The sequence below is a fragment of the Hippoglossus hippoglossus genome, chromosome 9 (genome assembly GCF_009819705.1).
Source record: "Hippoglossus hippoglossus isolate fHipHip1 chromosome 9, fHipHip1.pri, whole genome shotgun sequence".
Classification (NCBI taxonomy): Eukaryota; Metazoa; Chordata; class Actinopteri; order Pleuronectiformes; family Pleuronectidae; genus Hippoglossus; species Hippoglossus hippoglossus.
Genome location: NC_047159.1, coordinates 26,945,328 through 27,233,685, shown reverse-complemented (window position 1 = coordinate 27,233,685; position 288,358 = coordinate 26,945,328). Strand labels below are relative to the sequence as shown.

At 41.0% G+C, this 288,358-nt stretch overlaps 8 protein-coding genes and 1 long non-coding RNA gene across 39 annotated transcripts; 6 read left to right on the top strand and 3 right to left on the bottom strand.

Moving 5' to 3' along the window:
• Window positions 1–10,465: 10,465 nt before the first annotated feature.
• fkbp15b (FKBP prolyl isomerase 15b) lies at window positions 10,466–31,903 on the bottom strand. 2 transcript variants are annotated; one of them, XM_034595731.1, is made up of 30 exons: window positions 31,695–31,865; window positions 28,356–28,459; window positions 28,194–28,272; window positions 27,942–28,011; window positions 27,775–27,849; window positions 25,703–25,801; window positions 25,358–25,507; window positions 25,178–25,246; window positions 24,731–24,874; window positions 24,437–24,579; window positions 24,291–24,339; window positions 24,066–24,182; window positions 22,644–22,725; window positions 22,432–22,523; window positions 22,249–22,333; window positions 21,809–21,918; window positions 21,616–21,714; window positions 21,365–21,459; window positions 20,514–20,616; window positions 18,938–18,970; window positions 18,132–18,303; window positions 17,198–17,334; window positions 15,975–16,130; window positions 15,279–15,431; window positions 14,872–14,964; window positions 14,564–14,677; window positions 13,467–13,574; window positions 12,483–13,180; window positions 11,153–11,261; window positions 10,466–10,944 (listed from the first exon to the last, which is right to left on the bottom strand). In XM_034595731.1, exons 1-30 carry the CDS (start codon window positions 31,742–31,744, stop codon window positions 10,864–10,866), a joined length of 3,669 nt encoding a protein of 1,222 aa, XP_034451622.1. In that variant the 5' UTR covers window positions 31,745–31,865; the 3' UTR covers window positions 10,466–10,863. The 2 variants fall into 2 exon arrangements, with proteins under 2 accessions (XP_034451622.1, XP_034451623.1); XM_034595732.1 differs by lacking the exon at window positions 18,938–18,970 and having other exon boundaries at window positions 31,695–31,903.
• Window positions 31,904–34,030: 2,127 nt separating this feature from the next.
• fgf17 (fibroblast growth factor 17) lies at window positions 34,031–38,877 on the bottom strand. Of its 2 annotated transcripts, none has more exons than XM_034595872.1 (5): window positions 38,414–38,877; window positions 38,282–38,318; window positions 37,834–38,011; window positions 35,972–36,078; window positions 34,031–34,432 (listed from the first exon to the last, which is right to left on the bottom strand). In XM_034595872.1, the coding sequence occupies exons 1-5, from the start codon at window positions 38,443–38,445 to the stop codon at window positions 34,142–34,144; spliced, it is 645 nt and encodes a 214-aa protein (XP_034451763.1). In that variant the 5' UTR covers window positions 38,446–38,877; the 3' UTR covers window positions 34,031–34,141. The 2 variants fall into 2 exon arrangements, with proteins under 2 accessions (XP_034451763.1, XP_034451764.1); XM_034595873.1 differs by having other exon boundaries at window positions 37,834–37,981.
• A 28,811-nt stretch (window positions 38,878–67,688) lies between these two features.
• On the top strand, window positions 67,689–75,420 carry LOC117767847 (ectonucleoside triphosphate diphosphohydrolase 2-like). The gene is made up of 9 exons (XM_034595792.1): window positions 67,689–67,968; window positions 69,130–69,247; window positions 70,474–70,624; window positions 70,748–70,907; window positions 72,059–72,283; window positions 72,924–73,190; window positions 74,505–74,624; window positions 74,747–74,881; window positions 75,027–75,420. The coding sequence occupies exons 1-9, from the start codon at window positions 67,852–67,854 to the stop codon at window positions 75,231–75,233; spliced, it is 1,500 nt and encodes a 499-aa protein (XP_034451683.1). The 5' UTR covers window positions 67,689–67,851; the 3' UTR covers window positions 75,234–75,420.
• Window positions 75,421–81,655: 6,235 nt separating this feature from the next.
• Window positions 81,656–90,916, top strand: nelfb (negative elongation factor complex member B). Its single transcript, XM_034595774.1, has 13 exons — window positions 81,656–81,889; window positions 82,998–83,158; window positions 83,251–83,350; window positions 83,974–84,204; window positions 84,300–84,485; window positions 84,607–84,719; window positions 85,149–85,251; window positions 85,633–85,728; window positions 85,927–86,069; window positions 87,609–87,715; window positions 88,631–88,772; window positions 89,540–89,648; window positions 90,389–90,916. Exons 1-13 carry the CDS (start codon window positions 81,773–81,775, stop codon window positions 90,545–90,547), a joined length of 1,767 nt encoding a protein of 588 aa, XP_034451665.1. The 5' UTR covers window positions 81,656–81,772; the 3' UTR covers window positions 90,548–90,916.
• Window positions 90,917–93,387: 2,471 nt separating this feature from the next.
• LOC117767869 (P2Y purinoceptor 2) lies at window positions 93,388–97,227 on the top strand. The gene is made up of 3 exons (XM_034595835.1): window positions 93,388–93,408; window positions 95,573–96,597; window positions 97,108–97,227. The coding sequence occupies exon 2, from the start codon at window positions 95,579–95,581 to the stop codon at window positions 96,584–96,586; it is 1,008 nt and encodes a 335-aa protein (XP_034451726.1). The 5' UTR covers window positions 93,388–93,408; window positions 95,573–95,578; the 3' UTR covers window positions 96,587–96,597; window positions 97,108–97,227.
• A 3,266-nt stretch (window positions 97,228–100,493) lies between these two features.
• On the top strand, window positions 100,494–114,031 carry arrdc1a (arrestin domain containing 1a). Of its 2 annotated transcripts, XM_034595802.1 has the most exons (9): window positions 100,514–100,700; window positions 104,034–104,144; window positions 104,533–104,583; window positions 107,569–107,723; window positions 108,664–108,846; window positions 109,782–109,958; window positions 111,474–111,999; window positions 112,173–112,295; window positions 113,161–114,031. In XM_034595802.1, the coding sequence occupies exons 1-8, from the start codon at window positions 100,583–100,585 to the stop codon at window positions 112,265–112,267; spliced, it is 1,416 nt and encodes a 471-aa protein (XP_034451693.1). In that variant the 5' UTR covers window positions 100,514–100,582; the 3' UTR covers window positions 112,268–112,295; window positions 113,161–114,031. The 2 variants fall into 2 exon arrangements, with proteins under 2 accessions (XP_034451694.1, XP_034451693.1); XM_034595803.1 differs by lacking the exon at window positions 112,173–112,295 and having other exon boundaries at window positions 100,494–100,700.
• A 4,500-nt stretch (window positions 114,032–118,531) lies between these two features.
• ehmt1a (euchromatic histone-lysine N-methyltransferase 1a) lies at window positions 118,532–145,287 on the top strand. Of its 3 annotated transcripts, none has more exons than XM_034595737.1 (23): window positions 118,532–118,689; window positions 118,951–119,374; window positions 121,706–121,811; window positions 122,947–123,029; window positions 123,361–123,583; window positions 123,745–123,890; window positions 124,302–124,445; window positions 125,433–125,740; window positions 125,832–125,912; window positions 126,024–126,112; window positions 127,817–127,923; window positions 128,627–128,749; window positions 130,533–130,634; window positions 130,751–130,855; window positions 132,289–132,443; window positions 133,567–133,734; window positions 135,985–136,129; window positions 137,676–137,753; window positions 138,172–138,287; window positions 141,532–141,618; window positions 141,719–141,797; window positions 144,535–144,710; window positions 144,825–145,287. In XM_034595737.1, exons 2-23 carry the CDS (start codon window positions 119,009–119,011, stop codon window positions 144,928–144,930), a joined length of 3,093 nt encoding a protein of 1,030 aa, XP_034451628.1. In that variant the 5' UTR covers window positions 118,532–118,689; window positions 118,951–119,008; the 3' UTR covers window positions 144,931–145,287. The 3 variants fall into 3 exon arrangements, with proteins under 3 accessions (XP_034451628.1, XP_034451630.1, XP_034451629.1); XM_034595739.1 differs by having other exon boundaries at window positions 118,544–118,686; window positions 118,962–119,374; XM_034595738.1 differs by having other exon boundaries at window positions 118,552–118,682; window positions 118,941–119,374.
• Window positions 145,288–148,588: 3,301 nt separating this feature from the next.
• On the top strand, window positions 148,589–276,684 carry cacna1ba (calcium channel, voltage-dependent, N type, alpha 1B subunit, a). 26 transcript variants are annotated; one of them, XM_034595701.1, is made up of 52 exons: window positions 148,589–148,980; window positions 151,714–151,819; window positions 154,393–154,532; window positions 189,343–189,434; window positions 189,963–190,115; window positions 192,494–192,681; window positions 201,789–201,892; window positions 210,028–210,143; window positions 210,287–210,373; window positions 214,982–215,065; window positions 216,478–216,684; window positions 217,360–217,472; window positions 217,660–217,772; window positions 217,867–217,998; window positions 219,659–219,731; window positions 219,821–219,938; window positions 220,057–220,124; window positions 221,247–221,353; window positions 223,534–223,599; window positions 225,257–225,292; window positions 226,260–227,033; window positions 228,917–229,104; window positions 229,347–229,467; window positions 230,375–230,504; window positions 231,093–231,152; window positions 231,736–231,842; window positions 232,191–232,202; window positions 235,308–235,328; window positions 242,723–242,819; window positions 244,704–244,864; window positions 245,012–245,149; window positions 246,163–246,364; window positions 247,776–247,940; window positions 248,509–248,619; window positions 248,695–248,778; window positions 249,329–249,334; window positions 249,983–250,099; window positions 250,289–250,354; window positions 250,486–250,577; window positions 251,516–251,666; window positions 252,794–252,921; window positions 254,175–254,271; window positions 256,719–256,824; window positions 257,125–257,232; window positions 259,995–260,113; window positions 260,701–260,882; window positions 263,696–263,831; window positions 264,317–264,436; window positions 268,477–268,515; window positions 269,715–269,946; window positions 272,512–272,723; window positions 274,353–276,684. In XM_034595701.1, exons 1-52 carry the CDS (start codon window positions 148,721–148,723, stop codon window positions 274,905–274,907), a joined length of 7,200 nt encoding a protein of 2,399 aa, XP_034451592.1. In that variant the 5' UTR covers window positions 148,589–148,720; the 3' UTR covers window positions 274,908–276,684. The 26 variants fall into 26 exon arrangements, with proteins under 26 accessions (XP_034451592.1, XP_034451586.1, XP_034451596.1 ...); XM_034595695.1 differs by having other exon boundaries at window positions 216,469–216,684; XM_034595705.1 differs by having other exon boundaries at window positions 214,982–215,107; window positions 260,815–260,882.
• Window positions 163,666–185,657, bottom strand: LOC117767921. Its single transcript, XR_004614957.1, has 4 exons — window positions 185,647–185,657; window positions 180,926–180,932; window positions 176,188–176,192; window positions 163,666–163,874 (listed from the first exon to the last, which is right to left on the bottom strand). It is a non-coding gene; the product is annotated as an uncharacterized LOC117767921 (long non-coding RNA).
• Window positions 276,685–288,358: the final 11,674 nt, after the last annotated feature.

Here is a 288,358-nt window from a genome sequence, read left to right as displayed (position 1 = left end):
AGTTCAGATCGACTGTCCAGCGTCCAGGGGAAAGAAGTCTTATTCGTCAGCTCAGGGAGGAGAAGGTATCCACAGTCCAGATTCTGTACACTGAGAGCTACACCAGTGTGCTCTTGTTTGGTCTTCTGCAGTATTTTGGTGTCAGCACAGCTCAGCTCTGCTTCACAGAGAGGTCTCCCTGTGCGGGGCCTGTACTTATAGACACACAAGCCTCCCTCCGCCCCTTCTGTGATATCACCGACTCTCCTCTCCAGATGACTGGAGAGTCTCCAGAGGGAGGAGGTGGCAGGTATACTGGTGTCAAGCACTGACACACAAACACTGACACACAAACACTGACACATCACTGTTATTGTGGACATGTGACTTCAAGGAGAAATGTCATGGTGTCAAAATATATGCAAGAGACAAATCTTGAACAAGTAATATGGAAAAAGTGTATGACAAGAAAAAAGAAAGCAATGGTAGGTCAGGTGTAATGGAAAACCTGAGCAGGGAATCCCACTCCATATTGGCTGAGTTTTTAACAGGGGAAGTGGTGATGTGGAGAAAATCCCTGTGAACAACTCTTCCAGCAGCGAGGGCCAAGCAGCTGGCTCTGTCCTCTCCACTGCAGTGTTCTGTGGGACGCTGTGCTCAGGACATCCTGTGTTCCCTCCATCACTTTCCTAATGGGCTGCATTCCAGGAAATACAGACCTATCTTCAGGTTCCCATGATTGGTAGGAAAAACTCTGCATTCCCATTGTCATCCCAGGGGCACGTAAAAAGTGTTTTGTTGGAGAGCAGGAAAGTCCTCACATTAAGCGCTGGCTCGCACTGTTATGAAACATGGGAAATGTACTTTGACGCATTTGATAGGGCTGCTGAAGGTCTCCCCTCTGTATCTGTAAAAACACAGTGTGCACACATTCTGCTGATAATTAAACCACTGATAATGGGAAAACCATTACATTTACATTAGATTAATATGTATATGTATACCAAAGTAAGACTAAAGAATCTTGTAATGAAAATAATAAGGGTATAATAATAATAAGAGAGAGAGAGAGAGAGAGAGAGAGAGAGCGAGAGAGAGAGAGAGAGAGAGAGAGAGAGAGAGAGAGCATCAGCCATCAAAGCACATTAACATTGAGGCCTAATGAATGGGTTGAAACCCTTTTCATTAATTTCTTTTATCAGAGACCTATGTTGTTCACATTACCTTCCTCTCTGTCTTTCTTGCTGGATTGCCACGTGTCTCTGCACTTCACCGCCACCAACTGTTGATCAGTGGATTAACACGTATGGTCTGTATGTGTCCATACCAACAAAAGGGAGAGAAACTTTTAAAAACATTGCTCCGCAGCACTGCTAGTGGTCAGAACACCCATAGGGTGACCTCAGTTCCCCACAGCCCACCCTGAAAACTTGAATATGTCGCTTGAAGCCAAACAGGTGAAAGTTGCTGCCACCACACACAGCTCCCTTGCTGAGAGGCGGTGCTGTTTGCTCCAGACTGAAGCGGTGATGAGCAGAGAGAGGACAACATCAAACCACACACCGTGCACGTAGTTACGCAAGCAGCCACCCAGACACCCAGCCGACGGAGCTGTAAAACCACTGGGAAGCTGGGGTGGGGGGTCACTGGGGTGAGATGAGGCATGAGGGGAGATGGGGTGAGAGCACCTTGTTGGGCAGCAGTGGGGAGGAGGGCAAGAGTCTGGATTCTTAGCATTCCTGGCCCACAAAGGCAGGATGTGTGTACTGGCCACGCTGCGTCACTGATGGAGGAGTGGGGTTTTAGTGGAGGGGGGGCTGCCAGTTTTTGCAGCCTCCTGTCTGGCCAGGTTCCAGCCATTGTTTGTCAGCCAGGCAAACATTTCCAAATACATGGAGGTCATGAGTCGTCGGTGATTCATCACACTGATGTTACCTATGTTTATTGTCTCATGTGGATTTTTGACACCAACCACCAGTATGATGAGTCCTTCCTTTTAAGTGTTTACTAAAAGTCGTTTTTGTACAACCTAACCTGTCGCCTCCAAATCCAAAGGAGCTTGTATCAAGGCAGCACAGAGGTTCCTCAGTAACACAGTGTGAGCTTTCATTGTCATGTGGTGTCAAAGAGCCTAATTCTGCTGAACAGCTCAGAATCACACTCATGGCAGTAATAAAAGGGATAAACAGGAAGTGTGTGCAGCATGCGGGAAGAGGTGCTGTAACGCCTGAGTCAACCGCAGACAGCTCAGAAGACACAACAGGAAGTCAGACGGAAGGTCTTCTCATTCTGCCAACATATTGTGAATGCAGCATTAGCCTGCACAGGTGTTGTGCACATGGAAAACAATGTTTGTTAAGGGCCACTAAAGAATAAATAGCAATATTAGATGAGAATGGCACTCAGTAGAGTGATGCATTCGTCAAGGCCCAACAGTCCCATTAAATTCAATCAAGCCAAACCAAATAACAGACACTCAGTGATATGAATCCCTTAATTATGAATTAATTTGTTTAACTTTCTGAGAAATATATGAGACTGTTGAATAAAGCCTTATCTTGCAATGTTGAAGAAATAAATTTATAAAAAATACCCATACCACATCCTTTGGTTAGGGTTAGGGTAAGGGTCTAGGGAATGTGTTATGTCTATGAGTGTCCTCACTTAGATAGAAGTACAAACTGTGTGTGTGTGTGTGTGTGTGTGTGTGCGTGCGTGCGTGCGTGCGTGCGTGCGTGCGTGCGTGCGTGCGTGCGTGCGTGTGTGTGTTTGTGTGTTTGTGAGTCATGACACCGTCTCCACAGGTTCTGTCTCTGCTGCATTCCTCAAGCCAGTGTCCTTAAAAAGCTCATGGTGCACTGCAGCCATCACTCATCCCATTGTTTCCCGGGGGGGGCTCCCATTTTTCATATAGTGTACACACATGCTGAGCAGTCAGGTGAGTATTACATTTCATAGATGAGTGTGAGCAGATTATGTCATGAGCTGTGCTGCAATTTGAAGCACGTGACTGGCAGCAGAAAGAGAGTTTCTTCTTCCAAAGGTTTAACATTGCATTTAAAAAACAAAATTTGCTGATTTCAACTCAGTGTACAACAACAGTCTACATGATTAATACATGGTATTGAGGGTGTTTGTATAGCCCATATTCACAAATCACAATTTGTCTCATAGGGCTAGGAAAAACTACAAAAAAACCCTTTTAACAGGGTAAAAAGAACATAGAAACCTCAGAGAGAGCCACATGTGAGGATCCCTCTCCCAGGACGGACATAGGTGCAATAGATGCCACGTGTAGCTGAGCACATCAAGGAAATTACAGTATTTACAACATTGATTAGAAGAGAAACAGTTTTTAAAACAATGGAGAAGTGTGTCATTGTTTAAAGTATTTATATATAAGAAAAAGTTTTAACATGTTCAAAAACATGCTTGAAGAAATACATGGATGTGACATCATAAATTCCATTTTTGGCAAAGAGATGACTGGCCTAGTAGAGCTGCAATGTGGGAGTGGCCTCCGGTACTATATGTATATTCCCCTGTATTTCCATAAAAATGTTTTCTTTAAATATCTTCAGGATTACTTAACACAGAAACGCCATCCTCAGGTGTCGGCGGTACAAATCAGTACTGTAGGCATTCAAAGTTTTCTTGTGTGTGTAGGCTGTGTAAGTGTTGGCCTGCTGTCAGGGGCTCATGGGACTACTGTAGGTTTCTGGTCAAAATGCCCTGCTGTCGTGCAGCATTCGCACTGATAAAGATCTTGACTAAATTGACTACTACTAACTAAAGTGTGGATGCTCTCAGCATACACACTAATGAAAACGTGGGCTCACCCTGCATGGGGTGGCTGCAGGTGTGGTTGCACACAAAAGGGAGTCATGACTTGAGCTGGCAGCTGCCCAGCACAGAGGGAAGCTGTGGCCTGCACATTCCTCCACAGCATCTAATAGGAGTGATGACAGCAGGGAGCCCAGAGCCGCAATAACTGGCCACAGTGCTACCAATACTGGCAATAACCTGGCCATTGTGTGTCTGGCATGAGCAGGTGTGCAGCAGGTGTTGACCGACAGAGGGAGGGTGAGGTAACAAGTGGACTCAACTCATAACTTTGACTGCGGTGGCTCTGACTGAACAGCCTCTCATCTGCTGAGCTGGTCATTTCAATTAAGCACTTTGTAGGTCATTAACTTTGCCTTTATTTTAAGCTACATTATAGAAGCAAAAGGGAATATTTTGTATAATACAAATTGACCTTATGATGCAAAGGTTGTCCCTAATAATAACAATCACACCAATCATTTTCAGTAACTCTGTATTTCTCAATTCAGCTTACTAGCCTCTTTATGCTTATTATTTTAGTCTTTTTGGGGCAGAAGAGTCTATCGAAATTTACATTTTCAAAATGTTGTCAAACACACAGAGCTAGAGAGCAGCTGGTGGAGCATGTAGTGGCAAAATTAGAAGGAGAGGGAGGACAAGACTTGGATTTAGGTTCACACTGACAGACAGACAGACCTTTGTGGAATTAGTGGGTCGATCTTAAAACGAATGAAAACACAAAGTGTCCCTGTGCTCAGCTCAATTTCTGTGGCTCCTTATTAATAAATCGTGCTGCGTCTGCATCAGTGGCAGGTGTCCTGAGGCCCAGCACACTGCTACATTTAAGAGGAGTGATAAGATTCCGGGTCAATTCACCTGGCTCTGCTCTCCTGAGCCACCTGCACACCTCTGTCCTGCAGCTGGATGCCACCCCACATCCACCCCACCCCCACCCCCACCCCCACACTGCGGTCTTAAGATACAGTGGTATAAAGACAGAGAGGGTGAGGGTCTGTCATGAGTGCAGGGAGAATGTTGTAGTTATAGAGTGAAGCTAACAACAACTAGGGGCAGCAAAAACATCTGGTTCTTTAGCAGCCTATACCAGCTTGTCTGTAGCCAAAGTCAAACAAATGTTTCAATTGTGGAAAAAAGCAGATTATTCACAGTCATAACATTTGCACAGTGATTAATGTCACCCATTTGCACAGTAGATGTCAGTGTTTCATCTCTGTATTGTGTATATAGATGTGGACCACAAGTGGAAAGTTCACTTGGACTCTGACAGCAGGGCAGAAATGGGAATTGTATGAAATGGAAATGTATTTTGTGAATAAAAAGGTGGGAGGTCAGCAACATCTCAAACAACAAACGAGCAGAGAAAGTAAAGCACAGAGTCAGGAGATACTGTACTATCAATTTGATTTACATTAAATTGAGTACAATGAGCAGGATTTAGCTGCGAGTGACAGAGGCCAGAGGCATCAACACAGATGCTGCTTCTCCCTCTGGTGAATCTGAGGTGTCCTAAACTGCACACGGCACATTTCATACACTAGAATAAACAAACTGGTATTTCAAAGGGCCTTTAGTGTGGGAGTTGGCGGCGTAGCCAGCTGACAGAGTGTGTCCTGTTCGTGGGCAGGGGAAGGTGGCACCACTACACAGAGCTGCCTGTGATTCAGAGGGGAAAATGTTATCACAGTAAAGCCGTAAACAGAAAACGTTCCAGGGCTCCCCTGCGAGAACTGGGACACAAGCACATAAAGCTCACTGTGTCTGACTGGAAAACCAATATACAGTAAATGGAAATGAAGTCACTTTTGATCAAGAAATGACAGCACAGAAGGTATTGTATCTGTAAGGAACAGGCCTGGCAACACTCAGCCTTTTTCCTTCGTTCGCCGTTTCCTTCGGCAAACGAGGGAGATCATTTGTTTGCTCAGCAGCGAGCAGCATGCACCAATACCCGATGACAAACATTCAGTGTTATTGGCATCTAAAATTAGGCAGCAGTGTTTGTGCTGATATTGAGGTCATTTATTCAAAGGGCTCTTTGAAACCTCTTCAAGGTTTGGGGTGTGTACATTCTGGCTGTTAACTCGAGCTGCCAGGCAGAAGGCAGGCTAGCAAGACTTCCCTCGCAGGAAGGGATTTGTCCGAGGCATTGCTGTCCTTGACCCCGGACCTGGCACTGACTTGTATATTGAGATCTAACTGCTTTTGAACACCTGAGGATCACCTGTTATTATCTACACAATGTGTCAGAGGTGGAATTGGGGTCTTCGGGTCCCAAAGGTAATTGTAGTTTCTGCTTTTGTCTTAAAGGTCTTGGATTCACCAAGCGTCATCACTTCTTCAGAGTAGTGCAAAGTCCCAAAACCTCTACATCTTCACACATGAGTCATCGAAGTCTTATGACTAAACAATGGATATTCACCAAATATGATGGGAATGTCACTTGGGAGGGTATCTGCAGATGATTTACTTTCAGAGCTGATAAATCAAACATCAAAAGATGCAAAAAGTTTAACAAAAATATGGTTAAAGAAAAAACCCTTTTCCCAAGACATCTCTGCACATAATAGAAACAATCTAAAGTTTATATTGCTCAGGAAATTACACCCCATCATATGACATCGTATGACGTCGTAAGGAAGTCACAAAGAAGTCAGAAAGGAGGCAGAAAATGAAGAGTTCATGCATGGTTGTATAGATCAAAAATTATTTATGATCATATTGTAGAAATTATGTTATCATGACATCACTATGAAATCATATGGTGTAGTACCGCATTACTTTTGCAAACAGAGACATGATCTACAGCTTCTATAGATCAACAAATCATTCCTCATTATTTGGTATAAATGACTGGACGACATCATTGTGGAATGCCAGTAAAACAAGTCAACGACCAGTTGAACCTGGAGGGCACATCACACACAGTAATGACATCATCATCTTGCAGAGGTCTGAAGAGCCAAGCAAAGCTGAGGCAACCAGGGAGGACTGTGACCCGGCTGTGACATCATGCTGCTGACCCCAGCAACAGACACATCAACAACAACACACACACCTCTTCATTATGCTGACAGGCAGCCAGAGTCGACATGAAAACCTTCTGCTTCCAGTCAGCACATGAGAGCAGCATGAACCTGACCTGAGCAGCACAACTCAACATACGGAATAATGTCCTCATCACTTCCTCGGTCTCTATACTTTTCTACTGAGGGGCACTTTTAATCTTAAATAAACCTCACTGTAATAATGAGCATGCTGATTAATACAGAGGGACTACTTCACTATTCATCCTTATCAGTCCAAACTCTAGCATGTGCTCCTCACTGTTTTATTCCTAAAGATGTTGCCCATTTGATCTTTTCCCACTAAGATCACTCACCTAGTATCATGTATCTCATCCTAACACAAATAACTGTATATCCTGTTAATTGTCTTCTCAAAACAATATTAATGACACAGCCTACAGAGAACAAAGGGGATAATTATGAAATCAACAAATAGGAAATTATACAAATCTATATTCGTATTCATAAATGAGACAATCTATTAAAAGAGTTTGAATCTCAGCTCATTGTCTCTGAATGTTATTTTATCTCATTGACAGATTTTATTTATTGTATTTCTGAATCCATTAAGATCATTTTGCATCAGGAATGTTCTGTTTTCTAACATTCTATTTCAAGAAATAAATTACAAATCTTTAGGAATGAAATGAATAAAGCCACATTAAAAGAACCAGAGCAATGACTTGAGTCTTTACATGTATTTAGGGATGTTTTCAAATTGAATGTTTTCTCCATATATTTGATCTGTATTTATTGGGTTGAGCACGTAACAGATATTTCTCTCTTGTGCAGTTTACCTGCTGTCAACAGCGTTCACATGAGCCTCAGTGACTCAACAGTGACACCTACTGTCAACAATACAACAAAAACCAACCAGGAACCAGACGCTCGTTCATCAGACACCACTCACACTCACACACTCACACGCTCACACACTCTGAAACGTGTGCTCAAATATAGATCAAATTGACCATTTGTTGGTGAGTGTTAACATTCTTAGATAAATGCTGGGTTCTTGAAATATCATGTCCAATAACTACAAAATAAAGAAGATCAGAGAAATAAGAATTATATAATAATAAGATAGTGAATCAATTGAACGTAACTTTGGCAAATGACAATTGTTTTATTTGAAAACTTATGTAAGGAACCTAGACAAATTACACCTTGTGGGTGAGACACAACAGATCCATTTGACCAGCTGGATTGTTTTCTATGTTTTAGCCCTCTGTACTGCACACAGGATAACTATCAGTTGTGCCTCTGGTTTTGTGTTCCTAAAATGAAGGAACAGAAATCAGTTTTCCTAAAGATGACTTCAAACTAATCTCTAGGGACAGACAGGCTTGGGGCCAATTTCAAAATAAATTGTTTAGTACGGATGCAAGGACTTCAAAGCTTAAGGAAGAACTGATGTGAAGCATGAAACAAGGTTTTATCACCCTGATGCCTACATCTGATAAAGATAAGACATTTGAGAAAATTCACATTGCTGAACTGGTTATAATGTACTCTCACTGATGAGGATACAGAAATGTATTTGAACCTTTAATAATGAGACTCAAGCAGAATTACTGGAAGGAAGGTCAATTCACAATAACAAAACATTTTTACTTGATTATATGATAAAAGCATGCAGTTACTTTATTTGTAAAAAAGATTTAAACCAGTGGGAACCATGCATTGCTTTGGATTTATAGGTTTTTCTAAATGTGATTGTAATGCTCTGTAATTGAATCAATAGTTATAGCTGTAACGAGTGGCACTTTAAGAGGGGGATTAAGAGAGGAGCACATAGCGGATGTGGTGGCTCGCAATTATTGTTCATAATGGGGACAGACAGATACTGTTTGTCATCAAAACAACCATCCTAAGGGGTTAAACCTGAAAAGTCATTTTGCAGATGATAGCTTAATTTTTAAAAGTGTCTTTTATGACGGTTTCTACATTGTTTCTAAGAATCTTGAGATTGAGATTTAACGTTGATTTGAATTTGTTTTGTAGAAGAGGGTTTGAAAGTTTGGAACATTTATTTATCCGCTGTGAATCCGTCTTTCTGGAGTGATATGCAGAGCAGGTGATTGAGCTGTCACACTCGACAGTTCATTTGGTGCTTCTGTCATCAACAGAAAGTAAGAGTTGGTTTTCAATACCTTTGGTATCAGGGAAGTTTTATTATAAATGCATAGACAAAACCCAATTTGATCTATCAGAGGAATGAGATAAAATTCTGTAATAAATCACTTTAACTTGACTAGAAAGCATTTTCTAGTGTTTTTCATTGATAAATATAAGTAAATTATTTGAGATTAATTTTCTTAGATTTATTTCTCTCTTTATGTATTTGGTTTTAATGCTGAACTTGAGGCAGAAGATGTTTGATTAAAAAAATATTTTGTCTTTTCAATAAAAGAATTTGTGATGCAATCCACTAAAAAGAACACAAACGGACACAGCTGGTCTTCAACGGCCAGAACGAGATGCAAGCAAACCAGCAGCTAGAGAGCGTCAGGTCCTGTTACTGGAAAGAGATGATCCTGTCCCAGACTCGTGGCAGCAACATTTAACACACTGGCACAGAGTTAACATAGAAACAACAGAGCACCCATTTTATTCTTGTGACACACTTATCCTCACATGGTTGGCTGCAAATCCATAAACACAGAACATGTCACATCTTCTTTTCCACCTCGTCAGAAGTCATGTTGAAGAACAGGCATATTGAATTTCCAGTTGTAAATATCATCTTCACAAAGTACTGCATTAGTCAGGTCACTAAATTTTCTTGACTGAACAAATGTATCAAAATGTTCAAAACCACCAAGCAGGAAACACTATATACATATGATTGAACATATTCCAGCTCTTAGTTTAATATTTACATTTAATTATTACTTTAATGGCTACATCTAAATTCTTTTTATTACATATGTCAACGTTACAATCCTGTAGGTTTGGTTTTTATTTTCAACACTGTCTACTTAGTTGTGACTTCTTGAGTAGCTGATGGTTAAATCACTTCTTTACCTGATCTCTACACTTTGTTGTGTTGAACAGATTTAGCACTTAGTTCTTCCTTCCCGCTCTGGGCTGAGGCTTCAGTCCATAGACTGTAAACACAGTCAGCGGTGACTTTGAATTAATGATTGAATGGAATTTACATGCTGGATAAAGTGAAAACCTGTGGATCTAAAACAGAACAGAAAAATATGTTTGTGCTGTGTAAGTGTCAGTGTTCTAATACTTGGAGCTCACCTTTGTCTCGACTGAATCAAACATTTTCTTTCAGGCTCTCACCTCTAAGCAGTGTGGTACTGTTCATGGTTGGTGCTACTGTTGCTCAGCAACAGAGTAACTTTTCCTAGGGTCTCGAGCACCCCCTGCTGGTCTTTGGCAGAAATCCCAAACACAAAAAAGTACACCATATTGTATAAACTGTTGAATTAGTTGACCAATGAACGGCACTTTGTTTCACTGACATCGTACTCCATGTTCAGTATTTAAGGCTGAACACTAAACACAAATGATTAATTATCACAGAGAGAACTGATAGAACACGCACAACAAAACAGAAGAAGAAAAGATAAATGCTATTTATTTCCTGGAATCAATTTCAGGTCAGCAAAACCGTGTAAAAGTTCTACTCTTAAAGCAGCAAGCTAATGATTAAAAACCATGGTACAGTCTGATAAGAGGATTACTGCTGATTCAACAAACTCATTTGCTACATTGCCATGTAAAGGTTCGGTATTAAATTGCATCACTAACAGATGTGACATTATTAATCATGTTTTACAGACTTCTTATTCCAACCATAACTGCAGCGTCAGATCGTGGTTGTGTTCGCCAGGACTCAGACGTGCAGACGTTCACCCTCACTACTCCACCAGGCACAACCAGCAGGTCAAACACCCTGCGTCTGGTTTGGAGAGTCACAAATTAAGATGCAAAATTAAATTATTCTGGTTCCATCTCAGTTCAGCCAGTCCAGATCATCGTCGTCATCCTCCTCTTCACCAAACAGAGGGGCGGGTGGTGGACGGCCCTTCAAACTCTGGACACAAGCGAGATAAATGAAAAATTGAATGCCGTCCAAAATGTTGTTGATAGATGTTTACGTTTTTTTGAGGCGATAAAAAAAATTCCCTGATTGAGTTCACATGGAGACAAAAGACAAGGGGGGAGCTGGGGGGTAGGGGGGGTGAGGCAGCTGCAGAATCAAATCTGAGAGCTTTGATTGAACTCTACAGATCCTCCCTTACCATCTCATCCTCCTCTTCCTCCTCGCTGGCTGCTGCGGGGGGTTTGGCAGGAGCCGTGATCTGGAAAAATGGCGCCGTTCCATTTTCCTCACTAATTCCCTCAGTCAGGCTGAGAGAATAGCAGAGAAAGAGCCGAGGACGAGGGGTACAAATACACGGTGAAGCGGAGTTGAGAGACAGACCGTTAGTTTAAAGGAATACACATGTACATGAGAACAGATGGGGGGGGGGGGCACACATAGGTTACAATTGTAATCTAGATACTAAAAGTAAAGTTATGGCCCTCAAGATGAAATCTGACAGTGGGCAAACAGCATACATGTTATTTACTGGCTTCCTAATCACAGTCAACGTTTTCAGATTCATTAGCTGCTGCTGGTTTCTGGTTTCTGCTCATCTCAGCTCATCTCAGCTCAGCTTGGAGATTTATAAACTTTTAGATCTGGCAGCAGCTGTTTGGTTCTGCAGTGGGAAGAAAACCAGTTCCAAACTTCGTGGTGCTTTCAATAATGCTGTGATAAACAAGAAATCTCGTGCAGAGTGTTGTAAGGTGTATCAACTAAGTTTTCTAAGTGTTCTCGGCTTGAAAGTGCTGCACAGTAACACAACTTTGTAAATATTAATAATAAAAATGTTTCTTACTCCACTGCGCATATAAACATGTTGGGATAAAAGGCCTTTTCTGGAAAATCTGCTGAGAAACTTAATGGATGAGAACAAATATATTTAAAAGAAACAACGTTGGCATTTGTTTTGGGCCAGTTGTTTTCTATTGAATCAAACATGTGGTTTGGAGTCAGTGTGTTGATTTACTCTTTGAATCGGAGCTGATCTCCAAGAGCCTCATCTGCATATGATGAGTATTCCAACTCTGCTCCTTCTCACCCCTGTACAGAAGATTCAGCTTATTTAAAATCGGACTAATCAGGACAATAATAATCTGGAGACTCATATTGATATAACATGAAACTGGAAGAGGAGAAAATGTTCCTGCTGTGTTCAAAAAGTTCAGTCGGAAAACTTTAAAAAGGTAATGGACCATACCCCTTGGTGTTGTATGTTAACGATAATGACAGATACTGAAACGATCATTCAGAAGAATTTGGAAATGATGGCTCTGTGGACTCCTGGGCCACACCAATGTCCTCCTGGAATTGTTTGTGTGTTAGTGTTGCTATTGTTGTGTTATCATAAATTATATATAGTCATATCCCAGTTATTCTCCTGGAACCACTGGAGACCAGACTTTGCTCTGAGTGAATATTCATCTGATTCTACTGACAGCTAAGATCAATCTGCAGTAATAGTAATTGTTCATGTTCCAACTCACCATGAGCTGTTCTGAAGTGTGTCTGGTGGTGGAGGTGGGTTGGCTGGGGGTCCAAAGGATTCCTCAGGCGCAGCATTCTTTTCTTCTACATCCTCTCTATTGTTCTCTATGTTCTCCTTGTCCACCTCACTGCTCTCTGCAGCACTTTCCTGTCCATCATCAGGAGCTGAACTCTGATCAGATCCATCATCTGGATGTGCAGACTTGTTGGAGTCTCTGGACTCTGTTGGGCTTTCAGGAACAGGGGGTTCTCCCTGCTCCTGCTGTCCTTCACTCTCTGCTGCTGCTGCTGCTGCTGCTGTTTCTGCTGCTGCTTCTTCTGCTGCTGGCTCCTGAAGTGACCCTTCACTGATTGAAACTGGATGGAGATCAGTGGCCTGTAATGTCTCAGATTGGCTTTGTGTCTTTGACTCAGTTGATGTCTCTGTCTCCTCTTGCCCTATGTCCTGATTCATTTGAGTCTCACTGACATGGTGAGAATCCAACTCAGCCTCATGTTCTTCTTCCTTTTCTTCCTCTTCTTCCTCTTTGACTTGTCTCTCTCCATTCACATGCACATTCTGACGAGGTTTCTCCTCTCTTTGTTTCACATCATCACTTGCTTCTTCCTCCTGTTCCTCTGCATCCTCTTCATCCTCTTCCTTCTTAGGAAGGACGGAAGATCCTTGTGTGCCACTGAGCAGCTGTAGAGTTACATTCTAAGGAGAAGACATGTCCACATGATTGAAGATTGAATCAAAAGATGCTTAGCACATATTCTGATGTACAAAGTCAAACAGTGAGTGTCAACCAACTCCATTACAACCAATAGAATCAAGTTTCACTTGGTTTAAGAAGCTGAAAGTAGCTGGGACACATTGAATTGGAAAGAGACACTAATTTCCATCCATAGATTGTCCATTTAGTAAATGTACTTACTCAACTTTCCAGACTGCCACATACAGACTGCTTAGGTATTGTAATTGTTTAAAAGACTTAACCTACCTTGATGGTGCTGACAATCACCCCGAGCACAGCCTGGCCTGAGTAAGATTCACTGAGGTCAAACTCCGCTCGCAGAGAATGAAACACTCCGTTCATCACACGCTTCACCTGCAGGTACACACAGATGGCCTTACTATTATTGCTCAGAAATAATAAGTCAAGGCACATTAACAGCACTAAAATTATATAGAATATCAAACTTCAGTACAGTTGCACCTCAGCTCTGAGCTGCAGTAGGCAGAACTGGTAGTGCAAAACACTGGCACACTGAGTTAAACTGAAAAGTTCCTGCAATGCACTGTGGATATTTCCTCTACTGTGCTGGTTTGGTATCTTGGTGACTCACCATGCACTGTGTTCACCAGAAGGGCACTTTGCAGTCTGCGTACCAAGAATTAGGTCACTTTATTTGGTGAAACCTCTGTTATATCACATATCCCCCTTCATGTTTTCCTCATATCTTCACTTTTAAACATTTTTCAAACACAATTTCAAACATGCTGCACGACATGTGATCATGTGTAGAAAGAGGTTGTGTTGTGATCATGGCGTTAATGCAAGACAAACAGAATAAAGATGAATGAGCTCTGTAATCTATGACAATTAATAGGCAGTCTGTACTGAGAAACACAATAATAAAAGACTGTTATCTTAAAAATTCTAATGTATTTGTGGATCACTCTGGATTGTCAGGTATCATTCAAACATACAAATCTAGACTAAAACCACATCAGAACTAAAGATAATCAAACATAAAAAACTAAATAGTAGTTATATGTCTATATTCAGGGATCATTGTATCAACCCTACCATCTGTCCTATTACATATGAAAAACATGTTGATTGTAAATTCATCAACAAGAGAATTCAAATTATAGCCATAACGTTATAATCAGTAATGTTAATGTGGTGTACATATGTTAAAGGGGTTGAGAGACGAGAATGTGATTGGCCATGTTTCTCACCACCTCTACCATAGCTGCCTATAACGGATATTATATTTCCAAGTGTGCTGTAGGTAGCCTTGGTAAGGATGACCACAAAAATATCAGTGACCAACACATCAACTGTGATCTGTGCCACGCAGGACTCCTCACCTCTGTTGCAGTGTCTCCCGAATTCTCCTGCTCTGCCAGTTTCTTCTCCAGTTCAGCCATTTTATTTTCAAGCTTCTCCCTTACAGCTCCTGCTTGCTGCTCCAAGGCTGTGTACTTAAAGACAATAACATACAGTGATTGTTTTTGTGTGTGTGAATGTGTGTCTCTAGAGGGGCTGATAGGGATGTTTTCCTACAGAATGAATAACAACTCTGTATGAAAATACAATGTCTTGCAAAAGTCCAGTGACATCCCTGACATCATTTAACGTATCAAGAGGGATCAGCTGACGAGTCATCCATTCTTACTTTTTCCTGAAGGGCCTGCAGCTCCTCAGTCTGCCCGTTGTGCTGGAGCAAAATCTGCTCTTCCGAATCCCTTGACTGCTTCAGATGAGTAAACTATTGAGAGCAAAAAGGTCCAAAAGCAAGGTAATAAAACATCATGTATTCACATTGATCACACTATATAACCAACTTCAACTCGACTAAATTAAAAAAAGACACTATAAGCTGCAAAAACCTGAATATTTTTGAGTGAAAACATCTCATCAAAAATCTCCATTAAAGGACAATTTAGTAAAAACCTGGAACCCATCCCAGTTGACATTGGGCAAGAGGTGAGGTAGAACTGAACAATGCCAGTAATGGTTTCATATTGTAAATGTATACAATGGTTATGACCAAACAGGTTGCATCAAGACAGGCTTGCGTACCTTTTCCTGTAGCTGGGTTAACTTGTCCTGCAGAGCATCTCTCTGCTCTGTAAGTTCAGCCAGATCTCTCCTGTGCTGCTCTTTAACAGACGCCAACATGTGCTCATACTTCCCCTTCCAGTCCTCCTCAAGCTCTGCCTGCAGCTGAGACAACTGCAAAACATACAGTGTTCCATTAGTGGTCTGATGTAGGGGTGGGAATCCCAGGGTAACTCAGGATACGATACTCGATACACAGCCAACGATAACGATAATATCACGGCCTAGCTATTCTGTGATAATTGATATATTGGAAGACAATCATGTAATGATACATCATGTCTAACTAAAAAAAATTGATAATGCCCTAAAGAGGATAAAGAGCAGGCTTTGTGTATTCATTCATTGGGATTTGGTGCCAGTTTGCCAGTGTAAGACAGCCATAAAGTGGCAAAAGTCCAAGCTAAACTAAATATCTATATTTGATGCCAGCATATGGATAATCATATCTAATTAATTAGGACGAAGATATATTGCCAAATAGATATTTGTAATGCAATGTTAACAATGTGGCCCCTTGAGATTAACACTTAAGAGTCTTTTATCTTTTAATTCAGAAGATTAAAGATAGGGAGTTCAGCAAGAAGACAAAGTGCAAGTTATTCAACCATAACATCATCATTCATGTTCCTACAGTATCCTATCATTGAAAGTTACCTGCTCAGATGCAGCGTTGTCAGTGCTGGTCCTGGCCTTGCGAAGTTGAGCTCGGAGGTTGTCCAGCTCCTGCTGGCTGCTCTTGCGGAGCTCCTCCACCTCCTCGTCCCGACGCTGACGCTCGGCCTGCCACTTCTTCTTCCTTTCCAAAAGTGTCTTAAAAAGGACAGAAACAGACAGTCAGATTATATATGACAACAAAAAATGAAGGGAACACCCGTATAAAACCAAGTCAGATAAACTTCAGTGATATCAATCTGAATGATGTGAATCAATTTCACCTGCTTTTGTGCAAATTAAAGTGACAACAGGTGCAATGGAGAAGATAAAGCTCCTCCAGGAGGACACATCCATACGGTCGCAAGAAGGTTTGCTGTGTCTCCCAGCACAATCTCAAGAGCATGGAGGAGACACCAGGAGATTGTTATGATCTATTACTTGCAAAAATGTATCATTCTCGTTCTTGGTTCATGCACTTAAAAAGGTCCAGTGTGTAAGATTTAGGTGAAAAGGATCTATTGACAGAAGTTTTATATAAAATAATCCTAGTGATGTTTTCACGATGTTTTCTTTACCCTAGAATGGGCCCTTTATATTGAAATACTTAATATTTACATCGGGGGGGGGGGGGGGTCCTTTCTATGGAGGCTGCCAGGTTTCTTGTAGTAGCCCAGACTGGACAAACTAAACACCCTTTGAGTTTTAATGAAAACTGAAGGTTACCACAGGTTCTCTTTCATGTTTGGAAGGGGAGGATGAGGTGAGGGGTATTCAGCTGCAACATGACACTTCACCACTTTATGTCACTAAATTCTACACACTGCAACTTTAATGGTATCCTGAAATACAGGCAGAACTGTGAGAACTGATATCTTTGCTAAACTATGTGCAATTAATTCGGTTTGCCACACGCAGACTCCAGTCAAATGCTAAACACGGCTCAGGAACATATATAACAGATGACCAGAGTTTAGAGCTACAGAGCAAAGGGTCTTAAAAAAATGTTGATCTCACTTTCTTATAGATATTTCTATAAGGATGTTTCCACTTTGTATTGAGTTTAATGGCAATTTTTATCCATTTACAGTTAAATGTACCACAATAAGGAGTGCAAAACGTGAAGGGGTGTGAAGGGGTAGATGACTTGCTGTAATATAAAAGGACATAACCTCAGTATAGGGTCCTTTGAATGAAAGAGGGACATGAACAAGAAGTAAACTTACTCGTTCTAGACCTTCTTTATCAGTTCTTAGGTCCTGCAGCTCCTCCTCCGTGTTGTTGACCCTCAGCTCTGTCTCTTTGCGTCTTTGCCTCTCTGAGCGGTACTGGGCCTGTGTCCTCTCTGCTGTCTCCTTCAGCTCTGAATCACATAAACATAGCTTTGTTGCATCATTCTTTTTTCACAAAGTCCTTAGCCTTTTATGCTCCGGGATACTGTGTGCTATTAAAGCAAAGTGTTCTTATGCTTGTTAAAACGGGTATCAATCATAATCTGTTACTAAGATCATGACCAAGAAATCTCACAATAAGCCACATACCTGAACTAATTTTCCTTCAAGGTATCAACAGAAAAAGGCTGATATGATCAAACAGAGCAGTGAGTGTGAATCATGGTTTTGATCCCAATCAATCCCGCAAAAACAATCTTGCCACAAATAAAGCACAAAATGTGGATTAATCTGCTGCTGAAAATAGTCCCAACAAATTGTTCCACACCTCCTCCTCGTGTGTGAGTAACGTTTGCCAAAAACTAAAGTGACCAATCGCTTTAGGAAACTACTGAGCCTTTTAAAAAATGAACTGGGTTGTTTTAGTTTGCTAAGACATTGTATATCAGGATTTGTTAAACACATATGGAGAACTGGGCAAATGGTAAGCTATAAATAAGTGTAACCACATACAGTCCTGTTGCCACTGTAGTATGTCAGTTTGATGAAGTCTTTTTTGGTGTTGAATTCCTCTCGAAAACCGTTCATATGCTAAACTCTTCATAAAAGGACTGTTGCATTAGTTTTAGTTAGATGTAACTAATAACCTGGGAAATTAGTGCAGAGACTGAAAGAAGTGGAGCTGTGGCAAAATACTGTTTGAAATTTTCTATTTAATCATCATTTTTTATCATAATAATAATAATAATAATAATAATAATAGACAAACCTTCCAGTTGTGTTTCCAGGGAAGTGATGTGCTTGCCCTGGCTCTCAGTGTCCAGCAGCACTGAGCTCAGTTTACTCTGCAGCTCCACAGCCTTCTGCTGATGGGATGAAGCTTCCAGCTGCAGCTCAGACAGCCGGGCTGTGGACGAAGCCAGATCCTCCGTCAGACGAACCTGATGGGGACACAGGAGGACAGCGGGGGTGAGAGGCTATAGTAAATCCCAGAGCACAAACAGACAGTGTAGCTAAACATTGAGAGCCTGGATGAGTGGCTACTGGTGATAGTGGTGTGATCAGCATGAACCTGTGGAAGAAAAACTGAGTAATGACTAATGGAAAAGGGGACGGACAGGAAAAAGAAAATAGGAAATTTTGTTAAAATGCAAATGAATGGTGAACACATTATTCCAGTGAAAGCAGTTAGACCTGGGTCAAATAGTAGTTGCACATAATTCTTGGTATTTCGAGCAGCATGTTTGGATCTGGGCGGTAATCGGGGAAGACAAGATTATTAGATCAGTGGTTTGGTCCCAGAATGGCAAAGTGAATGGGAAATGATTGCAAAGAATTATAAACTTTCTGGCAGTGAGAGGAGGTGACTTGTGACTTGTGGACTGACCATTACTCAAGGACTTGTGTGTTTTTGCTCCATGTAAATAAATCATTTCAACTATTTTTGTCACAAAGAGCATGTTTTTCTTCCTGAGTAAACCTTTGGAGAAGTTACACCATTCCAATTTGTCTCTTACTTTGCAAATACTGTTTGACCCTGGTCTGGTAGCAGTACACAGAGGGAAACAGGCTCACCTGGCCAGAGCCCAGGTCCTGAGGCAGTGCAGGCTGAGAAGAGAGAGTAGTAAATGCTAGATTTTCCTTAGCAGTACAAATAACCAGGCAGAGAGCAATTGGCAAAGATTAGAGTCCTTAGTATTAGTATCAGATTGTTATTGGAAACAGACATCATATACTTGAGAAAATACCAAACCTTATCTTTTTATCATAATCCCCAAATACGATAATTCGTGTCAGTCTCAAAATGTGAATAAAAGAGGTTAAAACCTGTTAAAAAAAAGCTTAGTTTGACTTCGCTTTGTTTCGCTTGTTCTCGTCCCCTCATCTCTAACCACTACCCATCAAGCCCAGTGTATATGGATTAGTAGCCTGCATTGCCCTAGTCAACCTTTTAAGACCCCAGGCAGAGGGTGGGTGCTAAACTACATCCCATACACACACACAGGCAATGATTAGGCCCTACACTGAGGGTCTGGGAGATATTTAAAGGAGGACTTGGTGCAGCCTCCACCACAGGCCAGGATTATACCTTTTACTCATTAAATACCCCTCCCACCAAACTACAACTTATAGCCCCTACACTCACCTTACCATCGGTTTCTTTGCTTTCAGCTCAGAACTTCATGAGGAATACCTACCTGCTTAGTGTTAAACATTCTGCAGATACAGGTCAGGAGCTTCAGTTCATGTACACATCAAACATCAGAATGATGACAACCTGTGAACTCAGTGACTAAATGTGACATGATTGTTGGTTTGAGTGTTGGTTGTGAGAGACTGTTGTGTGTTTTTCACTCAGAATGGAACCAATAACAAACCATCCAGTGAACAGCAGTTCAGTGTTGATGAGCAAGGTCAGAGGAGAATGGTCAGACTGGTTGGAGTTAACAGAAAGGCTACAGTAACACAGGCAATCACTCTTTACAACTGTGGTGAGCAGAAAACATCTAGGAATGAATGTGTCGAACCTCGAGGTGGATGATCTACAACAGCAGAGACCACGTCAGGTCCCTCTCCTGTCAGCCAAGAATAGAAATGTGAGGCTGCAGTGACACAGACTCACCAACACTGGACAGTTGAAGACTGATGAATCTAAATTTCTGCTTAGGCAGCAGATGGTAGAGTCACAATCTGGATGCAAAAACATGAATCCATGGAGCTAAGCTGCCTGTGTCAACAGTCCAGACTACTGCTGGTGGTGGTGTGATGATGTGGGGAATGTTTTCTTGACACACTTTTTTTTGGTCTTAATCCCTTACCAATCAAACATGGCTTGTTAGTGACCTTGTCCATCCCTTCATGGACACAGTGTACCATCTTCTAATGGCTACTTCCAGCAGGACAATGTTCCATGTGACTGTTTCTAAACTACCTCAAACATACAGCATCTGAAACTCAGGGATGAATCTTCCTCTGTGATATGGGGAAAATGTTTACATTCTGAAGGCACAAGCACAACACTATATAAAGTATGTGATGATATGTGTGCATCACACACTATTATCCTCTGACAAACAATGCACCGAAAGAGAGTATTATCCATCTGATGGATTAGTTATTCCCCTTTTCAGCACTAGAGCCAGACACTCACCTTGTCTTGCTCAGCCTGTAGAATTCTGGCCTGGTTGTGTTCACTGGACGACTTAAGGGAGTCGTTTCTCTGTTCCAGCTGCAGGTTACTCTGCTCCATGTACCTGGACAAGCACAGCAATTCCACATTACATTGACCTCACACTTTTTTAATACAAGATCAGATATTGGCCAGCAGAAAAAGTACATTAAGTACACAAAGATAAAATCGGTGTTGTTACCTCCGCCAAGCAAGCTATGTTTTGAGCTTAGTATATTTGTTTGTAAGTTAGCAGGATTACGCAAAAACCCCTGGAAGTGGTAGCATGTAACTTTTCATTTTCATTTTGGTGTGGCTCCAGATCAGGGGGTGGATCGAGGATTTGTATTCACTTTGTTGAGAGATAGGGCGCTCTTCAACACTTTTGTTGGTTTACCAGAGAATATTTCAAAGATCTTGATGAAAAAAAATCCAGTATGTTTAGGGTACTGATATTTATTTATTTATTTATATTTATATATATATATATATATTTTTTTTAATATATTTATGAGTGCACAATTTGGTGCAGATCCAAATAAATGGTACTAGTGAATTTAAATGTGGCTTCATAAGGGGACTGTTGAGTGCCCTTCTAGTTTTATCAGTTAGGGGTTTTAATCCACTGATTTTAAGTACACTATCCAGCAAGATTTTTTTCCATGGAAATTGTATGAGAAAATGTGTGTTTAAAAGAAAAAAGGCACTTTGGAGTTTGATCATTATTTTATCTAAACATGAGAGAAAGATCATTTATATTTCTGTTCATGATGATGTGAAACAATGATGTTCTGGTCAACAATAAATGTGACCATTTGTCATTTCTGACTCACCTCTGGTTCTGGTTAATGAGCTCCCCAATCTTTCGATTTTGCTCTTCAATGCGAGAGCTTTTGTCAAAGACTTCCTTTTTTAAACATTCATTTTCCTAGAGACAAAATAAGAGTTTTCAGATTGATTTGCATAAAACGTCCCAGCACACTGAAAGATGAAACAATCAATGTTAGTGTAACAAAAGAGCTGATGAAAAAACGCAAGTAGCAAAGTCTCAGCAACACATGATGCAGTATTTTCAGGTGTGTACCTGCACAATTCTTTGGATGTTGTGTACGATCATGGAGGTTTCCATCGACATACTAGAAACACCCATTGGAACACTTCCCTGCCTTTGAAGGTCATCTATCTGTTGAAGTTAAATGAGACAAGAACCATGTGTATGTGCTTTCTGTTAAAAGTACATCTTCAACTTATTCTTGCACATGTGCTTTTTTTTTTACCTTTGAGGCCAGTTGATCTACTTTATCTGCCACTTTTCCAACAGACAACCGGATTTCTGTGTTGTGCTGGCGTGCTTCAGTCATCAAGAAGGAAGTCACATCACTGGAGCCTGGAGTAAACAACATAATCCTGAGTGTAATGTGGCTGAAACAATAGACTGTCTATGAAGATGAAAGATATGACAGCTCCCCAAAGGTGAAGTCAAATCATCTTGATCGCCCTCTGGTGGCTGCCTGCAGTATAGATCATAAAGCTTTGCTCTTCCATGTATATCTGCGATATTTTTGCTTTATTTTTATGCTACGGGTGGAAGTGGAGATGATTATCAATCTTTATTAATTAAATATTTTATTTGCTCAATACAAATATTTGTGTCAAAGACCCAACACTCTTGGTTTGATCATAATGGCTGCCTTGTGATTGAAATGAATGCTCTTACCTGTATATGGGACACTCTGTGCAGGGTAGACCTGACCAAAAGGCTGCAGCTGAGACGGAGCCATAGAGGTCGGATTGTAGTAAGGCTACGAAACAACAGGGTGCACTGATATTACCAGGTTTGATTTCATTGTGTCATGTCCATACTGTTGATATGTTGGTAAGAAATGTGGTGAAAACTCACCTGAAAGGCATGGCTGCTGCCAGGATGCGGGGCAACAGTGGTCATAACAGGAAGTAAGGTAGAAGGTGGAGCAGTGTGAGGATGAGGATGTACTGGGGGGGGGGGGGAGAATTTAGGTCACGTACCAAGAAACATGCTGTACACCATCATAAGAAATTCTTTCCTTTGTAATCCAGGATGAATGCATATATGAGGAATTAGAAGAAGCTAACCATGTGCTGAATCTGGAGCAGTGGAGATCTGCACTGGAGATGAAGCTAAAGGCCGATCCTTCACTCTGCTGCCACTGGTGTCCTGGAGATCAACGCAGAGTGGCACAAACTTAGTAACACACCAGATGTGAGAGATTTTTTTAACATTTTATTGGCTTTCCTGTCTGATAAATAACAAAATGTGTGAACTGGGTTTTTAATCTGGAAAACATTTTTTTTAAATCAGGAGAAACAATTTCATACTTTAAAATATATAGTTCATTTTTTCTGATGCTGCTGAGAAAAGATCTAAGAGCCATGGTATTCTACTTGCTGGCTCACTGTTGAAGCTTACCAATGCTTGGAGAGATAGCATATGTTTTTCCAAGTCAGAATATCTGCTGGGAAAAAGATTATTGCTGGTTGTACTGAAACCGTTTGTCCACTAATAGATTACCACAAATATCAATACCAACTATGATAATCAATTCATAATAACCAAGGAAAATATCATAAAATCTGGAGTTGACCATTCAGCAACATATGAATTTACTGCATGTCTCTATTATATCATTTTAATTTGAATACCTTTACGTTTTAGGTATACTTGTAGAATTTAATATTTTATCATATTTTTTATGTTTAATATATAACTGAACTGAAACTGAACAATAACTAACAGATCCATCAACCATTCAACAGTTTCTTAGTAAAGGGAGTAAAGTAAATACCTTTATGTACCACAATCCTTTTTGTAGCTTTTCATTTCAGCACATTCAAAATTTAAACTAATTTAAATTTGAAAGTGACCCTTTTATGTACAGTTCATGTGGCAGTATTCACACACTCCAGATTCTTGGTTACGATTCTTTTTATTTTGTGAGCAATTCTTCACATGATGCAGCTGATGGGCTCAGCTGACTTTTGCTATGATGAAGGATTATTCCTTTTACACCTTGAGCTTTTCTGTAAATGGGAGCTGGTGGTTTCTATGATGTCTCCAAGGCTTCCAGCTATATTTTTCTTTGTGTCAACAATTAATAAGACCGATGAAAAGACCCAAACCAGCAGTAATCTCAACACTTTCTGTGGCTATCAGCCCAAAAGCTATTGGTTACTAATGGAGAAATAGATCAAGTGGCTCACAAATGAGTGGTTTGTTTTGAAAGGATAGATAATTCCATAAAGCCCAAAAACTATTTTGACATTAAAATAATAAAAACATTTGCAGCACTGTGGCTCACTGACGTGTTTTTAACAGTTTTTGAAAAACAATTGAGTTCTATGGCTAAGATGAATAAGATATACTGTATCAGGCTTTAAATACAAACAGAAATTAGATTATCTCATGTTTTTTTTTTTATCAATAAGAAAAACCACACAGTATCACCTTTTTTCCCTTTTAAGCTCTTCAGATAAAAAACACATTATAAACATTCCCACCTCAAGCTCTGAGTCACTGGATTCAGGCTGGCTGGCCACTCCTGTCAGAAAGGGCAACATGGGCTGACCCATCTTTGCCATGCGAGAAATCAGCTTGGCTTTAGAAGCATCTGGATTCTGAAGTTGAAAAAGAAAATGACACAACACAGCTGTGAAATAACTGCATACAATTATTTTTTTTAAATGCTTCATTGAGAGGGAAAGAAAAGCAGTGATGTTGCTTACTGCCAGCTGTTCACTGAGAGAGTTTGACTTTGCACGAAGTTGTGGCTCCCTGGAAAAAAGTAATGAATAAAACAGGAAAGGTCAGAGACAAACCAGGCTATGTGTTAAAAGTTAAGGAAAATGCTGTTAGCTATTGCCTAACTCACCCTGGTCTGCCTGGGCCTGAGACAGTCATCTGTACTGCAGACTCTGGGGTCAGATTCTCCACACTGGGAGCTGGGGAAGGAGCAGCAGAGTCTCTGGAGCTGGCACTGGCCCGATCAGAGCCACTGTCCTTGGAAAACTTCACCTAAAGCACAAAACAAGAAGAATATATTTCACTTTACCGATGTAGAGTAGACATGATTAATGTGACATCAGACTCATCTGGGACGTTGGAGAAGGTTAACAACTAGAGCAGACGAGGGAAGGAAGTACAAAGATTGCTCAGTGGATGTTACCCGCCGAAGTTCTGCTTCAAAAATAAGAGTGCTGTTAGCCGGGACACAGTTGGGGACTCCTTTGGATCCGTAAGCAAGGTTCGGTGGGATGACAGTGAGGCGGCGGCCTGCCTTCTTCATCCCCAGCATCCCTTCCTCCCAGCCCTGCTCACACAGAGGAGGAGAGGCAGAGCGATAAGGAGGAAAGAACATTATAATATAATATGATGAACATGATGCTGCTCATTTGAGGCTAGGATAGTTTATTTAAAAACCCTGTGTTGAACAATTATTAAAAAGGTTAATAAATAAACATAATAGATTGAAATGAAATGTAATAATATGCAGCAGAAGAAAATAAATCATTAGGAATATTTTCAAGAATTATAGAGATCATTTTAAAAATGTTTTTTCTTGAGGAATGAACTGAAGCTGCTTTTCTTATTCAGTGCTTGTATTCTGACTCACTTTGATCACTTTTCCAGCTCCAATTTTCAGTCGGAGCAGCTTGTCTTTGTTCTGGTTGGTGTCAAACATCTAAAATTATATTTGAAAAACGTGTAAGTTGAGCTTCACGTGTCAAGAAAATTCACAAGAACTGGAGACAAAATAATTGCAAATGAATCTACAATGGTGGAGCTGTGTGACCTGTCCGATGGTATGGTTCTGCAGGAGCCAGCCTGTGTACACCACCTCCAGGGAGTCTCCATTCTCCACCCCCTGGCCCTCCCCAAGACTCAGATCCTGAACCACCACAGCATCTAAAGAGGCTGCACTGTTCACTTTTGCTAAGCAGACCTAGTGCACAAAAAAGAAAGTAAGTTCATCATAATTGGTGAGACCTTGAATCCTGAGTATGTTGGACTGATAAAGGGCCTTTAAGGATCAATCCAGAAACTTGTGGACCTTGTTCCATCAACAAATACTCGCTCTGTTAGTCAAATAAAAGCTGTATTTGACTAACAGCTGTAGCTCTGCTCCTGTGTCACTCACCTCCTTGCAGAAGTCTGATGAAGCTTTCTCTGATTCAAACATCAGGGACCAGTTCTGCCTCTGGTCATCATAAAAAGTGCAATAATGGTTTGGTTGTACCTGCAGGAGCAAAAGAACGTGTGGTCATGAACACAGAAAAGACATGACGACGGAAACTTGAGTTCACAGTGTATCAGTTTTCCACAATGATCAGCTAATTTACAAAGCAACTTGCTTTCTCTGGAGGAGAAATCTATTGTGTCATGACCTTTCAGTTTTGGTTTCTGCTGCTGTGTTTACCACCAAATAAAACACAGGAACACAAGGACAGCCTAATATTGAGGCTACAGTGTGACATAGACTTTGTTCATGCTTAATTGTAATTATTTTAACAAGTTTATAAGTTTGACCAAAAAAATCTTCACATTTAAAGAATTTTATTTCTCCCTTTATCTTTAAAATATACAGTTTTTACACTAAACAACTAAAGTGCTGAAAACTTCACAGTATGAACACAACTGATCTCAGTGGATCCCTCTGTGTACAATGACAGCAGCGACTTGTATTAACAGTGGAAAAGTGTGTTCAACTCTATGGAAGGAGCTGGTTATCTAAGTTAATTGTTCATACAATGTGACCTGAGCTTCACCTAAGTCACAAATGCAGACAAACACAACATGCTTAACAATAATTATCTTTGTGTCTTTGTTGAACACACTCATTAGACATTTACAGTGATGGTGAAAAAGATAAGTAAACCACTGGATTTGATAACTGGTTAAACAGCTGTGGATTCAGGAGGGAAACTACACCACTGTTCCCCCAGAGCTGCTATATGTTCTCAGGATGTCTGGTGTGAACGGATGGGTTGAGCTCTGGACTCCAACAGGTGGATTGTCTATGATCTTTGTTTAAAGTCATTCTGTTTAGATCTACTTTTATAGTCAGGGTCATTGTCCTGCTTCATCATCAGTTTCAGCTGGTGAAAAGACACCATGACACTATCCTGTCACATACACTGATTAACTTGGGAATTCATTTTCTCCTCGATGATGCACATTAATGAAGATAATTAAAAAGGTTTAACTTACTTTTTGCTCTCTGTAACTTCCATTTTTGCAGTTATACAGCAAGAAAAATTGCTAAGTTCTGATGATGTGTTTTTATTAGGGCAGTCGCCTACAGAATAAACCCTGGACTTGTGTAGATGTAAGCTGCTGCACAAACCTCTTTTCTTCATTTAATGGAGTCATGAAATCAAAAGACTCAAATTAATTTACGGACCACTTAATAGATTTTTACCAAAAGTTGCCCAGTTGTCACAGAGACAGCTCAGTTGTCATTATCTGATTAAAGTATTGAGTTTTAGCTGCATGGTCTCCTGCTGATGAAGACCCAATTGTTCCTGTATAACCCAGTGAGCGTTATATTATATCCCGCTCATTTGTCTCTTGCTTTTTTAGAATTTCATTTTAATTGTGTAACTGTTGCTCCTCTCGCTGCAGGAGCAAGAGCTCCTTTAAGACTCCACCGACTGATGCAACCTTTACAACGTAATGAGACTAAATAAAATAAAATAAACTTATTCAAAAATAGATTTATAAAAATAATTTATTTATAAAATAAAAACTGTACTTCTCATTGTGAATACTTCACATTGACCAACACTGACTTCAATTAACTCAGACTTGACCTTTAATAAATATTCAAGCACAGAGGTGTTGGAGTCATCCCACTAATTTATTTGTTGTTTTGTTAAAAATATAATAAATATCGAAAATATAAAATAAAATATTTGTACTTTTTTGTTCAATAGTGGTTCTCGCAGTGTACTGTATGAAAGTGTACTACAATAAAACAATCGGTCAGTGCAACATTACAAAGGTGATTTATACCTATTTAAAAACATGTTAACAAACTTAGGCCTTTGCTCAGTGTTGATGCATTTTCACACCTACAAATAATCCAAATGTACTTCGATACTTTGTTAACCTTCCCAACTTTATGAAAGACTAATCGGCAAAGCATATTACTTTGATGCATCACATTATCGGTTTGTCTGCATGTACTCAATTTTGTGTGTGTTCACTCACCGTGAAAACAAAGCCCATGTGAATCTTGGCAGTGGTCACTTGTTTCTGTTGGCTCAAGTACAGAAGCAGTTTGTACTGTAGAAAAGAAAAGATGAGGAGTATTATTCACAAAACTCCAAAGTCAAACCAGTAATCTCAAACAAGTGACCAGCTAGCAAAGCTCCAACCTCTTTTGTTGTGTGGTTGCCCAGTGCGGCTGCTCCCAGCTTGCCCTGCTTCACATACTGTCCGTTAATACTGTGCAAGACAAAAATGGTAGAAAAGCTTTTGACTTGACAATAAGATGATTTGTTGACTTGACCATAAGATGATTTGGCAGATTGATTTCTAGAAATTACCATCATGTTACAAATTACATCATCAAGTACTTCGATCAATATCAGGAAAGACGTTCAAATAATAAAAAACAGGGTGCTCACTATCTGAAGGCTTGGACAGCAGTGGCGAATAACACTGCTGGGGCTCCAGATGGTGAAGCTTGTTTCTGGGAGGCTGGCACTATGAACAGACAGAAATATTCACTTTACATCCTCATCCTTGTAAAAAATGTATTCACTTTTGTCTATTTGTGATGATCCTACCTGGAGTGGAGCTCTTCCTGGGCTGTTTGGGAGCTGTATATTGAAATGACTCGTTCCCCTGACTGGCCTCCTGATCTAGACCAAACAGGGAGGCCAACTTAGCCCTGCAAAGAGAAGAAGCGACAGTAAAGATCATCTATGTTTATATGTGCAATTAGACTTATGATCTAGTGTATGATCTGCCAAAGTATGTTGAACTGAATCTTTTGGGGGATTTCAGCAGTTACAGTATCTGCCTGCCACAAAAACTGCAGAACTTCCATCTAGCAATTGTTTTCATTATTCATTAACTGGTCAGTTTTTTTATTTTGATAAATGATGAATCATTTAGTCTATAAAGATGTCGAAATGTCATTTTTGAAAAATGGCCATTGCAATTTTCCAGAGACAAAGAAGATGTGTTCAAATTGTGGAGCCTGCCCAGCAGGATGCAGCTACGTGACATGCTCCGTCACAACTGAGATAACTCCATATACCGAAAACAATCAGTGTGAGATGCTCCGATAAACTGGTTCATAGACCATGCAATAAGATTTTTTTTTTGTCAAACTACAGTTTTCAAAGACAAAAGTGAGCTTGCATACTTATTATTTATGTCTTACACTGATCCACAAAACTAAAGAAGGAGAAAATCTGTACACTTGAGGAACAATGTTTTTGCTTGAAAAATATATCAACAGCGAATCAAATAAATATCTACATGTTGAGCTCCAACAAGACCATAGCATGCTGTAACATTGTCGCAACATTCAAGATGAGACCAATATTTCAGAGTTTTCCTGGTTTCCAAACAAGACGGTTTAAAAACTGCCCAGCTGCCTCGTACTGACCCCTGAAACTCCTTCCACTTGTAATCACTGGCATCTCCAAGGAATGACATGTTGAAAGCCTTGAGGCCCTCATCTCCAATGGTAAGGAGCTGGGATGAGGTGGAGCTATCTGTTGGCATGTGCTAGTCAAAATCCTTCTGATAATCGCTCCACGCTTCTGACCTGGGCCACCCCTGATCTCTCGTCCCCTCAGTGCAGTCACACCAACATGGTAGATTCAACAGCATAGCAGAAGAAACCGAGGAGCTCCGACTTAGTGTTGGGTCTGCTGAGCAGAGAGGGGCTGTGGCGGAGGCCTCCACCTTCCTCGTCTAACAAGCAGCATGTGAGAGGAATTAGCCGCCAGACCACTCCTCCCTCTTGGCCAGGCCCTACACTGGTTGTTTAGTCCCCCAGCTCACACACACGCAGTGGCAAAAAGTACAACTCAGTGTTCAGCCTGAGAATGTGGCAGAGCTGCAACTGAATAGCTCTAACTGAATGGCAGATAACGGTGAGGTGAGGTTTATAATAAGTATGAGAGTCTGTATCGTGACAAATAGATCACAGTTTGAAAAGAGGTGTAACTGAGATGGAAACTCTGATACAAACGTCCACAATCACGATACAGGACGACAGACTCATGATAACACAACTGCAACCTGCTGCAGCCTGTTGAGCTCACATTAATGTAACAAAACTCATTTTACACTTCAGAATTAACACTATAACACATGTAAATGTGCATTCATGTGGGGTCGGAAAAATCACATGAGTTCCAGACTGGGCAAATCCATTTGAACGCCATCTCAAGTCAGAATATCAACTCAGAGAGATGAAAAATGTTGGTGCACGAGTTCCAGAGCTGCTGACATCTTCACTTATAATCTAATTTTACAATCAGCTCTAAATAATATCTTTTAATGCGACTTGTAAATGTAAAATGTAGTTTTTTTTAACATCCATCTCTCACAAGCACCATCAATACAGACCCTTTTATTATAAATGTGCATACATTTGAAATCATCTGTACGCCTGTCACACCTTTTTCATTGCTCTTTATGATTGTGCATATATTGGAAAGAGGTGTGTGTGTGGTGTAAATAAAATAAATAAATAAACAACACATTTTGTTTACAGCATCTGGGTTTTTTTTTTCCACATTCTGATTTCAAAGCACATGAACACACCAAAGTTGGAATAATGACTTCACATCACAGGGAAATGGGGCTTTCTGAGGAGGAAGTGAATGCACAATTAATAACAATAGTATTACTCTATTTAAAGTTAGGGCAAGATGTGGATTGACACAGTACACCTATTTTACTGTCATGTATCTTGGTCCCATCAAGTGATCACAGCTGCAATAGACGTCAGGCTAGTTTAATTAGACCAAGGTGGAGAATAACCCTGAGACATTCAAGTCAGCACTGTGGGAAACCCCCCCCCTTCCCCCAAACAAACTGAACTTGACTGTGGATTTGGGGCAACACGCAACACATTATTCAACGACATCAAAGGAAACTGCATTTTAAGTCCATAACAAAATGCACATAAACCTTCACATGTAAGAAAGAAAATCACTTCAACTTAAAGAAGGGTTTTTTTCTTTCTGACCAGCTTTGAGCAGGTTGAGTCAGCTCTGTATTCTCATAAGAGAGGCTTGAGAAGAGGTTTAAGGATAACGTGTCAGTGTCTGTATGACATGAAGCTGTTAGTTAACTGGCTCAAATATGGGAATATGAAATCAAACGTGAACATGTCAGACAGTCTAAGAAGCCTCATTCATACAAACTACTGCGCACACTACAGGGTGAGTGGCAGCCTGTGATCAGGGGACCAGAGATGTGGTGGATATGAGTTCAGTGTTTAAGTTTTATATCTGACATAATCAGCCGCTGTTTGGTTTTTCACAGACCTAATCCTCTTAATACACATTTCTCCCCGCAGCCATTTTGACATGACACAGTAAACACAGTTGTTTCTAATGACATAAATGAGGCTTCTGTTCAGGTGCAGAGGCTGAATGAATGAGATTAAAAACACACGTGTTCAATACTGTTTCTGTCAAGTTGGCTGCTGTTAAAAACACTGACTTTGACATCACATCAGTCCTGGAATTAGAAATGAGCTTTCAACTATATTCCTATCTCCTGCAGGTTAGTGAGGGGGAGCTTCTCACCAAGCAGAATGGATGTCAGGGGTCTAATTACACACAGACTTAGTCTTTATAATGCGTCATCTGTCTGAAGTGATTCAACAGAATTACAGACACAACAAAGGCACGTCAAAAACATCTACTGAATCAATTCATGCCGAAAGTGTAAGCTGGATTAAATGGCCTCGGCTTTAACTAGTCCTCTGAAACAGCACTACTTACCGAGGGAGTCGCAATCAGCTTTACATTTCGATTTAAAGTGAAATGTGGCCCATCAACGAGCAAAGCTAACCCTAGCTAAATGATGCAAGCTAGTTAGCCCATATGCTAAGAGAATTCGCATGGTGGGTTAAAACACACAAACAAACGCACCCTCCTGACGGAGACAAGAAGTCTCCCTCTTCATCGTCCCCGACGAACATCCTCTCTCACGTCCAGCGCCTTCTCTTCTTCAATAAAACAATAGCACAAGTGAATTAGCTGTTTTCCTATGAGCAGACTGTTGAACTGTCACTTCCTGTTTGTGGTGGGATCAGCTGACTTTCCACCTGATCCGGGTGTAATCACCCATGACTGCCGCTGGGGGGCGCCAACCACTATCACAGGACATGAACCACACAGGACAGAGTTTAATCCTGAGGCAGCACAGGTCATCAAAAGTGCTGCGGTCATCAAGTGACTGTCCTTCTGCCAACCCTGACCTCTGACCTCACACAAGAGCTTAGAGGAGGAGGAGGAGGGAATGTATTTGTGTGGGATGAAGAGTGAGTGGCATAAGCAAATCTACTACGACTAAAATCTGAAGTAAATTCTAATGGAAGTCACACTCGGGAAGAAATCAGAAGAAGATAATGGAATGAAGTAAGTTTGGTTTTCACAATAAGTCCTAGGAAGCTCAATTCACAGTTCTACAAACTATGGTTATTTCACCCACTCATTCACTACCTCACTGTTTTGGGACATCTATGTAGAAGACTATCAGACATTTTGGACACAGCCTTTATGTGGCTGTAAATGATTCAACATGACCACATTAAACATCTCTTCATTTAGGCTATTTTGTCAGTGTAAAGATCATTATCACGTTTAGTTTACGTTTTCCATGTCTACTTTTTGATTTGTTATTTTACTCTTCTATGTCTGTCTTATAATGCTGGACATGTCACAGGCACTCTTGTTGATTTGTTTTCACCACTATTTCAGATTGTATCCATTTGTGGTGTGTATACTCACACACAGCAACTTACACAGAAATAATAGAAGAGAATAGAGGGAATGATAATAACAACAGAGGTTCCCTGGATACACAATAAATAATTAAAGATAGATCCTCAGTGGGACGGTGAGTCAGATTCATCTCAATTTTAGTTCCAGTCTGATGAAATTGCTTACTAATGGGACCCATTAAATCTAATAATCAAAGATAAATTAGACATAAGGTAAAGATATTTATACTTTGTGCGCGATTTGAAACAGTATCAGTTGATGTGCTCCCACCAACCTGCTATCAAATATTTTCCTGTCATTGTGGTAAAAATAGATCTCATTACATTCACAGCCATGTTTCCTGCAGTCAGTGGTAAGTCGGTCTAAGGCTCATGTCCTCTGTCTTTGCCAAGTTTATTAAAAGAGCAATATTAGTTGGCTGAACTCCAAATAGCATTTTGATCTGTCATAACATTGTGTCGGTCCTGACAACACATCTAATACAGATCTAATACAGTCTAATCTGACATGTGACACAAGCATCGGCGTTTGAATGAGCTCCACAACTGTTGCATGGGTTGTTGATGTGTGACCCAGACTCATCCCACCCTGCCCTCATCCTTTTTCCATCAACCACTCTGATGCCCACCCACCCACCCACCAAGATGGTCCTGAGCAAAACAACTTAATCTATCTCATTCCAATGTTTTCTCCCCCCCGACTCTTGCGTTGGCGTGCAGCAGATCCAGCATCATTACCGCTGTTGGTCCAGGCCAACGGTGCCATCACCGCTGCCCTCACTGTAATGTGTTGTAATTTCATTGTGAGCTCATTCTTTTCTGAATGACTAATAGTTTATATGTACCACTCATTAATTTTAGTCCACCACTTTGCTCCAGACTGAAATATCTCATCAAGTATTAACTTTCCATGAGCTATATTTGATGCCCGGAGTATAAATCCTCATAGTCTGTTGCTCTAGCACCACCATGGGGTTCCCCCTAGCTCTTGCACATAGATGATAATTTGAAGCTGCTATTTCTAACGTTGATTATTATAATCACTCCATGTGACTGTGTAGTTTTCTTTCTCTGATGCACCTGCAGTATCGGCTCGGAAGATTTTTACATATTTCATGTCCTTTTTTCATCATTCCATGTCACATGAGATTTTCATTTTATTTTGTTCACCCCCTGCATTGAACAGTGTGGACTGTCTTGTACAGCATCAGACAAAGATACATTTCCATTGTAATGTAGTTCACTGATCATGCAGAATGTTAAACCCTTGGGTCATTGTTTTCATCTGAACAATATATTTACCCCTTAATGCATTAGGGGAAAATAATGTCTCTGTCATGCTCCACTTTGTCATTAAACACCCTTCGTCCTAAACAGTTCCCCCCCCCAGACAACACATACACACAGGACAATTAAATATAATCCATCTGCTTTACTCTCTTTCAGTATTTACACGTGACCATTTTACAGCAATATTACTCTAGATTTATGGCATTTTCACCATTGCTTACCTATCAAAAATATACAAAAATAAAATTGCATCTGTTTCTTCCTATTTCACAGCTGGTATCAGTCCATGTCTTTTGCTGCGTGTTAGGAAGAGGTATGTGATTTCCTGTTCCGCTTCGCTCGACGTGTGGACGGAAATCGGATGAACTCAAAGTGTTTGCTTTGGTCCGTGTTGGGGAAGGGAGGCGGGCCCGTGTGTAGCCTCTTGATGAAATGGACCTCTCTCTGGTTCTGCCTCGTCCTGGAGGCTTTAATGGGCCTCCCTTTCCTGGTGAAGGCCACATACCAGCCCTCATACTTGGCATTCTGGAACGCCGTGTAATTGTTCTCCAGCACTATCTCCGTGAAGATACAATCCCTGCTCCGGCCATTGGGCTGCATGAGGAGAGAGAATGGTTCCTTATGTTAAACTTGGACAGACTCGCAAAGCATGAAACACATATCTTTTGTTTGTTCATATACACATCAAACAAAAGGATCACTGACTATAAATAACTATATTACCAAAGTCATATGATCTATAATAAGCCAATGGTCAATTCAGACAGTTTTCCTTCATATTAAAGCCTTGTCACAATCTGTGTAATGTTTGAGAGAGTATATATCGTATTCTTCCTTCGTCCTTTTTTGACTAATATCTACCAATAAATATGAACCTATAACAAGCAGTCAGTTTGTGTAGTACACTGGCTCAGAGCAAAGGTATAAAGCTCACAAATTCAAACATTATATATATTACTTCTTTCAACAATTTGGTTCATAATTCTGGTGCAAAATCACAACATTAGCTGCTTTTACATATTGAACAACAAGGTCGGTGTGTCAGGCTAGTGTTTTCTTTATGCTAAGCTAAGCTAACAGGCTGCTGTACCTCATATCTAATATACAGACCTGAGAGTGGTATCGATCTCCTCGTTTAACTTGTAATTTCAGTTAACTTCTGTTAAGTAATAAAATATGAATCCAAAGATAACTAACTTTATGTGCTGCAGTTGTTTTATGAAATGTCGATAACACGCAACCTTTGTGAAAAGGTACGGTTGCAGAAAAAGTGTGACGGCCACATGTCAGTGGTTTGTTGTCGTGAACACTCATCTTAGCCAATCAAAGAAAACAGTAATTTCCTCTTGACTTGTGTTCTGTGTCGTGTTTGCACTTTCTAACAGACATTCGAGCAGCCGCGCCTTCAACACCCCTCAACCAAGAGGAGAAATAGGTTTGTAAGTTTTCGTGTCAGCCAGATATGTGGACCCATCTTTTCCATTTCCATGAAGGAAATGGAGAGTTGACTTATGACCAAACACACAGGCAGTGCATGATGGGCTTGTACTTTCCCCTCAATGCTGTCAGCTGTGGCTCTAAGATGGAGCGACTATCCCTCACTTCTCCGAGGATTCCTATTTTCCCATCACATCATGTCCTGGGGTGACTGACATGTTATGACACTACACTGACAATGGACTGAGGCTTTCATATCGGAGCTGCAGTGTGTATTTTAGTGGATGTGAGATCTGATAAACTGACGCCGAGCACAGATTATATGTCTTCTAAAGAGGAACTAGCTCTTGAATGGATTAAGACAAGTGAGTCATGTCTGTGTTCTTTGGCTGGAATTGTAAGAAACACTGATCATACTGTGTTTACATCCTCTGTCTACATTGTATCTGCTTGGCAAAGTGTGAAACTTTTACAATAAATGCCACAAGTGTTTTCAAAGATGGTTCAGATTATTTGATACAATTCTTGCTTGCAACAATAGAATTTGGCCATTTAATATTATCATACTATAACATTGTAATTACTTTATTTTAACTTTATTTTATCACAGCAATGATTCCAGACTGATCCATGCTAACTAACATCAAAGTTAACTTTGTCTGTCAAGTAAAAAAGATAACGGAATATATATTGTACCTTTCCAACAAGTTTACCCTTCCGGTTCATGCAGAGGTAGCGCCCACTTTCTGCTCCTCTTATCCTCACGCGACTGCCAAACGTGTCCGTCTCAACAAACAGGCGAGCTGCCAGAAAAAGAATAGAAAGTCAAGTTACACCAGAATCCATGACATCATTTTCTTTTAATTATCAGTTTGTCATTTCAAGAGTTCCATGTATTATCCAAAACCCAAAATACACAGTGATACATGCAGTTCCACTGATGAATAAACAGAATTCTGACAGTAGGCTCGAATCTTTTTTTGTGGACACTAATGCTCCAATGTGAAGATCCACAATTTGATACTTTAGTGCAACGTGTCAGACATAAACCATGTTTCAGGTCTGTTGTTTGTTCATTTAAGCTTATTTGAGCATTTGAGGGTCTGTAAAGCTGTTACTGGTTGTGTTACCTGTTAGTAGATGACATTTACTTGTTATGCTTGTTATCACCTTGTATATTAAATTGTTATCACTAGACAATAGCTCTGCTGGGCTGAAACCAACAGTATCGCCCTGCTTTGGGAATGCAGGTAACCCTCCTCAATTTAACTCTATGCTGAAAGACTAAACAAATCATCAGTGAGCGAATGACTGAACATTAAAGAGTTGTATTGGCAGCAGAATATACATTCTCAACTGAATCTGTCCTGCAGTTAATTACAGTCATTGGGCATTACAACAGCCTTGTGTATTGGGGCTATGGAGACAAAGGACTTGCCCTAATCAGCCGCTAATTCGCCAGACGATGGATTCATGGATACAGCAGGGAGGCTGAATTAACATATAGGCCTGAAAACACCTCACAGAGGGACACGCAGGTAGGAGGTGAAACTGCTGGTTGTGCCTGAGGACATCAGTCCCCAGCAGAGGCTTTGTGCCCAGTGTCAGGGACCGAAACATGACATTTGATCCTTTCTCTAAAGAAACTTTAAACATTTCTATGTTTGTCTTTTATCGCATGACCCATTTTTGTGTACCAAATGTGTTTCAAAAATCACAATCTTTGAAAAGCCTAGACTCTAAACATGCAACAGGTTTCACTGCAGATTTGAAGTTGCCAATATGCAGTTTATAAAAGATAAATACCAGTCCAGACTAGCCTCATTTGTGCCTCTCAGTCACAGAGCTAAGCATCTGACTCTCTGAAAAATAATTAAATTCTTTTAAATTCTCTGAAGGCCGACACATGACGAACACAAATCCCCAGCGGACTCATCTAACACTAGATGAAAAAAGATTCAGTTTGTTGCATGATAAAAAAAGATTTGCATGGTGTGACCACATTTCCAACCCCAGACAAAGATGGTGGCTGCAATGACAAAGCATATTGTGGTACAACATGAATCAAAGTGTAAAAATCTACTAGAAATATATGTTGATGTTACCTACCAATAGAATTTCACTAAAAATGAAGTACAAAGAATGATTAATTCCCATCTGATTTCAACGAGAAAAAAGAGGTTACAAATATATTTCGGCTATGTACTAATTTTCCATGCAGAAGTTCTTGAGGATTTGTGGAAATTTCCTCAGATTAATTGCCTTTAAACGTCATCTGTGTTTTTCAGAGACCAGTGGTACATTTTCTTATTATTCAGAAAATTGGATGCTTAGCTCAATGCCATGGTGGAGGATGGGAATTGTCCAAACCTGCTTTAGCTACCATTAAAAGACAGTCTAATTGTGTTCTCCACCGTGCAGACCTCCAGTGGCGAATGCCTCTAATGAAAATATTGCTGAAGGATCATCTCTGTTAATAAGTACAGCTCCGTGGCAAAAGCCACAACCACAGCCACATGTGTTGCAGGGCCAGCAGCGGGCCTCGGGTCAGCTCTTACCGTACATGTTTCCATCCTCAGCGGTAGCGGTGACCCGTTTGCCCTGAATCTGGACGTGCTTCCCGCTGGTGCGGCTGTAGAGCTGGTACACCCTGATCTGTCTGCGGCTCAGCTGGTCCGTCACTGCGCCCTGCGTCCTCACATACTGCTTAAAATTAGGAGACGGGTGATTCTCCCCCTTTTCATGTACAGGGAAAAATAAAATATATAATTTTTTTTTCTGTCTAATCTGAGATAAATGAGTATATAGCCAATTTTACAAGACAGGGTGTACGAAGGGGAATCTCCCCATCAGACACATAACGTTAACAATATCTGCTACACAATGAGGTATTCACAAGTAAGTTATCACAACTTAAAACAAACTTTCTTTTCCATTCCAATTATTTTTTTTAATCTTACTTTAGAAGATAACTTTTAATAGTGTCATTCAGAATTTAGTTCTTACCTGAGCTTGGCACCACAGCACGAAAAAATGAAATGATCTGCAGGGGCAAGAGAACATGGAGAGTTGTTATTATATTTGAGTAAATAAAAAAAATCACAGTATTTCATTCTACAGCTTTATCCGACGACTTACATGTAAATACAGCGCTGGTTTATTCCATACATCCTCCTTCTTATTTCACCCGACAAGAGAGGAGGCAGATAGTCCAAGTTGGATGCGGTGCGTAAATCCAGCGGTGCTGCCACACTGTTGCGTATGCACTTGTGACCTGTCCATCCACACCAACAGAGCCTCTGGTAGAACCACCGCGGAGTTATGTCCCTTCACATGCAGGCCATCAAACCCCCTGGTCCAGCTGACTGGGTGGCGAAGAGCTCCTCAACAGATCCGCGCTGCGCATCACACCCGGGTACATCCATTATAAAACAGAAAGCCTGCGCATCACTGGGGGGTTCAAACGTGAGCGCTTCCCGGCTCTGTGCAGCTCTGCTCCGGTTAATTCCAGGTTTTGAAAAGCCCTCTGCCTCTCCGGGATCAGGCTGCTCACTGGTTAAATGTTGAGAGGCAAAGTCCCTCCCTGAAATCTTCCTTCGGTGGGTGGGCACAGCACCAAGACCCCTAACGATGATTTAATAGCCCAGGGAAACGCAGATGTGCAGTACAAGAGAAATTATTCACATTCATGTTTTGCTACAAAGAGACTTATCTCCACTCTCATCTTCTTCAGCTCAACTGCAAAAGAAAACGAAACGGTTGTGGAAGTTTTGGTTCAATATTTCATTCAGTCTGCTTTTAAGGTAGCCTTGATCATTACTGTAGCATTGTATTTAAAAGTGAGAGGCCTAATCGCACCTTATGGGTGTGGCAATTAGGTGTTAAAGAGGGCACAGCCCCCCACTCCCACCACAAATTCCCTTTTATCTCTGTGTTGACTGGTCACACTTCAAGCTCATGTAAATGAGCCAAAACAAACCATTTAGACAAAAAGTTTCATGTCTAGATAATAAGCAATCCACATCGCGAGATACTGAAGGATTCTGTCTTTTCCTCTTCCCCTGAAAGCAATGAAGTTAACGATAAGAGAAGAGAAGACAAGTCCTGCTCTGACTCCAGAACTGCAGGATCCAGATCTGACAACACTCTATTATTATTATTATTATTATTATTATTATTGTTATTATTATTGTTAATATTATTATTACCGGTGCTGCAATCATTGATAACATAATTATATCTATAAATATCACTCTAATCATTATTGTTACTATAACAACCAGTCTGACAGATCTTAAATATGACGGTGACACAACTATTCCTGGTCTCTCTCTTCTCTCCCCTCTTTTCCACCCACCTTCTCCTCTCTTCCCCATTTTCCTCTGCTCACCCCAACCGGTCGAGGCAGATGGCCGCCCACACTGCCGCCAAGTCTGGTTCTGCTCGAGGTTTCTTCTTGCTAATTAGGGAGTTTATTCTCTCCACAGTCGCTAAAGTGCTGGTTCATTGTGGGAACTGTTGGGTTTCTCTAAAATTGTAAGGTCTCGGCCTTCTATGTAAAGTGCCTTGAGATAATGTTTGTTAAAATTACGAATTGAATATAATGTATTAGTATCTGAGTCCAGATGAAACATTCCTTGTGTCCATGGACAACAGTGTAACATGAAGCTTCAAGTGCCTTCACTTGTTGCCCTTCTCACGTTCTCTTGACCCCTCATCACCCCAGTCTGGGGCACTAAAGTGATAAAATGCAGCAGTCATCTCTGACACACAGATTTTTCAGACTTAAGCTGACAGCAGTGACTGGTTTCTCTTGGTGATCTCACTTCTTACTGTATAAGACACAGTTAACATCAGCTCGTCTCCTCTGGTAATACAACATTCAATATTAATATTGCCAGGAACCTAAACAGACATGTGAGTAATGAGTGCTGAGAGAAGCTTTTAATGATGCAGTGGTATGATCCATGTTCCAGTAAGTGTGTGGCAGCTTGATCGAAAAATCATCAGCCTCATGATGTCATATTCCCTGTCATCTGGAAAACATGCAATCAAATACAAAAACAAAAATCATCAGAAATTAATCGTTAAAGCAGAGAACAGAAATGTAAGTAAAATAGTATATGTCAATGGATGGTGACCCTCAGGCCCACAAGCCAATGTATAAAGACAAGACAGCAACTTAGTAATAGAAACATATAATCATGACATCGGTTATTTTTTTTGTGCAATAACAAAAATAACAATCCCTTTGGACTGGATCAGGTCAGGTCACAGTCAGGGTGAAGGAAGAACACGGAGCTGTTACAGGTCATCACTGATGACAGCTGATCACATCATGATAATTGTCATTAAAAGAAAAGTAGATTTGGAGTGTTGCTCTTTTCAAGAAAAAATTGAATAAATCAATGTTTCTAGTTTGCGGCAACTTGCTCTCTCTATGATCAAAAACAAACAAAGGTGAGGATTTCTTGCAAGTTGTTTTGGCGACAACCAGTTGTGATTTACATCATCATCATCATCACTATCATCTGACATCAGCTGCCTCATCAAAGAGAAGCAGTTCCAGCAATTGCATAAGAGAGGTTAGTGCTATATATGTGCTGAATAATTTAGTATGTCCCTTCAAAGGCTGGGATAAAAGGTGAAATGGAACTTGATAGCATGAAGGTTCCTCACCCGAGACCTGCATTCACTGTTGCTTTGTTGTGAGTTTCATTCCCACATTGTGCTACAGCCAATACATGTTGAAAAGCTATAAAGCTGTCTACTCTCCTCCTGGACACAATGTATTTCAAATTTATTCTGGTATAAAGTTGATATGTAGTATAAACTCTTGTTAAATTCTGACATCTAATAGATACTGTAGACTTGATGTCTTGATAGCATGGTGACAACATTGTTACCTTTATCTTCTTACATTAGCTGATTGGTCTTCTCCCTCCTAACTAATCCACATACATCTAACTGATCCTCATATAGTTTATATAGTGATAAGCTGTGACTCAATGGTAAGAGGTCAAATTCTTCTAAATGTCAAAAGCTGGCTGTGTAGGATTACCTCTTCAGCATGTGGTGACGGCCGCTAACAAGGATACCATTTTATTTGACAGTAGGGTTGCAGAATACTTTTGCAGTAGCTGCTGTCATCACTGCGGAGTTCACAGATCTCTGGCTACGCTCTGTTGTCAGCAAGATGTTTAGGCAATGGGATGTAGAAGGAAGAAAAAAGGGAGATAGGGCCTCACGAAATGCCACTCGTCAAACTTTCCTACTGCCAACTTAAAAGCACATAAACACACCGTCAGAACCTATGATATGTTAATAAGTCGGAGTAGAAGAGGAAGACACAATCATCATTTATTCTTTTGCGTGTGAATATTTTACTATAGCCCTTTGGTGACTGTCAGACAACTACATGACAGTTCAGACTAAATTACATGAAAGACCCAAAATAAAAAAAGACACATCTGAAGCAGCTTTCAGACATGCACTGAACTCCGGATATATCGTCTGACATTATCTAGAGGGGCTGTATGTGAGAACACAAATGTCAGTTGCTACAGACATTCTCCGAAACCTTTCCTGCAAGCCCCTTGGTAAAAATTCTGGAAAATCTCCAAATGAGCCGATGTGAGAATACAGCAGGAGATTATCCTGGGGATTCACTTTGAGTGATTGGGTGTGTTGATTTCAGACACGCAATGGATGCAAACAAAAGAATACAAATATTTCAGAATGTAAAAGAGATGTGATACATGTAGTCAACACCAAAGCAGACGACAACTTGGAAAGACAATGCCATTCAAGGGCTTTTGGTGATACAGGCCAACGCCGGTGTTGATGTGCTGTAAACTAAAACATGTGATCTCTGCAGCAGTCCTGCCTCCTGCATGCGCTACTCAGGCGCCACTCCTCATCTGAATGTTCCGGAGATCTTTCTGTTGATAGGTTAACGCGTCCAATCTCCTTCTCTCAACCTCCTGCTGCGTTCTTCATTTATGAAAGACAAACTCCGGACAAAGTCCCGACCCCATTGTACAGACATTCTCTGGGCTTCATGTCTGAAAACAACGTGATACAACGCTTTTCTCTCTGGGTTCCTGCTTTCTTCCATAGTCCGATCGGGTCAATTGGAGACTGGAACCACTCATTGTTTTACATCCATTCCTTCAAATTTGAATATGCCACTCAATACATTGAGAGGAATCCTGATCAGTTCCTTCCGTAATGCCATATTTGAGAAACCCATGATAGCCACTCATTTCCATCATTGTGATGTCCCTACTCAGACATCATGAACATAGATCCAGTGGCTTCAAATTTGCTGTGGATATTCATGATCCACAGAGGACAAATCCCAACACTTTCATATATGCATGATTTTTGTTTATGTACCCACAGCGTATAGGGATATAGAAATGGGATATGGCTAAAGGGAAATGTCTCCTCAGACAGCTTGAGCAGAACAGAGAATCAGTCTAACACTCTTCAATTTGAAAAGTGACGCAGAGATCTGAGGACACGTAACCTGATCTTATTTATACGTGTCTCTGTGGCGGGCTGGGCAGGCACTCAGGCTGAAATGAGAAGACCTAGATGATGACAGAAATGCAGGCAAAACAGGTGAAGATTGTATCCATGCTAGCAACAATGGCTTGAGTCGGTCTCTCTGTGGTCTCTCCATTCACTATATCCATGAAGAATTCTATTAACTGACATTACATCTACTGTCACCAGTAAATTTGTGGGTTTTAAATGTCTAGACAATTATTGTATGGATTGCCATTAAATTTGGTTAAGACATTTGTGTTCTCCTGAGGATGAATCTTTAAAACTTTGGTGATTCTCTGACTTTTCACTGTTAATATGGCCAATACCTTAGTTATTGGTTAAATACATAAAAGATAACAAATACCATAAAAAATGTCTTCAGCTACACTCTGTCTTTAGTGCTGATGAGAAATTCTAGCATGCTATCATGCTAGAACACAATGGATATGACAGTAAGCATTGTGAGCATTCAACCTGCAAACGTTAGCATGATAGCATTGTCATTGTGAGCATGTCAGCATGTTGATGTTAAAATTACGCTCAAAGCATTATTGTCATTAAGAGCAGCCTTACAAGGCTGTGTATCAATTTTGGATGACAAAAAGGAAACGTGTTCTAAACAAATTAATTTGATTATTTATTATTTCATTTATTTTGAACTATTCATAATATTTGGAAAAAGGCCTTGCTGGAATGCTGGTTTACCAGGCTCCTTATTGTCCTAGTTGTAGGTTAATCCACATCCATACATATCTAAGACAACATTAAATTCACAAGTTTTGAAAATCCACTCCCTCCGTTTTTTTAAATAATTACTTTTAATACGTCGATTTTTGTGAACATTCATTTACCAAATGAATGTGGGACAATCATGTCTAACATTGCTTCAACTGCCCCTCTAAGAGGGACACATCACTGTATTAGGTCATTTCTTCAGAGTTGACATTAATTCTAAGTAGACATTTTATGTAAAGATGAGAAAATCACTGTTCTATATACTGGTATATGTTTTTTAATATTTAAAGTTATGATGGTAACAAGTTAAACACTGTGTGGGCAATAGTTCCACATAATCTTTAAAAAAATGACCCTGATAAATATGACAAACAGGTAAATCATGTAGTCGTCTTAATACTGGGAGGATAAACTGCTTTACAGACTTTTGAGCAGTTGCCAAAATGTCCAAGTCTTCAGAACAGTGAAACTCATGCACAGCTCGGGCCTTCCTTGGGGCTACTGTAGCTCCAGTGACAAGTGAAAGGAGAACTGGTGGTCTCCAAACAGCTCTGACCACATCGTAAAAATCTCCGCCATAAAGAGCAACTGGCCACTCTTTCTGACCCTGCAAAAATAGAGGCAAGGGTTCAGAAAGTGGGTGGTCCCCTTTATGAACGATCAAAAGGGGAGAAATGTAAAAAAGAATGAAAAAAATACTGTAGGATTGATTTGGACGAGCAGGCTGCTCCTCGTCGAAAGCTGCAACAGTAGCAGCGGGGCTCTGATTGTCTCTCACATCCACAATCACGTCTGCCCTCACTTGACTGATTCAGCAGCCTGCTAATGTAAAAGTAACCTGTGGATGTTCTTTGGGAACCTTTAAAGTTAAACACTGAGAGGTGAATATGTACAACTTATTACAAAGGCTGTTGACCCTAAGGTATTGCCCTGCCATTTGCAAGCTGGCCATTTGAGCTTGCCAAATTTGACACAGCTGACGCAGGCAATAAATTTGAACTAGTTTCCCCACCCCCTTTATCCATAATGAGTGCTGCCCCACAAAGCCTTTGAACACAAACACACTCATGCACACACACTAGCAATTCAAGCAGCATGGGATCACGTGGGATAAAGTTGTTTACGTGATGGAAGGCATAAGCACTCTGCAAAATTGTGACCCTACAGTGTGAAAATGTCCAGTGATGAGTTAAAATGTAACATAGATAGGTCAGCCTGATGTGTGTGAATAACCAATGACATTAAGAGCTTATAGCATGTGATGTAAGAGGTAATAAGTGACAGACAACATTGTCAGGGTGACCAGACTGTGCAAATCCCCCTGAGTCCCTGAGCGCTGGGATGTCCAACAGGTGAAACCCAAGTTGCTGATCCATGATTAACGCTTGCCAGTTGCAGACAGGCTCTGACTGCTTCATCCACATGCCAAGAAGCTGGGAACATGTCAGACTTCAAAACTTATAAAGTGACTCACTCAACTGGCCTTCTCTGAACCACAGACACCAAGAGAGAGGGAGGTTCGAGTGTGTGTGTGGTGTGTGTGTGTGTGTGTGTGTGTGTGTGTGGGGGGGGGGGGTTACAAGAGATGGTAGTAATGAAAATAGCCGGACGCTGTCCAGCTACAGTGGGTCTGTCAGACAGGGCCCAGCATCTGTGTTATTTTTAAGGAGCAAAATGTCACTGAGCAATGAACATGCTCAAGGCGCATATCTAACAGGGTTAGATGCAAGGTCATGCCTGAGGACAGACACTGTTGTAAATGGTAGTGACACAAATGCTTGCACTTTGAAGTGGTAAATGAAGCTCCTGAGAAGAAAGACATTGTTAGCTCTCAACTGATCGTACTGCAATGTGCTCATGTGCACGCTCTCAGCTGTTTGCAGAAAGCCAAAGACGTTTCTATCTCTGATTTCTGGATAGTCAACAGACATTTAAAGGCATTTTACTTTTTCTCTGTCTGTTAGCTTTCAAAGTCATGAATTAAAGATGATTTCAGGTATTTGTCTATTTTACTGCTGTTGATGTTACTCACCTGCCGTGTTGTGGGGTTTGAAAAGTCAACCCCATGTCATTCAACATATCGGTAAAATTCAACACATTTGTTTTCCAATTTATCAAATAAGGCAGTGAAACATTCACTTCTAGTGACTCCAGCACTATTTCAACAACACAATGCAAAAATTGCTCTCGGGTACATTCAGGGTCTCCCTATAGGTTGGAGGTGTAATTAACGTTTTCAGAACTGTCTTTTAAACAACACTTAGTTTCAGTCTCCCCATGGACAGACACACACACATGCTTTTGTTGCCAAGCTGACATAAAACGAACAGACAAACTCGGAAGCCAAAGAACAACATCGACTGACAGGAATTTACACAAACATGACTGAATAGTTCAATTTGTTGGGACATTGGAGATTCAAAATGACATTCATTTAGCTGAAATTCTGCTTGCATTCTCAGCTCATATACAGTTTTTTACAAAGTGTCTGAATTTGTATAATGATATTAAATATTGTAGGCGTAATGATATAGGCACATATTGTACATGATACACTTCAGTTTCTTTGCTGGCTCTGCCATACTGAGGATACCAAGCTTACTTTTTCTTATAGCTAGCTGCCGTCTCCGGCTCTGGTTGTTGGAATGTGACGAATGCCGAAAGTATGTCACAGTTGTTTCTGCAGTACACCAGAGTTACACAGTGCAATACCAGCTATTCCGGGAGTGCTGTGGCAATGAAATTCTCCCAATTTCAAGTTTGTTTATCATCAAAATGATTATAAAGCCATATTTAAAGTAAAAAATGACATTGTGTTTTAAGTACGTCATCCAATCAGGAGAGGAATATCAGTGTCTGCGTCATTGTTTTCAGAAGTGTCTGTTTCTGCATGTCCAGACCTCAGAATTTTCAGTTCTTCCCGGACCCACACAGCATCCTCCCACAGAGGTTTGTGGAAATCTGTGTTGTTTTTGTATAAGCTTGCTTGCAAACAAACCTACAAAGAAAACAAACAAGGGAGGAACATTACCTGCTTGGCAGAGATAACAAACCTGTGTGTGATCATGAATAAGGCAGATAGGTTGAAGGAACTGCTTTTGTGCAAAGCAGTTTACTACAGCTGCTTTAAGACATGTACTGAACTCTGTAGATCCTCCGGCCTTTTTTTCCACAGGGGCTGTATGTGTGAACGCAAATGACCGAGTGAGAGCTGCTGAGCCTTCTGAAGATTTTCTCTATCTGGCTCCCTAGTATGAAGTCCGCAAAAAGTGTGGAGGAGCCGATGTGAGACCGCAGCAGGATTCACGAGGATTTCTAACGCGTAACAGATGCAACAATGACAAAAAATAAAATAATAATAATAATATTTCTCTTGATACACACATAGAATATACAAACTTTGATAAGAGCCGACACCGTTGTACATGTGCTGTAAACCACAACACGAGATCTGCACAGCAGAATGTATACGTTATGTCCTGCCTCTGCATGCTGCACCACCCGTCACCTGAACGCTACAGAGATTTGATTTGTTGTGAACGTGTCTAAGTGGAAAATCTGCCGTTGCATTGTGCATGTATGATAGTCAACCTCTGCAGAGAGTCTGGACCCAACTCTCCGTTCTTCCTCTGGAGTTCATGTCTGAAAACTGCTCACATAACCTTCAAAGGGTCACATCTTTATGAGACATATGTGACTTTTGATCATAGGCACTATTAAGACCCTTAAAATTGTCATATAAGGTTGCCTGTGTCTCATTCACAAAATGATTCACCAAAGAGTAAAAAATGAACTTCACCGTTCAGGGTTGCAAGTCCTGCTGCTGTAAATGCATTAGGAGGCCTGAAAAAAAAAATTGTATTACAGCTGCCAATGACTCGAATATAAGAGGCTGTCAGGGAGATGAAACAATCATATATATATTTCGGTTTCGTATTTGACCTCAGACCTGATTCTATAAATATGATTTCAGGTCTTTCAGGTCAATTGACAATTTGTTTGCTTTATGTACAGCTGCACATGACTCACAGCTCTGGATCTGTGTTCATTTTAAAAACCAGAAACTTGGTAGCTGCAACATATTCTCCTGAACAAGTCATTAATTTTGGTAAAACAGTTTTCCTTCAATGATAATCAAGGTTTTTAAAGACTCGGGTAGCCTTTGATGCCTTCCAGTGTCATTAAATTGATGAATAAAACATTAATTATAACAATGATTACTGCATATTTTTATTTATTTTTAAGTTTTGTATTGTGTTGACTCTAAATTTCTAGCTGCAGCCTACAACATCCTCACAAAAGCCAACACTTACTTTTGAGAATCTGTGGCCAGAGAAAAAAGCATGCAAACAATTTGACCTCTGAAAAACTTGCATTGGGAAACTGGCCATTTATTAGAAATTAGTTATGGATGGAAAAACATGTGACCTCCTGCTCCCAGAGGACACATCAGGCCATTATATTTGACTGGTTTGGGATTTCAAGGACTCATTGATAGCCATTTTCAAGATTTATTCTGTCATTAGTTGACAGCAGGACTATAGACATATATCACCGATGTCACTGGGCTGTGGGTCAAAACCCCCAAGGAATTCCTCAGAGGATTCCTTTCAAAATAAGAAAAAAATGTATGTTTCCAGCTACAGCCAGGCGGAAAGTTTTCTTTACTGCATAGAAGTAGGCAACAGTATAAATAAAGTGTATGAATGAGACACAACAGGTAACCAAACGTACACTGTAAAATCTATGAAAGACTACCAATGTGCAACGAACAAAACGAACTAAGAAAATGCAGCACTATCCGACCCTACATTCGATTTCCAACATGCTGGCCTCCACCAATCTGCATGCCGAAGTGTCCTTGTCCTCTTGTGTGTGAGATTGGTGTGTGATAGAAAAAGCGCAGCATATAGAAACACTGTATGAATGTGTGTGTGTGACTTGTAGTGTAAAGAGCTTTGAGTGGTCGATAAAATTGGTGAAACAATTTATAAATCCAATAATAATAATATTAATAATAATAAGTCCATTTCAATATAAAGAGGCAACAACATGAACCCAACGATTAAATGGTAAAAGATCTGATCGAAAAAAGAAAATATTTTCCTCATGGTTTATTTTGTTTTATGTGCAATGGGCAAAGATACAGCATCTGCAGAAAGTTTAACAATTAATTATAAACCAGGGCTATGTGTTTTTGGTTACACTTGTAATTTTCACATATTTAAAGATGAATAGTTGGTTGATTAGTACAGGGACATATTGCAGTGACCATGGAGGTTCTCAGTCCTTACCACAGGATTATGGAAAAGGGGATAGTGGCATGCCACCTGGAGCTCAATTTATAAGAGCACCAGTTGGCACTAGGGCACTGTCATTTACAAGCCATAAACTAGATTGTTTATTACTGATGCCATAGAGCCATATCTTTTCACATCAGGGACGGCCAAGCTCTGGGCATGTTTCCTCCGTGCAAACATCTCATTTGTAAATATAATTTGTATGTTAGGATGTCTCCTTTACAATATGAACTGAGGGATTCATTTATGTCAGCGTTTCCAGCACTTGAGTAGAGATGTTACAGATTTTATTGAACTGTTTATCAACTTCATTCTAGGTTGAATTTTTTAATCATTACAATTCTGAGTAATAGGAAAATTAAAAGGCAGCACCATCTACAAGAATATTCACTCACATGACTTTGACAATGACACGATTGAGTGTTCAGTCAGAATAGAAATCAAAATTAAAAACATTCAGTGAGTAGAAGTTCAGTGTTGATGAGAGAGACCAGAGAAGAATGATCAGACAGGTCAGAACTGATGGAAAGGTTACAGTCACTCAGATAATCCCTGACCATGACGACAAGACCTGTTTTTAGAGCAAACGGACGAACTACCAAGACAATGAAACGAAGTTCAAAGCACAGACTAGTACAATCAGTAAAGTCAACATGAAACCATGGAATCATTTCAGTGATTTCAATAAGGTTTTGGAAAGCAGGGCCTTTAACGTAGCTTTATAAATAAGTAAGAATGCTGCAGGGCACTCACTGATAGAGCAGTAGCAATGGTGTGTCCCATAATGATCTCAAGTGATGTATCTTAAAGCAGAGTGATATACTGCATGCAGAGGTTTGTGGGTTGAACTGGTCAGTAATATGGGAGTAAGTCAATATTAGTATTTAGGAAGATTCGTGATTTAACAGCATATAATACCTATGTGCATACAAGTTTACACTGTAAAGAAAGGTATATATATATTGTACTTAAAACCATCTGGATCACCGTACATGCAATATTTATGAAATATATGTGTACAAGTAGAGCTATAGTTCCCGTAAACATCCTTCTGTCCACCACAGAGTCCTTGGTAGTGAGCGCTGGGCCCCAGTCGCAGTGAGCTTGCTGTTAGTGGAGCTGCAGCAGCTGTCTGCTCCCTCCTCCCCTTACTGCTGTGATCTCTGCTCCACAGTTCACACCTGATCAACAACGACTGCACTTCACACAGGAATTTTCCATTTTCTATTTTCTGTCACCCCCCACAGCCCAGCCCCACCACCCAATGGGCCCCAGACCGATGGCAAGACAAGTGGTGCCCTACAACTGCAGCATGCCTGGTATGTCAGGCCTGCTCCCATGACTCAAGCTGTGGAGAGAATGGAGACATACTGGTTCTCCATTGTTAACAAAGCCACCCATGTTACATCTGGTGAGAGCCAGTGGAAATTCCAGCAACCACATCAGAGTCAGGAGACCGGGAGCTGAAGAATACCATTAAAGGGTCTATGATTAGACTTTTGGCATCACTACATTAGGTCTATTTTATTGAAATATTTGAACTCAGTATCAATAGCAATCTCTGTCCCTGCTTACACACCTGAAAAATCACATGACCCATTCAGATCTAGTTCAGACCGGGTATTTACATCTATCCTGAGTGATCCAATCACAAGAGGTCAGCTGTAACTGTGCGAACGCAGTGCAAATGACTCTGAACACCACCCCAACACACTGACAATCTGTCACATGGAAGTTTTTACTTAATTATAATAATCATTTTGTGATTTTTACTAAAAAGCTAAAAGAACATGTAATAAAATACATTGTTTACAACATGTATCTCACAAGGATATACAGTTGTTTCTCAGCCATTAGGTCAAGTGTTGTGGATGTGCCTTTGTCCCCAGCAGCAGAGTTAGCAGAGCTGCTGAGCCGGGGCCTTCACTGGCTGTGAATGAGCCTGAGAGGAACAATGGGCCGGTGGAGGCGAGATGAGAGTAGAGATTGACAATTGACAGGGGTCAATGGTAGCCCTTGTGGAGGTCACAGGCAGGTAAGAGGGCAGCGCTGTGTTCAGAGCCACTCAGAAAGCCATCAGTCACATGTTCCACAGACATAATGACATAAACAAACAATGCCTGGTGTTACTTCAACGAAGAGGAGGGAAAACTGCCATCACTCGTTGTTGTTGGTGGTGAAGATGTGGGGATCAAGACAGGCTATCTGTCTGTTATTATTCGGCTCTCTGTCTCTACCTGTTCAGCATAAAACCAGAATTCAGAGCAACAAATGAGTAGAAAACTTAGGTTAAAATCATTTTTATGAAGTAAAACCAGCAAAAAAACTTCTCTATTAGATTGTGTTGTCAAAATGCTGCAAAGCCAACCAGACAGTTCTGACCAGACTAAAGGAAATTAATGTCTTGTCCTCCTGTGCAGGAGGAGTCAGGTGGCTATGGAAGGAGCAGCGTAACAGGACACTTTCAAAGACAGCACTTAAACACTTAAGAAACCCACAAGTGCGTCTCTCGTTTCTGCTCACCTGTGAAGCCCCAGCATCAAGCCCCGAGCAAGTCTCTACAAGTCCCACTACCGTGGCAGCGAGAGAAGAAGTGGCTCCATTAGGTTGGATTTGTTAAGGGCTGCATCATAGTCTACATGTGCAAACTCAGAGGCTACAGTGTCAATGGAGGTACTCTGTAGGGATTGCAACTTGTGTGTTCCCCTCCATCTATTTCTGTTGGTGGTGGAGTTTGTTTAGCGGGAATACAACATGAAGAAAGACAGTGGTCTTCACTAAAGCTGCTTTCAGACATGCACTGAGCTCCGGATAATCTCCTGACACCCATGTCCCAGTGAGAGGCTCCTGAATTTCTCCAGAGATTCTCCTGCTTGCCCCCTAGTAAGAGATTTGGATAACGTGCAAATGAGCTGATGTGACAACACATCATGGGAATCCTACGCAGGATTCACTGTGAGTGAGTGGGCGAATTTTGTACTAGCTTCCTGCCTCTGCCTGTTGCACCACCCCTCATTGAATGCTCCAGAGATTTCTGTGTTGTTCCAGAGAAATCTGAGTGGAGAACCTCCGGCTGCATTGTTCATGTGAGACAGGAAAACTCTGGAGAAAGTCTGGACCCCATTGTACGGACATTCTCCGGAGTTCATGTCTAAAAAAGGCCAAACCAACAAGGCAAGCACACTAACGACCTCCTGCTAGTTGAGTGGTGACAGTCACATTTTGCGTTACCTGGACAAAAGTCCCGTTCTGTACATGTGTGTAACATGTGTATTTATCATCGTGGAGGTGAAATGCAACCCTTTACCACTAATTAAAACCTGCACTGTAGGCACTGATGGTTTCAGCCCCTAACAGGCAGCAGTGCTGTCAGAGGGCTGCCTCTCACTTCTTGAGTAGCCAGTGGTCAAGTGGCCTCTATCTGAGGGGGCTCTGATAACAGTGTTTGATCTTGTTTGTTTGAGTGGAAAGCAAACACTGGTGGGGGGTCAAAGACATTTACAGTAATGCCATTAGCCCACTCAGTTAGGTCACAAGTGCATGAACTAATGGGGTGATGGAAATGGAGCTTCAAAAGGCGTTAGCACACTATTATGCAGCCCATAATTGCTTTTTAATTAATTGAGTGAAGCTGTTTTTCATGGTAAACATGTCAATCGTAGGGGGGTCGGAGGAGGGGGGTTATGTCAAGGACCATATATCGGGAAGTGGAAATGGGGTAGTTTAAATGCTGCTTAATGGTCTGTCAGAACTAACTTGTAAGACAAGCTGTACAACCTGATCAAACAGTTGCACTCGAAGATTGATAAGTAATTCATCTGAGAGAGGAGGGAGAAAGGTGATTATTTAAATACAGGTATAAGTACGTAGAATTCAGACTGTCCAGGAAGATGCACTCTGTCAAAATAGTTGTGGAATGAACGAAGAGGTTCAGTCCTTAGCTCTTTTCTCCCCTCTGCACAGCTGACCACCTACAGCGTGGGTGTGAAGGTCGGCGTGTCGGTTTTGGATCGTTACAATAATGATGGGTGGACGCAGAAAAAGAAAAGAACACGATGTGTGAATGAATTCATCTTTTGGACAATCAGCATTCTCAGTCAGAGACTGTAACTCTGCTACAGATAGGCCTGGAGTCCACACTACTCCAAAGTTTTAGAGCAGCTAAGAGTTTGGAAACGCTACTGGCCTTGTTATAATTTGAAAACTAGCACTGTTTGGAACAAACTGAGGTGTTTGGAAACAATGCACAACCGCTGGCTGATTGGGTCTTTTCAGTCACAACGTAACCTTCGCTGATTTGTCAGGCTCCTATCACATAACCCCCTTCTGGAAGAAAACAACCGCCATTAGCCTCGGTTACCAGAGAAGAACGCAACATGGATAATCAATTACAGGCTTTGCTGACCCTGTTGTCTTTGCTAACAGATGTTTTGCAGTTAAATTCTGCATTTAACAATTATGCAAACTTGTAGGATACAAGCTATTATCATTATATTTTTGTAGCCTAGCTCTTTTTGCAACATAAAAAACAAATGCCTGTGTAGTAGGTGAGTGGTCACATGATATGCGTTATCATGCATGTTATTGTGGACAAATTATTAAAACATATGCAGAGCCAAAACACTTGTGTGGACAGATATGGTTGTATTTCAGTAATTTTGGTGTTGCCAAAAGGGCCAATCATCTTTTGGGCATGTCATTTATATTTTTTTGCATTTCTGGTATATTTAAGACAATATCTTATTCAAGGGCTCAGTGTACCCCTGAATATAACCAGAAACTTAACTGCTGGTGCAGGAAAATTACAACAAAACCACAGGGGTTCTCCCAAATGTTTATTCACCCAAATGCCCTGATATAAATGTTCCTGCAGGAGGATCAGCTCCCAGCAAGGCTCTCAGGTTCAGACAGGAGGCATCAGCAGACTGAAGGAACAGTCAACAGCAGAGCAGAGATAAAGCGTGAGATCTGACAGCGGATACGGTTACATGTCACTTCTGATAGCTCCCAGCATTCCTGAGAAAATGTCTGCCTATACCTCACTTCAGCACTCCAGCCCCCTCTCCCTCCTTCCCGCTCTGTTTGACAGGCTAAGCAGCAGACACAGAGGTCCACAGCAGGGTGTGTGTGTGTGTGTGTGTGTGTGTGTGTGTGTGTGTGTGTGTGTGTGCACAGTGGGCAGTGATAGACAAGCATTACCCTGCTCCCCATAGCTCCCAGTATAGCTCCAGTCACACTCCAATTAAAACAGAAGCAGCTCCGTGCTCACCGGGCTGGCTGGGTGCAGACAGCAGGTCAGTCACAGATAGAAAGACTCAGACAACCACTCCTGACAGTGTCTCTTACACCAGAGAAGAAGAAGAAGAAGAAGCAGAAGAAGCAGAAGAAGAAGAAGAAGCAGAAGAAGAAGAAGAAGAAGAAGAAGAAGAAGAAGAAGAAGAAGAAGAAGAAGAAGAAGAAGAAGAAGAAGAAGAAGAAGAAGTCCCCACAATGTGACTGTGTGAACAGATTTAGGTCACCACAACATGAGCAATACATGGACACACACAAAAAGTGTGTAATGTGATCGTACGACAACAATCATTCCTCTCACTTCACTGAAGAAGTGTGTTACCTCCGTACTCCTCAACAAGTGAGACTACACCACTTGTGCTACGTTTACCTTTGACGTGCACGCATCAAGATTTTTTCCGATCCCTAAAACAGAGACTTTGGAAATGCTGCTGGCCCCAATTTAGGTTGAAAAATCATTGGCCACATGTGGTCATGTGATATCTGTTTTAACTGTATTAGAATTGATAGATCATGGACAGAGAAACATTGTTATTGCAGAGTGGAGGAGCAAGAAAGACAAAGTACATCACTGCTAATGCTGCACCAGCCAATGAAATAATCACATTCCAAGTAGAACACCTAATATCAGGTATTGTAGAAAAGAGGATGAAGCATTGTGAAGCTTTGAACCTTGTAGCAACTGTCCCAGATCATCACCTCTTGAGATTTCACTTGTATCACTGTTCTCATGCAAAAAATATGTGAAGTTAGGAAGAAATGTATATTAAAGTAAACTAATCCCAGACTAATTTAAAGTTGCAAACTAGTTGTGTAAGTTACTCTTTCCTTATAAACAACTGATCAAATGATTATGTCTAAAGGAGTCACTTGTATTGATGAACCCACAGTGAATTATCACCAATTCTCTCAGTTCTCTGCAACATTTTAGTATATTCTGGTGAATTTAATAGTTTTTTTTAGCACACAGTGTTTTACGTTTGGATTCAGTCTCTCATCATAAAGGTTCTATGTAAGTTTTCTCAGCCACCGAATGCATTAGAACTAAACAAATAGATTTTGAAACTAAACAACAGTTAACATTGGTGTTGCTTTGCAGTGTTGGAGACAGATCTTGGTGAGTGAGGAATATTGTTTGTGAATTGCCATTTGAAGCCTCCAGTTTGGCGTTTTAGCCATGGCACCATCTTGGTGCAGCGACGAACAAGCCTGACTGAGAGCCAGAGGACACTGCACACCCACCGACACATGTGACCTGTACCAATTGGATGGTACTAGCTGTTAATCACACAGTATCCATGCCCAATGCATACTGTGACGAAGACTTCAATCCAGATATTGAAAACATAAACTCCTTTGGCCGGCTGTGGCCTTGTAGGTAGAGCAGGTCATTCACTGGTTGGTGAATTGGGTTGGCGGTTCATTCCCAGTCTCCACGAGTCAAAATGTCCTTGGGCAAGATACTGAACCCAAAATTGCCCCTAACGGCTGTGCCAGCAATGTGTGAGGGATGTGTGATAGAGAAAGTGCTGCACATAGATGCACTGTTTGCATGTGTGTGTGAATGACCAAACTGTACAGGGAAGTACTTTGATTGGTCATCAAGACTTGAAAAACACTTACTAATAGAATTTGTGCGGCTCTAAACTAATAGAAGAGAATTAACTTCTTCTTGCAACCTCTGGAGTCGCCCTCTGCTGGTAATTGAAGTGAATACAGGTTTAAGGCACTTCAGAATTGGCTCCATTTTCTGGACGCAGAGTCTCCAACCATTTTTATATATAGCCTATGGTGGCAATAGCAAAAGTTACAAATAGTTCCTCTAAGGCAGTCTAACAGTGCTTGAATACAACAGTTATACAACTGGTCATTTTTTCTCCCTGTCCTCACTCCCACATTTCCCTCAGTTAAAACAAACCAGTTGAGTTAGACCCCCCCCCCCCCCCACCACACACCCTACCTTTCGACAAACTGGTTCTGTTGGTGGTTTCTTTCAGATGAAAGGGATATTTTTTTCTCTCTCCACTGTTGGTGGTTGTGATTTGTTGCTATACAATTAATACTAAAACGATTATTTATTATAAGGAGGAATCTCCATATAACATTTGATAACCAAAAAAGGGCAAAAAAATGCAGTGGACAGCACACTCCTGCCGACACACCATTTGTTGCACATTCCGGAAGCCGCCGATGAATGACATCCTGTGAGGTACTACCCGTCAGGCCAACCCACCCACTGCAAATTCTGACTGCCTCAATACAGTGCACCTGAACCGTGAAAGGAAGGTGAAAATTAAGTCTACTTTGGGGCATTAAAAAAAAGCCTGTGGCTTATCTCCCGGCTGGAATGATGCCCTCCCCTATCCGACACACAAGGAGGCAGGGAAGCTGCCTTGAATGGGGAACAACATGGCCCTTTACAAAGACCTGCTATAAACAATTCGTCCTGAGTGCCAGGGTTTTGATTTGACCATCTAATTGCCGGTTCAGGATTGAGAGAGTGCGTGAGGTGGCTGTGAGGGCCGGGGAGCTGTGAGGGCCCTCAGGGAAAGCCGCTGTCACACAATAGCAGCCTTTATTTCACATTCAGCTTCGACAAAGTGGGTGTGCTCAAAAGATTTAATCCCACATTCAGACCTTACAAGAAAAGTCATTCATATTGAAAAGGTGGGTATAACACTGTTTCAGGTGCCTCCTGTCTACCTCCTAAATAAGAAAGAAGAAAAACTATTATAGTTTTTTCTTCTAGAGTTGAACAAGGTAGAGAGGGAACCTGATCCTTATCGGGAGCGCCTCTGAATCCTTCACTGGCGCTCCTCTAAATGGGCTTGCTTTTTCACAGGGGCCTAATCGAGCAGGATACCATTCCTCACTGTGTGAGTGATGAGTGGCTGACACAAATAACAGTAGGCCATGCATGTAAAAGGGTGGCACAGTGGTACAGGATTACAGGAGCCTCATCTGCAGCGGCCTGAGCCTCATACCTTCACCTCCTAAAACAAATGGGATTTCCAACCCCCCACCCCTTAACCCCCACCCCCTTTTGCTTCAAGAAGCAAGAAGTCCATTCTCACAAACTTTGCCCCCCACCCCCTGCTTTTAAAGGTCACCCACTTTTTGCTCCTTGAATTGCCAAATGCCTTCATACAGTTTACAGTGCTCTGTGGTGCAAAAATACTTTTCAAAGAAGGGTGAAGCCATCTATGTTAGCACCAACTGTACCTGTGTCCTAGGAACACAAGTGTAGATCTGTTCACATTGAAAACATGCATGACATTGTATTTGGAGACTCAAGTCATAAACCATGGAAACCTAACAGACTCACAGATCTGTAGGTTTGACCTAAAACACCTTTATATCCAACACCCACTCTTTTTAAAGCATTTTTCATACATCCAGATAGTTCATTTTCTTGTAGTTTTGTCAAATAATCATAACATTGTACTCATTAGTTATTCACCAAGATCTGGGCAAGCAGCAACTTTGGTCAGCTGTAAAAAGAAACATGACTCAGGCAGGCTCTTAACTAATCTCTTAATTACACAAAGGCTAAAAGGGATCAGTTCTACCAGCACATAAAGCAGTGATAAACGGTGGTTTGATTGCTGAATGTGTGTACCTGGTGCAGTCCCACAGGCCCAAGAGACCAGGAGAGTGAGCAAGTGCTAACGTCTTTTGCTTGAAAGTCATAGAGCTCAGTGAAAAACACAAAATGGCTACAAAGAGATGCAGGACAACCCAAAATGTTTGTACACTGTGACGATTGATTTCACTCTCATGGTGTGATGGAGTCTCTGTGTTGTTTTTTCTGTTTTATTTTGTTTCATTTTAAAATGTACATCTTTACATCCAGGGTTACTAGGTAGCAAGCCGACAGAGCGTGAGGTCCCTGAGGGTCGCAAAGGGGCAGACGTACACACCTCCCAGATCTCAGCGACACGGACCTACACGTCATGCGGGTGGAGGGGTTGATTCCACCTCTGTTAGGTAGTCGGTTCAAAAACAGGGAAGAGAAAATCATCCATCATTGTCCGAGCTTTGAAACACGTGAAAAACCAGATCAGGATATCAGATAATAAGGTCAAATCCTCAGAACATACTGTCTTCGATCTCATCCGTCAGAGAGTTCACAGAGTCAACTTTCTTTGCCCCTAAAAACTAAGTTGATTTGATTTTTTTAAGTAAATGAGATAAATTAATTCAATCATACTTTCTTATATTCCCTCATTGAATGTCAAGTTTAACATATTTTAAATTTAAGAGTATATATATACTGTATGTATTAATATTGAACTGCAAATATGTGGAGCATGAAAAGGCGAATCAAAAACAAAAAATCCTGGCATGAAAAAAATATCCTTTGGTCCCTGTGAATTTGTGTGGTGGATCCACTGGTGTAGGTACAGTAGTCACTGTTGTCAGTTGTCACCATATTCCCAGACATTGGGAATTACTGGGGTGAGTAAAACATTATTATTACTGGAATAAATGATGGCTTAAATTTCAAAACAATTTTTTTTTACCCAGGTTGTACTAAAATGGAGCCCTTTAATTTGCAGCCCCAGGACAAACTCCTTATTAATTACTGGCCCTGTTAGTTGCCTATAATTACATTAATGTCACATTGACCCTTAACTGTCTCTTAAGATAATCTCAGGTTTACACTCAGGCCATATGCACCCCAGTATGTGCTGCATTCACATTCATCAGAGAAAACCCTAAATTTCTCTATCACCTCAGTCAACGGAGATGGTCACTTCAAAGCAGGGACCGAGTCACAGGGGCAATAGAAGCCTGGGACCGACAAATGCACAAGTTGTAAAACTTAACAAGGTGTGAATGCCCTCTGTGTGCCCTGGCTCTCCAGTATGCAGGGGCAGTCTGTGGAAGTTCTTAGGGCCTGTGGTACACTGCAAAAAACGTTGATTCTGACAAGATGTTAACTGGTCCTTTCAGTCTGAATATACTACCTCTGACAACACAGTAAATGACGCAGAGGGGATGTGTCCGCCCAGCTGAGACAAAGAAGAGAGAGACAGTCTAATTCACATTTGGATATACAAAATTTACATCCATGAAGCCAAGTGTTTGATCTACCTGATGGGTGCTCTGATGAAGGTCTGATGAAGGTCTGGTTTACAAATGGATGTTAAGTGATGGAATGCTAAATGTAACAACTTAATTAAAAGGGACATGAATTCCATTGTTATCCTGACAGAGATGATTAAATGGGGACATACTCATCCTTTAGCGAAAGCAGCATTATCACAGTCATCGACTGTAAAGAATCACATTTCTGTGTGATTCAGCCTCACTTCAGTTTTCGGTGAATGAGAATTTGATTGCAGAAGTTATTAAAAAAAAGATATATTTTGCCGAACACTACAGATGCTATCACAGTTAGATAATATCAACAATAATATCAATATAAAGAAATATCAAATAATTACAAATCATAAAAAAAGCTTATGGATAGTCATAGTCAGAAACCATAGTTTTCAAAAACAAACCTTGAATATTAAATATCCTAGTGATGTTTTTTCACTGGTGTGTTTCATCTAAATTGTACAAATTGTTGTTTTCTTTACCCTTGAATGGGCCATTTATTTTAATAATTTATATTTACATCAGGAGCGGGTCCTCTCTGAAGCCGCCATGTTTTTTACAGTCGTCCAAAATGGACAAACTAAACAGCTTTTGAGTTTTTATAACAAGTGAAGGCTGCCACGGGTTCTCTGGGTTCGGTCTTGTCTTGAAAAGAGCATCACATGAAACAAGTGGCATTTTTTTTCCTGCAATATATTTAAAATTGCTCCCTGATGTTTTAAAGACGGAGCAGGATAGTAGCCGCTGAGGCTTTAAATAAAAACAGACAAAGCAGATTTATATTTAATGATAAAGCATAATGTAAGTTGTCTGATAAGACAATTGACTCATTTTCAGTAGTAGAGAGATATGAATCAATAGTTTGCTAAAATTACTATTGGTCATACCTAAACTAAGGACGTAGCAGCAAAAACCAGTGACTCACAGCAACAATTGTTTTATTGTTTATGATTTCAAGATTTGTAAAAGAATGAATGTGTTATTTTCAATTACAAATTTTGCATGCAGTAGTCTGCCTTTAACAAAGTAGCTCAACGTGAACATGTTGAGGTGGACTTTTTTTTTTTACAGTGTAGCAGCTCTTGGGGGTAGGAGGGAGTGTTTAGAGAGGAAACATCAGGTGGCTGGTTGGACCAGTGGGCATGGACACTTCTGATTTATCTGTGCATTTCAGAATTATGTTGCCGACCTCTTCACCCCACGACCATTTGTGTCACCCCCAAGGTTCTGTTCAGGCAATCACCCCCACCCCCCAATCCCTACCAACCGCAGAGAATACCCCCCACTTCAAGCTGCAGTGTCATCTGCAGTTCAGTACATACACATACACACTTGGTTCAAAAATAAATACAGCTCACAGACAGTCAAGCTTTGATTCAGCTCTATTTAGATCCGAGCCTGCTGAGGAAAGGCTCAACCAGGCACATTTTTTTATTGTATCCTTGAGTGTCGTATTATCTATTGAAACTGAATGGAGGTCAGGATTTATAATATTATTTATATTATACATCTACACATTTATCAAGTGAGTGATGCTAAAATCATACAGTGTATAAAATAATATTGACATTGCATAAAGAATATAGGGGGGAAAGTTTGCCTCAGCAGAAAGGTCATAAGGTCATAAAACAACTTCCAGCATATTTGTTATAAAATTGTGACAGTTATCTCTAAATTACAGTTTCAGTTTTTTTTCTTGATGTGTTTCCAGTTTGTGTTCAGTAAAACAACAGACTTGACATTCTGTAGAATATAGTCAAGGACAATATGCTTGTCAGTGAAATCATTCTTAAATCTGTCGAGTGACCTAGAAACAGTCAATTCTGTGTCCTATGGAAAGTGCCATTCAGAATTTAGAGTATACTACCCTCTAGTGGATATAAAGAGTTAAGGCCACATAGTCTTGGAAATCAGATTCTTTAGTTCAGGGTCACGGGGAGCTGGAGACAATCCCACACATGCACATTGGTGGTAATAAATCAATCAATAAATCAATCACTCAAATTAGATTTTTTATAGCCCATATCCACAAATCACAATTGGTCTCATAGGGCTTAACAAGGTGCAACATCCTCTGTCCTTTTTTATTTTTTATTTAATTTAATTTTTATTTGTAAAAGGCAATATAACATATTATATACAAATCTTACCATTTTCTGTTTTTCCACATACATGTATGTAAGCATATGCACCGTGAAGTAGTTATAACTCAGTCATCAGAAATTGTTTCAGTCCACAATCTTCAATCCTCACTTAATGGAGTACATGTTAATTCGTTACTTATAGGTTTGATATTTTCACCCATCTACCCCATAGAAACGTATGTATCATATTAATTACTTGTATGTATCGCTACTTCAATCAGTACACAGCTTTTACATTTCACTTTATTACTTATGCCCGTCACACCCATTCTTCAAAACTCAATTATAAACAAATGAACCATGGGAGCCTCCATTTCTACTATTCGCTTCAGGAAGGGAAAAGAAATATGAAAACATTTATCCCAAATTTGGTAAAATGTGTGTTTTTGGACCCTCAAAGAGCAGGTTAGTTTTTCCATTTTAAATATCTCCAAAATTATGCCGTACCATTCTTCCAATGTAGGTGGTCCTGGATTAAGCCAGTTTCTTGTGATTGTTTTTTTACTTGCTGCCAAACGACCTGCAGCAGCTTTATGCCCCTCCTCTGTTTCAAAAACAAAAATGTGTCCCAAATAAAGAGTCTCAAAGTTAAGGGTTATTTGAGTCTTGAATAACCTGCTTAATGTTTTGTGAATGCCAAACCAGTATGACTTCAATTTGGGATAGTCCCAGAATATCTGGAAATGATTTGCCTTCAATGAGCCACATTTTCTGCAACATGCCAAATTCGTATTTTTGTATTTTTCCTCGCCGGGGGTCTTAAAATATCGTATAATATTTTTCCAGCAGTGTTCTCTCCAACCCATGGAATAAGTGGAGGACCACTGAAAACTGCATATTCCCCCCCCCAAGCCTTTTCCGAAATGCCCCTTCTAGCTTCTTTTCCCCACTTTTCTTTGACGTACAGGGTGTTTTCACTCTTAGCATTAAGGAAAGCATTGTACAATCTGGACTTATTTGGTATTGAACTAAAGGCGGATTTTAGGATTTTATAAAACTCAGATTCTGCCGTTGATAAGTCTGTAGGTACTCACTTCTGATTGAAATAATGTCGTACTTGGAGGTATCTATATAAAATCAGTCTGCTGTAGGCCATGTTCATCTCGCAGTGATTGAAAGCTTTGCAGCGCCCCCTTGTGTGTAAATAAGAGATAGGTTGTTAGCCCCTTTCCTATCCAGGATTCAAATCTTGACCTCCTCTGTCCTTAACCCTAAACAAGAGTAAGGACAAACTACCAGAAAAAAAACCATTAACAGGGAAAAGATGTAGAAACCTCAGAGAGAGCACCTGAGGGAAATTACACTGCTGAGAAAAAGACAGTGTCTCACATAAATGATGTGGTGATCAATGTTTAAAGTATTTATACAAAATAAAATGACAGAGATAACACTTTAGATCACAGGCCACAGCGCACAATATGGAGTTATGGTGTAATCCTTTGTACAAATACTGTACCAGTACATGATGTATACCAACACTTACATGTTGTTACTGGAGAACAGGAAGAAGGTTTATATTTTTGAAGTAGTAGTAAGGACAGCATTACTACTACTATTAACTGGTGCTTCCTCTTGTCATTTCATTATAACAAGTCTGATAGAGTTTAAATAAGACAGTTACACAACTGTCCCTGGTCTCTCTCTTATCTCCTGTGATGGAAATTCATCTTGAGATTTGAAATAATGAAATTCTCAGACTGGAGTTGCCTTTGAGTCTTTATAATAGTAAGCTCTGCAGAGGTTACACAACAAGCACGGGTGCTCAAAATGGAACTGCCCCAAAGTTCACAAAAGCCAGAACTTATACAAAGAGGCGTTTCATAAAACATAATTTGAAAAAAAGACATGAAATCATCATCTGTGTCTATCTGCTGTGTCCGTCCGCTGTAGCAGTTGGAAGAAAACATCACCAAATAAGCACCCTGTTTATCAAGGTCATAGCAGTGAGACATCGCCAAATAAGGGATCCATCCTGTCAGGTAGACAGTATCACAGCAGTGAGACACCTGGTCAGGGGATTTCCAATACCTTAGACACTGGTCAGTTGAATTTTCCACTACACTCCCCTCTTTTCCTCCCCTGTCCCCTCAACAGGTCCAGGCAGATGTCAGCCCACACTGACTCTGGTTGTGTTGAAGATTTCATCCTGTGAAACAGATGTTTTTTTCTCTCCACAGACGCCGAAGTGTTTGCTCATTGTGGGAACGGTTGAATTTCTCAATAATTTTGTAATGTCTCAGCCCAGTGCCTTGAGGTAATGTAAGTTTTGATTTGATGCAATACAAATACAATTGAATTGAATTGAATTATCTACAGGTCACCTATAATATTATTACTGGGTATGTAAATAATCTGGACATTTGGGGAGAACGAAGAGAATTGGATCCTCTAATTATTAATTAAAAATTGGGTACCAATTTGTTTTTATAGGGTAATGTTCATGTAGCTCTGTGATGTTGTGCTATGTTGTGATCATTTCATATTTTAGAAGAACTGTATCCAGATTGAACGGGCTTGAACCATAGAATCTTTACCAACGTTATTCAACTTCAATTCCGTTTGGGCCAAATAGGAGAATCACTGAATATTTGTCAAGTAATGGATATAGATATCTCTGTATCTATAGATAATACTACATAGAATAAACTAGTGACATGAATCCCTCTTATTTCACTTTATTCTGTTATCATTTTAATTATTTGCAGCAGGAGCTAGTCCATACGAAAAGTATAGGAAGGTACGACTACAAGGCTTAATAAAGATGTTACACTCCACCCCAAAAACAACACCAGGTGTTTTTCTGACATGTCCATAGAAAACTAAATGATGAATAAAGTAAAACTGTATCAGAGCATTGAGCTGTTGAGACTCAGACTGGGCTTTCCACTAGGATACGGAGTCACGAGCAATTGAGAAAAACTAACCAGATAGGGGTTGTCCTATCTTATCCAGAAATAGAATTTGATAAATTTCAAAAGATGTTTTCCCTCTCCTGATGAATGTTGCCCTGCTCATGGGGCAGGCCTCCTGGATATTCAGCCACCAGCTCATTTGACAAGAAGTATAATTTGTTCCGTATGTCTGCACACGTGCTTGTATGCGACTGTGGAACAGCTCTCTGCTTTTGTTGGTGAATGCAGGTTAGTTCTGACAGGATTTAAAGATGGAAACCCCTAGTTAATTCTTTCGGCATTTGTGGATTAATTCAAATGGATTCTTCCAGCGGGCTCCATCAGGGCCTTGACATCATCAGTATCAATAGGTCTGATGGCAGCTGCTGCACCATCATTTGAAGAAATGGAGGCTGCAGCTTCATCAGTTGGTGTGTGGGCTTAACCTCTGTCATCACCAGGTTCAGGGAAGGTGAGAGCACCTCCTGACTCTTCTTTAGAAGTAACGGCCATGTGAGTTGCTGCTAAAGGACCAGGTGAAATGTCGTGTCTGGGTATGTCAGTGTATGAGTGCTTATCTCTGAACCTCTGGTGGAGTGAATCATCTTCACTGAAACAGGAAATGTCCTACTGGCCTCACTAAGCCAGTAGGAACTGAATCTTCATCAGAAATTTAACACAGCTTTCATTGGCTTGGAACTTTTTTAGAGTCTGAATGTACAACTTTTTGCATCTTCAGCACAGGAACAATTTAGGTCTCCACCATAAGCATGAATCTATATCTATACCAATGAAACCTTTCTGACGTTAGATGGGGTTTTCTGCAGATTAGCTGTGAGAGCACTGTTTGAATAATCCCAGTGTCAGTGTGGGAATTGTTTGGATAAGACATGGGAGCAACATTCATGAACTACTCTACACAGGAGTTTGTTTCTATTCCATCCACCAGGTGAGGCAGTGATGTAAAGCTGTGTTTTAGGGCTCAAACTGATTTTCTGATCAGCAGACAGATGCATGTATTTCATCATCCTGCTGCCATCTCCTCGCTGCATCCTCCAAATTCCTGGCCAAGTGAAAAAAGAATCCTCCTGGAATCCATTAGACTGACCTCTACTCATCTGGGGTGCTTATTCTCCACTCCGCATCCTGATCCAAGATAAAATACACCCAGCTGCATTTCCCAGCAATTATCTTGTCATAATTTGGCTGCCCTCGCAAGTGCACCAGAGCTTTAATCCAACGATATGAGCAGTTGCCAGGGAAAAGACCCAAGCCAAAGTACATAAATGCCACGACACAGCTTACTTCCCATATGTCAGCAACTTCTGACAAGGGGAGACCTAACATTACCTCTGGAGCCCAGTACGCACGAGTCTGCATCATCATTCCAACCTCCAGGTATAACAGCTTGATTTTGAATTGATCATTCTTGTGATGGACAAGCATCATGTTGTCAGGTTCAAGTCTGCATGAACAATGCCAATATTCTTCAGGGATTCGAATGCCACCAATACCTGTTGGGTCACTGGGCAAATTTCACTGAGAGTCTGTGGCTTGAACTTGTCAGGTCATCAGGTCCCAAAGGTTCCTGTCCAACATTTCAAAGGATTAGCATGAGAGGCGACGAAACATGTATAAATTCTTTGTGGGGATCCTGTGCTTTTGTTTATAGCACATCAACACCGGTGTCAGCCCTTATCACCACAAGCTCTCTTGACATGTTTTTTGGGGTCCTCTGCATGTATGGCACCTCTCTTTCATCCTTAGATAAATGTATTTTTTTTTTGTTTGTTTTTTAACTATTTAACTATTAAAAATTGTCCTTAATATGCCCATTCGCTGGCCGTGAACCCTGTGGAGCCGACATGTCCAACTCAAGGCCCGCGGGCTACTTCCTGCCCGTGGTACAATTATATCCAGCCCACGATAAAATATCATATGTCTATCTTAACTGGCCCGCATCGTGAACTATGAACTGAACGAATCAGCTTTCACATGATGAACGTGAAGGTTCATGTTAATTCTTTAAATCATCCTCATATCAGGCCATCATGTGAAATACCGGGAGTGAGACAAAATGTGTGTGTGCTCTTAGACAGCACACATTTTTTTTAAAAATTTTAAAAAATGAACTATGAACTAGTTCATTTTAAGTGTGAACTGGCACAACACCCAAAACCCCACACAGGAGTCGTCTCACTGATGCACGCCGTAACTCCATCTTGACGGTTTCCACAGCACAGAACCTAACCCCAAACATTAATGAACTGGCAGCTAAGAAAACATGCCAAACATCTGGCTCTGGTACATGCACATAAAAGAATGCAAATATGTTTTCTTTTTGCACTTTATCCAATATCCTGTCTATCCTGCTTAATAAATGTCGACCCTGTTTGGCCCTCAACGTAGTCCCAGTTTTTAATTTTGGCCCTCTCTGTGATTGAGTTTGACACCACTGGCGGATCTCCTGCTCTATAAGCTCATTCAGACATTCTCCAGAGATTTTACTAGGAGGCTGGCAGACGTCTGCCGCTCTCACTTGGACATTTTACATCCGCCCCCTCAGAGAATGTCAGATAATTGGCAGTTCAGTGCCTGTCTGAATGCATCTTTAGTATAACCTACATTTCCAAGAGTTCCCAAGATGGTTTGGCTGCACTGTAAATGGTCTTAATGCCCAGTTAACCAAGTGCCACCGTGCCAGCACACTGTCCATTTCAGATATGAGTCGTGAGATTGGACCATCGATCCCTTTGTTGTTTAGTTGCCTGTACACGTGCTTCGATGAAAAACTTCCCGTAATTGTAAATTGTTTTGTCCACTGAATACTAATCTAGGCTATACTGTAAAGTTTCTGATATGGATTTGTTCATTCACCTCATGTTTCCATCAGTACAAATAAAGGCCAACATGGGCTGTTACTGTGCTTTTTCTGTCCTCTCCAACACACTCTGTGTGGTGAAGTGTCAAGACATAGAGTTAACAGAAATGATTTCACCTTCTCTAAAAGACAAATGCTCCATCTCAACAAAACAAGAATTTTGCAAATATGTGCAGTGCTTCACTCAATTATACAGGTATATGTCAAACTCCCCAAATTCAGTGTAAAGGCTGTTCATAAATATAAAAAATAAAAGCTGCAGATGTGTTAATGCTGACTAATACTGCCTCTTTTCATTTGTAACAACCAGTTCAGTGTGTGTGGGTGTGTGCGTGCGTGCGTGTGTGTGTTTGTGTGCGTGTGGATTAGCTCCAAACATAATGAAAGCAATGGAAAATAATGTAGTTGAAGTGACGTACAGATGCGCTGTCAAACTCCTGATTCTTCCTGTTTCAGACGAAACTTCATTCTATGACTCTACTTGTGGCAGCGTGCGTGGGTGCGTGAGGTGAGAGGAAGTGTAAACCTACCATGAAGACACGTCAAAAGCTGAGACCAAACCCACAGCCGTCTGCTACTTAACGCGCGCCCTTTATTCCTGTGGATGCGCACCGCGAATTGATTTACCCAGAGCTTCCAGAGACGTTCCGAGCGCGCAGAGCCAGAATCCAGCATGACCCTGCGGTACTCCCGAGTCATCCCAGCGGCTGGGCTGCTCATCCTGGCTGTGGTCGGGATCCTGCTGCTGGAGCTCCCGGTCAGAGAGGTGGAGACCCCCCCTGAACACATGGTAATTAAGAACAAAGATCCAAGAGTCGACGCACATAAAAAGTATTTTATTATTATTATTATTATTATTATTATTATTATTATTATTATTATTAGTAGTAGTAGTAGTAGTAGAAGTATTGTTATTATTAGTATAATTGTGGTTGTACAATAAGTATATTTACACCTGTTGTCTCCTAAACAAAATCGTTAATTTAAAATACAATAATTCAATGTTACAACTATGTATTATTATTCAAATTATTGTTATTATTTGTAATTATTGTTATTAAACACCCCTTCATGGGTTCTTAGCTGATTGGCTTTGCCTTTAAGTTTGTCCTACTGTATTTAATACTGTAATACAGTAGGTTGGGGGCCAGGGGCCAAAACAATTAAGATGCTGTTGCACATTTTGCTGAAGGACAGTCTCACTTTGATGAGAGAGCAGCAAAAGCTCTGTACTTTAAATGGATTCAGTACGCTTTAGTAGCTCAGTCATAAACCTGGGCTGGGTGTCAGCTAGGTGCTCCACATGAAACACACTGCTCTGACGGGGTTCGTGTGTTTTATTCATTTTATTCATCATCCCTTTTGTTCTTCAACTCACACACACTTTCTAAAGAGGCACACAAATACATCTTATTCTTCAGCATACTGACTTTTCCCTTTACATACAGAATAATGCTTGAAGTTGTAGATGCAAAAGAACACAAAGGGAAAGTGAATCGACATTGCACGGACATTACTAACCCCAACCTTTTTAAATCAGAGAGTCTCATGATGGAAAATTTGTTTGCTATAAAAGAGCATCTGTTCAAAGGAAACTGTTAATGTGTATACACTGCAGAAACTGTGCTAGGTCATGATGAATATCAGGGGCTTCTATAAACCGCATGCTGCAGCCACTTCCTGTCAATGCATGTGAAGAGCAAACTAAACTGCTTGAACGTACAGGAGAAACACTACACTGAAAATAACACTTAGATACAAAGGTAAACTGTGTATTCAGAAAGCAGCCAATAAATATATTCCATTTTATTATCTTTCTGAATGACACATCAGCTAAACAGTACACTGGGGTATACAGGTGGTGTTCTGATCAGCATTATTAATAGCTACAATGAGTTTCTAGAGGCATGTCTCGTGTTCGGTTTGTAACGTGTGATGCTGTGTTTTTTAGTACGGAATCGTTCTGGATGCAGGCTCATCCCACACCTCCATGTTCATCTACAAATGGCCAGCTGGCAAGGAGAATGGCACCGGAATTGTTACCGAGCACAGCCAGTGTAATGCAGAAGGTGAGCACCTCACTCTGGGCAGTAAACCTTTATTACAAGTTTCAAACATACGTTTACCAAATGTTAGTCAGTTGATGGACAGTGTCAAAAAAAGTGTGTGACCTTTTTGCAATGACCTGGTTTATCTAAATCTGCATATCCACACAGCTAGTTCAAACAGAGTTCAAACAGCCCACAGGACTAAATCAGATTTAATAACATACCAACATGCCTGAAAACGCATATCACATGACCACTCACGTACACTGGGCATGCACATGTCAATGTGAAAACAGGAAGACATATGCGTCCCGCTGGACACAGGAACTGTGACAGATTGCCCGAATAGTAGCTGGTCTCCTACGAATGTAATCATGTTTTATCATTGTAAAATGAAGAATTTAACTTCGCAACAGCTGTTAGCAAAGACAACCGGATCAGCAACGCTTGTTGTTGATTATACAGGTTGCAGGGCCAGCAGCATTTTCCCGAAATTCTCTCTAAGAGCTCTAAAACTCCAAAGTAGTCTGGAAGCCAGACATATCATTAGCAGAGTTGATGCGTTTTCACATAAAAATCCAGTAATGTGGATGCAGCCTAAGGCACAAATACAGACATACACAATGTGTTGTGTCATTATTGAACAAACCAAATTGTGGAAAAGGTGAATTATTAAAAAAACTGGCTAAACCTTCCTAGGCCGCAACATCCTCAAACAATTGGAAAACTGCACCTCTGTTCCTCCAGAGCTGCTTCAGCTCAGACATGTTCTCAGGATCTCTGCTGTGAACGGGTCATTCCACAGCTTCTCTGATGGGTTGAGCTGGTTGGATGAAGATCTGACCAAAGTTCAGGTCATTCTGAAAGGATCACTTCCTTTTCTTGCATCTGTGTTTTAGAACCACTCGAGCTTGTTTCTGCCTGAACTAAACCCTCTAACTATAGACTGGCAGGGTGAAAAGGGCACTCTTTCTTTCACTTCCATGATGTTTTCCTGTCAAATTGTATCCAGTAACTTTATCAGAATGTTCCGTGCCATGTCTTGTGCAAAAGCCTTGTTCCTAAATGGTCCACTTCCTCACCAGACCCTTTTTTGGTATCTAAGTGTCAGTTCCTCTTCTTGCTTCAGTTTAGTTCAAGAATTTCCTTTGAAACATCATCCATGGCCTTTGGGTCTTTCATCCTTTAGGAAAAGGAAGTCTAGCTTGAGTTCTTTGTAAGCAGAACTACTTTCTCTGTCTGTCAAGGGGGAGGGATATCCAGCTATGCAGGTGTCCGTGGTGGTGCAGCAAAAAGTTTGAAGTTTTGTCTGGATAAAGCTGTGAAGAATATCCCCAAATCCAGACACAACCAAACGCCACTGTATCTGGGAGCTACTGCAGGCATGAGGCTCTTGAAGTCAGTACACTTTCCCATTAACACAGGATATTACAATCACACACCTCAATAATTATGCATTAAGTGATTGAAATCGACTCAATATTGTTTCATTACCCCATTTACTCGCACTGTCTTGAACAGAATAAACAATGCCACAGAGACAGAGCGGATTCTGAAGGAAGTGGAAAACCACCTGCGGTCTTACCCCTTCAACTTCACAGAGGCAACCATCCTGAGCGGAAAGCGCGAGGGGGCATATGGCTGGATCACAGTCAATTACTTACAAGAAAACTTTGCAAAGGTGAGCTTTTCTGAAATGTCACCGTCTCCCCTGTTCAACACAGGAAGTCACAGAAATGGCAACTTGAAGTTTAGTCTACAACCTCATTACTACGTTTTCGTTTGAAAATGCAGCAACCCGCTAAAAGGTAGTTTTCAAACAAAACATTTTATATATATATATATATAAAAGAGTTAAAAAAATATAGATAAATAGATAGATAAAGCCTACAATAAACATTATGTGGTAGGGCTCATAGTACTCTATTACACTTAGTGGTACAGTAGTATCAAAACTGAAAGATGCTTTAGTTACGTAAAAAGACTAAAATGAAACCCAGGCATCATAATGACAAAATTATTAAAGGTACAATAGCCAGGGTGTTCAACGTGTGAGTGATTAGAAAAGAGCAGATGAGCAGAGTCTCTTGTTGACTGGTGCTGTGTAATGTGCCTGGATGCAAGGCTATAATAAGAGTTTTTCCCGACACAAGCCTAGTAGTAAAAAGTAATTATATTTACATCACTAATGATTTTATTATTTATTAATTCATTAATTATTATTGGTATTATTATTATTATTTTAATTTGTATTATTATTAATAAATTATTTATATATTTTCTCTGCCAAAACAATGATGACTAAAATGAATGATTTGTGTTTTGTATAATCCTATCTGAAGGCATATAGCTGCTCCTACTTCCATCATAGGGTCACTATGATAGGGTCACTTTCAGTTTTTCAAACACATGCCATGTGTATCATTTAACCTCAATTGAACCATAACCAGGTGCTGAGTGTTTAAACAAAAAAGCTTAATAATACCAGAGTCACTAAGTGGATATTTTACTGCAAGATCTGATATTGTGGCTGGAAACAGAAATGTTGTCTTTGAACATTTTCAGAACAAATCCTTTTGTGACAAAATGTATTTGCTGTAGTCTAAAGTATCTGTATGTGTTCACTCTGAAACTAAGGGATGGACCAACTGACAGCAACTGACACTGCCTTAGAGCAACATTGGTTGTATGTCAATTAACAGTCCTCAGTTAAGGACTTTTTAAAAAGTGTTGTGTGTTGTGTGTTGGATGTTTTCCTCTTGTCACAGATATTTCTCTTGCCCTGCATGATTTGAATTGTCATTTCTTGACATGTTCTCTCTTGCCACCCAGTATGGTTTTGCCGGGCGTTGGCTGAATCCCGGCAGAGAGACAACAGGAGCTTTAGATTTAGGCGGAGCCTCTACTCAGATTACCTTTGCGACGTCGGAAAAGGTGGAGGGTGATAATATGATGGACCTGAAGCTTTACGGACAAAGCTACAAACTCTACACCCAGAGCTTCCTGTGCTATGGCCAAGACCAGTTCATGAGAAAACTGTTGGCCTATCTTATCAAGGTATTGTTAATATATATTTATTTACACTAAAAAATACATTTTATAATTGATCTGTAATTTATATATGCTGTGAGTTCAGTTAAGACATTCAGTTGAAGTCTACATTGAAACTGATTTAGGAACAGATATCTTTAGGATGAACAGGAGGAATGATTAGAAAATACTGTCACTGTCCTCCATGTCTTCAGAGGACATTACACTGACTGACATTGATTTGCTGGAGACTGAGATTTGTTTAGTGATCATGAGAGTGGTATCAATCTTCTGGCCTAACTCTCAAAAAAAGTGTTACACCCAAAATACAAATAAAACACAAATTGTATTTCATTATTTGTAGCTGAACAGCTGCCAGTCCAAAAGGTAACCCTGTTTTTAGTAACTCAAATAGTTGATGACGAAGCTAGCAGCAAATAATCTGTATTTCAATCTGAACATATAAAGTGTATGGTTGCAGACAGTGAGTACATGCTGGTAAATAGTTAATGTTTCAGATGGTCATCATAAACCACCAAAGGTCGTGGTAGGAAAAGCATGAGAGTTTTGAAAAATATATATGGCTCTGTTCTGTTGTCTGAAATTCAGCCATAATTGAATTCATCAATGTCTAAGAGATGTTATGTAATCTTTCTGCCTCTTTCAGACTCAAGGTGTGAAGCCCCAAGTAGTCCACCCGTGCTATCCACCGCAGTTCAAAATGTCTATCAAGCTGGGGATGGATGTCTTTGATTCTCCGTGCACAAAGAGCTACAAACCTGACAAGTTTGACCCTCAGATGTCTGTAACAGTAGTGGGCACAGGAGATTACCAGAAATGCCAAGCCACTGTGACGAAGATGTTCTCTTTTGACAACTGCTCCAAGTGCTCATTTGATGGAATCTTCCAGCCGAGCTTGAGAGGAAACTTCATGGTAGGGGAGAGCCTTTCAAACACACACACACACACACACACACACACACACACACGCACACACACACACACACACGCACACACACACACACACACACACACACACACACACACACACACACACACACACACACACACACACACACACACACACACACACACACACACGTTTGCTCATTCTTCACATAACAATGTATATCCATTTCCATCTCTCTCTCTCTCTCTCTCTCTCTCTCTCTCTCTCTCTCTCTCTCTCTCTCTCTCTCTCTCTCTCTCGGTATAGAAGGTATAGAAATGCAGAAGGTAAACCTCTTAACCTCTTAACATTTACTTGGAGCACATTATTGTTATGATTATTACTGATAAATATGTATATGTATGTGATGCTTCATAAACAAAGATCCATGGATAAACATGGATAAAAAGGACTAAAATAACTGCATACATGAAATCTGTATGAAGTAAATAAATAGTATCATTAGATACTAAGTAACTGCTCCATGCATTAATTGTTAATTAACCCTAACCCATGCAACCCTAACCCCCCTTAGTAAATCATTGCCAGGAAATACCTCAACCAATGAATTACAATCATGTCTCTGACTTGTTAAGCCAGATTGTTGAGTCAGAAGTGGAGGAGAGAAGACAGGGAGGAACATGTTTATACATGCTTATATACTCGGATGTTATTAAACTACTGCAGTGCTTGTTCTACACATTCTACACAAGACAGACAGACAGATTCACAGACAGACAGAGATATCTGGAGTCAATAGACAGATGAAATACTCTGAGCAATCCCCTTTTTTACCTACCCTTTCCATATTGTGAATAATACATGTGTATTAGAATTTTAAGATTTATGAAGCTCTCTAATTCAGTTCGATATAAAGCATTGCTGCAAGAGGACAACAGTTGTGTTTTCACTTTGTGAAGATGAGGTGAGTCTGTGAATGTTTTTGCTATCATGGAGATCAGCACCCGTCAGTCCTTCTGTCTGTGTTCTTCCAATACGGTAACATAAAACCAGTCTAATTATTAAAGTTGTCTGCCGGTGATTTTGACCCTGGTTTTGACCAAGTTACCAACCGATGCTGTAGTTTATCCAACATGTTCAAATTGGGCCGCAGACTGAAGGAACACTGTGACTCCCCCACTGACTGCTGTTTATTCCAAGTGAATTCAAATTGCAACTTCTCGCGTGTCAACATATTTTTTTGCTACACTTAAAGACTTTGCTGCCACATCTCGCTCTCATTCCTTTGGAGTTAAGTGTGTGAGTCTGGATTAACTCAGTGTCCCCTCATCTCCACAGGCCTTTTCTGCCTTCTACCTCACTGTCAGAGACCTCATCAGCCTCACCAACATCACCATCACGTCTCCCAGGAAAATGGAGGCAGCTGTCCAATATGTCTGCAACATGACCATCTCTGAGGTACTCTCGAGCACACTGCCATTTAATATGAGCAGAAATTCTATAGTGATTGTAAACAAGACCACAAGGCTATAGGTGTGCAAAACAAAGAAACATTCAACCTGCTGTATTTCCTCTAACAGATAACTGAGAAGACAAAGCAGCCGGAGAAATACAAGAAGAATATGTGCGTCATCTCCGTTTTCATCAAGGTCCTCTTAACGCAGGGCTACAGATTTGATGACCTCTCCCTTCCGTCCATCTCTTTTCAGGAGAAGGTGAGGAGTGGAGGAAAAACCTCGACATTTCTGTTCATCATTTCTGTCTGTGTTCAAATTACTGGACCACACAACAGTGTCTGCTGCATTGAGAGCAGGTTGGTGGTACTGTGGTGTCAATGAGCCTCCTCTTGTGCTTTTTCAGGTTGAAGGAGCCTCTGTAGGCTGGTCTCTGGGATGCATGCTGAGTCTGAGCAACATGGTACAAGCAGAGAGCCTCAGCCTGATGAAGGCTCTGCCCCCAGGGCCCTGGGCTGGCATCCTCTTCCTCTTCATCGCCCTCCTCCTCTTTGCATTGGGATACCTAGTTATTAGCTTCTTTAATACAAGAAATAAAGACGGCCCAGTGTAGGAACAAGGGAGATACACCTCTCAGTCCAAGTTTTCTCTTCATGCACATGTCCACCCAAAGAGTGTGGTCTCATTTATAAGACAAATGGTTGAAACGTTTTATATTTTTATATTAGAATTTATTGTGTGTGTGCATGTTGGTGAAACTAACATCGTAAAGTGGTAATAAATATTTCCTTCATAAACTTGCTTGTGTGTGTGGTGTGTGTCCGTATGTGTGTGAAACAAAAGAAATGTTTTGGTTATTATGTACTACTAGCCTACACCCACATACAAAGACCCCATTTCTCTTTTGGTCTCAGACAACATGTGCTTCAGAAGATATTCAAGACAACATTAAGAGACACATTTTTCTACATCTTATGAAACTAATCGCAAAATGAAGATTTATGTTCCAACCAGTCCTCAGCTGTTGTAAGTGTATCTCTGGAGGTGTTTTCTCCTGCTAACTGGGCTAGATCAGTAAAGGTTTCTGGATTTTCACTTTTTGATATCTCACCTGTTTTCACTGGGGCTGTCAAGGACAATCGTTTCTAGAGATTTCTGTGTCCAAAATCACTCACTGATCACTATATAGTCCACCATATAGTGAATTGCTGTCCTAAGTGGACTCAGTGTATCCCACAGTGCATCATAAAACATAGAGTACAACCGATGGTCACAAACCGAGCAATATATACCGCCATGCATTGCAGTTGCGGTGTTGACTGGAGGAAAAATTCTACTTTCTAAAGTAGAAATCACATACATACAAGTGTATTTGTGAAGGCAAAGGTCCCAGTGAGAGCCTCCTGAGACATGCTGACTTTCTCCTCCTGGCCCTCTCATATAAAGTCTGCAGACAGTCCAGGGGAGTCGACCTGAGTGCACAGCTGGAGATCCTCCGCAGGATTGATTTTGTTTCTAACAAGTGACAAATGCTAAAAAGGAAAAAAACTGAGGAAAACAAATATCCCATAATGAAAAATCTGAGCCATACACAGAGGACATTGATGTCAAGAGAGTTTGTGTTGATAAGAACAGATGCTGGATGTTGATGTGCTGTAAACACAAACACTCGATCTGTGCAGAAATAATAGATTACATCCTGTCTGTGCCTGCTGCACCTCACCTGAATCCTGTGGAGAATTTGTTAAGCGTCTGCGCAGAAAACCTCCCACTGCGTTGTGCATGTGTGAAAGTCAAAGTGCAGAGAAAGACCAGACCCAATCCTCCAGAGATTCTCCACAGGCCATGTCTGAAAACGGCGTAAAATAGGTAAGCTTTGTTATTGGAGAACAAGACACTGTGTAACATTTCAAACAGGAGTTACAACTGATAGGACACAAAGAGTAACGGATAGATAAGGACAGAACAATACGATCGATCATTACTGAAGTAACAATATAAGAAATCACAAGTTACTTCATTGCTTTCTCGTCAAACAAACACAGCCCAGTTTGTTACTATTACAGGTTGGAAAAGGTATAGTTTTCTTTGTCACGTCCACACTGTTAAACTCAAAACCTTCACAGGCCTGTGTCATTTAAAAAAGGTAATGCTACTATAAGTATGTTTTTACTTATCAGATTGGTTCATTCAGTTCAGTTCAGTCCAAGGGGAAATTGCTTGCAGCAGAGCACAGATAAAACGATGACAATATGCACATAAATCACAACAATAAAATATAACATAACAATAGAGACATCCCATTATATCTTCATATTTGATGACTTGATTCATATTTTCAATGTCCTGTCCAACCAGTGTACGCAGCATTGGCTTCTTTAGGGTCAATTTGAGCAGTTTTAGTAAAAACGGGAGCATTCAGAGGCAACACAGGATATTCATGCATTTCTCTTTCTAGCTCCGATACAGACAGATGTAGCGTGAGTGCATGCCAGTCTTGTAAGGCACAACACTGATGCAGTACATGTGGCCAGTGTCTCTGTGGAGTTTGCATGTTGTCCATTTGTACTTTTGACTGTTGGTGCGGTTATTTGTCTTTAGCCATGGTGTACCCCACCTGCAGTCCCCCATGACCATCGAAAGGGATGGATGGATGGATGGATGGATGAATGGTTTGTCATTCTTCAGGTAGAGAGTTGAGATCTTACAAACCATGCCCCATTTAAACCACGCCCATTATCCTTTGCAGTAGTCCTTTGTTAGCACCAATACTTGAAATTAAAAGAACAGGTAGTGAAATATACTTGATACTCGAAATTTGACAATATATTTTGAAATATAGTTGATTTTTTAAATTTGACGTTCACTCTAGGAAGAACTCACTGGTCAAAAGTCAAAGGTCACTGTGACTTCACAAAATATCTTTAGCTGTAACAAAAAAATTGCAAATGGTATTTGTAACACAATTCAGCACTCATGTCTAATAGGATAAAATTATGCCATTTAACATCCGAAAGGTCAAAGGTCAACTTAACAGCGATATCAGTCTATCGATCAATCTAATTTTATTTGTACAGCCCATATTCCCAAATCACAATTTCAGAACATCATAATGTTAGTATAACACCCTTATCTGGCCATTGTTCAAAACCATTACTGAGGAACAGAGATTGTGAGCATATGTCCTGTAACTTGGAATTCCCCTTGAGGGTTTAAAGTTCGTAACTCTATAAGTCTACAGTGACAGCTGGTTGCAACATGTTATCATGTTTCTTATATAAAAAAGAGGATTTCAGGTAAATAAAACAATATATTTACAACAGGTTTGGTTTTGACTCTAGTATACATGTAAATGTCAATTGGTCTGTATTTATTTAGCACTTTTCTACTCTTGATGACCACTCAAAGTCCTTTACAGTACATTTTTGCCATCCACCCATTCACAGACATTCATACAGTGCATATGTGCAGCACTGTCTCTATCATACATCACTCACAGACTGATGTAACAGCTGTTTGGGGCAGTTTGGAGTTCAGTATCTTGCCCAAGGACACTACAGCACAGGGAATGGTGGAAACTGGGGTCAAAGTGCTGCTTAATGGACGGCCCGCTCTACCCCCTGAGCCACTACCGCCCCTGCCTACAAGTCTGGGCTGTTCAGAAAAATAAACTTTAGACAATGTTATTGTCACCCATCTACAGTTTCTGTGTATATCACTTTTTTTTTCTTTGAGGAAAGCTGTAACTTCTTTAGTCATTCTATGATGATTGATTAATAATTATTCTTAAATATTCAATATTTCTACCTTTTATTTCTTAATTTCATCATGTTTTGAAGCAGTTGACCATGTATCACACATTTAAGGCAAATTAGTGCCCCTTTTCTATAATTGACACCTAATCCAGCAATTGCAAATCAGACACAGACACTCACACATGGGCACTGTGGCAATTTATAAAATTCCTGTATAGTACTGTTGTATAGTACCTTGCAGATTGATTGATTTATTTGCAGAGTTATTTATCCGCTTTTCACCATCTCAGACTTAGCCAACTTATTGTGTAACCATATAATGCAGTTTCAGAGATGGCCAAGCCTTATTTTTTGGAGTTCCCATAGAACTCCAGCACTGTGCGTCGTCTGTCCTCAGTCCAGTATAGGATCCTCTGGTGGTCGGCCTGGTCCTGGATCAGTATGTTCCGCTGTTTGCTCAGCTCTGCAGAGCTCAGCTCCTTCTTCTCGCTCTCATCCACTTAACGTCCACTGTGAACTCCCTGTTCTAGACACAAAAGCACAGTGCTCATCTTTTCAACATGTACTGTGTCCCCTGTTACCGTGATTCATTACAATTCTCATTTGACACATATGAAACAAAAACTAACATTCAACTTTGACTTGAGCAGAAAGAATATGACACAGAGATTAAATCATGACCCTTCAGTTTCTTGTTAACTTTGTTATGCAGGAACAGAAGTTTCCTCTGATGCTACACTTTCAGTCCTACTTTCTAAACCTGTCAACATCTCAAAAATATATAAACTAGAAATCCCACACTGTGGCTGTAAGCCTCCGCCAATCATTGCAGTTTCTGTCTACATAATTTTTCTTCTTAGATTCATATAAGCCCACGGTGACGTAGACCTTTGACTGCCCAAACCTAATTGAACATGTGTCAAATTTGAAAGAATTCCTGAGATATTACATTCCCAAGGCAAAATAATTGTTTTGAGAGGTCACAGTGACATTTGACATTTAACCACTAAATTCTAATCAGGTCTTCCATGAGTGAAGTGAAATGTGAGACATGAATTATGAATGATAAAATATTTCACTTACAGTTCCACTTTTGACAGGATTGTTTTCCGACAGAGAAAATCTCAAAGAAACTCTCACCAACTGCATAGAGCCTCTGGAAGCCATTGACAAGTTTCAGGCAATGTTCTGTTTGGTACGTACCGTAGTTATCTTTCTGTCTCTGCTGATGTTAGCTCACGTCAGCACTGCTGCAATGAAAGACAAATTAAAAATGTGGATGTTGCCCCAATATGTATCTTTTACATGATGATTGTATCCACTGTGTGGTGTTTGGGTCTATGGGACCCGTTTTTAATGTTTGCTAAAAGAAATAGTATGTGATTAATTATTTTTTCAACCTCAGACTCATAGGCCTTGGCTCATTTTCTGTGAAGAAAAGAAAAAAAGATAATATTTTCAATGACTGTGCACCCCCTACACACTCCACTGGACCCAAGGTCAGTAAAAGTGTTGAAATTGTAGGTGTGATGTACCTTCACTCTGTCCTCCTCCTACCTGGACCTGCTGTTTGTGTGTGAGTGTGTGTGTGTGTGTGTGTGTGTGTGTGTGTGTGTGTGTGTGTGTGTGTGTGTGTGTGTGTGTGTGTGTGTGTGTGTGTGTGTCATAATGACCATGATTATTTTTGATTTCAACTAATGTCAACCTGCTTGGTGGACACAAACAGTGCAGTATAAGCTATTTGTTATTGTTTTTAGGGAGCAAAGTTCCCCAATACAGTGGGAATTTTAGCTGACTGGTTCCACATTAACTAGTTATAACAGGCATATACTGTGCTAAAATGTGTGTCTGTTTATGTATGTCCAATAAAAGTGCACCAGGCAGAAAGGGGAGAAATATGACTATAGACTATGGTGGCATCCGATCGTGATAGTGGATCCTGATCGTGGACTATGAATACGGCTTGATATACAATATGTCTACTCAAATACTTTCTACCCCTTATTTACAATAACTCCTCAATTCATTGACCTTCCATTATGCTACTAACTGTTTATTCTAACCAATGCTGTAAATATTCTTATTTTTCTGATGTTCTCCATTAGATGTGGCATCTATTGCAATTCTCTCCGTCCTGGGAGAGGGATCCCTCACATGTGGCTCTCTCTGAAGTTTCTACGTTCTTTTTAGCCTGTTAAAAAAAATTTAAAATTTATTTTCCTAACTCTTGTTGAGGGTTAAGGGCAGAGGATGTCACATCTTGTTAAAGCCCTCTGAGACGAATATTGGCTATACAAATAAAATGTGATTGATTGATTGAAATATGGATTCCAAAAATGGTGGGAGAGAAGAAACGCTACAATGTGTGTGGACCCAAAATGGACAGAAGGACAATGTATACTTGCATCAAATGCAAGAAATACATATGCAACACACACAGAGTAGAACCCTGTCCTTCATGTGTTGTATAGGCTGGCATGAATAGGTTATGTGTTCAGTGGGGCTGATGTGTTGTGCAAACTCACAAACAGTATAACTATATCTGTCCATTGGGGGTTGTGTTGTGTAGACTCTGTGTTAAGAAATGAACATCAATAGTGATGAAAAACCTTGATTGTAATTGATTTTTGTTAATTTCATTTTATCACAAAAACCGAATAGCACTTACATTCAGAAATGTGATCTAACAAGGGTACATGTTGTGTAATGCTTGTACCTGGGATAAAGTAAACATCTTTTAAGTACTTTTATAGTACTTTCAAAGCAAAGAATGCTTAGGTCCACTAGACCAACAAAAACATGAACACTGCCCAAGGTTACAGGACTTTCTCTACTTGTGTTTGTTTGTTACTTCCAGTGAGTGAATGGTAGTTTGATGTAGCACAGTGGTAACCTGGATGTGGTCCACTGAAAACACATGTCAGCATTGAGTTTGTCTCGGTACTATCCCCTGTTATAAATAAAGGTGTGTATTTTCAGTCTGGTGTGAGTGCAGTTGGGATTTCTTGGCAACGGATTTTCCTTCATGGAAAACGTCATGAGACCAAGGAAGGATCCTTGGTCTCATGACGTTTTATTGAGAACGGATCCTCGGTCTCGTTTTCCATCGGCGCCAATGAATCGTGGTAACAAAAAGAGATTGATTTATTTATTTGTTTATTTATTTATTTAGAGTTTTCGACCGCAGCCTGTCTGACTCGGACTCGAAACGCGATTGGGACTCGGAACCTTTTTCCGGGCTGTTATTTGTGACGGAGCGTTTACGAGGCTGCAGCACAGGAAGTGTGCCTTGACAGAGCGAGCAGCCTGATGTGTTGCGGTGTTCAGAGGCGACCGGCTGTGTTCACGTCCCACATCCACGCACCAGAGCTCCGTTCATACCCAAGCGCGAACAGCCATGATCAAACCGACGATGTTCTCGGGGCTGCCTGAGCTCGGGATCTCTAACGGAGAAGATCTCAAAGAAACTCTCACCAACTGCACCGAGCCCCTGAAAGCCATTGACCAGTTCCAGGTAACGCTCAGTTGGTTCGCACATCAGCCCGAGCTGCTGATAACAAAGCCATGTTTCCTAAAGCGTGTTGTTTTAAACAGTTAGTAAAGACCTGTAGGTGTACTGCGGAGTTTTAGTTAGCTGCGCTTCCCTGCTAACGTTAGCTCATGTCATCACTGCTGCAATGGAAGACATACTGAGGATGTGGATGTTGCTTCAACGTGCAACAAGTTAACCACAGCATGTGAGGAATATGAAGTCACTGTGAGTGAGGATGGAAATCCAGGTCTAACGAGTCAGTATTGATCGCAGCAGGGATGTAGTGTCATCTCATAAAGATAATAATACACTTTGTTTATGTAGCACCTTTCAAAACACAGTTACAAGATGCATTACAAGTTCAAAAGGACAAATTCAAGGCGAACAATTGAAAGCAATTTGAAGATCGTTCAACATTACAGTGTAAATTAAACAAAGAAATGTTGCAAATGAGGAAAGAGTAAAACCAGGTACAACCAAACACTGTAAAATGATTAAAATAGACGATATGATCAGAACTAGGAGAAAGTACACCTACACAATTGTGTCTATAATGGAGGTTTAATAGAGGAAAAGTAGTTTGCTCAACTCCTCAGGGAAGTTTGTTCTAATTATGTGTATTGAATAGTGCTTTAAACCGTTATTCTTCACAAGGGGCACATTTATTTTTGTTTGTATTGACTTTCAAATTAAAGTGTTAATATTAATTTGAATAAATACCTATTTTGTCATAAAAACAATATTTTCAACCTGTTTGAGGTTGACATATGATTTATGATATAACAGTTCAGCTGCTGACAGGCTCCATTCTTTCTGCTATGGCGGGGTTGATGGAACAATGACATTTTTTGTGTTTATTAAGAGATTCATCTCTGCTCTTATTTGATTCTTCAATGTTATGTTTTAAAATAGGTTAACTTGTTTCTAAAAATGTGTTCAGTCAGATGAGCCAAAGAAGCACTTCTTAAATAAAGTGCTTGTTGACTATTTATCCATCCAATGTGCTTGAAGATTTCACTGGTGTGTTAAATGTTGAAACTGCAGCTGGAGCTAAAGACTAATGAGTATCTGATGAATTACCTGTCTGTAGATGGAAAATGGCATCCTGCTGCCAACTCTCCAGTCTGCTCTTCCCTTCCTTGACCTCCATGGAACGCCTCGGCTGGAGTTCCACCAGTCGGTCTTTGATGAGCTCCGTGACAAGCTGATGGAGCGAGTCGCCACCATTGCAGAGGGCAAGGACGAGGACAGGTGTGTCATCGCTTGTTTTTGACTGTGTATAATATTCTCTGAAGGAACCAGCTCAGGTGCGATTGTGCTTTTATTTTTTTAACTACTTACAGATACGGGAAGCTTGAAGAGCTGCTGGAGAAGAGCTTTCCACTCGTCAAAATGCCGTCCATTCAGCCAGTGGTAATGCAGGTGCTGAAGCATCTACCCAAGGCAAGTGTTCTTTCTTACCTGTTGAAGACTAACATTTATTCAGTATTCACAGTGTCTGTGTCAACATATATTCAGTCACAGAAAGTTGTATTAGAAGCAACACCACATTCAGACTGACACGGGATAAAGTTTGACCTGCATCACTGCAAATGTTTTTAGTTGTGGTTCAGATTAACTGAAAGAAAAAAAAAAAATCATCAATTTTGAATGATGGGTCTTAAAGCATCTTGAGTCAAAGCTATGAAGTGATCCACAGTTTCTCAGACTGACTGTGTGAAGTGTTTTGTGAAGGTGAACGATTGACAAACTGGAATGGCACTCAGTCGATCTCAGTCTCTGCCAAGGCCCAACAGTCATTGATATGAGAACATGTACTGACACAGACTCAAGTGGTTGTTCTGCTTGACTTTCTAAAAAAAAAAAGCAATATATAACCATGGTTTACTAAAAAAAAGAATCCCCCCGGCACCGACACAGCCCTAATCCCAACCACGTTATGAATTTTGGGGCAATTCAAGTTGCAGATGGTTGAGAGCAAGTCAAGAGCATATTGTTCAATCAAACTAAAGGTAATAGATGTTGGAGAACTGAACTTCATCTTGACCACATGCTCCATCATGCAGGTGCCAGAGAAGAAGCTGAAGATGGTCATGGCTGACAAGGAGCTGTACAAGGTGTGTGCTGTGGAGGTGAAAAGGCAGATCTGGCAGGACAACCAGGCTCTGTTTGGAGATGAGGTCTCACCCCTCCTAAAGCAGTACATCGTGGAAAAGGAAGCCGCTCTGTTCAGCAGCGACCTCTCCATTCTGCATAACTTCTTCAGCCCCTCTCCCAAAGCACGACGCCAAGGCGAGGTAAGTGGCACTCTTCAGGTTTCTCACACAGACCAACCGAAGTGAAAGTTTCCCGGTGTGCTGCTGTTAACTGCTCAGTGTTCTGTGCACTGAAGGTGGTCCTGAAGCTGACTCAGATGATAGGAAAGAACGTGAAGTTGTACGACATGGTGCTGCAGTTTTTACGAACACTCTTCCTGCGAACGAGAAACGTCCACTACTGCACACTGAGAGCAGAGTTGCTCATGTCTCTTCACGACCTGGACATCAGCGAGATCTGTTCTGTCGACCCCTGCCATAAGGTAAGGACACAGTGATAGTGCATCAGTTAACATTGTGCTACTGAACATCCCCAAACCCTGGATTTCCAATGTGTTCGCTTTGTGTTACATGTGTATCTCTTTTGTGTTTCTGTTGTGACAGTTCACTTGGTGTTTAGACGCCTGCATCCGTGAAAAGTTTGTGGATGGCAAACGAGCCAGAGAGCTGCAAGGTTTCCTGGATGGAGTGAAGAAGGGGCAAGAGCAAGTTCTCGGGTAACACCATGGGATGGCTTAAAGGGATAGTTCACAATAATTCACTCGTTATCTACTCACCACTATGCGATGGAGGGGTGGGTGAAGTGTTTGAGTCCACTAAACACTGTTGGAGTCTCAGGGGTAAACAGAGTTGCAGCCAAATTCAATACAATTGAAATAAATGCAGACTCCTTCTTCAGACGTAATAAAACAATAGAAAAAACCACAAGATGCCTCCATACTGCTTGTGTGGTGTCATCAAGTGTACGTGAGCCCCGACATTCAAATTCGACCCGAAAAAGCATAATTTACACCATGTTTTTAGCATAAAAGTCCACTGATATCCTCGTCTGATCCGCGTTCACGTTTTTTTTTTTTTTTTTTTTTTTACTTATCAGCTGTTCATCTCTGTTGAGTGGATGAATATAACATCTTTGTGTGTTCCAGGGACCTGTCCATGATCCTGTGTGACCCGTTTGCCTGTAACACCCTGGTCCTGAGTATCATGAGGAACCTGCAAGAGCTGCTAAGTCAGGAAGCTCTACCCAGGGTGAGGGGACACAAATGACATGATACACAAACATGCCTGTGGTGTCTTGATATTCTGCTGATTGACAGCTGGGGGGCACTATTGTAGTGATAAACCTAGTGAGCGGTGCAGAAGGCAAAGAAGAGGAAAAAGACCAGTAGCAAGACAGCTTTGATGTAAACAATGCAGTTTTTAAAACACTGAAATTATTTGTCTTTGCTAAGAAGGAAATGCATTCATCATGTTTGTTTGACCTCAGAAACACATACAGCGTGTTTTGCTAGTAACACCTAATGCAAACATTGTGTTACTGGTTTATCTCTTTGTCAAATCACAACACATTATCAACGTTATCAATGTATCAGCAGACACTTAGGCCAATGTATGTATGTCTCTGAGCAGGACAGTTCAGACATGATGCTGCTGCTGAGGATGCTGTCGCTGGGTCAAGGAGCGTGGGACATGATTGACAGCCAGGTGTTTAAAGAGCCCCGTCTGGTACGTACAGCGTCACCTGGATGCGTCTGTGCATCAATTCATAAAGTCTCATTAAGTTCTATTTTCACTGCTAAATAGATCTGTATGTAAATGGTTCAAAAGTGAGTCAGTTGTGTCTAGAAGCCAGATGAAGATCATTGTGTTAAACCCTGCTTTAGTTGTTGGTGTTCATTTGCCTTCCTGTGCACCCACCCTCAGGATTTGGAGGTGGTGACCCGCTTCCTGCCTGCCATGATGTCAGTAGTTGTTGACGATCACACCTTCATTGTAGAACAGAAGCTTCCCAGTGAGGAGAAGAGCTCACTGCCGTACCCCACCGCCCTGCCGGACGCCTTCAACAGGTAAAACACTGCAGGGGGAAGTATGTCATGTGAATAGTGGGTGGGCCCGTTAACCACAGTTGTACTTTACGTCAACAACACTCTCAACAGGACACAACCTTTACTGGGTTCAATGGATACATACACAATAATGTCAAATACCAATAAGGTGACTTTATGTATTGTGTTTTTGGTCTGTCTGCAAAGAAACCAAAAAATAATTTTACAGTATATATTCATAAAGATAGTCAGAACACCATCCAAAAACCTCTCATGCTCACTTTTAAAGTCTAAGCTGTTTAATAAGTTAAAAGTATGGATTAAAGTCTAGATATTTATAGTTCTATTATTGTATTAGTTCTCTATTATTTCTGATGCATCTTTTTGATAGTAATAAGAACTACTGATAGTAGTAGAACCCTTTTGGTAATAGAAACATATTTAAGTAATTCTCTTCTACCAGCTTCAGAAATTATCATCTTGTTTTCTCTATATCTTCTACCTATACATAAACCCTGATTGAGCTTCGGGCTGTTGGTTTGTCATGACATGTAATTTATGTTACAGTGGGATGTGGGAAAATGTGATGACATTTTTTTTTACTTTTCCAGTTTTAGATAAAACAATTAATTGACTAATCCAAAAAACTAGAAGAAAAATTAACCTTTTCAGCACCAGTTTGTCTGTTTTATTTGTCTAAAATACATATTTGGATTTCACATTTCCTCTCCAATAACCAGAACCTTTCGATGACAAAGAAACATAATATATGAATGTTGCGTTAAAAGTTTATGATGGATTAAGTTGATGAGAATTAAGGTTTGCCTGGATAATCCAGCTGGGAAAAAAAAAAAAATATATATATATATAAAGTATGCATATATATATATATATATATATATATATATATATATATATATATATATATATATGCATACTTTAAATATTTGTGTGAATATCAGCGAAACCTGAAAGCTTTTATGTGCAACTGGTAGCAACTACTGTCCACAGCATCACAACTGTTAACATTAATAAGCTTTTACTCTCAAGTCAAACCATGTCTCTAGTTTTTCTGATGTTACTGTGGTCAATTTATTTATAAAAGCGTCATGAACATTAAACAAAGTAAAAAACAGACTTATATGCTCCTCCTCATATAAGGAAAGAGGAATACAACCAAACATGATGTTTAGATCAACAGAGCAACATGTAAAGAGGGGTTATAACCAAGAGTCAGGCTGTTTGCTGATGAATGCTGATATGAAATCTTTTATTTTACAGAATAAACAATGCAGAAAAGATGTACATTTGTGTTTACATTTTACATAAAATAATTTTTAGTTTTTATTTCTCGTTATTTATAATAAGTTTATGGTTAAACTGTAAAGTATACTGCAAAAAAGCTGCAAATACATTTCTTTGTCATGTGGATTTGATAATAACTTTTTTAAATGTATATACTGTCCAAATTGTTTACTCTCTAATCTCATTTTCCTGTTGACCGATTCCTGAGCTAAGTGCTCCTGTGATTTGAACTCCTGTTGTCTCTGTTCTCCTCAGGTACCTGCAGGAGAACAGGGTGGCCTGTGAAATGGGTCTCTACTATGTGCTCCACATTGCCAAACTGAGGAACAAGAACGCCTTACAGAGGTTACTGCCTGCTCTGGGTCAGTGTCACTCTCCCTCTGAGACTTTTGAGTTCACGACCCTGCCCCGTTTAGTCTTTTACAAAATGTTGTTTGACATGTTATTTTATTGACCAAACTATTCTGATGTGGCAGTTTCAGTTTTTTTAATCGTCATGTTTAAAATGAATTAGAAAGAAATGTTAACATTAAATCCACATTAGCAGCAAGTCGTAATTTTAGATTATTAAATTAAAGCCATCTTTGTATACACATCAGTGTGCTGCCCTGCATGCAGCTGATACAACTTATGAGCAAGAAATATTTTGGGTGGCAGAGGAAATTGTAAAGCTGCTTTCAGACATGCACTGAACTCTGTAGACTCTCCAGACATTATCTGGATTGGCTGTATGTGAGATGGTAAACATCCAAATGAGAACCTCCGGACTTTCTCTGGATATTCTCCGGCCAGGCGTCTGTAAAAACTCCAGAGAATGTCTGAATAAGCCGATGTGAGAACACAGCAGGAGATCCGCCGCAGGATTCACCTCGAGCGGGTTGACGTGCTGTGTTGTTCATGCATGGAATGGAAACTCTGGAGAAAGTCCGGACCCAATCGTGCCAAAATCCTCTGGAGGTCATATCTGAAAACGGCTTATAACTGATCAGAAGCTACACGTGACAGTGTGTGATTCTTGTGTGCAGGCTACGGAATTTGAATCATGCATCAGTTCATTTGTTGATTTGTCTTTATCACATTATCATTTAGTTTTTATTCGCATATTTCCTTTTATCAAAGGTAAAATAGAGATCTCTTTCTGCTGAGACTTCCTTTGCTAAAAGAACAGCAAGTTCACTCATTTAATAATGAATCCAGAAAAGGACATACAATACATTTGGAGAGCGATGTACAAGCAGTGTTGAAATAAGAGCTGGATCTCTGCTGTTCATCCACAGTGGAGACTTACAATGACATGGCCTTCGGGGACATCTTCCTGCACCTGCTGACCGGACACCTCACCCTGCTCTCTGACGAGTTTGGAACAGAAGAGTTCTGTTCAGTTGTGTTTGATGGCTTCCTCCTCACTTCTTTCTCCAGGTGGGTCGAGCTTTGATTCTGAGATATAATTGCCTGGACATAGACGCCGTTGTGATTTGGTATTAACATCTGTCCTGAATGTGTCTGATCACTCAAGCCCCAGGTGGACGCATGTGCCCACATTCTTTTCACTTTGTGAATGCAAATGCATCCTGGGCCACTTGCGAAAGACCACCTACTCAGCTGACGTCTTGCTGTCCTGCTACAGTTTCACAATGAACTGAATATTTTTTATATTCTCAGTGCCAAAACGTTGATTTGTTTGTGGCCACTGCCACCATATCAACGCTGACCACCGATGATTAAATAATGACTGATACTTTTCTTAAATTGGTAAAAATCGTTCTTCTTAGCACAACTGCAAGAGATTCATTGAGTCCCTCGTGACTCCTCTCTCTCTTAACTGTTTTCACTCACTTGTGTTGACACACAGGGACATCAGATACATCTGTAAACACAATTTGTCTTAATGACCACAAATAAATGACAGTTGTGATTATTTGCATATAAAGCTGGGACGTGAGATCTGATCACAAGTTGTCACAGGACACACACATACTAAACACTGTCCACTTGTGGTCTGATCTCTCAGGACGGATGTTTATGCCAAGTCTTAACAGGGCCAGTGCAGTCTACTTTATGAAGGTCAATGCAAACTGGATAACTGACCCAGAGAGGATTAAACAGACTGGAACTGAATAGCCTCACCACTCCCAGGTACCTCTCATCATGACTCCTCTTTGTTTTTTTCCCGGAATATTTTGCAGTAAAGAGAACGTCCACAGACACACCCTTCGAATGTTGCTGCACCTACAGCAGAAGATGCTGCCGTCTTACATGGAAACCTTGATGAAAACTCTTGAACCTCCGAAACAGGTGAGCTTTGTTTCTACTTTCAGCTTGTGCTTTGAAAAGGACGGGAGCTGTAGTGATACAGAATGGAAATGGCACTCCCCCCAGCTGCCTTGTTAATTATATATAATATATTAAATGTGTATATAATATAAAGGATCCCTATCAAAATTCTTTGTGCATGTTATGTGTTTTAATAATCATGTTAAATATTTCGTTGTCCATTTAATTTGCATCAGTGTTAAACATCCTGTTTCAGTCAGGCTGTGTGTAAAACTGTATATTTATCTATCAAATTACAAAATTCTGACAGGAAATGGTGGATGAGTTCAACCGGTTTCAGGCATCAGCTCACAAACAGTGTCAGGAGCTGTAACTGTAAACTCCAGAAATTATCTTTTGAGTCTTGACTTTCTCCGGAGAAATTCTCAGGCGAGTTGCGTTCACAACAGGAAAGTCTCAGAAGCATTCAGGCACAGGGTGACACTCAGACATTATCCAAAGTACTTACTAGGGCACTGGCAGAAGAAACGCTAGATAATGTTTGCAGGAACTGACTCGGACATTTGCGTTCTCACATACAGCCCCTCCAGATAATTTCAGGAGATTATCAGGAGTTCAGTGCATGTCTGAAAGCAGTTCTACTGACACAGGCTCATTTTATTCCGGTCACATTTCCAATTTTTTAACAGAGCAGATGTTCACATGAGATGAAGCATTGCATATGTACTGATACCATGTGTTGCTGTGCCTGGTAACTGCAGTGCAGCGAGCCAGTGAAGGAGCTGTACACCCAGCTGATGGAGAAGTTGGAGGCCCAGAAGAAGAGCCCTCCACCACCAGACGAAGCCCCATCCCTGGATCTAGGGCTGCACCCGGTGACTGTCCCCACCACGGCCTCCACACCGACCGCGCCTCTCTGAGACGCAGCAGAAATGGGAAGGAAAAACAGAATAGTTCACCCGTGACTGACTGTTCAACACCGAGGGCTGGAGTAGGAGTCTCCTAAAAGACTGGACATTTTACATTATTGTCTGTTGTACAATTTTTTTTTTTTCATGGAGGTGTAGTTTCTTTAGATGTTTGTCTCAGAGAGGGTCTTTCAGACAGTGTTGTCCTCTATTTTTCATTGGTGGGGGGTGGGGGGGGTCTTACTTCTCTAAACTTTGTGCTCTTGCATTGTTGTCCAAATACACTGTATTTTCATATGTAACTGTCCTATCAGTATGTTACCTTTGAATTGCGTCAGTAGTGCAAGAATTGTGTAAATAAATGATTCTTAGTAACACACAGTGGCGTTATTGTGTTTCAGCCAAACTGACAATGCAATGCCACTTTAATGCAACACCTCTGCCCACACTCAGACTCTTTAGAAGCAAGTGGATGAGGAAGTGTGTAAAGACCGCAGTAAGTGACATCCCTGACAGACACAGATGCCGCTGATAGTAAGAAGCTAGGCTTGCTCAACACTGATCTCATCTCCTTTAAGTTTTTTTCATCAACAACATTATAACATGATAAAGAAGGGACAGTGCAGTATTGGCTGTAGTATTTGACAGGCTCTAAATGATTGTGTATAATTGAATTACAGGAAACCTAAGTTGGGGTTTGCACGTTTACCTTAAGTCAGATCGCTACTATGTCTCTTATAGGTTAATTTTTCAGATCCTCAACAATATTATGAGCAGGAAGTGATTTTCATGCAAAGAGGAACAAGAAAACATGATCACAATCAGTGTAAAAAGGTGCTGTTTAAGTGACAGCCATGTGCTATAACACAATCTAAGCTACACAAAGTAAAGGCTTAAATGGGTGATTAAATGTGTCAAACTAACTCAGCATCAAATGTTTATTTCCTGGGACTGAATCATATTTCCACTGCCTCTTTTCAATCCACGTCCTGTGATGTGATCCATGGTCCTGAATCATCCTACTCTGTTCTTTTATATTTTAAATACCTTAGATTCCATTAGATTTCACCATCTTTTTTTACACTTTTTACTTAACATAATGATAATTTGCCTCCATAAAGATTCATAGGCTGATTCCACTTCAGAGGTTTTTCTTTTTCTCCAAAGTCAACACATATTTTAAAGGGGACATAGCATGCAAATTCCACTTTGTTAGTGCTTCTACAGGTTAATGTGGGTATCTGGCATGTCTACCAACCCAAAACCTCTGGGAAAAAAACACTCGCGCGTTTTCTTATGGTTCCTCTAAGTCAGAAACGTCATGCTTGAGTGACTCGATTGAGCTTCCAGTGTATTGTGTCATCACAATACACTGGAAGTCTCCCTACATGGCCTTGGCCCACCCCCCACCTCATCCCCCCGCCCCCCCACACTCGTTACACCGGGTTTACACCGGACGCGGAAGCGCCGCGCCGCACAGCGCCGCGCCGTTCTCAAGCACGCAGCCGCCTGGTTGTTCACACAGGACGCGCATTTCTCCGCGCTGGTCAGTCCGCGATTCTGCTTTCTCCGCTTGTTGTACCCGTTGAATGTCGGGGTTCGGGGGTAAATGATGGTCTTCATAGCCCCCCCCCCCCACCCCTCTCTTTCTCTCTCTGTCTGTCTGCTTGTGTGCTTGTAGTGGATGGACAGAGGGGGACATTTAATTATGTGATTGGGAAAATTAAAACTCCAGGACAACAGAAGGGGAATACAAAGTATGGGATGCATATTTGATAATTTATATCATATAAAATATGTAATTTATATCGTTTAAAATCATGGGGGGGGAGGGGGGAGCTGGCTCATTAGCATTTAAAGGAACAGGCACTCAAAACAGGTCACTCTGTGGAGGGCTGTTTTATACAGGGTAAAAAGGGTGCTGTTTTAAATGATCCTTGTGGTATTTTGACCAAAGTATGTTACAGACATTTCATTAAGACCCCAAGGAACCATATCAACTTGTGGTAAAATGGGCATGCTATGTCCCCTTTAAAATGAATAAATCTTAGAACTAGAATGGCACTTAAGAGAATGCAAACCTCCACCAAAGCCCAACAGTCCCCTTATGAATCCACATTTAAATTCACTAGATGTGGTATGGGGGAAAATGTTGAAAAAATTGCAACTAACAGCAACTGTCTGACTGACTTTGTGATACTTCAAATTATTGTATTATACTTTAGTAGTATCTTTCCACTCTTGCTGGATAGTTTAGGTCCTTAACTTGTTAGTGAAGGGGAACTCCCATCAATTTTACACATTTAGGAGCTCGAGAGGATTAATAACCTACCCTAATTACCCTTTAATCCGATTGATTCCACAAAATATTGGAAATGTTTTTCTGCTCACCCCAGTTGTAGAGAGTGATTATGTGAGTGACTAACCTTTCTGTTAACTCCAACCAGTCTGACCATTCTCGCTCATCAACACTCAACTGCTGTTCACTGGATGTTTTTCTGTTATTGGCTCCATTTTGGGTAAAAAGTCTGAAGAGTGTTGGGTGTGACAATCTCAGCAAGTCAACATTTTCAGAAACACTCAAACCAACAATAATGTCACAGTCACTGAGTTCATTTGTTTTCATCATCCTGATGTTGGCTGTCAATATTAACTGTGGTTCCTGATCTGTATCTGCAGGATATTGGATGGAAATTCACCCAAATGACTCGGCTTTAGCTCAAACGATTTCTGTCTTATTCTTCAGAAGGAACACTGACGTCTGTTGCCCTGATTGGGCAACTCCACCCCTGGCAGCTCCGCCAAGGCAGTTTCAGAAGAGAAGCAGTTAGTGTGTTACTAGACTCAAAGGACTGAAGACAACTTCAACTCTGGTAAGTTTGTTTTAACTTCCTTACTGTCCATTAGCAGCTGCCGACGGTATTGTAAAGTGATATTTAACCTGTTGTGATAATTACTAGGTAAAAACTTTTTACACAGTTCTAAAAGATGAAACACAAATAAAAGTTGAACCTGAATAAGTGAAATGTGAACAGGACAAATATTTCCATACACATCAGGAGGGCTCACTGAGGTTTGATGGCATGCAGCAAATTCTATGGTCACATCTAAACCCAACTGAACTTCTATGAGCTTGAAGCTTGTAGCTTAAAGGGACATTTCACCCAAAAAGGAAAATTCACTCATTATCTACACACCACTGTGCCGATGGAGGGGTGGGTGAAGTGTTTAAGTCCACAAAACTCCTTTGGCGTCTCAGGGGTAAACAGTGTTGCAGCCAAATCCAAAACAATTGAAGTCAATGGTGTCTCCTTCTTCAAACGTTAAAAAAAACACAAAAGTGGTCAGAGCTACATTTGATTTAATGAAGTGAAGTATTGTGTTGCCAAACCTCACTTTGGGGAAGCACTGCAACTAAAAATGCATATGCATATGCATTTAAAGACATATTAAACACATGCTGCCTGTAAAAGGAGTATACGTCTCAGTTCCTTATCAAGAGCAGGAAATGTTTTTTTCTGCATGAGAAGACAACCCGATCCACTCTATTTTTATGATAGTCTAATATGTCTAACTAACACATATACTATGCACTTCTATACTACATCTCCTGCACTTTGTCGAGCTGATTTAACACTTAGTTCTTACTTCAACCTCTGCTGCTGCACTGGAAACCCGCGTGTCGTCTCCTAAGTGTAAACGGGTAAATGTAAATTATCGTAGTGTGTGTGTGTTTTACTCATCCACCAGGTGGACGTACAGGAACACTGGACAATATATTCCATCCATCCATTATCTATTGCTTTTCCTTTGAGGGTCACAGGGAGAGCTGGAGCAAACCCCAGCTGTCATTTGGTGAGAGGTGGCGTACATCCTGGACAGGCCACCAGTTTATCACAGGGCCAATCTGCATGTTTTTGGATTGTGGGTGGAACCCACACAGACACAGGGAGATCATGCAAACTCCAAACATCTGCTTTAACATTAAGGTGTATGTGATGTACATACTCAGTATTATTATTCTATTTCCTTTTTATATTTCTTTATTCTCTTGTCTACAACTGAATTTCCCTGGTGTGTGGATCAATAACGTTTTATCTTATCTTAAAATAATGAATTAGTTAATTGGTTCTTCCCTGGCTCATACCCCATCCTTCCACAAAGTTTTAAGAAAATCCGTTCAGCAGTTTTTGCATAATCCTGCTGAGACAGACAAACATATTAATACTGAAATATTACTATATTATAAAGTCATAACTTTGAAAGACATTCTCAGAGATATTATAAAGGACAAAACAACTAGTTTGTTCTGAGGGGGTCAATAGGGAAAGCTTGTGGGCTCATTAAAATCAAAAGGCGTACCTCCCTCAGAGTACAGTGTGTGCTCAGCAAGATTCATGGAAATCTGAATTGTATGTTGGACTTATATGTAAATCTGAAATTTGATGTTGGTACCAGAAAAGGTTCGACCATCTGTCTTGATTGCCACCTGGTGGTTGGCTGCAATGTAGGTCATGAATCTTTATTGCCCCTGATTTAAAACCAATCCTAGATCCACCACTGGGGCAAATTGAAGAGAACGGAAACATGAGATAAATCCATGAGGGTGAACAAAGGAACTGACAGAGGAGAGTGGGGAGCACAGAGACTGTGTAAATAAAAGGGGTCAATGAGTGTTAAACTCATATGTGACATATTAGCGTAGGTGCAGGCAATCACAGGAGCAGGAAAAGTACACAAAGACGTGAGAGACACAAAAGTAGTTTAAAAATAAATCAAATACAAATACAAAAATCCAAACATACAAAACAGGGTCCAAACACAATGAAATTCTGAGTCTGTAATTCATAACTCCAAAACCCCAGAAAGTCCCTCAAAAGTTCAACATAGGACAGAATCATGACAGTATTATTATTATTTGTGGTCCAACTCAAGCATATGTTGCATTGTTACTGTTTTTGATCTAGTAAGAAAAAAAATGCTTGTGTAGTAAATAATACGGAGGTGCACTGTTCTGTTCTCCTCCCACAGAAACAGAAGAAGATGCTGCCTCAGGTGGTTTCCTCACAGCTCGGAAACAGCAGTAATATTTCTGGACCTTGTCATGAGGAGAACCAGCACATGTCCCTCATCGTCCTCCTGTGCCTTGTCTTCTTCTTGGGCTTCCTCCTCAACGCATTTAGCCTCTGGGTCTTCTGGTGCCGGATGCCCCGCTGGACCTCTGGAACCATACTGCAGTTCCACTTGGCTCTCAGCGACGCCATCGCGACCCCAGTCACTCCAATGATGGCGGTATACTTCATCATGGACAACAAATGGCCCTTTGGTTGGTTCATGTGCCAGGTCAACATCGCTCTGCTCAGTTCACATTTCTACGGCAGCACCATATTCCTCACTCTCATCAGTATCCATCGGTACACAACTGTTGTGCAATTCAACAAAAGCTCACATATGAAACAAAAGCCGTTTGTCAAGAAGCTATGTGCAGGAGTTTGGTTTCTGATGCTGATCCAGGCTCTGGTCTATGCTTCTTTGTTTCCACCCTTCTTTGTTTCCACCCCCAAAGGAAACATTCAGTGTCTCTCCATCCATCAGGGGAACCTGACCAACAGCTACTTTGTCATTAACTTTGTCCTGTTCATCTGTGGGTTCTTACTCCCTTTCGTTGTGTCTGTTGTGTGCTACACCCGTCTGGCAGGCTCCTTAACTCGCCTCAACATCAGCACAGCTCAAAGTCTGAAGGTCAAGGTGAAATCTCAGAGGATGATAGGCATGTGTCTGGTGATATTCGGGCTGTGTTTCCTGCCTCTGAACGTGATGCGAACTGTGGGAGTGGTACTTAAGAAATACTACCCGCACAAATGCCACATTCTCCTGCAGATTGAGAAGGCGTATTATGCCTGCTGGATCCTAGCAGGAGTGAACAGCTGCCTGGATCCACTGTTGTACTGTTTTGGTTCTCAAAACTTTCGAGACGCATTCAAGTCTCTCAGAATTGTGCAGGGAGATGCTCCAAACAGGAGTGATTCAGAAACGTCTGCGAATCAGTAGCATGGAGTCATGCATTATTGGATACCACCAATAGTAGTGGGCCAGGATTTAGTGTTGGTGGAAAGAACAGGTCCAGATCAAGTGAGGGTGAACCATCTACCTTCTAATTTCACAAATGTCTGTCTGTATGTCTGTCTGTCTCTCTGTCTGTCTGTCTGTCTGTCTGTCTGTCTGTCTGTCTGTCTGTCTGTCTGTCTGTCTCTCTGTCTGTCTGTCTGTCTGTCTGTCTGTCTGTCTGTCTCTCTGTCTGTATGAGGAACGCACATCTCGTGAATCATTCATCCAATAGACTTCTCACATGGCATGTGTATTGTAAATTGCCGGAGAAAGTGAAGTGCTGTTTTTGGTTTGATTTGGACACGTGATACATTCAATAATAATACTATTTGAATAAACGGGTGACTAGCACTCAGTGGGGGGCGGGGCAATCAAGTGGCAACCTACCATGACGTCACCCACTGGTTTTTTAACTGCCATTTTGAAACCGAGAGTTTCGAATTTGATCAGTGCCATATTGCCAGTTTGTATTTTGTCTGTTGTTTTTCAGTTTCACATAGCATGGGTTTTTCACTGCTGAGGTGAGCACTGTACTGTCATAGACTTTACATTTTTCTCAATGAGCCCTTTTCTATTGCTTAAGGTTATAGATGTTGACATATTGACATATTGGATGAGCTGCTTCACTGAAAGATCCTAAATCTTTTTTTTACAGAATAGATACAAAACTCCTATGATGCATAATTTGCAACACAGAGCTCATACATAGTCTAAACACTCATACTGATACAGTAGCTCCAGGGGTGTAGTAGTGCCAGGGGTGTGTTGACACCTGTTAGGGGTCAAATATGCAAAGGAGAGGGTTGTGTGGCGGCTTTGGATCAGGAGGTAGACTCAGCGTCCACTAACCAGAATGGTGTTTTGGTTTATCATTAAACTTTTTTTATTGTGTTGGCATACTGTGATATTCTGTACTATCTCAGGTTCAAACTGCACTGTCTTTTCATTAAATAAATTTGAGAAGTTGAAAATTGTCCTCGATTTGGGTCGCGTCTTGTCATTAAGGGGTGATGGTGGGTCCCGAAGCCAGACCAGTTGAGAACCACTGACATAAAGGACAAAAGTTCTGGCACATACCGTTTCCAAACAGCAGGTGTCGCACCTACCCAAATGAAATGTGTTGCCAGTGGGCGTGGCTATAGTTCTACGATCAATACTGCTGTATAGACATATTTTTCTGTCTACATTGATAACGTGGACATGAATGTTTCTCTTATGGATGTTTCTCCTTGGATTTGTGTGATGTTTTTGGAATCATAGTAAAGTGAATTCATACATTCTCCCCAACATCCAAAACTAATATAATAATCATTAGCTAACAGAGCTATTGTTAGCATAGCCATTGTAGCCAGTCTGAATAATCCAAAACACAAATTTAGAGCTCATAACAAAACAATACATGTATTGTTTTTGGTGAATGTATTAGTAGAACACAATCACACATTAGCTCATCTAAAACACGTTGCTAAACACTGACCGTAGTATGGCATCTTATTTATCAATCACTAAAATACTTTGAATGAGGCATGAAATGTTTTCCACCTGATGATGTAGTCAATCTGGTGTCAACATCATCTTCAGACAATGTGTGTCTGTATCGATTACTGTATTACTGATATTTACAGCACGTCATATATCTGCCAGAAGGGGGCACTATATATACATTTTATAACTTGTTCTCATTCAGACCATTTAACAGACACGAAACCCTGAGCTCACACTCTGAATTATTTTCTCAGGAAACATTTGGTTTTGTTACTGAATTAAATTCTCTACCATTAAAAGAGCACTGGCATTTAAGAAGGCTTGGTCCTCTCCTGCACCAGGGAAGACTAAAGTGGTGAGTTTATAATAAGGAAAACTGTCACAGTGAAAACAGCTGAGATAAAATCTTTTTAGTTTTCCATAATGATGTAACATTTGCTTGTTATGTTATGTTGATATTCTTACAGTTGTGTAAGAATGTGAGCATGTGAGACGTGCTGAGCTCACATCACTGTCACGACAAACAGTCACTTTCAGCAGCATCAACATCTTTACACTGTTTCTAAGGTTTGTATTTAATGAGTGTTACTCTTGGAAATAAACCATCAGTAGCATCATAAGATATTGTCCTACTTTATTTCAGTGTTTTGACAATACGACTGGTCAATCTAAGAATGACGACATGGTTTTTCCCTGTGTTCTCAGTTTTAATACTTTAATAATAGGCCTACCTGTTTTCTGATTGTGCCTTTATCTTCAGTTTTACATCAGTGCTGCTGCAGACTGAGCTGGTCAGGAGTTCTTTTATTTTGAAATTCAGTGATACAATAAGGGCCAGAGTAAGGTGTCTTTCCATCAAAACTGCTAACCTTGAGGACATCAGTTGAGTAGGAGGTTCTTCAATGTGGCCCAGGATGCATTTGCTTTCACGCTGATGAAATGAATTTTGATTGATTGCAGAGTTGTTCACTTGTGATCAGATCACCCGAGACAGATGTTCATACGATGTCTGAACAGGGCCTCAGTGTTTTGGGACCTACACAAGCCAATATTGAGGATCACAGGGGGGTGGTTTCAAGCAAACTGAGCTGACATTGAGTAAGAGGCGGGGTACATCCTGGCCAGGTAGGTTAATGTCATTGTTTTGCAAATCACAAGTAAGTCAAGTCCTAGATTTAGCATTTTGGAAACAAGCTATTCTTAACAAGGGTGTTGTAGTGAGAACAGTAAAACAAAGTTATTGTGGCCTTAAGATGATGGGGTTTAAAACACATTTTCCAAAGGACAAGTTTTGGAAGAGGTAATGGACGTCATCAAGGGTTAACCAAAATGTCAGCCCTCCTTGTCCACTGAGAGTTGCATGCTAGTTCAAATCATACATACATGCCTACAGTTCAGTTCATACTAAAATGTGGGTCCGTGTCAGTCTGCTGATCCCACATTCCATTCCAGTAGGTGTATACATTGTAGTCATATTATTAACATCGGCATAGATGTCTGTGTGTACCCTAGAAGACATGGATGGATGATGACATCTATGTCTCGAGGACCATAGTGGACCCCCCCAGCAGATTGGTGGATGCAGAAACTATAAATTTGCCTCAAGGGGTAAGGGGGCCCCCTGAGACTATGTATGGCCCAGGGCCCAGATTCTTGTGCTGTGCCCCTGCTCATTATGGTGGATTGTGGATCGTGATCATTGTGGCAGCTGATCGTGGATCGTGATGTTGGATCATGACTGTGATGGTGGATGATGGATTGTGTGGCAGCCGATTATGGATTATGATTACAACTAGATTGCTTAGATAAACAATATGCCTACTCATATATACTATTATTGGCAATACCTTTATCAGTACAACTGCCATGACTGTTTCCTGCATCTCTGTCTGACTTTTTCATTTGTATGAATACTTTAAACATACATGATACACCTCTCCAATTATGTTAGACACTGTCTATTCTCATGAATGTTGTAAATACTGTTATTTTGATCATGTGCTCTGTTACATGTGACATCTCTCACATGTCTGTCCGTGCGGGAGAGGGATCCCTCACCTGTGGCTCTCTCTGAGGTTTCTACGTGTTTTCTTATTTAACTCTTGTTGATGGCTAAGTGCAGAGAGAGTCACAACTTGTTTAGCCCTATTAGGCAAATTGTGATTTGTGAATATGGGCTATGCAAATCTAATTTGATTGATTGACTGATTGATAAACGTTGGTCAAAATAACTACTATATTTAGTAACTAAATGTGAGTAAACATTAGTCATATTCAATTGAATGAACCCATTTAAATATTTTTACAGTGACAGGTACACCTGGGGATTTTTTTGTCATGTCGTGAGAAGACAGTGACGTCAGACGAAGGGGCGGGGACGCAGAGTGGAAAATGTGCGTGTGTAGTGTCTGTGCGCACAGGTGATCTTCAGTCCCGCTGTGGATCCGGGGAATCATGGGGAAGCTCCAGCAGTTCGAGATCACCTTCGACAATAGCAAAGTGATGTACAGTCCGGGAGAGTCCATCACCGGGACCGTGAGCGTCAAAGTGGGCCAGTCGCTGCCCTGCAAAGGTACGAGTCCGCCAATTCAGCCTTTAATCCGCACTTCTGCGCACCAGGTGACAAAACGTCGCCGTCGCCAAACAAGGAAGTGATGGATTGAGTGAGGGATTCGTGGGGAGCCGTTTATAATGTGCTTGAAATGAGTCAAACAATCTATTGTTAGTTATCTGTCACAGCACTGTTTCATTAGGATGTCGCTATAATAGTCTGAACTCTGGGTACAGTGAGGTGTAAGTGCTAAGTGCTGCACAACAAGTAAACAAGTGGTTAAAGTACAGAAGGCAGTACATAAATAATGTAAAAATGATAATAAGGGAACTAAAGGACCGTTTCTAGCCTGGCCCTCCGAGTACATTCAGGGATATGCCTTTCAAAAATACGGTATTAGCTGAGACTTAAAAGAAGACAGCCTCATTTCCTCAGGCAATTCGTCCCAGAGCCTTGGGCCCCTGATGGCAAACGCCCTGTCGCCCCTTCAGTTTTCAGCCTGAGGAAGTGACAACATGCACTCGCCTGAACATTCCAAGCAGCGCAGGGGAAAATAGGGAATTCAGAGATCAGTGATATGTAGGGCCAGGTCTTGAAGAGCCTATTGGTTCATTTCGTCTGTAGTCCCAGTCACAGGGACGTAACCAGGACCGTTGGAGCCCAAGTCCCCCTGGGCCCCAGAAATATTTTATCACTCACCCCAGATGACTGAAAGTTTAAATATAAACAACAATCTGTATTTAAGCTAAATATTCTGTCAATTTAAACTTGAACATGAAGGTCTGTGCTGTCCCGAAGTGGCCCTGCTCAGACCTATTATCAACGTCCGTCCTGCGTGATCCAATCACAAGTGGACAGCCCGAACTTAAACACATTGATAGTGGACACATCTTTACAGTTGTTTTCAGCTTTGTGACATCTCACTGGTGTTTATCAGATCCCAATAGTAAATGTAGCATAAATGTCACCATACCACGGATATAAATATGCTTTACAGGTCTTTAACATGTTACAGTGCATCTTCTGGAGCCTCATTGGTATCAAAGCCTTTTTTCGCCTCAGTTATGAAGTAACACCTTCTCCTTGAGATTGATTTCTCTCTCTCTCTCTCTCTCTCTCTCTCTCTCTCTCTCTCTCTCTCTCTCTCTCCCTCTCCCTCTGAATGTGTGAGTTTCTGTTTGAATGCTTGCGGGGCCTCCAGTCTGTTTACATTCCTCTTCAGGTAGAGCTGGTCAGACTGTCAGCTTCACGGTGCGCCGCCCAGGAAACAAAGTCTCTCTGCACGCAACACTTTGAATCACTGATAGATTATGAAGTGGGTTAGGCCTCGAGATAACAGACATAATATCTGGGCAAATATTGACATTGCATTAAAAATCAAGTAGGTTTTAAGTCACTGCAGTTGACTTCGGACACAATGCATTTGCTAAGGTTACTTTAGGAATGTTGCAAAGTGGAATAGACTGTTCTGAGAAGTCTTTTGTTTTTATAGACTGAATCTAATTCTGTTTGATTAAAAATATACTGTAAGGCAAATTATACTGATATGTTGAGAATCATTCAGCTACTGTTTGTGTCATTGTTTTGACACTGTGCCCTGTTGGTCTTATGTGCTGCCAAGCTTTTACTGACGTTTTTTTGACCTCATTTACTTCTGCACCAAAAATGCATTGAGGACAGATTGTGGGTCAACCATCCAAATACAGTTGTGTTGTTCATTCACATACAACAACAATGTGAACGGAAATATGATACAGGAATAGTACTCACAGAGCACATAATAATAATAATAATAATAATAATAATAATAATAATAATAATAATAATAGCTTGAATTTATATAGTGTCTTTCAAGAGACCCAAGGGCACTTTATATGTATCAGTGGGGACAAAAAGAGAACAGAAAAGAAAGTAAAGCCCAACAGTCCCCCTGAAATTCAATCAAGCTTCACCAAAATTCACACACTCATATTTATCAGTCCCCTTAATATGTCTGGTTATTTTCATCAAGACCCATGAATTATTCCCTGAGAAATCAAAGAATACATTTCCTGGATCCGCCCCCTAATCCAGATCCACAACAGAATTGAATTTGTTCTCCCCAGACCCATCCTTCCACCAGGTTTCGGGGTAATCCGGCCAGACGTTTTTTCCGCTATCCTGCTAACTAACAAACAGAGAAACAGATGAAAACATAGCTGTTCCAAACCAGTGAGGCAGCCGCAGCTAGCAGCCACTATCCAGTAAACACAGGAAATGTCCTCCTCAGTCCTCACGTTACTCAAGACACCTGTGGATGGAGAGAAGATGAGACCAATCGAAAAGCAAGAAAAACCCAATAACACAGCTTCACTGATGGCTGCCATCGTCTACATTTGTTCTATCTTGTTGCCGTGGATGTGACCCTGAAGACTCTTGCCAACTGTAAATCAGGTTGAAATCACGTCAGGTGTAAAGGCTGTCTTTATTTACAGAGTGAAATTACCAAGGATACAAACAGTAACTATCCAATGCTCCTGCTTAGTCCCAGACACTTCTCCGATTTTCTGTCTTTAAACACCCAACAATCGTAGTTTATAGTTGATCTCTATTGTTGTTCGTTTGATCATAACCATTGAACCTCATTGAACATTATGTGAAATTCACAGCCCAGAAATCAGGGGACATGGTGTTGATGTTAACAACTGGATCATCAAGATTAATAGATCAACATTTTCTAATCCTCTCACCTCTATGGCAGAAACGTATAAAGAGATGTAGAAAACACAAAAGTACCTGCTCACACATCTTTTATTGAAAAAGCTGCTGAGTCATGGTCGCAGTGTTTGGTTCCTTCTTCTGTCAGACCTGCTTTCGAAGAGCTTCTTCACTCTAAAGCTCAGTGATGATTTGAAGCGTCCTACTTTAATAAGTGTTTCCACTGATGGTGATTCACCCTCGACAGCTGGAAATATTCCAGCAGCTGTTATCTGATATGTCCTGGAAGTCATAGAGCTCTTACACAAGAGTTGTTATATTCTATCAATATAACTTCACAATCTGGTCTGCTGGGTTAGATTCTGGCTGTAGTGTGGTTTTGAATGGGCAATGTGGATATAGAGGGTTTGTTGAAAGCTCACCTAACCAATGTTCAGTACTTTCTTCAGCATTACTGTAAGAGTGTGCGGTTTCATATAGTCTTGCTTCTCAGCTTCTGTGGGCTTCAGTGTAACTCACTTGTGCTTTTGTTACTTCCTCATAGAGAAGAAATGTCATAATACCTGTCTCATAACATCATGTGATAATGAGAAATATCTCATTCTGCAGTAACAACTGTGGCTAAAAACTGCACTGCCTTTGTCTTCTTACCTGCAGCCATCAAAGTGAACTGCAACGGTTTCTGTGGCATCACCACCAAAGTGAACGACACGGCGTGGACGTTGGAGGAGCAGTACTTCAACAGCACCGTCTCCGTCTCAGACAAAGGTGAGCGGCTGAGCCTCTGAGCAGAAAGCGGATCCGAGCAGTTGGATGTGTCCTGCAGCTTGTATCGTACAGTTGACTCCATCAGCCCAGTCCAGTCTCGGATTAGAGACCTTCCCTGGCTTTGAATAGTTATGTGTTAGTCAGCCACAGGAAATACACAAATCAGGAACACAAGCCACACCCGGGAAAATGTAGACAGATTTTGCAACAAATATACATTTTTCATCTGTGCATCATGGGATAAAAATAGTGTAGTAAAAGAAATTGAACTGAAAGAGTGTGGATAGGCGATGCAGCCCTGAAGCATATCTGCCTGCTGAGTAACAGCAGAGCGATTGTTAGCGTTTACACTGATGAATGTTATCTGTTCTTTCTCTCCCCCACACAGGAACACTGAAACAGGGAGAACACACTTTTCCCTTCAAGTTTCTCATACCAGGTAGGATGTTGGAAATGATGAACACTTGTCATCACAAATTCTTTCCTGTGTTGGAGTGTCTGTGTTTGTGTGTGTGTTTGTGTGTGTGTTTGTGTGTGTGTGTGTGTGTTGCGCTCGCATTTCACTGCCTGACAGACATGCCCTGGCATGACGATGTTTACCCTAATTCTGTTGTGGTTCAGCAGCACTGATGATGATGGGACTTCTATCCCATCATTCACTTTGGCTTATGAGTTTTGTGTGAAACATTGGACTGATTCGCTTCGTTTGTAGGAACCAGTTATTTTACCGAGGTGAATTATCATTTAAATTGTCACAGTTAAAAGCTGCTATATTGGAAACGTGTGTAAAAATGAAAACCCATGACTTTGTGTGAAGTGAAAGAGGGTCGGTCAGAGAATGATGACCCACCCGTCAGTTCCTCTCAGGTGATTTATCAGGTGTAAAGCAGGACCCTGGATGAGTCCAGTCTGTTGACTCCGAGTGTCTGACACTCAGAAGGACTTCACACTAGGTATGTGTATCCTTAGTGGTCATGGCAAGTGCAATGCAGAGCTTGGTGTGATTTGGACATGCAATTCATTGTGTTCAATATTAACGTGTGTGTGTGTGTGTGTGTGTGTGTGTGTGTGTGTGTGTGTGTGTGCGTGTGTGTGCGTGTGCGTGTGCGCGCACACACGGTTTATTGCGAATCCTTTTTTTCCCCACCACATTGGACTGACACAGACACAGTTGCAGCGTGTGCACAGAATCACTTCCTCCTCTGCAGTTTGTCTTCAAAGTGAATGCACAACGTTCGTTTTGTTGCCGCAATGCTCTATGTCGAGCTGGATTACAGTGAACTTGGATCAGAAGATTGTGTGGCCTGCTTAACAGACTTATAAAGGAGTCGACATGTTATGGTTGAAAAAACAACAGTTCAAACCGTAAACACTGCTGAGACACTGGACACCTGTCTGCCAGATGATCTCACAGGTTGTAAACAAACTTCCGCTATCTGAATGAGTGAAAACAAAGCCTTTGTTTGGGTCATAAATCCATCACCATTACCAGACTCACTTCCTGCTTCATTTCTGCCCTACCATGATAATGTGTGTACCATTCTTCATTACATCACAGTGAGGGTTATTACCCACATGTCAGGTGCAGCCATTTTTTGTTTCGCCGCCATTTTAGTGGTTTAGATGATCTGGATAAACAGTTTGTTTGTTTACAACCTGTCTGATCTTCTCATAGCTTTTGTTTTTTAACTCTTCCTTGTAGCAGTGATTCCAGCATGATCCCAGACCTCAGCAGTTTATTATCATAACTAAAAGAAATTGGGTAAAACTATGCACATAAGACCCAACTTGTTTCAAATTTGGGAAAAAAGCTGAAAATTAGTCTACTATTGAAGTTCATTGTAACTAGACGGGCGCTCTGAGAGCACACACCTCTACCAAGGCTAATGCTCTATCTCGCCATGTCAGATTAATTATCTAAACTGTGGCAGACTGCTATGTTGTCCTGCAACAATTTCAAAATGAGCTTACATTTTTTTTTTTTACGATTCTCATAATTACGTATGAGACTTTTAGGTTGGTGTTTTGCTTAATTGCTTTATTTTATAGCTGTGTGCAGAATAATTTGCAGCACTATTTGCCGTGTGCTCACTTGCACTGTCATAGCTTCACCTAGTTCTCTCTCTCACTCGAGAACTTCTGTTTCACTCTTTAGTCTGTTTACCAGTGAATCTGAATCTGTTCTGTGGGAAAAGTTGTAAAGAAACTAAAAAACACATTCGTGGATCATCACATTTATTCAGATCTGCTCCAAAATTGAATGGGTTCTTCTCTGACCCATACCGCATCCTTCCACCAAGTCCAGTAGTTTTTCCTGCTAATAACAAACATGAAAACATAACTTCCTTGGCAGAAGTAAAATCTGACATGGTGTCACACTCTTGAACTTGAATGAAAGAATCTCCTCAAAAAACACATGTTCAGTTTGAGTAAAAGCTGTTGTCAGCATGTGTGCATCTTTGTTAGTCTAGAGATATGAACATTTTCTGATGGAAAGCCTCTGAAAGAAAGAGAAAATGATGGGTGCCACCACTGCTACTTATGACATGATGTCCACAGAATGATGTCAGCAGCTGTCAGTTTGTTCCACTTACACAAAGCACTGTCAGAGTATCACCAGGTGACATCAGCAACTTTTCCGATAGACTCTTAGGCAACAATAAGCGAGTATTGATTGTGGCCAACACCCGAGTTAATTATTCGAAGATAATGACATATGTGATTTTGAGATATTTTAGTCTTCATTTTGAATGCGTTGTTTAAAAAGAATCCTCTCAGAACTAAAATGTATTATCACAGGGTAAAGAGGCAGTTAATTCAGAATAAGTCTTATTTTATTAGATGATGTCGTATATAACGGGTGAATAACTTGGGCACAGTTGCCCCTCCTGTCTACACGTTGTCATCATGGTTTATTCTGACGAGCTCACAGCAACTTGTGCTCAGCCTTTGTTCGATGGTTTAACCTGCTTTAATTTATTCTTCCAGGCAAAGCGTTCTCCATAATGAGAGGAGGAACTTCATAGAAACTCAAAACCAGCCCAACCGGTCTTTTTTACTGTTGTCATTCTAAATCTGTCATTTGAACCGTGTGTGTGCTTTCACCACTGGAGAGCATGCAGGCGTCTCAAGACACTCTGGAGTGTTGTTTTCATGTTTACATTAAAGATCGGGAGAAAAGCCAGTTTTGAAAGTCTATTTTTCTGACTGTTGAGCAATGCCATCTTGCCCTCCTGTGTGCAGTAAATCATTGATGTAACATGGTGAAAATATCTGCCACATTTCTGTTGCACAATTACCAAACCTCTTAGTAAGCTGTGGCCCAAAGTGCTGTCACCCTGTTCTGAAAACTGAAGTCTATTAGTCTGTATTTACTGTTACTCTAGGTGATCAATCTAATACTGATGTGTCTTCTTTCCCTCAGCCACTGCTCCAACATCCTTTGAAGGCAACTATGGCAAAATCATTTACAGAGTGAGGGCTTTTATTGAAACACCACGTTTTGCCAAGGACTACAACATTGAGAAGGCTTTCTACCTGCTCAGCCTCCTGAACCTGAATGAAGTGCCAGACATATGGGTGAGACATGATTGTGTGTGTGTGTGTGTGTGTGTGTGTGTGTGTGTGTGTGTGTGTGTGTGTGTGTGTGTGTGTGTGTGTGTGTGTGTGTGTGTGTGTGTGTGTGTGTGTGTGTGTGTGTGTGTGTGTGTGTGTGTGTGTGTGTGTGTGTGTGTGTGTGTGTGTGTGAAGTCGATCCTTAGATGATGGTCATTTTGGTCTTCAAGGTTCAAATCACATCTACAAATGTTGTTTCTGGTTAATTTAACCATTTTTAGATGTTAGTTTGTGTTGGAAGTGATTCTTGATAAACAGTTAATCTGTCTCCAGTGTGTATTGTCTGGTACATTTGGTTTCATCTCTCTGCAAAGACTTTATGGTACAAAACCTTGCAAGTAATTGTAGTGCAAATCACAAGTCGAAACAAGATCCTCCTGTCCTAAGTCAAATCCACTTCTTACCAATTTGGGAAGGTTTTCTTTGCATCCCCCTCGAGACAAAATGCTACTGTAAACAAGGGTCGTGTAGTGAGGGGAACAGTGAAACAAAGGCTCTGTTCAGACCTGGTATTGTCATCTGTCCTAAGCTATCTGATCGCATGTGGACAGGTCTTAGTCGACTGTTCACACCTGACATTACAATGCGTCCTGAATGTGTCTCCTGTGACTGTGATGGGATCTCACTTCACCGCTCTACATGCAAATAGACACGGATGTAATTTCTGTTCCCAAAGACCAAATCATTTTTTAAATATTGTTTTTACACGTTGTGATGACGCGAGCAAGAGGGAGAGAAAGAGTGGAGTCATGATGGGCTGAGTGAATCAATGTGCAACTTGACTTTGGAATAAGATTTCACCGATAAGGAAATATAGAAAAAATCATTATGTGGTGGTCAGTGTTGACATTTAGGTGGTGGCCATTAATAAATCAATGTGTGAGCACTGCCCCTCTCCACACAGGGAACCTGCTTATCTGAAGTGACACAGCAGTTCACCTACATGCTGGTGAAAACGGGCACAGTCGTCCTGAAGGCCCAGACTGACATGAAGGGTTACACACCAGGCCAGATCATCCAGGTGACAGCCAAAATCCACAACCAGTCTGGGAAGAATACAGGCAACATGGCGGCCAGCCTGGTGCAGGTAAATCACTGTTCTGGCCAAACCTGTGAGGTGCAGGTTAGGTTCAGGCTCACAGACCAAAGTCCACTGTATTCAATATCTTCCTCCAAATCTTAGTCATCTGCTAAATATCCCATTATAGGCTCTTTAAAGCTAAATGGTCTGTATCTATATATCACTTTTCTAGTCTTGATGACCATACAAAGTGTTTTACAGTACATGTTTATCCATAGGAGATTCAGTGTTCTCAGATATTATTCTATAAATGTCAACATACTGTATCTCATGACAATACCAAATTCAACAATGCGTTGATCTGTTGCCTGGAGATTTTTCAAATATTGTAAAATATCTGATATTAACACCATTGCTGGTGTTAATAACACCATTAACCACCATTAACACCATTGCTGGTGTTAATATCACATTTATTACCACATTTGTTTAAAAAACAAAAATCTACATTAATGATTTGATTGGCTCACAATGCCCCCTGGTGTTTCAAACTGTCTTGGACCTTTCATGGCCAATGCTTATGTAGAATCAACCGTTTGGGAAGTCTGCACGTCATGACTGAGTTGTGCTGAATACTAAACCAATAAACCACCAACCATTGGGGGTCTGGGGGGTAGACAGGCGTGTCTCAGCGCCGCCTCCCAGCACTGCATTCTAAAGGCATTTTTTAGATTTCCAGAGGGAGACACTTAAGCCATAACTTGAGGGGAAGTTACACTTTGATTACCGCCACGACCACGACTTCCAATAAATGCTGTCCCTTTGTGTCTGCTGCATGTGCAACTGTTTACCAATAAAGTTCAATTTCAAGAGATCTTTATTGTCGCTGTACAGGTTCAATCAAATGTTGCCAATAGATACCTAATTGGGAAACTTACACAAATTGAGACTATAAGGTACAGGATAAAGTGTGAAATCCAAACTATACTTTTTTTTTTCAGAGAGTGACGTATGAGACGAAGAGGCCCACCCATGATCTGAGAAACATAGCGGATGTGGAGGGAGGCGCCGTGAAGGCCGGCAAGGAGGTGGAGTGGAAGGAGCAGATCATCATTCCTCCTCTCCCACAGTCCTCGCTGGCAGGCTGTGATCTGATAAAGATTGAATATTACGTTAAAGTAAGATATGTTCTTATACCCTATTAGAAATAATTTTTGTTAAGGAGTTTGTCTAGCTTTTGATTACCAACCTGTCATTGGCCTCGATCATTCTATTTCAGTCATGTACATGTGATGGAAAGTTTAGATTCTGACCAAATCCTTTTTCTGAAGAAGTCACAATAGCAATTAATTTAATGTGATCACATAATGTGAAGGCTCCAGTAGCATGGCATAAATATACAGCGTGGGTGCACTTCTGAAGAGGCGGGATTTCTCACAAGCGAGAATCCATTTCCAAGTTCCAGACCAAATTATTTGTTTGTGCTCGAACCAATAGAACCAATCGGTGTCCTGCCAGAGAGGAACTGGGAGCCACATGCATATCAGGTGTGACGTAAGCAGGACGCAACTGTTAGTTTACAACAAAGAGGCTTCTTTAAAAGGTTAGCGATGTTGCTGCTGTAGCATCAGTCACAAATCAAAGAGCATTTCTTCATAGATGGGAGACAAGGAGCGAGCGACACTGGAGGTCTGGAAAAGATGATTTGATTTCCCTCGTCTTCTGACGGACTTCAGCAAACGTGATAGACTGTGATTGACAGATGGTTCATGCAATCACCTGCCAATTATTTTTTTAAGTGCCAGTATCCAACGAAGCCTTCCCAATGGCTTCCGTGGAACAAACCATTTGGTGCACCGGGTTAATCCTACAGGAAGGAATTAAAATCACTTTAATAAATCAAAATGTTTTACACTCTGAAGTGGCCAATTTAAAGTAGTTGAGATGCTTTTCATGACAAATGTCTGATTAGTCTGCAATATTATTATTATTATTATTATTATTATTAATAATAATAATGATGATGGTGGGGTTAGGGTTATTTTCTCCCCCTCATATCAATAAAGCAAAAAGGTTTAGAGAACCCCACCATTAATCAGACCATGGTGAATGGATATCCAGGAAAACCCTCCATATAAACCAATGAAATGAGTCTGGACTTAACATATTGTCATTCAGAAGTAGTTGGACTTGCACCAGAATTTTTTAATACATGAGAAAAGGCCTTTGATGATTGACTGAGAAGAAAGGGTCAGTTATTGTTTGACTTCAATTGAAAAGTATGAAACTCTATCCACAATGGATGCAGCCTGTCAGAAAAGAGGGAACATTCTGCTTCCATCATGTTTACGGCCTTTTCACTCAACACGGTTTCCAGCAGTGCCACCCAGGCACCAGCTGCAAAATATCCCCAGGGAAGGCTCTCTGCTATTTAACAGATCGATGAAGTTACAGTGCCCATGCCTGAAAAGGGCTTAGATTTAACATTCTGTAGGTTATAGTCAAATCAATGCGCAGCGGGAATTTATTGTTTTAGTGGAGCACTGTCCATGTTGGCTGCACTAAATGATACCATGTGTAGAATTTTAGATTCTGAAGATAGAATCTACGAGAAAGCCATTCAAAGTGTGGTACAAAGTCTGTATTACTTCAGGAAATGTAACAAACATTCTCTTTTGCTCTACTTTTAACAGGTCAGTCTAAAATCTCCAGACGTCATGCTGACACTACCCATCCACATCGGGAACGTCTCACTGGACAAAAAACTGCACCCTTCCAAAAAAGCAGCACATTCTTCCTCTGATGCAGCTGAGGTTACACCCGGGGGGGCCAACTCTGACAGCTCCACCTCTGCCACCACTCTCACACTGCCCCCTCGTCCTGCCCCAAAACCTGCTCCCCGTCCCACCCCTCGCCCCAGGGTGTCTTCCCATAATTCCCCCAGTGCTCCTCCAGCTGACTACCGCCTTGGAGCAGAGGGTGGGGCTCCAGTGAACGATGGCTTCCCCAACAAGCGCCAGTCTCAGCTGGTGTCACCCAATGCTTTCAGCTATGCCCCCGGGCTGTTTTTCCCCCAGAACCAGCCACCCAGTGGGCCTGGCACTGCAGCCAGTGGCTCCACAGGGGCCACAGCACCTTACCCAACTGAGCACGCTGCTAGCTCAGCACCAACAGCACTCATCTTGCCTCCAGAGTATGACACCTCAGCTTATCCTCAAGGTAAGTTAGCAAATTTTTTTTTACTGTCAAGGCCGTGCTAACAATGCTCGGTGGGGTTTGACTCCATATAGCAAGACCATTAACTGTGTCATCTCCTACTCTACCCTGTGTTTCCTGTATCTCTCTATTGTCATTATCTAAAGCTGCTTTCAGACATCTACTGAACTCCGCAGATCATCTGGAGAAACTCGGAGGTGTATGTGTGAACGCAAATGTCCAAGTCAGAGCCTCCAGAGTTTCTGAGGACGTTCTCCAACTGGCCCCCTAAAGTCTGCAGAATGTCCGGAGCAGTTGATGTGAGAACACAGCATTAGATTCTATGCAGGATTCACCGCGAGCGAGTGGGGGCGTTAATGACACTTGTAACTTGCTACAGACTTAAAAATGAAACAAATAAAAGGAAAACGAATATCTGTGGATGAAAAAGAGCTGTACGTCACACGCGGAGAAGACACCGACAAAGATGTCAAGAGAGCTAATGGTGATAAGAGCTGACGTCGGTGTCTATGTGATGTAATAAGGCCTCTGCTCACCTGAATCCTGCGGAGAATTTGTTGCTGTTGTGCTTAAATAAAGGCATCTCACTCACATACTGACAGGATGATCAACCTGTGGATGAGGTTCAGCAAATGAATGTGATCAGGCTGCACAGCAGCTAGCTGTATTGCTTGTTGAAACATGAAGGGAGGGTTATGTGAGTTGTGGCTGTTAAAGCATTTGTTTTGGTTTGTAAAGCTGATGCTAGTGCGACATCTAGTGGCACTGAATATTGTATATATAACCTTTCGATGTTTGATCCACGAATATTTCTGTCAACGTGCTGAAAGGTCCTTGTGCAAGACTTCACGCCACCACCTACACCTGCAGTTTTAACCATTGAATCCGACAGCGTACGTCCCTGTGCGCGGTCGCTAACTGGCAGAATTTATAGTCACAGGAAGGGAATTCATTATGATTGGACGCAGAATGAGTGAAGGCACCTCAACACAGACGCAGGATTAAAATGGGAATGTGTTTTTCATGTCATGGCGCCTTTAAAGTTGTTACTAATCAGGCTCCCCTGGCTGTGGTTGTCCAGTGGCTTCCTGACGATGGAAAGTGTGATATATAAGTGAGGTCTTTTGTGCTGACCAGCTGGTTTCATGTGTCTGTCTGTTACAGAGGCTCCACCATCTTATGATGAGAGCTGCAACACATGAAGTGGATGAAGACCGAAGACGCTCCAACCAGGAGGATCATTAATTCACTATAATTCACTACAATATCAAACAAAATGTCCAACTGAAACTGCAGTTCCTCTGGTTTTGGAAATCATGGCATCATCATGCAGAGTCCAGTCATGGTAAAACGTTAGAACTCACTTGGACCAAATAATTACCAGACACAGAGCGAACATATTGTAACCTGGTGTGATTACTTTTACAACTATTTAACCCCCAGATTTTGTGTAAGTTTCAAATGTTTCTAAATGTACAAGAATCAGCATTTTGAATTGAAGTGAATGGACCTCAGGCCCTGCTGCCCAGTGAACAAGTAGCTTAATATAACCTAATGGGGGTTGTCCTCTCCACAGCCAATCAACACTGTCTTTTTTTTTTTTTTTAATCTATGTTTTACTTTTGTTTGTTTTAAGCACTTTGAATGAGAGGAAAGAGAAGAGGAATCTGCAGAATTATATTTTCTGTTCTTTTTACTGAAACCGGAGTCGAGCTTTTAATTGTGGGTCCCTTAGCAGTAGATGACGTCTGTGATGTCGGGTTTGAAAGTTTCATGTCGGAACATTGGTACAAAACAATTCATCTAGTATTTAGATTCTTTTATACTCTTCAAAGGCTAACAGGTGAAATCATCTCCATTTGTTGAATATTTAAGTCTAGATGAAAGATGTAATTTGCCAAGATCCTTTTTTATTTGCTTTTAATCAGGAGTTTTCAAATTTATGACACACAATTCAGATGTTGTTGTTGCAAGTTGTCTATACTTAGATTTCTAAGGATATAGCGTAGGATCCAACTCAACCTCTACAGATATCTGACATTTTTGATCATTTGTTACTTTCATGTCCTTGAACTATGTTATAATGACGTTGTATATTTTTCTCCTGCTGAATGTGTGTTGGCTCTATTCATGCAAGACATCCCTTGTGTGTCAGATTTTTTTTTATATTTGAATGATAATGCAGGATTACTGTGATTGGAGGTTTTACTTAGCTAATCTTGATGAAGTTCACAGCGACTATTTCAATCAAAGTTTTGTGAAGTACGTTTTTGTAAGAATGTTTCAAGTTAAACCCTTTGGACATGCAGGAAAAACAACATTTATTTATTGCTCTCTGAATTCCAATAAATCTGTTAATACGAGTAGTGTCAAGCCGTTTCTTATTTCTCACTCTTGTAGTGTTTCTATTCTTATATCTGTATTAGTACCTCTACCAATGATTTTTTTTGTTTATTTCATTGCCATTTGTCTCTCTGTCAGCAGGATTACACAAAAACAACTGAATGGATTTCTTGAAGCTTTGTTTAGGGAAAGTGAACGGGAAGCAGTATGTGCAATTTAGTGCAGCTTGATTGAATTTAAGGGGACTGTTGGGGAGGAATGCACTCTGAGTACCATTTTAGTTCTAGTTGAAAGGCCCAACAGTTGCCTTATGAAACTTCATTTGAATTTACTAGATCCAGATTTTTATTTGGATGCGCACCAAATTGTGCACACTAATAAACATATCAGTCCCCTAAACATGTCTGTTTGTTTCCATCAAGATCCATGAATTATTCTCCAAGAAATCCATGAAAATGTTGAAAAAACGCAATGGTAAACTTAGTGAAGAAAAAATCCCTGATCTGCCCCTTGATCCAGAACCAACAGCAAACGCGATCGTCTTTGGTTCATGCTCCACCCCTCCACACAATTATATGCAAATCTACTACACAATTTCCAATCACAACATGGTCAGTCATGTATAAAGAGGACTTGTAGGTGTTAACAGAACAGAGAACAAAGGATTTAATTCTTTCAGGGTCTTATTGAAAAACAACCTGTGTTATCATCAGAGGGATTCATACAAATAATGTCACCAGAATCAACTTTATTGACACATACAGTGCCTCCGGAAAGTATTCACAGCGCTTCACTTTTTCCACATTTTATGTTACAGCCTTATTCCAAAATGGATTACATTTTTTTTTTCCTCAAAATTCTACATACAATAACCCATAATGATAATGTGAAAAAAGGTTTTGGGAAATTTTTGCAAATTTATTAGAAATAAAAAATGAAAAAAACACATGTACATAAGTATTCACAGCCTTTGCCATGACACTCAAAATTGAGCTCAGGTGCATCCTGTATCCACTGATCATCCTTGAGATGTTTCTACAACTTGATTGGACTCCACCTGTGGTCAATTCAGTGGATCGGACAGGATTTGGAAAGTCACACACCGTCTATATAAGGTCCCACAGTTCACAGTGCATGTCAGAGCACAAACCAAGCCATGAAGTCCAAGGAACAGTCTGTAGACCTCCGAGACAGGATCGTATCGAGGCACAGATCTGGGGAAGGGTACAGAAAAATGTCTGCAGCATTGAAGGTCCCAAAGAGCACAGTGGCCTCCATCATCCGTAAATGGAAGAAGTTTGGAACCACCAGGACTCTTCTTAGAGCTGGCCGCCCGGCCAAACTGAGCAATCAGGGGAGAAAGGCCTTAGTCAGGGAGGTGACCAAGAACCCGATGGTCACTCTGACAGAGCTCCAGCGTTGCACTGTGAAGAGAGGAGAACCTTCCAGAAGGACAACCATCTCTGCAGCACTCCACCAATCAGGCCTGTATGGTAGAGTGGCCAGACGGAAGCCACTCCTCAGTAAAAGGCCCATGACAGCCCGCCTGGAGTTTGCCAAAAGGCACCTGAAGGACTCTCAGACCATGAGAAACAAAATTCTCTGGTCTGATGAAACAAAGATCGAACTCTTTGGCCTGAATGCCAAGCGTCATGTCTGGAGGAAACCAGGCACCACTCATCACCTGGCCAATACCATCCCTACAGTGAAGCGAATGGTGGTGGCAGCATCATGCTGTGGGGATGTTTTTCAGCGGCAGGAACTGGGAAACTAGTCAGGATCGAGGGAAAGATGAATGCAGCAATGTACAGAGACATCCTTGATGAAAACCTGCTCCAGAGCGCCCTGGACCTCAGACCTTTGTTTAAAATTTTAAACAAACTTTTTTCACTTTGTCATTATGCGGTATTGTATGTAGAATTTTGAGGAAAAAAATGAATAAGGCTGTAACATAACAAAATGTGGAGAAAGTGAAGCGCTGTGAATACTTTCTGGATGCACTGTACTGAGGTCCTTAACAGATCAATAAATATATTAGTACAAATAGGTAACAAAGATAATACATAGTTTTACAAGTTTGACAGCTTCTGTGCTTTATTATTGGTGCAGTGATACATACACATAAGTACTGTACTCAAGTATATGTTTGAGGTACATGAGTATGTTTTATTTTCTTTTACTTCAAAGTCCTTCTACTCTAAACTTCATTTCAGATGGAAATATTCAATAACTGTAAAAGCATTCAAACCCTGATTATGTCAAAAGCCTTTCTGGAGTTTGATGTTGTCCCATGTTTCTCTGTGGGAACTTCTCCTCACTGTCCAAAGACATGCAGCTTAACTGGCAACTTAACTCTTAACAGCTCTGTGATGTCAATCTTATTTATATAGCACATTTAAAACAACTTGGTTGACCAAAGTGCTTAACAGGTGTAATGGTACAACAAAAGGACAGTAAAAATGTAATACATCATAGTGCAAGTAATACAAATAAAATACAATTATTAATGTAAAATATATAAGATAAATAAAATCAGCTGCGATGAAACGTACTCGAGGAGAACGCCTGGGAGAACAGGTGTGTTTTTAGTAATGATTTAAAGTGCGTTAAAGACGGGGCAGATCTAATGTGAAGTGGAAGGTTGTTCCACAGGTTTGGGGCGGCTACTGCGAAGGCGCGATCACCTCTGGTTACTAGCCTTGTCTGAGGTTTGTCAAGGAGCAGATGAGTGGCTGATCTCAGTTCCCTAACTGGAGTGTGCATAAAGAGAAGTTGGTGATAAACTGGCCACTCTGTTCCTACTACTTACAAATATCAGCTGGGATTTTATCTAGGCCCCTGGTGAGCCTGGATGGAAGGAAGTATTTAAGATGTATGTATAGAAATGTAATGGATAAAGCCTGAGAAACCTTTAAGGCTTGTGACCCCTTGCAAAAAAAATACTTGGTTCAGATGAGGTGTTAGCAGCTCCACCAAGAAGAAAAGACAAATGGTCAAAGTGGCTGATGATCCAATGTTTCAAAGAACAATAAACACTAAAATGAGAGGAGCAAAGAATGCAAAAGATTTTCCATTTTTTTCATGTCCTGCCTCTGGCTGCTGCAAAATCCCTCACCTGAATCCTGCAGAGGATTTGTTGCTGTTGTGAATGCGTCTGTGCAGAGAACCTCCTTCTGAGTCGTGTATGTGTAAAAGGCAAACTGCGCAAAAAGTCTGGACCCAAGCCATGTCTGAAAATGGCTTTAGATATTGTGTGACCGGCCCCTAGTGTGGGAACCGCAGAACTAAACTGAACATATTGTATTTAACAGCTCCACCTTGACCAGCTACAAGACATACATGCAGTATACACATTGATGTCATATATCATAACAGATCAGTGGAAGAGGCTAATTTAGAGCAGCACCAGTACTTTAGTCACAATTAAAGGTTGCTAGTTAGAAATCAATAAAAAGGGACTTTGTCTTTTATGTATTTTAGTTTATTCTCTTCCGTGCAATTGCCAGTAGTTTGTCTTTTTGTCGACCTGGTCTCTGCTATAAATCTGTTATCTTCAGTGTACAGGAAATAACTTTTATTAAAGATTTGAAAAATGGTCCATTCTTATATTAGAAAAATATATATTATCTTTCTGAAAATGTTTAGAAAAATATGCTGATTTAGATAAATCAAACTTGAAAAACTTGCTTGCTTTGTTTTCTCTATTATGTGTGATCACTTCTCCTGAGAGTGGAGCGTTACATTAAGACCTTTAAAATAGTTTTTAATATAATTTAATTTAAGAGAGATACAAAAACTACTAGTCCTCGCATTTCGATAATTTACTTTTAGTTTGTTTTTTAATAAAGAAATATCTTTGATCCAAAGCATCAGATGACGAAAAGAGGATTCCTTGTTACTTACTTCCGTTTTCGTTCTAATGCCATTACTCAACTCCAATCTATTGTTATGTATTACCAGTTATCGCGCTTCAAATTGCTTTAAAATTAATTTAAATTAAAACTTTGTGATTACCGTTGTTTTTAGCCAGTAGCTAGAGCTAACTTACTCATAAAGGACGATGTAGTTATTGTTTTGTCTCTTTCAAAGGTTCTTCGTCTTTCCTACCATTAACCAATCACCGATGTGATATCTAAACCTAAACCAATCAGAGGCAGGGTGGGGGCGGGTCTTCTTCCTCCTGGGTGCTGTGGTGGAGGGAGGCGGAAATGGAAACCCTGCTCTTCCTGTCTGTTCCTCCCCATCCTCCCCGGGTCCGTGGCTTCAGCTTCACCGACTGACTGACGCTGGTTGGAGGAAACTCATCCGCCTCAACTTCTCTCCACGGTCCCGGTTCACCTTGTCGGTAATGTCTGCCGGTCTGTGTCTCACACGAGTCTCACTGCCGCTCCGCCAGGCGGAGCTCTGCCCTCCTGCAAACTTCACTGAGAGCTGAGGATGTAACTTTAGTTTGGGTGCACGGCTCATTGTCTTGCCTGCAGATGCACGTACTGTAAATGCTGCTCAGTAATGACACAGGTCTTCATATGTTCATTTACTTCACCGTAGAGTGTCTGTGTGGCTTGACCTGAAGTTTTAAATGTTGGAGCAGAACTTCTCTCCGGTCCTCAGGTGCTGCTGAGCCTCCCACACTGTGACCAGCCTCCACCATCAGCCCCTCGGGACGGCGATGGATCGCGGCGGAGCCAGTGAGGGGCCTGGGCCGGGCAGAAGACCCCCCGCTCCCTCTGCCGGAACACCCATGGGTGCCAAGGGCCAAGCAGCACAAAGTGGTCAAAGATCCAAAATTAAGATAACACCCTTCCACAGCTCGCCCATAGTCAGCAGCGATGGCGCACTCAGCGGCAAACGAGCAGGAGCAGCTTCTGGGAAACTGATGGCGTCTCCTGGTGGCCTGATCCCGGATACACCTGGGCGTCAGAGTGGCCCGGCTGCCAGGGAGAGACCTGCTGCTGCTGCTGCTGCTGCTGGGAGCTCAGTCTCTGCAAAGACCAAGACAGAGGAAAAAGCACATGCAAGTCCTCTTGTTGTCAAGGTAAACACACCAAATGAACCAGACCATTTGTAAAACCTCAGCCACAAGGTGAATTCTCTGTGAGGATATCTGTCGGCCACTGTCAGTTTGTGTGCATGGAGTAATAATCTGTTATATAACACGAGGAAGAGTTTTTGTAAGTAAGGAATTCTGACATGGACCTTTTTAAAAGTATTTATTCAATCTGTTTATCTTAAAATGACGGCACAGATTAATCAATTATGTCAGGAAAATGAGAACACCACCTATCATGTGTCCAGTGTGTTGCACATATACAGTCAGGCACAAAGTCTTTGTTTCAAAATGGGAAGAATAGAGAAGAACAGAGACATACAGATAATGGCTCACATGATGTAATGAAACATGTATTAGTCTGTGCATGCATTAAGCTTGTCTGACTATTACAGCATCATATAATTTCTGTGCTTTTATTTAGAAGGATGCACATTCCAGGATATACAACATAAACCTTTTGCCTAAACCATGCTCATAGTTTCAATAATCCAAGTGCATGTATTGCTTATATTAAATAACAACTTGTGTTTGTGTGGCACTTTTCTAAACAAGCATTTTAAAAATCAGCAAATACTTTAAAATGTAAAATCATAAAAGTGATGTTGTTTAGAAGTCAGTTAAGCGTCCCTTGGCTGATGTTTAAAAGAGAAGAGAAACCAGTTTTGCCACGACAGCGAAATGCGTCGTCAACCTCAGTAGCACATCTAGACTGAGAAGCTGTGAGTGTAGCTTTTTCTGCTGATCTCAGTGTGTGTGCTTGGACATTTGGACTGAGCTGGTCAGAGATATAACATGGAACTAATCCATTTTGTTCTTTTGAAGGGATTTGGAACTGTGTTCAATGAAAGGGTGCTGAATTTGGAATTGTGCATGTGTTCTCGTACTTCTAGATAAAAGGCAAGCAGTTGCAATTGTAGATGATGTAGTGATTTTTTACTCAGTGCAGAATATTTGCAGTTCCAGTTATCTTCCAGACAGGTTGAAACAAAGGCATAAATAACTTTCTCCAGGTCAGTGGCAGACATAAATGGTTTAATTTGAGAGATATCACTCAATGGATAAAAACAGGAGAGAACAGCCTGCAGTACTATTCAAAGGGAAAATCCTGGACCCAAATAATTCCCAGCATGGTAGTGCCCAGCATGACGTCAAGTTTATATATGACAAATTATGCTTTCAATTACTTTCTGTCATATATATATATGACAAAGTCGTATGTATATATATATATGAATATATGTTTTATATATATTATGTTACCATGTTAGATTTTCATATTAAATGTGGCCAAAGTTTTTAATGATGAGGTAAACGTAAGTGAAAATAATCCCTGTGACACAAAAGCTCAGAAAAAAGCTTGTGTTAGACTCTTTTCTACTTCTGTGACGTCATATTTCTTTATAATCCACGCGCAGATCATTCCCTCAACAGTTTACCCAAGTAGATTGATCTAATCCAGCATACAAATAAGTGATGGTGCCGGTTTACTATACAGTCTTCTGGCCACTGCAGAATATCAATTTAATCACAACTTTAAAACAATATGTTGGTTCCACCAATTATATGAACAAGAGGAATCATGCACTGTAGATTTAAAAAGGACAGGTGACTCATTTATAAACCAGCGCGCAGAATTCATACTAAAAGTGAATGTGCGCACAAAAGCCGGAAATGGCGTACGCAAAAAAAAATCTGATTTATAAAACCGTGCGCACGCACACCTGAAAGCAATGTTCACTTTATAAATCACAGTCCACCAGGAAACGTTCGTATGTGGATCTGCCTTATATTTCGCCCTCTACACGCCCACTTTCAACCATAAATGGTCAATGCAAAGCACCTCATGAATATTAAATGATCCTGCTGACCAATTGTTTCCATGGCGAGTCATGACAGAGTCACGGCATCAAGCGATGAGAAGAGGAAGTGAAACTTTCTGACACTGCCATCGAGGTGTTTGTTAGTGAGGTTATAAATGAGACCCCTGGGCCTTGAAATGACTCTTGAGCTACACAGGAAGAACATTTTTTGGACAAAGAAATGAAGCTGCCCAGTTGATCAGAAAATTGTCAGAGTGAAAAGACTGCTGTATAAAGAGAGCATCATAAGGAAGGGCTTCAATTTGAGAAAAGTGCGAAGTCATACTTCTCACTAAAGGCAGAGTCAGCTTAAGGTTGCATTGTATTGGACTGATGGACAGTGGACTGTTTGTATTTGAATAATAATGTGATTTATATATTATTGTGCATACAGGATACCACATATATGTATGAAGTTAAATTTAACTGCTTTGTTTTTGCATTTTTCTCTTCAAAGCCTGCGAGCAGGAAGGCACCACCTCTCCACACAGAGCTTAGTCGCGGCCACAAAGGCAAAAGCAAAGAGAGGAGAGCTGCCTCCACCTCTGCCAAACGTCCACCAGGTTAGCGCATTCTTTATTTACAAACTTTATTATTTCGATTCCATATACAAAGCAGGAAGCAGAAGCAGCTGCTACAGCATCACCAACATTGCTTTGGATTGTATGATTGAAGTATAGTTGTAACCATGGATAGAGGGATATTATGTGTGTGTATATAGCAAAGAGCTAAAAACATGCTCATCCATGCAGCGTCTTCACAGAATGTCTCCAAAAGTTGCATTTGAAGTGATTCATATTAATTTATAGTAATCTGATTACTTATTTCAATCAGATCGAATGGCAATAAACTGTGTTTACATTAGATTTCTTAAAAGTTGAGATTCATTTTCCTTTTAGCTGCTGAAGTCTCCTTATTTGAAGCTGCAGTGATATAGATGTTCTACTGATGAGATGAGACGGCTTTATTGAACCCACACTGGGAAATGTCACCTTTTTAGAGCAGAATATATCATTGATGTTTAGTGTTTGAGTGCATCATCATTTTTTTAATATAAGAAAGTATTTTTTTTACATTGACAGTTAGTTTATTCAATAAAATCAAATGAGGCTTTTAATACCCTGTTAAATAATCTTGTTACAATAAAAAGACTGCCCAGCATACCTTTGGAAGAAAGCGAAGAAAGTGGAAAAAAATACTTTTGGTTAATTGTGAAACTGTAGTGGGTCAGAGGACGTCATCTGAGTAGGTGGTCCTACCCGGGAGTCCCACCCCACCTCTGAATGTGGTCTGAGTGATCTGATCTCAAATATGTGGTCAATGTGTCTTGATGCCCTTCTGTACTTTGAGCTGTCTGCTTGTGATGGGATCACTCAGGCCGAATATTATTTCCTGATTTATGATTGGATAAAGGATTTTTCTTCTGATTCCCTTTATACTATGGACCAATACATGAACTTTCTTCACAAAGTAGTGTACAGTCTCTTTTTGTTTTTACTACTTGCCCTGTCCTTGTAGTTAGTAGTTTTGTCAAATAATATTGTGTGTAATCAGTTTTTCTCATGTGCTAATAATAAGTTTCAGTACAGTGGAGCCTTGATGTAACATGTATCTTTGGGTGACAGGATTTTAAGATGTGAGTATTTACTGACAAGGGATTGTGGCCTCTGTCTGACCTTGCTCTGTGTGCTGTTCTAGCTGTGAAGAGGAAGAAGAGGAAGATGGGAATGTACAACTTGGTCCCCAAAAAGAAAGCCAAGCCCATTAAACAGCAGGAGAAGGCAGGTCCATTTAATTATTTATTCATTCCTGTATGTCAAACAGGATGCCATGCCCTTGATGCCATGTTCAGAAATTGAAAAGTAATGTGACCAAATAGGAAAAGTTATTAACAGTAAGACTATGTAAAATGTGCACTGTATTCAAATACCTGCCCATCCTGGGAACCAGTTTCTTGTTTTACACTCTCTAACATTCTTGTTGTAGAAGCTATAACAGTACATGGTTTAAAAAACCTTTTAATCTAAAAGTCTTGATAAGTTTAGAAGGTGACCCAGTTTGTTTGGGGGTGGAATCCTAATTTATACAGATGTCACGCCTCTGTTTATGCAGAAAGAGGAGCCAGGAGCTAGTGTGGAGAAGAGCCGAGCTGCAGCAGATGAAAAAGCAATGACTGCCACAGAGGTCCTTACAGTCGCAGAACAAACGGTTGTCAAAATTGAGTCTCTGCACGAAGCAGAACCAGGAGAAGGCAGCCATGTCGAGTACACAGAGCTGGCTCTGGACTGTCTAGACCTGAAAGCGCAGGAAGAGCTTCTCTCTCCTCCCCAGTCAGGTGATTATAGCATCTCCGTCTGCAATTTATCTATGATCACCTCAGTTCACAAGGTCCCCTTTCACTTCATACAGGTCACTTTCTGGTTGTTTTGTGTAGTAAAATATTGATGTGTGTGTGTGTGTGTGTGTGTGTGTGTGTGTGTGTGTGTGTGCGTGTGCGTGTAGCAGCAGATTCTGAGGTGGCAGAAACCGAACTGGCTGAGGAGTTACCTCTGTGCTGCTGTCGTATGGAGACTCCTTACTGTGGAGGCGGCCTGGCCACATTTGATCAGAACTGCATGGCCATGGAGAGCATGGATGGAATGGTAATAATCATCTGAATTAACAAAAATACTACAGTGTATCACTTTGCAGTCAGATGTGCAGGCAGACAGACAGACAGTAACTGGAAGGACTGGTGGAGGGGGTGAGATGGGTCCTCTTTGATCAGGGTGGCTTTCCTGATCACTCACCAGGTGTACAGTTGAGATTGAGGTTAAGTGTGTGTGTATGATCTAAAGCTGCATCTAATGTTGGAATCAAGGAAATGCTCTATAAGTAGGACAATAGAAATATTTGTAGGATCTAAGTGATCAATATTAAATCTGGTGCTGGTTTATTTGGTATTAATCTGTATTTCATGTTATTAGTCCAAATGCACCAATGATGTTGTAACCCTCTTGGTCACACACCTTTTGTTATTTTTTGTGAACATCTACTTGTTTGTTTCTCCACAGCTGAGTCGGTGTCCGAGGCGAGTGATGAAGCAGGAAATGATGCGGCCGTCCAACACAGTCCATCTACTGGTTCTGTGTGAGGACCACAGGGCTGGCATGGTTAAACACCAGTGCTGCCCCGGCTGTGGACTCTTCTGCAGAGCGGTGAGTGGAAACAAAACACATCAAGCTGACATTACTACAAAATACTGAAGGAGACATCACAGTGGACCGATCCAAGGAATTCGGTAGTGTGGAGATATTTGGGCTATTTAAAGTAGCGTGCACTGCAAATTGTGTCGAAAGCATGTTCCCAGAAAGACGGGTAATACTACTAATCTTATATCAATATCGACTGATCTGAAAAAAATTACTGTGATGAGATTCCATATTTTCCATATCGCCCAACCCTATTACTAAGTAACATCTTGGTCAGATTTGATCTTGGTCAGGGGACTGGTCAAAGGCTGGGTTTTCAGACATGGAGAGAACTCATACACAAGTTACAAAGAACTAAGACATGATGGGGCCAGTAGGGAGAGGAGGGAGATGAGTGTCCCTTTGTAGCTCGATCTCAGCCATGTTGGGTCCTTTTATCTGAAGCAGCAGGCCAATCAGCTGCAAGATCGGCCGTAGTCCTCCTATCGCCCTGTCCACGTCAGTGGATGTGTCCACATTAATAGGGTTTGGTTTTAAAACTGCTAAATCATCTACTAAAATCATCTCTGCCCAGATAAGCATTTTTTTCTCTGTTTAAGAAAGTGTTACATACAAGGTTTAAACTCCTGTCTCTTTAAGTGGTGGTTGAGGGAATCCAACCTTACGAAATAATGATGATTCAACTGAAAACATATTTCAACAAGAACAATTCTCAGTAGAGTGCTGTCTCCTCTAAGACTCTACAGTGCTCTCATGAAAGCACATTTCAATTCACTAGATCGAGATGTTTGTTTGGATCTGCACCCAATTGCACACGTCAAAAAATATCAGTCGCCTAAAGATGTCCGATTTTTTTTAAATAAAGATCCGTGAATTATTTTTTGAAAAGAAAATGTCATGTTTGTTTTTACCATGTTAAGAAAATTAAACAATGAAAATTTGAATGCCTGGAATATTTAGAGATTGAATTTCTCCTCCTGGTCTGTCCCTCAGGGCACCTTCATGGAGTGCAGGCCATATGGCAGCATCTCACACCGCTTTCACCGCGACTGTGCCTCCATCTTGAAGGACTGCAGGTTTTGTCCCCACTGTGGAGAGGATGCCACTGGTGCAAAGGAGGTCACGGTGCCAAACGCTGATCAGTCGCCCTCTGTACCCAGATCCAACCCCAGGTTGTCACTACCAGCTGTGCCCACTGTTGCCAACCTGCCCTCGGTTCCAACCACACCTGCTGTTCCACAGATACTCAGAGCTAAGAAGACCAGCGAACCTCAGAGGAGCAGAAATGAGAGCCCGAGCAGGTAAGTCACTTAACTATTAAGTATATATAGATCACTCTAGTTTATTACAACTGGGGTCAAATGAAGCGTATTGTTTGCTGTCTCTCTCCAGGTTAAAGGGCGAGACTGTCTGTGCTGCAGAGAGACCTAAAGAGTCCCTAGAGAGCATCCTCATTGCACTGGATGATGAGAAGTAAGGTCAACCATGAAATATTTTGATATCAGTTTGCAAAGAAAGTGCAGCACGGCACCACAGTGTGCACTTAAATGTAAATAATTAATAGAGACCTTTTATTGTTTTTAGCCTGAAACCAAAGAAAGTGAAGTACCCCACCAGACAGCTGTACATCTCTGCAAAACAAGGAGAGCTCCAGAAGGTCATCCATCTCTTAGGTAACTCAAATATCACAGAAAGTGGCTTCACTTAAAGAACATGTACACACAGAGCACTTTATTAGGAGCACCATTCTAAGTAATACAGGGAAGTTCCTCCCTCAGTTTTGCTGCACATTCATTCCAATCTCCTGTTCAACCACATCACAAAGCTTGTACTGGATTCACATCTGGTGAGTGGGAAGGTCTCTGAAGTTCACTTTCATGTTTATGAAACCAGTTTGACACCTTGACTCTGTGACATGGAGCATTAGCCTGCTGGAAGTAGCCATTCGAAGATGGTGAACTGTTGCCATAAAGGGATGAACATGGTCATGGAACATGTTCAGACCTGGTATTAACATCCTTCTTGAGAGATCTGATCACAAGTTCTTCTGTTCACACCTGCCATTCAAATGTGTCCTAAATGTGTCTCCTGTGACCACTTGTGATGTGATCTCACTTCCTGTTTGTGAAGACCAAAATACATTTTGACCAAGTCTACCCAGAGTATACAGTTGTGTCCATTGTCACTGTTTGGGTCAGTGTAGCTTTGTCTCAATTCAGGGGCCGCATCCTTCCCTGGGACCTGGTCTACAAAGTCAACGTTGGCTTGGCTGCATCCTTTGTCGGCTGCATAGACTGTCCAAAACAAAATAAAACAGTGCAGTCCTTGTTCCGGCCACAGACGAGAACGTTCTTTGGTTGATTTAAAAACTGGCGTTTTCGCCTCGCTTGCTGCCGCCATAACCTCTTTTGAAAAACAGTTAGTCATTGAAACGCAGTGTATCATGAGACAGGTTGGGCCGAGAAGGATCCACTTGGTCAAGCCTCCGTTGCTCGGGGGTGGAAGGACTTAAATGTCGGCCGCATTCAGAGAAGCCTTGGAATAGGGACAGTCCAGTCGGGCTGCTGTGACTCTATTGTTCTTCAAATGCAGCCTCCAAAGGATGCGGCCTTCGAATTAAACACAGCTTGTTTGTCTGTGTGTCAGCTCAAGTGAGGGATCAAAAAGAGAGAGAACAGCCAGGTGGTGCTGAGTGAATCAACAAGTTGAAGATCTACTATGAAGAAAGATAATCATCCTAATCATTATGTGGTGATGGCCACAAATCAATCAATGTATGAGAACTGAGAAAAGTAAAAATACTTTGGATTCCCTGTGAAACTGTAGGATGTCCACAGAGTAGGCACATTCTTCCTTCAAATGCGCTCAGCATGCATTTGAAGGAAGAATGTGGCGACATGTGTCCAGACCACCGGCGAATGTGGTCTGGGTCATTGGATCTCTCTCACTTTTGAGGACACATTGTGGTGCATTCAGACCTGTACTCAGTGCTGACCACATGTGATCACATCACTCAGGACAGATGCTAATACCAGGTGTGAATGGGGTCTCAGATAGACTGTGATATTGTGTCAAAGAAACATCCCCCACATCATCACACCACCAGCAGACTAGACTAGACACAAGGCATGTTGGGTTCATCATGGATTAATGCTGTTGACCCCAGATTGTGACTCTACCATCTGCAGCCTCAGCAGAAATGGCAAGTCATCCGACCAGTCAAAGTCACTGACTTCACATGTTTTCATCTTTCTACTGTTTGAACATCAAGTGAATCTGTACCTGTATCTGCAGGATGTTATACATCCTGAAGGATGAGTGCATACATTTTATCATCTGTATTATTGCACTGTTTCACTAACCTTTGTATATTACAGTTGCTGGAAAGGACCCCAACTTTTTGATGGAGGGCCAAAGCAAACGGACTCCACTTCATGCAGCAGCTGCCGAGGGTCACCAGGAGATCTGCCACATGCTGGTTCAGGTGAGAAGACTTGTGGCTGCACCACAGTAGATACAGCAGTATTTCTTAGTGGAAAATCAGTTCTCACTGGCCATCAACTCCCAGATGGATGTATCTTTGCTTCTCTACCTTAAGGCCTTGGGTTAAAAGCATTTAATCTTTGCAACCTCTATTGTTTAGCTAACACCCATGTTTATATTTAGAGTTCCAGGCAAGTCATCAGGATGACATGAATACACATTCAGAGAGTTATTTATAAATGTCAGTGAGGTTATTAAAAGATTACATTTTGGTAAAAATAAAATGATGACAAGTTGTGAGGCGGATGTAAAAGAGAGCATATCCTGTTTGCATAATCCAAGGTTACAGCAACAGGTGACTGTAGGTTTGAAACTGTGTTGATTTGTGTCTGTAACAACTAGTTTCAGCAGGAATGAAACAAGCTACATTCATTCCAATAGTGGTTTCATTGTTGTATCCATTCAGTTATTTATCAGTTTGAAAGCACAGATGGGAGGGTGATATTTGAGAGAGATGTTCATGTTGTGGTCCAGTCCCTAACCCAGTTTGCATTATTACTGCTACCTGTGTTGTATTACACAATACATGAAAGGTGCAGAGCTCTTATTGGCAATTAAAAAAAGTTTTTGTGTGTGTGCGTGTGTGTGTGTGTGTGTGTGTGCGTGTGTGCGTGTGCGTGTGTGTGTGTGTGTCAAACACAAAGGCTGGGGCCAACCTGGACATGTTTGATGAGGAGCAGAGAACACCACTGATGGTGGCCTGTGAAAGCAACCATCTGGACACAGTGAAGTATCTGCTCAGAGCTGGAGCCGCCATCAGCCACAAGGTGGGTGGGCACACTCTGTCAGTTGGAACATCTCTCCTATCAGCAGGATGTGAGCTCATGTCTGACTCTGCTTCTTCATCCATCACTCTGTCCAATCTCACTCAATCAACTGCTGCAAATCACCTAATTATTATTGTTTTTTCCCACCAGAAATTTTTTTTTTCTAGTTTGCTTGTTGAGTTTGACTCATGACATGTACTGAAACCAAACCATTTTAGATTGACAGAGTTTTGCTTGAGATTATTTGGATGATCAAAGAAGACAAAAGAACATTATTAGGATTACAGTTGAACTGGTTCAAGGACAACACAACATCAGACAAAGTGACAATGTAGAGAAATTGGAAAGAAAGAAGGCAGTGTTACTGACCGCTTAAGTCACAGACAGCATGCCTGTCAGATATTTAGATTTGCAATAGAATCAGATGAAATAATCACAGACACGTCAACAAATGTGTAAAATGTACCAGAATTGATATCGTAAAATGCTTTTAACTAAATGAAATGAACCAGAACAAAGAGAAACAAAATGTCTTAAAATGTTGTTCAGTGCAACTTTTCTTTTTGTTCAACATTTTCTGTGATAAGAACTTCCCACAAATGGTGGTAACAGGTGTCCATATATGTCAGTTTTCAGAGCTTTGTTAGGCTTATGACCAAATATCACATGGCTTTCTTTGGCCCTATTCAGATCCAGTATCAAGTAGTTCATCAGTTCACACACATGTGGAAGAACCTGAGGGACCAGTTGTAATCAGATCACCTGAGACGGATGTTAGCAGTTCTGAACAGGGCCTCAGCTGAACGATTGTCCAGTTAAAAGAATTTGATGGGATCTTGTTCAATAACAAAGAAGGACAGAATGTTTTTGCATGAGGCCCAGCTAGCCTTAGCTGAAAGAGGCTAAAATGTACATTTTTCTCTGCGGGCTTGTCACCAACAGAGACACCGTTAACATTTATTTGATCCGTTGTTACTGTAACAAAATTGATTAGTGTAGCCTGTAAATATGATTTTTGTAAGTGCAATACATGATAGAGACATGGTAGAGTATAAGTATATAGAGTCCTTATATACATTAGATCATTAAAGCCATTTTCAGACATGACCTCTGGAGAATGTTGAGAATGTGTGAGAGGTTGCCTTTCACACACGAACATCTCAGCAGTACATTCCTTAGTAAGATGCGTTCACAACAACATAGAAATCTCCAAAGCGTTCAGGGGAGGGTTGGCACAGCACATTGACACAGGCATCAGCCCTTATCTCCAGAAGCTCTCTTGGAATCTTAGTCGGTGTATGGCTCCAATTTCTTTATGAGATATTTGTATTTGTTTAGTTTTTTGAATTTGTTGCGTGTTAGAAACGTCATCAACACACATACTCGCTCGCAGTGAATCCTGCTGGGTTCTCACCTCGGCTCATTCAGACATTCTGCTGAGTTTTTACTAGGGGCTGGCTGGAGAAACTAGGCACATACAGCTCCTCAGGAGAATGTCAGGAGAGTATTCGGAGTTCAGTGCATGTCTGAAAGTTCTTTAAGGGATCATTTTGTTAAATATACAACATTTTGTGACCATGTCACCTCTAGGCCTTAACCAAGCTCGAGAGAGAATTTGATTTACAACATTTCTGAAATGTTAGACGCATCTTTCTCGTCCTCATATCCTGTTTTACCAACATGTCCCATGCAGTCCAAACCAATCAAATGTCATTTCTTGTGAACTCTAACAGTGGCTGCTGCAGTGCAGTGTTGTTCAATGTGCATCATGTTGTCATCCCAGGATATCATGGGTTTCACCTGTCTGCATCTGGCAGCTAAACTGGGACATTATGACATAGTCAATCATCTACTCTCCAAGGCATCCAAATACATCAACTGTCAGGTAAAACATACATCAGTGCATCCACTAACTGCTGTAAAAAGATAATGCTGGGCAAGTGAGGCAGTCATGTGTTGGTGTCACTGTTTGCGTGAGTTTTGCGGTTCGCGTCTGTGCAGGATGACGGGGGATGGACTCCCATCACCTGGGCCATCGAGTACAAGCACAAGGAGTTGGTCCACCTGCTGTTGGACAGAGGGGCCGATGTTAACATGAGAGACAAGGTCAGTTCACCAGACACAAAGTTTCACAACTCTACCACACACACACACACACACACACACACAGACACAGACACACACACACACGCTCGCTTGCTCTCTGACACGTTTAATCTCATGGGGTGCATTATATTCTTTTTTTTACCACTGAACAGTAAAATTTAAATAAAGTACACTGGAGAGCCAGAAGGGCAGCGGGTGCTGTGTCACCTTGATAAAGAATAAGAAGTAGACCTGACTTATTTTATGTGATAATTAAAAGTTTAGTTTTATCCAACAGGAAGGTTTCATATCTGTATCAATGTGCTGTTTAGATAAAGTGGCAACAAGAAGTAAGTGAAGCCTTTGGAATTGTCTGCGTGTTTGTCTAGATTGGTCTTTTAAGATCTATTTTTACTTGTCAAATCATTGTGTTGTTGCTGTCTGTATTGAATAAGTCATTCAAACTTTCACAGTGTTGGTTTGATCAAACATATGAACAAAATCTAATTGAGTCAGGGTTCAGTAAACCTGCAGACTGTTTGGAGATGTATGTTAGAGAGTTTGTTATGAGCAGGACACATTGGCTGATGTTAAGAAGACCTAAAATCAAGACTTTTGCATGAATCTGGAAAGGTTAACAAAGAGTTAAGTTCATTCGTCCCTCCACAGTCAACGTTGAATCAAGGGAAACTGGTCTTCGTTGTAGGTACTTGATATTTAACCATATTTTACCTCTAATCCAAGGGGTTTCTTTAGTAAGAAGAGAAGTTACAGGTTTTTAAAAAGATTATTTAAAAATTAAGTTTCAGCTCATTTGGATTTTATGAGTTTGACATAAACTGCTAGAAATCATCTCTTCCTTGTCAATACAGATTTTTTCTTTCACCTATCACTTGAACTTGCTGGGAACCAGTTAGCCATGTTACACACCATATTCAGTAAAACTGAGTACACCACGTGCAACATCACTCAAGTGATAACTGGTCTAACATTGTACCATCTTACAATATTTGTGTTGTTTTAAGTGTATTTTAAAACACTGCCCTACATTGTTTATGTTTAGTTACAAACAAACGGGTTAGACAGACTATATTGAAACTACAAATCCAACAATGAAACTTAAATGTAACAAATGTGAAATCATCTCAAGAATCTTGGCAGGAGAAGAACAAAAACCAAGTTTTGAAAGGAGTAAAAACTATGACAGGGCCTAGCACGTCCCCTGACCTGATCCAACAGAACACCTCTCCAGGTGAAGGTACAGCAACAAACACTTTCCAGCAAAGGGTAACTGAAAATGATCCTATGTGAAGAACAGTAGAACACAGCCTTTGAGCCAAAAACAAATAAACGTTTGTTTGAAATAGACTTGTAGTTTATATGCATTTCAGTGAAACCCCTGCTTCTGTCAGGACACCATGTCTGTGCTGACCTGTGATGTTCTCTTGCTTCAGGAGGAGAACGTCTGCCTACACTGGGCAGCTCTGTCAGGCTGTGATGACGTCGCCCAGGCTCTGCTGGAGGCTCAGTGTGACCTCAACGCCATCAACATTCATGGTGATGCTCCACTTCACGTCGCCGCCAGAGAAGACCGCCTGGAGTGTGTGATGTGAGTGTTTGGTCCGGAAACAAGTTTCACTCTGGTTACACATACGTTTTTGACAGAGACGTCAAGTTAGGTTGACGCACCCAGCACAGAGTGTTGGAGCAGCAGCAGCACAATACGATTTTTTCCATTTAGCCCAGCCCAAGTTAAAATGATTGTTTCTACCCTATGTGTTAAGAAAAACTGGCTTTTAAAGCAGGGGAGAAACAGCTGTTTATGGCACACAGCCCAGATCCCCCTCTCCTAGTAGGCAATTGAATTAAAGTTCTGTAATTCTGCTCGTCATACTTCAACAATTTGCTGAAGAGGAAAGTATTCTATGAAAGATGTTGTCATGACGGGATATCAGCACCCGTGAATGTCTGTGTTAGTCCAAAATGTCCCTAACCCAAAATGAACTGGCGGTCAGTCCTATCTTTACTTCATCTGAGGGCGTAGAAGAAGACATGACCAACTTGGTCTACAGAATAAAAGCACACTGCTGACTGCCACAGAGCGCTGGTTCCCTGTTTACTTGATTCGTATAAATATTGAATGTATCACATGTCCAAATCGCACCAAACTCGGCACTAAACTCCCCTGGGCCATATTCAATACACATGCCAACCGTGAAGCCGATAAGTTGGATGGTTCACGAGATATGTGTTCTAAAGACAGGCAGACGTTTGTGGAATTAGTAGGTCGATGTGTTTAACATGAGTGACTGCTGCTGAAATGAGAAAGTACCCTCTGTGTGAACACAGGGAGCTTTCTACAGCTGCCAGTGAAGCTGTTGTATGCTCTATTTAATATTTTAATACAGTCGAATACAGAGATTGAAAGGATCCTTTAAAGTCATGGTTGTAAAGTCAAGTCTTGTTTAGGTCACATTTGATTTAGATCAAGACATAATAAATATGCATAACCCCTTCAATGGCTGTCATGTCCACATACTTTTGGCTACTTGGATACATTGACTATTGAGATATCAGCAGGATATTGGCTTTAGCTTCAAAGCTCCCATATTGATCTACGCTTTGATACAACAGTTGATTGTGTTTTTAAACTTTCTGTATTTTCTTTGTTTGTTGTCAGACTTCCTTTGACCCAGTCCTCAGATTTGTAGTTTACACTTCTCCATGTGCAGGTTGTTTCTGTCTCGTGGAGCCGACGTCAGTCTGAGGAATAAGGAGGGACAGACTGCTCTGGATTGCAGCGTCTATGGCTCCAACATGTGGACAGCCCTCAACACCAACAAGAAGCTCACAGAGGCCCGCAGAGGCAGGGACTGTCGAGGAGAGAGGGTGCTCAGCAGGTAGACTGCACTACTATCGTGTGTTGTTGTTGTTGGCTTGTGTGTAACATGTATGTATTTGCATGTTATTGTGAACACATTGGTGCCATCTGCTCTCGTCTTTGTTTGGGTGATTTGTGTTTGCACTGTTACTTTGTGGGCTGAGGCATCTTTACACTTTATTCTTATGAAACACTTTGAAAACACTTCTGACAAACAACATAATGATGACCAATGTAGGGTTGTATGATGTTATAGGACATCATATTAGAGTGGGATTATATATTATATTATTATATAGATGTATTATTAAGTTTGTTCTAAAAACAGAGTATCAGAGTCAGGGAATCGAGGAAAATTGTTACCTTTATATAAACAGAAGCAAAGTTATTTCTTATTTCCATTTATCTTGACAGGTTTTATTGTATGAGATGTTTTTTAGTTTTTTTTAATAGTTAGTTCAACAGCTAATTCTACAAACTGTGTCCAAAGTAGAGCTGCTCTGGATACACATAGTCTCACAAAGATGTTCCATCAAAGAGGCTTCTTCAGTTCTCTGCTGATTCTGCTGAGTCATCCTTACTAAACTACGACGACTGAAGAACCAATCTACCTCTGCACCTGACACTGACTGAATGTGACCAAACTGAGCAATTTAATTGTTAAGTGAAAGGTCAGTGGGCAGAGCCACAGACCAAAATAGATTCTGAAAGGTCAACTGAGCTTTAACAAAAACCCAGAACAGTTTAAAACCCTCTTTTCATAGTCATATTTAATATTAACCATCTCTTCTTTGAGCTCTTTACTTGAGAATGCACACGCTAGGAGAGAATATTAGGGAGAAGAATATTTGGGGAACTTGCTGATAAAGATGTTTCTCTGTGGGCAGCCTCTCTGCTTGGGTCCATTTAAAGTAATACTACTCACTTAAATGTGTTTTATGAGCGCTCAATCTTAATTGTAAGCAATACTTTTTCTATATCAATCTTTCTGTGTAAATGTTGTCAATAGAGTGTGTATTGTAGATGTAAATGTGTATGTATAGGGGTGTTTGGGGGTTTCTACAGGGGCTGTGTGTGTGTTTATAGTTGGCCAGTGTTTGCTGGGCAGCGTGCTAAACAGCAAGATAGATGTTGTTAAACCTCCAAGGAAGCTCGGCACCAGGCTTCACATGTTCAGTGGCGGAGTGCAGCCCGGCCGTGGGGCAGGTGGTCGGTCACAGCAGCATTAAGTCTGCATTAACAATGCTGTGGTCATCTTCGTAGACAGGGCTGAAAAGGCCAACGCGCTGGTGGAGAACGGGATCGTAGTGAACGATACGTTTATTTCTGTTCTGCTTCTTGCCACACAGCCATGAAGTGTACAGATTGAGAAAAATTGTCTCAAAAATCCAACAAGATTGCATGTTTTAAGCCCCATAGAAAGTAAAGTTGGTCTTGGGGATTTTTAATATTAAATAGGAGATTTTAATTGTACTGAAAATGGTTTTATAGACAGGAATCACTTGGAGCCTCACAGTGCATCACAGAGTGCACTGAAGCAGCTACTGTAACCACCTCTAAAGAAAATGACTGGAGATTTACAGTGGAGGATTCTACATGGTGCCATTGCAGTGAATGTTGTTATCTCTGTGATCAATCCCACAGTTTCAAGTGACTGTCCATTGTGGCAGAGACTGTTTTTCACTGCTTTTATGAATGCAAAAGACTCCAACCATTCTTTTTAAACGGTTTGGTGAGACATTGCCTTTATTCTGGGAGTCGGCTATAAAAAACTGACGCCCCTGTATAAGTGGCAGCTCCTAAATCTGATAGTAGGAGAGGCCAACCTGTCCACTTACAGCAGGAAGAACAGAGTGGAGGGCAGGAAGGGGCAGGAGGCACTTCCTGTTCATCTCAGGACAGTCTGGATTGATTTTAGATTCTTTAAAGGAATGAGTTACTTAGAGGTTTTTTATCAAAAAGTGGTGCTATAATGATTCAGTATGTTCTGTGTCAGGTAAAGACTTAATAATTAATACTGTTTTTAAGTAGGTGTTAAAATGCTCTGTACAGGATTTTTGTGTTACAGTAGGTTTTTTATAGATCAAAAAACTCTCTCTCTCTCTCTCTCTCTCTCTCTCTCTCTCTCTCTCTCTCTCTCATATAAGATTCCACATTATGTTCACATACGGTATACAGATACCGTATATTCTGTATATCTGCAGTGTATCATATGTTTTTGTTATTATACATATTTGAATCATACTAAGTCCTTTTTTTCTTCTCATAGGGACATTTCTCGGGGGTATGAAGCAGTTCCTATCGCCTGTGTTAATGGTGTCGACAGTGAGCCCTGTCCTGAAAACTTTAAATACATACCCGACAACTGTGTCACCTCCCCACTGAACATAGACAAGGACATCACTCACTTACAGGTGAGACTTCAGCTCTCTGTTTAGTGTTTGTTACACTGTTCCAGAGAAGACAAAAATACATTTTTGATGTCTTTTTGTGTGTTTAAAGAATAGGGCTAGTTATAACTTATATTCTTCTTATTGTCAACAATTCCCACACCAACAATGAAGTGCACCCACAAAGAAGTATTGTGTGTGTATCTAAAGCCTGATATATTTTGTTCCTTTTTGTCACAGAGCCCCATTGTTGTCCAACAACTATTACAAAATGTTCCTGTGATGGGCAGTGATAGGGGTCCAAGCTAATTTTGGAAAGTAGGACTTTCCTACTAGGGAATTCAATTGGGGACCTTTGCACAATCACACACCATTGTGTTGGCTTCCTCCGTGTTGTGAAATCATTTGGCAGAATAGGAAATGCTGATAAACACACTGTCACAGACTCAGCTGGCGTCCTTGCGCTTCTCAGTGTCCATACTCGATTTATAACAATGATTGCAAAATTCTAAATACTTTTTCTCAGACTGGGTAAAAACAACATCATTTGGTCTTCACCAACAGTCTTGATTATTTGTAAATAAAGCAGGGGAATGTGTGGTGTTAGATTCTTTTGCTTCCCTTCTCTTTGCCCACCTGCTCCGCTGTTGGAAGCAGCTAGGAAGGCATGTCCTTCCCTCATCTTTGCCAGCTGCTCATTTCTGGTGTGTGCTCTCTGATTGGTTGGCCCAGTCCCCGCTCCACCTATCCCTGAGATGCCAGCAAGCTGAAGAGTATTTAAACCCAGACCACCTGCCAGTCATGGCAGCTGTACTCAGACATGCCTCTTGCGTCCCGCTGCTAAACCTTGGTAGCTAGTTTTGTGATAGTTGTATATGAGGTATTCGTTAGATTTATCACTACTGTGCACTGTTTGAGACTGGGCCAGGATATTAGATTCTGGTTTCCATTTCTGCTCACTATTTCTTGTTGACTAGTTAACTCTAGGTTTAGAATCCTCTTTTTGTTATATTTATCTCTTTGATTTGGGCAGCATCCTCCTATATAGGTTTTATATTCCCCTTCCCCACATGAGCTTAGGGTTGTAACATACTGATTTGCACACTCACTTGTGTTGCTGCACACACATACACACAGTCTGCGATGTTGGTATGACAGTGTAAGTTCACACACACACACACATCGTGTCTCCATGACACTCCATGTTTGCATTAAGAAAATATATAATGTCACTAGCCTTATTGTCCCACTGCTGCCGCAACCTTACTAACATAACGCAACGTTACTTCATATTTGTGCAGTATGGTAAAGTGTCACCTACTAAGACTGCCACTTGGACTTTGGAGTAAATGAGTAGGGGAATTTAATCGTATCTGAGGAGGAAGAACTGGAATTTTACTAAATATCCAATGTCAACTTTTAATTTTTCTTACTTGTTCAAAGAGCAGGTTCTCTCTTCCTGTTTTCTTGTCGTTTATTGAAATTACATTTAATATGATACAGTGATTTAAGGTGTAAGCTACAAAATATAACACCTGAATTCTTATAACTCATTATTTGTGTCATTCAGCACTGCAGCTGTACAGACAACTGCTCATCCAGTACCTGCATGTGTGGTCAGCTCAGTCTGCGATGTTGGTATGACAGCGTAAGTTCACACACACACACACACACACACACACACACACACACACACACACACACACACACACACACACACACACACACACACACACACACACACACACACACACACACACACACACACACACACACACACACACACACACACACACACACACACACACACACACGCATCATTTATATAACAAGATTACAATTGGGGCTGCTTGTAACTGTCAATATTTTTTATCATATCATGTTTTTTATCCTGAGCCTTGTTTGTATAGACAAAATAAAGATGACTAGATGGACTAAAAAATATGACTTGAATCTGAAAATTGTATATTGCCATAATTTCCTTTAGCTTTGTTCAGAAACAGAGGGTTAAAGGTTCAAACATGTAATATTGATGTCTGATGACATGCTTGATGGTGTGTGTGCAGGAGGGTCGACTGCCTCTGGACTTCTCTCAGCGGGAGCCCCCAGTGCTGTTTGAGTGTAACCATGCCTGCTCATGCTGGAGGACCTGCAGGAACCGAGTGGTCCAGAATGGACTGAGGTAATGTTCCACTGTTTGAGATGTTGATTTTCAAATAAAACCCACTGAGCGTTTTATTTCCCTAAACAAAAAAGTCCCTTTGAAATCCTGGGCATTATATGCAGAGCATCGGCAGTAGTTTTCAGTGAAAATTCACTCATTATCTACTCACCACTATGTCAAAGATGTGTTTGAGTCCACAAAACATTTAGGAGTTTCAGGGGTAAACATTGTTGCAGCCAAATCCAATACAATTTAAGTAAATGGTTTCAGAATTTTTGAAAAGTAAAAACAACAGAATAATAACCCAGGAAAACCCTCCATACTGCTCCTGTGTTGACATCCAAGTGTCCGGAAGCCCCGACATTCCAATTCGACTTGAAACAGCGTCATTTACTCCATGTTTTGAGCCTAACGGTCCTCTGATATCCTCCTCGGAGCCGCGTTCACATTCGCATGCACACACTGCACACAAGCTCTCGCCCAAGGGGTACGCGTTAGCATCGCTACTTCCCGTAGTGGACTTTTAGGCTACAAACAAGTTTGAAACATACGTTTGAAGAAGGAGTCTCCAGTTACTTCAATTGTATTGGATTTGGCTGAAACACTGTTTAACCCTGAGACTCCAAAAGTGTTTTGTGGACTCAAACACTTCACCCAGCCCTCCATCGGCATAGTGGTGAGTAGATGATGAGTGAATACATTTTTTTTGGTGAACTATGCCTTTAAGTTGTGTGATCCACTCCAGGAACTTTCCCACAGAACCTTTGTAGGAACTCTCTGCGCTTCCACCACAGGGACCAGTGTCTTAATTGCGTTCTGGGGAAATCATCCCTTCAGAGTCCCTGCTTGGGTGGAGCTGGCAGCACTGAACATGCCTGATTCGTTGAGTGTTTCATTTCAGCTGGTCAATCTCTGCAGTAGTTCATCAAATTTAATTTCAGCTATATGAGTATACTTTGTTAGTAATCTCTTTTCTAGTGTTGAGTCAGTAAAATCCCATTTTCAAAAATGATCTCATGATCAATAGCAGCACGATTTAAATCTCTTCCATGTTTACTGTTGTTGTGTTGCTAGATTTATATAATGTCTTTGTCGAACCTTTTAGTTCCTGGAAGAATGTTCCTGGGACTAAAGGTCGAGGCACTTTTGGAAGAAATATGGCTCTAGATGACCAGAAGTTTAACAGACCCCGTTTCATATTTCAGATTTTCTCAGATAAGGATAAAATCAAGTTTCCTTTTAATCATATACACTTTCATTAATGTTGAGCCACATACTGTATGTGTTCCTATTAAGCACATCACAAATTGTGTTGCATTTATTTAGTTTTATAGTATGAGATGTAAGTGATAGTCCTGAGGGTGTTGTTTACACAAGGCTGTGTAGTAACTGCATAAAACACAACAACACAATGAGACACTGGGGGCTGTGTATTTGCAGATACGACAGAGCTCTCTGCACAGTGTCCAGCTCTCTTAACACATCCGAGATTTAAAGTTTAATATCTAACAACAAAACAATACACAAGGGACAAGGATACGTCCACTAACTGCAGACTGAAGTAGGCCCCATTTACTCTTTTACTTACTCTTATTTACTTTTATTCCAATGATATCAAATGTGGTTTAATAAACTCTTATTCCCACATATTCATCTCCATTGAACTGATCAGGGATTGGAAAACCACAGTTCAGTTCAGTCTATCATTACACCTTGTATGAGAGGCCTTTTCAACACATACACACAAACAGCGTTTTTGTATCTGTTGAAACTGCTGATGTCTCCTTGTGTTGCTTCTTTAATGAGACAGACAGAACAGTGGCTAATAGCAGTGTAACTCCAACCCTGCCCTGAACTCCAGATAATCTGCAGACATATACTCTGGAGGGCTGTTTGATGCAAATGTCCGAGTTTCTCCAGCCAGTCCCCTAGGAAAAACTTCAGAGAATGTCTGAATGAGTTGATGTGAGAACACAGCAGGAGATCCTTCAGAGTATTCACCGCAACCGAGGGCGTGTTAATGTAGACACAAAACTGAAAAAAAACAATGGGAAAACAATTTTCTCAGGATGCAAAAGTGGTGCCATACACAAAGATGTCAAGACAGCTTTTGCTGATAAGGGCCAGTGTCCTAATGAGGCCAGAGATGATGCCGGGGGCAATATGCTGTAAACAAAAACACGTGATCTCAGCAGCCGATTTTATACGTTACTTCCTTCCTCTGCCTGCTGCACGATCCCTCACCTGAATGCTCCTGAGATCTCTTCGTTGTCCGAGTGGAGAATCTCCTGCTGCAATGTTCATGTGTAAAGGGAAAAGAGAAGAAGAGTTTGTGTGAAAGGCAAACTCTAGAGAAAGTCCAGACTCTATTCTTCGGAGTTCAGATCAGAAAACGGCTTCAGTGTTATTTTTTATCTTGACCTAATTAGAGGAGCCTAACTTAAACCACAGGGGAGATCGCTCACTTGTGATTTGACTAGAAAAGTCACGTGACACATGTTATGGTGTTAATATAAAGAGGAAAACTGACGCCACAGTAAGAGGACAGACGCACAGACGGACTCTGACATCCACACTCATATGTTTTACTTTTTAAACATCACTGTTGCTGTGTTGACGCATGGTGTCCACACTACTCCAGTCTTCCCCACTTTGAACATAGACTTTTGGAAGCACTGCTGGTCTTGTTTTAGTTTGAAACTGAGGTTTCCCATGTTTGCTAAAATGCAAAACATTGATCCAACTCAGTGTCAGTAACAGTTCCACCTCTTTGTTGGTCGATGATAAGAAATCCCTGCTCATACCTTTCACCATTGCTCCTCATTTGTAGTATTTTCTGTAACTAAGCAACCAACTGCAGAGGAGACAGTCTGCTTCCTGTTTACAGCAGCACACACGTCACTGTAATGGTGACCACTGTATGTAAATGGCCTAATAATATACTTTTTCAGGTGTGTTTTATGGATGGAGATTATTTCTGATACTGACTTAAAATGCTTGTCTGGATGTAGGTTCTGTTTTGAAATGAAAACTCAGTTGGAACGGGTGTCACAGTCTATGCAGACAGGGTTTTTGGTTCAGGCCAGTGGAGAAGAGAATCAATGCTCTCTTCCAGGAAAAGGATTGCCTCAAGTTGTTGTCTTGTGAAACTGTGTTTTCCTGAATAAAATCAATGCTATCTTTTCTCTTAATGTTGCTCAGAAGCGTGCTACCACTTTGTCAGCTGCTGGATTAAATAACCGCCTTTTGTTGTTGGTTTCAGAGCCCGGCTGCAGCTCTTCAGGACACAGAAGATGGGCTGGGGAGTGAGGGCCATGCAGGATATCCCTCAAGGAACATTCATTTGCGAGTGAGGACCGGTTCTCATGAGAGAAAGGGCTGCACTCAGTGTTTTACAGCATGAAATATTCAGCAGAAGCTGTGCACTGAGCTCTTTGATTCTTCCACAGATACGTCGGAGAGATCATCACTGACGCAGAGGCTGACAAAAGGGAGAACGATTCTTTCCTCTTCACCCTCGACAATAAGGTGATTGAATAAATTGACTCGGATATTTAAAGCTGCACTAGGCTACCGTGCACGTTAGCACGCACGCACGCACACACACACACACACACACACACACACACACACACACACACACACACACACACACACACACACACACACACACACACACACACACACAGAGTCATGTCTCCATGACGTCAGAGGATATTACATTGACTTCTTTCCCTCTAACCTTTAACCATAGTTACTACTTGCCTTACCTTAACCTATGAATGGATATGAATGGCAAAACTGAACTGTTTAGTGCTTTAGGTGGTCATCAAGACTGGAAAAGCTCTATATGAATACAGACCATTTTTAAAAAAAAAACACACACAGTATCAGTCTTCAGTCCAGTTTCCTGCAGACAACATTATTGTCATTATTGTTTCTTTTTGGTTTTGCTTTGTCTCAAGTTATAAATTCTTAATTAAGTGTAACCCCTTGAGATGTACCATCTCGTTTTTGAGGGGATACTTATAATATAAAAACAAGTAGACAGGAAAATTACCAAAAATAATAAGACTATTAAATGTAACAAACAAATAATGAATATCTAATGATAAGAGATACAGCATCAGGAAATCGTATCCCAAGCACAGCAGTAAAATAGAGCCTTTATTTAAGGTTTATAGAAATGTATAAATGTCAATGATGGTATTAGCTAATACTGTTTATAAAATATAGTTATGGAGATGTTAGTATGAACATGTGCAACCAATCCTATTAGAAGAAGCCTGGAGATTTTTGAACAAGTGGAAAGAATATATGGATCAAACATTTAAAGGTAGATTATTTCAATCAGGGAGATTTATACATAAAGACTGTCTAATCTTTCGCTGTTGACTTAGAGACTGTAGTGACAGAAAAAGAGCTTTATAGAGTCTCAATTGAGAATTATAGGTGAAAGGTGCCATAAAGTAATTTAAGTAGTCAGAACAATTGAAACTAATCCATTTGAAAATAAACTGAAGCCAATGTCACTGTGTTCTTGTAATGGGAGCGGGAAAATAGAGTTTGTACAATGATGAGTTATGAAAGGAACAATTCTGTATATTCTGATCTAAACCATACTGAGGGGGAATATTAGTCTTTTATGCAGCGTGGTATACAACATTAGCATATTCTAATATTAATAAAGAGTGTTCACTTCTAGTACAATAAATTGTGTTGCAGATTGAACTATAAATACAAAAAAGTGCCACTTTCATCCACCATTCTACACTTAGTATCCCATAATGACAATAATGACATTTATTAAAAATTGCAAACTGAAATCTCTTGTTTAAGTATTCAGACCCTTTTCTGTGGCTCCGAACTGAAGGTGAGTCCTCTTTAACTCAAATCTACCTTGAGATCTCGCTGAACTTGACCTGAGTTGGCAAATTGAACTGATAAGAAATAGTTCACAATAGAAATAGAAAGATGTTGGAAAGAACGTCCATAACCACAAGGTCGTGCAGCTAAACGGGTGAAGGAGGAAAGATGGGCCTCGGTCCGGGAGGTGACCTAGAACCCTTTAAGGTCCTTTAAGAAAACCTGCTCCAGACCGAGGAGAAGGTTCACCATTTAGTACGACAATGACTTGACAAACAGTGCAGTGTCTTCAGGACAAGTCTCTGACTGTCCATGAGTGTCCAACCACATAGAACATCTGTGCCGAGACCTGAAGATGCAGCTCACAGACTATTTTCATCCAGTCTGACTGAGTGAGAGAGAATCTGTCAGGAAGACTGAAATAAACTGCTCAAAACCAGATGTGTAAAGAAGACTGGAAGCTTCCACAAAATAATAGAAAAAGGAGCTTCTGTTAAGTACTGAAATGATACTCTGAATACTTTTCTAAGAGATTTTAGTTTTTACATTTTAATTGATTTCCTAAAGCATGTCTCACTTAGTCATTAGGAGTTATAGAGTGTATATTGAAGAGGGAAAATGGAATTTTTTTCCATCTAGAATTAAATCTACGACACATTTTACTATTAAAGTGCTGACGTGGTCTGAATATTAACTGAAACTACTGTAGATGGTAGACATTTCACGAAAACGGCAAACACCTGGAGTGTGTGTGCTCTTGTGTTTGGTCAAGAGGTGGCGCTGCAGAGCTGCTCATCAACACACTGATCAGTGTTGTCATCATGGTTTTCCAGACTGTGGTTGTTTTGATGATGGTTGGACTAGTCGCTGACGTAATTACTGAGGTTTGAGTTCTCGGTAGCCATTTGTTCTCCTGAAGTATCTTTAACAAACATGTGAAACTTCAGCCTGCGTATTTGTCCATTTTGCCTCGTTATTCCCACTCGATGAAGAATGAGGATGTGACTGTCATCATCTACAATCATTGGGACAGTTGGGATAAAAGGAGACCAAAGAAATTGTATTAAAATAGAAACATAACATAATCATTCCATATTGTTCCCATTGTGTCCCACTGAGGACCCCTTCTGTCGGTACAAATTAAAAAAATCAGGCCAGGTTAGATCTAGAGTTTGGGAGATTTGTTCATCTTTTCCATGAGTAATTCTAATGTACTCACTCAATTAACTGTGGAGCCTCACAAGAAGAAACACGAGCAGTCAGACAAACAGGTTGGAAACAAACGACAGAGCAGTCAAACTTCTGTTTAGGTAGACAATAATAAAGGACCCAGCTGTTTTCAGACCCACTTCCTGCTTCAGCTTGAAGTCTGACTCTTTGTGCTTCTCCTCGTGTGCAGGTGGGAGATGTACACTGTATCGATTCAAGACTTTTTGGCAACATCGGCCGCTTCATCAACCATCTGTGTGAGCCCAACCTGCTGGCTGTGAGGGTGTTCACCATGCACCAGGATCTACGCTTTCCCAGGATAGCCTTCTTCTCGAGTAGGCCCATCAAAGCTGGAGACCAGATTGGGTGAGTGACGCCCAGCTCTCTCTTCTGTCTTCCTCTTCCTGTTCAGGCAAGAACTTTGAAGTAAAAATGTCAAAATGAAGATAATCTGATTGACTGGTGTCTCCTTCTCACCAGGTTTGACTATGGTGATCACTACTGGAGGGTAAAGAGCAAGTACTTCAGCTGTCAGTGTGGTTCTGTCAAGTGTCACTACAGACACGCACTCACTGAAGATCACTGATCTCTCTTTCTGCCTGAACACATTCTGCCACTGGGCCCTGTCTAATGTCAGAAACAATGCCCTCTGAGCCAGATACAACACAAGAGTGACACTTGGGTGAGAACCAGGATGCAACTTATTTCTATGAAGACTGCTGCCTGCCACCAGCCAGAAATACTGTATATGAGAGAAGGTCCAGCTAGTTTTAAAGAGCCAATGATCAGGTTAAAGATTGTAACAGTCACTGACTTTTTCTTTAATACTGTTACAAGTTGTATTTGAGAATTACTGCAGTGAGATAATGTTTTTGGTAGTTTGATCCTTCCTATGAACCTTTTACTACTTGTCTACTTAGTAATTAAAAACCTTTTAAAACCATATTTTGTCATGCTTCTTTTTTTTTTATGGAGTCGCTCAGACACATCTTTCCTTCTTGCTCTCACTGAGACACTAAAGCATCAGGGAGGACCAACCCCAATGTGAGCCACTTCATCTCAGTGTTGTTTAATGGGGTCGAGTTTGTGCACAAGGGTATTGTCACATTGAGTAAATAGACAAACACAAAGTTTGAAGAACACTGTTGTGTTAAGTATTAATGTTAATCTTTATTAGAGCACATGGCCACAAATCAGGAGAAACGGAGCCGGACCAAAAGTACAACAAATACGAAGACAGGGATGGTTCAGTATCTAAAAATTGCACAAACGACACTGAAACAACCTTAAAAATGTAAATAATTTTTTTGGGAAATCACAGACTCGGTACAAAACAGGTGAGTTGTCTTCACTGGAGCTGCTGAGATAGAAGAGATGAACAGACAAATGTGCCATTGCAGTCTTTGTTCCTCTTGTCAAACAAACTAAAGTGAACCTCATTTTACTGAGAACTGCTGGAGTCTGTGGCCCTGAGCTCGGCCTGGACCTCGTGAGGACAGCAGAGTACTGAGACAGGTTCCTGCCAAGATGTTGGCCTGGAGAATGCTCACCTCTGCATGTCAGCACTGATCCTTTGAACATTGTAGAGATTGCACACGGTCACAGACATGTTGTCACACACATGGATTCACCGTCCATTCATGAAACACAGTAAATAGAAAAGCAATTAATCATTTGTTTATTCACTGTTACTACATGATCTTTTTTCATGAAGACCCTTGCAGGTTCAGTGAGGTGTTACTGCAGAAAACCCAGCTCCTTACATTTCATAATATGAATGGTTTCTTCCAAATACATCTTTTCAGACACAAGACACAGATCAGGGAGGTGATTTTGTCCTATTTTCAGATCATCTAATTTTCATCTTCTCAAACAATACTGAGGACCGAATGTAAGCAGCTGTAATTTAAACCTGTTTTCATGTGGTTAAAAATAAAACAATTCTCAGTTTTATAAATGTTTCCTGTTGTGGCTCAGGAGGTAGAGCGGGTCATCCACTTACCAGAGGTTTGGCAGTATGATTCCAGTCTCCTGGATTCTGTGTGCAGAAGTGTACTTGGCCAAGACACTGAACCCTGAAAAGCAATATTTAAATACAGATCATTTACCATTTTAATATCAACAGCAAAGATATACACCAATCAGCCACAAAAGTAAGTTCTGCTACATGTTTTAATGTGGCTGATAATGGTAATAAAGGCTTATTAAAGGTTTGTGGTCTTAAGTTAACAAACTTATTATCAACTAAATAATTTGACACGAGATGGGATTAATCCACCAGTTTAAAACAGGTGAGGTTTTTCATGTTGTGACTGATTAGTGTTGGTTTCTTAGTCGAGCTTTGAAGCAATGGAAATGAATGACAACCACAAAATATGTTTTCAACCACATACTGAAATCACATGTCTGGTGTATCTGCAGAATTGTGCATGTAGAGATTCTATTGGGTGTGGGACCACGTCAAGCAATCAACCAGACATCATTTATATAGCACTGTTCATACAAACACATTTCAAATTAATTCCGTTTTAATGGTATAGTAACATACATTACCTCAAGGCACTTAACATGTTAAGGTAAATACCTTAATAATATAAAGAAACCAACAGTTCCCACCATGAGCAAACACTTTGTGACTGTGGGACAAAGAGAGGTGAGTGGAAAAGAGGGGACAGAAGAGAGAGAGAGACCAGGAATACTTGGGCCCCCCTTTTTCTACCATCTTGCTTTTAATTAAATGTATCTATTTTATTTAGACTTTGAGTTGCATTTTATGTATCAAAGGTGATTTATAAATATTATTTAAAAAAAACAAAATTATTATTATTATTATTATTATTACTTGTGGCCGGGGCGGCTGTGGCTCAGGGGTAACAGCGGTCATCCTCTAACCAGCAGGTCGGTGGTTCGGTTCGTCCAGATACTGAACCCCAATTGGCCCCTTCTCATAGAAAAGTGCTGCACATAGATGCACTGTATGAATGTGAGTGTGAATGGGTGAATGTAAAACTGTATTGTAAAGCACTTTAAGTGGTCATCAAGATTAGAAAGGTGCTTTATAAATACAGACCATTTACTATTGGTGTAACTGTCATATTAAGCTCTGGTAGATTGGTTACTATAATGAATATAATAAGAATAACCGATGCCATATATATGGCATTCAATTATTAATTTAATAATAGCTATAATAACAACAATAAAATCTAACACAAAGTGCTTCACATAAATACAATGCCCCCCCCCTCCCCAGCACACACACAAACACACACACACACACACACAAACAAGTCAAGGGCTTAATAGAGCACAGAGAAATAAAAAGAACAACACTCAGTAAAAACAGGAAGTGGTGATACTCATACTTCACCTCCATAGATATTTCAAGTCAGATGTAGAAGTGATGACATATAGAAACTTCGTGATGCTGAGGAGCAACTCTCCTCCATCCTCCCTGTTGCTATGGAGACAGGGCCGGGCCAGGTGGAGCCACTGGCTGGCGTCTTCGCGGTCACGTGGAGGGGGGGGGGGGCTGTGCATGATGAAAGTGGCGTCTTCTCCTCACGCACGTCAGCGGAGAGTTCACGGAAGCTCAGCGCTCGGCTCAGATTTCTCCTCGGTTCTCGGCTGGAGAGGAACCGGCGGCGGCGGAGGGTTGACTCGGTCTCACCTGTAAACACGCGGCGGGTCGAGGAGGGAGACTTCAGCGCTGAGCCCGCGACGGAGACGAGTCTTCACCGGGGACAGGGACAGGGACGATGTCGCCCGCGGATGTTTTCTGGAGGAACATCTCGGTTAACTCCTCTCTGTGACGGTTCGCAGTCATTTTCTGTGGCGCGTTAAAGTGTCAGTTTCTGACTCGGGGTTTGGTGGAAGGCGCATCCTGTGGCATGGACTTGTAGAGCTGACGCCTGTGTGAGTGTGTGTGAGTGTGTGTGAGTGAGTGTGTGTGTGTGAGGGCAGTCAGCCGAGGAAGGAACACCCATGACCGGGGATGCATGGTGGAAGCTGGTCATGTAAAGTTTGATGAGAGGGGCAGTGAGAGCACGGGAGGCAGCGGGGTGGAGGAGAGAACAGCCGGACACTGAGGACACACAGCCCCCCTCTGCTGCGGTGCGTGTGGATGTATGACTCTTGTGCTCTGCCACGACCCACAGCACCTAAAGGACCCACAGCACCTAAAGGACCCACAGCACCTAAATAACCAACAGCACCTAAAGGACCCACAGCACCTAAAGGACCCACAGCACCTAAAGGACCCACAGCACCTAAAGGACCCTGAGCGAAAGGACGACCGTGTGTGCTGTGATGCTTCTTATCCATTTCTTTTCTGCTGTCAGTTTTGGTTTCTCCAGCAACACCCGCGCTATCCCACAATGGCTCGCTTCGAAGACGTACTGTCCAGCCGCTATGGAGGCAGCTGTCCCGCGGGCCCGGCCAGAGGGGCCAGCCGGCCGCCAGGGCCTCCGGGGGGCCCGAGGGTGTACAAGCAGACGATGGCCCAGAGAGCCAGGACAATGGCCATTTACAACCCCATCCCAGTCAAACAGAACTGCCTCACTGTCAACCGCCCCCTGTTCATCTTCAGCGAGGACAACATCATACGGAAATATGCCAAAAAGATCACAGAATGGCCATATCCTTCCAGTCTGAGGTTCCGTGCTCACCGGCACGAGATACAATATGATACACTACCTAAACCTTTCTGAGAGGATGCAGCCTCTCATTATGCGTGTATACTACTTGTATACCAAAAGCAAAGAGTTGTTTATATTACTACATGTTCAAACTCCCACAGTTGGTTCTTTACTGTTTTACTCTGCAGCTTTCAGCAGAGGGAAGGGCTGCAGTGTGAGCCAGGACCTGGTGCTACACACTGGGTCATCCCATCAGATGTTAGTTCAGAGAGAGATCCCACGCCCTTTACTTTATGTTTAAGGAACCTTACAGAGCCAAACTTTAACAGAACAGTAACTACCAAAAAGCAGAACAGCATAACATGTTGCTAGTATTTTGACTCATGTTTCGCTAAAGTTATTAAGTTACTTTTATGCCAAGTATCCTATTAGATGAGTTTTATATGCTCTTGATTTATATGATATATATATCCTCTTGACTCACTTGATAAGGAATTTGACTCGGAGACAGAGAAGCTTTCTGTTGTTTGTCCCTATGTGCTGAGGGAACCTGGTCAGATCATGCCCACTGCTGTATTCATGAATTCAGTAGAGCTCTATAGAGTTGATGTATAGATTTGGGAACACCCCTATGGAGGTTTACTTGGACGGCCGTTGTCTCGCTGACATTTCCCTGTGGAGCTGGTGTAAGTGTGCAGATGGTGCTGTCCAGAGTGCCGAACTTCCTGCGAGCCGCAGCCTGGCCTCAGCATGGAGCTGGTGGCAGTCTGTATGGGTGTGACGAACAAACAAACAAGCCAGAGCAATACAATGCAGCAGGATGCATTTGGAATTGGCTGCAGGTGCATTTTTATTGATTCATTCTGCAGTGAATGCTTGTTTGAGCGCGGACGCCACCTGTTGAGTTCTGTGCATTGACTCAGCAACAGAGTAACTTCTCACTGGTGTGGATTTTGATAAGGTTTTTAAAGAAAAGTCAATGGTAAATACCTCGTATGGTAATGAGTGTTATAGGTGTTGCAATTATTTCACATTATGTTGTGTGATAGCCTCCATTGCTGAAGTCTCTGGGTGATTACCCTTGGTGCTGAGCAAACATCTATCATGCTTTGATGTCACGCTGCATTTCTGAGCCCTGTGTCCTAAAGCAGAGCAATCATGGCAGCGCTGCCGGATGATCTATTGTGGCCCCCAGCAGCTGGAGTCCATTGGCTGGCCCTCCTCCTGGCCGAGCTGGGGCGGTCCAGAGGGGATGTTGGAGTGGTGGTGCTAATGACCCAGCAGCAGTGCACTGCAGGGAAGAGAGATGCCCAATAAGCTGTACAAATCTCTGTATAATTTCCCGATGTAACTTGAAACTCTCCCCCCAGCCTACTCAGTGCTGCAAAGATGTTGCGTATTGACGAGGATCCCAACAGGTTTTTGACTGTGGCAGAAGGGTGATTGTCGTAGTTCAACAGGGAAAAGGACCATGTTGGAACTTGTCTGCATGAATAATGAAAAGCCTGCATACAAAATATACAGTAAACACATCTAGTTTGTGGACACGGGGGTTAAAGGGGCACATTGAGCTCTGTTCTGTGTCATGAGAACTACTACTGAGAATGAAAGCAGCTTTGTGATGTCATCTGTGGCTTTGGAGGAAACCTCAAACTGACTTCTATGTAACAATCTTAATGTCGTACTGTTTGAGCAGTTAGCGTTACAAGACATCAGCATATTTTATTGTTATATAACCAGTGTTGGGTGTGTTCTTTCCAATACTTAAAAAAGGGCTGCCCACACTGTCGGCTGATGTTCTTGACATGGGGTCGCACAACCAGTCGAACACAACCAGTGAGACGCGGAGCATCCCGCTACTTTCGAATGTATCCCGTACATCGCCAGGTGCTTCAGCAAGTTAGTCGTGTTCCTCCCTTTACACGGAATTGTTTTCGAACATTTGCTGCACATAGCGGTGTCCGAGTCCTTTCTTGTGAAATACAGCCAAACTTTCAACCGTTTAGCTTTGGACATTTTGTTGGCGTTTCAACTCGTGCCTGAGGTAGCTGACTGTAGGCAGGTCATGTGCTGTCAGAGCCATGTAGAGCGTGTGGCCATCAGAGTTCAATGTTATGTTAATGAGACCTATGCTGTGAGGTTTGTGTTGCCTGTAAGCAGAGCAACTATTTCAGTACATAGCTCGTACACTGAAATCTGCATTGTAATTCGGACGGGTAGTGAGTGGCCATGTTGGAATCAATGCCTGATTGGATTTCAGTTCTCAACCCCTATATATAACTGGCCATGAGTCAAGCTTTGGTTTGCTACAGCCACATTACAACCCGAGAACCCGCTCTACCCCCTGAGCCACAGCTGCAAGTACTCTCTACTGTCTGTTGAGTCTGTTGACTCTTTTTGTATGAATTTCTTCTGGCATGACAGAAAGAAGCCATTTTCTTTTGATTATAATAAGCTGACATTTACCATTGATGCATGAGCAAGGCAAAAAAGAGTGACTGCTGTAAAATGTCAGGACGACCCCTGTTAGGTCTTTTGTAAGAAAGATACACAAACAAGCACCACGCCACAGATCAGGTGCAGAAGAAAGTTCTAACAATTTTTTTGTTTGGGTTTTCGTTGCTTTTTATTGTGTTGTGTATTTTATGTAATTAATTCAATGTTGTGTTTTTGTGTTTGCCTGTGTGGCAACCTGTGAATGTGAATCCTCTAAAGTTCCTTAACCCTCTTACTCCATTTGAGTACATGATCCTGGCCACCATCATAGCAAACTGCATTGTGCTGGCTTTGGAGCAACACCTACCGGCCTCAGACAAAACACCGATGTCAGAGCGCTTGGTAAGTAGCCACATGACCACTTCTTATCTCCTGCTGTACAGCTCCTCATGTCTCATACAGTGGAAAAGATAGAAACACGCAGTCACAGTGATGCTTTGCTCTGTTATTTTTGCTTTGTAAAGTGAATGTCTTTGGTGCCTCTTTGTAAGTGAATTCATCTTCGAACTGGCAGCTCAAAGAGATGTGGTGGTCTGGTTGTTTTCAGCTGCAGCGAAGTCACAGACTTCTGCTCTGCTTAATCCAGTCTCTCCTCCGTTTCCAGTCCACTTGTTACTGGATTTGAACATTTTCACCTCCAAAGAAAATACTAAATGTTTCTATGGAAGTCGGGCGACAGTATTTTCATGAATACCTCAACAAATGTTTTGAATGTAATGCAGGGGACAGAGTCCTTTGTCAGCGCTGTAGGTTAAGCAGAACCCTCTAGAGCTTCCGTTGATCCCAACTGTGTATCGTTACGTCCGGCTACCCCCGCCGTGCCCTTCCCCCGCACCGGCTCTCTCGTTAAGTCTTCCCATTAAAGAAGGGAGTGCAGTTAGTCTTCCTGTACAAACAAAGATCTGGCAGAGGCAGGGGCAGGGCTCTTTCAAGAGTCAGATGTCACTCCTGAGCCCCCTCCCCAGCTGCCAGTTTTCATTGATCCATTCTGTGATCTGCCCACACTCTGTCTCACAGATACAGTGTAGAGTTCATGAAGACATGAAGTGATCAGATTTGTTATCAATGACACAGTCCTCTCTCTTATACAGTTTTACAGTCTCACCCAGCTATTTCCCCGCCCCAGTAAACATTTGAGACAATTTATTAGGTCTTAAATCTTGTCAGGGGGCTGGGGTTCTAACAGTTATTCTCATTATTGATTTCTCAGCTATTTATTTTCTCTATAAATCAATTTGACAATTAAAAAAGCTCAATGTTTCTGAGACAGTTGTCACATTTAAGCAGGAATCCAAACATTTGAACAGCTGGAACCATTGAATGCTTGTCCTTTGAGCTTCTAGAATGACTAAGGTGATTTATTGATCACCAAAATACTAGCTAGTTCATTTACTATCAACTGAATCAACAGGAAATGGATTATTTGTTTCAGATCTGTTGTGTTTACTAGTATGTTTACTCCTTACACGCTAAAAACATTGTTTAAAGCCAAAACCAAACTAAATCAAAACACAGTGGCTGGTGTAACACTGGAAACATTTCAAATGTCCATATGCAGCAGAGTGATACTGATATGATTGATGTGAACGCCTCTAAAAGAACTGAAAAGAGAACTGCGTTAGCAATTGCAAGGGGCTAGGTTGTGTAGTCGCTGGTATTCAGCAGGTTATTTGAGTGCAAGGGCAGGGGTTTGATGAAAAGTAATACACAATCTGAACATGAATTCAACAAGTCATGGGCTCAAACTGAAAGACCACGCTCTTCAATAACGATAGGAAAAAGCTCCATAGACGTCTGCAACGTTGTTGTTGTGTGTCGCTGTGCGAGTGACTCAGACGACACTAGAGATCCAATTTGAGCATCTGGACATGTGTTGAGATCTGATTGGAAACGAGTTTCAGCCTCCAAGTCCACCTCCAAATGTGGTTTGGATCCAATTTGTGAAAGAATTGGGTATGCCTTTCTTTTCTGCCCAGACTCTCTGAAATAAACTAAATTGGTATAATCAGCCACAACATTAAAACAGGAAACTGGCTTTCATGTTGTGTCCCATCAGTGTGTGTTTGAATTGACTAATTTCTTAACAAAAAAAGCATCTTGATTACTACTGAGCAGTTACAGGGCAGGGCCGTAGCCAGGACATTAGAAGTACATACAAGATCCCCCAATGGACCCCCTCAGAAAATTCTAACCATACACCAAACACAATGTGTCAAAACGTATTTAATGATTTGAGTTTTAAATATTTTACAAATTGAACTAATCAATTAAAGTAAAATGTAATGAGCTCAGCAGGAAATCCTCCTCAGGATCACCACAAGTGAGTGGGCTGTTGATGACATTTCTAACACGTGACAGTGTAACAAAGAATTTAAAGAATACAAATATGTCTGGATGAAAAACAGGTGTCATACATGTGAAAGAAATATATACAGATGTGAATAGAGCTTTTGGGGAAAGGGCTGACGCCGGTGTTGATGTGCTATAAAGAAGAACATGTGATCTCCTCCCCTCACCTGAACGCTCCTGTGACCATGTCTGAGCGCAGAATCTCCTGCTGTGTTGTTCGTGCGTGAAAGGCAAACTGTGGAGAAAGTGTGGAGTTCATGTCAAAAAAACGCCTGAAGAGACAAATTTAAAATTTGACATCAAATAATATTGGAATCGCCCAATTGAAAATAGACACATTGAAGTCCAATGGAGTGAGTGAAACGCTCCCAAAATGCACAGGAAAAAAAAAAATCGGAGCCATCACATCTTCAGAGTTACAGCGTGATACACTGAAACAATTGAGGAAATAATATTGTATTAGAGGTGGATGACATTGATGGGCCAACATTTGATTTTATTGACACAGCCAGATGGAATTGTGTGGTTTAATGAATCCTTCTCACGGTGTTCTTCTCTTCTCACAGGACGACACTGAGCCCTACTTTATTGGAATATTTTGTTTTGAGGCTGGTATCAAGATCATCGCCCTGGGCTTTGCCTTTCACAAAGGCTCCTACCTACGTAATGGCTGGAATGTAATGGACTTTGTGGTGGTCCTAACAGGGTGAGTAGCACTGGCCTAATGGCTTATACAGCTCCTAAGTGACAGAGCTGATGGGCAGCAACGATTAATGACGAGTGAGGGGGGGGGGGCTGGGCTCTGCTCTGCTCGCTCACTCTCTCTCTCTCTCTCTCTCTCTCTCTCTCTCTCTCTCTCTCTCTCTCTCTCTCTCTGTTACATTTCTAATGATCAGTAGAGCCAAGCTGTTCCAGATGGCAGGGTGTTTTCTGTTTTCTTCTCCTCTGAATTAATTGAGTCTTAAGGTGGTAATGTCAACAGATGATGTGCAGAAGAACAAAGGGAAGTCACTGTACACACACAATTTCAGATAAATATTTTTTTTTCTGGTGCTCCATTACCAAATTTACACATCAATAACACATTTAACATTTAATTTACAGTTATTCAGAATTTTCAGTAGGCGGAGGCACAAAGAGCTGCTTTCTTAACGTCTAAGAAACTGACCCACTGTGTCTGAGGGTATTTTAAACAATGTGATTAACGACTGATGCTTCTATCACTTCATTATTTAGTGTTAATATGTTTCAGCAAAACTGTAGAACAACTGATACATGCTGTGACTTAGGAGTGATAAAGGACAGGAGAACAACTCTGCCTCCTACATCACATGTACTCTAGCACAAATGTGGACCATGAAGCAAAAACACTGGAGCTCTGCACAGGGGGTTGCCAGCCTTTTGTTATCAGATATAGCTCTAAAATGCTGCCACATGACCTTCAAGCACAGCAAAGAAAAAAGTTCAGTTTTTCTTACAGTTGAACTGTGTATGTTGAGATTGGTTTGGTGGAGTTTGCATTTGTACTTCTATGACTTTGATTGGCAGGAGGAGGGATTTCCATCCATTTGTGATTTTCATAGGCCTATTCATGTATCCTTGTGTGTGTTGTGATCTGAGTTTCTTTCTTCTTTGTTTTTGGTTTGGGATCGTGTGCATGTAAGAGCATGTAGCACCCTTCCTGTGAAACCTCTGCTCGATCCTACACTAAGGTGGTCAATTTTCAATTTTCACCCATTTCCCAGCAGTGATGTCTCTCAGAGGCTCAGACACTGTAACACACCAGGTGCCTGTACTATGAAGCAGGATCTGTGGTAATTGGGGTAACTTCAGGTTTAAGTCTGGGTTTTAAGGTTCAGGTCACTGGTGCACCTCTTCGTAAATCACCTTGGATCAATAGCTACTGACCAATCAGATCACTGGAGACATCATTCTACAGAATCCTGACAGGGACAAAAAGTGTAATGTAAAATGAGAAATATAAAGAGGAGAAGATATTTTTAATGGTTTTACTGTTCCTGACTTGTCATGGGTCCATTCAGGTTTTAAAACACAGCTTCAGACAAAGAGAGGGATAGTTAATCAAAGTAACGTTAAACATAGGCTAATATATATTGTCATTTTATTTGAATTCAACATATTTTTAGATTCCCGACAGAATTACTGAATTACAATATCTGTTCAACAGTGGAACTGGAACTGAACTCATAGTAATTCTTATTTACATTTGACTTTGTAAAATGTCACTTTTGGATGTCACTATGTCTGAATTAACATGCAGGTATCAGTATTTGTTTTCATAATGTAGTTGTAAACGACTCCGCCTCTCTCACATGTACAAGCCCGTAGCTAAATATGAAAACCCGTGGTGAGCCAGCTGATAACCAGCTGCAGTACAGGTTATAGACGGTCAATGTAGGTTGATGAAATTAAATTCTGGGTATGTTGAGCTTGCTTTGTAGAACAGGCCCCTCATCACCGCAGTGCTGCTACACCTTATTTGTTATAGTCAATGGGATACACTTTATATACTTTGTATATCATGAATTTAAAAGTAGAAAAGAACGGGGACTGCCTGTGTATTGCAGGGGTTATATTTATTTTCTTCCAAAATCACCAAAAAAAGGAATTGCAATACATAATCTGTATAGCCTTCTTAATTTTGTATTGTGCATTCATGGGATTGAAACTAGAGTATGAAATCAGCAAAGAGTGGTTCCCACACTTTGGCTCCAGTCTTGAAAGACACCAGTCATTTAATTGTCCTGAAGCTTTAGAGTTCTTATTGTTGGGGGATGCTGCTATGCATCACTGTTGCCCAGGTAGATGGGAATGCAATTGCTGCTATTATTATTATTTTTTTTTCCTGGATTAATCAATGAATGGTTTTATTTTTTAAATGGTAAACTGTGACAAGTTACAAGAGCCCAAACTACGATACTTTCTAACCAACTGGAACCAGCAAAGGCTCAGTATTTCTTATGAGTACGGTCAAAATTGTTGTTGATAAATATTTAACCAATTGAGTGGATCATTATTTCTGCACTATGTCAAACTGACATGGCTCTAAAATGTTCACAGAGGATCATTGTGGGCTTATCGAACCGGTGTAATGTTCACTTTGATCCTGTCAGCACATGATTGTACTGCTCACATCATCCATGTCCTGTATGTTAATGGTTGATGCTTTAGAAATGGTCCATGAGCTCAAATAATGCTGCTGGACCAGTTTCATTCTGTCATCACTGATTGTCTGTGGAGTAAACAGAGAGAATCCCTTGGTACCGGATGAGAAAGCGAGTGCGGGAATAGTGCTGTTGTTGTGGGGGATGGAGAGGAGAGGGGGCTGGAGGGTTGGGGGTTGGTGGGGAAGGGCGGGGGCAGGGATGGAGGATGCTGTTACGCAGTAGAAAGTCCCTGGGCACTTGCGCGTTCCACCAGGGGATGGTCCGGCCTCTCCTACATAATGACACAGAGATTTATTTGGCCCATCTATTGGGGTTTGTGTCAGGAACCTCACTGCAGTAAACAGAGCCTCTGCCAATTCCCCAACCTCTCATCAACGCCCTGGCCCCTCCCACTGGAAGTCACTGAGCTGCAATTCCTAAGATGGGTAAGCAGTCGGTGGAAATCATAATAAATGCCCTCCACCGGAATTAGTCTGGTCTTGCTGGAAATGATACAGAGATGCATCCTTAGGGGTTCATCCTACCACACCAGTGTTTTTTATATGTTCAATACTCTTTTCTCTTCGTGTCACATATGTGCCAAAGCAAACCATAATGTTTTGTTTTCCCACCTTTTCCCCACTATTCATGTCACTAGTGTGAACTTGTTCGAGTCCATTTATTTTTTTACATTTGAATGCAGAATTCTCAAAACACTAAAAAGCATAAAACTGGTGGTACTCTACATACTTATATCTGTATATACTTATATCTAGCACTGCTACGTCTAATTACAAGTTTGCAGGTAAAGTTAGCATTACTGCAGCACATTACCGGCATTTGTAGGCGTCTGCCTCATCCAACGGTACCACAGTGTTCTTCTCTGGTATTTGATAGATTGTTAATGGTGACTAAATCTCCACCTACTGGCCTGGCAGGCTTGTTTGGATGTTTGGATTCATTTTAGTTTCCTTCTGGGCTGAGATATTCTGTAAAACAAAGGTTATGTGAACAGTTTTTTTTTGAATGGAGAGGAAAAACATCCATTCAAAAAAATATCTGCAGAAGTAGTGTTGACAAGCCCTTAATCCCATTTACTCCACACTGCTGCCATAAATATTCAACATAGCACCAAATGTGGATTCATCCACCAGTGAAAAAAGTCTCCTAAAACTGCACTATTGATGAGGCGGCATTTTATTATGACCTGATTTGAACAGACTTGAAAGATTTCTAACATTTTGAAATTTGCTTAAGTTATACCTAAACCCCAAATAAGCATTATTAGCTGGTAGAGAATTGGACTGAAGCAGTAAAAAAAAAAAATGGAATCAACTTGATCCTGATTGGCTCTCACTTGGCTGTCACTCACACAGCCTCAGAGGATATTTGCATAATGCTGAGCTTTTCTCAAATCTCCTCTGTTGTGCATCTGAGCACAAAGCCACGTCTCATTCACAAAAAATAGCAGCCGTTGTTGTCCCAGCTTTTTGAATCCGTATATGGGAAGCATCTGCTTATTACCCAGTTAGCAAACAGCCACACCCTTGGTGGTGTTTCAGCCATTTATAGTGTAGAATAAAAAATGGTTGGTAATAATTTCAACATTGCTGTCCACCTCTATTTTTATGTATTCATTTGCTGATAAGCAAATTGTGCTAAAAGACCATACAGTACATTTTGAGATCATGTAGGTAATTTGAGTTTGAATGTTTGTTTAAACCAAAGTGCAAATGTTTGATCAGAAATTAAAAACCCTTGCATGTGCCTGACATAGTACATGTGAGATTTATAGTAAAAGCTGATGAAAAAACAACCTCTTAGCATATTCGAACAGTGAAAGTGAAGTTGTGTGTTTGTGCATTATGTCTGATCTGAGAGTGCTGAGTAGTGTGTGTGTGTGTGTGTGTGTGTGTGTGTGTGTGTGTGTGTGTGTGTGTGTGTGTGTGTGTGTGTGTGGATGGGAGCGGCTCTAGCTGGCATGATTGAATTGAAGCTGAGCAGGATGACATGATAACCATAATTGAAGGGCCACATGGTGGTTAGACGGCTCTGCAGAAGCATTCTGCAAATCTTAGTGTCACGCTACACTGACAGGTTGAGCCATATTGTCAAGGTAGACATTGCATCAATCATATAGAGAGGATGCAGTTGGACAGAATTACACATGCAGTCAGGTGCCCTCCAACATGTATACACACACCCATGAAAATAAATCACTTCTCTGTGACGATGCCCATTTCCTGCAGGATGTGCTGTGTAGAAACCCATAGTAATTAGCCATTAGCAATGAGTCACTGATTATCAGCATCCAGTTCATCTGGACAGGATTTAAATATCAGTCGTGAGTCTGTGGACATTTGCATGTTTCCTTATAGTTAAATAAAAAGATGTGTTGGCTCTGCAAGTGCTGAAACTACAACAAGAGCTCATCTGTTAGATATCACTGATACTGGCTCATCCCCATCCATGCAGCAGACATCCCTGTGAAGATTCTCAGTCATCCAGGTCAAGGTATCTTCAGGAGTTGTACATTGGTACATTCATGTGCAATCATGTTTGTGTCCACGCTCTGATTTGGTCTCCACCAGCTCCTGAGGAAAAGTTGTTGCTGGAAATGGGGATTCAACCAAACCATACATTTCCAGGTCTAAGCAGGGTGGGGAACCTTTTTCCTATCAAGGGCCATTTCAGTTGTTATAACATCCTTGGGGAGCCGCACTAAATGACTGAACGCATTTACCTCCTGATGCAAGGGCTGGGCTGCTTCTCTTTGTCGAGGCATCTGATGTCAGATGGTTGTGATGATGATAATTACAGCTGTCTATAGTCAAAACAACTTGCCCAAACAAATCCTCACTTTTGTTTTTATCCATGCACGACTTTTAAAGACGGTTATTTTTGCCTTGTCCATTTGGTCTGTATTTGTTTTGTCATGTTGTTTCATCATTATTTCAACATTATTTCAGTATCTTCTGTCATATCAGACAAACTGATACTTTGTAACAATCTTACCTTTAGTGTTTCCAGTTTCCAGCCAATAAGGCTCCTTCATTCCTTCTTATTCTGAAGGAGTTTTCAGCTTCTTAGCTATTAGCTCACTCACCACAAAACTTGGTAAAGCGACTGCATTTATGCATTTACCTCCTGAGCCACAGCCACCCCACAGGAAATAACTTTATCCAAGAGCATTTGTCCTTGAAACTCATCTGGTTAAGATGCAGGTTTCCAGTTGTAATGATGATATGAGCTCTTACCTGCAATTGAGACACACTGGCTTGTTTTTTTTACTTCAACCAAAAACAATTTCTCTTGGAAACATCTACTATTCACTTATTGACTGTCACCATGATGATGGATGGCATTTAACAGCTACTTTTCTTCACCCTCTACTGTGACCTGACACATCCAGACCATTTTCTTATTTTCTTTTATCCCAGAAAAAAGTTTTTTTGAGTAGCTTTTTTGTATTTATGAATTACCTCATGTGGTGGTTCAAAACTGTTTCACATGCCTTATACAGCATGGAGGCCACACATTCCCCCACCCGGCCTTTAAGACAACAAAGTGCTTTTGTTGATAGAGCTGCAGAGCTGGGTGAAAGCAATCTCTCCCTTTCTAGGAATTATGTGCTTTATCCATGTTCTTTTCATGTGATTGATAGGAACAATATCATTCTTAAGTTTAGTTTTCATTAGAGTGCTGGAATTAGTACATGTTTAGCCAAGCTTGAAATAAAGATCAGTTACAGTAGAAAGCAGCTACTGCTGTGTTTACACATCTACCAACATATGTCAAATTCGCTAATTAATAAAGTAGCAAGTTGTCTGAACCAGACTCAACAGAAATGTAAATATGTCTTTACACTTAAAGTCAATTTGTTTCTTACATCATGAATTGGCCATATTCAGTGCATGATGTGTTTCATGTTTTATTTTATCCAGGGCTTTTTTTTTAAATACCAAGAAAGGCAGGTGAAGGGGAGAGTGACAGTCATGGCAAAGTAACAAGTAGAGAGTGAGCATTCACACAGAACAATTTTATTGTTCTGAGGCGACGGTGGCTGAACTAACTGGTGCCTCTGCCTCTCCCTGTGTGATAATGGAACAATACAGTCGACATTTTACATCAGACCTTTGTCAAACTGCATTGTAGCTCAGCTAGAAACTGGTTGACACAACATGATCTTATCTGTTTGCAATTACAACAACAAAGGAAAAATAGCAACAAAAAAGTCCAAGACTTCAAGCATTGTCATTAGCTGTCTACTGAGGTATTTAACAATTTGTAGCAATTTTCATATGACATGAGTAAATTTTGCTTGTCAAGCTGAAATCTAGAAAAATGAACTAGAGCCATTCTAAAAGTGGGCAGTCACCGTTACAATCTATGGGCCTGCGATTGGCTCGTGGACAACCTCTCCGTCAGATCAGAATTCGTTTTAGCCATGTCAGTGTTTCCAAATATCAAAAATGACTGTGGTGTGCACAATGACTAAGCCTAAGAAAACAGATGCTAGTGTCACCACTGTTTTACACAGAAAGAGCTGAAGATAAAGTGTGTGTAGTTTAGGGAAATCCTATTATATATATATATCACCATTACCACTTTGAACCTGCCATCAATTGATCCCAGTGCACACACATACTGTATGTGTTAGCTCTCAGGACATGGGCCTGAGCCATTTTTCATGAGCTGCTAATCAGATCATGTGGTGGGCTGTGTAAACCGTAGAGCCTGGATTAAGGTCCCGTAGGCCAGGTCCGACCTCCAGCATGTTCCAGTAAGATGTTGGGAGTTGCTAATAAGAGCATATATCTGCCTCCCTGTGCTCCCATCCAGATCAATAGTGTATTGATCTGAACGCAGAGCGAATAGATTCACTCCAGCACTCCTCTTTATAGCTGACTGGATCAAAGCAGCTGCTGTTGGATGTCTGCAGTGGCTCCTCCCTACATCACAGCCTGCCACACACAGCTTATAGGACAACACTAGTCGGTTGTTTATGGTCATATTTTTCAGATATCAAAAAAACATGTCATGTGTACTTCTCACGTCAGAAATAAGATGCATCTGTTTTAGGAATCCACAATGTTAAAATGCTCAAGATTGATTCAGTTGAAGAGGTTAAATATAGAGATACTGCATTATTAATTATTCTTTCACACACAATTTATTAAAACTACTGGCCTGTGTTTGACTGGCTTGCCCCTAAAATCTGTCTGAAATCATTTGTGTTGGGCCAATTCCCAGCATCTGACCCCGAAAGCCACAAGTCAGCATCTTTGTCTCATTTGAATTTGGAGGAGGAGAAGTATTGTGGCGGTTCTGGCTGAGGAGCCCCATGGCCCGTTTTCATGTGGATCAAATGGACTAATGTTCCTGGGCACCAATGGCTATTCCATCAGTTTATTTCATCATTTTATGGCTTGCTATGAATAAGTTTTAAGTAGAAATGACAGAATTCTTTTGAACACCTGCTGGTTATGTATCTTGAAAGCAAGTTAGACTCTTAGTGACGTGTTTCATCCATAATCAATTGACTTGCTGTGATTCTATTTAGGTTTGTTAAATCCCTGTAAGTGTTTCAAGGCAGTGTTCAGGATGTGCAGAGTCTCACATCAGTTAAGTTGTACATTTCCAAAGTGCGTCTCCGTGGGTCCCTTAGGATCAGATAAACACATTTGACTACGCAGTGGACCCAGTCAATAATGCAGCTTGTGACCTGAGGACCGCACTGTGGGGTGGGACCTGCTGGGTTAGCTCGCTAAGTTACCAGCGGCTCAGCATCCATGGTCACCCTGATTAGAGCCTTACTAATGAGACCACGTCTATAGTGTTTTAAAATTTGGATTTTTCTAATTTAATGTAATAGGTCATAGAGTCAAAAGTTGTTTTGTTGCTGTTTTATCTGAAGGAAAACTCAAGTCTCTGAAACCTAGATAAGATTTTGTTTTAGTACAATAAAGCACTAGAGATTACACTGAGGATCAGTGTAATGAGCTGAACCTGGCTGAATGATTTTGACCCTTTTAGAGGTTGACGGTCCAGTATTTCACTGAGTGTGATGTTAGTTAATGTGAAGCCACATTCAGACAGAATTAACATTATGGCAATAACTGGGCAATGAGCCATGCACTGCTCCTCTGTAATTCTGTTCATCATTTTTTTGTGGTATTTTTAACCATGAACCTACATGATATGTGTATTACGGGGGTTGGAGGTAAACTTTTACCACAGAGGAGTCAAACACCAGGTGCACACCTCCACCAAGGCTAATGCCCTATCCATGTCAAAGCAGTGTTTCCTATCAATTATCTAGACTGTGGCCGCTCGCCATGTTCTAATTTGTCCTGCCACAGTGTCATCATGAACCACATTTTTTTCTACGCTTTGCTTAATAACATAATAGATCTCTTCACTTTGTGTTTTGTTCTGTTACTGCATTGTAACTTATCAGCTTATCTTTTAAAGGAATCACACTCCTTTCTCACCATGTAAAGATCATTGTTACTTTCCACACATCCAGTACTGTAAATCCGACACAATGGAGCAAGACAAATCTTTAAAGAATTTACTGCATTGTCAATTCCTCTCAAAACAAAGTACTATATATAATATATGTGGGTTAACACAGATTGAGCAATTAACCCCTCTCCACTTCCTGTTTGAAGTCAAAGTGCATGGTCCGCTCATCATATTTAAAAACGTTTTATGAACTTTTGTACAAGTGGTTTTATAGGCTGACGTTCTGACTTCTTTCAAGTGGGCGAACATTGATTAATATTGAGTTTAATCACATTTTGACATGATGACTGACATTCTTCTGATATTTGTGTGATGTGCTTTTACCACCACGGATGTTTTCAAATGTTTATCTCCTCAGAGATGAGACTGTAGACTGTAACCTGCAAGCTGTCTAAGGAATGCCAAAAATTACTTTGTTATGTGCAGCACTATTTACAACATGCTCGCTAATGCACTCATCGTCCTTAAAGTTGTTACCATCCATACAGATAGTCAGACCTCATTGTTTCAGCTGCATTCGCTCGTGTTCCTGCAAGTAGCATGCAGTGTAGTTCTTTCTCTCACACGAGAACTCTTTAGTCTTTGTACCTGTCATTCGGTATCTGTTGTGTGTGATAACACACATGTGAGTGCACATTCAGCACTGTCACAGATTGAATTGAGTGTTGGAAACGCTGCAGAGAAAGGGAAACAAAATTCCTGGATCCACAGGATCTTAACTGACTGATTCGGCATTCTTCCACCAAGCTTGGTGGTAATCTGTCCAGTAGTTTTTTATTTTTACTGCTGACTGAAGACAGACAAAACAGAACAAAAATCATAACCCCCTTGGTGGAGGTAATAATTCAGTGTTAACTTCCCAAGGATATTATTGTATGTGCTGTCCATTGAGAATGAATGTCTAAAACTCTTCTTCACTGACATCTAACAGAATATGCTTCAGTATCAATGTCATTCAGTGATAAAAAAAAATGAGAGCGCTCACTGTGGCTGACCCATTTAGGCCCATATGTTGGTGTCAGCATGTAGACATCAGATTAGAAAACAGTTTTGACTTCCTCAGATCCACACTCAAATACAAGGACATTGTACACACACGCACGCACGCACACACACACACACACACACACACACACACACACACACACACACACACACACACACACACACACACACACACACACACACACACTTAAGTAAATTGCTGCTGCTTATATACAGTACTATGTATAGTTATTCTGATGTTTCTTAGTTTAAGTCAAACAAAAACTTACCATACCTTACCAAGAGAAATGCTGCTGCTTGTGGAACAAAAAATTTAATTTTGAGGAAGACGTGTTGTGCGAGTTTCTTGTAACTATCGTTTATGGCAACAGCAGCTCCTCTATAGCAAAACAGAGCTTTGTTATTGTTCTAAACTCTGTTACGTTGTTCTTGTCTTCTGTCAAAAAGAAGACAAAGCCAGAATTTTGAACTGTGCTTGCCTTCCTTCTGAAAGTCTACACATTGTTGTCCTCTATTTTATATATATGAGATGAATGCAAAATCTCGAGCTGCAGCCTCAGTGCATGAGGCACGGTTTTATGGATGGTGGAAACATTTTCACAGCTGCGACTTCTGGTAAAAAAAAAATGTTGTCTGTGATCACTGTAGTCCCACTCACATCACATGTACTGTGTAGCAGCACAGTCCCAGGGCATGTTGGTATGGTTGTGATATCAGACAGTTTGTGAGTTTGCTGTGTAAACGCCTTGTGATCAACAGAAGACCCTGGCTCTCGCTCAGCAGCATCCACACTTCCCCTCTGAAACAACACCAGGGACTGCTGGCTCTCTGTGTTTGCCCAACAGACTCACAGTGCCAGTGGTAGGTGATACAGCACAATGCTCTAGACCCTCTATAGATAGGTACTGAGAGGCAGGACGCCAAGAGAGAAATCACACGATAACACCCAGGAAAACTCTAGGGATTCACACACAAGTTTAAATCAATATATTTGCTCCTTTTCTTAAAATTGAAGGGTTGGAATGGTTTAACATATCAGTTCAGTTATCAGCGGAGACATTAGATATGAGCATTATCATTTTGTTTGAATTACATGCAACAGTTAATGAGATATTACATCAGATAATATTACAGCACGCAGTGGGGATCCAACAGCTCCTGAAATATAGTTCAGTAAATATGATAAGTCGTAAATATGATAAATCTAAAGAAATTACACAAAAAATATTGGAACGACGAAACTTGGTAGACGGATGTGGGATGGGTCAGGCAAGAAGCCATCAGATTTTGTTGCAGATCCAGGAATAATCTTTTTCTCTTTCTTCAACATTGTGAGATAAGTTGTTTTTCAACGTTTTCCTTAATTTCTTACACATAGATCTGATTGAAAAAAATAGGCAAATTTAGAGGACTGATATTTACAGTATGATTGTGTGCAATTTGGTGCAGATCCAGTTAAAATCTGATTTCATAAGGGGTCTGTCGGGCCCTGGTCTGCACCCTCTGATTGCCATACTAGTTTGTAAATGGATCTGTTAGCCCGACTGCTTCTTGCACCCAGCCTAATGGGTTAAAAGAGGCTAAAAGGCTCCATAGATAGCCTGTAAGAGGAGGGTTTATCCCCAGAGTGGGTTCATCAGAGCTTTTTCACCGGAAACAACTTACTGCTCCTGTAAACCAGGCGAAGGCGAAAGCAGCACATGAAACTGAATACATTGCGCTTAAAGACATTAAATCACATGTTGAGTCATTCAACTGTTTTCACGTTACACAAAGTCATCAGATCAATTGTTAAATTAAAAAATAATGAATGAAGACAGTGGAAATAGGAAAGACCATTAAGACAAACATGGGATAAAAAAGCTGCCATAATAAGGGCCATACTATTTATAACAATGATTACATAGGAAATATTCGATTTCAACATTTAACTTTTAAATAAAGATTTAGCATTTTACATCAATGAGTTATTAAATGAAAGGCAGCAGAGTGAAAATAGAATAAAGCATCATTGCTGCTGTTATTTAATTGTAGCTGTTGTAACAGGCCGACTCAGGCCACTGATGAGTCAGCAGACTCTTTACGTTGAATTGTATAGACACCATTTTGTGAATTTTCAGATCACCTGTTTTGAACTTGTACCGTCAGTTTGGTGGCTCTCTTCACACTGAGCAGTGGCAGCAGCCAGCCAATCAGGTGGTTAGGCTCCAGAGAGCTGCGTCAGTGATGCAGGGAGAGTTATCAGAATCTGGACTGTGGACATTGTGATGAGGACTCTGTGGTCAGGGCTAATGCACACAGATCGCCATAAATCTGGAGGAGAAGCCAGACCGTGGCGTTTGTACGGTGAACTGCTCTGTAATCAGCCTCTCTCTGAAGAGAAAGGCTGGAACAAATAAATGAATAATTGATCAGGTTTCACTGTGGATGAATTAGCCCAGTTACAGAGTGCATTTTATCCACTTTGATAAGCACTGTGCACAGTATACTTTACCTGACATTCTACTATAAATAAAGTGTTGTAAAATACTGAGTAACAGCACATGTCAGCTGTTTGCATGTCAGTCACTGTTACTGTTCCTCAAATCCTGTTAGTCAAACTCCAGGGAACTTAAACTCTGCCCACTTTGGGTGCTCAGTGTTGCAGCACAGAGGCCTGATGGGGAATTAGGTGCATGACTGGTGCCTAAACTGTGCTTTTCTTTAAAAACAACCTGGGTTGATATGAAGAACTTCTTTTATTTGGCTAAGACAAATTAGAAGCTGGAATTTTACACATTAACTGTGTACAAAGATAATGTGTGCAAAGCAGGTAACTCAATCACCTACTAAATGAAGTTTAACCTACAATAATTTAACACTAAATAGCAAATACTCCAGCTCCATACTCGTCATTAAATGTCTCCCCACCGCCGGGGCCAGCTGCTGTGCTTGACATGGGGTCACGCATGCAGTCAAACACGATACATTTGCTGCATGTCCCAGTGTGGGAATCCTGTCATGTCAACTTGAGTTTAGGGCAGCTACTAAGTGTAGGCTAATGTTAAATGCTGCCAGCGCCATGCAGGGAGTGTTTTGCCACCAGAGTTATGTGTAATGTTAACTAGACACGTGGGGAATGGTAAATGGTTTTGTATTTATATAGAGCTTTTCTAGTCTTGATGACCACTCAAAGCTCTTTACAGTACAGTTTTACATTCACCCATTCACACACACATTCACACAGTGCATCTATGAGCAGCACTTTTTTGTTCTATGAGGGGCAATTCAGGGTTCAGCATCTTGCCCAAGGACACTTCGGCATGCAGATGGGGAAGACTGGGGATCGAACTGCCGACCTTCAACCGCGCTACCCCTCAGCCACAGCCGCCCCCAAAAAAAGAAAACTTGTCCGTAGATGAGGTTTTGTCCTTATTTTCTAAAAATGTTTAAACTGTAATGCTATAAAAAGAGCGCCTCGACCATGATTTTTGAGTACTTCAAGCTTTATGTACTCATTTCTAGGTTCTTTTAGGCAGGGAAGGTTTGTGTTGCCTTTAAGCAGGTGATATATTTCAGCACATAACTCAGGAACCGATATGAGGCACTGAAGTCTGTGATTCAGGACGGTAGGTATCGGTTATGTATCAGGCACCGGATTTCGGTGATCAACCTATTATTTATTTTTGTGATTGTGCAAACAACTGATAAAGAAATCTGTCAGCAACAACTCAATACAAGTGAAGTTCGTGAGTGTGCCAAAATATTTTCTTCTGATGCCACTGGAAATACACCATGTCTGCTTGTTAGAAAAGATATATAGTTATGATCCTGAATGAAGCATATCAAAAAAGGCATGCTCTATGGTTAAAGGGATCAAATAAAAAAATCAAATACAGGGTTGTGTTGTTGGGTAACCAGTAATGAAAGCTTTGGCTGGATATTGCAGTTGTGAGATTCTCTCTGCCTCCTCTTTAAGACTCCTGAAGTGTTAATGAAATACAGCTCATCCACTCGTAGAAACAACTTTTCAATACGTCTTTCAATGTGAAAAGCCTCTATATATATATAGGAGTGTTATTCATTTCAATATCAAATGGAATTAAATAACATAACTAACTTAATAACTTATTTGTTGAGGTAAGTTACATAGAGTTTTGGTAATTAGATATGAGCCCTATGAGACAAATTGTGATTTGTGAATATGGTCTATACAAATAAAATTTGCTTGACTGATTGATTGATATGAAGCATCCTCACTAAACGTGGGCCCATGTGAAGATATGAGAAAACCAACGAACCCAATTCTCACCATGTGGAGAATTATTCCAATCTGAATCCAAGAGATCAAAAAAGCACACAGTGAAACATAATGCAAAAGAAAATCTAAGTTATCGCACTGAGCTGTATGGAGCCATTTCACCCAAATTGAATTATTAAGATGTATGATGCATAAAGGGCAGACACGGAAACACAGTGAGAGGTTGTCGATTAGTATCAGACAACATGCTGCTTTGCAAAGAGGCCATTGGAGGAGGCCAGAGTAGACAGCTGTTGGCCTGCAATGAAGGCATGATATGAGACAGATAGATGTTAGCCTGCAATGAAAGTTGGAGTCCACTGAAGACCTGTAACAAGAGGGATAGATATTAGCCTGCGAAGGAGGTTACAGGACCGTCAAACGCCTCACAAGAAAGATAGGGGTTAGGTTGCAGTAAAAGTAATGGGCCATTGAAGGCCTGAGAAGAAAGAGATAGATGTTAGCCTGCAATGAAGAGTGTAGGAACTCACCAGTGAAGCCACTGCATTAAGAGGAGACAGCAGTGAGATAACTGGAGCTCTTCACCGATGACTGAGCACCATTGTAAGTTAAGCTGCGATTTACAGGATGCTATTTCCTCCTGGAAAGTTTATTGAAAGATACTTAAACCTCAGCATTAATCATGATCTAATAACTCTAACCTATATACTAGGCTGCTTGGACAGAGTGAATGAATTCAGAGCAGAACGTCAGACTTTATGAACACAGATAAATTCCCAAATGTTTCTCTCCCTGTTGTTTGTTTTGTGTTGAAACAGTGATGCGTTAACTGAGTGTTGTTACTGCAGTGCCTTGAAAAGTGATGCTTGCTCACTGTTGTACGTACTAAAGTGCAATTGAGTGGTGATACCTCCACTCACTGATGTATGAACTGGAATGCATTGAGCAGGGATGGGCTGTAATTTTGTTTGTGTGTTTGCAAGGATATCTTGCAATGCGGCTCATGCAAAGCATTTGGGAGCAAAGGGGAAGTGAATGAGATGATGATGATGATGATTAAATATGTATATTGTTGAAATTAGAGATGATGGAGAGCTCTTGCAGGTCACTGGCTTGTACCTTGAAAGATTTGAGAGCACTGTCTTAGAGAAATGTTGGCAGTCTGTGAGATGGCAGAAGTGATGGAAGCCAAAGAAAAATGTGGCAAGGAGAACATGGTGACTGAGTGAGCTGATGAGCGGCAACATGGGAGCTTGGAGATACCCAGTATAGATGTGTCTTCCTCACTGAAAACTGCCTTAGCCACAAAAACACTACCTGAATCAGAACAGCTGAAAGTGTGAGCGGCAGCATGCAGATGTGTGTGTGTGTGTTAAATGCTAACGCATGATTGTTAAATTCTGAAAGACAGACAAGCAGGATTGCAATGACATTTAAAGAACTGCTTCCAGTGATTGATCGGCTTGGATGTAGACATACAGATCATTGGCGTCAGGGTTGTGAAGGGAGGGATTTGACTGTGTAGTAAAGGGAAGTGACAAATAGAAGTAGATCAGGAGCCAGTGTTTATGATACCCCAGCAGGCTTTCTCTTGGTGGGGGTCGCTACTGGGACATAACGCAGGAGAAATGGAGGAGTTGTTATATGGACTGAGAATTACACTTGTGTTCATTTTGAAGTTGGTTTGTTCGATTGGATTGCAATCCATCCTCAATACGTCTCAATGGATTTCATACCTGTACTGTCTGGTGATGAAGCTCTAACCGACTGCATCTGGTCACCCAAGACACAGTTTAATGCCAGTTGTAAATGGGGGTGAGTGTTAACTGGTTTGTTGGAGTTTGTTGAAAATTTGTGTTAAGTGCATCAAGGTGGGTTCCTGTGTCATCTTGCGGTGTTGGCGAGTACAACTCCATCATCACAGTCAGAAATGATGGACAAAGCTGTTGAAATAAGATGCACATTGTTATACAGTATACCCTAATTTAACTTTAACAAATATGTAATAACTGGGGCATTGCCCGTTCTAAACCTGCCTGTTTGGAATGAGCTGTGTGCTTGGCCTGTGTTAATGCTCTGGAGAAATGTCTGAAATATTCCCTGTCATAGCTGGTCCTCTTTAAACAGGTCTTTGTATTGTTTGTGTGCTGGATGTTGTTTGCAGAGATCTATGGTGCAGAATGAAGTTAGAAAACTTTGGTTTATCTGCCTTGAAGATTTTATAGGTACTGTTTTTTAATGAAAATAAAATTTGCTTTATTAGTACATGGCTTTTATTTAAGTTTGAATTATTTACTGAAGGACATGGAAGAAGACATGTTAAACTCTGGCCACAGACTGACCATTAGCACACTGCCCAGCCCCCACTGACTGCTACAGAGCGCTGGTCGTCTGCTGATATAAAGTTTATCAATATTGAATGTATCGTGTGTCCAAGTTGTGCCAAACTCAGCACTGCACATCCAAGATATGCTTTCCAAACTCAGACAGACAGACCGACGGACAGTATTTTTTGATATATGTATAATCGTAAGCCTCCAGGCCTCCTCTGGTAGGGAGCTACATGAAGCAACATTAATAAAATAATTTATTTTTCTGTTTGAATGAACATGCACTGTTATGAGTGTTTAGATTCACAGCAGTGTTTAGCATTGGCTGCGTGTGTCTCATATCTTCTGGGATGAAGCTAGGGAGGGGGTCCTCTCTGCGTCCCCTGGCTGTGAAAGGAGGAAGCTGCTGCCACTCAGCAGGACCAGTTTGAGTCTGTTTCAGCTCATCACAACCGTTGCCAGGAAAGAGAAGGAGACAGAGGCAGACAGACAATCTCTGCACTGATGTGTTTTCTTTTTCGGACTGATGTGTCTGAGACTGCCGATCGATTTCCTGGGAGGTGTCTCAAGCCCCCCCCCCCCACCGCCCCACCGCACTCCCATCACCACCACCAACTTCCCCGGGGAGCTGATTGATCTGAGAGCCGGTTGTCAGGGAGGGTCGGGACCCCGCAGGCAGCCAGGCACTGCTGTCTCCACTCAGCTGCGAGCCGTGTCTCTCTGCATGCTACCTTGCTTACACTTTCATCTGCAGTGGAAGGCACTCAGAGAGCAAGCTGGAAGAATCAGCTTGTGGCTACAACGCTTGAATGAATGGGTATATATACAGGGGGATCAAATGAACCCATGCATCTAATGTATTCTGGCCAAGTGCCACACCCAAATTGCACGTCCTGAATAGGCTCTCTCTAGAATTGGTTATTTTCCCCATTCAGCCATGTTATCTCTTTGTCTAGATGCCAGACAGTGATGAGCATAGTTTATTGAGCGTGGTCTGTCATTATGTTAAGCTGATGTCCATTACATGAATACTGGCTTCGGCCCCAAGCTCTGACTGAACTCAAAGCATTGATTTGCACTTACTGTCCGTCACAGAAATGGTCCAGTCTCCTTTTATTGCACCAGCTCGATCCAAACAGAAGGACATGTTCGACGGTAGAAATGTTGTAGCCCTGTGTGCTTCAGCAGCTCCAGGAGGACACTGGAGATGGCCATCTGTAACTAAATGTACTTGCATTACTTCAGAGCAGCAGATTAAAGTGTCCATCTCACGCAAACGTTTGCTCATGCTCTTTCCCTCTCCACGTTCTTATGAGGAATCTGTGCGTTGGGGCTAACGCACGAATCGGACAGACCTTTAACGGACATAAATGATTTCCTTGGACAGTGCATTGTGGGCTGCGTTTTGTGCCACAGCAATATTTGCATAATTGTCTTTGTCTGGTGGAGTCCAAAATGTCAGACTCTTTGTTAAAGCAGCTGAGGGGCAAAAACATATAAGCAGAATTCTAGCTGCTGGCAGAGAGTTAGATGATTTGATTGTGTAGAATTTAGCTGATTATTGATAAACCTATTTAAACCATAGTGAGCTGAATAAACCATGTTTTATAAAAACTGGGGAGTCATAAGAAGAACAATCCCTTTTCTCAATGTCCAACTCTGCTGTTACCTTCTACTTAAAGGGACTTTATTTTTGCTTGTGTTAACTAGTACATAACTGCCTGTTTGGAATGAACTGTTTCCCTGGCCTGTGGTAATGCTGGTGGCAGCTTTCTATCTGATACTGCAAAAGTGACCTGTTTAAAGACCAGCTGACATACAGACAGAGATTGATTACTAGATAGGTGGTTTAAACATGTATTAAAGGTATTATTACAACTTCTTCATCCTCGGTGAGACCATGGCAAAGCCCAATCTGTCCCCCACCGTGATCACACCTAATTCATTTTTTACCATTCAGATGAGCTGGGAGGCTGTGTGCTCACTTATTGCAAATTTTGCATGTGCCGTGCACATAAATACACTCAGTATTCATGTTTTCATAGCTGCAGGCAGAACTTAGTGTTCCCAAAGAACTTCCTGGGGAATCAGGAGCTCACAAATATGTCGAGGAGCACACACACACACACACACACACACACACACACACACACACACACACACACACACACACTCCCAGCAGTGAAGTAGTTATGATGTTGAGCACTCTGCAGTGATAAAGGTACAGTATTGTACAGCAGAGCCAGATAGTATTGGAACTTAGATCAATCACACTGTCTATAGTAGAGAAAAAAGTGGAATACTTTGTCTTTTATTCTACTGTGGGTGCTTTCTTGGCCCAACTCATTGATTACACACATTAAAAATGTAAAATGTTACATGTGTTACACAGATAATCTGTGATATCTGAGATAAGTGAATTAAGCCTTTTCCCTGAGGCTGGGGCAATACAGTGCTTGTCCTCTCCACAAAATCTGTACAAAAGCTGACAGAGATATGTGGCCTGAGACTTAAAAGCATTTCTTTGAGCTGTATCTGCAGTGAGAAATTTGTTACAGCTTTATTAAAAATATGTTCTGGGAGCCCATCAGCTATTGATACCTTCCGGTTAAGACAGCGGATATCTGGGCTAAGACTCTGTCTTCTGTTCGTCGCACACCATGTACAGTCTGACTTGTGTCTTTTATCACACGCGTCAAATGTTTCCTCCATATGAAACACAAACAGTGATACTTGTGTTAGGCGTTTTAGGTCAGAAGACATTTTGGATAATGTAACAGCTATCTTCATACTAATGCTGATAAATGAAAAAGCATTTCAGTCAATGTGTTCCGCCTCTTCTGCTCTCCAATCGGACAGTTTACATGCTTCATTCATTCAGTGAATCATTTCATGCTGCTTTCCTATTGGTTGGCTAGTTAGACATAGGTCGTGGCAGCAGGGACATAGTGATATGGTCATCCCACATTTCTCACACTGTTGAAATGTTGTCCCAGGCCCACTGTGGTCACATCACTGAACTTCTGTCACAGTGCTATGTAGTAGCAGCAGTTTGGAGCCCTGACATTAGATCTCACCAGGTTTCTGTGACGCTGGTCATCTTTCGTCTGGGACACTCAGTACACCCACCACAAAGCAGCCCAGGTTGCAGCCACACCCACTTTGCGTTCTGTTACTTTAACTGCCGGCCTTCTATCAGTGATCCAATTCCTTTTTATTCCTTTTCAGTTTCTCCTTCAGTTCGTCTGATTTTAAAAGACAATATTTAGGCAATCGAATTGAATTATTTAGTTGAATAGTAAATCGCTGCTTTACTGTACATGTATTGATATAAATGTGTTAATGTTTTTATTAAGAGGGAGTGTAGTCTTTCTTTGAGCCAGTGCTTTTCTCCTGGCTGTTTGTGTGTGATGAGATCAGTGGAGCCTCCTTTGTTACTATGGCGACATCTCCAGTCATCTCCACTGTGGCTTCCCCTCTCCAAGCGTCCTCGCTCCACCCTCTCTGTCTCACTCGTTCTCTCCGTCTCGTCATCTGTTGGCTTTGTATCCTTCCTACCCCCCCTGTTCTCCTCTTCTCGTCATCATGTCTTCTCCTCTACTTTTCTGTCAGATTCACAGTATGAGTTTAGGGATGACAAAGGTGTAAAAGGGATTTGTGATCATCATGAGGCACAAACCACAATTACAAGCAAATATCTATTGTACGTTCAGATGAGGCAAAATAAATAAGTTTTTTACTGCCACCCGTTGGACAAGAGAACACCAATTAACAAAAGATGTTTATACTAAATACAGCGATGCATTTGTTACAGATTATACTAGAAAACCATTCATCAAAATAGACATAACAAATGGTATTGGTTTTATATTAGTTTAGTTGTGGGAGCTAGATTTCTACAAAATACACCAGATGTCTGACAGAATTCTTTGTGAAATCTCTCTTTTTTTTGTGTCCTCCACTGCAATGCTTGATGGTAAGGAAGCACATTTAAAGCAGTTACACTAATCAATATTTGCCCATGTTAACAATCAATAGTTGGTTAATTATTAACACTATGAACTATTATGGTACAACAGCTTTTTAAGCACTGACGTGATTTTTGCTGCTGAATCAGAGTGAATTAGAAAATTAAAGAAAAGATACACGAAACAACTTGAATTATACGTTCGAACAACACCAAACTATGATTTCATTAAAAAGACTGGTTGATGGATCAGCACTAAACAAACTAGACTAATTGGACACAAACTTACACACAGCAGTGCATCACACTGTGGATAGCCTTTATTTTTTTTCAAAGCCGAAACAAAATGTGAGTTGGCCTGTGAGTTGAAAACATGAGAAGGCCACAAAAATAAATGTTGCTGGAGTGTTTCTTCAAATAATTTGGGGAACATAATAGGCCTAACTTACAAAATGTGTTATATAACAAAAGAAATTTCACCACGTTAGTCTCATCTTCAACAACTAATCTCCATTTACTCTGTAATCTTAAATAGAGTGCCCATGTAGACTTTCTGTGTGGGAAGCCAGCTCAAAGGCTGCACTTTCTGTTGTGCAGAAAACTGTGCGTTGTGAGCCCCTACATCATGTCCATATTTTATACTGCTGTGCTTGAAAGCATAATTAGATATGGAATGGCAGCATGGATCTCACAGTCCAGCATAGGTCAAAAATTGAGAGCATAGTAAAAACGTCTATGAAGGTGATGGGAAAAAAGGACTATCCTTCCCTTCAGACCATCTGAGAAGGTTCTGTGGTCAGACTGGCACACAGGATCCTTAATGAGCCGTCACACATTCTGTTCCCCGAATTCGACCTTTTACCATCAGGCAGACGTTACAGAGCCTTTAAGTGTAAGACCAACCGCCTCAAGCTCTTGTTCATACCAACGTCCATCATACTACTCAACAAGGAGACGTGTTGATTCAGTCATAACATTTCCCTATGGGACAATAAAAGTATATATAATATTTGATTCGACCAGCCTCTGGATTGTTGCTGGGCTTTAGGCTATTTTCGCTTTTGTAGGACCTTGAATTACTCTTTAATTACCACAGTTTGAGAGCAGAGCAAAGAAAAAAACACCTCATCTACATCTTCTTTGGCCTGTTGTATGTTTGTTGTTAGTGTATTTATTATTTTGTACAGTTTTTGTACTGTTGGGTCTCATTACGCCTCCCTCTCTCACCCTCACTTAGTTTCATCATCTTTCCTCTTTTCCACCCCCCTTCTTTACTCAACTGTTTGTCCTCTCTCTCTGCTCAATGGCACTTCAAAGACAAGAGATTAAATGGAGGTGAATAATAAAACTTATTGAGGTAAGCACCACAGAGAGTTTTTTTGCAATTATACTTTATTAATATGAAAGATCTTCAGTAATCAAAGGCCCATATGAAGTTAGGAGATAGGACCGGGTCACTCAGAGTCTAGACACTGTGGAGAGGAGGTGGGTTGCACAATAGATTTGAAAGACACATGGGAGATTTTGCAACAATATTTTAAGAACGGCATCCAGGGATTGGATGACTAGAGAAACATGGGCAGAAAGATCACTGGTCAGATATGGTGAGAAAGTGGAGGCATAGAAATATGTTGATTGTAGAGCCAATGTTAAAGCATAGAGGAATAAGGCAGAATGTCAGGGAGGAATTCTTCCTTAGTCGACTTTAAAGGGTCCGTATTGGGCTTTTACTATCCGTAATTACTTGAAGGGGGTCAGTAGGGACTCCGTGGACTTTTTCACTCATTCCATTCTAAGAAATATGTCTTTGAAACGGCTCGTTTCAAACTTCGGAGGTAGGTTGATGTCAGCTACTCATGCACTCGTCTCTCAGCCCCACCCAACCGGTACCAGTCCAGCCTCTGAACCCACCACCCCTGGTGATAGGCCTTGTCACGTGTCACTCAAAGTGCAGTCAGCCAATCAGCAAGCTCAGCCGTGTGGCTCCAACAGGCTTCAGGTGATGGGTCTGGTCGCGTGTCACTCAGAGAACAGTCAGCCAATCAGTGGAGGGGCTCATAAATATGAATGAGGCAGGCAAAAACAGCCTGTTCTGTCTGGAGTGCCAGAGAGAGGCAGAAGAGAGGACATGGAAATACACATTGCAGCAGTTTTTTCGACTTTAAACCACTGATATATCATCTTAGGGGGACCAATACCTCAAATTAAATCCCAGAAGAGTGTAAAATATGGGCCCTTTAACCAAAGCTTCAGAGGAGTATTCAGGGGGATAAAAGAAAAGTGCAGTCAGGGCACAGCAACAGATGCACTGTTAATCTGATTTGTCACCAAGTCTGAACCCTAGAGCTCCCTCTCTTCTCCTCCATGCTGCTCAGGGATGATATTTTCTTGGGCTGGAGCCAACTCCAAGTATAGTGCTGTCATGAATATTCAACTGAATTTGAAATTTCGGGGTCAGTCAGAACACAGAAAGCAGGACTGAGTGTTCAGCTCTGCTCAAATCAAAACACTACATCAGGCTGGATGGGCTTTTCCCCCTGTGAGAATAAACACTGTTCAGTGTCCGAAACTGATAGTCAAACAGTTCAATCCACCAGCTGGACCAAGACACAGCCACACATTATTCCTCACAACAAACAAGGACCATGCCAGATCTATACAGTATATAAAGATTCGTGATACTATACATTGCTATATTGGTCAATAAATGCATTCATGTTTCCAGAAATTGAACTGAAAATGGACTGTGGGTGGCAGCTGCTCAGATCTCAGCATCAAGTCTGCCACAAGGTTTCTTTAAACAAAGAGCTTCTCTGTGCCTCCACGCTGCCATACAAACCAGTATTGTGTAACTATGGGAACACAAGACACAAGTGAGGTTAACTCAGTGCTGGAGTTTGCTCTGAGATCGACTATAGCCCAACAGCTATAGTGGCCGCTGGTGTTTGAGCTAGCAAGTGACTAATTGGCCATTGTGGAAATAACAGTGATGCTATATCATCCAATATGTGAATAGATGTAGGTGACATGTATGGTACTGTAAATCTGTGACAACAGGAGGGTAGGTGAAATGCTGTTTTAGGGTTCCTCCACTTGGGATTTCTTATTCAAACATCTGTCCCATCTGTAGTTTGTGACCATTGCTCTTTGTGTCTCTTATACTATTGGCTGAATAGAGTTAGGGGTCTATCTCTTTCTTTGTTGAGCCATGAGCTCATCCTGTTGTGTATATCAACTCACTCTGCTTGTATATGCTTCATAAAGGGTGAATCAGTTTCTGGAATTTTTTGAAGTGCACATAGGTTATGAAAGGAGGATGGGGATGAAATGCATCACAACAAGCATTGATCTTTCTACAAACCCACTAGATCATGTGGACTCCATTGAAATGTAAAGAGTTACAACAGTTAAAGGGATAGTTCACCCAAAAATGATAATTCACTCATTATCTACTCACCCTTATGCTGATGGAGGGGTGAGTGAAGTGTTTGAGTCCACAAAACACTGCTGGAGTTTCAGGGGTAAACAGTGTTGCAGCCTAATCCAATACAACTGAAGATAGTAGGGACTTATCTTCAGACGTAAAAAAACGACAGAAAAAACACATACTGCCATACTGCTCGTGTGGTGTCATACGAGTGTCCGGAAGCCCCGACATTCATATTCAACTCGAAACGGCCTCATTTACACATTTAAAGCCTAAATGTCCGTTGATATCTTCCGAAGAGGTGCATTAAGGGATCGTTGGAAATGCTAACGTCCGCTAGCTTAACCACTTCTGGTGGACTTTTAGGCGTGTGTGGTGTCATCCAAGTGTCCACAAGCCCGACATTCATATTCGACTCAAAACCAGGCCATTTACACCGTGTTTTAAGCCTAAAAGTCCACCAGGAGAGGTTAAGCTAGCGGAATCCATAGGCATGTGTCTACGAATATAAACACATTTGTCATGTTTTTTGCATGTGTGAATACCGTGTAATTATATACATGTTATTATGTAAAATAAACATGTCGATGTCTGTGCATCTGAGCTCAGTGTCTCCTCTGGACATAATTGGTTGTTTTCCACCTCACCTGCTGCAGTGTGCTGCAAATGGAGCTTCCACGTTGGGCTTGTGCAGGATGACGCCGGCTGAGTGTGTGATGTGATGTTCTTTTCCACTGGCACAGTGCGGCAGTAATTCAGACTGAATATACTGCCTGCCTGCCTGTGTCACTAAACACAGCGCCAGCTAGGTGTGTGTTTGTCTGGCTTTTCCCTCACAGCCAGTAATTTCAGAGTCAGTAAACCACCCTGGAATGCAAATAATGAGTTTTAATTCATGTAGAATGAGTTGTTGGACAAACTGGCAAATTAAATCGACAATTAGCCGCATATTAAGCTCTGTGTGTATCAAAGCATTCAACAGGTAAGGGCAAATAAAAACATCTTTAATGCAGTGTGAAGGAGAAGCAGTGCATTAGACACTGTTGGTGATGAAACAGCTCAGCAACCCTGAGCAAAGATTTCAGCTCTGACGTCCCAACTAAAGCCTCTAAACACTTTGTTTGCACCACAACCCAACACAGAAAATTGACATCTCCCAAAACATTACAAAATGTATCATCATAAAAACCCTGTCTGGTAAAGAATTTCATGTAAGTAAAAGGTCTGGAATGTGATGACTGATCAGGACAATGACAAGTACTATACCCAGTAGAGTTACAGATACTTGTGATTGATTTAATATTTATTGTTCATTTAACGCTACTTCATGATTGTACTCCGACAGGTATAGTTACTTCATTTCCAAGCTTGTGGTTATAATGTGGGAAATTGTGTCCACTGTATCTGGCGTTAAAATGGTCAAGTCATGAGAAAACCACTGCTAGGCTGTGGCCACATATAATCTAATGTCAACATTAATGTTAGTGTTTAGCAAGCTAGGGCAACAGGCAACACAACGCATGAACTATGTATGTATTATAAAATCGATACATTTCCTTTCCATTCAACAACAAAAAGAATTGTGTGGCCTCCAGCATTCTTGAAAATGTTTGCAAATGTCACAACTGATGAACTTTCAGAAAGAATCGGAGGTACAGGGCAAGTAAACCTGATCCTATATAAAGGCAGCATTCATCTTTACACAGTGGCCAGAGCCAGACAGTTTTCTTAGGAGCAGTCAGGACTCACTGGCACAGAAACACTGTGTGTTGAAAAAAAAAAACACCTGATAGGTGGAGTATATGCAAGCACCAAGAGAAAGGCAGTAATTTAATTTTGATTAATAATATTTTATCAATAACATTATTAGCAGCTTTCAGTAATCAGTTTCATACCTTTGTTCCATCCATCCATCCATCCATCCATCCATCCATCCATCCATCCATCCATCCATCCAAAGCTGCAACTGGGCCATCAGGGGATTTTTCAGCTACCAAGCAGCACATGTTGCTCAAATGTCCTCACGTTATTCATACAGGAACTGATATTATTGATTATGATCATAGCTTGGGGCTGGGCGATATGGCCTATAACAAATATTGCAATATTTTTAGGCTATATCGCGATACACGATATGTATCTCGATATTTTACAAACTCCTCTAAATCATTGTACAAATTCATTAAAGTCCACAGGAATTGGCTAAGCTAGCTGACGTTAGCATTTCCAGCGAAGGTGAACACTTGTGTGAGTGTAAACTTCAAGTCGCTCCCACCGCAGACACACACACACACACACACAAGTGTTCACTTTCGCTGGAGTGAACGCCTTTCACGTTCAACATTTGTAAACTGATTCGTTCGGTTCAGCGTTCACAAAGAATATGAACAACACTGTCAATAACCGTCTCTGAACTCTCGTCAACTCGCTGGGACTCACTTTCTTTCTCTCTCTCCGTGCTCTCTTCCCTCCTGATACAAAAATATGCATGCACGCAGGAGAGTTTTCTGGATGGGCGGGGGAGTGAGGTGTCTGCTGTGAGAGGGGCATGAGAAGAGAGAAGCGAAACTCTAAAAGAATTCGTGCTGCTTAAAACATTCTCGTGACAATTTATACTCGATGGTCACGATATAGTCATTTTATACATCTCACGTGGAACAAGCCGAGGTACATCGAGAATATTTGATATCGCCCACCGCTATAAGAGCCTACCAAAAATGTGACAATAAACCAGCCATAAACATCAGAACACAGTCAGACTGAACGGTCTTACCTCCAACATAATGATTTTTACTCCTGTTCCTCTGGGAAATCATTCACACTTCAAGGCTGAGCCTTTTCAGACCCAGACAGACCTGGATGTTTTCTTGGTTCTCTTGGCTCCCAGCATTGATTCATTCTTCTTATGTCCCAACTTGATAACAAACAAAACTCAATAATTTACATTGCACTGAGCCAAAACTAACCATTTTCATTCTCTCCTCCATGCTGCCTGCTGATACTGATTTATATGGAGTAGCACTCGGAGTCCCTTTGGCTTGTGGTGTGGTTCAGTTCAACATCTCCCTGGTCACAGAGAAAAGTTGATATGACTCAAAGGACAAGACTCACTTAAGAAGATTAAACATTAGATTGCCAGGCTTGGGAGTAGGCAGACATAACAGGTCGGGGGTATGGTGACGGTAAGGTTCAGATTAAGTTCATGTGAAATACATATCGACTGGGAAACAGACTTTTCCCAGAATCTATGCGCGGGGATCTAATGCTAACCTGTGCAGCTGGTGATGCATGGTAACTCACTCATTGCAGTAATATTGCGTGTCTGGAATCTGATTGTTAACACACGGAAAATCTTCTGGCTTGTGGTAGAAACCCTTGTAACGTATGGTTGGATCTAGTCTGACTCTTCACAATGTAGCCTGTTCCAGTGGCTCTGTTAATGCTCGAGTGGTCCCCTCTTCAACTTCTGTTGGTGCTTCATCACATTCAAAGCATTCTATTGTCAAAACACTGATTTGCTGTGAAGCAGCCACAGGACATGCAATCTATTTGTCATAAAAATGAACACCATTAGTGTTTGATGTAAGAAAATACTGCACAGGATTTGCGTATTGTGGGCATGTTTTATGGCCGTATCAGTTTTAAAGATGGCAGAATAAAAAGACAGTGATGCTGAAACTTAAACAAACATAGAAGTTAAATAATATTCTTTTGAATATTTAAAGTGTCCATATTGGCCATTAACAGGCTCATAATTTTGATTTGGGGCTCTACCAGAATTGCGTTACATACTGTAACGCTAAAAATAAGCATTACGTATCTTTTTAGTTCACACTGCTGCAGCACTTCTTTTGACTTGGTCCGCCCCGCATCTGCTTTGATCAGTCAGCTGCCCTATTCATTTGTAACTTGTCAGGTTTTTAGAGTGTGTGATGGAAATGCCATGCCCCTTACCAAGATGCTTCCTAATCAGCTGTAAATACTGCTCTAACCATGGTAATAGTGGCATCGGTTCTACCGTACCAATTGGGACTGTAGCCAGGCCACCCCCTGATTCTGCCATAGTTTCTACTCTTTCAAATTATCTATTCATAGGACTGAACAATTGTTGTAACACCTCAGGAAATGTCTTGGGCTTTTTATTAATTTATCTGCAGAGAACTAGGCCTTTCTAGGTTTATATCAGACACATAGTTGAGTGATGTTTCCCGTTTTATTCATCTTGTCTAAATGTATACGTGATCTGCGCTTATTTTATAATTTTTTTATGCTGTTTAGGCTAACTTAACCTCTCCTCCATGTTTTGCTATCGTCCTGTGAAATTTGAGTAGTGTTTTCCACAGCAATAATTGTATCCATAAAACCATTCAACTGTGTCATCGTTACTATTCTGCTCGGTCTCGTCAAAAAATGGAATAGGCAGTTTGAAATTCTTTGTGACACAGGGACTACTTCAGGTCAAGTTTCTGAACAACTATAGCTGACTCGTGCACATGCTAGCCTGCTGGGAACAGAGCAGCAATAATAAGTCACGATAACTTAGAGTTTTCTTGTATTTCCCCTGTACAGTGGCATTTACCTCCCCCTAGAGTTTTGTTCTCAGGATTGTACATCATTTCATTCAATAAAGAGCTAGTGGAGAGAGACTGAAAACCATGGCTCCTCTGCAGAGCGCCTTGTAAACTGGCAGACTAGGTTAAATAAATATGGATGATGCTGCACAGCTAATAGGCTTTGCTTCTGAGAGCAAATCCACTGAATGCAGCGATTCTATGTAAATTAACTGACTGCTGTGTCACATCCTGGTGTGTTGTCTTAGTAAGGCTGATGGAATAATATCATATTCTTATAACCATTATGCTTATATTGAGGCCCTATGTGACATAATCCATGGTCCAGAACAAAAGTGTCTGAAATATAAATGAATGCACTAAAAACGAACGTGCAGGTAAAGTTTATTAAATAAATTCCCCGATCAGGTCATTTGCAGTTAGAGCCCCACTAATGTGAGATCAGACAGACACTACCTTTTGAGATCAGACAGGTGACATCTTACCTCAGATGGCTTCTATGAATGTTTGACATATGAGATGTTGAATGCAGGCTATTTAAAAAGTAAACAAACAGTGAATGACCCAAATGCCTGTCCATGTAGGCTCAGGGCGTGTGCCGACTCACTGTCCGCTCTTTGTCTCAGCTGCCACTGCCTTCTTTCTAAACCTGAAAACCAATAAGAAGTAATTGCAGAGGGTTTAATAAGCGCTGGCTGTTGGCCAAACAGTCGACTACTCATTTAAGTTCAGTACTTTATTACATTATATTTTTATTCAAATAAAAAGAGTTTTGATTAACAAGTTGTGATCTGCTATACATGCTAATTTTATGATCACTGGCCTCGGCTTCAGAACAATATGAGCATGATGATGATGATGTGTGTGTGTGTGTGTGTGTGTGTGTGTGTGTGTGTGTGTGTGTGTGTGTGTGTGTGTGTGTGTGTGTGTGTGTGTGTGTCAGTCCTTTCTCAACATGCTCCATTTGAATGTGTGTATGCTCAGCTCAGGGGTGTGTCCAGCAGTAGAGAGCGGAGGGTAGTACTCTGTGTTTGTAAAATAACTGATGACAGATTACATCAAGAGGTGCACTGATTGCACAAAAGACAAAACACACATTTCCACTCTGTATGCCAATCTAAGCTAAGTTAACCTAACTGGCTGCAGGATGTAGCTTCAACCTCAGACACAACAGTGGTATGGATATTAAAAATAATTACATTTATTCCGAACTGTCCCTTCAAAGGATAATTTGAATAGTTCTGAAGATGAGAGTATCTCACCATGCACACCAGTGGTTTGGTTGTAACAGAATCATCATATAGACCTTTACTGATCATCATCTAGTACAGTTTGTCAGAGCTCTGCTGTGTTGCTGTCTCAGACTGGAGTAGTGTGGCCCCTGTGGTTTTCAGTGTAAATAAAAACAGTCTCAGATTTGTGTGTGGAGGAACATGAATCTGTATCACCTCTGTTCAGCATGAAGGGATGCAGAGTAAATGAGGATCTTTATAGCCAATACAAGTCAGGGAGTTGCATGAGGTACACAGCAGCTGTCAGGGAGGTTGGACATTTGTAGCACACAGGGGAAGTGGACACGGTGCTAGAAATGCCCTTCGATAATAACGTCACAAACATTGGTCCATTTATATAATGAGTGTCAACACAAAAGTGTTCAGACAGAAAGTTTCTTCCTCTTTCTCATAAGTTTGTATGGTTTGGCCTTTTAGTCTAATGAGGCATATTCTTCATTCTGGTTCCCAGACAGCCTCTAGACAGTCACATCCTTTAAACCTTCAAAACCAGACAGTAAAAATGAACTAGCAGTTTGACCTAATCATAAAGCTAAATGCATATTATGATGGGTAACACCCATCATCATCCATCTACTTTATAATTTCATACTTTTTCCTCTTCTAAAACAAAAGGGAATAAAATTATGTATTCAAAAGAGGAAGAGGATGACCAACATTAAAGTCCATATAAATCCAGGAGAAGTGGGTGTGTGAACACAGCAGGGGATCCCCAGCTGGACTTACTGTGAGCGAGTGGGGGTGTTTTGTGTCGTTGCTTCATTGTAAAACTCTGCAGCACTTTGCCAGGCTCTCTCTCTCTGGGTGTGTCGGTGACCCATCAAGTCATCCATGAAGTTTTTACTGTTTTACTGAAACCTGTAGCTGCTGCCATATAGTTAATTGACTTCGGTGGGAAGTTATCATTGTTATTATCAACACATTATTAGCTGTTTTGTGTACTTAATTTCTTTATTAATTCTTATCTCAAACAGTAAATGGTCTTTTCTTCTGACACAGTATTCTTTACAATCTCTGCAAGCTGGAGGCTCATGTAATCTGTTGTTGTAGAGATACAACACATAGAACGAATAAAATACATCACCATCTACATGTAGGCGACCTTGTACAATTCACTCAATTTACCTTTTTTTGTCTTCAGAGTCCGTGAATGGTGCTGCCTCAATTTCTCAAGTATGACCAATTTCATTGTGTAGTAAACTGAGGCCAACAAAACAGAGGTTTATGTTTGTTGGGCAGAGCTGCAGGCGAGCAGCTGGCGGGTGTGTGAACATAGAGGTGGGGCTCGGTCACATATTCATAGATTGGCAGATAGGGAATGAGTCAAAGGTGCAGAGACACATTCATGACATTTTCATTGTAAAACATCTAAATATGAGGAACAGAGTTTTTAGGGTTTATTCAAAGTCAGAAGGGGAACTTTAACAGTTTATATGGTGGAATGTAAAAAAAACACCAGAGTTCTTTCATGCCATTTATGGCTGGATATCAGCTATTTAAAAATAAAAAGCATATTTGTGTTTCTCCTTGTAAGAATTTGGTAAAAGGCCTGTCTGTCATACCACGTCAGTAGCTGAAGGGATTTAGTTGAGTGTAGCTAAACACAGGGCTGGTGAGTAGAAGAGAAAGGGAGGGAGGGGAGATCAGGATGTTAGGAGGGTGATTTATCCTCCTCACAGTGAGATACTGAGATACGTGATACCTGCATGTGTATTCTATGTGCACAGACTAATTCTCCTCCAACTCATTCGGTCTTTGCTTCTGCAGATAGTGTTGAGGCAGCAGGGACGGTCTTAATCCTGGATTAATTAACAGAGGGAGAGAGAAGATTTCAGTGGAATAATTATCTTTGTCTCATAGACTCAATAGACTGACAGTGAACACTTTACAGATGTGCCCATTATAAAAAATTAGCGTAACAGTGAACACTTTCCCCCACTGTACATGAAGGCCTCAATATATGATTCACATCACTTTCATATCAAAACATCTAGCATTCATTTATCGCCCATGTTGTGTTGCTTTGGTGTGAAGGGTTTTCTAAAAATAAATAAATAAAATATAACATCAAATCCTATTGCATTCCATCTGTTGCGCTTATTAATAAACCACTTAGCAGTTATTTTGCCTATTAAATTTGTATACAGACAGTATTAGTGTCAGCCCTCTTCACTACTGGAACTTAAAGATAGGGTTGGTAATCCTGGAATCCTATCAGCCCTTTCATCACAGCTTTGCCCATATGAACTTGCACTGTCCGACAACTGCTGGGAGCTGACTTTTTCATGGCTGACTTGCTAACCTCTGGCTATTGTCTCTGCTTGAGCATGTGTCTCTGCCCTTTCTGGCTTGTGAACACTCGCTTAGTGATTGACAAGTATGTGAGTGAATTAGTGCAAATGAAATGACCGGTTTTGTTTATAACATTCGTGCAAGGGCCACAGACACCTGCGTATTTACTGATGGCTATACGGACATGAAGGATTTCAACAAATAAGATATACATATATAAGATGTACAGGTTCTGTTTCCACTTCAGGGGTGAGTTTCCTGAAGAAGAAGTGTTTTAACCATCTTCATGTTGTATTTCAGAATTTTGGACAGTTTAATGTAGATTTAATCTCACAGTGATGAGACTATGGGATTTAACAGAGTACATCACAGTAAACATGTAAATTAATAAAGCAGGAGGTGTAGATTTGAAGTGTCGAAGATATCTGCAGCGGAATTAATACGTTACGTCCTGTCTCTGCCTGCTGCACCACCCCACCCCTGGATCCTGTGGAGGATTTGTTGTTGTTGTGAACACGTCTTAGCAGAGGACCCCCCCGTTGCGTTTTTAACGTCTGACAGGCAAACTGCGGAGAAAGTGCAGACCCAATTTTCTGGAGATCCCTCGCAGGGCATGCTATACAGTGGAAACCAAAACTAGTCAACTAGCCAAAACTTATCATGTTCCTTAAAGTCCTCAGTGGATAAGAGCTTGTACCATCACTCGAGCATTACAATTGTGTGCATGTGTGCAGTGTGTGTGTGTGTGTGTACATCCTGTCGGCCTGGTTATGTGTGTGCAGTGTGAATATGAGACGTATAACATGACAGGCCATCTGCAGCTGTAATCACTCACTCCAGTGTGGTGCTGCCGGTCGTTCCCTGTGGAGCAGCTAGAGGAAGAACAGAGGAGGTTTCAAGCTCAGCAGCTCAGCGTATTACTGCGCATCCATCGCTCCTCACGTTCTTCATTCACGTCTTCTCCCTCACCCTCCTCCTTTCTCTGCCTTCGCTCCATCTTGTGTTGCTCCTTATCATCTCCACCCCTCCACTCCTCACTCCCTTCTTTCTTAATATGACTCCCCATTAGAGGCCTCTTTTCTCTTCTCTTTCTCTTCCCTCTCCCTCATCTCCTTCATCCATGCTTCCTCTCCTGCCTTGTTTTCTTTTGCCACCTCTTTCTTGATAAAGTGAGTCTTGAAAGTGTAAATGTACCCATTTCAATTTCAACACTCACTCTGCTTCTCTATTTATTATGCCATTCTTCTTACCCACAGTTTTTACCCTATAGTCTTACCTTCAATCCATCATCACTCCTTCTGGTTTGTACCCTTTTCAAGCTACTTATTCCCTCTATCATCTGCCTCTTTTTTCCTCTCCATGCCTCTTTCCTCTTCTCATATGCTTTATATGGTGTTTTAAATTTTTATACCTCCTCTGATCCTCCTCTATTCATCACCCTGTCCGCTGCCGTCTTCTTCTCCGTCCTTTTCTACTACATTTCTCCGTCTCTGCTCTTCTGCTACTCCTATATCTTGAACCTCCATTAACCCCTCAATAAAATTCATTCATCTTTTTTCACATATCTTTCTACCACTCCATCCTCTTCATCTTCATTCCTTGCATCAGTGATCATTTTACATGATTTGCAGTCAGCGTCTCCACTCCGATTTAAAGAATCTGAACCTGTGCATCATTAACTTGTGCATTATCAGTAGAAAAGACTTCTAAATAAAGATTAGCTAGTAGCGTTGGTATCTTTTTCCTCTTTAAAAACAATCAAACTATTCACAGCTATCGTTGTTTGATACTTTTCACCATGATGTAAGGTCACATTTCATTAATGTTTATGTAAACTAAAAAAAGTGGTTATGATATATTTTTATTGAAACTTTGAATGTGACTCTTCTCTGAGTCATAAATTAGTCTAATCCAATCTGACTGACATGCACACAGTAGCTGTGTCCCACTTCAGGGGCTGCAACCCTCAAAGTCTATGATCGTGGCCTTGGCACACAGCATAGACCATTGACCATAAAGGCTGAACTGAAAAGACACAGTTTGTTCAATGGAGGATTTATCGGATGAAGTCTGTTACATAAAATGTACTGATACATTTGAAAATGTAATCCTTGAACTTCTTTTTCTTTGTTGTTTGGGGAGCTGCTATCATACGATCCGTCTTCAAATGTGAAGGATGCAGCCCCTGAATTGGGACACAGCTAGTGCTAATACAACCGACTATTTACTGATTGTTGAATGAAATTAGCTCCAGCAGAGATAAACTGTGTGCCTACAAATAAACTGGATGAAAATACTGTGCTTAGATTTAAGATCATAACAGCTTTGGGACCCTTTTCTCAGAATCAGGTTTTATTGCCAAGCAGGTTTACACATATACAAGAAATTTACTGTAGTGTATTTGTGAAAGTATAAATGTAAACAAATATTAAAAATAGGAACCAAAAATAATAATATTTGTCTGTTATTTGCCACGGGAAGTTAAAGTGTCAAAGTGTCACCCCCTGATTCTATGTCTAACCATCCTTTTCCAATTACAAATCAATCAGATGAGAACATCTTCAAACCACTTTAACCCGTCACTCCCTGTGTACTTGAGCTTTGCTGCATGCACCTACAAATGAGTAAAGGTAAATGTACATGGTTGGTTACTGCTCAGCTGCTGTAACCTTGACTCCATGCATGTTGTGTGTGCAGGATCCTGGCCACCGTGGGGGCTGATTTTGACCTGAGAACACTGAGAGCTGTGAGAGTTCTGCGGCCCCTCAAACTGGTCTCTGGCATTCCAAGTAAGTCAACCTCACATCTAAGCACATTTTTTTTGATCACAGTTAATGTAATGATTGAAACTAATAATAATAAAGCACTTTGCAAGAGATACCAGAAACACTATCAGAATCAGGCTGTGGTTAGCTTGGCTCAGCATAAAGGCAGGGAAACAGTTTAATCACATTTGATCTCAGTAATTAATCCAAACATTAAGTAGAAAATGTTAAAATGACAGATTTTTGTTAGGTGATGAAACTCTTTAATGGTAAAGAACAGCCAGGTGCAGGTCTTCATCACCACAATGAGGTTTACAAATGTGATGCCAACATCTCCGCTCAGACACTAAAACCAAAATCAGGATACACAAAAGATGACTAATTATATAAGATGTGTGTTTTCCAACAAGTCCCAGATACACAGTAAATATCCTTCTCATTCTCTCCACATCTTTCTGGCCTTTCCCCAGTAAAGGCGAAACAAACATCATAAAAAAAACAGTAAAATTGTCTCCATGTGTTGTAAAGCATGCTGTTCTTATCTTGCCTCAGGTCTTCAGGTGGTACTGAAGTCCATTATGAAAGCCATGGTACCTCTGCTGCAGATTGGCCTGCTGCTCTTCTTTGCCATTCTCATGTTCGCCATCATCGGCCTTGACTTCTACATGGGCAAGTTCCATCGCACCTGCTTCAGGATAGACACAGGTAAGCAGGAGGAGCAGACGTCAAGCAACTTCTTAGTTTTAATCAAGGCAGGAGTTGGTAGGACTTTGATCATCGACATGTCATGACCAAGGACATTGGGCTAATGGAGGCATTTTAATGAATTATATAGTGACATTGAACTTGATCCATTTGTTCATTGTGCTCCAACTGCCAAAAACTCGTCCACTTCTCCCCTAATGTCAGATAACACTTTGAGGTCTCTGCAAAGTGTAAACTATGTAAACCAATTTTAAAAGGCTTCTGTAAATCCTGTTGCCTCACAGCGGTGTTCTGGGTTCAAACCCTGTGGTGTTTGCATGCGCTCCCTGTGCTTGTGGGGGTTTCCTCCTTGTGCGGCATCTTCTCCCCACAATCCAAAGACATGCTGGTTAATTGCAGACACTAAATTGCCTGTAATTGTGAGTGTGAAAACATTGTTTGCCTTTATGTGTCAGCCCTGAGATAAACTGCTCATGGTGTACTGCACCTCTCGCCCTTTTGTTTTCTCCGCTGCATCACACATCTTGAGTGCTGCTGGTAAATGAAAAACTGCAATTGAATTGAGGCTGAGTAAATTCTGTACACAGCTGCCTAAAATATGGGAAAACACCAACTTACTGTATATTCTTAGGCATAAATAACAATTACACAATGAAAGGTCTTAGAGACCTGAATTATTTGCATTTAAAGTAAAAACTGAAATTGTTCAGTCAAATGAATCTCGGTCAGTAAGTCCTGATAACTTTGATAAATGTGATTTATTTTTAAATAGAGCCAGGGTTACTAACTTAGGGGATGCAGGAAAAAACTGTGTTCACTCTATGTTTAGTTCCTTTGCACTGCAAAGTATTAATAAATAATATTCATTTATGTTTTATTTTTCATGAACTCTGTGTAATGAGAGAAGTTTCAATAAATAAAGAGCAGTACAATTTCAGGGTTTTGTTGATGTCAAATAATATGTTGTTCTTAGGGAGTAGATTTTTTAAGATGGATTAACTAAAAGCTAAAATCTCAGGATTTAAGATCAGTCAACTAACTCCAAATTTGGGCTTGGGGTGATGCCTTTTTTTTACTATACACTCTTACACCATCAAATAAGGCCATGATGCAGACTGTATTCACCCTGCACACATCATGATGACATCAATGGCATTATTACAGTATGAAAAGTTAGCATTGCCTCATCGAGGAATGTAGAGCACATGCAGAGTATGAATCGCTCCTCTGCTGCTTCTTAATTAATGTTTAACCCTCAAAGGGGTTTACAATCTGTACAGTTGCAGCTAGTTAGTAGCATACAGCACACTTTGTTCTTACACCATTTTGAGGTCTATGAAAAAACACCTTTAAAATTGAGGCAAAAATGTGCAAAAGATGTTTTACATACAAAGTAGACACCATGACGAAATATAATGACGACATTAGGTAAGATGTTGGACAGCTGCCTGCGTACCATGAAGCGTTGTGAGAGACCACATACCCAAGAGGCAAATCTCAAGGATACTGTTCATTCATTCATTCTGATCTAAGTGCACATAGATGTTTCAGAATTTAGGCTCTGAATCATTTATATTTACACAAAAATCAGTCAAAACATGTTTATCATGTTAGCATCCCTCCAATTGGAGGTCACTGTGGATAAAAACAGTAATTTATCCAAATGTACATTCAGTGTCATGTATCTTAAAGGGATAGTTCCCCCAAAAATTAAAATTCACCCATTATCTACCCATCACTATGCCGATGGGGTGGGTGAAGTGTTTGAGTCCACAAAACCCTTCTGAAGTCTCAGGGTTAAACTTTGTTAGAACAGAATCCAATACAATTGAAGTCAATAGTGACCTCTTCTTCAGACGTAATAAAACAACAGATAAAACACAACATGCCTCCATACTGATCGTGTGGTGTCATCAAGTGTCCGCAAGCACCGACATTCAAATTCGACTCGAAACGACGTCATTTGCACCATGTTTTTAGCCTAAATGTATACCGGGAGTGGTGATGCTAGTGGACGTTAGCACGTCTGACGGTCCATGAATGCACCTTGTAGGAAGATATCAGAGGACATTTAGGCTAAAAACACTGTGTAAATTATGTCGTTTGGAGTCGAATATGAATGTCGGGGCCTGCGAGCATTTTTTGATCACGTCACAATTGAGTTCAATTGTATTGGATTCTGCTGCAACAAAGTTTACCCCTGAAACTCCAGAAGTGTTTTGAGGACTCAAACACTTCGCCCACCCCTCCATCAGCAGAGTGTGGAGTAGTTAATGAGTGAATTTTCATTTTTCAGTGAACTATCCCTTTTACATTGATGATACTTTTACGGAACGCTGAATGTGAATCTATATAAATCTTTGTGTCTTCGGCTGTAGGTGAGCAGACAGATGAGTTCCCCTGTGGCCTGGAGGCTCCAGCGAGGACCTGTGGAAACGGCACCTCCTGTATGGAGTACTGGATCGGACCCAACTATGGCATCACCAACTTTGACAACATCCTCTTTGCTATTCTCACCGTTTTCCAGTGCATCACCATGGAGGGATGGGTGGACATCCTCTACAATGTAAGTCCACATACAGAAAACATATGTGGGCCTTAATGTTGTCTGTAAAGGGTTGGGTTTAAGACAGTAACTTCTGAACTGATCAAAAGGGATTGCATCGGGCCTGGTTACAGACGACTCACTGCACAATTCTCTGATTTGCTCAGTTTTTCATATTTTCTGTTCGTCTTTAGCACTGATGGCTGGTTTCCCTGGTTGTAGAAACAGTCGGCCAATCAGAGCTTTGTGGGCAGGATTAGGAATGGGCACACCAGTTTTATATACATAGCCAACTAGCATCATCATTTATAAAAAGGGATAGAAAAACTTAAATCAAAGTGACTGACGCAACTGGCTGTTGTATGTCGACTTTCAAAAATAAAATGTCTTAAATTTGGCCTGTATTTTATATCAATACATTATATTTGTACAACCTTGTCTCATGTAGCAGAGCAGGTTGTAGCTTTAAAAAGAGGACATAGTTAGAAATAGAAATAGTTTCTGATCGTACCAAAATCCTTTTTTCTTCCCACTGTACTTGAACAAAGCTAGTAAATCATATAGTTATTGCTAATATTCAAATATCTTTGTATTATTTACAATACCAGGGATCATCTAATTTCAGAAAGCTTTTATGATTTGTGTTGAGGTCATAATTTACACACACTAACTACACACCCCTTCTATCTAAATGTGGAAGTGTTGAAGACACTGGTCGCCAAGTTCATCAACCATCGCGATTCACAATGGTTGGGTGTAAATATATGTAAATGGATGAATGACAGTAAGATGTTGATGCTTGTCCAGTGTATTCTTACTGTGCTTCTACAAGCAGCACCTCTCTATCACTCATACACTTACACACCGATCATAGAATCATAGGGGAGATTTTGGGGGGTTAGTATCTTGCAAGGTCACCTCTGCAATATAACCACCTTCCCTCCGACCTGCTCTATGTCCTGAGTCAAAGTCCCCATGTAAAATGTTTTGATGAAAGCAAATGCAGTTCTTAGCCGTGTCTCAATTCTCCACCAGGTGGATCCTTTCGTATCACGCTTCAACTTAACTGCACAGCTAACGGTACGCATGGTAAAAAAACCAAGGGGCATTAAAACTTTCTCTTCATGCCCAACTTCAGCTCTGTTGCTAGGCAACAGCAATAAGGGCAGGACAAGCCGGTGAAAGCAATCACAGACATTCTCTGTAGACCAGACCTTCCCATTTCAGATCGGCCCTCGCCGTCATCGCAGCTCACAAAGGAGGATATCTTTGTGGGACAGGTAGATTGTGTCCTCCGAGGGATGCAGCTCCTGAATTGAGACATAGCTCTTGTAACTGACAATCTATTAATACAGTTGGTTAATGACCACCTGAAATGCAGATCATTTAGTTTCCAGTGTAGCCATGGCTTTCATTGGCATTGCATATACTCATTAAATGCCATTAATGTTATGCTTTACCTTCTCAGTCTTTTGTCTCGAATGTTGCCAGGAAACACATTTTTTTCTCAAATGTGGTAGATTAAGCATTTTGTTAAAAGGGTGGCCATCTGGTGAGGGATGTCACTCAGCCCAAACTTAGACATCGATATATATATATTGTAATTATAATAATTATAACTTATTTAGTGCCCAGCAAAAGAAATAGAAAACCTGTCTGGGCAAAGTAGGCCACTGTGAATGTACAGGCTTGTCTGTCCTGTGCATCGACGCTGAGACACTGAGCGTTTCCTCCTGATTGCTCCTTCCCCTCCCAGCCTTCCTCGGGGGATGATTAGAGGCAAGCACAAGAGCTTGCGGAGTATGACTCACACACAGCTCCCATTAGGACCGCAGCACCGCCACTTTACTGCTCGCATGAAACAAATCACAGCTCTCCTCCATTTGCAAGAGTCAGAATCATATCATGCCAGGGAAACAATTATGCAATAGGCTAAATTATTAAACAGCTGTAGTGGGAAAAGAATATGTGTTTAGCTGTGTGAGAATCTCCTGGTGTGGGGCTGGAGGAGGGCAACAGAAACAGAGCAAGAGAGAGAGAGAGAGGAGGGAGGTAGAAAGAGTTTTCTAGTGGTTTTGTTGCTGAGAACAAGACAATTGTTTTTCTTAGGCAGGTTAGATACAGAGGATGCTGCTTTGCGTCTCTTATGTCAAACACAGTAATTGTTTCTCCAATAGCAGTCACACAGGAACATGGGCAGCAGGACAGAGCTAGAGGAGGAGTGAGAGCAGATTCAGGTGCTTTGAGTAATTGTGCCAACATTCATGGTGTCAGACACTACTTGTTTTAGTACTTATGATTATTTATGAGCTCTTCAGAACTTCTTGCCTCACCATAGAGTTTATTGTCACTGAAAGATTCCACATTTTCCCACTGTTGATTCACAGAAAACGTGTTTGTTAGTGTAACTGACCCTGTTCACCCGGGGGCAGCTCAACAAGCTGTAAACATCTCCCACAGCTGATGCTGCTTCACATTAAAAGGTTGACTTTTATTGTGAAGCAACAGGAAATGTCACTGAGGTTAGAGTGGATGTTTGTACAAAACAAGACATAGTTGTTTGCAGCATTTGTGTCTGGGGATCACGTTTAAGTATCACAGGAAAGGCTGTAACAAGCAGAGGCAGCCAAAATGAGCTGTTAGATAAATTACTGGAGTTGACAGGTTCTTACTGTGGTTTGAGAGAGCCGGCACCAGGGTTTCCCACAGTGCATACAATGTTCATCCTGGTAAAAAATTTACAAGTTGCCTACTGGCCTAAGAATGGCAAAAAACCTGTAATAATGTGAATGGAGTTTCTTGTTATCCAACAAAGAATTATGTTGTCTCTCTTAGCCCCAAAGGTTTATTTAACACCCCACATTTTACCTTTTCAATTTTGGTTCTTTGTCCTTTCCCAGTTTAGCTACCACGGATAAGTCAGTGAGACGTTTACTCTAGAACAAAGTTTACACATTTCTTATATAGCATTTTTGGAAACCAAAACTTCAAACCAATAGGTTTAAGTCCCTGATCACACACCCTGCAGGCGGTTGTCCAATCCATCGATTGGTAGAGAAAACGGGTCCTTGTATAGGCATATGGTCACTCCGGCTCAAACAACTAAACATAGATCATGAGTTCGACGGAATTTTACCGGCACCAACACCAGAGACAAAAGTGTTGTAGGTGTTGAGAGGGTTAAATTGAAAAATGAGAATTCACTCATTATCCACTCACCACTATGCTGATGGAGGCCAGGGTGAAGTGTTTGAGTCCACAAAATACTTTTGGAGTTTCAGGTGTTTCAACAGTGTTGCAGCCAAATCCAATACAATTGAAATAACTGTTGATCAATCTTTCAAACTTAAAAAAACAACAGAAAAAAACAGAAAATGCATGCAGCTCTGGAGGAGGATATCAGAGGACATTTATGGATTTGGCTGTAATGCTGTTTCCCTCTGAAACTCCAAAAGTGTTTTGTGGACTTAAACACAACACTTTCGTAGATAATGAGTGAATTTTCATTTTTAGGTGAACTATCCCTTTACAATCACCCCTTCATTCATCATTAGCCTGCTCTTTTTCCAGTGCTCTGCACTGACAGACTGGTAATGTCCTCTGGCCACACAGGCATAGGTCGCTGTTTTGGCTGAATGTGATTTTTGGGATTGAATTGTCAAGGGAGGAGTGAGAGCTGTCTCATTTCCCGCCACTTTGGAACCGTGCTCTGTCCTCTTTATCAGAGAGGCCATCCATCATGGCTGTACAGGCCCTCATCTGTCTCTGCCAAAGCTGTGACTCTCTGATGGGAATAGAGGGCAAAACTCAGACTGTCAATTTCTCATTAGAAGACCCCCAAGACCTCTCAGCCATAAACACCTGTTTCTGACAGGCGCTGTCACCTGTTTAATGCTTTGCACTGCCTCTGTGTGTAGAAAGCTTCTAATACATATACAGCAGAGTAAACCTGCTATTGAATCATTAACGATATCAACATTTGAAATTGATGATCAACCAACAAAGTACTTAGAGTTAGTCATTAAGACATGCATTAATGCTACACATACACTGTAAACAGGCTACAAAGATTTGACCAAACTCTCACCCCTGTTACATCCTACTTGTTTCTTTTTGAATTTTACACACAGATGATCTGCTCTTGTGTGAAGGGAAACTATTTCTAAGTATTAGTTCTTACTACCAAGAAAATCTGCCATTATACTATTAATCAATGAACAATGGTCCCAGGTATGAATCTCCAGGTTGGCAAGTCAACAATGTAGCAATCGATCCATGTGGTTTCTAAATGCGTGCAGACCTTTAGTGTTCATGGTTTTATCCAAAGAAGTGCTTCACTTCCTTCACACAAGATGAGTCCTCATTTGGTTTTACCTGAGACTCAGATAAATGTAAACAAAAATTTATTCTAAACTCAGCCTAAATTAATATTATATTGCATCAGACTGCATTAGAAGAATAATCTGGCTATGTTCTGAGATGATTCAGATTAGCTCTTGTATGAACAGGACTGAGGATCTTTATTTCTTACAGTATTCAATTGAATTGTATCGTATAGCACCACATTTTTCCACTAGCAACAGCTCTTTGACTGAGTATTGTGTTAAGTATTGTGTGAAGAAGACAAACCCTCGCTTTATCAATTTTGTAACAATTGAATCTTCTAAGTCATGATGTAGAGAATGCCTGCACACAATTACAGCGGTAAACATTCTGTAGTCCTTCCATATTACAATACATATCCCTACATACTTATTAGTCTTAGTCTATTATCTTGGCAGTCTTTATGTTTTGCTCCTTGCAATCCCATGCCTCACCCATAGGAGAGGACAGTGTTGGCGTCACCAGCCTGTTTCAGTGCTTGTCAGAGCTCGTCAGGGTCAGTGAGTGGTTACCAGGTCCCCTCTGGCGACACAGTCACCACCCAGCAGTGAACAGCAGGCAGACTTTCAAATTTTGTCAGGTGGAGCTCTGGGGATCAGGATGTTTACAAGCCAGAGGACAACAACAACATACAGTGTAGACCATTGTCTGCTTCTTGTCCTCCAGTACTGCAAACCCATGTGTCTCCCTGCCCTTTCAACTCCATGAAGGAAAGAAAGTTCCATAATATACTGTAATACTAATACTGTAGAATGACAAAGGTCACTTTAACCCTGATGTCTTAGCTGTGAGCGTCTCGTTTAAATACGTGTCTAAACTCTAAAGTGAATCCAACAAACACAAAGTAAACGTCAGTACTGTTCAGGTCCTAATGACTTCAGTGTCAGTGAAGTTCAGTGATCAGTAAGAGTAAAGTGAGCGCAGGTCAATGGGAGAGTGGATGGAGGACACTCAGACAAGAGACCCTGACACGGTAAAAGACGACCGGACCTTCAATGTGCGTCTGTCCTGCTCCTGAAGCAGCGGTGGGACATTGCTAAAAAAAAATGAACATAGCGGAAAACATCAATCGATTATGTTCTGTCTCTGCATCGATGCAGAGTCTTCCACGTCCGCATCGCGATGCATCAAAAAAAGATGAATTTCTCCACCTCTACTGAGTCAGTAGCTGTTATTTCATTGTCTGTCTCCAGTCTCTCCGACAGTATGGGTGTGGTAGTGCTGCTGAATTGAAGGTTGCCCTTAGGCTAACACGTTTAGGGGCAGAACAGGGCTTCTAATGGCTTTTCTATTGCCTTCTCTCTCCATTCTGTTAGCCAATGTCTGAGGCAGCATCACCCCGACACCAGCTAATGCACTAACACACCCATCCCTGTGCAGCCACTTCCAGCTCAGAGCTACATTAGGACAGATGAGTTCGTCTGTCTAACCCAGCACCTTTTTGTAGTGACTCACTGGCAACAGTTCAACTTGGATCAACCAACCCCTTCACCCCTTTTAACAGTGAATAACTAATACTTTAGTTAGCATATGCACAAGTTTAATAGATGTCTAAAAGAAATAGGAGGATGCGATATGGCGTGGATTTTTTCACTTTTTCATACAATGCGAGATGCATTTTCCTTGATCTCCCAGGGAATAATCATAGAAACTGTAACTCAGTGGCTCTGTGCTAACATCGTCTTGGTGCTAATTGGCAGCAGTTACACTAGATTTAATTAAGACATGCCTGTTTTTGTTTTTAACTGTAATAGAGCAGGGGTTTTGTGATGTGACCCGGCTGGATATGATGCTTCTAGGTTTCTTTATAAAAAGTAATGTTTAATATACCAGTAGCACCACCCAGTTTTTGGGTGTGTAAATAGGTAAGTTTCCCATGACAACTTTGACACGAAACCTTTAAATATATTGTGACTTTTTATTTTTTACAGTTTTTGTTTCTTCACATATGCTTTCTGCTCCTCCTGTCATCAGTATTTTATTTCAATGCGGTGCATGTCATTCTGTCTAGAACCATTCAACCCTCTGATTAAACTGCATAGTACCTCTTTTGTGTGTAAGAGGCAATTGTGGTGCTGCTAAGCTAAAGACAAATGGTAATGAGACGATTCTTTTATCTGGGAGAACAAAGCAAAGATCTATGAATGGTAAAATTAGAAAATAATACACGATAGCAAGGCATCATAATAGGTTTCAGTCAATGAGAACATCACCAGACAATTCCAAGCATTCAAATTCACCTCCCAAAGTAATAATGTGAGTGTGAGTGAAAACTTCTGCAAACATGAATGCAGCAGAAAGCCCTCGGGCAAGGTACAAGTCACAATAGAGAACATGAGCCTTGGACTGACTGCTGCTCCTGTCATTACACAGCTTCAGCAGCAAAGCACACACACAAACAAGTTCAGCTCTCCTCCTCCTCCTCTGCAACCATAACCATTGCACTGTCTTGTATTTCCAAATGAAGCCAGTGATTACAGTAGAGAAGGAATGAAATGAGGACAGGATGCATTATAGCAGTGAAACCTTTCATCTCTTTGCTCTTTACCTCAAAACCAAGTGAGAAGGCAAACTCAGCTCCTAGCTTCCTCCTCTCAGCACTACTGTTATTTTAGGTCTGGAGAGTAATGGATGCTCTCCTCAGACCATCAACATGTAAAGCTGTAAGGAAACGGAGGTCTGTGTGTGTGTGTCCACACAGGACATAATATATTCTGGGCCTCTGTCACACATGTTTAATTTGACATATTTCTGACTCTCACATATGTATATTTTTTCTGTCACATTCATATCTATACACACAGGACGTGTGACAGTATACTGGTATTGACCCTAATCAAAAATGTATTATTGATATCATGTTAATAATACACACTTTAAATTGATGCCAGCAGTTTTATTCACAACCACAAAAAATGAAAATCAAGCAAACTAATAAACTGATATGCAGCTTGTATGTAGGTTCACCAATACAGCAACACAGCAGAAACAATCTTTTACATACAGACTAGAGTGTGTGTGTGTGTGTGTGTGTGTGTGTGTGTGTGTGTGTGTGTGTGTGTGTGTGTGTGTGTGTGTGTGTGAGTGTGTGTGTGAGTGCATGTGCGTATGGTTATCCATATCAAATCGCAAGTATTGTATGTGGAGGAGGCATAATCCTATGAATAATAACAATAATTCAATACATTAACGTGAAAATTGGTCTATCTGTGATCGCACCGAGCTTCATCGATCAACGAGATGATTGTCTTTCTGCAGACACGCCACAGTAGATATTAGTATTTAGTCGTATTGCAGGTTGTGGTTTTAAACTTGTCTTTATGAGCAGAGAATGACAAACTATATAAACACCAAGAGGGTTATAAATCTGAGATAAATCAATGATGCGTTTTACCTATATGTGGACTTTTGGTACATTGCTATCGATGAAATGAATATTGCCATAATTGTTTTTATTGTTTTTATTGAACAGTCTGACACTCATACAATATGTGAAAGGAGAAGATATAAAATGTATGTGTGGGTGGAAATGTGTGCATGTGAGAAGGAGAATAAATGTATGTGAAATTGAATATGTATGTGAAGGGAGAAGGGTATGTCCTGTGAGAGACCCAGAATATGTTATGTCCTGCACAGTCCCTGCAAAGTCCACAAAGAATGTTTTTCACTATTCAGTAAGACCAAACATATAAATGTGGACTGGGCTGGATTTCCCTCCAACAAAGGGAAATGTCCATTCTGGTGTGAAAGAATATGACTGACCTGCACAGACCAGGGGCCGAGTCAGAAACCAGATGAAGGGACACAGTTAGAGCAACTCGTTTCACTATAAAGTTTGTTACTATTATTCTTTAAAAGCGGTTTGACAGAATCTTGTGCAATTCAAACTTAAAGGATATCTCTAGTGTCAATGCCTGATGCTGTATATCTCCTGTGAGCCACAGAGCTACATGCTGGCAAAAAACTATTGCAAACACTTAAGTTAAGTGACATCATTACCATGAACACACACACATACACAGCTAATTTAGTTATTTAGTTTATTTAGACTTATAGCTGCTTGCTACCACAAATACAAGAGTACCAAACATGAAAATAGTTTTTAATATTTTTCTCACATATTTGTACACTGGACGGCAGTTTCAGGTAATAATTTAACCTTTTTAAAAAAACAAATGGAACAAATGGAATTCATTAGTTTGAGAGCCAAGTAGGGTAAGAAAGTCCTAAAGTACTGAGAGATGAACTTACACATTATAGGTTTCCGTCTTTTCAATGACTTTATTGACATTGATAAAATATTATCAATTTTGATTGAAGCAAGCCTTATCGTTCAACTGCAACAACTTAGCAGTGTTAAAGGTCCAGTGTGTAAGATTTAGGTGAAAGGGATCTATTGGCAGAAATTTAATATAAAATAATCCTAGTGATGTTTTCACGAGTGTGTTTCATCTAAATTATACAAATTGTTGTTTTATTTACCCTAGAATGGGCCCTTTATATTGAAATACTTTATATTTACATCTTTATATTTACATGTTTCTTTTAGTAGCCCAGACTGGACAAACTAAACACCCTTTGAGTTTTAATGAAAACTGAAGGTTACCACAGGTTCTCTTTCATGTTTGTTAGGGGAGGATGAGGTGAGGGGTATTCAGCTGCAACATGACACTTCACCACTTTATGTCACTGAATTCTACACACTGCAACTTTAATACTCCTGCTATTTGTGTTTTTGTGTTTAGGCCAATGATGCCTCAGGGAACACATGGAACTGGCTGTACTTCATCCCACTCATCATCATCGGTTCCTTCTTCATGCTCAACCTGGTGCTCGGCGTGCTGTCAGGGTGAGTACCAACCGTGAGGATGACCTGAGCGTGGGACCGTGATACTCTGCTCTAGTATTTGCCTATTTGTTTATCTTGCTTTGTGCCTGAGTGAATCATTAGAGCAATAAAGCAAACTAATGGTAAAGGTTGTGTTGCTACAGGCAGAGGAACTGTCTACGTGACATGCAGATGCTTTATATACAATATGCTCACAGGGATTTTCTGGAACCTCTGGAATGGTTGTACATGTCACTGCTGCAGTAGTAACCTCAGACCAGTGCTTTAAACTCTAAAAGCATCTATGAAAGACTAAAGACACAACTCTCCAAACTTGAAAGATGCTGAGTAATTTTTGTTACGACAGCCCCCATACACACCAAATAAAAATTGGACAAATCCAACATTTGACAGGTCTGCTGTGCCTACTTATGGTTGCCCATCTAATTGGACAGTCACTGTTCATGGGAGACATTTAGCAAACAGTTCTTCTAAATACCAGTAATAAGGATGTAATAGTGATGTAATCATTCAAACCGCCTACATTTATTTTGTTTCCCCTTCGTCCAGAGTCTGTACTTCTGTCACATTCACATCTGTGGCAGGTTCAATGTAATATTCATGAGGTCTGATTAAAACATAAATTCACGTGATTATATGAGTCTGCCACACCACAAGCAGACTTTATACTGGGCATGGCGTGCAGAGCCTGTCAGTCCTGTGGAACACATTCTCTCCTTTATAACACCACACAGGTAGCAGGCTCAGAGTTGTGAGTCTGTCATCACCATTGAAAAGAGGATCATGGGAGAGGCTGTGTTTTTATTGCCTCTCGTTTAGTATTGCTTGCAGCTGTTATCATCTCTCTCTTCAGCACCAGAAGTCTCCAGGTGTTGTTCCTCATGTTCAACACCTCACCACCACTATACCACCCAAACCAAATCCTGACAGGAATGTTATTTTGTGTTGGGTCAGGTGGATAGAAACCCCTGCACTTTGTTACATGAAATCAGAATCATCTTATACCTGTGGTCAAAACCTGAAAAACTATTTCCTATCCAGTTTTACATGTGTCATGTTTTAAATCCATTTTCTTTGAAGCATTCGGCTGATAATACGTACAATTCCTTTGAGTGCATAAGTGTTTGTGGATTTGTTTAAAGCAGCTAAATTCTTAATTTCTAACAACAATTTCTTGAACCGCAGTGAGGATACAGTGTTGAAAGAGACTCATCATGATGTTAAACCTACAGAGAAACGTCCCTTACAGTTTTGAAAGAGGCCACAGTCTCCAAGTTGCAGTTGGCTGCTCTGCTCTTGCTGATAAAATAGCGTGACTCTTTGATGCTGTGGAATCTATTTCCTCTCAGACTGGTTGTCCCACAAAGACTGAAACTCAGCCTTTCTTTTTTTCTTGCAAACGTTTTTTTTCTGTTGCTATTTTCAGGATGGGATAATGTTTCTCCACTTTTGTTCTTGTATACTTAACTTTGATGACAGTTAATTGGGTGCTGCAGATGGGATTGGACTTTGATGATTACAGTGAACAGACTGCACCGTCAGCAAAGAAGAGCTATTAATCATGAATCCCTGAACCTTAAAATGTGCAGTTTAATTCCTGAATTGCTCCTCCTCGCTGATGTCATACATAATTTGATATACAGCTATTTCATTTGTTCCCTACTTTTTGTATTAATTCATTTTTCAGTTTTCCACTGAACAAAAGAAATAGGACACAACATTAATGACAAAACGATAGTAGAAATAAAAAGAGAAATATAAATGTGGGCACTACTTTCATTTTACAACCTCTATCTATTGATCTATTCTTATTGTATCAGCTGAGAACATGACTCATCTTTTGTCTGGAATGCAGTCCAGGGTTTTTCAGGGGTCCTCGTTTTAGCTCTCACATAGTGAGTCAGAAAGTCGGAGAGTTTATTTGCTCTGCAGTTGGAGTGTCACATTTCAACCAGCTCCTTGTGATGGACTTTATGCAAGTATCAAGATTCTGAAGAGATAAAGGCCACTGACGTCACCTGGTATCAAATCCACTTGTAACAGAACACATCCCCAGTAATCTGAACAACCCTCTCCCAGAATGGTGGCTTTTATACATCACCTGCATATCAGTTAGAGATTGTCCCTCAACTGCCCAAACTGCCTCCAGCATTGTGCGGCCTAATTGTTAATTTATTCATATGGAGTGTAATGAAAAAATACAGATTTCACAGAACTGACTTCCCTCCATGTCTTAGAGCTAGTGGAAGTTTGCCATATTTTACATATGGAATGGCAATCACTCTTCTGAACATCTTTTGAGAAACTTCAAACTGTATTTGAATGTCATTGTGGTTCATTTTCTCTTGTTGTCGAAGAAAATCCTCATCTAGTACTAAACTCACTTAGTGTACCACAAGGCTTAGTTTTGTATCCCATTTCTTTTGTTAACAATTGTGACATTAAGTTTCACTTTCACTTTCTGATATCACTTTGCTCTATGGACCAGAAATACCTGGCCTTAAATACACGTTTGAGGGCTGACTATGGGCCCTTGAATACTAAAGTGAGCTGTGTACATCACGTGTATTGTAGAACTCAGGACTTACAATAGTATTTTACAGATGTCAGGTGTTTTGGCATCATGTTGATTATTTTCCAATGTTAGTTTTCACTTGCTCTGTGAATACATTATTTATCTCAGACATTATCTATGGTGAAGCCACAGTAACCATGAGAGCAGAAAAGTATAAACCGAGCACAGAACGTAGCTGAGAGCTGTTCTCCTCTTCCTCCCTCTTTTCTCTCATCGCAATAAACTAGTCCAAAATGTAGCAGCAACAATCTTAATCAAATCAAGCATGACCACATCCTAACCCAATGACTACTGATTCATTTTGGAATCGACTTTAAAATGTTTTTGATTCCAATGGAAACTTTGTGTTTGGCTCCAAACCACAGTTCCTAATTCCTGAGCCTTTATGGGCCTGTTTTCAGCCAGTGGTCTCATTACTGTTTCTTTGATCCAGCTTTTGCAGTCAAGGCCGCACAGCTTTAGAATGCCATGCATGATAAACTGCATCTACAGTTAAACCCCTCATTTTGTATTTCTGCAGCATTTTCATTTTAATATTAACAACCTTCAGTTTGCCATTAACCACTCTCATATCAGGGGATGCTTTTATTGTAACCTCTCTTTTCTGAATATTTCCATATTCTTACACAGTTACACACATACTGTACATACAGAGAGAGAGCCTTGGGCAGGTAGCCTTCAGCAGCCCCCTCTGTGGCCATCTTGGCCTCTCGGTTTCCTGCTCTCTCCACAGAAGTTGTCAGATGGCCTTACGCTCACTGTGGAGGTGTAAGGTCACTGATGCTGTCTGGCAGGGCAGTGCGGGGGCCATGCCATTGTTTAAAGGCCATGATCTGAACTTCAGAGCAGGCAGGAGAGCAGACACATGCAGGGTTGAGAGGCTGCAGATCCCCCCCCCCTCCCCTCCCCACAGGGGAGGTCAGAGCCTTTCGGTCAGCGTTTATTCCATCAGCTGCGTGGACAGGCTGTGATGTATGTGTCTGTGATCAAAGTTTAAACCACAATCTCACACACACACACACACACACACACACACACACACACACACACACACACACACACACACACACACACACACACACACACACACACACACACACACACACACACACACACACACGAAGACCTCCAGCTTGTCTAACCTATACTTACACACTTTGACTGTACCTAGCTGACAATCTCTCCTGCACATGTCAGGTGAGAACACAACTCTCATGGAATGAAAGTGTCTCTCTGTGTCTTTCTGATGTGTCAGAAGTCAACTGTCTGAGTTTCTGTGTGGATTCCTTCTGCCTTTAGTGTTGTCTTTTTGTGAGCACGTCATTGTCAGGCTCCATGGGGTGTGTACCTTCTGCAATAGCAATACTGTGTTTTGTACCATCATGAGATCATTCTTGTCGGCAGTTTACAAAATCCCCTGAATGCTTGTTCTGCAGCTTTCCACCATATCCCACTGTTTTTATTAGCAAAAGGTTTTTTTCCACACCTGGCACGTACCTGTAAATGTCAGAGGTTTTTTCAGAGGTGCTAAGCATTCATTTATTCCCCTTATCCACTCCAGTTGGTGCTGTGTGTATCCACAGTGGAACTATCAAGGGAGATTTGACCAGTTCTTTCCAGCCTAAAAAGTGGACTGCCATGTTGTATTCAGGCTTCAGTGAACTACAGAGGCTCTCCTCCTTTTTAAAAAGTGTTAAACCTCTTTGAGCATTAGAACATACTTTTAAAATTGTCCAAACAATTAATAGAAGTTGGTTAATAGTGTTTCAAACCACAAGCTCCCCCTGTCTCTCCTGTGTCTCTCTGACCTCTGACCCCCTGCTCATCACCCATTTCTGTTGTGATACTGATTAACATCAAACCAGACACATTCGCTACTCATACTTTAAGCATAATCGTCTGTGCTGACAGTAACAGTATCAGCTGCAGGGACTGGCACAATAATTACCGCTGCCAAGAAGGAACTGAACTGATTTCCATGAAATTCTGCGATGGGGTGGAGTATGACCCAAGGATGAACCCATTAAATCTTGGAGCTGATCCAAATAAATAGCTGATTTTTTTTCACTTCCTTTTACAGCATTTCCCGCAGAAGTAATTCAATCTATGGCAGTAACAGGAGTACACACTCACGAAGGACAACCTCACACGCAAACAATTCTGAGGGAACAGTAAACAGTCTAAAGAGTGAAAGAGAAGTTTTCGCATGAGGGAGAGTACTGCAGTGCATGCCATGCGGGTACACACACAACTGCAGCTGAAACTATAAGGTCGGACTGTCTGCGTGGATGATAAAAGTTATATGGACAATAGTGTGAGAGAGTACGCGGCAAATATAATACTGTATAATAGTGCTGCACACGGCTATACAATGCAGTAATGGAGCTAAACACCAAATTAGAGATCTCTCATGTTATTATGAGGAGTGACAACATTTTGTTGACTCATTAAGAAACTGTGGCAGGACAAATTAGAACATGGCGAGCCATCACAGTCTAGATAATTAATGGAAAACACTGCTTTGATATGGAAAGACAGAGCCTTAGTCTTGAAAGAGGTATGAACTCTCTTAGTTCCCTTCTAGTTCAAAACTGCATCTCGGGCCACGCTCACACAAACAATCACCACTAAACTAGCCCTGTTTGTAGGTGTAGCAGGTACCAGACTACTTTGTTGACTCTGGAGGATAATTATCCAAATAACAGATGATCATCAAGTTAATCCCTAAGCGAGATGTCTGGATTTAGTTTGAAGCACTTAAAGACACACACACAGGCCTGATTCATGGTGGTGTATATATATATATATATATATATATATATATATATATATATATTATTAGCACCTATAGTACCTATGCCATGCATCTTTGATCACAGAAATGCAGTTCAATGTACTCAGCAGCAGAGGCAGAGAGAGGACCCTGATGCAGACACAAGGCAGGCGGATGGAGTGAAGAACTCTAATGAAGAAAACCAGGCTTACAGGCAGATGGAGGATAACCAGGCAGAAGAGAAGCCAGGCAGTAACACACAAGTGGAACATAACCAGGAGCAAAAAGAGACAGTCTCACACTGAGTAGAGACTAAGGGCTGGTGTAAGTCCTAATGCTGGGGTAATGCAGGGCTGATGATTCGTGGGAGCAGGTGTATGAATGGGCGGGGCCGCCAGGTGAGTGAGGGCAGGGAGAAAAAGTCTGAGGACATCTAGTGGGTAGGAAGGAGAATGCAGGTCTGTGGGGAAGAGGAGGGAGCATGAGCTGAGCCTGGGGACAGAGGGACTTGTAATCATCAAATTCATGGGATCTGACTCATTGTGTAAGCTTTATGTCTGTGCTCATGTTTGCATGTACACGATTGGTTGCATGTGTGTGAGACAGCTGCAAGGCTGCAAGCTGCTACAATGCTGGGAAATCCTAGCTGCTAAGATTTCTCCCTGCCTGCACACACACACGCTGGCACACAGTACACTCACCCAACACACACACTGATGCACTGCACACACATTATATATGGAAAGATGGCAGGAAGGCAGGCAGGCAGGCAGGCAGGCAGGCAGGCAGGCAGGCAGGCAGGCAGGCAGGCAGGCAGGAAGACAGGCAGGCAGACAGGCAGGCAGGCAGGCAGACAGGCAGGCAGACAGGCAGGCAGGCAGGCAGGCAGGAAGGCAGGCAGGAAGGCAGGCAGGCAGGCAGGCAGGCAGGCAGGCAGACAGGCAGGCAGGCAGCCACTGCAATGCAGAGTGGAGCTCCCCCCTCTGCTGTGTGGGAGACACACCAATCAGGGGGGCGGGGGGAGTAGAGATCCCTTGCTCTGTTATTTCAAGTCTGTCTTCCTCTTTCTCGTTTTTTCTTCTCTTATTCCACCTCCCTCTTTCTACCTCACACATGACATAACCCTAATGTTGGCCAAGCAATGCAGTGGCAGTGAAGATAACGACATCAGCTTTAACAAATGAGCGTGGTCACATTAATAGTGAAGTCACATTGATGGCGTTTTAATAGCCACACAATAGATAAATGATTCAGTCAGGATTTCATTTGATTCATGATTTTTTTTCCCTCTGGATATAAGTATCATTCAAATGTGTGATATATGTACTACATAATTACATGTGCATATTCTGTTTATAAACAGCTGCTGACATATAGAGAGGGTGGATGTCAGTAGGAGAGAGGGGTGATTTAGGGGAGATTAATAACACTGAGTCCATCTCCTGCGCAGTTCCTGTTGTTTTAAGACATAGACACAGATTCAAGGAGATGTGTCACTGTTGTCTGCCCCACACTTCACTTCTACTTTTTTCTGTTCCTGTCTGTGAGAATAACACTGATGTTTACAATGTATTGATCTGACATTTTTCCAGGGGGTCCGATACACAGTAGCTACGCTGTTCTCAGATATGAACTCAGGAGAACATCTGCACAATTGGCTCTGCACTTTCTCTGGAGTTTGTCTTTCACACATGATCAAGGCAGCAGGAGTTTCTCCGCTCAGACGCGTTCACGACAACACAGAAATCTCCGGAGCGTTCAGGCGAGCGGGGGTGCAGCAGGCAGAGACAGAATATTTCCTATTAATTGTGCTGCAGAGATCATGTGTGTTTGTTTACAACACATCAACACCAGTGTTTATCACCAAAGGATTGTTCTTGGCATCTTTGTTTTTAGACATATTGTTTTTTTCCGGTTTTGCCTCTCATCAACACGTCCACTTGCTAACATTGAATCCTGTGTAGGATCTCCTGCTATGTTTTCCCCTGAGCTTATCTGGACATTATTTTGAGTTTTTACTAGGGGCTGGCCGGAGAAACTCCAGAGAAAGTCTGGGGCCTCTAACTCAGACATTTGTGGTCACGCATACAGTTTCTCTGGAGAATGTCCGGAGATTATCCAGAATTCAGTGCACGTCTGAGAGGTGTTGTGTTGATGCTTGACAGTGGGTGTGTGTCTGAAGGTTGGGGGTGACGCGATGTCAACCAATTACATTTTCCCAACTTTAAGCTTTTTTCTACAGAAAACTTTCCTGGCAAACTGCTCAGCTACTTTTTATTAAGAATAATTGAGTGATATTGTCATCACAGAATTACAAGTCAAATGTTTCTCAATTTTTCTGGAACACCTTTCCTTTCCCTGTCATGCGTCATGACTGGCAATTGTTGGATGATTCAGAGTATGTTTGTAACGTGTTGTCGCACACTCTCTTATAACCTTGTGTTGTGTCTCTTACGTCTTGGGAACAATATCAAATCATTTTGAAATCCAAGGACTTAAGTCCAAGTGAAGTTACGATCCATTGGTACTGAACTGAAAATATTTTTTGGGGTTTTATCAAGTCAAGTCGAATTGTCGACTCAGGGTCAGACTTGAGTCCATGTCACAGACAGATATTTGCTTGTTAGCATGAGACAACCCGCTGTTGATGCTGACTTGAGCTGTATCAGGACACAGACTCTGTTTTGCCTGCTGGAAGCCAGCCTGCTGTATGCCTGTCAGGCTGCTTTGGGGTCTGTGTTGGCTTGTCAGATCCACTTAATGTGTGTGTGTGTGTGTTTTCCACAGGGAGTTTGCCAAAGAAAGAGCGAGGGTGGAGAAGAGGCAAGATTTCCTGAAGCTCCGCAGACAACAGCAAAGAGAGAGAGAGTTGATTGGATATCTGGAGTGGATCTGCAAAGCAGGTTGAAAACACACACAAACATGAATACTGGGGGTTACGAATGAGGGAGCGTGCCCCTGACTGATCATGACTTAACTGTGATTGATGTTGAGATATGACCTAATTACAACTCCTTTGAATTCAACTGTGGTATTTGTGTTACAGAGGAGGTGATGCTGGCTGAGGAAGACAAAAATGCAGAGGAGAAATCTTTGGATGGAGCTTGGTACAAAAGAAAAAACAATAACTCAGGTGAGGGCTGCTATGTTCAGTATCCATTGTGAAGATAGAAAACAGGCAGCCAGCTTTGAAAACACTGCATCATTTTACAGAGCAGCATGTTAGAGGCATAACCTGGTGTTCACCAGCTAAATGAACCAGAAACAAAATACAGAGATAACCTGTATCCACCCATGACCTATATATATATGACTAAATCAATTTTGCCGTACCTACCCTTAAACAGAAGTATCAACAACTCCATAACTTCCAAGGAAATCTCATATTAAATGCAGTATTAAACTAGTATAATTAATGTAGCTAATTAAAAATGACCTATACACCGTTTGGCTCCACTTAATAGTGAATTGCTATAAATTTTATATTTATAAAAATGTCTCAATCACAGACTTAGACTGAAATGAGACAGAGCCATAGTGTATATTAGGGCTGGGGCGTCATATGGAAGGTGGCTGCGCACAGTCAAGGCATGCACTCACCTGAAGAGCAAGCTGAAGCAGAAAAAACCATCCACAATCATCTAGTATAGGTTCCCTATAGTCGGACCGCGGTCCGGACCGGACCCAGAAGCTGCTCTATACAGACCCAGACCTGTTATAAGATTATGACGGACCGTTTAAATTTTAACCTGCGCCACTTTTTCCGTCTTTACGTTAGTGAATACTGGCAGCATACGGTAGAGTTTACTTCTCTCACTGAACAATGATAATAATAATAATACAATAACTTTATTTGTATAGCACTTATCTAAACGAGGTTACAAAGTGCTTCACACAAAAGTCCATGGCAAAATTAAGATTCGATTGTAATAAAAGATATTCTGTTCAGTCCAATTTAAGAGCCAAATCATAACATAATAAGGTTGAGACCTTAAGTTTAAAGAGGAACCCAACAGTTCCCACAATGAGCAAGCACTTTGTAGACTGTGGAGAGAAAAAAGTCCCTTATTAACTGGGAGAAACGTCTAGAACCAGACTCAGTGTGGGCGGCCATCTGCCGCGACCGGTTGGGTAGAGCGGAGACAAACGGGGAAGAGTGTAGGTGGGTTGCATAGAGGGAGTAGAAAAGAGAGAGAGATGGGGGTGGGGGGTGGGAGAGGGGGAGAGAGAGATCAGGAACATCACACTTGAACTCTATAAGACTGATTAATGAAAATAATTACAAGTCGCATGTTAGAAATGCTTTCCTGTCAAAATAAGTTTTGAGCAGTGATTTAAAGATCGGTAGTGAGTTGGCGAGCCTTATCTCATCAGGCAGGGAGTTCCAGAGCCTCGGAGCCCGGACCGAGAAAGCCTTGAGTAGCCAGCCTTGACCTAGGGACAGCCAACAGGGACAGGCTGGCTGATCTCAGGTTGTGACTAGGATTATAGGGGGTCAAGAGCTGCAAAATGTATGTGGGGGCCAGCCCATGTTGAGCTTTAAAAGTTATTAAAATAATCTTAAAATCATTCCTGAATTTAATTGGTAACCAGTGAAAAGACGCAAGAATTGGCATGATATGAGCCCTGCGGTTTGTTTTTGTTAAAATCCAAGCAGCATTGTTTTGAACAAGCTGCAAACGAGTTACTACGGATTGGTAAACAGGGCGTTGCAATAATCCAGGCGGGAGAAAACAAACCCATGTATTAGTTTTTCTAAATCCGGGAGAGATAGAACCGCTTTGATTTTTTTGATGTTTCTTAGGTGAAAGTAGCAGGATTTAATGATTTGATTAACATGTGTTTTGAAGTTCAGATGAGAATCAAATGAGACACCTATATTTTTAGCTGTAGTTTTAATATTGGCTGCCAGGGGACTGAGAAATGATAGGGGTCTGCTTGCTAGCACTATTATTTCAGTTTTATGGAATTTAACTGAAGGAAGTTAGGTGACATCCATTCCTTAATGGTGGATAGGCCCTCTGTTAGGAGACGTTGTCTTGCTTGAAGGACAAGTATATTTGGGTGTCATCGGCATAGGAATGTTATTATATCCCATTAAAACGGCTGATGATGTTTCCTAATGGGAGCATGTAGAGCGGATTAGTATGGGAACATACGTTAATATTTGTTGAGATTGTTTATATGTGTAATGTAGTTATATATTAAGAAAAAAGAAAAAAAAGGGGAAACTCAAACTACATATATTTTTTTCGAAAATTATGCACTTTATTTTAAGATGCCTTTTTCAAAAGCCCTTTTTTTAATGCAAACCTTATTTTATTTATTTAAATTTTTATCGAGTTGTAACATTTAAGCATTAGATTCATTGATTAATCGTAAAAATTATTGTTAGATTAATCGATAAAAAAAGTATCTGTAGGTGTAGCCCTATATAAAACATAAAAGATAAACAAAATACAAAATAAATACGTAATACATTCATGTTTGGGTATTTAAAAGGCTAGTGACAGCAGGGACACATGAGTTCTGTTGGTCCTGCATCTAGGTAAGATATATCTGCAGCCTGACGGAAGCAGCGCAAACTCAAAAAACAGCCAGAGTTGACTTGGCCTTCTTCAAGGACCTGGCCTTGTGAAGTTTAGGGAGGTCATTTAGATTGGTGCCTTGTAGTTGGTTCTTAATAACAGTAAACATTACCAGTAATACTGTGCTTTTCCTTCTATGACAAGTCAAAATGTGAGTTTAGTTAAAACCTTTGAAGCTCATTTATCCCTCATTGGGCTCTTTCACTCACTTCTCCATACCTTCTCTACATGCATTTCTCACAAGTATTAACTGCATCTAGAGTATATACTTACAGTAAAGTATCTATACAGTATTTATATTATCAAAAGATACTGCAAATAATTCCAACACCAAATCATAAAAAGCAGCAAATATTGTTTTAAAAACACAGTATATTAATAGATTAAACTGTTTATCTGTGTGGGAAATTGAATAGGTTCTTACTGTTAGTCCTAACTGAGTAAACAGCATGTGGCTGATACCGGCCATTTCCACTGGTATCCTCCTCTGAGGCATGTGTTTGTGTGTATTTTTGGTTGTCTGTGTGTGTTTACTCTCCTATTATCGAGGCCGCACTGCGTCTCATCCGCAGCCTGACCCAGGGTAACAGTCACAGTGATTATGGGTGGAAGGGTAATGGGATTAGAAGGAAGCAGAGTGAGTGAGGCTCCCCAGAGTTCAGAGTGTGGGAGTATGAGGGCCCTTCACACTTTTAAAGCTCTTCTCTTTGAATAGCTCTCAAAAACAAAACTCAGCAAAACTAAAGCGTGGTAAATTACAGAGTCTATCGCCAAGTTAGCTGGGAATATGTGTATATTTCACTTGTCACATGCCTGTGTAAAAAACATTTTTTTATTTTGTCTGGTAGTGCAGTATTCAGAATTCAGACGAACAAAAAGTTTAACAAACATCCAAACTGTGTCAACACAAAACAGCAAATCATTCATTTGAGGCATTTTACTAAAGTTGCTACAGTGAAACGTTGTTCGATTGGGTTGTTTGCCTATTTCACTGACTGTATTAGGACTTCACCATGTTCTGTAAAATGTCACTCAGAGCGACATCATACACTTAAAGGTCCAATTTGAAGGTCCACCAGATTTAGAGGGGGTCTTTACCGTGTTCATGTTACCTGAAGGCTCTCCTAAACACTTACGTATGTCCAAGGAGAGGGTAAGGTGAGGGGTGTTGAGTTGGTTGCCATCTGCTTCATCACCACTAGATGACACTAAATCCTACACACAGATGCTTTGGTAAAAATGATTGAGTTCTGGATTTTATCATATGCTTCATTTACATTCCATCCATTACTCTCCTGTGAATTATCAAGCACTTTTCAAAGTGGATTTGAACATGAGCTCTATAGATTAATCATTGATCGTCCTTCTGACGTTTAGTGATGATGACTGACACATTACAACGATGAGTCACGTGATGAATTAGAGGCACAGCTGCTGTGTAACAGTCGCATGTAAGAGGTTCTACATCCATTTATGTTTAGTGGAAACAAACATCATGAAGTACTTGAAATTCATAAAACAGAATCAGGTTTACACTTGACTTTAATACTCTGAGAAAATGCAAATTCCTGTTATGTGTTCACAAATTTCCATTCTCTCTTTGTAAACGAGTAGTTACCTGTATCAAGCTTTGGCAGATTTGTCCGTCTGTCTGGTTTTATAAGATAATCAGTGTGTTGAGTTAAGATTTTGTGGTAACAAGATGGTTCACTCTACCCACCCACACATGAGCAGAGATGCCAGAGGTCAGGTGGTGATGTTGGTGATCTTGGCACAGGTACAACATCTTTGCAGCACCACACTAGAGTTTTTTAGGTAATTATTTAACAACTTTTATTTTATACACCTCAGAAAAAAATACCAAGGTCCAGTCCTCAGAAACCTCAGTGATGGGTACAGCCATGAATGAGTGGCTTTGTGCGGTGGGGCAAATAATTCTATATATATATACGATGGAACAGCTGAAAGTTTATGAATGAAGATATATGACAGGTATGAGTGGGGGAGCTATTGGAATTTCTCCATGAGTAGAATATAGAGAGAGGTTCTTTGTTATTGAACTTGAACAAAAGATGTATGAATCAGAGTTAAATCAGGTCAGCTGCTTTATAACTGATGTGATTTATTTATTTATTTTCTTGTTGTATTTGCAGTGCTGAAGAGGACAAAGAAGAGTAAGAATGACCTCATCAATGCAGAGGAGGGCGAGGACCACCTCACTGACATCTCATCTGTTGGTGAGGACGACCTGAGACACAATGTCTGCCATGTTACTGCAGGTCTTCCTACTCTCTAGTCTTCAAACTGTGTTGGTACTGTAACATGCAAACTGCTTGTTCATTGGCTTAAAGGATTGGTTGATGTATTGCTCCGTACACAGTTTAAAAAAAATATTTAAGTAGGAATCGGTCTGAATATCCATAGTAGGAACTGGTTAGCGGATGTAGTGAATAATCACAAGTGGAGAGGCTCCTGACTGATATTCTATCTTTCTATGTCTTCCAGGGTTCTTGCCTTTTACTGCTTTAAATAAGCATATTACAGGTTTGGTGCAGGGTAATAACCGAGGATGAGCAAAAACAATGCTACAAGGGTGGACTCTATTTTCTTAATTTCAGATATTACTACTGGGGAGCAATTTATACAGATATACTATACATATTATAGACATACTAGTTTACTGGATCAAGCTCCCACAGGTAAACTGGTGTCTAAATGAAGCCAAATCTTGCCACTGTTGGGGCTGGTAACTTCTAAACTATAGAAATCACAACAATGAAAATCTGACACACTTACAAAAGTTGTCTTCCCTGATTGGGGGCACTGTCCTGGACACACAACCATAGAGGCTGTTTTCTTTGGCAGGTGTCTGTCTGTCCATCTGTTGATCTTTGGACGGATTCTGTTACCTCGATAGCATCACTTTGTAAGTGTGTAGTATAGATCAGAATGAAGGCACAGTTTTAAGATGGGCGTGGGTGGTGAACCAGTAGTGCTGATATTTGCAGTTCTTATGTTGTCAGATAAGGAAATCATGGATAGAGGCAAAAAAAAACTAGAATGGAGATTTAGAATGGAATAATTTTAAAATAGAGAGATTAGTGTGGGACTTCAGGTCACACAGCATGAGTCACATAACTAGATTAAAATAGAACAGGAAATAATTAGCCCTCTAGTCTTCCTGTGCTCGTAATGAAATTCTAATAGAACCATTTTTCTCCCTCCTTTCTGTGTCCCGTCCCACTTGACATTTGGGCTTGATTTAAGTTACAGAAGGTTTAATACAGTACAGGCTAAACGGGAGTAGGGAGGTGAGAGGTGAAGACCATGGCACTGAGATCAAAGAGTCAAGGGCTTTACCCTGGTGACATCACAGTTAATGCTTGTCAGAATATAATAAATTGTTTTTGAATAGTTTACAAGTTACAGATGTCACGTTTGTTCCTCTGGTGGCTCTTCAGATCATTTTACTGTGGCAGTGGAACACCTCTATAAAATGTAGGCAACTTGTGTTGCTATCACAACCAATGTCCAGGTGGAAAGTAGCTCTGCTCAAACCCAGTGTTGAGTTCAGTGGTAAGTCCACCTCTGTCTTAGACTTGGTAACTTTATTGCCATTTTCTATGTTTTGTACCAACTGCCCCCCCAGGGTCACCGTTTACCCGGGCCAGCGTGAAGAGCAAGAACGAGAACACATCCTACTTCAAGAGGAAAGTGAAGAGGATTCGCTTCACCATCCGTCGTCTGGTCAAGTCCCAGAGCTTCTACTGGACTGTGTTGTGTCTGGTTGGCCTCAACACGTTGTGTGTAGCCATTGTGCACTACGACCAACCGGACTGGCTCACCTATGCCCTATGTGAGGACCAACAGATGTGTATATATTGAATTACTGTTTTGTTAACCATTATACCTATGTCACTATTTATCTTACGACTATTATTATGTTATATTTTTATATACACACATAGACATTTTTGGTCAGGGAAAAACCTGCCTGCTGCCATGGGTCTCCCAATATCAGCCAGACCACAGCCGCTCACTGGTGTCAGAACAGAAATGAAAACAACAAACATGAATTCCATAAATCAACATGAATCAGTGTGGCTTCTTTCAAGCACATAGGCTCTTCTCGGTGGTGTCTCTCTCTCTCTCTCTCTCTCTCTCTCTCTCTCTCTCTCTCTCTCTCTCTCTCTCTCTCTTTAAGGAGTTGAACTCCACCAACTCCTTAAAGATGGAGATAGTGATGGTGATATTATGTATGCCTGCTGTCTTCGTACCTGCTGAAGCAGATAAAACAATGCTACTGCCCTGCTTTAGAATTAGATAATCAGGGAAACTGCAGAAGCACAACGTATATCTCACATATACACAGTTATTTTAAATTAACAGACTCTTTCTGGGTTGTATTTGCTGTGGGCACAGCTAAACAAGCAGCAGAAGCCCAGCTCTATTGAATTGTGGGAATCAGACGGAGGGCCCTTTTTAACCTGGGTATTGATCTGTGTGTTTTATTTCCCCCCCCCCTGGACAGATCTGGCAGAGTTTGTATTCCTGGGCCTGTTTTTGGTAGAGATGTCCATGAAAATGTATGGACTTGGACCCCAGAACTACTTCCACTCCTCATTCAACTGTTTTGATTTCGGGGTGAGTCGTTTCATTCAGTCTGGAGTTACATCAATACACAGTTGTACAGTGTGAGCATGTATAGCATGATACATGTAATTAAGGACTGTCGCTTCACAAGACAAACGTTTGAATAGCAGTAAAAAGATCAAATGTTTGGAAAAGAAAACTGTGGTTGCCTGCAGCATTTATCAGAATGTGTTCACAGGTGATCATCGGCAGTATATTTGAGGTGATCTGGGCTGCCATTAAACCTGGAGCCTCATTTGGGATTAGTGTCCTGCGAGCTCTGAGACTGCTCAGGATCTTCAAAGTCACCAAGTGAGTCATCACTAATGTCTGTGTTGGGAAAACTGTTTCTGTCATATATACATATTCATGCAGTACGTGGGTGTGTGTGTGTGTTTGTGTGTAGGTACTGGAACTCCTTAAGGAACCTGGTGGTGTCGCTGCTCAACTCTATGAAGTCCATCATCAGCCTGTTGTTCCTCCTCTTCCTCTTCATTGTGGTGTTCGCTCTGCTCGGGATGCAGCTGTTTGGTGGCCAGTGAGTCATTTAGTTCTACTGTAGCTGCTCGTAGTGGACTACCTTTGTCTATGTCGTTTATTTAGTCTCAAAATCAAAGATTGGCTGGGGAGCCTCAGCCCTGTGCTTGCGGGAACCGTAGTTGTGCAAGCAGAGCAGAAAGGCTCGCTCAAGAGGATACCTTTCTGTTCGTGGATACTGTTCTTAGCACTTGCAGAGAGAAAACGCTCCCTTGCCAGTAAGATTTTGCACACGTGGATACTGTTTTGTGCCCTTGTATCAAATGGGTGGGCGTGGTTTTTATATGCGCACATTTTTTGACTAAATAAATGGCATAATTGTTTGTCCATTAAGCCTTTGAGCATGATGGATGCAGTTTGTACTGAAGTGTTTAATATAGAAATATGTTACAGTAATGTTGACAACAGGCTGATAATCAGCCAGGTGACCCTAGAGTACCTTCCGCTAGTCCCAAGTCCAGACTTCTGGGCACAACAGGCAGACAGGTTACCAAACGGAGATCCAAACAAAAGGGCAGACTGGGGCGATGTTTCAGGGATGGCTCGATGATCTTGAGCACGGACAAAAATACACATTAGCACAGCAAGGTAAAGGAATGAAGTAAAGATACTGAGTAGCATTTGTAACCACTGTGGTTGGATGACGATCTGATGGAGTCCTTGCTTTAGCCGGTGCCAAAGTACTGGTTGCAGGTGTGGTCGCTGACTCAGTAACCGGTGAGTGGTAGTTTTGTTGGGAAAGGGACCAGAGTGTCAAGCCCAACCAACACACATACACATACAAGGAAATTACAGGGACATTCATTACACAAGAGGAAAGAGACAAGGGGAACCTGATGGCATCTCTGATTCTGTCTCCTCTAACAGGAACAGTATTTGACTGCTTTTAAGCAGCTTTTTTGAGCCATGAGTGTAGTTCCTGGCTCTTAATGACATTTTCTCCCCAGTTCATTACTGTATCAAAGATGTCGGGGAAATGCTCTGAAAAGGCACAAATTCAGATTATATGAAATATTAGTCATTTAAAACTCGGTCAGTACATGGCAGGACTTTGATTGAGAATCCATATTTTTACATTTATTCATCAAACCTGGACAGAGCGTCATGATTTAGCCCTCAGCTCGTAGAAACATCTTTTTGCGCTCAGAAATAGGGGAAATTATGCATTACATTGTTGGAGAGTTGAAATTTAACAGTGAAACTGGGATCTTTCTTTTCTATCTTTGGCATAATTAAAGGAGTAAAATCTAAAAGATTGATGAAATTGATGAAAATAAAAATGTATTTCACAGGCCTCTGGAACAAATGGTTTACCCCTTCTCTTTCTTCCAGAAACAATAAGCAAATTCTGCCTTCTCTCTTTGCGTCCTTCAACTTCAGGGGGGACGTAATTAGGTCCCAGTAGACACACAGAGATACAAAATGTCAGCTTTAGCACAACCCGTCCATTTAAGAAGAAGAAATGCTCAGAGATCAGCCATAAGGTCACACAGACTAGGATGACACAAATGTAATAGGCATATATTACTCTGGAATAGTGTGCAGTGGCCTGATGGAGAGGACAATAAGATGCTCCATCCTCCATAGGTGGAAGAGTGAATGTGACTATGCGGCTTTGGAGCTTGATTACATTCAAAGACTGTTTATTTTTCCCTCTGCAGGTTTAATTTTGAAAACGAAACACCGACAACTAACTTTGACACATTCCCAGCAGCCATTCTCACTGTGTTCCAGGTAAAGGTCAACTCCATCATGCTTTCTATTCTGCTCTGCGTTTACCGCTGAACTAGACTCAGAAAGCAGCCTGTGTCTCCCCCCTGCAGATCCTAACTGGGGAAGATTGGAATGCGGTCATGTACCACGGGATCGAATCACAGGGGGGCGTTCATAGGGGAATGTTCTCCTCCATTTACTTCATCATTCTCACGCTCTTCGGAAACTGTATCCTACTTGATTGAATCATATTCTATATCATTGATTTGAGGAACAGCTTCAATTGTGAATATAGATTATGTGTTTGTCAGTCATTTGACCTTTTCCTGAAACCACAAATAACCAGACACACTTCTCAACGTCTTCTTGGCCATTGCTGTTGATAATCTTGCAAATGCCCAGGAGCTCACTAAGGTACTGTATTTCCTTATAGCTTGAGATATACTGTATATCATGGCTTTATAGGTTCAAGATATGGGGCAGTAGCACTGACGTACCCACAGCAGCCGTCAATAATAGTCCTTAAATCACAAGGCCTTTTATCACCTTTGTATAAAGCACAATGAACCTTGTCACTGGATTGTCCACTTTGGAAGAGTGGGCAGTTATGACCGGACCAATGCTCAGTACCTCAACATAATGAACTGGTATTACCTCACCACTAAAGACAACCCTTTTATTCAATATGTCAGCCACTGATTTAAAGGAGCTATTTGTAACAGCAATTTACCATTTTAGCAGAAACATTGTGAGCTCAGCATCAATCTTAACACCTTTACTTATCTCCAATGTTGGAAAACAACGCCAATGTTAACTCTTGTTTTGCTTCTGTTTCTATTGCCTCATTGCATCTACCTAAGTTAGCATGCCAACCAGTTAGCCCCAGCGTGGCCATCTTTTTGAAATAGTCAGTCACTAAATGACGTTTGATATCGGTTTCCTGTTCCAAGCTCTGGTATTTTCAGGGTGCCACAGTGCTGTGTCCCTTGCTGTAATTGTCGATCTCAGATGGTGGAATGGATTAAATAAGCCTAATCTAAGTTTATCTTTGGCCGATGTATGCTAACAATTACAAACTCAAAAGCAATAGCTGTGTCTCAATTCAGGGACTGAGACACAGTCTATCCGACTCAGGAAGACCGCCTTCTTTCTGGGCTGCTCAGACCGCAAATTCTGAAATGAAATGAGATGGACTGGTCTACAGAGCATTTCACTGACAGGCGTTACCTGCGGATAATGTCCAGTCTCCTCTAAAGATGTAGTTCTGCTTAGAGGATTTATTATATATTATGTCTTATATTGAAAACTCAACAATGACTGAAGCTCTTGGCGAGTAACCATCACCATAATTGCATCATATATCATATCAATTGCTGATCTGCGGCTGTCAAAGAAACTCAAACATCCATGCACTTTCAGTGACAGTAGTGTAACAGCTCTCCAAAACAAAAGAGCAGGTAAACTCATAAAAAAGGAGGGGGGTTGGGGGGACTTGCTGAGTATTGTATATATGTTTTTTTTGCCAACTCTGTCCAGGATGAAGAGGAGCAAGAGGAGGCCATCAATAAGAAACTCGCACTCCAGAAGGCCAAGGAGGTAAAGGAGGTCAGCCCTATGTCAGCTGCTAACATTTCCGTCACAGCGTAAGTCAACCTCTTCCAATATTTGCTTGGGCTTCCTCTTATTTGATCTCATGAAAGTACGCATACCTAGAGACTAAAGCTAATTCGCTAACCATGCTAAGGACCAGCTCACCGATATGTCAGCACATATGATATCAAATGAATTTGAATATAACATTTTGCTGGAGGCATCAACCTTTAAGTGTGTCAGAATTGTCTTTCCTCATACATGGTCTCTGTTTGATTTGGTTCTTGGGTTGCTTTTCCAAGATGACAACCACATGTTGGTCGTTTTTCCTTACCCTTGTTGGAGGTTAAGGACAGGGGATATTGCACCCTGTTGAGCCCTATAAGACAAATTGTAATTTGGGAATATAGGCTATACAAATATAATTTGATTGATTGATCACCCACACATTTTCTTCACAAGGCAGATCTCTGGCTTCCTGTCTCCCAAACGACCTGTGCAGTAGATTTCTGCAGAGTCCCTGAGAGTAATCATAACATCAGCAGAGAAAATACTACTCATAAGTGAAATTATATTTTTTCTCTCTCTCAAACAGCCAGTTTGTCTATGATATCCCATTATAATGCTAATATGTAACCACCACAAACATACAGCATGTATGACAGATGGAAGTTTTTATAATCAACACAAGGCCAATTAGAAACTTACTGTGGATTCTCCAGGCAGTATATCTGTATATCACTTAACAGTTTCCGTTTCGTGATATTACTGATTTAGTCATTGTATCGTTTTAGTTCTTGTTAGTCTCGTTTATCCTTGATTCACTATTTTTGTTTACAGCAATCAACATGAAATGTATAGAACCGATACATTGAATCGTTGTAGTCTCCTTTGCTGTTCTTCTAAAAGATACTGTTCTGTATCTTTAGAAATATGGCAACATAGTCTGTTCAGTATTCTGTAAGTGTGTTATTCAATATGCATTTTCTGTCATAGCTCATTTTTGAACATAACAAACAAAACATAACGGGTATAAATAATGTCATTGGTGGAGTTGAACATCAAAGAGACTTGCACAGCTTTTTTGCAGCACATAGCAGCAATGCTAACAGGTGGTATTGTAATGGAGAAGGTTTGGAAACAGTGCAACTTTAATCTTGAAGTGCTGTCTCAGTAACACTCATCATACTGCAGCATGACTTAAAAATTATTCAGAGTTTGAGACTTTGAAGGGTGAATGAGAGAAATTTGGTCCAACAATAAACATAAACAGCCATGACCTTAAGTTCTTTTAATCAGGTATTTAAAGTTCCACTAATCAATAAAAACAATAGATCAAATGTGCAATGTATAAAGAGTCACTAATAGGTGTATATTGCAGTCCTGTGAGGCCCACAGATCTGCATTTTTTCTTTTTTATTTATTGACGGCTGTTGGAACGTGAAGAGGTTTTCAGCAAATAAGATAAAAAAAATTCAGAACCAACTTACCGACAACTTACCTACCTGTCAACAAGTGGCCAACAAATAAATCAACAACAACAGAAAATGCAGCTGTAAGTCCTGCGCACACTTAAACCAGGTCGGTCTTACTGTCAGTGGAAGTACTGGTCCACAACTGGGCAACAAGTGAAATCAACAGCACTTTCAGGTAGGTCTGTAAAATTAGCCACAATTTAAAAAACTCTCAACGGGCAATTTTTATATCAGTTAAACTGCAAAGAATGGTTTGTTTGGTGGACTCTTTCATTAGTAGGATGGATCAATGGTCCTTGTAATACAGTAATAATGTGTCAGCACACAAACTAGCTGCTGGCACCAATCTCAATATTTTCAGCTCTTCACATGACATTATTCTTGTATCCATAACTCTCTACTCTACTTGCAAATATCCATAAAATCTTATCTATAAATGTACCTCTTGCATTACCAGTCATAGTAAAATGTTGCTTGTTTATAGATATCAGTAGAACCCTACTATCTCAGAAGTGGGCTTATTGTCTTTGTCTGTACTGACATCTGATTTATCTTGCTGTCACTGTCCCTGACGGCCAAGTTGTGTGACATTCCCTTTCTGGTTCAGTCCTGTTTATGGGCTCTGACTGCTGATTACATTGAAATGTGATGAGAGGCTAAAGGACAAGGAGAAGACAGAGAAATGTTGAACGGTGTCTGGCCTTTTCCCTGACTTCATCCGATATGATGTTTCCCCTTTTTGTTTTGTGCATGTGCAGTTTTCTAACACGCACTCGAGGTAACGCGCATTCTAGCAGCTCATCCATCTGCAGCGTTAACTCACTGTGAGTTATTACCTCTCTGATTCAACTTTTAAATCCTCCCATTACCCTTCTTTGCTCATCCTTCCTCTCTGCTGCTGCTAATACCCCGCCTTCTTCTGGTGTTGTCCTGTCAGTCATCATTCAGTGTGAACTGTCCTAAAACATGGCAGCTCTTCTGCGCTCACATCTTGTGATAGAGCTGTGTCCGTGTGTGTGTGTGTGTGTGTGTGTGTGTGTGTGTGTGTGTGTGTGTGTGTGTGCGTGTGTCTGTGTGTGTCTGTGTGTGTCAGTATTTACATACCCCTGAGTTCAATTTTAATTTTCTTGTGATCACGAGTGTCTGTGTCAGTGATGATCCTCCTCTGTCTGAGAATGATTTTCTTTTTTTTCCATCAATCGCACTTCTTCTTCTGTAGATGTCAAGATACCACATATCATTGTTCATACTGTATGTGATGTGATTGATTTCCCAGGCTGGTTGTATAATATTATATATTCTAATTGCATTGTATAGGCTTGTGTTTGACTGATGAAGAACGTGACTGCTGAGTTAATTGGACACAGCAGTAGAGTAACTTTCATTTTTCATCATGCTGAGTCTTTTGAAGGCTGATAGCAGTGCTAGTGGACTGAAAGTGGTACAATTCTATATTGTTCATATTGTCTACAATTCAAACACACCACACTGTTGCACTGGATTCTCTCATAACCTCTCAAACCAACACACACACACACACACTGCAGAGTATTTGGACGCAATCCCACTCACACCGCCCTGCTGCACCAAATGTGTATTCACCTGACCCTGATCACTCTCTCCAACGAACTAAGTCAAACTTACTGACCAACTGTTTTAGGACATTACTGAGCCTATCACGGATCACATCACTCTCAAATTCTAAAGCAGCTTTATGGCACATTGATGTTCAGCAGATCCTAAATGTCTGACAGCTGAAAGACGGAATTTAGGATTTTAATTGGCAATAAAACAGTATTTTATACTATTTTGAGCATCTGTTTCGCCTGTCATTAAATTTTTTCAGTCTTGACACACAAGTTCAAAGTCAAATTAGTATAAACTTCAGTGCTTGACAATGGATGGAAGGTCTCACCTGTAGATTTGAGAAGCAGGTTTATACACACACTGATCACACAGTCAGAGTTTTCACCTGTAAATAGTCCCACACTGTCTCTTTAGTTACCTGTGTAACCCTGGTTCTCTGAGTAGTACGAGTGGGTCGTCTCAGTATGGGATATGCCCCCACTTTGCTCCTGCGAAGTGAAAACCCCCTTTGAAAAGCAGGTTATCTCAGTGAGATGTATGGGGTCAATATTGTAGCAGTCGCCCATGAGTTGGCTCGTTATATGTGAGGAGGCACACCCTGAAGTGAAGACACTGAACAGATGCTGTGAAAGAGAACTCCAAGTCCACCAAACACTGCACAGCTCTTTAACACCATTGTAGCAAAAGACTGTTTTTTATTTTTTATCTCCTGTCCATTTTATTTCCCTGCTCCCCATAATTTTGCATCTTGACTGTTCCTGTTTTCCCCCTTGTCAGTTTTCTGAAGCTTATGTTGCTCCCTCTGTGCCCATGTCTGTAACTTGTTTCTGTCCCTTTCACAGTTCCCTCTCTCCCTCTGTTTGTTTCAATGTCGCTCCCTTTATGTGTTTGTAGGAGTTATGTCTGCACCCCAGTCCATCACTTCCTGAGGTAAAAACAGCCGCCTGCTAGCAAGGTGGTGGATGATGATGATGATGATGATGATGATGATGATGATGATGATGATGATGATGATGACATGCGTAAACAGATACATACATACATGATCATGTTCTCATTATTCACATTTCCTTGACGGCAAGACCACATAAATGAAACAGACCTGCCCTGCACCGTTGTCATGCACACCATGCTCTGTTCATTCAGTGACTCCAGTAAAATGCTGTCCATCCACTTCTTAGCTGAAGTTCTTAAAGAGGGCCGTGCAGTGTGCTACGTACACTATGCAGAACGTGAGAGTGAAGAATCTGTAGGACCAAGTAAAGAGAACATGGAATAAAGTTATTTCCTGCAAATCTTTGCAAAGACAGATTCAGATATTTGATGAAATGCCACAATAAAAAATACACTACATGTAACCCTCCACTGTAAAATCATGCAAACTTTTTTAGCTCACACAATATTAGAAATGCATGAATTCAGCCATTCCACAACTCGGTTTTACACACACACATGGGCAGAAAGCAGTCGCATGTCAAAGCATGGTAATGTGGCCATGTTTGCCCTTTGTTCAGGCATATCCATGGATGAGCGCTCTCCACGGTGTACTGTGATAAATGACCCCAGTGGTTGGCTGTGTTGAAAGCTCCATTGCACCTTGGTCATACTGTAACTCATCACAGCATGTAGGGACTATGTGTGTTATGGTGAGATGTAAAGTGAAACATACTGCTGGTTTTATGTACCATGAAATCATGAAGTATAAAGTACATGCTCAATGTGTCACATCTCACAGGAAACCATGCCTGTCAGTGTATCCATTGGGAGTTCATATATCCTGTCTCTGGCACTGACATCAAAATAGAGGGTTGTGAAAATAGTTAAACTTAGAGATTTATATTGTTATATCAATGTTCCAGTGGTTCTTATTTGTGTGGTTCTTCTGTCCCTCCCCCAGTAAGGAGCAGCAGAAGTCGGTGAAGACGATGTCGGTGTGGGAGCAGAGGACCAACCAGCTGAGGAGGCAGAACCGGCCTGGCTGTGAGGCCCTGTACAATGAGCTGGAGCCAGAGGAGCGTCTCCGGCTGTCCTCGGCGCTACACATCCGGCCCGACATGAAGACCCACCACGACCGGCCACTGCTTGTTGAGCCCCATGATGGGCCTTTGCTGGGTGATCACCAGCACCACCATCATAAGCCCAGCATGCTAGAAGAGGCTGAGACTGCAGACCCTTTGCTTCACCAGAATCGCCGTCATCACCGACACAGAGACAGGGACCGGATCAGAACGAAAGAGGAGACAAATGATAACGGTGACACTGGTGGGAAGCAACACGTCCATCACAGTCGCTCCAAAGACCACGACGGTAGCCGGGGCAAAGAGGGAAAGACCGAGAGATCCCACAGCCGAGAGGGAGGCAGAAAGCATCACCATCAGAGCTCGGTGGAGGACAGCGGAGGCGGAGGAGTCACAACTGAGAGAGAGCATCGCCATCATCATTCACATCGGCAGGCCCGAGGGGGCAATGGGACAGTGAGCAGCGGTGGGAGGGGAGAAAGAAGATCCCGGCACAAAGAAGGGCGTTCTTCAAACAGGGATGGGGATAGGAATTCCAGAGGAGAGAGTGGTGGTAATGGAGAGAGGAGGAGACATCGGACTCATGGATCTAGGGGCCAATCCACAGCTGAGGGAGAGGATTCCAACGACAAAGAGAAGACCCATGGTCACAGGTAAAAATGATCTGAAAAATCAAAACCAATGCACAGAATTTGGCAATCTGTAGATCAGGGTTGTACCAGAGGTCATGGTCAAGGTCAGGATTGGATGAGACTGAGCATTTGGGGACAGAGAGGTACAAAGATAAGCAACCAAAGGAAGAGAAACATGTGCTTCTACACCAAAGCGGGGGGTGGAGAGAGAGATCACTCTGTCAAGTACTATAGGCATAATGCTACAGCAGAAGTTTCATACCCCTAAAATGAGTACCCCCACTCCACGCACTTCTTCTCAGCATATAAAGACAGGGCTGCAGTCTAAGAGATAGATCTGTAACTTTGAAATTATGTCAATTTTTCATTCTTGTTCTGAATGAGAGTAATACAGCCTGAGAAAATGAAACCCATGCACAAGTTTACAAGAGTAAAGTTCAGCTGTAAAACCATCAGGACAAAGAGAGAATGCACACAAGTTAAACCCCACAGCATGGATCATTACTGTGATTACCCACCACAACATGCACAACACCCGCTCATATGCACCAGAGTAACAATGGACAACAGATGCTATGTTGAGGTCTGCATACCTACCAAGGGTTGTGGATACTTTATGACAACAGGGCCACCGATGCAGCGATTTCTCCTGGTGCTGCCGATGAGCAGTACGACTGTGCCAGACGTGAGTGAGAGAGAGCGTGACAGTGGAGCAAACAGCGCTGCACACAGCCCTGTAGTGAAGCAGTAGTGCACAACACAATTTGAGAGTTATTATGAGAAGTGTAAAAAAACTTCGATCAGTATGAAATTGTGACATGACAAATGAGATGATGGTGGGCCGTTTAGGTAATTCATAGAAACACTGTGTTTACAGCAGTTTTTATGTTTTCTGTTAACGGTTTATGGTCGGCTAACAAGCATTGGCTATTAGTGAGAAAAACTATTCAAAATGTACATCCCTAGTCAAGGACAGTAATGTGTGGTATATTTATACTTAAGCTGAGAAAGACTGCACAGATTATCCTCTCACGTTTCAGATCTTTGTTCTCAGCTGTCTTCACTCCTTTTTCAAGGTCAAGGATCTCTGTTGCCTTTTTTGTTGGAGGCATAGTAAATTATAAATCCCCTCAGAGAGGCCTTAAGTGTTTCTTAGGCTATCCCCTGGGATGTGGCTGAAGGAATGTGTATCTCCTGGAATAATATAACCTGTTCTCATGATAATAATTTCAACTTTTTATACAGTATTAAACTTGGATTTAACCTCCGGCTTCATGATTTACCAGTTTTGCCAAGTGGCTGCGTAAGAAGAGTCACCTCTGCATGATCTGATGCTCAAATGGATGGATCCCCTCCAATTCTAATCAGACTCAATGAACACAGTTGAGACCTAAATATCATTGCAGTTTTATTATTCTTGATTCATCACATGCATTCAAGAAGAAATTCACACAAACAAAGTAATGTGCATATAATTTACAACTAACAATCCGTCTGGGGCATAAGGAATGAATTTAGCTTGAAAGACAACAACATTATGTGTTGTTTTGTTGATGCAATAAAAAAAACAAAACAGATTTGGTACATTAGAAGTAATCCAACAAACATTAAATTAAAGTTAAGAGCTCAACAATATGGCTGCAACTAACAATTATTTTGATAGTCGATTAATCTGTCGATTATTTTTCAATTAAAAGATCATTAAAAGACAAAAGCTACATTCTACCCTTTCCAGTATCTACATCTTCTTGCACAATTATGTTTCTATATGTATTACAGACATCTGCAACTTATGATGATGACTCCAGATTCAGAAACCTACAATTTAATTCCGACTTCAAGTTCAAGATATTACTTGAAAATATACTGTGATATCCAAGATGTTCTCTCTGTTTTGGGGATAGGTTTGGGGACTCAGAGGGGGAGTCCCTAGCCATCTCACCCCAGCAGGGCTCTGGGGGGGGCGACTGGCCCCCTGACCGACCAGAGGACTCAGACAACCAGCGGAATGTGAGAAGGACGGACCAAACGTCCAGCCACAATCCTCCTGTGAAGGTTACCTGTCCACCTGGAGAGACCACCCTCATACAAAGTCAGTATCAAGTTGCACACATAATATGACTTACATGTCTTCCCTGATCTCAGCCAATATGTTGAAGGTGTCTGCTCATAGTGACAGTTAAAACAAGTACAAGTTCTGTGTTGAGAAGATGTGGAGGAAGAGATCCTATTCATTCTAGGACAATAGATGTGATGGATGTAGGGGGCTGCTTTTCATTGCCACTCTGACATCTCTGAGGTATATTGATGGAATTGAACCCTCTGTCTTCCCAGTGAACAGTATTGACTGTGAGACAATGCCCATGAATGAGAAGACCCTGGAGGATCTAGGTCAAAGTGGACCCAAACCCATCCTGCCTTACAGTTCCATGTTCATGTTTGGACGGACCAATCCGTGAGTCTCCTCAACCTCTTACCCCATTTTCACCTTTTCGAAGGACCTTTTTTATTTGTTATTTTATTTAACTATTATTTAATCAGGAAAGTACCATTGAGATTAAGAATCTCTTTTTCAAGGGAGACCTGTTCAAGACAGGCAGCAGCACAGATACAAAACATTTAGAACAGGTGTAAACATGTGTTACACACAACCAGGTAAGTTTAAAACAGCAACATCTTATAGACTCTGCCTCCAGTTCTTTTATTCTGGTTTTAAAGGCGTTGAGTGAGATTACTTTGCTGAGATTTAAGTCCCTCTGCAATAAATCCTCAACATGCACAGCTGTATGCCTCATAAAGTAGTGCTTATTTTATAAGGGATATTCTCCATCTTGTCTTATGTTCTAGAATTATATTATATATATATGAAATTTTGGTTTACAGAATTAAAAAACTAAGTGTAAATCAAACCTGATGTTGCCTTCCATATAAAAGCATGCTCTCAGTCTCCTCCACACACTGAGACATACAGCTTTAGGTACTTAGAATTGATTGATACCCAAAGGCCAGGTATCAGTATCATGATCTGGACTGAAAACTGAAAAGGTCAGATTTTATGCATTGTTATTGTAGTTAAATTGTCAGCTACAATTGTGAACTGCATTTGAAATTTGTATTTGTATGAAAAAATAAAGTTGTGGTCAACTTGGTGTCATTATAAGCCTTTAGATTTGATTTTGTTAAACAATTTTCCCTGATTCCCTGGTGACAGTGTTGCTTTATCTTAATCCTTACCTTAGACTTATAGTATGTGAGTGTTTTAGAAAATAAGTATGCAATAATGCAATCTTTGATATATCTGTGTCCAAAGCTCACTGTTTGTACCTCTCCCTCTGTATTTGTCGCTGCCTTTCCTTTCTCAGGGTGAGGCGGTTGTGTCACTACATTGTGACTCTGCGTTATTTTGAGATGTCAATCCTAGTTGTCATTACTATGAGCAGTATCGCTCTGGCAGCAGAGGACCCTGTCTGGACAAATGCCCCTCGCAACAACGTAAGAATTACAATGCTCGGGTAAAAAATGCACATAAATGTATGTAATGCACTTTACATCCATGCCAACAAAACTGAGATATGAAGTGTTTCTTTTTATAATAACTTTCTTTTTGGAGTCCGGTGTGCTATGCTGAGTTTCGACAAATTGTCCCAGGAACTTTTAGTCCCATGTAGTCCCAGGAACCTTTAAGCTTCCTGCTGCTCACCTGCATTTCCACTGAGGTCTGAAGATCGGGGGAGATCAAACAAATTTTTATTTCATTTATTTAACTTTTTTTCTCATTAAGCTGAAAACTCAATAAAAACTATTTGTAATGAAAAAATAAAATATTTCCCTGTAACTTAAATTAGACCCTGGTACGGGGTCCCTACAGTGGAAACAAGTTCCTGCAAAGGTTCCAAGTTCCTGGGGAAAGTTGGAAATGCAAGCACTAGTTTAAATTAACCTGTTAGGTAATGAGAAAATCTACATCTTTCCCCAGTAAATTCTTGATTCTGGTGCTCAATACTATCAAATTCAATATGTCACACTGGATTATTATGCACATTTATATATTCAGTACCAATTTAATTGGTTTTTTTGCAGGTGCTTAAATATCTGGATTATGTCTTCACTGGTGTTTTCACTTTTGAAATGGTGATCAAGGTAAGCAGAATTCAAATACACAATTTAAAGTGTCAGTGTTTCTTTGACTTTCAGTACACTTCCAGTGTAGAACTGTATATGAACTGAAAGTATTTGAGTGATGAATTCAGAGAGGACATTGTGATCATTGTTTGCTGTCTATCCACTGATTAATCAAAGTTTTTTGAACAGGTTGGTATTTAACCTGCTGAGTATTGCCTCCTGCAGCACCTTCATCAGTGCCTTCAATTGAAAAACAAAAAAGAACCCCCCCAGCTGTGTTAAACCTATGAGGTCATCAGCAGGGCATCACCAGTTATTGATGTTTCATTCCTTTAAGGTGCAGAAGGAAACGTGAACAAAAATAACCTTTTGTCATATTTGCGATGTAACATTACTACATGAGGCCGATGTTATTCAAAACATGTATCTCCTCTGGCTTCATCTACTGCTTATAATGCAACGCTCCTGTTTCTATACCACCAAGCAGAGCCAGGAGGAGTCTCTGACTGAGAGGGTTAGGGTTAGGATTATACATCTGAGAATAAAATTAAATAAATAAATAAATAAAATAAAAGACATAACAGTGGTGTACTTGGCTCAGATGGTGGACCTGGGCCTACTGCTTCATCCTGGATCCTACTTCAGAGACCTGTGGAACATTCTGGACTTCATAGTGGTCAGTGGGGCGCTGGTGGCTTTTGCATATTCGTAAGTTCAAAACCTCCTTCCTTTTTGTCATTAAAAAACAGCTCTCTAAGTTGTTAATCACTCTGATATGGTTCAAACATCTGTTGTGCTATGTGTAATGTACAGTATAGACAAACCTTCAATGTGGATGGCTGAACATAAAGTTGTATTACGCTGTCATTATCTGTTAGAGGGCTCTGTTTGTGTTTACAGAGCTAGAATTGTAAAATATAACCATTTATATGATGTGTTTGGGTGACTATAATATGTGTGTGTGTGTGTTAGAGAGAGAGAGAGAGTGTTGGGGTCTTGTGCAGTGTGTTTATTGACATGATCCTCTCCCTGTTTCTGTGCTGGGATCGTTTGCAGGAGCTTCATGGGGTAATGCCTCCTCTATCTCTCTCATCTTGCTTGACTGTGTCATTGTTTGTATATGTATGTGCAAGATAAAACATACATGGCTTACACTGCAAAAACAAGTAATTTCCTCACATATTCAGTCTTATGTCTTTACATTTATTCAGGTCTCCTGCAATTTCTAGTGACAACTATTTGTTTCGTATATATGAATGAAAATCCAATCCAATTTGAAGAGAACATCAACCCAATTCCTTGTTTAGTGATTTCCAGTAGTAATTGAGTGTAGGAGTTAATCTGTTTGGTGTGACCATTCATACTAAGCCTCCTCCATCATTTGTATGGAATTCTATTTGTGCCTGATAGGGCAATTGACATTCATGAGTACAAAAATTTGTATTTGCAAATTGAATATTGTGCATGACTACAGCCCCCCTGCTACTCTCAAAGGATACGCGGTGTAGATTGATGGATGGATTTTGTTCACACATAAGTTAAAATTTGAAGAGAAAATTGAATCAGAGAAGAATTGAATCAGAAAGATGTTTGTTCTGTGCTCTCAATATAATTACTGTGCATCATTTGGAACTGAGAAACCAATATGCCAGTGCCCTATTCCCTGAGTTAAACCATGTGATTTCTTTCTCAAAACACAACACATGGCTACTGCATTGCATTCTGATCTAATGGCCACTGTCAGTGGACAAGCAGCTCATCTTCAAAGTGAGCTCAGAATGACAAAATACAGCACTACCAGCTGTTAAGGTGCATATATCCTTGAAAAGACTGTAAGACATGCGGTATATGAAGTGAAATTGCTTGTGAGGATGGGTGTTATTTGCAGTGTGTCTGGGGCACTTTCCATCTCGTCGTCCGTCATCCAAGGCCTTCCTGCACTTGACCCTCATGTGCTTGGCTAAAGGTCCTTCCTCCATAGCCTCCTCTGTTATAGAGGGGCATGTCACCTGCGAGTTCATCATCCTTATCTTCCTCAAGCCTCCGATGGGAGGGATTTTCATAAGCACTTTGCCTCGACAAAGCTCTGCTTGGAATGGTATGATACCAATATCAATTTCACATCCTCTATTATTAATTCACCAGAGGCTTGCTAATGTAACAACCAAGCTGCTGTCGGAGGGCATGAGTACATCTCAGGGAACATCAGTCTTCCCTGTGATCTTAGCATGCATATTAGAAAGACTGTATGACAAGTATGATGTTCGCTATAGGTTTTTAATGAATGCCCAAGAGCATATTACCACATCATTTCCATTTCCATGCACTTTATTCTACACTAGCCTGTATCTGACAGACTCAGCATCATTCTGCAGATGGAGCAATACACCAGTTGTATTGTGGTACAGCCACAGCATTATTTTTATATTTTTGTTCTAAACCTGTGCTGAACAGCATTTGTGAATAATTTTAAATCAGCACAATTTCAAGATTTCTACATGTTTTAGTTTTCAGTATTAAATAAATTGGACATTATGAAATGATGCAAACCACTTTACTATCTATCGTGGTAACCCCTATGGAAACCTACCGCAGTGATGAGTTAGCGTAGGATTAAATAACTGCATTAGTTTGTGGGGTTGCAGGTCGTGTTAAAGAAACGCCTGATTCTATTTAAGAGTGGTACATCCCCAGTATAGCACATATAACTGTGCTGAAGCTGGTCCTAGATGTTACTACACTACTCAGCGACCCCAACCAACCAGACCCAAGATAAAGACACTTTGCCAAAGACTTCAATTCGTGCTCATCCGAAAAGTCCTTCCACTTGTAAGGTTCTACGAGCAAGTACACAAGCTAACCAGTCTGACATCTTGTTGTAAGAACAATGTCTGAAGGTTTTTCTTAATATATGGACGAACTGGATTTACATTGACTTCTTTCCAGGAATGTATATCTTTAACCTCTATGTTATCATGAATGTGCTTGTATAAGACCCTTTTACAATATTCTTCTTTTGAAAATTTGTGATCTTGAAACATTACAAAGTCAGGAGACAGCCTCACGGAGCTAAATGTAGCTAACTAGCTGCAGGGGATAAAGTCTCCCACAGCAATTTTTTCAGCTGGAAAGTCGACAGTTGTTAGTTAGAAATTATGAGGCTGCTACTGTGTAGCTCTGCCTGAAATAAACAAGCTTTCATAATGATTAGAAAAGCCAATGTAGTTATCTTAAAATATTTTCTCTGTATTTACTCCAGATTTTATAATTTCATAATGTCTCATTTATACATTTATTATAGAGGGCTTTGGCTGCGATTCTTGAACTTTTCCTCAGTCCAAAATACCAGAATCATCAGCAGGGCAACTTTAAGTCAAACAAATTATTTGCAAAAGCTCTTTTGCTCCAGGTCCCGTCCATATCATCAGTTACAGACAGAAAGTATTGTTTGATTGACAGCTGCCATTCACTCACTGTGCATGTCCCTGGAGCTGATTTGATGTACTGCCTGCGGCAAGAACAGCCAACCATAGCATCTCCATCCAAACTATGTGAATTTGTCATCTCACCTACTGGAACCTCTCAAGTGTTGAGCTCAGTCAGCAGCTGTTTGGTGCATTTCATGTTTGATGCTGCAAAGTGCAAAATTGTCTTTTAATGTCAGCTTCAGATGCTAGTGATGACCCGATTTCAGGGCTTGGATAATATTTATATTTGTTTTATTAGTAGTCGTAGTATTGTTATTTAGAAGATCTCCCTTAAGGCCTTTTGTGGCATTTGCAATTTTTTTGGTTGATACTCAGCAGTTGTAGCAGAGAGCAATTATAGAACAAGTGCCTGTTTAAATTACCAGTAGTTATGATTTGTGTTTACTTCAGGTATTTGTGATACTGCAAAAAACAACAGGCTCATAAAGCATCCAATCACACCTTCTGTTTTCTCCTCCTATGGCTAATATACTCTTGTAGAACCCCATAATGGAGTCTACTCTTTACTGGGATTTACTCACGCCGTTGTCTGCTACCAACCAAAATATATACAACTTTACATGGTTTCATTAATGAAAACTATTGTGTTGTCATCTGATGCAAACATATGCTCTATTTTGTTTGTATGTGTGAAGCATCCATAAATGTGCTGTACCTTGTTTTACCACTGTTTTCCCCCAAGTAGATCGCAACAAGGTGTGACCAGGTGGGGAACCCTCCTATGCCACCCCCACCACCTCCCCAATCCCTCACTCTTTACCCATACCGTACCCTAACCCTTCTCCCCTCAAATCTAACCCATCTAACTGCCATTCTTCTTATACTTAGATCAGCTTCATGTTAAATATATTAAACCCATACGCCAGTAAATTAAATGCATTTTTAAAACAACAGTAACCTCTGTCCGAAGGTTTTCAACTGAAACCTGCCTCACCCGAAAAAAACCACCAATGGTTTTAGACTTTCATTCCAAAATGCTATATTGCCTTTTGGGCAATATCGTTTTGTATTCTTACTTCAAGAGAGCTCTTTAAATGAACTAGATAATGATTTTGATTATGATAATAACAGCCAGTTTCAGTCCCAGTTAAAAGTGTGGTTTTAAATACTGCTGTACAAACAAATGATCAATAGTGCACCTTGGAATGAAACGTGTCCTTGAGAGGTCAGTGTGTCTAAGAAGGTTCCTTTTCTGTTGGTCAATCTATCTTTGCTCACAACATCCCTCTTCAGCAATAGGGCCTTTATAGTCTGCATTCTCTTTAGTAGTGCCTCAGTAATAACTTGTAAGGCCTTCCAGCCCTCACGGTACACACGTAACTGTGCATGGGGTTATCTATACAGGCGGGGGTGGAAACCTGTTGCCAGTTTGAATGTAGTGGCTGATCAGTGTAAGGCTGTTGCCAGGTTAATGACTGAGGATCAATCATACCAAACGGACAAAACAGGTTATAAAAGTCAATGCAAAAATATTTGTGGGGGTTTGTAATTGCTGATTGTGAAATTCATTGTGAATACAGTATTGAGTACGGGACCAGCCATCAGTATTACTTGTGCTGATGTCACACTTGGATAGAAGGAAATCCTTTGCCTGTTGCTTCAAATGCAAGTTCAGCAATGTCTAGTCATATGTGTGATAACTGGGCTTCTTCCTTTTCACATATAGTTAAAATATGGCCATTTTTAGAGTGGAATATGGGAGTAGGAAAATATGACATCCCAACTTGTACAATGCTGGAGTTACAGGACCACGAAGAGTACTTTGGTATTTCTGTCACATTATGTCCCCCCAGTAGGGTACAATAATACAAATCAATGAACAAAACTGAAGAGCAGAACACATAAAGTCATCACTTTGTGTCATAGAGATGTGTTTGTGATATAATAGAATGATTAAGGAAAAACACTTTCAAAGATAGAGTGAGATCTTTCAATGTTTCTCTCTCTCTCCATACTGACCAAGAAAGGATCCTTTCCTACTAAATTACAATGAAAGAGATTGGAATCAGGACCCACTCTTTGTTCTCTGTAAAACTCCACTAGCTGTGTATTGAAGTCATCTGCAGTTGTTCTGTCTCTGTCTCCAAAATGTGCTTAATCTTAAAGCTGAGCACACATGTATTTACTATTTTGCTTTATGACAGTAAAGCTATATAACTAGAACTGTTGACTGAGAAACTTGTAACTTTATCAACACCCACACTCAAGTGATGTATTAAGAAATACTTGACATATCTGAACCTGTTATTCTTTAGTATTGCAACCCATAGTTTCTGGGATTAAGTCAGCCAGAGAGAGACAAACAGACTCTTGAGTAGAGTAGAAGTAAAAAATAGAGCAGTATTGAGATAGTTGGAAGAGGGATTTTGTTTTCAGGGCACAGCTCCATGTCCTCATTCCAGGAAAATGATGAACAGTTTTGGCTGAGCCAGATGTCCTCATTATTATTTGGACCTTCACATCCCTCTAGGTGTCACATTTTAGCCCATGTAACAAGTCCAAAATGCTCTTTCTCTCCTGTTTCTCCACTATGTCTGGTTGTTGAGGGGTATTCTTTCAAAGCTATCAGAATACCTTGATCGCTTAGTGGAAGTTTCTGGTCGGAAGACACTCTGGCCCTATTTCACTGTAAATGCATGCCCGACTAATGTGCATCCGAGCATGTAAGTTGTTGCGTGTAGTTGTGACTGGAGAACAGGGACTCCATGAGGCCACAGTGGAAGACAGAAACTATGCTGTTCGTCACCCTACAGCTACTTGCAGTGGTGCTCAAAGCAGATTCAATATTCCTTGAGGACTTCTTGATAGCTCATAGCTATATTTAGAACTGAAAACTATAACTGATCTCAGAAAATGTTATTGTAAAAACAAAAGCTGCAATTCCTCTCCTGGATCTGAGGTTCACGCATTGATCATGATCTCCTGGTTCCCTTTCCCAGGGAAGCTCAGCAGTATAATATCTCAATGATTGGAGCACACCCTTCACTCCTTTTTTCTACAAAAAATGCAATTCACCATCCTGGGCTGCCAGTCCATGGACACTCTCCTCGATGCGTCATTGGAAAGACATTTCTGGCAAGACAGCCTGAGAGTGTCCAGCACCTTAAGCCCCTTCGGTTAGGGTTAGGGGAAAATCTCATTCACACCCAGCACTTTGCGGCTGCGAAGAATCTTAACTATCTCAATGACCATTGCCAGGGACATGGTAAGGCTTTCATGAGTTTTCCATGAGTTCTTTTACTGCTGGACAGTATCTCCAGTCAGGATCAGCAGTTCCACTCCCACTACATACTGGAGGATTAGAGCTGAGGGTGAAGCAGTCGGTTTGAGTCAGCTTCTCCACGTTTGTCAGATTGCAGTGTGTTGGGACTGTGTTGATGCCTCAAGTGAGGGAGTTCAAGTCTCTTGGAAAATTCAATGAAAATTGCTTCTGTCAAGTTCTAAAACCAACAAGCACTTTACACAGTGATTGACCAGGTGGGTGTTGATGAGAAGTAGATAGGGTTTGATCTTATCTCTCTAGCCCTTCTTTTCCATTCTATATACCAGTGGTTCTCAAATGGGGGTACGTGTACCCCTGGGGGTACGTGAAGGTACTCCAGGGGGTACGTGGGATTTTTTTTAAATATAGTTAAAATTAGCATCTATTCAAAAATCCTTTAAAAATAGTTATTTAATAAATATTCAATAAAATATAAGTGTTTAATAAATCAGACACTGATGGCACAGCGCTGTGTATTACATCTTTTTTTCAACCCAAAATACTTTGCGCTGGTTAGGGGGTACTTGGCTGAAAAGATATTTCACAGGGGGTACATCACTGAAAAAAGGTTGAGAACCACTGCTATATACCAACACAAATTGACCTATGTATAAGTTATTCAACAATTATGAATAAAAAGTAATCGATATATCATCCCGCGTTTTGTTTCGCAACGAGGCTCGTTGTGTCTTTCCTTATGACGCACAAGCCACACTGCCTGTGTGAGCGTGAACACTTATCCCCATCTCTGTGCTTCATCACATCTTGCCATGTTCTATGGCAGCCAAATCCGACCCCTGCCACTGAGCATTTAGAACAGCTATTTGCCAACATACTTCCCTAATTAAAACTAGGGGCTGCTCATGGCGGCTGTGGCTGAGGGGTTGAGCGGTCGAGCGGTTGTCCTCCAACCAGAAGGTTCGGCAGTTTGATCCCCAGTCTTCCCCATCTGCATGCCGAAGTGTCCTTGGGCAGGATGCTGAATAGATGCACTGTATGAATGTGTGTGTGAATGTGTCAATGGCAAAACTGTAATGTAAAGCGCTTTGAGTGGTCATCACTAGAAAAGCCCTATATAAATACAAACCATTTTTTACAAGGATTTCAAAGATGTGAAGCCCACCACTCAAAACTCTTAACTGATTTTGGTGGAGCCCACATAAACAATTCTTCCATGAATATTTTGTTGGATATGGATACAAATATCCCTACAAGTGTCAATGGGGGATTTGAAGGTTTTATCAAACAAACCAAGAGAAGGCAAGAAAATGATGCTGCATCCTTTTGTCAGGACATTGTGAGGAGTCACAGATGCTGTGTCATTGTCCTCCATAATGACTCTTGACACAGCCGGTGTCCTGCCCAATGCTCATCTTTGTGCTTAATGGCTTTCATTGATGAGTTGGCACGGCAGCAGTGTTGCAGGCCGATCTATTCCATAATATTGTAAGTAAGCACGGAAGAGGGCATTGTATTGATAAGGGCTTACCTGATTACAAATGCCTTTGTTGATGACCTTAGTCCTATTGAGCTTAGATATATATATTCAAGAAGACCTGATCGTAGAAATAATAATCTCATCTCTGAGTGAAGTGTTCAAGGGAACCCAATGAAAATTGATTGTTTTTTTGTGGAGTTTTTGCAAAGCGTGATAGAAATCAGATTTTTTTCTCAGTAGCCTATAAATGAAGCTCCTGAATACTTTTTTTCTACATATGAATTTCTTAATAATTCACAGTTAACGGTTCACACAGCTAAATGTTTGTCCCTGTGGGAGTTTGCCTGTGTTGTGAACTGTTTACTGCTCTGGAATAACTAGTACAATACATTTGCCATCATCTATCAGCTCTTCTGCCTTTCGAAAATGTATTGTTTTAGAAGACACTGTAATAGTGGTACAGTCAGTGATTTTGCGGGCTACTGTGTGAACATTCTACTAAAAACACCCTAGTTTTGTTTGCTTTAGTTTCAGTGATAGATTAACAGTTGAAGCAAATTTGGCAACAAAGCAATTATGTGTTTGCTGGCCACTCACTAGGGTGATAAATTGCTAAAATGTCACTGCATAATAACTCTGAAGTGAGTCTGGCTGAAAAGAATAGTTCTTTGGAAACAGGCTTTTTCCTTTTTGAGAGTGAGATGAAAAGATCAATATCAGTCTGTTACTTCACTACTCTGTGAGTTGCTGTGCACCTATTTATCATGTCATGCACCTGCAGCCTTGTGGCACTAGATGCAAACCATGAATAGTTCCAAAGACAATCAACTAAACTAAAACTAAGTGTCGGAGTCAGATAGCCACAGGGAATGTACATCCTCCTCCCTAGGGGAGCTGCTGGATGGAAATCTTCTCTAATCATATTCAAGACCTTTGGAGAGCCAGCTCATCAAACATTCAAATGTTGTCAACATTGTAATGCATTATACTGGGAAAGAAACCCTGTTCACATTTTTAAATGTTTTCCCACCCTTACACATGACTGAAATCTAATATTGAGAGCTCAAGACTGTGATCACTGCACCAACACTGTGGGCACCTCCCTTCTACGCTCTCATCTGATTTGATTACTATAGCCAATGTCAGTGTATGTCAGGTTTCTGTGCCTACAAACAGCATGACTGTCAGATGCTGCTTCCACATCATGAGAAATCCTAGTGCACACACTGATAATCTTGCTGAATATCAACCAACACTGGACGATAACAGTCAGGGTCAGTCCAGATGTCTAAATATGTGGAGCCTGACTCGGGCCAAGGAGTCAGAACTTTTGGGTAACAAACTCCAATATCAGTACATACATCCAGTTTAGTATAATGTATTTTGGTTATAGGTTCTTATTATAGGTTGTTGATCCACTTGCAAAGATCGTCTGTCAGACAATACAAATGCAAAATCAGCTTGGAACAACACATCATTTTCATATCAAGGCATATTGAACAACATGCTGATACTGATATATCTGTGATCGGTCAATAATCTATCTCTAATAAATAATCAGCCGACTAACATATAATTTGGGCTTGAGTTTTACCTAATATTTAATCAAAGCTACAATCTTGCCCTAACTTTAATCAAATTGCTCTTGTTGAACCCAACCACAGATACAGTAGCACTCTGGATGGGGACCCAGAGTTGTATACAAACTATTTCTAGGAACCATGGTTGGCTTTAGAGATTCTGAAATGCCTTTTTTTTTTTCCTGGGAGAGAGTGAAGTCAACTGTTTCCCCCTTCTTCCCATCTTTATGCTGAGCTGAACCACATCCTGACTCCAAATCTGTTCTTGACATGACACTGGTGTCAATCTTCTCATCTCACTCTGTGAAAGAAAGCAAACAAGTACATTGCCCAAAGGTTAAACTGTTTCTTTAAGGATAAATCATTTCTACCATTGTGTCACAGAAATGCCATACTCATGCACTAATTCTACATTTCCCTCAATGTATGAGTCTGTCTTGGTACCTTAGAGTAGTGCCATGTACTTTATTGTATGCATAAAGTATTATGCCATGTATAAAATTGAATGGTTGCTGTTACCAAGGTGATGGGAATGACAGGACAACCTATAGGAAGCCAGTCACAAGGTTGCCTTGGTCTGAAATATTCGCCTCCTCCCACTCCCAGTGTCTATCCTGTGTAGTCGTCATTTGACTGGTGCCTCAGAGGCTGTAATGTGAGCATACACCCTGTTTATCTTCAACATGGCCCTTAGACATAACCTAACACTGGAGTTGATGTCCTGCGAATTAGAAGCATCCTACATGAACCAGGATACCTAACATAACTATGTTTCCTATGGGACTTCCGATTGTTCCCATTGATGTGTTTTTGTTGATATTCAGAAAGCCTGTTGTAGTGTGCCTCATTAACACAGCTGATCTAAACACACATAATTCATACCCTGCAACATTTCAGATTGTCACAAAATGTATTTCAACAATCATGTTCTACTCTGAAAACCAATGTCTGTTACTTCTGCTGTTTCTCTAATCTGGGGCCTGTTTGAGGAAGCAGGTTTATCTGAGCCGAACTCTGAGCCGAACCCTGAACTCTGAGTAGATAAACCCTGAGATGGGAAACCCTGAGCTTTCAGTTTCAGAACAGTTCATCTGACCTAGTTCAATCAACTCCGAGTATTTTCACTCTAATTAATGCTTGCGCATGAAGAATGGAAAACAAGCAATCATCAGTGGAGCTCTGATACTGTGATTCACCATGGTAATTAATCCTGTGTTATAATCCAGTACAGCCATAAATATTAACTTGTGGCAACAATGCACGTTTATCTTTAAAAACCACCAGCTGCAAGAATCAATAAGTTATTAACACTTTTACATTTTATACGGTCTAGTTATGAAACTTCTATTATCCATTAATGGATGATGTGCTGGAATCCTACTGTTTGGTAAATTCGACTTTTAAATGTATGTTTTCAGATGTAACTTGATTAAGACACAAAGTGATGTTGAAGATAGTGTGTCGATTTTATTCTGATAGATCAGGTCTCTGTCCTTCCATTTTTAATCTTCTCCTGATGTAAAACTTGTGCAGATGCATGTTCTTAGGATGGGAACTGTATGAATGAGGAAATTCAGCCCTTTGTCCGAAGCCTCTTCAGGCTCGGCAGAACGAGACAAAGAGAAACACAGGGCTTGTAGAAGAAAAGCTGTAAGTGAGCAGGTCAGCTTCACGGTTTAAGATACCGTTGACTCAGAGTAAGTCATCTTAGTTTCCATGATCTCAGGGTTTTAGCTCAGAGTTCATCGAGCCCACTTCCTGAAACAGGCCACAGATTCCTGCAGGTTGTTTGGACGTAATCATGTGTGTTGTTTCCTCAGGGGGACCAAAGGCAAAGACATCAGCACCATCAAGTCACTGAGGGTTCTGCGAGTTCTCAGACCGCTCAAGACCATCAAACGTCTGCCGAAATTAAAGGTTCTGCTCCTTCACTGCTATTCACTTTATTTTGATTGATTTAACCAGGTTAACGGGGCTCTGTGGTGGTTCGGGACGGATATTTTAATGTCACAAGAGTTTTTCATTAGCAAAATACTGTGCTTCTTTTAAATCTTAGACCCTAACCCTAATCTAACCCTAACCCCCCAGCATACTGATAGTCAAGCTTGCCCAGAGGACCCTGGCAACCCAAAGAATGATAAAACCATAACATAACTACCTAACATTTTCCCTACCCTGTCCCACTGGTTCCTACTGAGACACAAATATTCTCACTAATATACAGTTTAACTGTTCATTTTGTGGGGACGATTTTCAGCAGCGTACTGTGCCCTTTGTACTCTTCTGGGTATATGAGGTTCTTGTGGGATTTAATAAAAATAAATCAGTGTGTGTGTGCTCATTGTAATGAAGGAATAGGTCAACCAGTGCAACAGTGTGGCTTGTTGATGTGTTCTTTGGCTCAGAGGACTGTTATGTATTAGGCTTTGATACACACACTACTTGGTAATAATACACTTGTATTCCTGGTTTAATTCTGTACGTGTTATTTGTTGAAAATCTAGGATATCATCAGCCTTTTTTCATGTAGAAGAGGTGTTTTTATTTGATATCTCCGTGCTGCTATAAATCACAACAAGTCATTAGAGCATCACTTTCAATGAGTGCAGCAGATACAACATCAGCTGTTCACAGGCACGTATGTTCTTCTCAGACAGACCTTGTTGAACACAGTGTCAGTAGCTCTCACTGTATTTCTGTTAAGAGACTATATCTTGCCTTCTCTCTGCTCCATCGTACCTTTATTTCTGTCATCCCTGTGTTTGAATTGTTGCAAAGTGATCATGATAGCAAGTGTATTAGTTGTTGGCTGTTTGCCCTGTTAACTACTATACATACTACTGCTATGCTGTCTGAACCTACTAGGAATCTTCCCCATATTCCCAGTGGCTGGCCATGTCTGGACATTAGAGATTAAGGCCCTGTCCCATTTCCTCTCCCTTGGTCCGACCCCTGAAGTGCCCTTCACTGAGTGTCCCCTCAAAGGGAGCCACAAGGGGTAGCCAAAAGGAACATCTTCCCCTATGGATAGGGACACTACTTGCTATGTCATCAGCGGCCAACCAACATTATTATAGTGACAAGCAATATCATGTTATTATATTAACAACCCTTATCAAGATTATAATAGGGAAACATCTGAAAAACTGCAGGACAGACGGGAAAGATTGATCTATTGATCAATACACAGTCAGTCAGTGTGTTTACATCGTTTTTTTCAATGTTACGTTAGTTATGACGATAGAAACTTCGCCCCTAACTGAAAACGTTACAACAGACAAACTTCATTTACAGGACACAGTAGTACGTTACTCGTTACTTACACTCAGACTGTTTTCATGTTTGTTTTGACAGCGTGACCAGCGATTCAATGAATTTTTCATTTTTATTATCAAAATAAGATACTCCGCTGGACTTAAACACTTAGTCATGGTTATTTTGCAATATTTCATACTTGAGAGTATTTTACCCCCAACGGTCGCCATATTGATTTGCTTTCGACCATTCGTAAATCTTTTGGGAATTATCTTCTACTACTTGGTTTTTAGGGGGTCCTGAAAAGGCCACTACCCCTACATCACACAGAGAAATGGGACAACACAATCGCGCAAGGCCACACACAAAATAAAGGGATAAGGCCAAGTGGTAGTGCTAAGGGGGGAATTGGGACAGGGCACAAGACCGACTCAGATTCCAATGTAGTAAAGAAAGTTGTGGTAAAAAAAGGAGCATCCTGACATCTGACAAATCATTTTACACTTGATCCCCAAATGAATAGTGTGTGTATGTGTGTATCCTCAGGCAGTGTTCGACTGTGTGGTCAACTCTCTGAAGAACGTGCTGAACATCCTCATCGTCTACATGCTCTTCATGTTCATCTTTGCCGTTATTGCAGTTCAGCTCTTCAAAGGGAAATTCTTCTACTGCACAGACGAGTCCAAGGGGCTAGAGAAGGACTGCAAGTTGGTCTCAAATCCCCAAATTCCTCATTTCTCATTTTATTCACTTTTTAACTGTAAACCTCCAAACATTGGTGAGGTAATAACCAGACCAGACCACTGTACCGGTCTCTCCCCACTCAGCTTTATTCATGCCTTTATGTCTTCCAGAGGTCAGTTCTTGGACTATGACAAAGACGAGGTGGCTGCCATGCCCAGAGAGTGGAAAAAGTACGAGTTCCACTATGACAATGTGCTGTGGGCCTTCCTGACCCTCTTCACCGTGTCTACTGGGGAGGGCTGGCCAACGTAAGTGCAGCTCCCTCTTTGATTTACAAACATGTGTCATGCTGTCATTGTGGAAACTTGACCCATCTGTGATAGATTGGACACCTGAAAAACAGGACTCGTGGTTCATTATAATTTGCCCCTCATTAATTAAGCGTTATGAGTTAGTTTCAAGTGGAGCACTGCAGGACACTTATCAGCCAACTCATCAGTAACCAGCACAAACAGTGAAAGGAAAAAATAGCTGACTGGCAAAGGGTAAAGCTGATAAATTGGATAAATGTAAGTTAGCTATATATGGCTTGAGTCTAGTCATCTTAATGGACAATTGTTACATATTTTATACACACATATATCATCATATCGAGTTCTGCTCCAAAAACCAACATGACCATTTTAAGCCCTAGGTTGTTGTTTTTTTTTACAATTTGAAAGATGAGGGCATTTATGGAGCAGGGATATTCAAAGGAAAGATGCCATGGAGTTGCATCATGGGAAGTGTAGGTCCAGTTCTATTTTTACTGACCTCTTTTTATTCATGGAGGTTTTGTCACAACTCTGCTTTATTGAGCAGAGTTCAATATTTAACTGCTTTAACTGCTTTATTTAACTTTATTGAATTGAGTTGAGATCAGCTCTAAGATCTCTGGCATCTTTGATTTTCTTTTCATGATTTGGTTCTGTGCAGAAGAACGATGAACAAAAAAAAATTCAGTTAAATACAGCTCACCTCTCATAGCTTGATGGTTCCTGTGGCTACTACTACAAGATTGCTATTAAACCACAGTGTATTAATACCGTCAGTAAAAATAAGCTTTTACACTGCTAATAATGATTATTAATCGTATTCCCATCAATACTTCTAATTGATCATTTCTGCTTTTAGGTAAAGTCTGTGAACTTTTTTGAAAAATGTGTTTTATTTGCTTCATTAAAAAGACCTTATATTCCTAAATTGGAACATAACATTTCAGTATGTCAATATGTCCCTGTGTCTCACCATCAACCTTCATGTTGTGCTTTTCCCCTTGCAGTGTACTAAAGCACTCTGTGGATGCCACCTTTGAGGACCAGGGCCCCAGTCCGGGCTACCGGATAGAAATGTCCATCTTTTATGTGGTCTACTTTGTGGTCTTCCCTTTCTTCTTCGTCAATATCTTCGTCGCTCTGATCATCATTACCTTTCAGGAGCAGGGAGACAAGGCCTTGTCTGAGTGCAGCTTGGAAAAGAATGAGGTACAGTATAGACCTGACAAACAACTCTGGGCATGATGTTATTCTGATTTCCAGTAGCTAATACACAATGCTGCCACATCATTATCTCTGTTATCAGTTTTACTTCTCATTTTTGTTTGCTGGACATTATCAATATTCATGAATGAGTTTATGTGAAATATTTAATCAATATCTTTTGCTGGCATAAAAACACAGAAGAATGAGGACGCATATTCAAAGTGTCACTTTTGATCAAAGTGGGGTTACAGCTTGAACTCTTCTGGGTCAGGGATGGGAACCTCTTTCCTATTAAGCTCTATTTCACTTTTTATCACAGCCTTCGAGGGGCCTACATAATTACTGGTATTGATGATGAGGATGACGATGAAACTATTTTCTCAAACAAATTCTCACCTTTGCTAGAACCCACGAATAAAAATGGATGTTATGTTTGTTGTTTCATCTCATGGAAGAGTGAAAACTTAGAAATCCTTGTTCTGCAATGCTTCTTAGAGACAAGCTATTTGGAACAATTTGACTTTGTCCGATCCAAGCAGCAACAAGGCTCCCTCACAAACTCTCCCTCTGAATGAGGTCTCAGCTTCTTAGCTTATAGCTCCCTCATACCAAATCTTGCTGGTGTTTTTTTATCTTTCTGAATTGTATCACAGGCCTACTACTACTACTTGCAGTCCAGCAAAATTGTCTTTTTAGACACACAAGCTAGTTTAAAAAAGCTAAGTCAATGTATTTATTAGGAAAAATATGATATGTGTTACATACTCAGTTTAACCACTTGAATGAAGCTTGTATGATCCAGTCAAAGGAACCTTCTTCAGGACAGTTTCAACTCTCACTACTGCTCTTACCCCAACTGGTCAAGGCACAGGCCACAATGAGTCTGGTTTTGTTGTAGGTTTTCCCTGTTTTTTCTCTCCAGGGTTAACAAGTGCTTGCTCATTGTAGGGTAGGGTTATATATAACCCTATCAATTCAAGTGTTGTCTGTATTTGCACAGTTGTTTTTATGTTTAAATTATTTTGCTTTTAGGAGCAAAACAATCTATATGTTATATTCAAAGTGTTGTTTTTTACCCTCAAATAGCTCACGGCAGCCATTTTGACATGAAATAGTAGGTAAACACAGGTGTCACTAATCACATTATCTAAATAGTTAACCTTAATTAATTGAATTACCTGTGTTTACCTGCTATTCCGTGTCAAAATGGCTGCCGTGAAAAGGGTCTATTATTTATCCAAAGTCATTTAAAAAGGGCACTGTGCAGTTTTTTGGTCTGAATTGTTCTAAATGCCAGCTGCTCACATGTATCTCAGTGTGACCAAGTGTATGCTTGCATTTACTAGAGACTAGGGTTTGGGGGCAGTTCCTTTGAAATGATGAAGACGCACTCGGTGTGGTTCCTTTGTTACAGAGGGCATGCATTGACTTCGCCATTAACGCCAAACCTCTGACGCGCTACATGCCCATGAACACGCAGTCCTTCCAGTACAGGATGTGGAAGTTTGTGGTCTCACCTCCGTTTGAGTATTCCATCATGATCATGATTGCTCTCAATACTGTGGTACTCATGATGAAGGTAAGTGCTTCTGAATCATTAAAATAATATTATGCAGACTTGATACAGTTGACCAAGCTTTTTCAGCTTGTCATGTTTTTTGAAGTCAGGCCTGGATTTATTAGCATAGGAAAAGACTTGTTTAATATTTTGAGAATTCTTTGTCACACAGAGTTAGATGTTCCCAAATGCAAATGCAGGTATCGGTTATAAAAACGATTTAATAATAATTTGACTGGATTACATTAAGAAAGCTACTCAAACGACAAGAGACACACTCAAGGGAAGAAGTTTCCAAATAAAACAGGAAACAGTACATTTCAAAAGTCCGAAGGTAACAGAAACTGCACCCAGCGTTGTGTTTTGTTGGCCAAGCTAAGCTAAGGAGCTATTGCTGAAACTTTATATTAACAAACAGAATGTGAATGAGAGTAGAATTGACCTTCTCATGTAAGTCAGTAAGAAAGTGAGTAAGAATACTGTTTCTCAAAATGTTAAACAGTTGCTTTAAAAGTGTTGTGTCAGCCAGCAAGGACAACGAGATCAGTCAGACTGTTCTCTAAAAACACCCTTCACCCCTGTCTTTCAGTTCCATGGAGCTCCAGACTTCTATGAAGCCATGCTGAAGAACCTCAACATCGTCTTCACCACTCTCTTCTCTCTGGAGTGTATCCTCAAGATCATCGCTTTCGGTCCACTGGTGAATAACATTTGCTGAGTCTGAAAGTCCTAATTACTGGATAGAAACTAATAGTTTTCATCTGCTCTTTTTCAGAACTACCTGAAGGACGCCTGGAACGTGTTTGACTTTGTGACAGTGTTGGGCAGCATCACTGACATCCTGGTGACTGAAATCAATGTAAGAGCACTGGCACCCACCCTCTCTCTCCACTCACCTCAACAAGGCTGAATACACCACATCCATACAGCAACACTGTGCTGAGTGCAACAACAGCACACACAGCAAGCTTGTGAGCGAGTCTTTTGTTAATCAGAAGGATGAACCATCCGGGAGCTGAGGATGGACGACTTCTTTGATTCCATTCTTTAACGTGTGATTTGCTGTGATTACTGTGTTTGACCGATTGTTCTTTTCAGTGCACCAACCTGTATATATGTGTACACTGTGACAAAGCCTTTGACAGATTTACATGTGTGTATTTGTTGACCTGTATCACTTAATGTTGTGCAATATGACTGTTCATCTTGTTTCTCCTTCCTCTCTTCTCCCCTCTGCTGTCCTTACTCTGCTACTCACTCACTTGACTCTCCCTCTCTCTCTCTCTCTCTCTCTCTCTCTCTCTCTCTCTCTCTCTCTCTCTCTCTCTCTCTCTCTCTCCTTCCCTGCATTTTCATCTTGTTGATTGTCGTCACTGGTGTTCCCATACCCTGGTCCCAAATTTCACTAGACAACGGTGAGTGACATTCTGAAACCATTCCCTGCTCTTAGCTCACATAGTGTTTTAGTTTATATGTATATATATAATACAAGCTTATGAGGGTCACACTAAAGAGAATGGTTAAAACATGACTGATGCCGACTTAAGGAATATCCAGCAAACCATTTACATACAGTTGTTGAAGACTGACTCCACTTAATGTCTTATCATACTATGTTCTGAAAATACTAAAAACCATGAAGACAATTGGAACATTTATTAGTGGATTCTCTTGATCCTCTTATTCCTGAGTTCAATAAAAATAATAATGTTCATTTAAAAAAAAGATTTAAAAATCCACAGCTGATGAAGTCTATGTGAGAGAAGTCATATGTCATATCTTTCCTTTTTGGACTCACAGCTGTGACGAGGCAGCTTAATGCCCCTTGTCTTTTAAACTGACAACATGTTCCTCCAGCTCTCAGCAGTATTGACCATGATGGTCAAACTGACATTCAAACATTGCATCACTTTAGTATTGATGTAACCAATTCAGCTTGATTGTGATGATTGGTTTTAATATGTTTATACTTGCCCGAGCATGCTTGTGAAAGGGGAGCAGCACGTCACCAGTTTATCAACCCTGAATCGTTTGCTTCATGGTGTCCCACATGTTTGTAACAGGACAGGCTGCTGAACCTGAGCTTCCTGAGGCTGTTCCGAGCCGCTCGGCTCATCAAGCTGCTGAGGCAGGGTTACACCATCCGCATCCTGCTGTGGACCTTCGTTCAGTCCTTCAAGGTGCTCACACACATGATCACAGGCTCGCTGACAAACCGCGTGTACAGTATATTAGCATCCACATGCACACTGGCTAGTTCACTTTTACAAACTTACCCAACCACATACCTGCACCCACAAACTCAAACACCCAGGCTGAAATAATTCAGAGTGGATATTAATTATTTGGTTTCCTATTGTTCCCTTTAGGCCCTGCCATATGTTTGCCTGCTGATTGCTATGCTGTTCTTCATTTATGCCATCATTGGGATGCAGGTGCGTGATGCTTCTCCGCTGAGGACACATACAGTGCACTGTTGAAATGCTGTGGTCTAAATGTAAAATATATTAAGTGCACATTATTAAGACAGTATGAATCAATTCCCCTCACTGTGTCTCTACTGTAGGTGTTTGGCAACATTGACCTGAATGAGGACACAGCAATCAATCACCACAACAACTTCCGCACGTTCCTTCAGGCTCTCATGCTGCTGTTCAGGTAAAAGTGGCTTTGCTATACTCTACATGTCTCATCAGCTCATGAGGCAACCTTGACCAGATACAGACAGTTTTCCATAAAAGTGTTTTAACCACGCACCTTACATGAAGGCAGCAGCTGATATAGTGATTACGTTTTACTTCTTAATACAGTAACGCCATCGATTTATCACAGTGATGACGATATGGCACAATCCATGTTGTGGTGCACTATCAAACTGGCGATGACTATGACACCGGTGTACCGCCATGCAACCCCTAGTCCATGATGAAGAGAGATCATGAACATTCAAGCAACTTTTTCTCAACCTGAGGTTGTTCAGACAACATTTTGATTTTAGTTTTTTTTTTAGTAAAACACATTTCTCTTAGTAAGCTTCTTACTGTGAGTCACAAGGTCCTAAAATTAAATGATTTTCCATGAGAGATTTTCTGTAATTGTGTTCTGTTCTGGTCTTTGCTCTTCATACTGAATCAAGGTGGGTGGGCTCTGGTTGGACTTTTGAGCACTAATCAGAATTGTGTAACTTTGACTTACTTCTTTGAATCTGGTGTCAGTTTTTGATGCTTTTATTTCCAGGCTACTGTCAATCAAATCACAGCCACACTGCTGATGAGGCAGATTAGCTGAGTGTTACATTCTTAATGAATAATACATAATAATTTGTTTTGAACTTTAACGTGTAGGTTTGCTTATTTAAACATCCTGAACATTTGAAACTATGGCTTTGAGATCTGTAGATAAAACATAGAAACATTGATACGGTAGCATACGCTAAAACAATGACTGCCAACAAAGTCACTTCAGATTCAAGTGCTCTTTTTAATTCAACTTCTGTTGAGTCTACATTTTCTGACTTTTTTCTGCAGGAGGCATTCTTTGAAATACTGCCAGTCCTTTATGTCTCTTCTGTGTTTCTGTGTTTCTGTGTTTCTCAGGAGTGCGACTGGTGAGGCCTGGCAGGAAATCATGTTATCGTGTTTGAGTCAACGAGCCTGTGATGAGCGATCAGGGAACCAAGGGAAGGAGTGTGGCAGTGATTTTGCCTACTTCTACTTTGTCTCCTTTATCTTCCTCTGCTCCTTCCTGGTCAGTACTGAAACACACTAGTGTAATATTCTGCTGCTGGACTGGGGAACTGACTAACTAACTGGGGGCAGACATTTAACGATAATGCTAACTTATATTATATTTTCAGAACTTAAGTGGAAGTCCTACCGTTTCTCTGACTTTTCTGCAAGCCTTCTCCTTTTTTGTTCTGTCTCTATAAAGTACATCTTCTACTTTTATCAGACAATGGCAGGTGTTCTTTCTGGAACACAGTGTCGCAGCATCGCATGAATCCTTCTCAAGTTGAAATATAACTTGCGTCTACTCACATCACCTGGTGCTATTTTGTGACTAGTCTTTGCATTGGTCTGAACACATATCTGCTAGCATGCCTTTTATTGTTTAAGTTCACATTTGCCACATCATTCAATTCAAGGGAAAATAAATGTTACATGTTCAATGCCTTTGAAAGAAAATGCTTTTTTACATACCCTTCCCCCCAAGGAAGGTTAGCTTTGCCACACAGTGAGGTGAATGAACAGGTTTAAATCTAGAAATAAACTTGTATGCTGCAGATTGTGCTGTAATGGACTGCTCTGCTCTTTTGACATATTTTACTGCCACATTTCACAAATTTGTGCCGTGCCAAACTATGCCATCATAAATATTATGGACACTAAAATAGACTTGGTCTGTGAAAATGCCTGCAAATATAAACCTGTCAGTCTTTATCCTCATGATAATTCAGATATTATTGATAAGAACAAGGAATCACGAGAAAGAGAAGGCTGATATGTGATGCCCTCTCTGCTATCGGCTCTCCGTCATTTTTCTTCCTGTCAACGCAACAATGCGTGATGGTATATATTGCTTGGTTAGTGACCATCAGTTGCACACTACTTTTCACGATGCACTGTGGGATACAATGAGTCCACTATATAGGGTATACAAACTTTCACTAAGCATTCGGACAGCACTACAAAATAGTGAAATCACTATATGGTGGACCATATAGTGATTAATGAGTGATTTTGGACACAGCCAATAACACAGCTTCACTGTTGGCTTCCATCTCCTTCTATCCTTCCTCGTCTTCTGTCCGAGGTTGAACTGAATCCAACAGGTCAGAACACAGGTGTAAACTCAACCTAATGTCTGTGTTCCAGATGCTGAATCTATTTGTGGCCGTCATCATGGATAACTTTGAGTACCTAACCAGAGATTCCTCCATCCTGGGACCTCATCACCTCGATGAGTTCATCCGGGTTTGGGCCGAGTATGACCCGGCTGCGTGGTATGTTCAAACCTCCCTCTGGGCCCCAGAGGATATTATACAAAGTGAAGTGGAGAGAATAGACATCCTAACCTTACTCCTCTCTTACCCCTTTTGTGACTAAGGTTACTTGATGAGGCCTCATACACAGGCCTCATTCCGTTTACCTTGTTGTATGCAGTCAGCCCACTGATGATCATTGTTTTATCTTAAGATGTCTTGAACGTTTGTTTATTTATGTGCTTGTTCTTTTCCACAGTGGACGGATTTCCTATAAGGATATGTACAATTTGTTACGCGTTATCTCACCCCCCCTTGGCTTAGGGAAGAACTGCCCTAATAGGGTAGCATACAAGGTTTGCAAATATCAGACATCTCCGTCACCAGGGTGCTTTGTGTACCTCTATACCAAGAAACTTTTAACTGAATGGCTGTGCACCGATGAAATCGCCTTAAGTCTAGCACCTGCCCCTCCAATTTGACTGGCTTTGGTTAATGATGCCGGAGTGGAAACAAAGCTTTCAAAGCCACGGCATTGTCCCAACATGCCGCCTGTCATGCCTACTTTCTCCTGTCTAAAATGTTTAGATGGCAGACATTCCATTATTATCACATTCAACAGTTTTAAAAAGAAAAACAGAATTGAAAGAAAGAGTCTCGAAAAGTCTTCAAGTCTTTTGACAGAAAAAAAGTCTTGAACGAAGAAAGTGACGGCTTCATTCAGATCTTTAAAACAGCTGAATCAGGTCAAACCCCTTATGGAGACTGGTTGATCCTTCTATGTAGACATATTCTAGTGGAAAGTCAGGCTATGAGCGAAAGCCCCAAACAAGCGCTTGGGCTGGCATTGAAACCTTTGTCTCTGTGTGTCCTGGTTGAAGTACCAGTGGGATGTTTGCTAGCATGACCAGGCAGACATCCCTGTTATGATGCTGTCATTTCTCTTCCCTCTCATCAGCATCCCGTGTGTCAGGTCCACGCATCCACCTTTCTTCTCTCCCCTCCTCCCTCTCCCACCAAACTCACTCTTTACCATCCCATCTCTCCTCTCAGGGATCCTGAGCTCCACAGCGATGCATCCCCGAGCCCCGACTCTGTGGCCGAGGATGACATTCACATTACATCTCACTTATGGAAATCTATTAACAAGAGATTTCTGTTTTTCCTTTCCATTATTCTCTTATTTTTTGATTTCTTCCCTTTGCTCCTCTCCTCTGACTTCCCATCCTTCTCTGTTTGGGTTTCCTTTATTCTTGATTTCCTTCCCTGTGAAGTGGGCGTATCACGTACCGCGATATGTATCAGATGCTGCTCCACATGTCCCCACCCTTAGGTTTGGGAAAGAAATGTCCACCAAGAGTCGCCTACAAGGTAGACCCCCTTCCTCCTCTACCTTCTACCCTGTGCTCAACAACCTTTCTTCCACTGGCGTGAACTCAAGCCAGTGTCTGTGCTCTGCAGTCCTCCCTTGTTTCTTCACTTTGCTTTTGCTAGTATTCTGATATATTTTGTTGTAAGCCCCTACCTTATCTTTACTGTCTTTAATGTTCCTCTGAGCATAGCTGCCTGTCTAGGCTAATAACCATCACTAATGATAATAACACATAGAGCTTAAAGAGAAAGACTTTAAAACATGTTAATTAAGATATATTGTGTTTATGGAGGAAATTTGCTCAGATGACACTATTTCTTTTGAATGTATGTCCTAGTTGGGGTATTATTTTGTGGAGCAGTGTGTGTGTGTGTGGGGGGGGGGGGTGCGTGAGTGGAGCGTTGTGTGTGTGCCTGCTTGCGTGTGTGTGCGTGAGTGCGTAGCTTCTGTTGCTTTTCTGTACATACAATTATTTCTGTATCTCTATGCTTTCCTCTTTGTGGTTCTGTCTTTCCTGCCCTTTCCCTCTCATTCTTTCTCACATTTCATTTCAGTCTATCCACTGAAATATATGTGTGTGTGTGTGTGTGTGTGCGTGTGTGCGTGTGTGTGTGTGTCTGTATGTGTGCGTGTGTGTCTGTGTGTTAAAATGTTATTGCTGCACAGCACTGAAAAAATATGTCACAGTGATTTTGATTTGATGTATTGTTTGCTAAATACTGATTTAGATAAATGAGCTACCTGATATTAATATGTAATGTGTATCTGGATGTCTTATTAGAATTTGTAAAAACACATGTTGAGGCAGCTGATTAATGTTGATCATATGTCATCAACATGTAGTGATGGTCATATTAAGATCAGATCAGATCTCGCTGTAGGACTAGCAAGCTTCACTATTGGCTGATTAGCTACTTACTTTTCATGTAACATTAGCGTAGTTAGCCTATAGCAAGGGTACATATATCTTTATGAAGTCCTGCATTCCAGGCAAATATCATGCATGTATCCTGATGCATGGAACAATTAGCACTCACATGGCACATATTCCACAAATGTTTTTCCAGGCCTTCTTTTGGCTTCCACTGTTTTGAGTAGATAGTTGAGTAGATAATAGACGAACCATGAGATGAAAATTAGTTAAATAAGTTTGTGGAGCTAAAAGAGGAGCTCAAATTCTGATATTACAAAGATTAGTTTGGTTATTTAATTTAGACAAATGTGTAAATTCCTTCTTGTCTTAAGTGTGTACAGCAATCCGTCTTTCAGTGCCTGTGGTTGATGGAGGCAGAATGTCTCCATGGGTCATGTGACCCTTGACCATCCACATTGTTCACTGAAAACTTAAAAACTGACCTACCTAACAATAATAATAATAATTCATGTTGAGATCTACTCACAAGCACAATCCCTGTGATAACACCAGCTGTCAAAGCAAAGGCAAAAAGTCTGTACAGTATCCAGATGCAGGTTGCATGTTGATACCAGGTTGGATTTGCAATAATTCCCTGTAGACACAATGTTGCAGATCCACAATTTCAATCACGCTTTAAATTTTTTTTAAGTAAAATATATATTTTCGTTCACTCTGAATTTTTAGACAGCTACTCGTCTTTTGGAATTTGGGTGTGCAGCCTGTGGTGGTGTTTGTGTCGACGTGTGGGTGACAGTGAGACCATATGTAAATGACCATGGTTTTACACATGTGTAGGTGTGTGTGTGTTTGCCTCTCAGCTCTCCATCTCCGTCTCATTCTGACGCTGGTCTTTCTTACTCTCTGCACTGCCACTGAGAGCACTTGTATATGAATGCTTTTTGTGTTCAGGGGAGCTCAACTCTTTCAGCAGCAACCCCACATTATTCAGTGTGCATCTAGTGGTGCCATTAGTCCTATATGAATGAACCAAGTCTTCCTGCTAAGGCTGCCCAAGCTTGGTGGAATGGACACTTTTTTTATTGCTAGCTGCCACATACATGTAGAGCAAACGCAAACTCGTCAACTCTAAGTTGATGATTGTTAGGTTGGCAACCACAGAGTCGAGCTCCTGCGACTGCCGAGGCACCTTCATGGTTATGCGTTACATGCCTTCTCTCACCTTTTTTTCGGTCAATGTCAGTCTTGCACCAGTGCACTTTGACTTGCAGCGTAGTGCATACCGTAGCCAGTAGCAGTGAATGTGGATGTCTAGCTTGTCTCCTCTGTACGTACTTGTAGAGAAGGCTTTTTGTGTGCTGAACAGTAACAATTCATCAATGTGGCCAAACTGGAGACATTCAACAAAATTTTGCAAAGGGGACCTCTATGCTAACATGGATCCGTGGAGGGTATTGGATCACAGCAGCACACAGATTGATTTCTCTGGGTGGATTGTATGTTCTCTTTGGGTTGTTTGTCATCACTTTGTGATCTAATGTCCATCTGTCATCACTCATCTCCTCTTCTCAGCGTCTCGTCAAGATGAACATGCCCATCGCCGATGACAACAGCGTACACTTCACCTCCACCCTGATGGCCCTGATTCGAACTGCCCTGGACATCAAACTGGCCTCAGGTCAGAGAAACGCAACACACATAATAAGTAGACTATAGATAAATAGATCAATCTGAAGGCAGTGCAGAAATGTAGCTTGGAGCCAATGTCAGGTGATACATGTCAGGTGATCACAAGTGGAAAGCGCTAAGTACAGGAAGTGAGAACAAACCCAAAACATCAAAACTTTATTTGGTCTTTGGAAAGTAATGTCAGATGTTAGTACATAAAGTTCTCCACTTGTGATCGGATTGCTCGAGATCTGTGCGCTTTAATTATAAAGGAGATTAAAAGTCTGTCTCTCCATCTGTGGATCTCTAGGTATGGTAGGTCAGCGCTTGTCTGATGCTGAGCTGAAGAAGGAGTTGTCCACTGTGTGGTCCAACCTCTCACAAAAGACCATGAACCTGCTGGTGACGCCACATAAACGTAAGTTTTTATATGTCATTTTTTACACCAAAAAATACTTAGGATTGAACGTCATTAAGTTAATAGTTTGGATGTCCCTGGGTTATTACCATGGTGTCAGTATATAATGACGCATTGTTGCTGCTTTAGTTTTACACAAGGTGGTTCAGGTTTGCCCTCTTCAGCCTCATCTTGACATTAAATTATGCATATGTATATTTTTTCACATATCAAATTGCAACTACAACCACTAGAGTTTCGGGCTGAAGTCAAACAAGGACACAATACAGAGCAAAGTCAAAGTCGTGTTCAGGCCAGCCTCTGTCCCACTATAGCTTCTGTAGGTCAGTGCAGACTCTCAGTCACTATTTCTTTCATGGCTCTGAAAACAATGTAAACTCCAGTAAGCAGTTAACATAAGGAATTACATTATTTGTATTCACTTGTTCACTTGCTCTCTTAGTTAATTTATTTTCCTAACTGTTTAGCTATGATATCTGCTGCTTAAATGTTTGTATGGATGGTATGTATGACCTTACCACAGCTAGGACCCAGTCATGGACTGGCCCTTTAACTGCTAACATTGCAGAAATAGAGCGTTTTTGACATTTCCACCAATTCCCAGGGAATACTGCCAAAATCTTGATGAAAGAAACTAGCATATTTAGGAAACTGGTTTCTTTGAGTTTGTGAGATTTGCTGAAACTTGATTGACTCTACAGTGTGCCTTGTAGTTACAAATGTAAATGGAATTTGAATGAGCCCGTCTTTCTGGTGGTGGGTGTTCAGGTTTCACTTCAGCTCTCACTAATTGTAAAACAAACTGAAAACATCTGTGCTGGGTCCAAAATCCCCTTTTATTTACTAGATTTACCCTCTGCCATTTTATTCAAGTATCCGGTTTCTGAGTGTATAAAATCATATGCTGTAAATTTTCATCTACAATTTCACAACAGAAGGACAAAACATTCTGCTCTCAATCCCACATGCAGTGCATAGTGTAGGAGAAGATTACCATTGTATTACTCTGCAAATGTCAGTGATACAAAGTGATGGTGATTATCAAGTGTCCGAAATGTCAGTTTGCTGCATACTCGACTAAACTATTACAAACGTCTCCTATATAGAGAGTGGTGAACGAGGGAAGGATTTCCCGAAGCAGCCTAAATGTTTGAAAAGATTCTAATATGCTTACTTGAAATGCTTCCTCTCGTTTTTCAAACTTTTGTGAGTTTTTCTTTCAATTAAGAAGTGATGAAGTCAAAAACAGGGTCATGTTGTGTTCCCCATTTCCCTGCCAACATAGCTCTTCTGGGCTCCATTGTTAATATATATAAAACCAAACACAGCCTTACAAGACCCTAGTTCTTTCACAAACGTATATATGCGATGGGAGATTCCTCACATCACATGTACTGTGAGTGGTTGTATGCAAACCCAGGGCCTGTATTCATCAGAAGTCTAGAATCACTCTGCTGATTTACCATTACACTCCAATAGTTATGTCTGACTTACAATAGACCGCATCAAAGTCGTTCTATTCCACAGAGTCTACCCACTTTATGACAACCTGACTGCTGAGTCAGGTGTGTTATGCATTCAGTGGCAACTTGTAAGGCTTCAGCAGAGATGAGGCTGCTCAGCTCACTTGGTTCTAACACTCTACACCCAGATTTGTTTCACTTTTCAAGCTTGTAGTCTTCAGAGATAATTGGCACTGACTCAAATGACATCACCCGAGGACATTTATCAAACTTCACACAGCTTGAGATACAAATCAATCAAATTCTATTTGTAAAGCCCATATTCACAAATCCCAGTTTGTCTCATAGGACCTAACAAGGTGAGACATCCTCATCAAGAGTAAGGGAAAACTATCAAAAAAAAACGCAGACACCTCAGAGAGAGCCACGTGTGAGGGATCCCTCTCCCTGGACGGACAGAGGGGAAAATGTCTGACGGAGAAGAAGGGAGCAATCTAGTTTTATTCATAATCCATGGTCAGCTGCCACCGCAAGCAGGAAATGAATTCTACTGCTTTTATATGAGGAGCATCAGATAAATAATACGTGTTAGGACCATGTTGATAATTCAGGCAATGTAAATGCATTGAAAGTGACTAAACAATATCTATCTATCTATCTATCTATCTATCTATCTATCTATCTATCTATCTATCTATCTATCTATCTATCTATCTATCTATCTATCTATCTATCTATCTATCTATCTATCTATCTATCTATCTATCTATGCATCTCAACATAGAGACCCTATATGATCTGCTACCTTTTTACATTCTCTTCAATTTAAGAGCATTTTAAGTTTTAAGATATTTGAGCTCTGAAGGATTTGTATTTCAAGCAGTTTGATAGATAGATGCTCAGGTGAGTACATATACAGTATGTTATTGTGTGAGTACCTGTGCTACGTGTCCATCCATATAAGTCCATGCAAAGGACAATGCAGACTGTGCAGCTTTGAGCTTTGCTTTTGCTGCCACCTTTTGGTGAGAAGTGTTGACCGATTATACCCAGAGGCATTTCCAGGCATTTTGTTCTGTCATGATGCTTGTTTTGTTTACCTTAGAAATCCATTTTAATTACATTCTGTGAATCACACAAATCACTCACAGTAAGACGTCTCCTCCCTTAAAACTAAACCATTAGGGAGACACGCAGGCAAATAGAGATGAATGGAGGGTGGATGAGTGAGTCAGCAGATTCCCTCTCTCCGTCCTCTCCACCTTTCTCACATATTTTCTTCTCTCCTCACCTCCTCAGCCAATGAACTGACGGTAGGGAAGGTTTATGCCGCCCTGATGATCTTCGACTACTACAAACAGAACAGAGCGAGGAGGCTGCAGCTGCAGCAGCAGCAACAGAACGCATCCGGCTCCCAGGTACAACATCCAAACCGCACATACCCGCAGACTGCACACACGCACCGGCACGCACTCACTGACTGAAGCACACCCACATTGGATGCAGTATTGAAACCTGTACGCATGCGCCAAATTACATCGTGTTTGCAAACACTGGTACACACTTTGATTGTGAGACTGCATGCAAAGAAGATGCTTTTGTATCCACTTACCATTCAGTGGTGGATTACAAAACTGATCATCCGCTTTCACAATTGAACGTTTTCAGTGTAAAAGCCCCCAGTGATTGGTTACCTATGAAAACAGTTTATATTAAAGGCACACCTACACGTCACAGCCATAGATGAGTATGTATTTGGCTGCTCGTTGGCAGTTATTTGCAACCTTGCACATCTACCGCACAGCTGTTTGTTTCTGCATACACAAACCCTCACACAGATGCACACATGCCCTACATACAAGCATGACTGCGAGAAATGAATATTGTGGCTCCAGACTCCACATCTGAGCCCCCCCCCCCCCCGCTGTGCGATCTGGGCCCAGCAATATTCTGCTTGCTGCCTCTGAATGTCTTCAGCATGTTGCCATCCATCTCTCCTCCACAGTGCAAGGTCGGGGCTCTGTTTAAGCCATTGCTGCCTCTGACTCACATGCAGGAGAAAGACCTGCCTATGATGTTTAACAGTGTGGAGCCTCCAAGCATTCTTCTGCCCCAGCAGAAATCCCATGCCAAGTCGCAGCCACAGACCAGACCTAGCTCCAACTCCCTCAACAATGGAGTCACGCAGTAAGTTCAATGCTCCAGGAAGTGAAACTTTATTTTAACATCCAAGCTGAAAGTGACTTTACTTACCCAACCTACCTTACAAAAGGCCGGGGGCCAGCTTTACTTTTTGAGTCGCAGTCTGTGTGTATTGTGAGAGATTTACTAAGATATCAGATGCTGCCGGGCCGGTTCAGGGACTGACCTCAACAGAAGGTGAAGGAGAGCACAAAACCAAACTTAAGCAATGGTATTTCTATGAAATCAACTATCTCAGAAAATGATGATCTGACCAGTAGTTTTAACTAGTAATCCAGTTTACAAACAAACAGACAGCAGTAAAACATAACCTGCACCCGCACAGCTAACCGTGTCTCCAGTCTGTGGCACCTTTTGAGAAATACACTACTATACATCTGCGTCTGAAAAACTGATGCAAAAGCAGCTGGGTTTATAAACCAAGACAAAAACTTCAAGTCAGGTTTTCAACATCACAACCAATCAGTGAGATGTGTTTTACCACTTGAATACTATATTAATAACACCAAAACTAACTTCTACTGTGTCAAGACTGACAATATAAGACTCCACTGAATCTATCGTACATCTGCAGCTGCTCCAGGCTGTATGTCAGGTTTACAGTATGAGGTGGAAAGAAAAGAGACTTCAATTTACCACATCAAGGGCAGATTATTTTTGTTGTAATGATCAGGTACCAGAGGCTGATTTATGCTTCTCTTCTGAGCTGTGTTTCAGCTTCTCAGCCACATAGAGGGCGGCTAATGTGTGCCTCCTCATGCCTGTTACATGTCAGGGCTGCTACACTGAAATCCCAGCTGTGCACAGCTGCAATGCTTGGTGTGCTTGTGTTTCCAGCATTCTTTCAGTGAAGACCGTGGGTGATGAATAAAGGCTCAGTAATTATCTCCAGTAACACCAAACAGCTTTGTTTTCCGTGAGCTACCTCCTCACCATGATCGTTGCTCTTTAACACCAAGCTGTAGAGGCCCTCCAGGACAAAGCACATACAAGACACGAAGCACAAACATTAAGAGAAATATGCTACAGCACACCGGTCCTTATTGTATATTAACAGACTGTACTGTCTCTGCACCTTTTTGTTTATAGATGTAGAGATCTATCGATACAGACTAACCTCTCGTCCACAGAGGTGTTGTTAAACTGTCCAATAAAGCATGTATTCATTATGTATTCAGCTTTGCCTTCAGACAAACTGACAGCAACAAATCCTATATCACAACCCTGAGACCAAAGAGAATTCTAACATATTTCAAAAAACAACACAGCGAGTGATTTAGAAAAAAAAAGGTACAGTGGTCGTCCTCCAACCAGAAGGTAGGCGGTTCGATTCCAGTCTTCCCCATCTGCATGCTGAAGTGTCCTTGGGCAAGATACTGAATCCCTAAAATGGCCCCTCATAGATGTTAAACGCACTAATTGTAAGTAGCTTTGGATAAAAGTGTCTGCCAAATGACATGTAATGTAATGAATGCAGCATCTCTGGAACACCTTGAGGGAATTTCTTTACAAATTGAACCAGTGATTAGATTTCAGTGGTCAAAGGTCATGGTGACCTCATTGTATGTAGAGTGAAGTTGCACTGGTTGGCAGAGGCAAACAACTGTAGTGTTGTTGTTCTAGTTGTATTTCCATTTCTGGATTTGGAGTTTTTCCTCATTAATGTTTGTGCTCACTCCTTTGTGGGCTTTGTCCTTAGGGGCCACCATACAAAATGATTACCATAGGGTATATTTCGCACTGGATGACTGTTACTGATCGTGACTCATCAAAACATGTTTATGTTGTGTTGTTGTATAATCGCAAGGCCTAATTCCAATCTGAACAGTGTGGATGTCAGAAGCCTCCAGGGTAGGAACCCTTTGAACTGTATAAGAGAATCGTAAATCTTCTTTGACAGTAGCAGAGTTTGCCATCCTGATCCTTTACCTGTCTGGAGACCTTCTCTAATGAGGAGGTTTGCTGCAGGGGTTTGTACACTGTACTCTCTGTATTCTGCTTCTTGGCAGTACACACACACATTTTTATTCAGATCAACAAATTAGCATGTTGTTTAATGGGTAGAGAGTTGGACTTGGACACTCCACCTTGAATCTGAAAAGCCTCTTCAGCTCTGACAGAATGACATCACGTCTTTGGGAATGATCATACCTAACTGCACTATATTATTATTATTATTATTATTATTATTATTATGATTATGATTATGATTATGATTATGATTATGTGCAGACCTGTCAATTGTGACAGAATGAGTGTGAATGTTGTTATATGTGGAACAATAAATGAAACGAGGGTTATGAGTGTTCAGTCAGAAATGAGGAAGCTCTTCAGATCAGGTGAAACATCCATAAGACTATACTAGACTCTACTCTATACTAGATCAGAACACATACATGGGCCAATTGCACTGACATTGTAACAACATATCACTGTGTATCAGAGGAAGAGGCTCACATAACAGGACCGTTTTCAATGTTTGTTTTTACTGGGTAATTTACTGTGTCATTAAAATTGATTCTTACAGTGTATGTCAATTATTGTCTAACAGCTGTATAACTACTATAGTGGATTCAAGCATTGGTAATTAAAATGTTCAGATGCTATCAGTTATGAAATTGAGTTCCATTTGAGGGTCTGCAGAGTGAAACATGTAAACTTGTTTGCTAGGATTCACACTGTTTATTATTATTATTATTATTATTATTATTATTATTATTATTATTATTATTGTTATTATTATTATTATTATTATTATTGTTATTATAATGCACAGCTGTGACTGCTGTAACACACAGGCCTGGTCACGATCACAACATCAAGGTATCAGCTTCCTGGGTGATGGAGAAACCCAAGGAGGGGCCCCGAGCTAAGAGTAAAAGAAGCATGTCCAGGGGCCCATCAGAGGATACACCAGACACTGCCATCGTTCAGGTACCGTCCAACACATGGTGTGTGCGTGTGGCACTGTATTTACAGACGTGAGAGCGCTCAAGACACACTGAGGACACATTTGAGATCCCATCACACAGGTTGTTGTCTACAGTACGAGAGGATCTTAATGCTGATGTCTGAACAGGGGCTACATGAAACAGTTAACTGTAGAGATGTGTCCATGAGCTCATTGTTTACTGGTGTTATATTAAGTCCAAACTTCCTACTGCATGTATTACTGCAGTGTGCCCAGTTAGTGTGATCGGCTTTATAACATTTCTCTTGTTTGGGTAAGAGGTGATCAATGCATGTCTAAGTGTCATAAATCATAGGGTTCAAGTTGTTAAACAGCTGCTGAAGAATCATGTTGCTTAAGGAGAGGTAAAGAGGAAAATTAATTAGTCCACTCCACCCCCACACAGCAATGATGCTAATGTGCTTGTGTGTGTGTGTGTGTGTGTGTGTGTGTGTGTGCGTGTGTTTAGGAGTCAGTGGAGATGAGGAAGATGGAGACCAGTGTCAGCAGTACAATCCCAGTCCCTGGCACAGGTCTGGAGAACCAGGGCAGAGCTGCTTCTATGCCTCGACTCAGTGCTGAGCTGCAGGTAACACCTCATCTGCACACTGTACCTTTTCACAGCAGAAAGTAAGTGTTCACACACGGTGCCCGAGTCATTCTGCTCTGTTGCGGTAAAATATACTGACTCTCCTCAGTCAATCACAGCTACTGGTCCTCTCAGAGCAGGAACTGAATTCACCCACTTCTTCCCAGAAGAATTGCTCATTGTCTGTGTTTAGCTTGAGTGAGAAAGCAGCCTCCTTTGTTGATGGGCTGAATCCGCAAAGGTCAAGTAACTGAATCACAGAGATTAAATGGGGAGGAGATGATGCTGTTTAACTAATCAGGAGCCTCTTCAGAACCATTTACTCTTTGCACTTTTAGAGATTACATTTAAAATGAATATAAATGTTATTTGCATCCTTCAAGACAATAGTCTTTAATGACACAATAAAACATGTTTTCTGAAAGTTTTGCAAATTTATTATCAATCAAAAACTTTACAAAAGTGTTTAGAGCCTTCATTCTCTATTTTGTAGAATCACAGCTTCCAGTCTTTTACACACCTGGATGCGTGCAGGTTATTTCATTCTTCCTGACAGATCCTCTCAAGCTTAGTCAGAAAGTGTTATGGTTTATTAAAAATCTAAAAAGGAAATTATTCACAACCTTTGCTGTGGCTTCAAACTGTGGTCAGGAGCATTCTGTTTGCTTTATCTATCCACCTGGGGACTGACTGGATATTTCACGAGAGTTTACAAAGACACACACTTGTGTATATAGGGTCCCATGATTCACACTTTATGTCAGGACAAAAAGTCCAAGGGTATCTCAGTAGACCTCTTCAAAACCATCATGGATAAACAGATCAGAGCAAAGATATAGAACCATTTCCAAAGTGTTGAGTGTTCCCATGAGCACAGTGGCCTCAATAACTGTGAACTGGAACAAGTCTGGTGTCTTCTCAGCTGCAGGGGACAATGACTCTGGTCAGAACTGATTAAAGGATGAATGCAGCCAAATACAGAGAGGACCTTGAAAATGTCTCTGGTCACATGTTGAATGTGACCAGAGACTTAGGAGAAACAAAGAGCCAAGACAACACTGGAGAGTCTTAGAAGGCTCTGACTGTCCATGAGTGTCCCAGACAAAGTCCAGACTTAAAGCACAAACTGTTGGTGTCAGAGAATCTGTTATGAAGACTGAGATAAACTTCACAAATGCGGATGTGCAACAAAGACGAAGCTGTAACTGCTGCATAAGAAGATTGTGTAACGTTATGAATTATTACTCAATTATTTCACTTTTTAATTTTTAACACATTAGCAAAACTATCTCCAAACATATTTTCACTGTGTCACATGTATGGATTATTGAGTGTAGAGCAAAAAATATTTTTTGTATCCATTTAAAATTAAAACTACAACCCAATGAAATGTGAATACTCTCTGAAGTCACTGTAAAATACATGATTCCACAGATACATTCAGGTTGCTGAATAAGACTGCATTAAAAAGTTATTAGTTCATTTGCACAGTCATCTATACTTAGGTTCTTTAGTTTTATTTGTTGACAGAACTTATAATTTATTTCCTCACAGTTTTTGTTTTGAAATTTTACTTAGTGAGGTCTCTTGTGTTGTTTTAGTCTTGGAAAAGGATGTCCATTTTTTGTCACAGTTTATGTACACAAAATAAACACTACATCTTCAGAATACCTATAACTCTTATTCAACTTGTAGGGTGTGGAACTTGAAGGAAAAAGGATTTCTGTGCCCACATTACAGAAAATAGCCCCCAGTAATGCTTCTCTGTAATGGTGTAGTGATTGAACCATTTCTACTGCCAAAGCATGCAGGAGCTCGGCCTCACGTTTCATCCGGTTAAGGCTGAAACACTCCAAATGAATCTTTCACTGGATCCTAAGAAATATAATAAGGGGCCTCATTTCCTGAGTGATGTTGATGTTGATTGATTTGTGCATTTAAAGTGCATTCCTTTCACAGCCCATTTGGAAGAGCGGCTGTTGATCCTACTTTCACTGCAGAGGAGAAGTCTACAGTAATCTGATTAGATCCTGGCAGGCCTCCAGCTATTTGTCCTGTATTGTTTTTCTTCTGCCAACTGAAAAGATGGTTGTGGCTCCAAATGGCTCTGGGCCCGAGATTCATTGGAGGGGAAGACGGGTAAATGTGTTACAGTAGCAGTGAGAGAATCTGCAGGAATAATGAAAGGAGGTGAAGAACGGGGGTGGCAGGTTGCCTTGTTGACTCACTCTCTTATTTTTCTCACCTTTTGGAGCCAAGGGCAGGAAATCCTTTAGCCAGTTGAATGAATGGTGGCCTTCAGAAACTGCTGCTGCTGTAGGGCATGATGGGAACTGTACTGTGAACTCCAGTTCTCAGTTGCAGTAGTTTATCTGTCACTCTTGCCGTTGCTTTTCTTTTCCTTAATTTGAGCTCAGCTTAGCCACGATCAGGAGATGAAATCTTTAAGACCTGTTCTGCTCTTCAAGATCCATTTCTGTGCTGTGGTGACATGAGAAAACCTCAGCGTCTGTCAGTGAGCCTGACTTCACAATCAAGTCACAGAGAAAGCAAAGCCCACGCTCAGTTATGTTAACCCAGGTGATATTGGACATTAGATCCTGTTTGCAGTTTCATCACCTTTTAATACAGCATGAACAGAACTCCCATTTTAATTTGTAAGGTATGCACCTTTTGGGCTCTCTCCAAAGAACAAGTTTGGCAGGCAAAGACAGAAGGCATTGATGCTGATATGTTCTGAGAGAGAGAGAGTATCTACAGGAGTTACAGAGGAAGAGTCAGGGGCTGGGGGAGTGAGCAGTGCTTATTTTCATACTGGCTGTGATGTTTCAGGTAAAGTGGGCAGGACTCAGGAATTGGAGTCAAACTGAGTTTGAAAGTTTTTATCTTTTCATTCCATTTTCTTCCGGTTATCTGAGGTCAGGGTGTTGAAGACATCCTTCTCCCCAGCAACACTTCGTAGCCCCTCCTGGGGGATTTTGAGATGCACCCAGGCCAGATGAGATATAGAATCTTTCCAGCTAGTTCTGGGTCTACCCCAGAGTGTGCTTCCAGCTGGCTCTGCTTGGAAAAGCTCCAATGCGCTCGGGTGGCATCCCCATAAGATGCCCAAACCAGCTCAACTGGCAGCAGCAGCTCTACTCCATGCTCCCTCCGGATGTCCAAACTCCTCACCCTATCTTTAAGGCTGAGCCTAGACACTCTCGATGACAAAATGTAATACTGAACATGCAGGCTGACAGTCTGGGGCAATCCAGAAGTAGGGTTCATGTTCCAAAGGCTGAACAGCAGGCTGAGAACCGAACAGAGGCCAAACTGAGAGCTGGGCAGAGCTGTGGCAGGCTGAGTATGGAGTTAATGTTTGGACGGCTGCTGGATCCTGCGCAAAAACAGACAGGAGAGAGAAGCGAGGCAGACAGAAAAGTTCAGAGTCGTAGAAAGTAAGAAGCGGCCACAACAAGTCCAACCACTGAGGTAGAATGATGATCTGATGGAGTCCTGGTGCTTGAACTGGTGGTTGTATACTGAAGTTAGGTGGTGATGACAGGATTCCTCCTTGACGTTCCATTACTTTGTAGATATCACTGTCAGATGAAGCTTAGATAACGCATGTGTACATCCACATGAATACTCTGCTCGCTTAATCAATTTTTTTAACTTATCAGTGATGAAATAGGCTATTACAGTATATCTGATAGGCTATTAATCACAATACATTCACTGTACATTTACTATTGATGCTGTAGTACATTGTGCTGCTACTGTTGTTTTACTTAAGCTCAGATACAGGACCATAACTGGAGAAATTATCAAAGTGCTACTTCGATATTGTGGAAGACAGTAAGGTTGTCACTTACCCCCTGTCCCATTATACCTGTAGAGCATACATTTTCAATAGGCTTATATGTTTATTCTATAAATTAAAAGGCTTTATTTACATTACATTAAAAGATTTGATCACTTGTATTAACACAAACTGTAGCTGCTGCTAATACTGCATAATGTCCCTCATCTCTTTAATCTGCTGTTCTTTCTTTCAGTGGGGCCCCTCACACCAAACTCCGGGGGTCCATCTTGCCGTATGTACACGCTGTCACACAACACACAGTATATGACTGCTTGTGATTTGCCATTGTGCATATTTTGGCTTATTATCAAACCTCAATGAGGTCAGAGGATCACATGGATTCACATGGGTTAACATCACCATACAACCAGATGTGTTTTATTCTGTATCATGAACCTGATTTAAAGCTTCTCTGTGGAACATTTGGTAACTTCCAGCTCTGACACCCCCCGGTGGTTGTATCAGAGAAGACACCAGCATATGCTTTTACAGTGTACAGTGTTTACAGAGTATAGTTGAGCTATGTTTTTCTACGTTTTTTACCCTTTTAATAGGGTTTTTTTGGTAGTTTTTTCTTACTCTTGTTGAAGGCTAAGAACAGAGGATGTTGCACCTTGTTAAAGCCCTATGAGACAAATTGTGATTTGTGAATATGGGCTATACAAATATAATTTGTGCGTATAATGACACACAAAAGAAAAACACAGTGGGTCCAGAAAGAGCTGTAGCCAGTATCTTTGAAATACTACAATATAATAATGATATAATTCATGAGTCGAAATTGCCCCCAACAGAGCCCTATTTAGTTTTTGACCAGGTGTGTAATCCTTGTAGAGAAAAGATATAAAATTTGTATATTTTATGTAATGACCTTGGAGCGGTGGCCACTGCCCTGATCCAGGTCAAATATGTGGAGAAAAGGTCTGATTTAATTCTTTAAAATACAAACATCTAATGACTCCTAATGGAACATTTATCATTTTCTTCAGTTTGGTTCAGCAATTAATCCATACGATCAAATTTAAAAAAAAACTTTTTAGTATGTAAAATACATTTACCAAAGACTTATACCATGTGAGACATTTCATCAGACATTAGTGAGTGGAGGTTACTAACAAATGACTGTAAATAAAGGGAGCTCAGCTTTAATGAATGAACTCCCACTGCTTTGTATGGAACACCTGCTCCTTTATCCTTCAACAGACAATAAGATTGTGGTTAAGTCAGAGCTGCAGGTGCCGGCCAGCGGTCAACAAATGAGAAAGTCAGTGTCCTTAGAAACTCAATTCATTTCTGGTTTCTTGCCTTTTACAGTCTATATGCACCTGAACATACCACCTGCAGTGAAAACGGTCACCCAGCAGCTCACTGTGTGAGTGTCTCATCACATGATTCTCAGTGGTCTTCTCTGTCCCCCCCCCACCCCCTCAGTCTGTCCCTGATGCCAGCCCTATGAAGCGCTCAGCCTCCACTGCGGCTCCACAGCGACCCCAGGAGGTCAACCTGAGAGACTACACCCTGGAGAAACCCAGCCAGGACCGACCTCACCACCATCACCACCACCGCTGCCACCACCGCCGAGACCGAGATAAAGACAGGGAGAGAGAGAAAAGGCAGAGGTCTTTGGATACACCTCTAGGTGGACAACCTCCAGGCTCTGCTGGTGAGTCAGCCCCTACACACTCCGACACACACACGTACACAGTGTAGACTGGGTCTTCTGTTGGTTATTTCAACCAAGGCACCTTCAAGTCTATGTCATTATGTCCAGTATGAAGCAGTACACTCACTCTCAGACTTTGTTTTACTCCTCGGTGACCTCTTGAGGAGGAACTGAGACAGTAGTTACACACACAAAAAACCCAGGAATGCTGTTACACCTGCTGTCCTGTAACTACAGTCATTTAGAAAATAAAATACAAGAAAATGACAGTAAGTGAACATATAAAAAACTATAGAATTGACTAAACAAGCCCAGACTTGTTTAGTCTATTTGACAAGTTTTGTGTACATGTCCAAATGTAGATATTTTATCATGTACGGAAATGAATTCTCTCTTAATTCAGTCTGTAGTTTTCAAACTAAGGATAACCATAGTCCTCTTCATGTCTGTCCTTGAGTCCAAGGTTAACCTGGGATTCACTGTATTCTGGACTGATATTCCCATGATCATAAATCCTTGTTTGTCGACAATGCATTCAAAGAATTAGATGGACCTACTCGCATTCTAGGAGTCTCTCTAGGTTGCCTGGCAACTGCCAAGCACCAAGAAATGGTCCAGCAAAGGCTACATTGTCATTTTTATAAAAGCTGGTTTTCTACGGATGAAATGAATGAGATGTAACATGTTAAGTAGTGAACTTCCGAAGTGCAGGTTGGCAGATTTTGTTTTCTTTGGACTTCCAGACAGATTTTGCCTCCTGTTTCCAGGATTATTGCTAAACTGCTGGCTCTAACCTTAAATCTGTTAAATAGATATTAGAGTGCTATTAATCTTGTCATGTAACTCTCTGACAGGGAGCTAAGCAGTTTTGCTTAAACTTTGCAAATGAGCAAAATCTTATAGCTTAAGCTATGAATGAACGCATGAAGGCAGAAAAAAGAATCCACAAATAAGTCAGAAGAGTGAACCAAATCTTATCGCATGTAATAGATAATCAATAAAAATTACTGAGCTTGAAAAAGCCTTCACTGACAAACACTTCTTGACAGACACAGCAGTTGTGACACCCCCACCCCCCCCCCCCCCCCCCCCCCCCCACACACACACACACACACACACACACACACACACACACACACACACACACACACACACACACACACACACACACACAGGGTCTCAGCTGTGACAGATATCAGCAGTGTTCTCTCTGTGTCGGCTGCGAGACAGCAGCAGTTTATTACTTAGATAAAAGAGACTGACAGACATGCACAGCCAACCCCCCACTAATTACTAGGCAGCCGCTCTGCAGGGGTAGGCTGTGTGTGAAAACTGTCACAGTCTGTCAGAATACTTCTGCAGAGGCGTCCAAAAAATAATAATAATAATAGAGATAAAACAGCTGCACATGGAGCTGTCTCTATGTGGAACAGCAGTGTACTCTAATTACATATACTAGCTTGTTTTGTACTATACTGATGGGAAACATGGTAATTATTTTATCTGCTAAACATCACCATGATACCATTGTCACAGTGACAGTGATACTGTTTCGCTCAGAGCAACGCTGCGTCTGTACGGCCTCACAGAGCTGCTAGCATGGCTGTGCTCTGTCTTCATTTGGGGTTGTCCTCCTACAGAGCACACAGTTACATGTTCACATGCTCAGAGACATTAAAACATGAAGTCTTTGATACATGCTACTTCCATTAATCATCTACTCTGCATTTGTAAGTGTTAATGCTATTTTCTTCACTTTTTCAAAGCAGACGATTTACCTTGTGATAACAGGAAAAGTGCATGTGTAAATGTTAAAAGCGAATATGGCAGAGTTCCATTTAGTGGCTCCAGGTTCAGGGTCCTGATGTTGTTCATGCTGTTTACCCTTTGTTTTTGTGATTGTGATAAATCACTGTAACTAATGATGGATGACACATCTCCACTTCCTCCCACTGTGCAAAAATGTCATATTGGATACCAGTGCTGCAATCTTGCACTGGTGATACTATTTGGAGGAGAGTCTGTGCAGTAGTGATCAAGGAGTGGACTCAAGGTCCCACCCACACACCTGCCTGACCAATCCCAAGTCAGTCTCTGCTGTCAATCATGACGTCTCCCCTGTTTATAGCTTACAGTCACTAAATACAACACAACTTGAACATAGGTCAGTGTGGCAAAAACTAGCTAAATGACAGAAACCATGTTTGGAAAAATGTATCTGATGTGTACATGTGTAGTTTGGTCCATGTCCCATCCTCTAACATGGAGGAGGTGGGATTTAGGATTGCAGCCAGCCACCAGGGGGCAATCAAGATGTTTTGGCTTCACTTCTGGGAGCTGTCACGTTTATATAGTGTGACAATTGTCTGGTGGGAATAATGACTACAGATTCCTATTTATTACAAATCAGAAATATCCCTTAACAACACTGTCACTCAAATTTGTCCTCAGCAGTGAACCAAAGCATCGACGTCAGAATATATAAAAGTCAGAACTTTAATATTATCTTCAACACGGAAACATACACTTTCACGTTGGAATATTTCCCCTTCTCCCTGGGTGCACCAGAAGAGCCGGCGTCTGACCCAGCTGCCTCCAGAGAGCGGGCCCATGACCGCGGACGCTCACACGAGAGGAAACACCACCACTCCTCTGTGGACAAGCAGCGCTACTACTCCTGCGACCGCTTCTGCAGCCGGGAACACTGCCACAGCAAATCTGCCACCGCTAGCTGTGCCGCCTCCCCCTGTGAGGGGCAGGAAACCAGCAACAAGCAGGTGGGAGGGCACAGGCCTGTAGAATAGGGCCAGATGAGGCTTGAAGTTTATCTGACTTCATTTACGATCTGTGATTTCTGCTGTCCCCCCTGAATGTGATTCTAAACAAGATGGAAAACTCCGAACTCCAAAACACTGAACCTCTCGTGCTGCTGCTCGTAATAATTAGAATAGTATTTAGAGGAGTGTGGATTGTGATCAAAGTGATATTAATATTATATTTCATGGCAGTGTTGATGGTTGATTAAAAGTAATTAGCTCAATTCTTCATTTTACTGCTGAGATTCATACACCTCCAAACAAACGTATATCGTCCTGCTGATACAAATATGTGGAAACAGTAAATCAGTTTATTTTATGTAAAAGGCCTATGTAACCAATTTTCATTCATTTTGCATAAATATAAAATCTAGTCTAGGCTGAATAGAATTGAATGATCAGCTACAGTACACACACAGTCACTAAATAATCACGAGCAAACCAATTGTGTATTCATCCTCAGCAGAAAATAGTCCTCAACAAACTATTTCCTCATGTGTGAGTGGCTTTTGAAACTGACTTTAGGAAAGATGGATTTGATGGGATCCAGATTTTTTTAGATGCTTTAGAACCAAAGTCCAATTAGATAAAACATTATCCAAACCTATTTCCCCAACTGGTACAGAAATAAAGAGGAAAGGTTACATACATAGGCAAATACAAATTATGTGATATAAAAAAGTAAACTGGAAAGCCATAATAATTATGTCGTGAAAAGTACATCTCAACATTTTCAGACAATAATTGGTTGCTTGTGACTTCATTTAAATTGGTTTTAAATAATCACATATAGACATATACCTTCCATTGTACTATATTTTTCTCACATGATATTGTAACTTCATAGAGACGTGGGGCTGGAGTATGCATCCTCGAGCGTTGGCGCAAGAATCTTAAAACAACTTTAGAATCATCATGTTGGAAATGTTGGAGAATCAAATGACAGGATAAATAAAAGAGATGAAACATTACAATGTTAAGCACACAAATCAGGACCTCATTAAATAAATTGTGTGGCGTCAACAGGGTGCTGACATCATAAAAAATGGTTTGAACACAAACTTTAATTTTGTGTGCATGTTTGTGCAATACATAAATTCTATGTTAAATAATTGAGGTGAGTCACAGTGGGTGGATGTGTTTTACACTGCTACATGCTACATATCTGCATATTAAACAGTAAGATGACTCATAGAGCAGTGCAACCTTAGAGCAGCATGGTGCAGATACTGTGTTGACTGTCGAGGTGTTATTGTGATTCCTCTGCATGCTCTTAATACTGTCTCCTCTGTCTGCCTGTAGTGCAGCCTCTCATGGCCTTTCACTTCTTTTCCCACTTTCTCTCTTCATCATTTCCATCCTTTTTGTCTGTCTGCCATTACCTTTCCATTCGTGCTTGTCTTCTCTGTCTTTGTTCTGTCCCTCATTTGTTCTGTCATCTTTTGTGACATCGTATTTTGGTGTCTTTCCTTTCTTCTCCTTTCCTCCCTCTGGCGGCCCTGTCCTTGTTTCCTTCCCTTTACCTTTTCACTCTTACATATTTTGGTCATCGTTCTCTCGTTTCAAATTGCTTGTCCAATTTTCATCTAGGGCAGTGGTTGGGTTAAAGGCAGCCCAGTGGCATTGAGTTCCAGTTCTAGCACGCCAAGCCGCGGACGTCGGCAGCTCCCCCAGACCCCCCTTACCCCACGGCCAGGGGTGGCCTACAAGACTGCCAATTCCTCCCCCGTGCACTTTGTGTCCAGCCAGGCCTCTGTGAGTCCCGGCCGGCTGAGCCGCGGCCTGTCGGAGCACAACGCCATCCGGCACAGCAGCTCCCTCCACATCCCCTGCCCCGTCACTCGTATCAGCTCCGAGCCCTTCCTGGGCCGGGGCCACGGCGATGCCCTGGGCAGCCCTTACGGCAGCCTTCGGGACCAGCTGGACGTCTTCCAGGATGTGGCGTCATTCTCGCCCAGCCCCCGTACCGGACGCTCATCTTGGACCGCACTGCCTCGCATGATGGGAGCCCTGCCTCCGGCTCCACAGCAGAACCTTGGGGTGCCCAATGGGTACCACTTCAGCTTTGGGGGCAACACCAGCCCAGGCTCTGGCGTCAGGGCACCCAGGTATTACCAGGAGGCAGAGGAGGATGAATGGTGCTAGCATGGCTTTAAACCAACCTTTTTAATGCATTTTGAGGAACTGTGATGAGTTTTATCATCTTCTTTAAAGGCTTTAGTTTACATTGTCACTGTGTGTTTAATGCTGTATTTGAATCCTAACTGAGTGAGCTAAGGTGTGGGAGAACATCTATAAAAGGAGAACACTTGAAATGGGTAATATTTGAATGTGATCAAGAAATCATCATCTTTGTCAAAGGGCACATAGCATCAACAAACTGAGCAGTAGTCAGATACATGTATCTTTCAGTAGCTATCCTTGATTTGCTTTGACTTCGGTGTTTTGTTGACACCACCATATCGACCCTCAAACTGCATTACAGTACAAACACAATGTATGTGTATGTTACAATGGTAATACCTCTTTGCTTTAATGGTGTACAGTAGATAGACCAGCAGACCTGCTATGTGTCATTCATAAGTACTGTGTGTATACCAGGGAAACAATTTAAGAAAACACAATGCTATGTATTTCTGTTCTAAAGGATGTTCCAATTAGTTTTTGGCAAAAATAATTTTACAATAACCAAAAGCAGCATTCAAGTTTTTTTCTGACATTTGGAGGCAGCACAACAAACTGTAAACACAACACTATTGTACTATCACTGAATCAAGTTGACAAGGCTAACGTGTTACCTAACTACACCCAGCAGACACGGTGCAACCGTAGCATTCATTTGGACTCGTGTTTCTGATCAGCAGAGAATGAAATTCCAGCAGTGACGCTCCTTTTAGCTCCACTATGGTCTCATCTAATCATGAGAAAAATATCTTCTTCTGCTAAATGCTATTCCCATGATAAGAGTCAGAACAGTAAAGGCTGTCAAACCAAAACAAAAAGCTGAAAGAATCTAAAACATCCATTGGGCTAGAACTACTTCAGCTTCAATTTTAAGTTGTACACGATCTGATCTGATTACCAGGTGAAATGACCTTTGCAAAGACATTTGAAAACAATACGTGACAAACTGAGAACACTGCTCACTGCAGTCAGATTAACACATAGAACCAAACAGCGTTGTTGAACTTGAGGTGCAACAGTCAACATTACACCCAACAGCACAACATACTGTATAACAGAGCATCTCCTTTTCAAATTAAACTTTGCTATTGATTCTAACAGTCGCTGAAGTGCGTTTGAGAGTCACTATGGCAGGTTCAACACAAAGTGATGGCACTGCCGACATAGAAACGGGACAAAAAGCCGTCAGTCCTTCATTGAAATGTTTGGAAATAAATAACCTCAAAGACATTATGACACCGTACAAATGGCTGTGATGCTCTTTAGTGTAGGACCGTACCATTCTATGATTATGCTTAATCCTTTATGACATTCCCTCTGGTCAGTGGAACAGATGAAGTGCTGTCACACAGGCAGCGGCGATTGTTTATCTGTTCCCTGTTTCTTGCAAACTTGAAGAGAGAAGCAAAAGTAACCGACTAACAGATTTATTTTCTATAAAAACTTTTCTTGTAGATGTTCTTTTTTCTTTGAGCCATTTGTTTTTGTATGACATGAAGAAAAAAAACATCAAAGGTGTGTTTTATGTGAACTGCTTCCGGTTTGCCATCGTTTCAGGTCTAATGTTTCTTGCGATGTTTTATGACGAAGTGCCTATCCTTTTAGATATACTGTAGAAAAAGATGCAATGTCAACTGTTTTCTAATGCATCCACACTTGAGTAGATGTTTGGTTCATTCTGGATGTAGCTCTGCCGGAAAACATGTTGTACAGAAAGCCTTATCTGCGAGGAGAGAGAGGGAGAGAGAGAGGGAGGGAGAGAGAGAGAGAGAGAGAGAGAGAGAGAGAGAGAGAGAGATAACCTACAGTACGCTGAAAAGACAGGGATCGAATAATTACCTTCTGAACGTTGATTCTTTTTCTTGTTTTTGATAAACTACGTGTAGGTGGGGCAGCCAGAATAACATTGTGGAAATGCTCTGAAAACTGCATAAATATATTTATCCAGTTGCATTAATGCCAGTAACACGTTGTGCATGTTTAGATTGTAGACCTGTTCAAGCACCTGCTCTGACCAACTCTTTTTTATATGTTTATTGGAAAGGATGTCACAGAGGGAGCCTGACAAGCTCCTGAATTTGGACTGTTCTGTGTGTGTGTGTGTGTGTGTGTGTGTGTGTGTGTGTGTGTGTGTGTGTGTGTGTGTGTGTGTGTGTGTGTGTGTGTGTGTGTGTGTGTGTGTGTGTGTGTGTGTGTGTGTGTGTGTGTGTGTGTGTGTGTTTGTGTGTTGGTCAGCTAAAGTCTAATGACTGGGGGGTGTTAATGTGTGTGCACTTTCTGATCACAGTAGCAAATTGGTATTTAAGTCAACAAGGGCCCTGTTCGTGTGTGTGTGTGTGTGTGTGTGTGTGTGTGTGTGTGTGTGTGTGTGTGTGTGTGTGTGTGTGTGTGTGTGTGTGTGTGTGTGTGTGTGTGTGTGTATGGATTAAAATTAACATCAGTAGGTATCTGATATATTTTGCATTTATTGATCCAGTTTGATGTTTGGTTTGGTTTCTTCTTTTTTCACTCTCTCATTCACTTCTGGCAAAAACAAAAAACAACAGCAGTGATCCTGTAATGTCATGCCATGTATTTCCAGCAGCTACTGTACCATGGAGATTGACAGCAGGAAAAGTTACAGCAAGCTAATTCCTTCATATAAAACATCAGGATTTGGAGTGGGAATGAAAAGGTTCTGTTTTTCTAGAGCTGCCAGTTTGTGCTGGAGTTCAAAGGTCACACAGAAGGAAACAGTTTAGAGTGACTAACTTCTCCAGCCACACTAACAACACACCTGCATTGTTAGCTATGTCCCAAATCCATACCATATTCAAACTGAGCTGGTTTTCAGTTCATACAGTGTTCACACTGAAAATCTCTCTCTCTCTCTCTCTCTCTCTCTCTATATATATATATATATATATATATATATATAACTAGAATGGCATTCAGTAGGATGTATACCTCCGCTTAAGTCCAACAATTCTCTTATGAAACCACAATAAAATTCATTAGATCGGGATTTTTCCTTGGATCTGCTCCAAATAGCACATACTCATAAATATCAAATCTTCTTTGAGAAATCAACTCAAATGTTGAAAAATGCCTCATCTTGCAATGTTACAGAAAGGGAAAATTATTGTACTATCTCTCTGCATATGAAAAAGGTAAAGTAAAAAACAACAACTGTGAGGTGTGGGGCATAAAAACGCTTGAATAAATACCAAATACATTTATTTCTGTTAAATTCAACTGCCAGTATCATTCCAAATTGGCAGTTTGGTCTGTTGATCTTCCTAAAAGTAAAAATTGTAAAATACAGATTTCTTGTTTGTCATCTAACAGTATCCTTCTGAAACCAGTTGTTGGCAGATGTAAAAGAGTTTTATACAGACTTGTTAGATGTAGTTATAAGGAGTAGTGGATCCTTCCTGGTGGACAAACTACAGTGTGTACTGATGACGCCAAACACACTGTGAACTATCAGTATGCTGTAAGGAATTGGGACACAGCTAATATGTCCGTAAACACACTTGTATGAAAAGCAAAGACTTACTGCCTTTTTCTGGGGCTTGTCAAAATGAATTCTAGGAAATGTAGGACAACCTTTAGAACTAAAAGTACAATAGAAGCAGGTTTGTCATGTGTGATCAGATATAAACACTGCGTTTAATACTGAGACTCTAATAAAAAACTAAATCTCATTTGGCTCTGTTAGACTGTCGCCTAAAGATAAATGAAAAAAAACAATTCCTGAAATCCACAGAGCTGCCACCAGTAAGACTGGCTGCCTCACTCACCTCTGCTTCCAATTTGAAGGGAGAAGTTCTGCAGCTGTCAGAATTCTAGAAAAAACACCTTCTCACCATCTGTAAGGACTGTGTCCACACCTGGAACCACTCTGCTCACATAGACGTGGGCTGAATTCACACACAAACCATATTTGTTATATGCAACTTTACTTTGTGCACATGACTGATGTCACCATCAGATTGTCTGTGGTGAAACTGGGATAATCTGCAGCAGCAGGTAGAGGATGGGGGGGGGGTTGGGGGGGTACAGTACAAGGGCCAGACACAACACAACAGATATGCAACAAGACAAACCCACTTCTCCATCCATTCTGTAGCTTCTTCATGTTGGTCTCTTCAGATTCAGGCTTCAGCATGAGTGTGACCAAATGTTTTCTAGAAAATGCCTTGGAAAAAAAATGCAGAGAAAAAAAGAAGGTAAAATACATAAGGGCACAAAGTGTAAACAAGAAACAGAACATTTAGGATTACAGCAACTTTATACTTATATTTGCATGCATAACATTTACCCACCTTGACAATGTCAAATGGAAATTCCATGGCTGAAAATGGGAGGTGGTGTTTCTTGTTAGGTCGTAATAAAAGGGTTCTGATGAATCAACCTTGAGTAGTGTCAAAGTCGTTCTTTTCATCAATGACAGGAACACATTCTGATGAAGAGAGATCCCATTCATTACTCGAAAGGTTTTGTCCGACCATGGCAGAACAATCCTCAAAGCACCTGAACCGTCTAAATCTATGGCCTCTGTGTAGCTTCAAAAGAAACCGTGCATTCTGGGAAAGTGATCTCTTATGTTTGGACCCCACAGTGTCTGTGTCCAAGTCTGGACCAATTGGCCACCAAACATGGGGAGCGTTCCAATCTCTTTATTTCTGCATACTATTGGCCACTACTATAGATGTGGCTGTTTTTTGATAAAATACAGAAGTTTGCATGTTCTAACAATGTATGTGCATGTAGAAAACTTAGTACTTTTAGATACCATGTGTTATTTTGTTGTTGATTTTTAATATTTTGTATAAACTGTGGGGTTCGCTAAAAAGACACATTTCTATTAACTACAGTATTGACCAATGTTGAGAGTTCCCCCCCCCCGTGCAGCAGAGCTGGGACATTCCTTTATTTGGGTCTTGGGATTCAGTGAAATGTTTGTTTGCCTGATTTTATGTTTCCTTGCCAGACTTTGAATTCTACAGTTGTTTCTAACATTTTGTATGAAGCAAAGTTCCTTGAAATAAAAAAGAGTTGAAATGATGCGGTCTCTTATTAGCTGAATCAATCTACTACCCATAATCCATTATGATACAGTGAAAATATTCTGTGCACTTTATCTCAAGTCTTCCTGATAAATCCTCTCAAGCTCTGTCGGACTGGATGAGAAGTGTCTGTGAGCAGCAGCTTCAGGTCTCTGCACAGAAGACAACAAAAGCAAGAGATTCATTTAAAGAAAGTATATAATTATATACAATAAAAGTATAGCACACTAAACCAACGTGAAGAATTTACATCATAAATACATTAAATAGCCTTATTTTGCATCTGAAGTGTTAACAGGAGCACATGTTTAATAGGATAAAAGCAGAAATGTATTATAAATTAGAAAAACTAGTTCGATATCCCTTTTAATAACTATACAAGCTGATATCACCGTATCTGTTTGTAATGTTGATCATTATGTTGTTTTGTTTAAAACAAAAGCAAAGGAGAAGGAGAAATATGGGGGACAACCGAGTCCTGAGCTGAACATGAACAGCACCTCCCTGGTTTGCATCTGGTCAAAGACCACATCTCTCTAGATTTGTCACCAGACTATTTTTAAAGAAATAATTATACCAAGTAATCATACATTAGACACACTATTTGAGAGTCAAAAATATGTAAATATATCATACAAATAGTAACTCTATTGAAGGCTGCATAATGTAGGAAACAAAACATTAAGTTAAGGACTTGGAGTTGACTCAGGACGTCACAGACCTGAGATGTGGGACACTCACACAACCACTTTGGAGGCAGAAACAGAAACTCTGCTCACTCTCTTTAGATGGGGAGACATCATGCGTTTCATCTCTTTAATCTACTTTTCAAGTGGCACTGTAGGCACTAGCCAATCAAATCATGTTTATGCAAATACAGCTCTTGTCTAAAATCAAACTTCAGAACAGAGTAGAGACTGATTGTTGTGTTGTAGAATCAGCCTGTCCTCTATCATCAAACATTGCTGAACCCAGCTAACTTCTCCACAAAGTCGTCCATGGAAGACAATGCTCTGATGGTTTCATTTAAAGTCGGCCATGTTGTGTCCTGAGTAGGCTTAAAACCTTCCTTTTTGATAAAGCCTATAGTTAGATCTGGCTCAGGTTTGTCTTGGACCTGCTCTTGGTTATGCTGCTATCGGTCTAGATTGAAGGGGACACATGACACACGGAGCTTCTCTTTCCTTCTCTCCCTCTTCATCACTTTAATGTCTCATCAGTACGTCGGGCCATTAAGGTACATCCATCCATCCATTGGATGTTAGTAACACTTTATTTTAAGGGCTGTGACTCACATGACATCATGAACATGGAGTGATCTTAATGACTATTTGTGACTTTTGTCATTAAGTTTAAATCAGTCATATTACCCTGACACAGCAAGTGGACCAGCAGATTGTAAAAGCTTTTCCAGCCCTATCAAACCCCTGGTGGACCTGATGATGAAGGGCCCAACTGCTCCTCAATATCAAGAAGGTCTGCGATGCTGTGATCAAAGACCTGAAGATACAACACCAGCATGACACAGCACAGCTAAAAATGGAATGATACATCATGTGTATAAGCTGGCCACACACCTACTTTAATGCATAATTTCAGCTCTAATGTTACTCTGAATAGTCTCCTAAATAAATACCAGTGAATTCTGACGGGGGTCTCAGCAATGCTTTTGAATACTGTTTTTGATGCCAAAGAGGTGTAGTGGAGTTCTCAACACTGACTCTTTTAACTTGGTCCATGTCCTACACGGAGGAGAATGGGGTTGGGACTTATGTTGCAACCATAGAGTGTATGGTTGCAACCAGCCACCAGGGGGAAATCAGGATGTTTTGGCTTCACTTTTTTGGTGCTGTCATGCTGTTTATCTTCATAGAAAGTTGTTGATGTGAGCACATTTGCTTCTTTATTGTTGTAGGCTTAACATTCTAAAAAAAAAAATTGAAAAATATTCTTGGAAGAAAAAAGTTTACAAACATCTTCTCCTTCATCCTGTGGGCGGGGCCAGAGAGCAGGTGAGAACAGACTTCTTTAAAAAATTAAAGCATAGAGATTATACTGGGAAATATTTTTTATAGTTATATTTACAAATGTAAACATGTGTATATAGTATTATTTCTAATTGTCTTCATTCCATGTGTCGAAAGCCCATTGAGGATAAGAGTAAAAGGCTTTTGTTTTGAAGCCTGGCCGGAAGTTACCCTGTGAAGTCCTGCTCGCTTGACGCTGGTGAATAAAGGTAACGGTCATTAGATCACCTCGCAGATGGATGGAAACTGCGGAGCTGTCGATAATTTATAATCACCGGAGTTTACCAGTGGATAAATAACGAGGTCATTTTAGTGTCGGCCGTAGTTGTGTTGTTGTTGTTCTATCGGTAAAAATATGTTTTCAAAACACCAAGTGCACTTTTTGTTGCTTTATGTTGACATGCTGCTCGGATTTGCTGTGGATGCGATGCCTGATCATGGAGAAACATGGAGTTTTCAGTTTTCAGGTAAGATACAGACAGATCAAAGTATTTAAACATAATCAAATAGACTGAAGGGAACAAGTTCAATATCACAGAAGTAATTCGTTGATTTGCTAATTGATATTTTAATAATTGCAATCCGAATAATTTCCGTGGTGTGTTATAGCTCCACCAATGTATCGATCCTCACAGAGCTGCTGATGTGTTTTTATTAAGAAGGTGAACTTGCAGATGCATGATGTGGAACTGCAGTACCTGGCCGCTCCGCTTAGAGCCGCTGTTGCACTGAAACATCTGCTCGTTTGATAAGTCCAGTGAGTGAGCCAACCGCTCAGTGACTTTGTGCTTCTGCTGCTTCCTACATGTGCACGTGTGGTAGTTCCCTGTGCCCCCTGTCACCACCTCGTTCCCTCAATGACTTCCAAAGCACACATCTCTGTTCATATGCTAAGGAAAGCTATTCCCTTCTAGAGACAGATATTCATCTTGGGGCCATTTTGCCTCCATTACATGTTGGTGGTGGAAAGAAAATACAGAAATACACATTTGGGTGTTTCAGAAATAAATTTGCAGAAAGCTGACCATTGAATATAGACTGGTTCAAACTTCTTCTTTCATGTTGATATATTAGAGCCAAAGATTTTTTTATAGACGGGTCTACTCATATATCATTCACGGCCTGATTTATGGAGCACTGGCGTAATGAAACCAGATATTGAAAATTCCCAAACCTTTGGCTCTAATATGTCAAAAACATGAAACAAGATTTTTGAACATGGCTTCATCCAGTGTTCATCTTTCTGTTCTGCAAACGTATACATTTTAGCACATATTTCATTAGATGGTGCCTCATTTCCATATTAATTATTCCCAAAAATTTGCAATATTAAAGAAAAATCTTTTTCACTGTGAGTAATCAACTGGGGGAGTTTCATGGTTAGTTACAGTAAAAATGTATAATTTTCTCTTCACCATGTCTCGCCATTATGCTTAACAACTTTTTATTAAAGATAAACATTGACTGTTCTTTATATACCCGTTGCCACTAATGATTGCTTTTTAAAAAATTCAGAATTCAGAATTCAGGGTTAGGCTCAGAGATAGTTTGAACCTGGCCCCAGAGTGGTTTAATAATAGTATGTAACTTGACTAGTTAAGCAATGGGGATTAGGTTATTTACTGATGAAGCACCATTGCCTTCAGTTAGAAAAACTGCAGCAGTGCACCTCACCACCAGTTGGTCCAGCGTCACCTCCCAGGAAACAAATCCTCCATATCCCTTCCCTCACAGTAACAATCTATTGGCATTTGTAAGTTTAACATGATGCTGAGCACTGGCCTGAATTCCTTGCTTCACAGTGTTGATTTTTTTTGAAGGTAGAAACTGCCAGGAACAGCTGACACTTGTGCATTTAAAGAATGAATAAAGGGATCTCTCCTGAGGGAATTCCATCTTTTGATGTGAGGCATGCAGACAGAGCAGGGGTTTCAGCTCTGTTGTATCTTGTATTTGAACAGTGCACCGGGCAGAAAGCTGATGTGTGGACTCTGTGTTCTCCTCTCAGTTCACATCGTCCGGCCAGCTCGCTGACGTCCCATGATGAGCTGATGGCCATTAATTAATGTCACTCACCTTTGATAGCTGAGGCTTGAGTGGAGGGAGCAGCTCCATCTCTGAAGCTGATTGTGTGTTTTGTAAAAAGGAGAATGAGACTTGTATAAAGTGCTTAAACGGGCAAGGAGTAAAGTTGTTGAATTCATAGTCCAAATAGAAAGGGGGAGTAGATAACCACAAGGTTGGGGTGTCCTTTTCTTTCTTTGTTTCCTCCTCCTACCTCCCCAGCCTCTATACCATGGTCGGACTGGCCAGCTGACATAGCAGAACAGTTCCTGGTGGGTAGGTGGACATTTAAAAACTCCATGCAGTTTTTACAGAGCCTTGCACTGTACCTGCCACTCGTGGTGTAAAACTTTCCGGACCCCCATTACATCCATTTGGCTGACGCCCCGCACCCAGAAGTATTATGTAATTAGACAGAAATGAACCACATACAATTTGAAAACAACTTATGTTGAATGCTCACAGGCGATTACGGTCAACCAGGAGCATTTGTACGAGTAAAATATAAATATATAATTAAATAATGTCTAACATTTTTATACAGACTTTTTTGTCTCAGCGGCGATGCTGGATGTTGCTCCCATGGAGTATACAGTTTCATTTCAATTCAAGTTAGAGCACAACATAAGGTTTAGACCTTACAAACCATTTGAGATAGGTATGAAATCAATTGGGACCATGAGTATCCACATTACATGTTGTGGAATCACCAAGGATGCCAAATGACCAACCCACACTGCCAGTTTAAGGTGGGCAAAAACATTAGAAATGACTTTAATCAGAAAAGAAGGAAGCTCTCATAGCTTTAGATTCCCCTGGGTAATTCTTTGCTGAGGTGAAAGGTATATCAGTTTACTCTACAAACACAGAGGGTCACTGAGAGAGTGTGACCGATTTGGCACCGAGAGAAGAAAAAATCTCCCTCTGTCTCCTTACATAGAAAAGCAGTCTACAGCCACTTGTGCAAGGCTATACAGTTGTTCTCTGAGCTTCAGGATTTGCTAATCAGCACTGATTATTTTACTATAAACTTAAAGCCAAATTGGTGTTTAATGTCTTCAATCAATCTCTCAAAGGTCTAACGCTAAGAGATGGGTGATGACAATGGAAAATCCCTAAATAATTGGCTAATATTTTTTAATACTATAATAATAATACTTTACTGAATGCCTCTTCCTTGAGCAGATCAAGGATAGCTGAACCAACAACGCAGGGATTCTCAGATAGTATGACATACTGAAACTGGTAGCAGCTAATGTATTCTAGGCATGGTTTATTTTGTGCAGGAAGTGTCAGACTTGGTAAGATGGGAGTCAAGGCAGTGGAATCCCTCATGCAGAGTGGGAAACACAAAGCTGTAAACATGCTAAAAAGTGTGAAGGATGTTTCTGTTCTACTCTTCCCTTGTCTCTTAAAGGGGACATAGCATGCCCATTTTACCACAAGTTGATATGGTTCCTTGGGGTCTTAATGAAATGTCTGTAACATACTTTGGTCAAAATACCACAAGGATCATTTAAAACAGCACCCTTTTTACCCTGTCTAAAGCAGCCCTCCACAGAGTGACCTGTTTTGAGTGCCTGTTCCTTTAAATGCTAATGAGCCAGCTCCCCCCTCCCCCCTCTCCCCCCATGATTTTAAACGATATAAATTACATATTTTATATGATATAAATTATCAAATATGCATCCCATACTTTGTATTCCCCTTCTGTTGTCCTGGAGTTTTAATTTTCCCAATCACATAATTAAATGTCCCCCTCTGTCCATCCACTACAAGCACACAAGCAGACAGACAGAGAGAGAAAGAGAGAGGTGGGGGGGGGGGGGCTATGAAGACCATCATTTACCCCCGAACCCCGACATTCAACGGGTACAACAACAAGCGGAGAAAGCAGAATCGCGGGCTGACCTTATATATACAGTCTATGGGGCTGACCAGCGGAGAAATGCTCGTCCCGTGTGAACAGCCAGGCGGCTGCGCGCTGGAGAACGGCGCTGCGCTGCCTCGCAGCGGCGCTTCCGCGTCCGGTGTACCCCGGCGTAACTACTGTAACCCGGCGTACAGTAGAGCTGAACACTGCGGAAGTCTTCCACACAGCTGGCAGTGTGGAAGACCGCTGCGAGGCAGCGCAGCGCCGTTCTCAAGCGCGCAGCCGCCTGGCTGTTCACACGGGACGAGCATTTCTCCGCGCTGGTCAGCCCCATAGACTGTATATATAAGGTCAGCCCGCGATTCTGCTTTCTCCGCTTGTTGTTGTACCCGTTGAATGTCGGGGTTCGGGGGTTACAGTAGCACTGAACACTGCGGAAGTCTTCCACACTGCTGGCTGTGTGGCGCTGACACAAATTCCAGCTCACGCACGGGAGAGCAAGCGGTCGCGCCCGAGCAGCTGCTGCAGCCTCCCGGTCCCAACGATCCAGACAAATGCCACATGTGAGTGAATCGCGGGCTGACCAGCGGAGAAATGCTCGTCCCGTGTGAACAGCCCGGCTGCGTGCTTGGGAACGGCGCTGCGCTGCCTCCGGTGTAAACCCGGAAGTAACGAGTGTGGGGGGACGGGGGGTGGGTGGGCCAAGACCATGTAGGGAGACTTCCAGTTCCTTGTTACGACACAATACCCAGGAAGCGCAATCGAGTCGCTCAAGCATGACGTTTCTGACTTAGAGGAACCATAACAAAACGCGCGAGTGTTTTTTCCCAGAGTTTTTGGGTTGGTAGACATGCCAGATACCCACATTAACCTGTAGAAGCACTAACAAAGTGGAATTTGCATGCTATGTCCCCTTTAAGTGGGTGTTGAATTTCAACCTTCTTGGTATTAAAAACTCTTAAAGTCTTAAGTAAAACTTGCCTTAAGGTGTCAGAGGGAAATAATTTCTTTCTGCTACTGTGTATTAGCCTACTCTATTCGAATTGTTATGTATTTATCTGCGATTGCTGCCTACTTTTTTGCTATCTAAGCTGTAGGAACCCTGGCTCACACTAACAATGTTAACATGCAAATGTTACCATGTGGATCATCTTAGTTTAGCATGTTAGCATGCTAAAGTTTGTTTACCGGAAGGAAACACAAAATGTGTCTAATTGAAACGTTGGTAGTTTTGGATTTTTGGTCAAGTCAAAGAATGGACACATCCAAACTTTGGCCTGATGATGGTGCTACATGAAAAAGTCAGGCAATCACTGCATTCACTCAGGACCATAGTGGTGGACCTACTGATGCAAGATGAGCCACAATCATGAGGCAATTCAAACATTTTCTTAGCTGTGAATATCTCTCCAACTCAACATGTCTGAGCTTGGAGAAAGTCCACAGAACCTCTGGAGGCTCTCACTGGGACACTTGAGTTCACACATTCACCTCCTCTGGAGTAACTTCAGTGGAAACTCGCATTAATGTATCATTTGAAATCTCTGGATTATAAACTATTATAAAATAAAACAATTTGACCAAGTTGGCTTTACAGCAAGTAGGAGTGGTGTTTTCTCTATGAGCTTTCTATGGAGCTACAATGAGAGGCGGCAGAAATCAGCAGAGGAGTCGCTTTTCCTGCTACCTCCTTCCCAGTAGATCCCATGAGTTAGTAATTTAAACAGTTAACACATTATCGTCATGTTTAATTCTGTCCTCTCATCTGGTTTAATGGTAAATTCACCCTCCTGTGGCTCAGGAGGCCGATCAGGTTGTCCACTAACCAGAAGGTCGGTGGTTTGATCCCTGGCCTGATGGCTGTGTCTGCAGTGTATAAGTGATGTGCGATAGAGATATTGCCACACATATGGACTGTATGAATGTGTGTGTGAATGGGTGAATGGCAAATCTGTGCAAGGCCTCGTTCAGTCCTGGTATTAACATGCGTTTCAGATGATCTGATCACAAGTCAGTTCTAATTTACATGTGTGAACGCATCCACAACGCCTTGAAGACTCATCTGAGATCTGATCACTCGGTCCACATTTGGTCACATACTTCTGTAAGTGTGAGCGTGAATGTGTCCTGGGTCAGATTGAAGGACCACCTACTCACTTCTACCACTCAGCTGACGTCCTCTGACCAGGTGCAGTTTCATTATGAACCAAAAGTAATTTTACACTTCTCAGTGTTTCCCATTTTTTTTGTTGCAACTTATACAGTAACATGGATCACCACATGTTGATTTTCAAATGAGTCAAATCTGTCGATAATAGAGCTGTATGCTGCATTTTTTTCTCAGCCCCTCCTGCCCCCCAGCCCCCTGCCTCACACAGCTTCAGACACACAGACACA

What these genes read in the sequence shown, in the direction of transcription:
- fkbp15b (XM_034595731.1), bottom strand. Translation starts at nt 31,744, where the DNA reads ATGTTCGTCGGGGACGATGAAGAGGGAGACTTCTTGTCTCCGTCAGGA. An exon ending in TAGATCAACTGGCCTCAAAG is followed by an intron (nt 21,715 to 21,808) that starts GTAAAAAAAAAA and finishes TAACTTCAACAG; the next exon opens with ATAGATGACCTTCAAAGGCA. An exon ending in ATAAAGAAGGTCTAGAACGA is followed by an intron (nt 16,131 to 17,197) that starts GTAAGTTTACTT and finishes GTCCTTTTTAAG; the next exon opens with ACACTTTTGGAAAGGAAGAA.
- fgf17 (XM_034595872.1), bottom strand. Translation starts at nt 38,445, where the DNA reads ATGTATGGAATAAACCAGCGCTGTATTTACAT. An exon ending in AACCAGCGCTGTATTTACAT is followed by an intron (nt 38,319 to 38,413) that starts GTAAGTCGTCGG and finishes TTGCCCCTGCAG; the next exon opens with ATCATTTCATTTTTTCGTGC. An exon ending in TGAGGATGGAAACATGTACG is followed by an intron (nt 36,079 to 37,833) that starts GTAAGAGCTGAC and finishes TTTTTCTGGCAG; the next exon opens with CTCGCCTGTTTGTTGAGACG.
- nelfb (XM_034595774.1), top strand. Translation starts at nt 81,773, where the DNA reads ATGATCAAACCGACGATGTTCTCGGGGCTGCCTGAGCTCGGGATCTCT. An exon ending in GAGGTTACTGCCTGCTCTGG is followed by an intron (nt 87,716 to 88,630) that starts GTCAGTGTCACT and finishes GTTCATCCACAG; the next exon opens with TGGAGACTTACAATGACATG. An exon ending in CTCTTGAACCTCCGAAACAG is followed by an intron (nt 89,649 to 90,388) that starts GTGAGCTTTGTT and finishes TGGTAACTGCAG; the next exon opens with TGCAGCGAGCCAGTGAAGGA.
- cacna1ba (XM_034595687.1), top strand. Translation starts at nt 148,721, where the DNA reads ATGGCTCGCTTCGAAGACGTACTGTCCAGCCGCTATGGAGGCAGCTGT. An exon ending in CACCGATGTCAGAGCGCTTG is followed by an intron (nt 151,820 to 154,392) that starts GTAAGTAGCCAC and finishes CTCTTCTCACAG; the next exon opens with GACGACACTGAGCCCTACTT. An exon ending in TCTTCCTCTGCTCCTTCCTG is followed by an intron (nt 251,667 to 252,793) that starts GTCAGTACTGAA and finishes TCTGTGTTCCAG; the next exon opens with ATGCTGAATCTATTTGTGGC.
- arrdc1a (XM_034595802.1), top strand. Translation starts at nt 100,583, where the DNA reads ATGGGGAAGCTCCAGCAGTTCGAGATCACCTTCGACAATAGCAAAGTG. An exon ending in CTTCAAGTTTCTCATACCAG is followed by an intron (nt 104,584 to 107,568) that starts GTAGGATGTTGG and finishes TCTTTCCCTCAG; the next exon opens with CCACTGCTCCAACATCCTTT. An exon ending in AGATTGAATATTACGTTAAA is followed by an intron (nt 109,959 to 111,473) that starts GTAAGATATGTT and finishes TACTTTTAACAG; the next exon opens with GTCAGTCTAAAATCTCCAGA.
- ehmt1a (XM_034595737.1), top strand. Translation starts at nt 119,009, where the DNA reads ATGGATCGCGGCGGAGCCAGTGAGGGGCCTGGGCCGGGCAGAAGACCC. An exon ending in CTCTGCCAAACGTCCACCAG is followed by an intron (nt 121,812 to 122,946) that starts GTTAGCGCATTC and finishes GTGCTGTTCTAG; the next exon opens with CTGTGAAGAGGAAGAAGAGG. An exon ending in TCTGCCACATGCTGGTTCAG is followed by an intron (nt 127,924 to 128,626) that starts GTGAGAAGACTT and finishes TCAAACACAAAG; the next exon opens with GCTGGGGCCAACCTGGACAT.
- LOC117767847 (XM_034595792.1), top strand. Translation starts at nt 67,852, where the DNA reads ATGACCCTGCGGTACTCCCGAGTCATCCCAGCGGCTGGGCTGCTCATC. An exon ending in CAGCCAGTGTAATGCAGAAG is followed by an intron (nt 69,248 to 70,473) that starts GTGAGCACCTCA and finishes CTGTCTGTCAAG; the next exon opens with GGGGAGGGATATCCAGCTAT. An exon ending in GCAGGCATGAGGCTCTTGAA is followed by an intron (nt 70,625 to 70,747) that starts GTCAGTACACTT and finishes TGTCTTGAACAG; the next exon opens with AATAAACAATGCCACAGAGA.
- LOC117767869 (XM_034595835.1), top strand. Translation starts at nt 95,579, where the DNA reads ATGCTGCCTCAGGTGGTTTCCTCACAGCTCGGAAACAGCAGTAATATT.